The following is a 288,358-nucleotide window of genomic DNA, read 5'->3' on the forward strand; positions in this document are numbered from 1 at the left end:
TGATGCTAGGGAGGCTCGTCCCTGCCTTCCATTGGCTGCTCCCTGGGGGCCCGGCATATGGGGGGGGGGGGCAGTTTATAGTATTGGATAACCCCTTTAAGTTGTCTCTCATTGTACTGGTGGCTGAACCCTGCATGCTCTTACTCCTATGTGTAATGTGGCGACCCTTTATGGATATTTGATGTGGCGCATCCAGGAAGACCAATCCAGCTTTATTCCCGGACGCTCCACGTCATCAAATATCCATAGAGTACAGGGAGTGGTACAGTTAGGAGTAGCAGAGGAAAGGGAATGGGCCTTGATGTCCCTGGACGCAGCTACGGCATTTGATTCAGTGGAATCGGGCTTTCACCTGGAAGTGGCCCTGTCTTCTCTAAATGGATCTCTATTTTATATAAACATCCTAAGGCTCGATAACGGTAATCATTCATCTGTTTTAGATCTAAGGAGGGGCACCCATCAGGGTTGCCCTTTGTCCCCCTGTTTTTCTAGCAATGGAGCCTTTGGCACTTAGACTGTGTCAGGCCACTAAGTCTAATAATAGGACCACTTCTTGGTCTGTACAGATCACTTTACTGTGGTTATCTGCTTGTCTGTCATTCTAATCCTGCCTATAATGATTAGGAGATATCCCCTCTGTGTATAGATAAGACAGGATCCACCATTCACAATAGGTGATTGTCAAAGCTTATCTATTCTTTCTTTGTACAATGACTTCTGCACAGGTCAACTCTCGCATACCAGTTGTCATAGCTGTGGTACCTCACACGCAGAGTCTTGGCATGTATTATGGGCATGTAGTTATGGGAGTTCATTCTAGAAAGAGCTTGTGGACACCCTTTCGAGAGTCTTACTGCGCCCAATTCCTTATGACCCAGCAGTTTGTCTTTTGGGCATTCTATCTGAAGAATTATAGTCACATCACGACAGTCTTTTTGAGGGAAACGTTATTTATGGCTTGCAAGGCATTAGCTATGCGATGGATGGGGGATCGCCCTCCCAGTCTTAGTCAATGGAAAGCCTTGGTAAACCAGACTGTTATGTTTGAAAATCTTGTATTTAAAAATAGAGGAAGTCAGCAAAAGTTTCAGAAAGTCTGGGGTTCGTGGTGCGCATCTTTTCTCTCAGTGTCTTTCTCCACCATCAACCATGAGCTCTATAATTACAGTTTGGGAATGAGATACTGCTTTGTATACTTTAAACACTATATGTGTCTCTTTTATTGTAATTCTTGCTTGTCAGTGTGATGCTTACTGTATCCTTCATGTATATGCCATACTGGTTTATTCATATTTAATAAAATTAGTTAAAACATTTTTTTTTTCATTTTCTGATGACAAACTTAAAGGCCAATACTTCTATAATATCAACACTCATGTATTAAACCATATGACAGGGTACTCATTAATATGTCACCCAAAAAGAAACCCCCCAAAAATGAACACTACTAGTCAACAGCAAGAAAAAACTATATATTTATTGAATAGAAAAATATATTTAAAGCACCAGCTATAACAGCCCCACAAATACAAATAGCACAAAGAACATTTAAAACATAGCACCAATAATAAGCGCTGGGGGACGCAGCATTAGGGTCCATTCACACGTCCGTTGTTTCTTTCCTGATCTGTTCCGTTTTTTTGCGGAACAGATCTGGACCAGATCTGGACCCATTCATTTTCAATGGGTCCTGAAAAAAAAAATCAGACATTGTGCTGTCTGATTTTTTTCAGGACCCATTGAAAATGAATGGGTCCAGATCTGGTCCAGATCTGTTCCGCAAAAAACGGAACAGATCAGGAAAGAAACAACGGACGTGTGAATGGACCCTTAATGTATATTTTACATTTCTTTTGGACTTATTCCTGATATGATTATAAACATATGCAGAAAAGAAGCATCAAAAGAGCACAGTGTGAACAGGAGTAAGGTTCACAGATACACTCTTGTCATATTAGCCAACAGTAGCCGGCTTCTTGCCGCATTCTCACATGCATGTACGTGATGTGATCGGGCAGGTGGAGGAGCTGCACCAGCCCGATCCACAGCACGGGCCCGGCTGTTACTGATTAACCATTTCACATGCCGCAGTCAGCGCTGACTGCTGCATGTGCGAGGGGGCTCCTTCTGACTCCATCGGCCCCCCATGCTGCGCTGACAGGGGGCCGATGGTTGCCATGGCAGCCCCGATGCCTTGCACAGTTACGGAAGCCCAGGATATCCTGCCTGAGGGCTGGGTCTCCTAGGCAACTGTCAGCGTCTTACTGTGTTAGACGCTGACAGTTCAATTCAGTACAATACAGAATTTATTGTACTGAATTGAAACAGGGATCAAACCCTGAAAAGGTGAAGTCCCACAGTGGGACAAATATAAAAAGTAAAAAATTGTGAAAAAAGTGTGTTTTTTTTATAATTTTTTTTTTTGTTTCAAGTAAAAAAAAAAAAACACCTTCCTCACCATAAGGCTACATGCACACGAACGTTGTTTGTCTCTGTGTCCATTTCGTTTTTTTTGCGGATATGATGCGGACCCTTTCATTTCAATGGGCCTACAAAAAAGGCGGACTGTCTGCATCAGTATGTCAGTTTTGTAGCCCTGCCCAAAAAATAGAACATGTCCTATTCTTGTCCGTTTTAGGCATTGTTACAATGGATCCGCAAAAAAAAAAACAACAGATGGCATATGGATGTCATCATTTTTTTTTTTTTGCGGACCGCAAAACACATACGGTCGTGTGCATGTAGCCTAAAAAAATGTTTAAAAAAAAATATTAGGTATCTCCGCATCCGTAACGACATGCTGTATAAAAATTTTACATAATCTACCACCTCAGGTGAACGCCATAAAAAATTTAAATAAAAACTGAGCAAAAAATTCAATTTTTTTGTCACCTTACATCACAATAAGTGTAATTCCAAGGGATCAAAAAGACATATGTACCCCAAAATAGTACCAATAAAACTGTCATCTCTTCCCGCAAAAAATGAGATCCTACCTAAGACAATCGCCCCAAAAAACAAACAAAAAACATGGCTTTCAGAATATGGAGACACTAAAATATGATAGATTTTTCTTCAAAAATGCTTTTATTGTGTAAAACTGAAATAAATGTAAAAATAAGTAGACATATTAGGTATCACCGCATCCGTAATCATCTGCTTTATAAAACTATCACATGATCTATCCCCTCAGGTGAACGTTGTAAAAAAAAAAAAAAACTGTGCCAAAAATGAATTTTTTTTGTCACCTTCCTCACAAAAACTGTAATACCAAGCGATCAAAAAGTCATACATACCCCAAAATGGTACCAATTAATCCGTGATCTCTTCCCGCAAGAAACGAGACCCTACCTAAGACAATCGTCAAAAAAATAAAAATAATATGGCTTTCAGAAAATGGAGACACTAAAACATGATTTTTTTTCTTATGATGTTTTTTCTTGTTTTATATAAAATGCTTTTATAGTGTTAAACTGAAATAAATTTAGAAAAAAGTATACATATTAGGTATTGCCATGTCCATAACAACCAGCGCTATAAAAATATCACATGGCCTATCCTCTCAGATGAACACCATAAAAAATATATAACTGTACCAAAAATGCAATTTTTTGTCATCATACATCACAAAAAGTGTAATTCCAACGAACAAAAAGACATATGTACCCCAATATAGTACCAATCAAACCGTCATCTCTTCCTGTAAAACATGAGCCTCTACATAGGACAATCGCCCAAACGATAAAAAAAAATATGGCTTTCAGAAAATGGAGACGCTAAAACATGATTTTTTTTCTTAAAAAATGCTTTTGTAGTATAAAACTAAAATAAATGTTAAAAAAGTAGACATATTAGGTGCCTCCACATCCATAATGACTTGCTTTATAAAAATATTATATGACTTACCCCCTAAGGCGAGAACCATTAAAAAAAAACTGCAAAAAATTCAATTTTTTGTCACTTTTTTTATCACAAAAAGTATAATACCAAGCGATCAAAAATAAAAAACAAATGGCCTTCAGAAAATGGAGACGCTAAAACATGTTTTTTTTTAAAGAAAATGCTTTTATTGTGTAACACTGAAATGCATAAAAAAGTAGACAAATTAGTTATCGCCGCATCCGTAAAAACCTGTTCTATAAAAATATAATATGATCAACCCCCACAGTTGAACTGTGCCAAAATAGCAATTTTTTGGTCACCTTGCCCCAAAAAAGTGTCATATTGAATTATCAAAAATCATATGTACCCAAAAATGGTACCAATAAAAATTTCAGCTCTTCCTGAAAAAAAAGAGCCCCTGCACAAGACGATCAGCAGAAAAATAAAAGAAATGTAGCTTTCAGAAAATGAAGACACAAAAACATTATTTTTGTTTTAAAAAATGCTTTATTATGTAAAACTGAAACAACAAAAAAAAATACACATATTTGGTATTGTCGCATCCATATCAACCTGCTCTATAAAAGCAACACATGATCTATCCTGTCAGGAGAACTCCGTAAAAAAACGAAAAATTAAAACTGTGCAGCAACAGCCATTTTTTGTTTACCATGCCTCACAAAAGCGTAATATCGAGCAATCAAAAATCGTATATACCCCAAAATAGTACCAACAAAACTGTAACCTCATCCCATAGTTTACAAAATGGGGTCACTTTTTGGGAGTTTCTCTAGGGGTTCATAAGGGGGTCTTCAAATGTGAATATGGCAAATGGCACATTTTTAAATTTCACCTCCATTTTCCTTTCATTCTTGTGGAACACCTAAAGGGTTAACAAAGTTTGTAAAATCAGTTTTGAATAACTTGAAGGGTGCAGTTTCTAAAATGGGGTCATTTATGGGTGGTTTCTACTATGTAAGGCTACTTTCACACTTGCGTTCAGAGCGGATCCGTCTGAGACGGATCCGCTCATATAATGCAGACGGTGGCTCCGTTCAGAACGGATCCGTCTGCATTATATTGTTAAAAAAATTTCTAAGTGTGAAAGTAGCCTCAGACGGATCCGTCCAGACTTTTACATTGAAAGTCAATGGGGGACGGATCCGTTTGAAGATTGAGCCATAGTGTGTCGTATTCAAACGGATCTGTCCCCATTGACTTACATTGTAAGTCTGGACGGATCCGCACGCCTCCGCATGGCCAGGCGGACATCCGAACGTTGCAAGCTGCGTTCGGGTGTCCGCCTGCTGAGCGGAGCGGAGGCTGAACGCTGCCAGACTGATGCATTCTGAGCGGATCCGCGTCCACTCAGAATGCATTAGTGCTGGACGGATGCGTTCGGGGCCGCTTGTGAGCCCCTTCAAACGGAGCTCACAAGCGGACACCCGAACGCTAGTGTGAAAGTAGCCTAAGCCCCACAAAGTCACTTCATAACTGAACTGGTCCTTAAAAAAGTGGGTTTTTGAAATTTTCTTAAACATTTTAAGAATTACTTCTAAAATTCTAAGCCTTCTAACGTCCTAAATAACTAAATGACGTTTAAAACATGATGCCAACATGAAGTAGATATCTGGGAAGTGTACAGTAACAAGTGTTTTATGAGGTATCACAATCTGCTTTAAAAGCAGACATTCAAATTTCAAAAATGGTGAATGTTTCCAAATTTTCTGTAAATTTGGGATTTTTTTAATAAATAAAGGTGAAACATATTGACTCAAATTTACCGCTAAGGGTACTTTCAAACTAGCGTTTTTCTTTTCCGGCGCTGAGTTCTGCCCTAGGGGCACAAATCCGGAAAATAACTGATCAGTTTTAGGCCTTATGCACACGACCGTTGTGTGCATCCGTGGCCGTTGTGCCGTTTTCCGTTTTTTTTTCGCGGACCCATTGACTTTCAATGGGTCCGTGGAAAAATCGGAAAATGCACCGTTTGTCATCCGCCTCCGTGATCCGTGTTTCCTGTCCGTCATAAAAATAGGACCTGTCCTATTTTTTTGATGGACAACGGTTCACGGACCCATTCAAGTCAATGGGTCCGTGAAAAAACACGGATGCACACAAGATTGGCGTCCGTGTCCGTAGGTTACTTTCATACAGACGGATCCGAAGATCGGTCTGCATAAAAGCTTTTTCAGAGGCGTTCCCATGGTGATGAGGACGCTTTTAGTTAGAATATACTACGAACTGTGTACATGACTGCCCCCTGCTGCCTGGCAGCACCCGATCTCTTACAGGGGGCTGTGATCCGAACAATTAACCCCTCAGGTGCCGCACCTGAAGGGGTTAATTGTGCGTATCATAGCCCCCTGTAAGAGATCCGGGGCTGCCAGGCAGCAGGGGGCAGACCCCCCTCCCTCCCCAGTTTCAATTTCATTGGTGGCCAGTGTGCGCCCCCCCTCTATTGTATTTATATCATTGGTGGCACAGTGTGCGGGCCCCCCCTCCCTCCCTCTATTGTATTTATATCATTGGTGGCACAGTGTGCGGCCCCACCCCAGGCCCCCTCCCTCCCTCTATTGTATTTATATCATTGGTGGCAGTGTGCGGCCCCCCCTCCCTCCCTCTATTGTATTTATATCATTGGTGGCAGTGTGCGGCCCCCCCCCCTCCCTCCCTCTATTGTATTTATATCATTGGTGGCAGTGTGCGGCCTCCCTCTATTGTATTTATATCATTGGTGGCAGTGTGCAGCCCCCCCGCACAGGTCTGTGCGACGCATTGCTTAATGATCTGTCACTTACCAGTAGGAGGAGCTCCCGGCCGGTCACAGACAGCGCAGCAGCCAGCAGGTAAGTATGATTCTTCTAATATTGCTAAGTAACCATGGCAACCAGGACTGCAGTAGCGTCCTGGTTGCCATGGTTACCAATCGGAGCCCCAGCGATTAAACTGGGACTCCGATCGGAACTCACCGCTGCCACCAATGATGGGGGGGAGGGAAGGGAGAGGGGAGGCCGCACACTGTGCCACCAATGATATAAATACAATAGAGGGAGGGGGGGGGCCGGGGGGGGGGGGGGGAAAGCACACTGTCACCAATGATATAAATACAGAAGAGGGAGGGAGGGGGGGCCGGGGGGAGGCCGCACACTGCCACCAATGATATAAATACAATAGAGGGAGGGGGCGCACACTGTGCCACCAATGATATAAATACAATAGAGGGAGGTACGGGGGGGCCGGGGGGGCCGCACACTGGCCGCCAATGATATAAATACAATAGAGGGAGGGAGGGGGGCCGCACTGGCCACCAATGATATTCAAACTGGGGAGGGAGGGGGGCTGCCCCCTGCTGCCTGGCAGCCCCTGATCTCTTACAGGGGGATATGATACGCACAATTAACCCCTTCAGGTGCGGCACCTGAGGGGTTAATTGTGCTGATCACGGCCCCCTGTAAGAGATTGGGTGCTGCCAGGCAGCAGGGGGCAGTCATGTACACAGTTCGTAGTATATTCTAACTTGAAGCATCCCCATCACTATGGGAACGCCTCTGTGTTAGAACATACTGTCGGATATGAGTTTTCACGATGTAACTCAAATCCGATGGTATATTCTAACATAGAGGCGTTCCCATGGTGATAGGGACGCTTCAAGTTAAAATATACCATCGGATTAGAGAAAACTCCTGACTTTACATTGAAAGTCAATGGGGGATGGATCCGTTTGCAATTGCACTATATTGTGTCAACGTGAAACGGATCCGTCCCCATTGACTTGCATTGTAATTCAGGACGGATCCGTTTGGCTCCGCATGGCCAGGCGGACACCAAAACGACATTTTTTTCATGTCCATGGATCCTCCAAAATCAAGGCAGACCCACAGACGAAAAAACGGTCACAGATCACGGACCTACGGACCCCGTTTTTTGTGGACCTGAAAAAAAAACGGTTGTGTGCATGAGGCCTAATGCATTCTGAATGGAGAGTAATCCGTTTAGGATGCATCAGGATGTCTTTAGTTCAGTCTTTTTGACTGATCAGGCTTTTCAGAAAACCGTAGCGTGTTGTATTTTTACCTCCGGCCAAAAATCCTGAACACTTGGACTGAACGCCGGATCAGGCCTTTTTCCCCATTGACTTGCATTAACACCGGATCCGGCGCCGTATGTTCAGTCAAACCGGATCCGGCTTTTGCATGTTAAACCCGAGAAATGTGAAAAAAAAGTTAAAGTCCATAAATGGCGGATCCGTTTTTTCCAATGCATTTTTTCATTGTGATCAAAATCCTGATCAGGATTCAAATGTAATCCGTTTTCACACGTTTTTCCGGATCCGGCGAGCAGTTCCAGTGTCAGAATTGAACGCCGGATTTAAAGGGAACCTGTCATCGGGATTTTGTGTATAGAGCTGGGGACATGGGTTGCTAGATGGCCGCTAGCACATCTGCAATACCCAGTCCCCATAGCTCTGTGTGCTTTTATTGTGTAAATAAACCGATTTGATACATATGCAAATTAACCTGAGATGAGTCCTGTCCCTGACTCATCTCACATACAGGACTCATCTCAGGTTAATTTGCATATGTATCAAACCGGTTTATTTACACAATAAAAGCACACAGAGCTTTGGGGACTGGGTATTGCGGATGTGCTAGCGGCCATCTAGCAACCCATGTCCTCAGCTCTATACACAAAATCCCAGTGACAGGTTCCCTTTAAGCAACGCTAGTGTGAAAGTAGCCTAACATGAAGTACAATAAATCTCAGAATCGCTTATATAAGTAAAGGGTTCCAGAGTTATTACCACATAAAGTGAAACATGTCAGATTTGCAAAATGTGGCTTTGTCCTTATGGTGAAAACTGTCTTGGTCTTAAAGGGTTTAAAGGGGTTTTCTCATCTGAGACAATGGGGGCATATTGCTAGGATATGCCCCCATTGTCTTATAGGTGCGGGTCCCAGCAGTGGGACCCGCACCTATAAGACAATAAGGGCATATCCTAGCCCACTTTCCTGCCAGATGAGACAACCCCTTTAAAGTCTAATTAGCTATACCTGAGCGATGTTCAATCTGGGTTTTCCTCATGTTTAGGCCTCTTTCACACTACAGTATGTTGAATTCAGTGTTTTGCGTTCCGTTTTTCACGGATCCGTTGTTCCGTTTTTTGCTTCCGTTGTGGTTCCGTTTCCGTTCCGTTGTTCCGTTCCGTTTTTCCGTATGGCAAATACAGTATACAGTAATTTCATATAAAAAATTGGGCTGGGCATAACATTTTCAATAGATGGTTCCGCAAAAAACGGAACGTATACGGAAGACATACGGATGCATTTCCGTATGTGTTCCGTTTTTTTTGCGGACCCATTGACTTGAATGGAGCCACGGACTGTGATTTGCGGCCAAATATAGGACATGTTCTATCTTTTCAACGGAACGGAAAAACGGAAATACGGAAACGGAATGCATACGGAACACATTCCGTTTTTTTGCGGAACCATTGAAATGAATGGTTCCGTATACGGACCGTATACGGAACGCAAAAAACGGACCGTATACGGAACGCAAAAAACTAGTGTGAAAGAGGCCTAAAGACTCATGCATACAACCTTATCCATTTAGCAGTCCGCAAATCGTGGATCCACAAAACACGGATACTGGCTGCGTGCATCTCACATTTCCCCCTTTCACATGTCCCAGCCTATGTTGGAAATGCCTATTCTTGCCTGCAAAATGGACAAGTTTTTTTTTTTTTTTTTGCAGGGCTGTGAAACGGACATATGGATGCGGACAGAACACCATGTGAAATTGAAATGAATGGGTTAGCATCCGATCCACAAAAAGTGTGGATCGAATACGGATTGAAACTACATGTGCATGAGGCCTAAGGCTACTTTTCGCGTTTGGTACGGATCCGTCATGGATTTGCACAGACGGATCCATTCAGATAATACAACCGTCTGCATCCGTTCAGAACGGATCTGTTTGTATTATCTTTAACCATGACGGATCCGTCTTGAACACCATTGAAAGTCAATGGAGGATGAATCCGTTGATTGTGTCATAGAAAGCGGATCCCTCCCCATTGACTTACATTGTGTGCCAGGACGGATCAGTTTGGCTCAGTTTCGTCAAGCGACAGTAAAACGCTACAGGCAGCGTTTTGGTGTCCGCCTCCAGAGCATAAGACTGAACTGATGCATTCTGAGCGGATCCTTTTACATGTTCTATTTTTTTTTGCGGGGCTACGGAACGGACATACTGATGCGGACAGAACACGGTGTGCTGTCCGCATTTTTTGCGGACCAATTGAAATGAATGGGTCCGTATCCTATCTGCAAAAAAAAAAAACGGGACGGACACGGAAACAAACAACGTTTGTGTGCATGAGGCCTTAAAGTATGAACAGTTTACATATCAAACCTCAGTTTCTGCGGTGTGCGCTTCTGGAGGATATTTGACTAACAAATATAGACTTTTGACACACACGAGTACTAAGTAGATTGTCACACTGCTTTGGACTATGATAAGTAAATAGCCTATATTTGCTAAAGGGAAAACCAAATAAGAACATCTGGAAGCTGGCATGCTTTGGTTTATTTATATAGTATACTCAATACCTACTTGCTCCTGTGTATTATGATTATATGCTTCTGAATGGCAGTGATTTTAACCCTGTTCATGGTCACCATTAGTGTTGAGCGAATCGAGCTTTGGATTATGGATCCGAAGTCGATTCGTTCTAAGGGCTCTTTTACTCTAGCGGATCCCGTGCGTGGAATCCGCTGCGTGAAAGAGAGCAAAGCCGCGGTCTCTTTGGCTCTCTTGGCTCTCTTTCAGGCAGCGGATTCCACGCACGGGATCCGCATGTATGAAAGAGCCCTAACACTTTGTTTTATTGCTGTCTGGAGACCTGTTTCCGTACAGCATTAAAGGGTATTGCCAAAATTCATTTGTGTGAGACTTCGGTGAATGAATTTGGTGATCATTTCTGTATCTTTAAAAACGTTTTAAAACAGGTCTCCGTACAGAATTAAAATAAAGTGTTTGAACAAATCAACTTTGGATCTATGATCCAAAGCTCAAATCGCTCAAGCCTAGGCACCAGCACAAGTATAACTTAAAGAGTACCTGAGTTTTCAAAAAAAGTTTGCATAATGGCTGTGCTTCTTTGTACCATTATATATGTGAAGGAATAGTTATGTCCCCACTCCTACCAAAGCCCCATTATACATTACCGATTATGGGCCTTTCCAGCCTTCTGATCAGATATATCAGATCTGGCCTGCCACTACAACACACAAACTCAGTGTTATCTAAGCTTCCCTTAATAGATGAGGACCAACCTACGTATGTTCAGCAATGGGATAAAGAGCTAAATAGATCTTTTAGCCAGCACGAGTCGGAATGTATACTTAGGGGTAGAGTTGAGCGAACACCTGGATGTTCGGGTTCGAGAAGTTCGGCCGAACTTCCCGGAAATGTTCGGGTTCGGGATCCGAACCCGATCCGAACTTCGTCCCGAACCCGAACCCCATTGAAGTCAATGGGGACCCGAACTTTTCGGCACTAAAACGGCTGTAAAACAGCCCAGGAAAGGGCTAGAGGGCTGCAAAAGGCAGCAACATGTAGGTAAATCCCCCGCAAACAAATGTGGATAGGAAAATGAATTAAAATAAAAATTAAATAAATAAAAATTAACCAAAATCAATTGGAGAGAGGTCCCATAGCAGAGAATCTGGCTTCCCGTCACCCACCACTGGAACAGTCCATTCTTAGATATTTAGGCCCCGGCACCCAGGCAGAGGAGAGAGGTCCCGTAACAGAGAATCTGGCTTCATGTCAGCAGAGAATCAGTCTTCATATCATAGCAGAGAATCAGACTTCACGTCACCCACCACTGCAACAGTCCATTTTCATAAATTTAGGCCCAGCACCCAGGCAGAGGAGAGAGGTCCCGTAACAGAGGATCTGGCTTCATGTCAGCAGAGAATCAGTCTGCATGTCATAGCAGAGAATCAGGCTTCACGTCAGCCACCACTGCAACAGTCCATTGGCATATATTTAGGCCCAGCACCCAGGCAGAGGAGAGAGGTCCCGTAACAGACAATCTGGCTTCATGTCAGCAGAGAATTAGTCTGCATGTCATAGCAGAGAATCAGGCTTCACGTCAGCCACCACTGCAACAGTCCATTGGCATATATTTAGGCCCAGCACCCAGGCAGAGGAGGGAGGTCCCGTAACAGAGAATCTGTCTTCATGTCAGCAGAGAATCAGTCTGCATGTCATAGCAGAGAATGAGGCTTCACGTCAGCCACCACTGCAACAGTCCATTGGCATATATTTAGGCCCTGGCACCCAGACAGAGGAGAGGTTCATTCAACTTTGGGTAGCCTCGCAATATAATGGTAAAATGAAAATAAAAATAGGATTGAATGAGGAAGTGCCCTGGAGTCCAATAATATATGGTTAAGGGGAGGTAGTTAATGTCTAATCTGGACAAGGGACGGACAGGTCCTGTGGGATCCATGCCTGGTTCATTTTTATGAACGTCAGCTTGTCCACATTGGCTGTAGACAGGCGGCTGCGTTTGTCTGTAATGACGCCCCCTGCCGTGCTGAATACACGTTCAGACAAAACGCTGGCTGCCGGGCAGGCCAGCACCTCCAAGGCATAAAAGGCTAGCTCTGGCCACGTGGACAATTTAGAGACCCAGAAGTTGAATGGGGCCGAACCATCAGTCAGTACGTGGAGGGGTGTGCACACGTACTGTTCCACCATGTTAGTGAAATGTTGCCTCCTGCTAACACGTTGCGTATCAGGTGGTGGTGCAGTTAGCTGTGGCGTGTTGACAAAAGTTTTCCACATCTCTGCCATGCTAACCCTGCCCTCAGAGGAGCTGGCCGTGACACAGCTGCCTTGGCGACCTCTTGCTCCTCCTCTGCCTTGGCCTTCCACTTGTTCCCCTGTGACATTTGGGAATGCTCTCAGTAGCGCGTCTACCAACGTGCGCTTGTACTCGCGCATCTTCCTATCACGCTCCAGTGCAGGAAGTAAGGTGGGCACATTGTCTTTGTAGCGTGGATCCAGCAGGGTGGCAACCCAGTAGTCCGCACAGGTTAAAATGTGGGCAACTCTGCTGTCGTTGCGCAGGCACTGCAGCATGTAGTCGCTCATGTGTGCCAGGCTGCCCAGGGGTAAGGACAAGCTGTCCTCTGTGGGAGGCGTATCGTCATCGTCCTGCCTTTCCCCCCAGCCACGCACCAGTGATGGACCCGAGCTGCGTTGGGTGCCACCCTGCTGTGACCATGCTTCATCCTCATCCTCCTCCACCTCCTCCTCATCCTCGTCCTCCAGTAGTGGGCCCTGGCTGGCCACATTTGTACCTGGCCTCTGCTGTTGCCAAAAACCTCCCTCTGAGTCACTTCGAAGAGACTGGCCTGAAAGTGCTAAAAATGACCCCTCTTCCTCCTCCTCCTCCTCCTGGGCCACCTCCTCTTCCATCATCGCCCTAAGTGTTTTCTCAAGGAGACATAGAAGTGGTATTGTAACGCTGATAACGGTGTCATCGCCACTGGCCATGTTGGTGGAGTACTCGAAACAGCGCAACAGGGCACACAGGTCTCGCATGGAGGCCCAGTCATTGGTGGTGAAGTGGTGCTGTTCTGTAGTGCGACTGACCCGTGCGTGCTGCAGCTGAAACTCCACTATGGCCTGCTGCTGCTCGCACAGTCTGTCCAGCATGTGCAAGGTGGAGTTCCACCTGGTGGGCACGTCGCATATGAGGCGGTGAGCGGGAAGGCCGAAGTTACGCTGTAGCGCAGACAGGCGAGCAGCAGCAGGATGTGAACGCCGGAAGCGCGAACAGACGGCCCGCACTTTATGCAGCAGCTCTGACATGTCGGGGTAGTTGTGAATGAACTTCTGCACCACCAAATTCAGCACATGCGCCAAGCAAGGGATGTGCGTCAAATTGGCTAGTCCCAGAGCTGCAACGAGATTTCGCCCATTATCACACACCACCAGGCCGGGCTTGAGGCTCACCGGCAGCAACCACTCGTCGGTCTGTTGTTCAATACCCCGCCACAACTCCTGTGCGGTGTGGGGCCTGTCCCCCAAACATATGAGTTTCAGAATGGCCTGCTGACGTTTACCCCGGGCTGTGCTGAAGTTGGTGGTGAAGGTGTGTGGCTGACTGGATGAGCAGGTGGAAGAAGAGGAGGAGGAAGCCGAGAAGGAGGAGGTGGCAACAGGAGGCAAAGAATGTTGCCCTGCGATCCTTGGCGGCGGAAGGACGTGCGCCAAACAGCTCTCCGCCTGGGGCCCAGCTGCCACTACATTTACCCAGTGTGCAGTTAGGGAGATATAGCGTCCCTGGCCGTGCTTACTGGTCCACGTATCTGTGGTTAGGTGGACCTTGCCACAGATGGCGTTGCGCAGTGCACACTTGATTTTATCGGATACTTGGTTGTGCAGGGAAGGCACGGCTCTCTTGGAGAAGTAGTGGCGGCTGGGAACAACATACTGTGGGACAGCAAGCGACATGAGCTGTTTGAAGCTGTCTGTGTCCACCAGCCTAAATGACAGCATTTCATAGGCCAGTAGTTTAGAAATGCTGGCATTCAGGGCCAGGGATCGAGGGTGGCTAGGTGGGAATTTACGCTTTCTCTCAAATGTTTGTGAGATGGAGAGCTGAACGCTGGCGTGTGACATGGTTGAGACGCTTGGTGACGGAGGTGGTGGTGGTGGTGTTGGTGGTACATCCCCTGTTTGCTGGGCGGCAGGTGCCAACGTTCCTCCAGAGGCGGAGGAAGAGACCGAGGCGGCAGCAGCAGAAGAGGCCGAGGCGGCAGCAGCAGAAGAGGTAGCAGGGGGAGCCTGAGTGACTTCCTTGGTTTCAAGGTGTTTACTCCACTGCAGTTCATGCTTTGCATGCAGGTGCCTGGTCATGCAGGTTGTGCTCAGGTTCAGAACGTTAATGCCTCGCTTAAGGCTCTGATGGCACAGCGTGCAAACCACTCGGGTCTTGTCGTCAGCACATTGTTTGAAGAAGTGCCATGCCAGGGAACTCCTTGAAGCTGCCTTTGGGGTGCTCGGTCCCAGATGGCGGCGGGCAGTAGCAGGCGGAGTCTCTTGGCGGCGGGTGTTCTGCTTTTGCCCACTGCTCCCTCTTTTGCTACGCTGTTGGCTCGGTCTCACCACTGCCTCTTCCTCCGAACTGTGAAAGTCAGTGGCACGACCTTCATTCCATGTGGGGTCTAGGACCTCATCATCCCCTGCATCGTCTTCCACCCAGTCTTGATCCCTGACCTCCTGTTCAGTCTGCACACTGCAGAAAGACGCAGCAGTTGGCACCTGTGTTTCGTCATCATCAGAGACATGCTGAGGTGGTATTCCCATGTCCTCATCATCAGGAAACATAAGTGGTTGTGCGTCAGTGCATTCTATATCTTTCACCGCTGGGGAAGGGCTAGGTGGATGCCCTTGGGAAACCCTGCCAGCGGAGTCTTCAAACAGCATAAGAGACTGCTGCATAACTTGAGGCTGAGACAGTTTCCCTGGTATGCATGGGGGTGATGTGACAGACTGATGGGGTTGGTTTTCAGGCGCCATCTGTGCGCTTTCTGCAGAAGACTGGGTGGGAGATAATGTGAACGTGCTGGATCCACTGTCGGCCACCCAATTGACTAATGCCTGTACCTGCTCAGGCCTTACCATCCTTAGAACGGCATTGGGCCCCACCATATATCGCTGTAAATTCTGGCGGCTACTGGGACCTGAGGTAGTTGGTACACTAGGACGTGTGGATGTGGCAGAACGGCCACGTCCTCTCCCAGCACCAGAGGGTCCACTAACACCACCACGACCATGTCCACGTCCGCGTCCCTTACTAGATGTTTTTCTCATTGTTATGGTTCACCACAACAACAAAAATATTATTTGGCCCAATGTATTGTATTCAAATTCAGCGGGATATAAATTTGAGGCCTAGTATTTAGGCGCTGGGTGACCGGTATGGATTTACTAACAGAATTAGACTTGGAAATGCACAGTAGCGTGTGTGTGAAGTTATTCTGAATGACCCAATGTGCACCTTGAATATTATATACCCTTTTAGGGATAGATTTCAAATAGCTCTGATATAGCAGGAACCACCAAATTATGAAATTGCTAAATTGGGAATTGTACTTCAACCCAGAACAAAAAATGTGCTTTGACGGACACTAAATAACTTTCCCAGCCACAACAATACAGCGGTAACGAGAGATTTAGCGGGATATAAATTTGAGGCCTAGTATTTAGGCGCTGGGTGACCGGTATGGATTTAGCGACAGAATTAGACTTGGAAATGCACAGTAGCGTGTGTGTGAAGTTATTCTGAATGACCCTATGTGCACCTTGAATATTATATACCCTTTTAGGGATAGATTTCAAATAGCTCTGATATAGCAGGAACCACTAAATTATGAAATTGCTAAATTGGGAATTGTACTTCAACCCAGAACAAAAAATGTGCTTTGACGGACACTAAATAACTTTCCCAGCCACAACAGGACAGCGGTAACGAGAGATTTAGCGGGATATAAATTTGAGGCCTAGTATTTAGGCGCTGGGTGACCGGTATGGATTTAGTGACAGAATTAGACTTGGAAATGCACAGTAGCGTGTGTGTGAAGTTATTCTGAATGACCCTATGTGCACCTTGAATATTATATACCCTTTTAGGGATAGATTTCAAATAGCTCTGATATAGCAGAAACCACTAAATTATGAAATTGCTAAATTGGGAATTGTATTTCAACCCAGAACAAAAAATGTGCTTTGACGGACACTAAATAACTTTCCCAGCCACAACAGGACAGCGGTAACGAGAGATTTAGCGGGATATAAATTTGAGGCCTAGTATTTAGGCGCTGGGTGACCGGTATGGATTTAGTGACAGAATTAGACTTGGAAATGCACAGTAGCGTGTGTGTGAAGTTATTCTGAATGACCCTATGTGCACCTTGAATATTATATACCCTTTTAGGGATAGATTTCAAATAGCTCTGATATAGCAGGAACCACTAAATTATGAAATTGCTAAATTGGGAATTGTACTTCAACCCAGAACAAAAAATGTGCTTTGACGGACACTAAATAACTTTCCCAGCCACAACATGACCAGGTTATTGTCTATTCATTTCGGGGGTAAAACACTTCCCTGAGCCGCCCCCCCGACCTCCCCCCTTCCTACCTTACCATTTTAGTAGTAATAACGACACAGAGACCGATCTTGGATTTAATGGCCACAGCAGCCGTTTATTCCCAAATCTAAATACATAACCATAAATAACGCATAAATTTCCATAGCATTAAATAACAATAAATAACATTAAATAACATTAAATAACATTAAATGCCGTGTTATCTTCCCCACTGACGAGGGAGGTCCTCGAAGCCCCAACTTATTAAACCGCACTTGCCCATACTGGCACCACCGTCCTGCCTCCAGCCGTAAAACGCCAGCTCGGAGACCAATTCACGGACGTCTTCTCCACGAGCCAACTACACCAACCATGGGAGTCCAGCCCCCACCATTGAGGCCCTCCCCTCCTCCATAAGCATCAGTGTCACCAACTTCGAGGACCTCCCCCCGCCTGACTGCCGCGACATACAACACACTACCTGATATCCAACCCTAACCATAATTCAAATAAAAATGTGACATTATTATCATTTCTATTTATTTATTTATTTATTTATTTATTTTTTTGTTAATTCTTTTTGAAATATTCTTTCTCTTTTTTTTTTTTTTTTTTTTAATTTATCCAGCGTCCCTCACGCCGCATACAACGAAAATAGGGCGGGTGGGCGGGAGTTCACTAGAAATTGCAGGTACTGACCTGCCCCTGACCTGACCTTATATAAACTTTTCTCCCGCCTGAACCTAACTCCTCCCAGCTCATTCCTTCACTACTCTAACTTTTAAAACTGTTAACCCTCAACGCACCACCTACCCTTCTGCAGCCAAAACCCTGTCATGTCGGCCTCCCCTTAATTGGTGGCCCAGTACGGCCTCCCTTGACCAAGTTATTGTCTATTCATTTCGGGGGTAAAACACTTCCCTGAGCCGCCCCCCCGACCTCCCCCCTTCCTACCTTACCATTTTAGTAGTAATAACGACACAGAGACCGATCTTGGATTTAATGGCCACAGCAGCCGTTTATTCCCAAATCTAAATACATAACCATAAATAACGCATAAATTTCCATAGCATTAAATAACAATAAATAACATTAAATAACATTAAATAACATTAAATGCCGTGTTATCTTCCCCACTGACGAGGGAGGTCCTCGAAGCCCCAACTTATTAAACCGCACTTGCCCATACTGGCACCACCGTCCTGCCTCCAGCCGTAAAACGCCAGCTCGGAGACCAATTCACGGACGTCTTCTCCACGAGCCAACTACACTAACCATGGGAGTCCAGCCCCCACCATTGAGGCCCTCCCCTCCTCCATAAGCATCAGTGTCACCAACTTCGAGGACCTCCCCCCGCCAACGACGCGCAACCTGACCCCAACCTTAGGCTTGCGCGTTCCTCCACACCCTCAGTGCTCGCTCAACACCATCTTGTAACCCCAAAGACCAAAGATCAATTCCGACTGCGTTCAGATGAACGCCATCGGCCCTCCAAAAAGCTCCTTCACCCCGTTCCAAATCGATGTGCCGAACAGCCACCGCCCCATTCCTGGCCACAAATTTCCCTATCAGCCTGTTGACCTTGATCCTCGCCTTGTTAAGTCGCTCAACCGACCGCGCATCACGCCACACCTTCCGCGGTACAATATCTGACCACACCGTGATAGTGCCAGGGAACAAGGACCAAAGCCTAAGCAAATCGAATTTGATATCCCGTATCAACTCCCGGACTAGTCGTGCGCCCAAATCGTTTCCCCCCACATGCAGAACCAATACATCCGGGGGCCTAGTCAATCTCACATACCGGTGAACCTCTCTCATCACTCCACCCCACAACATGCCTCTTACCCCAAGCCAACGGACTTCAGCTACATCCCTATGGAGACCCAGTTGCCGACCATCCGGGCGCACATCCGCCCGAAGGGCACCCCAAAAGACGAAAGAGTGGCCAAGCACCCAAACCAACGCTGGATTGAAGCCTGCAAAACACAACCAGAAAACAAAGTCAATCAAGACATACAAAATTAAATGCAACCTAAACGCACATAGGAGCGAAAACGCACTGATTCCCAGCGACCTATTCTCTTAATTACCTCGTCACTCAGGCCCGCCCTTGCTGCCTCAGTCGCCGCCCCAATGCGAAACGAGTGACCCGTAAAGTCACCAGCTGCCATACCCAACTTGAGAATGCAGCGTTTGAACACTGCCACAAACTGATAACGTCATAAATACGAGCCATCCTCATGAGTCAACAGTGGGCCAACCGGGGACATCCCCCCAACACCATACTCCCTCAAACACCGGACCGGGCACATGGAACAACCTGGTACTGCAAACAGCCGAACGTAACTACCCCTCCCTTCGCTATCAGTTTTGGATTTGCGAATACGAATCACAACCTGGTCATGGGACAGGACGACATCCTCCCTCAGTATTCCCCCGCCAATGACCTGCACACTTCTGCACACAAGTTCCCCCAGCCGAAACGCCCCAAAAAAGGCGAGAGAAAAGGCAACCCGAAATAGCATTACCTCCCAAGGCGCATGACAAACCTGCTCCAGCTGCCCCCCAATCCGCAACAAGAGTTGAAAAGAAACCGGCCTCCGCCTATCAGCCGTTCGCGCACCGCGCCTCCAACCTTTCAACACCTGACGTACCAAGAACGCCTTGGTCACATCCGGCCATTGACGTAGCTTGAAACCAAATGCAACACCTGCCAACCATTTATTAAGCCGCGCGACCGACCAGCCCGCCTCCTTAACATGCCCTAGAAACAGTAACAGCGGGACCTCCCCCTCATTAGCAGCGATACCCAGGTCCGAGCACCACGACACCCACTCCTGCCACGCTTTGCCGTATGCTACCCACGTCCCGACACTCATAGAATCCTGCAGCAACCGACCTATGGCTCCTCCAGCAGCCCCCACATGGATTCCGGACACCGCAGACCCTCGAGCTCCGCGTCCGGCGCCAGCTGCCGAAACCGGTCCCACTGCGAACGAGAAAGGGCATCCGCAATACAGTTAGTAACCCCGGGCACATGCACCGCAACAATCCAGGTATTCAATCTCAGGCAAAGTAACACTAAGTGCTGCAACAAACGAATCACTGGCGGCGAGGACGCCGTCATGCCATTGATGATGTCCACAACCCCCAAGTTGTCGCAGTGAAAACGCAGTTTTCTGTCCCTAAAAAGGTCCCCCCACAACACCACTGCCAGCACAATTGGGAAGAGTTCCAAAAGCACCAAGTTTTTAACCCAACCCCGATCCACCCAACACTCCGGCCATGTACCTGCGCACCACTGCCCATGACAATAGACCCCAAAACCGGATCCACCCGCCGCGTCTGAAAAAAGGTCAAAATCAAAGTCTTCCACCACGTCACCCAGAACCAAAGACCTCCCATTAAAATGCTGTAAAAAATCAGCCCATACCGCCAAATCCCCTTTAAGCTCCCTGCCCAAAAGAATGAAATGATGCGGGGCCGTTACACCAGCCGTAGCCCCCGCCAACCGACGACAAAATATTCTTCCCATGGGTATGATTCTGCATGCAAAATTGAGTTTTCCCAGTAGCGACTGCAAATCCTTTAACCTAATTTTAGGGGACCGCTTAGCCATGTCTACCGCCAACCTCAAATCCACTAACTTATCCTCAGGCAGGCGACATTCTAACCTGTCGGTGTTGATCACTATACCCAGAAAACTCAATTCCGTGGTGGGGCCCACCGTTTTTTCCTCTGCTAGTGGCACCCCAAAGGAATGAAAAACCGCCCTCAACGTATTTAGTAACAGAGAACAAACCCTGGAGCCCGCCGGGCCCAGACAAAGGAAGTCATCCAAATAATGTATAATGGATGAACAACCTGACATGTCGACTACCACCCACTCCAAAAAAGAGCTAAAAGACTCAAAATATGCACAGGACACCGAACAACCCATCGGTAGGCACCTATCCACAAAATAACCTTCCCCCCAAAAACAGCCCAACAAGTGCAAACTATCTGGGTGAACGGGCAAGAGGCGAAACGCCGCCTCAATGTCCGTCTTTGCCAATAACGCCCCCGCCCCTAACCGCCGGACCCAGGCCACCGCCGCGTCAAATGAAGTGTACACCACCGAACACAAGTCCAGATCAATACCGTCATTGACCGACGCCCCTTTTGGGTAGGATAGGTGATGAATGAGTCGAAACGAGTTTGGCTCTTTCTTGGGAACTAAACCTAACGGCGATACTCTCAAGTCAGGAAAAGGGGGTTCGACAAAAGGTCCGTCCATACGACCCAACGCCACCTCCCTTTCCAGTTTACGCGTAACCACTTCAGGATGTTGTAAAGCGGACCGTAAATTTTTTCGCCCAGAAACAGCTGGCAACGGCGCCGACGGAATATGAAAACCATCCGTAAACCCCACCCGTAAAAACTCCGCCACACCCTGATCCGGGTATCTACTTAGAAAAGGGGCCATCTTTGCTACCTGCACCGGTGTCCTGCCCTTTTCCACCGGCATCTCCACCCCTCTGCCTATTGGCCTTAAAACAACGGCTAAATCCATGGTTACCGCCGCAGGAGGAGCATTCATGCTTAAAACGACATTTTGCCCCAAATTTGCAGTTCCCTTCGTTAAAAAGGAAACATAATCCCTTTGCGGAAGCAACTGTAAAAGCTGACTGTCCTGACCCTCCTGCCTCCCCCCGAAAGGACTGGGCCGGGCGCACAGGTGCCATTACCCGCATCCATAGCCCAATATCCTTATGATCCCACCTTATATTATTCCGCACCGCCATCCTCTGTCTGAACTGCTCATCGTAGCGCAGCCATCCAGATCCGCTGTATACCCGACACGCTTCCCCAATAGCGTCCATATAGCAGAATAAAGCCGAACAACATTCCGGCTTTTTTTCCCCTATCACGCTGGCCAAAATCGCGAACGCCTGAAGCCAGTTTGAAAAAGTACGTGGGATTAAGCGGAACCTATGTTTTTCCTCTTCCTCTTTTTTGCCCTCATCCCGCTTTCCCCTTTCCAAATTAAAACGCTCCAGGGGGAGCAGGGAAAAAATTTCCACATACTCCCCCTTCCAGATACGTTCACGCACGTCTTGTTTCAAATGGGCCCCTAAAGGCCCTTCAAAACAGACATATACTTCGCCACGTGCAGAATCATCAACCTTAAGCCTATCATCCTCGCCTCCCGCCTGTACCGAGACTGAAACTGCCTCGCCAGACCTCCCAACCTCCATGCTTGAACTGGCGCTAAGTCCCCCAGCCTCACTATTACCCCCAACCGCCGCCCCGGCACCCACCGACACAATCCCAGGCAGGTCACTGCTCCCCCCAGCATCCCCCCCATGCAGCCTACCCCCAGACACCCCACTGCCAACAGGTCCTGCCCCCCATGCTGTGACTGGTGAGACCCCAGACGCCCCAAAACCGGACACCCAACCCGCCAGGTTGTAAAAAAGCTGTCCTAAATCCCTACCTAAATCCCCCTGTGGGCCCCCCACTGCCCTGGGGCCTAATCTAAAAAGGTCATGCCCGCTCCCCGCGGCCTCACCTAGCTGCCGGGGGGCTGTGGACCCCGCAGCTGAAGATCCTGGATCCAGAATGACGCTCCTGACTTCTGGCCTCTCTTCACCTCTTCCATCCTGCGGCGAGGATCCGGGCTGCAGCAGCATCCCAGCGTGGTCCATGCTGGATGCGCACGCGGCGGCGGCATCTCTCCTCGGCGTTGATTCCTGCGGCCTGTGCGCGTCCCCAGAATCCGTGCGCCCAGCCGCGGCAGATCGGGTCCCACTGTGGCGCCGAGCGGCCTCCCCACGGGTGAGAGGAGCCGCCGTTCCTGGTCCTGAATCCCTGATAGCCGGAGACAGGGGAGGATTCCGCCTGCCCAGAGAAAGGCCCCGCCATGCACCAGGATTCCTCCCGCGCCGGGAGGGCCTGGTATTGGGCACTGCTGCAGCCCCCCGGCGCGGAGGGTCCCCGGAGGGGCTCCGCACTCTGCGTCTGGACCTGGGGGCCATGTCAGGGCTCAGGCGCGCCGGCGGCCGTACCCGCCGCGGCCGTCTAGCTTGTGGCGGTGAGCTAGTGTTACTCACCGCCGCCCCCTGCAACACTTCGGACACCTGTTCTTGCAGCCATCCAGGTCCATGTTCCTCTGCAGCCGCGCGCAGACGCTGGATCAGCTCCTCCACAGGCTCCATGATGTGCTCGAGAGTTCACTAGAAATTGCAGGTACTGACCTGCCCCTGACCTGACCTTATATAAACTTTTCTCCCGCCTGAACCTAACTCCTCCCAGCTCATTCCTTCACTACTCTAACTTTTAAAACTGTTAACCCTCAACGCACCACCTACCCTTCTGCAGCCAAAACCCTGTCATGTCGGCCTCCCCTTAATTGGTGGCCCAGTACGGCCTCCCTGGACAGCGGTAACGACTACGAGAGATTTAGCGGGATATAAATTTGAGGCCTAGTATTTAGGCGCTGGGTGACCGGTATGGATTTAGTGACAGAATTAGACTGGGATATGGGCAAAAAATAACCACACTATTGCTGGTTAAATGCACTTGGTGACGGGCGCAGCTTGCCCCTGATGTAGTATATGGCCAAAAAATGAACAGACTATTGCTGGTTAAATGCACTTGGTGTCACAGCTTGACGAACCACACTACTGAGGGTTAAATGCACTTGGTGACGGGCGCAGCTTGCCCCTGATGTAGTATATGGCCAAAAAATGAACAGACTATTGCTGGTTAAATGCACTTGGTGACAGGCGCAGCTTGCCCCTGATTTAGTATATGGCCAAAAAATGAACAGACTATTGCTGGTTAAATGCACTTGGTGTGATAGCTTGACCAACCACACTACTGAGGGTTAAATGCACTTGGTGACGGGCGCAGCTTGCCCCTGATGTAGTATATGGCCAAAAAATGAACAGACTATTGCTGGTTAAATGCACTTGGTGACGGGCGCAGCTTGCCCCTGATTTAGTATATGGCCAAAAAATGAACAGACTATTGCTGGTTAAATGCACTTGGTGTGATAGCTTGACCAACCACACTACTGAGGGTTAAATGCACTTGGTGACGGGCGCAGCTTGCCCCTGATGTAGTATATGGCCAAAAAATGAACAGACTATTGCTGGTTAAATGCACTTGGTGACGGGCGCAGCTTGCCCCTGATTTAGTATATGGCCAAAAAATGAACAGACTATTGCTGGTTAAATGCACTTGGTGTGATAGCTTGACCAACCACACTACTGAGGGTTAAATGCACTTGGTGACGGGCGCAGCTTGCCCCTGATGTAGTATATGGCCAAAAAATGAACAGACTATTGCTGGTTAAATGCACTTGGTGACGGGCGCAGCTTGCCCCTGATTTAGTATATGGCCAAAAAATGAACAGACTATTGCTGGTTAAATGCACTTGGTGTGATAGCTTGACCAACCACACTACTGAGGGTTAAATGCACTTGGTGACGGGCGCAGCTTGCCCCTGATGTAGTATATGGCCAAAAAATGAACAGACTATTGCTGGTTAAATGCACTTGGTGACGGGCGCAGCTTGCCCCTGATTTAGTATATGGCCAAAAAATGAACAGACTATTGCTGGTTAAATGCACTTGGTGTGATAGCTTGACCAACCACACTACTGAGGGTTAAATGCACTTGGTGACGGGCGCAGCTTGCCCCTGATGTAGTATATGGCCAAAAAATAAACAGACTATTGCTGGTTAAATGCACTTGGTGTGACAGCTTCACCCTGATGTAGGCTTTAGCCAAAAAACAACCACACCATTGAGGGTTAAATGCACTTGGTCGCAGCTTGGATGCACTTGGTCGCAGCACCGCACAAGACACAAAATGGCCGCCGATCACCCCAGAAAAAAGTGACTGACAAACGGTCTGGGCAGCCTAAAAACAGTGAGTGAGCATTTGAATTTCAGCAGCTCAATGATGCACAGCTGCAGATCGATCGATTAATCAAGTGAAGTCCTTTGGAGGAGTTAATCTGCCTAATCTCGCCCTACTGTCGCAGCCGCAACCTCTCCCTACGCTAATCAGAGCAGAGTGACGGGCGGCGCTATGTGACTCCAGCTTAAATAGAGGCTGGGTCACATGGTGCTCTGGCCAATCACAGCCATGCCAATAGTAGGCATGGCTGTGACGGCCTCTTGGGGCAAGTAGTATGACGCTTGTTGATTGGCTGCTTTGCAGCCTTTCAAAAAGCGCCAAGAAAGCGTCACAAAAGTGTCACAAAAGCGCCAAGAAAGCGACGAACACCGAACCCGAACCCGGACTTTTACGAAAATGTCCGGGTTCGGGTCCGTGTCACGGACACCCCAAAATTCGGTACGAACCCGAACTATACAGTTCGAGTTCGCTCATCCCTACTTAGGGGTTAAAATAACATCTCAACTAGCTCCAACTTGTTAAGAGATGAATATCAAATTACTGACAAGATGATACAGAACTCCGGTCATTCTGAATAAGATAGACCCTACTATTTGTGACTTGTGCTGGAGATGCAATTTGGAAAGAGGCACTCTATCCCATATTTGGGTAGACTATCCACTCATCGAGCCCTTTTAGGATAGTTTTCTTAAAATTACCCCAAAAATGTATGAGCTCCCAATTGAGGTTCCCAAGGGGATTATATTTAACATCCATAACTGCATGCTAAAAGATAGTCTCTTCCCACATATGTTAAACTCGGCGAAAATCTTGATCCCAAGATGGTGGTTAGACCCTTGCCCACCTTCAGTTGGAGAATGGTATGCTGAGATGTGCAAACCCCACAGTATGGAGAGGTTAAAATGGAATAGCCCCAGACGATTTGACAGATACAGTTCTATCTGGGATACATGGATAAAGGTGATCAACCAGATCCTGGATTTCCTATAATCAACATTCATTTTGCTACAACTGAGTGAAAGCCTTTGACCTTTTTGATTAGAAACATTCTGCGCTAAGACCTTTAGTTTGACCTTTTTATTTCTTTGACTACTCTTTCAGTTATTTGTTTTCTCATGTTTCTTCACTACCGCATCTTTGACTATGTATAACATAAAGTACAAAACAACTTAATGCGGGTACTTCTATAAAAGAATAACCCTCTGAATTATATACTCTTATTCCCACATTTACAAAAGTGCTCTGATGTGATGATAATAAAGTTATGTTCATGTTCCTATGTTTTTTTTTTTTTTTTAAAGCTACAAGTATATTTTATATGTATGCTTACAAGATAACTTTGATTGTATTATTGCTGTTGTGCCTTTAACAAAACATTCTTGAAAAATAAAAGAATTTACAAGGAATAGTTATGTTTGGGTTTCCCCAATGTTTTTCTTTCAACTATATTATTCCCTGTTTCAGCTGCACAGCAAGATGCATGTCACTGAAAAGCAGGTGGCGCCTCCCTTTTATGGAAGTCTGCCAGTACTGTACTACTGTGACATCCTTTCCCTTACTTCTCACTATGTTTGTTTTCAGATACAAAGCCCACAGAACAGATAAGGAGGGGGAACTCACACTTACAGACCCATAGGAGGTTGCTGTGAGCTTCAGAAGCTGTGTAGAAGCAGTTGCTTTATCAGGCACACAGTCACAACTAGCTCAGACAAGCCCCCACTTCCTCACTGTTACCAGGGATAGATCTTTCCTGACAACAGGCACGGGCTGCAACTTAGGTGGAAGTGAGGCCCCAAGTGGCCATGACTTTGCAGCTTTTTTTAGGGTGGTTACAGACATTTGCTAGTTATACAATTCTCTATTAAACAAAATGACATTGTGTACAGTGACTCTTTAAAATTGTTACTGTTTACTGTTCATTGAAGGGGTTGTGCAAGACTAGAAAAAGATGTCTAGTTATTTTCAAAAACAGCACCACACCTGTCCATATGTTGTGTGTATTATTATAGCTCAGCCCCTTTGAATTCAGTGAAGTTGAGCTGCAATACCAGACACAGCCCATGGACAGATGTGGTGCTGTTTTTGGAATGAAGAAGCCATCTTTTTCTAATCCTGGACAACCTCCTAAATTGTTTTCTTTGTGTGACAATAAACTGTACCCTTGTTCACACTTCCATCAGGAGCCATGGTCAGGAGATTCTGTTGTATGTGACTGGAAGAGTAGTTCACCATCACTATGCAATGCTGTTCTGTTGGTCAAAATGATGGACCCTGCGTAGGAGCTCTTGAGAGAGCCCTCCATTAGGCTTTGTGTAGTAGGGCCCATAGGAGAAACAGTAGAGGGATTAATGTAGTAGAAGATCTTGACACAGGCCTTTTCCCTCTTTGCCTACTAAATGTCCCTCTTTTTGACATTAGAAATAAATGTGCATTAATTAATTTACTAAATTGCTCCTTACTAAACTACCTGTTTGGTTTCTACCTGTATATGTGTGTGCAAGTTAAAAAAGAAAAAATTTGACTCGAGTGTTAAAAACCGCCACTACCAATTCTGGGAATGTCCTCTGATACGTCCATATTGGTTGATGGTGCGGGATGTTCTCTTCCAACTTCTCAACATTAGGTTCCCATTGGACCCTATGATTTACTTATTGCTTATGCCACATGTCTCAAACTCAGACATATCCTAAAACTCACTCTGCACATTCTAACTGCAGCTAGACGCCTGATTGCGAGTTTTTGGAAGAAGTGCATCCCGCCATCACGACTAGAACTTATTGCTAATGTTACGGAGTTGCGTCAAATGGAGCGCTTAACGGCTATGATGGAGGCGCAGAATGCTAGGTTTGAAAAGGTATGGCAGTTATGGGGCGAACATTTTGAATTCTGCACGTAACCAGTGTCTTAACTAGCCTTCCTACTCCCCATGTCCCTAATTTGGTCTTGTCTTGTAATGTCTTCCCCCTGTCTGTCTTTAAAGGGAATCTGTCACCTGCTTTTGCCATTTTAAGCTGGCACCATCGCTATGTTGACTAAAGTACCTTATTTCCAGCAGTCTTCTTTTTACTTTTTTTCGTTTTGTAGTTTTGATATAATTAGGGTCCAAGGTGCCCAGAGGGGCGTTTTTTTTCACTCTCCGGTGCCCAGTGACGCCCCCCTGCAGTGCCCAAGCACGCCTCCTTATCATCAAATAACCTCCCACAGCCCGGCAAACGGTTCCGCCTTCTCCCCACGGGCAACAGCGATCAGGTCACATCACTGGGCTCGGCGCATGCCCAGTGAGACTTTTGAGGCTATTGTCCACAGGAGGTTGATGATCGCGCAGGCCGCAGGCGGTACTGCGCCTGCGCGAGTTTTCTGGCCGCAGACAGATGTGCTTTGTTTAATAATTCTCATAGATTTCTAACATAACAAGCACATTTTTTGATTAAAAATGCTGAAAAAAAGGTGTGTAAAAATGTACCAAAAAAACCCAAACTCCTATAAAAAATACCTAATGTGTAATACCACCCTAAAGGAATTGTCTGACCATGTAAATTTTTATAAAATAAATAATTTAATGAGTCTGCTTTACATTTCACATGTCAGTATTTTGCATCAGTGATTGTTATCCAAAACCAGGAGCAGGACCAAAATACAGAACCTGTGCAAATCTTTCTGCAAGTGCATTAATGTCCTGCTTCTCATATTTCCCATGGACTTTCAGTTAAGGCTACTTTCACACTCACGTTTTGGCTTTCTGTTTGTGAGATCCGTTCGGGGCTTTCACAAGCGGTCCAAAACAGATCAGTTTACATTCTAATGTATTCTGAATGTAAAAGGATCCGCTCAGAAGGCATCAGTTTGCCTCAGTTCCGTCTCCATTCCGCTTTGGAGGCGGACATCAAAATGCTGCTTGATGAAACTGAGCCAAACAGATCCATCCTGGCACACAATGTAAGTCAATAGGGACAATCTGGCACAATAGAAAATGGATCCATCCCCATTGACTTACATTGTGTGCCAGGATGGATCTGTTTGGCTCAGTGTTATCACGCAAGCAGCGTTTTGGTGTCCGTCTCCAAAGCGGAATGGAGACTGAACTGATGCATTGTGAGCGGATCCTTTTCCATTCAGACTGCATTAGAATGCAAACTGATCCGTTTTGGACCGCTTGTGAGAGCCCTGAACGGATCATACAAATGGAAAGCCAAAACGCCAGTGTGAAAGGATAGTTTCAATGGCGTTCAAGACGGATCCGTCTTTGCTATGTTAAAGATAATACAAACGGATCCTTTCTGAACAGATGCATTATTTGAACGGATCCGTCCATGACTAAACGTGAGTGTGAAAGTAGCCTAGCACGTAGGGCTAGTGTTTGCATTGAAAAACAAGTGCCACTAAAATGCAAAAGTGCAGAAAAACACCAAGAAAAAACGCTCGGAAGCTGTCTTAGGCCACTTTCACACTAGCGGCAGCCTTCTCTGACATGTTGTAGTTTTATTCCGGCCGCCTCTCGGCATGTTTGCCGTACTGCCGCCGGAACTCCGGCCCGCCCCCATTATAGTCAATGGGGCCAGAGCGGACCTCCGGCGGCACGCGTGCACTAGTGGCAGCACGGATCCGGCAGGCTGTTCACCAGCCGGAGAAGGCTGCCGCTAGTGTGAAAGTAGCCTTAAAATTCAAACTGGTGCTGGATGTGCCGAAGTTCCGGTGAGGCCTGCGCATCTTCATAACTTCAGCAGATCCACCCCCAGCTATTGTACTTTATCAAGACCTTGGCATTGTACGAGCTGTGGGTGTATTGTTGTATATACACTCAGTCAGCCAGATTTCTTTTTACCCCCCTAGTGACCAGCCTGTTTTGGGCCTTACTGACCAAGCGTTTTTTCCCCTTTTTTCATTGTTTCATTCCAAGAGCTATAACTTTTTTTTTGTCTATATAGCTTTGTGAGGGCTTGTTTTTAATGGCGCCATTTTGGGGTACACATAACTTTCTGATTAACTTTTATTAACTCTTTCTGGGAGGGAGATGGGTAAAACAGCAATACTGCCACTGCGTTTTTACGTTATAAATTTTACGCCGTTCATTTTTCGGTATAAATAACAATATCTTTATTCTCTGAGTCAGTATGATTACAGTGATACCAAATGCATGTTTATTTTTTTACGTTTTACTACTTTTTTGCAATAAACCCCTTTTTTTTAAAAGAAAAACTGTTTTTGCATTGCCACTTCCCAAGACCAATAACGTTTTTGTTTTTCTTTATATGGAGTTGTGTGCGGGCTTGATTTCTGGGGGACGACTTGTATTCATTGTTTTCATTGGTACTCAATACGGCGGGGCAACGGCCATGTGCATAAGCCCTAAATGTGTAGAACTCAGCATAAGAGTCCTTCACTGAAGCATGTACATAGTGGTTTGCACTCTCACGTGTGACTGTAGGTAACCATGACACAGTCATAGCATCTCTTAATCCAGCTAAGTAAAGGGCAACATTAATTAGTACTCATAATACCTGAATGTAATTAAACCAGTCAAACAAGTCACCCGTGTGTGTGTGTGTGTGTGTATATATATATATATATATATATATGTACACAAATAGCATTGCTTTCTAATAAAAAAGTACACATCACATTTTATTTACTGATTTCTTATTCTTTTTTTAAATTTGGTTAAACAAAAAAGGGGAAATTGATCCCAGATGATTACTGATGCCATTTATCATTGTACCTGGGTTAATGAATAATGTTGATCATCCTACATGCAGACTGAGATACCCCTTTTTGGGGACCACCATCTATATGCTCCAAATGAACTTATAGAAAGAGGTAGTCTTAGTTCTCATCCAGAAACAGTGCCACACCTGTCCTCAGGTTGTGTCTGGTGCTGCAGCTCAGTTCCACTGAAATGACTAGGGCTGAGCTGTAATACCACAGACAACCAGTGGACACTGAGGTGGCACTGTTTATTGCAAGAAATTAGCCACGGTCTGAAGAGACCTTTTGGTGCATTTAGTTGAGCTGCCGCAAGGAACACCTTAGGAAAGTTATGTGAAAACATCAAAGGCATATACAGTGCACGGCTCTGGACAATTGGTTTTAGGTTAATGACTATATTGTTTATTGTCATGAATCATCTAATAATTGACATTTGTGCTGATGACATGTTACTCTGGTGTCAGATGTTATTTCCTGTAGATGCTGACAGGTCATCACTAGGATGAATGAGTTGTTTGTTGCGTGAAATATTATGCTTGCATTTTGTGGACTATTACGTGGTTTGTCCTGATGTCTACTTAGCTCTGTTTTCATAATAAATTTATATAAAATACTTGATTTTTCATGGGTGTGTTCCTATTTTTAAAAAAAATAAATAATAGTATATAATCAGGGCCAGACTGGGATTGAAATTCAGCCCTGGCATTTGAAAACAATGCTGTGTGGTGAATGTAATATGTTTGTGTGCCCCGATCCAAACTTCCCCTTCCAACCTTTGGGGTGACATTACATTGAGCACTACCAAACTAACAGACGTGTACAGCCAGGGCCGCCATCAGGGGGTAAAGCCGATACCCCAATAAGGGGCCCGGACCCAGGGGGGGCCTGGCCGGTCCTGAGCCTTTTTTTTTTTTTTGTCAGTTTTGTCAGTTTTTGTCAGCGCTCATATCTTTACTGTCTTAGGCCTCATGCACACGAACGTATTTTTTAACGTCCCGCAAAACGTGGTTCCGTTGTACCGTGATCCGTGCCCGTTTTTTCTTCCGTGGGTCTGCCGTGATTTTTGGAGGATCCACGGACATGAAAGATGAAAAAAAAATCTAAGTCAAGTTTGCCATTGAAATGATAGGAAAAAACGGACACGGATCACGGACACGGATCACGGACACGGATGACAATCTTGTGTGCATCCGTGATTTTCACGGACCCATTGACTTGAATGGGCCCGTGAACCGTTGGCCGTGAAAAAAATAGGACAGGTTATATTTTTTTCACGGCCTCGAAACACGGGTCACGGGCACGGTGTAAAAACGGTGCACAAGCCGAGTTTTCTACGGCCCCATTGAAAGTCAATGGAGCCGCAGAAAAAAACGGAAAACGGCACAACGGCCACGGGTGCACACAACGGTCGTGTGCATGAGGCCTTACACTGTTATGGGGGGGTCTGTGGATGACACTTATGGGGGGGGGATCTGTGGATGACACTGTTATGGAGGGGGAATCTGTGGATGACACATAGCATAAGATGCTATATACGGTATGTGTCATCCACAGATCCCCCTCCATAACAGTGTAATCCACAGATCCTCCTCGATAAGTGTCATCCACAGATCCCCCTCCATAACAATGTCATCCACAGATCCCTCTCCATAACAGTGTCATCCACAGATACCCCCATAAGTGTCATCCACATTTACTCCCCATAACAGCGCCATCCACAGATCCCCCATAACAGTGCCATCCACAAAAAGGGCGGGTTAAAGGGTGTGGTCAATGGGCCGCGTCAAGGGGGGCGTCAAAATTAGCTTTCGCCTAGGGGCGCGGGGGGGGGGGGGGGGGCGGGGGGGGGGGGGGGGGTTAGGACTTGAGCTGTGTTAGGGGCCCCAAAATTTCTGATGGCAGCCCTGTGTACAGCCTTATATACCTAATATATCCAGTTATGTCCTCTGAAGTAGATGTTCTCTTTCCTTATCTTCTCCATTGGGAGCAAACCACTATGATGACATCAGCCATGTCTCGTCTCTGCAGAGTTTGCCACACAGACATCTTAGGTTCCTTACTTTTCCATCATTCCCCCAATTCTGCTCCAATCCCAATATTGTGTCCACTGTGCTCCCGAATACCCACAAATACTATACTGAAGAAATAGCAGTGCTATACAGATAGTATTCCACATACTAATAGTGCTCCCAAAAGTCCTACCAATAATAAATCTATCCCAGAGGGCCCTCATCACTTAGTGTCCCCTACCATAATAATGCTACCTGAGAGTTACCCCCTTAGTAGTAGAGCCCTCCATATAGTGCCCAATAATAATAATAATGACCACCCACAATACCTCTTAGTGCTCTCAGTAGTGATAAAGCTCCGCAAAGTGCCCCCAGTAGTAATAAGGCCCCCTAAAGTTCCTCCAGTAATAGTACTTTATAGTGCCCCAGTAGTTATAATACGATCCTGTAGAGGCCCCAATAGTTATAATGCCCACCTGTATTGCCCCAGTACTTATACTGTCCTCAGGTAGTTAGTGTTCCCTTGTAGTGCCCTCAGTAGGTATATTACCACGGTACTTATAATATCCCCCTGTAGTGTTTCCTGTAGTAATAAGGCCCCTCTATAGTGCCCCCCGTAGTTATAATGCCCTCTATAGTGCCCCCAGTACTTATAATGCCCTTGTTAGGTATTCAACAGTAGGTAACACAGCGCTAGGGAAAGTGCACCCCTAAACTACCCAGACCCACTTTCCCTAACTACTTGTGGGTCACTGTCTAAAGTGATCGTACAACTGGACTACAGTCCCTACACTGATTAGGTGTGGGAGAACAAACAGACAAACGAACACAGGAAGACAAGACAAAAACTGAGACGAGCAAGACAGGTCAGACAAAATACGCCAGAGGCAGAACGCAGTCCTGAGGGATGCCGAAGTCAAAACCAGAAGGTAGCAACAATACCAATGTGCCAGCAGAAGAACGCAGTCAGGAGGGATGCCGAAGTCAAAACCAGAAGGTAGCAACAATACCAATGTGCCAGCAGAAGAACGCAGTCAGGAGGGATGCCGAAGTCAAAACCAGAAGGTAGCAACAATACCAATGTGCCAGCAGAAGAACGCAGTCAGGAGGGATGCAGAGGTCAAAACCAGGAGGTAGCAACAATATCAATGTGCCAGCGGAAGAACGCAGTCAGGAGGGATGCTGAGGTCAATTCCCTGGAGGTAGCAACAATATGAATGTGCCAATACACTTTAATGCCTTGCTAAAAATCAATTCCCCAGAATATAACTCAAGTGACGGTCAATAGTCCTTCTTTCATTTAGTAAGCTACCAAATACATATATACTCCAAGTCGTGATTAGTGATGTTGAAGGTATGTTTCGAGGTGTAGGGTAGGGAATTATTTCCGTAAAATCACCCTATAATATAGCTTAGCCCAGAGACGACCCCAACGCGTGAACTATACATTAGGTTCTTAACCGAGCCTGTGATGCGAGAAGCATCCGAAATATTTGAGACATGATTATCAGAGGATAATATCATTCCTCTGGGTGTATTAAATGCTTCACTAACCCCCTGTTATCTTGGGTGATATAGGTGACGATCAATGGTATTTTGGAGAAGTAAGAAGATTATCTATCTCTTCTTCTGTGCGCATAAGGTCTTATTAGTACCGTTGTGTCCCTTTGACATCTGTATTTGCCATCTTATGGAATGCGCGGTACGGCGTAAATGGCGGCGGTTTATGAACAGCGCCTGATATCGTGGCAACTGGGATTATTATTTGATTAATTGACTGTTGCCCGTTATATAAGTATGACACAGTGTCCGCTCTTTCCTCCAGATCTCGAATATCTAAGTAGATGATGGAATAAGGAGCACTACATCTTCTATGCTAGCTTAAGAATTACTTGTTGTACTATCAGATATCGGATGGCATGCATATGCGTTTCACTGACCGTGAGCATGCGTGAGAGACTTGCTTTTCCTACCTTTGCGTTCCATTTACCAGAAAGTTGGAGTGCATCATGTGATAGGAAAGCTCTTGGCCAGCGTCCCCGCTGTATTCGCGGGCGCTGGTTGTGGGAACACATGTACTTATCAGGCCTTATTTAAATAGGACATGGCCTGTCTGGTAATATTGCTTATCGGCACTGGAGGAATTATAGGAACTGTCAGGAGACTACTGGGATGGTTCATGTAAGTGGCTTTGGCTTTAGGCACAATACACTGTTGGGCGATTTTTGTACTGTGGGGTAGTTTGAGAGTATACCTGTTTCCATATAGGCATCTACAGTGGATATAAAAAGTCTACACACCCCTGTTAAAATGTCAGGTTTCTGTAATGTAAAAAAATGAGACAAGTTTTAAGGCTGAGGTCAGCCTGTATTTGTGGGCAGGGCGTCGGCACCCTATATATACCTGCCTCCCCTGTTCTCTAGTGGTGTGACTCATTTACTTCAGTAGGAGGAGCCACATCTAGCTGCCGTCACAAGCAAGCCACCTTTCGTCTCCACGCAAGCCTCGCATCGCAGAGAGCTACCATTCCGGACAGATTTCTTCAGGCCCCAAGTAAGTACCGGGAGCTCGGAGCCCTCAGCTTTTCCCCTGTCCCCTGCCAGGGATCTCTTCCCGCGAGAAGTCCGCACGCCTCGCATGCGGGCCACGGTGGAACGCACGCACGTCCGCCGGCGCTCCAGGCACTTCCAGCAGAGCGCCGAGCGACTCCCCCCACACACGTCTGCCACCCACTCCTTCAGGGACGGAGCAAGCGACGGGGGACAGCATTCCGCAGCAGGGCACAGGTCCAGGGTTCCTCCCCTCCACCTCCGAAGCACTCAGGGGTGCCGCGCACCGCCCCCAGATCCTCTCCCCAAACATAGGAGCACGTGCTATACAGCAGAGGTGGAACGGTTAGGCAGCAGGGGCACATCAGGCACTGGCGGCGAGCCGGCAACGGGCAGCCCGGCTCCCAACCGGTATCAGGGGGCACATCTCACACAACGGATGCATACCCACACACCCATGTCCCTGCCAAGTCGCGGGTCAGTCCAGGCCGGGGCTGCCGCATAACATGGAGGCGGGGCCCCGCGGCAGCAGTAGGCACCGGGGGCCCCGATTGCGCTTCACAAGTGTCACCGCTTCATCGCATGTCCCAGCCAGGCGGAGGGGACAGCAATGAACGAACAGTCGAACAGGCCCATAGCTTATCCGGGCCGTCCATATGCAGCCCCGCGGATACCGGCCACATCGTTAGGTCCCCCACCTGGATCGTCCAGGCCAAGTTTGTTTGTTACCTGGATTGTCCGGGCCATGTGCAATATCGCATGGCTCCCGGATCGTCCAGGCCAAGTGTAATATTGCATATTACCTGGATCGCCCAGGCTGAGTTTTAAATGTTGCATGACACCTGGATCGTCCAGGCCGAGTGTAATGCTGCATGTCACCTGGATCGTCCAGGCCGAGTTCAAATGTTGCATGTCACCTGGATCGTCCAGGCCGAGTTCAAATGTTGCATGTCACCTGGATCGTCCAGGCCGAGTTCAAATGCTGCATGCCACCTGGATCGTCCAGGCCGAGTTTTAAATGTTGCATGCCACCTGGGTCGTCCAGGCCGAGTTCGATGTTGCATGTCATCTGGACCCCGCCGGGCCAGCTGCTGCAGACCTCAACTATATCAGTTGTTTGTTACCTGGATCGTCCAGGCCGAGTTTTGAATGTTGTATGTCACCTGATTCTCCCAGGTCTAGCCTCCACAGATACCTGTGATGTTATTGTTCGTTACCTGGATCGTCCAGGCCACGTTAAATGTTGTACGTCACCTGGATCGTCCAGGTTCAGCTACCGTTGACTCCGCCATGTCATTTATTTTGTCTCCCGGGTTCCTCCAAGACAAACTAACTGCTTGGCCACCAGGTCCAGCCGCCGCGGCTACCACACTATGTCAGGCGGAGCCCTCCACACTCCCGCACGCTATCCTGACCCGCCTTTAATTAAGAACCCCCCGGACGGCGAAGGGTCTCACGGTCCGCATCTTGCCTCCACGGCTACGTTATTCAGTCTACTTAATGTTCCCCCTAGAAGTGTCTACCGACCACCATCGTCTCCAATTCAGGCAAAGCCCCGCAAGTGGCAAGCCAGGAGCGGTCCATTCCACAACCTAGGAGCAGGTCTTGGTCCGATAAAAGACTGGTCCACGATGTCACAGGTGTCCGACATAGAGGACAATGGTTCCATGCTAGGCTCTTCGATTTCAGGCCGGGCCAACAACGGGTCCCTCCGGAGCTGGACCATCCCAAGACTGATCATGGAGCTGAACGAAAGAGGGATTCGGTATCCAGCTTCTGCCAGGAAAGCCGAACTTTATAGGCTACTGACAACAGAGGCTGGGCCCTCAGAGGAACAAACCTCCCTTCCGTCCATTCAACTCTCATTGGCCCAACTCCAGTCCTCCATCAATGGCTTAGTCAGCTCCATCTCAGACATCCAGTCCAGGGTGGGGGTCCTGGAATCTCAGCCGTCAGTGTCCGGTCAGACCCAGGCACCAGCACCATCCCTGCTTCTCCCACAGCTTCTTCCAGGTACACTCATGCCCCCCCCAGATTCCAGGTACACTCATGCCCCCCCCCCCATATTGCCCCATCTCATTTCTTACCAGATAGCCTCAAAAAGGATATCTTGGCAGAAAGGGATATAAACCTAGCATCGATCCTGATAGCGTCCCAAGATGCCCCAGAAAGTCGAGTGATTAATTGCGGGGACGTGTCAATAGTCCTGAAAGCAAAGGACGCAAGTATGAATAGAAAGTTGACCATCTCCGAATTCGTGCTGGCCTTCAGCATATACAGGGATGTGGTATGTTCAGCCCAGCCAGACAGGAGGGAGGAACTGGACAAATACCTATATCGGGTCACCGACCTGGGCCAGAAATATGGTGGATCGGCTTTTTACGATTTCCACCGGTCCTTTTCCGCCAAAGCAGCAGCAGCGCTCGCCCAATTCTAGTTTGTCACTAATTGGGCGGAGATGGACATGGAACTTTTCTGCCGGCACTTCGCGGGTCTCCGGGCTCCCACATGCGCAAGCTGCCAATCCATATTCCACTCCACCGAATGGTGCCCGAACTCCAACCCTGCTACTCCGCAAGGGGCGTGGCCCGGCCCCTCTGGAACCCAGGGGAACTCCAGCACAATCGACAAACTAGGGAGACCCATAGTGTACCTCGGCAAGAGCCAACTATGCAACAACTTTAATCTGGGAAGTTGTGCCTTCAACGCATGTAGGGCCCTCCACATTTGTTCACTATGTTTCAGAGCCCACCGTCGCTCCACGTGCCCTAGGAAGACGTCCAAACAGCTATGACTAACCGACATCAATGTCGAATTGCTGTCGGGGCTCCTCGAAAACCACCATGACCGAGCCTTCGTAGAGTTCCTGATATCTGGCTTCCACGAAGGGTTTCATACAGGGATAATCGCCCTTCCACAAACCAATTGGGAGGGTCGTAACCTACTATCCGCTAGTCAGGACCCGGAAACGGTCGAATCTCTGCTCCAAGCAGAGGTCACTAAGGGTTTTTTGTTGGGCCCCTTCTCTGATGTTCCCTTCCAGCACTGGCGCATTAATCCAGTCGGCATTGTGTCTAAACAGTCGTCAAATAAAAAACGTCTCATCTACGACTTGTCCGCTGCACATGCTTCTTCCACCCCAAGCCTGAATTCCCTGATACCTTCAGACGAGTATTCGATGCGTTATTCCTCCATCGACCAGGCAGTACAACTCATTTTGCTCTCAGGCAAGGGCTCTTGGCTCACGAAGGCAGACATAGCCGACGCTTTCAAGCTGCTGCCTGTTCGGCCGCAGCTTTGGGGCTACTACGGCATCAGATGGTCCAACAAATTTTACTTTGCAAACCGTCTCACTTTCGGATGCAAAAGCAGTCCCTGGATTTTTGACCAGCTGGCGAAAGCGCTCCACTGGATCTTGGTCCACCACGGTGACTTGCCAATGGTTATCCACTATTTAGACGACTTCCTGAGAGTCGAAAAACAACATCCTCAACCGTCCGGCCTAGTCACGCTAACGGAAACCTTCAGACAGTTACAGGTTCCGATAGCTTCAAATAAGACAGAAGGGCCAGCCACCCAGGTCACCTTCCTAGGCATCATTCTGGACACTGTCCGGATGGAAGCCAGGCTCCCAGCAGAAAAACTGACCAAGATCCGAACAGCCATAACCAAAGCCAGACTCGCAAATTCCGTCACCAAAACGGAGCTTCAGTCTCTTCTGGGGATGCTTAACTTTGCGACCAGGGTCATGCCTCAAGGCAAATCATTCATGTCGATGTTGCTTCAGCTTCTCCCCGAAGCTCAAGATCAAGGCAGCACCATTCCCCTAGATAGTCATGCCAGAGCAGACCTGTCAATGTGGGAATCTTTTTTAGCGGACTGGAATGGCGTTGCTTTATTCATCCCCCCTCCAACCACGCTCTCACCCATTGTTTTTTCGGACGCAGCAGGGTCAGCCGGGTTTGCAGCCATTTTCGGCAACCACTGGTTGGCAGGTGGGTGGCCCCTAGAACTGAGCTCAGACACAGAAGCCTTAAAGTCATCTCCTCTCCTGGAGTTATATCCATTAGTCGCCGCGGCTCGAGTCTGGGGCGAACAGTGGGCCAACTCCTCCGTTTTGTTTGTCACGGATAGTCAGGCGTTGGTCGACATCCTGGACAAACAAAGAGCCAAGTCACCCAGGATCATGTCTTTGCTGCGCAGGCTAGTATGGCTCTCCCTTTCCCTCAACTTCCGTTTTTCAGGTGAACACATTCAGGGCCAAAAAAATGTAGCAGCAGACGCACTGTCCAGATTTAATTTTACGGTTTTCTTTCAGGAGATGCCTGACGCGGATCCCACGGGAGCCTCAGTCCCAGCATACCACACCCTAGTCATGGGTAAGAAGCTTTGGTTTCAATGGCGAAACACCTCATGGGCCAGTCTCTAGCCCCAAATACGTCCAGGAACTACAGAGCGGGGTTGAAAGCGTTCAATCAATTTAAGCTTCGCTATCCTCAGGACGGCCAGGATGAAATATCCTACCTTCTGGCATTCATAGCCTTCTGTCACTCCCAACAAAAACTTTCACACAGTACCATCAAATTATACCTAGCAGGTCTCCAACATCACTTCATCCTCAGTAACCCAGGTCACTTTTCCATTTTTTCAAGCCAGGCCATCAAGGCGGCTCTCAGGGGAATCCAAAAAAGTGCCAAACAGGCTCCCACCGGCAGGCAGCCAGTATCCAGCGAGTTGTTCAGGGACTTGTCTTCCGCCTTGGACGGCAACCCTTTTGGGCCCCTCACCAGCACGGTAATTCAAGCGGCCATGTTCCTAAGTTTCTATGGCTTCCTCCGGCCAGGAGAGTTCACTGACAGCTCGCTGGGCCATGGCTGTCTCCGCAAAGAACAGCTGTCTTGGCACAATAATCATTTCATACTCAGCATCCCGCTGACCAAGACAAGCCAGTCGGGGCCACCCACGGAAATAAAATATTTCCCCGCCCAGAACAACTGGTGCCCAGTCCAGATCCTCAACAAGTTATTGTCCCTGTTACGAACAGCACCTCCTGACAGTCCTCTCCTGCCGTTCAAAAACAAGCCGCTCTCTTCAGCCCAATTTATATCCCATATCTGCTCCCTGGCGGCCGGTCTGGGGTACGACCCCAAAGTCATTTCGGGCCATTCATTCCGCATCGGGGCAGCATCTGCAGCGTCAAGGCACAGGGTCCCCGCTCACGTCATCCGGTCCATGGAGCGCTGGAGATCGTCTTGCGTCAGCAGGTACATCCCCGATCCACACAGGGAAATCTCTCAGGCTTTTCAGTTATTGGCATTATAGATTATGCATGTTGGAAGGAATTCGAATAAACTGGTTTAGTCAACACAGTGTCCTTGATTTTTTGCCCTCTCCAGGCCTACCCACGCCCGTGGCTCCAGGCACAACCCAGCCATATAGTTCAGGTTCGGCATGCCTTACCCACGACCAAGACGCGTTCAGCCCTGCCCATAAGTATTAAGGCTGAGGTCAGCCTGTATTTGTGGGCAGGGCGTCGGCACCCTATATATACCTGCCTCCCCTGTTCTCTAGTGGTGTGACTCACTTACCCCTCCCTCCCATCCCCTTTTCTCATACACTCCAACAGAGTATGCCCTCTCCAGGCCTACCCACGCCCGTGGCTCTAGGCACAACCCAGCCATATAGTTCAGGTTTGGCATGCCTTACCCACGACCAAGACGCGTTCAGCCCTGCCCATAAAGATAAATAATTTCAGAACTTTTTCCACCTTTAATGTGACCTATAAACTTTACCGCTCAAATGAAAAACAAACTGAAATCTTTTAGGTAGAGGGAAGAAAAAATATTAAAATAAAATAATATGGTTGCATAAGTGTGCACACCCTTAAACTAATACTTTGTTGAAGCACCTTTTGATTTTATTACAGCACTCAGTCTTTTTGGGTATGAGTCTATCAGCATGGCACATTTTGACTTGGCAAGATTTGCCCACTCTTCTTTGCAAAAACACTCCAAATCTGTCAGATTGCAAGGGCATCTCCCGTGCACAGCCCTCTTCAGATCACCCCACAGTATTTGGAAATGTTCATAATTCCCTCTAGCTTAACTAAGGCCCAGTTCCAGCTGAAGAAAAACAGCCCCAAAGCATGATGCTGCCACCACCATGCTTCACTGTGGGCATGGTGTTCTTTTGGTGATGTGCAGTGTTGTTTTTGCACCAAACATATCTTTTGGAATTATGGGCAAAAAGTTCAACCGTTCAACCTTGGTTTCATCAGACCATAACACCTTTTCCCACATGCTTTTGGGAGACTTCAGATGTGTTTTTACAAAATGTAGCCTGGCTTTGATGTTTTTCTTCATAAGAAAAGGCTTTCGTCTTGCCACTCTACCCCATAGCCCAGACATATGAAGAATACGGGTGATTGTTGTCACATGTACCACACAGCCAGTACTTGCCAGATATTCCTGCAGCTCCTTTAATGTTGCCGTAGGCCTCTTGGTAGCCTCCCAGACCAGTTTTCTTCTCGTCTTTTCATCAAGTTTGGAGGGACGTCCAGTTCTTGGTAATGTCACTGTGGTGCCATATTTTCTCCACTTGATGACTGTCTTCACTGTGTTCCATGGTATATCTAATGCCTTGGAAATTCTTTTGTACCCTTCTCCTGACTGATACCTTTTAACAATGAGATCCCTCTGTGGACCATGGCTTTTGCTGTGGGATGCGACTTAGAAAATTTCAGGAAAGACCAACTAGAGCAGCTGAACTTTATTTGGGCTTAATCAGAGGCACTTTAAATGATGGCAGGTGTATGCTGACTCCTATTTAACATGATTTTGAATGTGATTGCTTAGTTCTGACACACAGCTACATCCCTAGTTATAAGAGGGTGTGCACACTTATGCAACCACATTATTTTAGTTTTTTTTGTTTTCTTCCCTCCACCTAAAATATTTCAGTTTGTTTTTCAATTGAGTTGTACAGTTTATAGGTCACATTAAAGGTGGAAAAAGTTCTGAAATAGTTTATCTTTTCTCATTTTTTTACAGCACAGAAACCTGACATTTTAACAGGGGTGTGTAGACATTTTATAGCCACTGTATATGACCATAGCTGCCAGATGGACCTCCCCCCACAGCCCTTTGGCAGGCATCTATCCTGGCCTGATTTAAGACGGATCCTTGCTTTACTTTATCGTTGATGTGGTAGCATTTGGTCTTAGTCTATATATACATCATGGACATGACTGGCCAACACACAAGTGAGTAACACCTATGTAAGTGACATCCTTCTTTTCTTTTTATATGAAGGGTCACACTGCATCGGATTAGGTTGTTCTGAGGATCTGACTCTCCGTCTTATTTTCAGATTCGTGTCAAGCCCTGCTTGTCTAGTGGACCTTCTTCTATGGGACTGACGTCACTTCTTGGCACACTGTAGCTATGCTAGATATCATTGTAGATCAGTTTACTGACTTGAATTGACCGCTCCTATACTATCTGCATCATCCATTTTCATCTCTGTTTAACCTTATCTTCATATCTATATGTCTATGTATCTATATGTACTACTTCTTTATTAATATCTTTTGTTTGAGTAGTGATTCACCCATTATACTGACCCCCTGAGGAACCCATTTTCTGGGGGAAACGCGTTGGGGTATGAGGACCCGTTCAGGGCCATTTAGGGTGTGATGTGGTATGAGGACCTGGTAGGGCCATTTAGGGTGTGATAGCCCAGGTACGAGGACAGAGAGCCCCCACCATTAGGTGCTGTTTCTGGGCTGAGCTATATTATAGGGTGATCTTAGGGAAATAATTCCCTACCCTACATGTTGAAACATACCTTCAACATCACTAATCACGACTTGGAGTATATATGTATTTGGTAGCTTACTATATGAAAGATAGACTATTGACCGTCACTTAAGGTTATATTCTGGGGAATAGATTTTTAGCAAGGCATAATAAAGTGTATTGATTTTAAAGGGTCTTTTAGTTTTTTGCTGGAATTTGCTTTGAGATTTGATGACTCAGTTAAAGGATATTGAATATTGGTAATTGCTGGATTTCTAGTGGCCTATATAGCCTATGAGAGTGAACGACAGGGCCAGGAACCATTGGTTACTGTGCCCCACTGTACTCTTCAACTGTATAGGTTTTTTGAATTCACTCCTGGTTTTGGCTACCAAAAGGCTACCAAAACTGCATGCAGAAACCTGACGATGTGGCTGTACCCTAAATGTTAAAAAAATTTACTATTTTGGCACATGGACTTTTGTAAATTTGGAATGTCGCAAATCCTGCACCAGATTTATTCTAGAGCATGCTGCAATAAAAAAGCCACCATATTAAAAAAAATGTCAGGAGCAAAAAAAAAACCTTGTGTGTCCTGTGTTTCATATTTCCAGTTTTGGGGGATACTATTTCTCCTTGTGGATAGCGCGCCTTCCTTGAAGAGGTTTTCTCATCACAGACAATGGGGACATATTGCTATATCACCTCTGGGACCTGCAGCTACGCCGAGATCCGAATGGGGAAAGGGGGTGGAGGGTGCACTGTGCATGCACAGCCACCCTCCATTCATTTCAATGGGGCTGCTGAAAATCACCAACCACTGGCTCGGCTATTTCCATTGGCCCCGTAGAAATGAAGGGAAGCGCATGAACAGTGGTTCTTGGCGTAGCTGCAGGTCCCAGAGTTGATATTCACTTGGATGGGGAGAGCGATTGGCGGTGTAGGTGCGGGTCCCAGAGGTGGCACCTGCGCCTATCGGGCAATGGGGAAATATCCTAGCGATGTGCCTCCATTGTATGTGATGGGAAAACCCCTTTAATCGATGTGAGGAGACTTATAGGCCATACATGCTCCTCTGGAATTTAAGGAAGAAAGGGATGCTTGTTAAGAGCTCATTTGCATGCCACATCTTGGTGGTATTTTTACCACAAGAAACGTGTGGAAAAAAACACAGCAAAAGAAATGTAAATGTAGAAAAAAGCAAAACCTTATTGTAAGGTCTCATTCACACAACCGTAGGCCATCTGTGCCCATATTGCAGACTACAAACAGTGAATGGATTTGCAATCGTCAAGATACGGCGCGGTACGGAGTGGAGGCACAGATCGGAAGTCCTCAGCTTCCGTGGGCTTTTGGGTCCGTGCCTCCACACGGCAAATAAGACATGTTCTATCTTTTTGCAATATACGGCTTCTGATCTGTGCCTCTGTTTCGCACCACGCAGTATCTTCAGGATTGAGGACCCATTCAAGTCAATGGGTCCGTGCTGCAATACGGGATTCACAAAACTGGTGCCCGTGCATTGTGGACTGCAATTTGGGGTAAGTAGCATAGGCATGGATGGCCTGCGGGCCTGTGAATGAGCCCTAAGTGTGGACAGGCCTTTGAAATCTTTATTTTGGTGCTCTATACCTACGGCTTTATACCTCTAGTATTGAGCTCTATGAAGGCTTTAAAAATCCTTATGTGGTGTGCTCCCTCTAGTGGTAACTCAAGGGCTGTGCAAAGACAAACAGACATTTGGAGCATTGTATCACAGAAGGTGCTGGGGGAGTGTTACACATAGGGGCAGATAATGAAAATTTAGGCCGTCTAGACCTGCTCCAGATTTATCACAGGGCACAGTCTGGATGATAAATCTGTTGCAGGGAAAGATACTTCTCTCTGACCCAATACCAAATGCAGTGTCGGACTAGGGCACCTAGGGCCCACCAGTAAAATTTATTTTGGGGGCCTACCGTACAGATAAATTCAAATATAATAAATAATCTAACACGTTTTTTATATGAACAAAGGCTGGTTGAGGTGCTGTATATTGAATATATGTATGTAGTGCAGTAAGTCTACTGTGCTATGCACCACTTGTGCAAGGGGTGGGAGACTAGGGGCCCAACTTGCTCAGGGGCCCATCAGGGGATTCCCCTGTGGGCCAGTCTAAACCTAACTACTAGTTGGCTTCCTTCGAGACAGAGTTTTATGCCAAAAATATGATGCAATTTTGGACAAAGCATAACATCTGAGACTACCTGCACAAGGGTGCGTATTTAGGAACAGATTTGCCTTGTGGTTATTCTTCGTGTTTCTGCACCAAACTCCACACTTGTTACATATGGATTTTTTTGTGCATTTCCAAGCAAATTTGCACCGATCTCACCCTTTGTATTGCAAAAAAATGAAATCTGTACAAAAAATCCAGCCCTGTATTAGGGATCATGCACACAAATGTATTTTTGGTCCACATCTGATCCGCATTTTTTGTGGGTCGGATGCAGACACATTCACTTCAATGGGGAAGGAAAGGATGCTGACAGCACTCAGTGGGCCAGATTTATCATGACTCTGACAGCTCACTCCACTTTCACATATGGCTAAAGTCAGTTTTAGCCAAGTCAGATTTATGATCGGCCCTTTAAGACTGTAATAAATGTGGTTTGACGGTAGCAGTTTATCCGTCAGTAAGCAGCTTTACAAAAGTCGCACATCTTTACGAAAAAGTTGCAAGTTTTTATGAAAAAGTTGCATGTTCTATTAAAAAGGCTCATAAGATAAGCATGGTCCTCACTGGAGTGAAATTGCGACTTTTTTGCGACTTTTTAAATAGTTCCAATAGTAAATCTGTCTAGATATTAATTTACATAAGAAAACACGCCCACTTTCAGAAAACTGGAGAGCATAGTGCAGAGCAGAAAAAAGTCGCAAATTTGTGCGCAGTTTTAGCGTTTGGGACTTTTTGGGGACTTTTTCACTCCATTATTCTGACCTGAGCTAATGATAAATCTGGCCAGTGTGCTTTCCACATCCACACGTCCATTCTGTGCTGCCCTCAAAATGATAGAACATGCCCTATTCTTGTCTGCATTACGGACAAGGATAGGACTGTTCTATTAGGGGCCATCCGTTCCGCAAAATGCGGAAGGCACGTGGCCAGTATCCATGTTTTGCGGCCGTGTGCATGAGCCCTTATGCTGTGCTTTTTCAACACGAAAATCCTTGCAGAAAAAGCAGCATGTAATCGTAAATGTGTGCAGGTAGCCTTTGGCCACACCCCTTTCCCATATACCTTTTTTATTAAGCCACACCCCTTCTATGGTCTAGGCACTGAAACTTTCTCTAAGCCAAAATGCAGCTTTGGACGGAGGTTTCTTGGACCCACAAGAGAAAAATATTCTTAGATCCAAGGCAAATATACAGTGCCTTGAAAAAGTATTCATACCCCTCGAACTTTCCCACATTTTTTCACTTCACACCCACAAACTTAAATGTATTTTATTGGGATTTTATATGATAGACCAACAAAGAGTAAGGCCTCATGCACACGGCCGTTATTTTGGTCCGCATCCGAGCCGCCGTTTTTGCGGCTCGGGTGCGGACCCATTCACTTCAATGGGGCCGCAAAAGATGCAGACAGCACTCCGTTGCTCCGTTCCATGGCCCCGCAAAAAAAATATAGCATGTCCTATTCTTGTCCGTTTTGCAGACAAGAATAGGCATGTCTACAATGATTGCGGAAGGCACACGGGCGGCTTCTGTTTTTTGCGGTTGGCGGACCACAAAAAAACGGAACGGACGCGTGCATGTAGCCTAAGTAGCACGTATCTGTGAAGTAAAATGAAAATGATATATGGTTTTCAACATTTTTTATAAATAAAAATCTGGAAAGTGTGTTGTGCATTTGTATTCAGCCCCCTGTACTCTGATACCCCTAAATAAAATCCAGTGTGGCCAATTGCCTTCACTTAATTAGTAAATAGAGTCCACCGGTGTGTAGTGTATTCTCAGTATAACTACAGCTGTTCTGTGAAGGCCTCAGAGGTTTGTTAGAGAACATTAGTGATCAAACAGCATCATGAAAACCAGAACAGAACCAGAGCAGAAGTGTAAAGCAGGTTTAGTTTATAAAACAATATCCCGAGCTCTGAACATCTCATGGAGCACTGTTCAGTCCAAATGGGTGGAGTATGGCACAACTGCAAACCTACGAAGACATGGCCGTCCACCTAAACTCACAGCCCAGGGAAGGAGAGCACTACTGAGAGAAGAAGCCAAGAGGCCCATGGTCACTCTGGAGAAGCTGCAGAGATCCACAGGACAGATTTGAATATGAATGCACGCCACACCAGATTTTAAAACCACATATCATGTTCTTTTCACCTCACACATACTTGGTACTCTGTGTTGGTCTATCACATAAAATCCCAATAAAATACATTTAAGAAGGGGCGGACTGGAAACTTAAAGTGGCCCTAGAAAAAATACTAAAAGTGGCCCTGTTTTGTAGTCGGGTACAAATTGATGGAAGGCAACGCCTCAGTACCATATTGTGGCACATTATACCATCCCAACAGAGCCAAATACCACAGTCCATCACAAAATACTGCCCACAGCAGCACAAAATACATCCCCCAAAACTTCCACTGGTCGGCTGAGGAGGGCTCAGACGGCCCCCTGGACATTGACCCAATGGGAAATTTCCCTGTAAGGTCTATGGCCAATCCGCCACAGCATTTAAGTTTGTTGGTGTAAAGTGAAATCCGCCGATCAGCTGTTTTGAGAGGGCATCGGCGCTCCTATGAGTGCCGCGGCCTTTTCCATGCTGATCAAGCACAGCGCTGTACATTGTATAGGGCTGTGCTTGGTATTGCGCTCAGCCCCATTGAAGTGAATCCTGTGAGCTATGGTGCCTTCTCAAAACAGCTGTTTGCCAGGGGTACCAGGTGTCGGACCCCCACTAATCAGATACTGATGATGTATCTTGAGGATAGGTTATCAGTATCAAAATCCTGGAAAACTCCTTTAACCACTTCAACCCCGCTAGCTAAAACCCCCTTAATGACCAGGCCACTTTTTACAATTCTGCACTACACTACTTTCACCGTTTATTGCTCGGTCATGCAACTTACCACCCAAATGAATTTTACCTCCTTTTCTTCTCACTAATAGAGCTTTCATTTGGTGGTATTTCATTGCTGCTGACATTTTTACTTTTTTGTTATTAATCGAAATTTAACGATTTTTTTGCAAAAAAAATGAAATTTTTCACTTTAAGTTGTAAAATTTTGCAAAAAAAAACGACATCCATATATAAATTTTTGGCTAACTTTATTGTTCTACATGTCTTTGATTAAAAAAAATGTTTTGGTTAAAAAAAAAAATGGTTTGGGTAAAAGTTATAGCGTTTACAAACTATGGTACAAAAATTTGAATTTCCGCTTTTTGAAACAGCTCTGACTTTCTGAGCACCTGTCATGTTTCCTGAGGTTCTACAATGCCCAGACAGTAGAAACCCCCCACAAATGACCCCATTTCGGAAAGTAGACACCCTAAGGTATTCGCTGATGGGCATAGTGAGTTCATAGAACTTTTTATTTTTTGTCACAAGTTAGCGGAAAATGATGATTTTTTTTATTTTATTTTTTTCTTAAAAAGTCTCATATTCCACTAACTTGTGACAAAAAATAAAAAATTCTAGGAACTCGCCATGCCCCTCACGGAATACCCTGAGGTGTCTTCTTTCCAAAATGGTGTCACTTGTGGGGTAGTTATACTGCCCTGGCATTCTAGGGGCCCTAATGTGTGCAAAGTAGTTTGAAATCAAAATGTGTAAAAAATGACCTGTGAAATCCTAAAGGTGCTCTTTGGAATGTGTGCCCCTTTGCCCACCTAGGCGGCAAAAAAGTGTCACACATCTGGTATCGCCGTACTCAGGAGAAGTTGGGGAATGTGTTTTGGGGTGTCATTTTACATATACCCATGCTGGGTGAGAGAAATATCTTGGCAAAACACAACTTTTCCCATTTTTTTATACAAAGTTGGCATTTGACCAAGATATTTCTCTCACCCAGCATGGGTATATGTAAAATGACACCCCAAAACACATTGCCCAACTTCTCCTGAGTACGGCGATACCAGATGCGTGACACTTTTTTGCAGCCTAGATGCGCAAAGCGGCCCAAATTCCTTTTAGGAGGGCATTTTTAGACATTTGGATCCCAGACTTCTTCTCACGCTTTCGGGCCCCTAAAAAGCCAGGGCAGTATAAATACCCCACATGTGACCCCACTTTGGAAAGAAGACACCCCAAGGTATTCAATGAGGGGGGGCCTGGCGAGTTCATAGTATTTTTTTTTTTTTTGGCACAAGTTAGCGGAAATTGATTTTTTTTTTGTATTTTCTCACAAAGTCTCCCTTTCCGCTAACTTGGGACAAAAATTTCAATCTTTCATGGACTCAATATGCCCCTCACGGAATACCTTGGGGTGTCTTCTTTCCGAAATGGGGTCACATGTTGGGTATTTATACTGCCCTGGCATTTTAGGGGCCCAAAAGCGTGAGAAGAAGTCTGGAATATAAATGTCTAAAAAATTTTATGCATTTGGATTCCGTGAGGGGTATGGTGAGTTCATGTGAGATTTGACACAAGTTAGTGGAATATGAGACTTTGTAAGAAAAATAAAATAAAAATAAAATATCTATTTCCGCTAACTTGGGCCAAAAAAAATGTCCAAATGGAGCCTTACAGGGGGTGATCAATGACAGGGGGGTGATTAGGGAGTCTATATGGGGTGATCACCCCCCTGTCATTGATCACCCCCCTGTAAGGCTCCATTCAGACGTCCGTATGTGTTTTGCGGATCCGATCCATGTATCCGTGGATCCGTAAAAATCATATGGACGTCTGAATGAAGCCTTACAGGGGGGTGATCAATGACAGGGGGGTGATCAATGACAGGGGGGTGATTAGGGAGTCTATATGGGTGATCACCCGCCTGTCATTGATCACCCCCCTGTAAGGCTCCATTCAGACGTCCGTATGTGTTTTGCGGATCCGATCCATGTATCCGTAAAAATCATACGGACGTCTGAACGGAGCCTGACAGGGGGGTGATCAATGACGGGGGGGGTGATCAATGACAGGGGGGTGATCAGGGAGTCTGTATGGGGTGATCACCCCCCTGTTATTGATCACCCCCCTGTAAGGCTCCATTCAGACGTCCGTATGTGTTTTGCGGATCCGATCTGGTGGTCGATCCAAACAAAAGGGACCACCAGAGGACCAGGTAGCAGGTATATTAGACGCTGTTATCAAAACAGCGTCTAATATACCTGTTAGGGGTTAAAAAAATCACATCTCCAGCCTGCCAGCGAACGATCGCCGCTGGCAGGCTGGAGATCCTGTCTCTTACCTTCCGTTCCTGTGAACGCGCGCGCCTGTGTGCACGCGTTCACAGGAAGTCACGGCTCTCGTGAGATGACGCGTATATGCGTCACTCTGCGCAGAGCTGCCGCCTCCGGACCGCAGATCTGCGTTAGGTGGTCCGGAGGCGGTTAATAGACAACGTCCCTGTGTCAGCCGGCTGTGATCAGGGCAAGTTTTTGGTCTCTGGCTGTAGTAATTGTTTCGATTCACTGACAGGAAGCAGAGACATTGTAAATTGTGAGTAATTTAAAGGGGTTCTCCAGGTTTTTAATACTGATGACCTATCCTCAATATCAGATCGGCGAGGGTCTGACACTCCAGCTGTGGTAAAACTACGACTCCCAAGATGTAAACTTGCTTGGCTGTTCTCAGAACTCCATAGAAATCAATAGAGCATGCTGGGAGTTGTCGTTTCACCACAGCTGTTGTGCTGGAGGTTAGCCATCACTGGGACAGGTCATCAATATTAAAAGCTGTGAGAACCCCTTTAAGTTAAATCATCCTTGCAGCTATTGTGACTCAGTAGTACAAGCTTTAGCTTTGTGCATGTACTTAACACCATCTAGTGGACAAAAGTTTATACTACACATTATTAAAATACATGCCTATTATGCATAGTTTTGCTCACTTTTTTTGCTACACTTTGCCAAGATTATCATCCAAAAGCAGAACATTTTTAAAGAATCTCATTAAACAGATCCACTAAGTATGTGGTGAAATGTTATTTGCTCTCTTGTGATATGTTCAAGCAAGTTATCAACAGAACTGGGCTAGGTTTACATTATATGTTTACCTCTACATGCATTATTATTATTATTATTATTTATTATAAGTGACATTTATTCTATGGCGCTGTGTCATATGATAAGGGGTATACTTACATTATAAAAAATGAAAAGAAGTACAAGCATGAACAAGACGAGTTACAAACTTGTACAGAAAGATAAAGGACACTGCCCGTAAGGGCTTACAATCTGCAAAGGATGGGAGAAGAATATAGTAGGTGAGCGTAAAGCTGGTCATGGTGGTATAGTGACAGGGTTACTCTTGGTTGTTGGCTTGTCTGAAGAGATGGGTTTTCAGGATTAATTTGAAGGTTTTCACTGTAGGTGAGAGTCTGATAAGTTACGGTAGAGAGTTCCAGAGTACAGGGACTGCACAGTAGAAATAATATAAGAGAAGGAGGTCTTGTGAGGATCAGAGACTGTTTGTAGGAAGGTATCGGAGATCAGGTCACAGATGTATGGGAAGGGCAGGTTGTGGACAGCCTTGTATGTCATAGTGTTTTGTATTGGATTCTCTGGGCAACAGAGAGCCAGTGAAGGGATTGACAGAGAGGAGACAGGAGACTAACCGGTGGAGGAGGTTGATTAGCCGGGCAGCAGAGTTGAGGATAGATTGGAGGGGTGCAAGAGTGCTAGATTGGAGGCTGCAGAGGAGAATGTTACAGTAGTCTAGACGGGAGATGATGAAGGCATGTACAGGCATTTTTGCACACTCTGGATTGAGAAGTGTGCGGATCCGAGAGATACAGTCCTGATCAAAAGATTAAGACCACTTGAAAAATGGCAAAAAAATCATATTTTACATTGTTGGATCTTAACAAGGTTCCAAGTAGAGCTTCGACATGCAACAAGAAGAAATGAGAGTTAGACAAAACATATTTTGAGCATTCAATTAATTGAAAATAACGATTAAACTGAAACAGGCTGTTTTTCAGCTGATCCAAAGTTTAGGACCACATGCCTTTAAAAGGCCAAATATGTGCAAAGATGTGGATTCATTGTCATTTTCTGTCAGGTAGTCACACGTTGTGATGGCAAAGGCAAAAAAACTCTCCCTTTTTGAACGTGGTCGGGTTGTTGAACTGCATAAGCTGAGTCTCTCACAGCGCGCCATCGCTGCTGAGGTGGAACGCAGTAAGACAGTCATTTGGAATTTCTTAAATGATCCTGAGGGTTATGGAACAAAAAAGTCAAGTGGAAGACCCCAAAAAATTTCATCAGCACTGAGCCGGAGGATCCAATTGGCTGTCCGTCAAGACACTGGACGATCCTCGACCCAAATGAAGGCCCTTATGGTGCTGACTGCAGCCCCATAACCATCAGACGACATCTGAGACTGAAGGGCTTCAAAAACAAAAAATGTCTTCAAAGACCTTGTCTCCTTGAACGCCACAGAACTGCTCGTTTGGACTTTGCAAGAGAGCACCAAACATGGGACATTCAAAGGTGGAAGAAAGTTTTATTCTCTGATGAGAATTTTTTTTACCTTGATGGTCCTGATGGTTTCCAACATTAGGCATGACAAGCAGATCCCACCTGAGATGTTTTCTACGCGCCACAGTGGAGGCGGCGCCATAATGGTCTGGGGTGCTTTTTTCTTCAGTGGAACAAAGGAGCTTAAGGAAGTGCAGGGGCGTCAAACGGCCGCTGGCCATGTCCAGATGTTGCAGAGAGCATTCCTCATGACTGAGGGCCCTGCTCTGTGTGGTAACGACTGGGTTTTTCAACAGGACAACACTACAGTACACAATGCCCGCAGGACAAGGGACTTCTTCCAGGAGAATAACATCACTCTTTTGGCCCATCCTGTGTGTTCCCCTGATCTAAATCCAATTGAGAACCTTTGGGGATGGATGGCAAAGGAAGTTTACAAAAATGGACAACAGTTCCAGACAGTAGATGGCCTTCGTGCGGCCGTCTTCACCACTTGGAGAAATGTTCCCACTCACCTCATGGAAATGCTTGCATCATGCCGAAACAAATTTTTGAGTTCATGTTTGGAAGTTGGATTTCTGTTTTGGTGGGGTTTATATTTTTTGGGGAGGTGTGGTCCTAAACTTTTGATCAGCTGAAAAACAGCCTGTTTCAGTTTATTTATTGTTTTCATTAAAGTATAACTGTCGTATATATATATTTTTTGGGAGTATTGGATTGTGGTGATTAATATCACCTTGGTGGCCCTATTTCAACTTTTCACTGTGTATTCAATTACCTCTTAATTCCACAGTTTTGTTCCCTGTACAGCCTGCTTTTACCTGTGCTTAAAATAGGGTTGCTATGCAGGGTCCGTCTATCTGTTGAAGGACGGAGCACGCAGAAGCACGCAGCGTGCAAGGTCAGATTACTGACAGCCAGGGACTGTCAGTAAATGATTAAAGCCAGGTCCTCCCTAGCAGCTGATAACAGTGCCTGGGCTGTGTGCACTTCTCCCTGTCCCTGCGCTTGGCAGACGCTCCCTCACTCAGCAGAGCTGGACAATGCAGAGTTGGTGCAGCGCAGACCAGGGAAGGGAGATCTGCCATCTGCTCAGTGTATAAATGAAAGCAACATGTGATAAGAGGACCCCTTTGTGCTGCAGGAGATTAACCCTTTAGGGGGAGGGCTGTGGTTACTGACTTTTTTGGGGGGCTTTTGTTACTGGCTAGTGAGGGCAGGCGGGATTAGCCTCAGGGTGAGGGCAGTGGCGGCCATCTTAACTGAATAGTGAAATTGCAGTTTTATGCAGACTGGTTGCTAAGGGCTTAATCTTTTTAAATATGGGGTAAGTCAGTCTAATAGTAACTGATTCTGGAATATCATGGTATTAGTAACTACATATATGAAAATTGAAATTAGGGTCTAAGTGTGACAGTTATCCTTTAAATTGAATGCTCAAAATGCTGTTTTGTCTCACTCCTATTTCTTCTTGTTGCATGTTAAAGCTCCAATTGGAACCTTGTTAAGATCCAGCCATGCTAAATAGGATTTTTTCAAGTGGTCCTAAACTTTTGATCAGGACTGTATTATTACGTTGGAGGTGGTGGGAGGTGGAAAGGGCTTGGAAGTGCGGTTTGAAGGACAGAGTATAATCGAAGGTTACCCCAAGGCAGCGGACTTGGTTGACCGAGAGTGTGTGTAACCCCCTTTTTCTTACACCATCTGCGACACCTCCAACTTTTGCACTCACTCGGTCACCAGCTCCTCCAGGCATTAACTCTATGTGGACTCTAAGGGACGATACTCAGGTCTTCTGTGGGTTAAATCTTTATTGAGGTGGAGTGCACTTGGCTGGGGCCTGTAATACAACAGGGAAACACTGCCACTATCTGGTATACAGCCAGGTCACCAGCCCACCTCCTTCACAGTAAATGTCTGCACCCTAAATATATTATAAACAGTGATCGTATAGTGGATTTTACATTGAACAAGTATATGAAGATAACAGCAACATACCTGTAATACAACAGGGAAACACTGCCACTATCTGTTATACAGCCAGGTCACCAGCCCACCTATATCATAACAGGCAGTCATTATATTACATTCCCACATAAGTGTTACAGGATATAACAAAGCATACAGAGACATGAACAAGAGAAAATCATTTACAAAGATATTGCAGCAGGGTGACCTGGAATACAGCATGTCTTACAGCCATCTTAGGAAGAGCACATGGCTCTCTAACTCTACATCATCTACTCAGCCCAGCATGTGCTGCGGGGTTTAAAGGCTGCTAAAAAAACATACAGTCACCTCTTTACATTCTACAGAACTATTATGGGTATATATCAATAATTTTTACAACAGATAAATGAACTTTAGCTTTAGAGAACTTAGACAGAGATCCTACCTCCTTCACAGTAAATGTCTGCACTGAGGAGACCAAACCAAGTAGCAGAATACACAGGGGACTATCTGGAAGAGTCCACTGTAAAGACTCTGTCTGTTAAAACTTTCATCAGTTATCTAATAGCACATTTGAAGAGGTTTATTTAGCATGTCCTGACTCTCTGTTAACAGCTTATGAATATATGGAACTACATTTAACAAGTGCTCATTGCTGCAGCTCCTGTGTATTGGTATGATCCTATTGCAAACCTGCAGACTGGATATTTGGTGAAACTTCATATGCATCATATTGACTGTACTACATTTTACCCCTCCTGAATTTCACCAAATATATAACACTAAACAGTACAATATAACGTGATAGAAAACTCCAATGAGAACAAAATTGTATACTTCAGTTTGGACATTCTAAGGTATGTGAGCATATATCTATACAGGATAACTTTCTTGGACTCTCTCTTGAAGGACCACTTAAGGACTACTTGGAGGGTTTGCACTCCCCTCACGTAGTAAGTATTACAAAGTGCCTATCTACACAATGCCTAATGCAAGAAATATTACAGAATCCCCTTTGTTAAGATATACAACCTTGTGCTACTCAACTCAGCACCTACATATCGCAAAACATGCTGTGTTTTGTTTTTCTGTGATATCTACCTTAAATGTCTACATTTATCTATTTAGTTATAAGGAACTACAGTACTACTACTTCTAGTAACTCTCCTTCTTCTAGGCACCTAGATATCCTGGTATTCACTGAACAGATCAGTCTGTTTACTGGCTTAACAGTTCTTCCAACTCTTGTTTGAGTTCCCCTGTTTGAATCAGACTGGCTTAAATTGGTCTGCTTCTTCTCATATGATGGTTTAGAATTCGAAGTTTGAGCAGTTTGACCCTCGGACAAAGATAATGTCTTGAATAAGTCACCTTTATGACTGGTTTGTAAGTCTTGCTCATCATGGCTAGGATCAAAGTCTGATGGACCATCTCTTAGAATGTCCTCTGGTAGGGATTTCCCAGTGTCTTTGGCATCCTGCAAAAGCTCTTCATTAGAACCAAATAATACTGAACTACATTCTTCAGTTCCTGATATCTGGTCAAGAATTCTCTCTGTATTTCCATTGCGATTATTACTGAAGGAATCTATTTGTTCTTCATCAATCTGTTCTTCTACCTCATAATCCGATAAAGCGGAAGCCACCTCAGACAATTCTTCTTCTTCCAAATCAATGGGTAAAAAGTTAACTGGTAAGATCAAGTTGCGATGAACTACCCGGACTTCTCCCGTCTTTAAGTTATGTATCTGGAAAATATGCGTCTTTGGGTTTGTGTTAACAACTCTGTAAACAGTTGACTCCCAAATATCAGCAAGTTTACGTTTTCCTCTTTCTTTCTTATTCACAAGAAGAACGTGGTCTCCAATACTAATTGGTAAACCCTTGATCCTTTGGTTATATCCTCTGGTCTGTTTGTTTTACTCTCTGCTAGAATGTTTCTGTGCTATTTCAATTGCTTCCTTCAAGTCTCTTCCTAGAGCAGCAACAAATTAATCATAGTCCTTGACCGTTTCATCTCTTAACACGTTCCTGAACATTATGTCAACAGGCAGTCTAGGAGTTCTTCCAAACATGAGGAAAAAAGGTGGATAACCCGTGGTTTCATGTACAGTACAGTTATATGCAAAGGTTAGCGTTTGAATCATCTGTGGCCACTTATTCTTTGATCTTGGCGGTAGAGATCGCAGCATGCTTCCTAGTGTACGGTTGAAACGCTCTACTTGACCGTTTCCCATAGGATGGTATGGTGTTGTGTGCGATTTCTCAATACCAGCAATTTGTAAAAGTTCACTAATTAGTTCACTTTCAAAATTAGCTCCTCTATCAGAATGCAATCTTTCTGGAAATCCATAGATGCAGAAGAAATTGTCCCAAAGTTTGCGTGCCACTTGTTTTGCAGTTTGGTTCTGACATTGGAATGCATGAGATAGTTTTGTAAAGTGGTCTGTAACCACTAACACATCAACACTTTCATTTCTGCTGTTCTCCGCGGACCAGAAATCAATGCATACAAGTTCTAATGGATGATTTGTAACTATGGATTCAAGAGGGGCTCTTCCTTCTGGTTCTGGAGTCTTGCTCACTACGCATCTCTTGCACTGTCTCACATAGTTTTTGATGTCTGCTTCCATGTGAATCCAAAAAAATCGTTCTCGGGCCAAAAAGATCGTTCTGTCCTGACCTTGATGTCCAGCGTCATCATGAATACCCTTTAGAACATTACTCCTAAGTGAATGAGGGACAACAAATTGATAAATTTTGCTTCCTGATCTATGTTTTGAAATCCTATAAAGAATTTCATTATTTAACTTCAATTTATCCCAGTGCTTCAACAACTGCAAAGTGTTTTGAGATTCAAAACAGCGTTCTCTTCTGGATGGTCTTCTCCTTTGAACAAAATATATGGCCCTTGCCAGTTCATCATCTTCATTTTGTTTCCTCTGATGGTCTCCCAATGAAAATTTGGGGAGTGGGACAATTCCCTTCTGCAGCACAGCATTCACATGTTGTCCTAGCAGAACTGTATATGGTCTGGTAACATTTCCTGGTCGCAAATGATTTTCAAACATAGCTTTAACTTCATTGTTCGTAATTGAAACTCCCTGATGGTTCACTGATAGCTTAAATGACTCCTGAATAGAGTCCTTCTCAACAGTTGTACACAACTTCAGTAAATCTTGGTATGGTTCGCTTCCTATCTTGCTGTTGATACTTTGTCTGACAAATGGCTCTCGACTCAGAAGATCAGCTGGAATATTCTGTGTTCCTGGCACATACTTTAAATCAAAATTGTAAGGTGCAAGCTTGGCAATCCATCTTTGTTCACAAGCATCCAACTTTGGCTTGGTCATAATGTAGGTTAGAGGATTGTTGTCTGTCCATGCTGTGAATCTGTGTCCTTTTAACCAGTGGCTAAATTTGTCACAAACTGCCCATTTTAAAGCTAAAAATTCCAATCGATGAGCTGGGTATCTTGACTGAGATTTTGTTAAAGTTTTACTGGCAAAAGAGATAGGCTGTACTTTCTTCCCACATTCAGATAGTTGACTGAGTACTGCTCCAAGTCCGCCCATAGAGGCATCAGTAGCCAAAATAAAGGGCTTGCTAAAGTCTGGATGCTTCAATGTCACTGTCTTCTAAAAAGCATCCTTCAAATTTTTAAACGCATTCTGACATTCTTCATCCCAACTTTCCGGACTCAGCTTTCCTGTCATAGACTGCTTTCGCTTGAACCGTTTTGACTTCCCTTTTCCTTGTGTTGGCTCTGATGTTAGGTTGTACAGTGGTTTTGCTATTCTTGAAAATCCTGGTATGAAGTGAGAATAATAATTCGCCAATCCCAGAAATGATCTGATCTTCTTTACCGATGGTGTTTTGCCATCCTCTTCCATCAGGTCATTTGCAGCAACGCTTGTTATCGCTGATACCTTATCTGGATCTGGTCTTATGATATGGTCTTATGATATGGCCCAAAAACTTCACAGTGCTTCTTAAAAATTTGCATTTCTTTGGTGCTAACTTTAAATTGTATTTATGTAATCGGCTGAAGACCATCTGGATTCTCTCAAGAGCTTCTTGTTCATTCTTGCCAAACACCAGCAAATCATCTAGATAGCATAACAACCCCAGATAGTTTTGGTCCCCAAAAATTGACATCATCATCCGAGCAAAAGTTGCAGGACTGTTGCATAACCCTTGTGCCATACGGTTGTACTCAAATAGCCCAACAGGTGTGATACAAGCTGTGTACTTTTTATCATCCTCATGGATTGGAATGTTGTAAAAACCCGATGTTAAGTCCATTGTACTGAACCAACAGTTTCCACTAAGGGATGCCAGAGCATCAGCCAGATTTGGTAAAGGATAAGCATCCTTAATTGTTCTTGCATTTAGCCATCGGAAATCTGTACAGATTCTGGGTTCTCCTGATGGTTTCCATGCCAACACAAGTGGTGATGCCCATTCACTACTAGACTTACGAATAATTTGCTTTTCTTTCATTTCATTCAAAACTTCACGCATTTTCTGAAAGTGTGCCGGAGGGACTCTTCTATAAGGAAGACGAAAGGATCTGTCGTCAGTTAGACGTATTCGATGACAAAAGCCCTCGGCCTCTCCACAATCCAACCTTCCTCTAGAAAAGATCTGTTCATTAGAAACAATCAGCTCACCTAACTTTTGCTTCCAGTATTCTGACACTTCACAGGAGTCTATATTCACTTCCTCTAATCCAAGATTTTTCAGCATTGATCTTCTAAAGCTATACAAGGGTGTACATCAGCTATCTTTGCATTTCTTCTAATTGTGATTTGCCTGTTGGTCGTATTAATCAATTTTACAGGAATCCATCTGTCGCCCCATAGTGGTGTGACTGTACGCCCTATCAGGACATTTCTTGGACATGTCTTGGATGTAGTGGGCTCCACAATAACTGTACTACCAACTGATAACGTTGCCTTCTTTTCAAGCTTTCCCCACACTAAATGCTCTTGAAAAGGTTGCATAGTAATGCAGGAATTAAGCTTTACAGTGCCCACTTTCTCTGGGATCCTATCACCTCTCCATCGGGTCACATTGGCTAGTAAATTCATGAAAGAACCTGGCCTGGCTTCACTGCCCTCTTCAGGAGTAGCTAACATTGCCCAAAAACTCTCATCTTTCTTAAACTGGTGGGTAATATGCCTAATCACATTTGTTCCAATAATTATATCATCTACTTGTCCTGGTACTACTAGCATTGGAACAATCATTTTACAGTCAAACATTTCTAGGTGTATGTCATAAACGGACTTTGGCTTTACTTTAATACCACCACAACCCACAAGTACAATATCATTTAGTATGGCAAAGCATGGTTTCAGCAATTTGGACTGTATAAGTTGCTGCTCAGTTTGCTCACTGATGCTACACACCATTGAGCCACTGTCAATCATAGCAGTTAACTTACACTTTTCTTGAACCGTAACAGTAGTATGAAACAAGTTGTCATAGGGAGCAATTTTCTGCAAGTGTTGAAATATCACCTGTGTTCCTTTTGGCCTTTCCTGAACACACTGATTATATAACATTTCCATATCTCCAGATTTATCAGTAGGTGGGGTTTGGGAACATGGGCCTACACCATACCCCTCTAAGTGCAGGCTTTCTAGTTTAACTGTTGCGACCTTTTCATTGGACATGCCTGCCTCTGGTGGCCAGGTTGCCAGCAGAGGAAGCACAGGTTGTTCATCATACAATGCGCCTTGGTAGAGTGGTTACTGTTTTTACAGACGTGACAAGCAGCAGGCCTTTTTCCAGGAACTGAAAAACCTGCTGCTGGTGCCCCTGGATGTTGGCAAGTATATTGAACTGGTACAACCTTTTCAAGCAATGCAATTAATTTGTTAATATTTGAATCTTCTTCCCCCTTACTGCATAAGGGGACTATGTTCTTTACCTTAGGTTCTGTAGGGGTTAAGTCTTCAGAAATTTCACATTTTTTTGTTACAAGACTCTGGGTCATCTTATTCTCAGCCCTCAACCTTTTGTCTCTGTGGTAACTATCCATCATTTCCTGTACCTCACTGACTGTCCATCTCTCGGCAGGTTTACACCTAAGCATGGTTTTCAATTCTGATTCTGGACAGTGTCGGATAAACATCATTGCTACCTCATGCCCTGGGTCCTCCACACACTTTCCCTGCCCTTTTAGACATTCATTAGCAAGATCAATGACACGGTTTAAACAAATCCAGTAATCTAGGCTACTCACCAACCAGGTTTAGGCAGTGTGGAATAAAAGTCTGCCAAGGGAGTCACGGTGGAGATAACTTCCCCAAAATGTTGTTTCAGTATATTGTAAATAGCACTTGGGTCCTTCTTTATATCAATAGTTGGATTATTCCTCACCCCAATTTTCACAAGTTCTTTTGCACGGCCCATCAATTTATCCATTATCTCTTTACCACACTCAACAGTTTGGTAACCTTTCTTATCAAGAAAAGACTGCATCATCTCCTCCCACTCATACACACTACACTTATCACTCTCATCTCCCCGAAATATTGGCGGTTCTTTTACATTTGCTTTCAGTGCAAAATTTAGTTTAGCCCAATCCTGAGTTTGCTGGTAACTCTCTGGTGGGAAGGAATCGTGTTTGCTATTATGAGCTGACAGACCTTCTATTATAGAGTGGCTAATCTGCTGCCCAACCTCCCTTATTACATCTGACAGAACCTGCGAATTCTGAAATGTGTTCTGCATATCGCTGGATGTACGTCTATTATGGGAGTCAGTAACATGGCTCATGTTTTCTGCATATGTCCTGTTCTGGTCTGACACTTCTGGTACACCAGAATCATTAGATGCAAATAACTTAGACCTTGTGAATAAGCCTCCAGTCTGGTCTACCGTTGTGGAAAAACCTGCATTAACATCATGGCTATCAGATACATTCATATTCTGTGACTGTTTATACCATGGAGAACCCCTCCCTAGTACCAAGGGGGTGGAGTAGTAATGTCCTGGGGGAGGTCTGCGGTGTTCTGATATATTTTTCATTTTAGAAAGTTCCAGAAGAACGCAGTCTCTTAGTCAAACCTTTCAGATGCAGTCCGCTTGTTACACGTGTCCACCTGTCTGGATCGCTGCTGGTGACTTTAGGTATCTTCACTGGTCACTTTGAGCAGAATGATGACATCCGAGTCACGGCACCAAATGTAACCCCCTTTTTCTTACACCATCTGCGACACCTCCAGCTTTCGCACTCACTCGGTCACCAGCTCCTCCAGGCATTAACTATGTGGACTCTAAGGGACGACACTCAGGTCTTCTGTGGGTTAAATCTTTATTGAGGTGGAGTGCACTTGGCTGGGGCCTGTAATACAACAGGGAAACACTGCCACTATCGGGTATACAGCCAGGTCACCAGCCCACCTCCTTCACAGCTAATGTCTGCACCCTAAATATATTATAAACAGTGATCGTATAGTGGATTTTACATTGAACAAGTATATGAAGATAACAGCAACATACCTGTAATACAACAGGGAAACACTGCCACTATCGGGTATACAGCCAGGTCACCAGCCCACCTATATCATAACAGGCAGTTATTATATTACATTCCCACATACGTGTTACAGGATATAACAAAGCATACAGAGACATGAACAAGAGAAAATCATTTACAAAGATATTGCAGCAGGGTGACCTGGAATACAGCATGTCTTACAGCCATCTTAGGAAGAGCACATGGCTCTCTAACTCTACATCATCTACTCAGCCCAGCATGTGCTGCGGGGTTTAAAGGCTGCTAAAAAAACATACAGTCACCTCTTTACATTCTACAGAACTATTATGGGTATATATCAATAATTTTTACAACAGATAAATGAACTTTAGCTTTAGAGAACTTAGACAGAGATCCTACCTCATTCACAGTAAATGTCTGCACTGAGGAGACCAAACCAAGTAGCAGAATACACAGGGGACTTCCTGGAAGAGTCCACTGTAAAGACTCTGTCTGTTAAAACTGTCCTCAGTTATCTAATAGCACATTTGAAGAGGTTTATTTAGCATGTTCTGACTCTCTGTTAACAGCTTATGAATATATGGAACTACATTTAACAAGTGCTCATTGCTGCAGCTCCTGTGTATTGGTATGATCCTATTGCAAACCTGCAGACTGGATATTTGGTGAAACTTCATATGCACCATATTGACTGTACTACATGTGCAGCGATTGACTGTGATGGAAAGGTCTGATGAGGGGGCTGAGTGAGATGGGATGGGAAAAATTATAAATTCTGTTTCATCCATGTTATGTTTTAGAAAGCGAGAGAAGAAGAAGGAGGCTACAGAGGATAGGCATGGTGGTATTCTGAATGGTAGGGGTTGATATCTGGACCAGAGAGGTAAATTTGTGTGTCGTCAACATAGAAGTGATACAGGAAGCCATGGGACTCTATGAAATGTCCCAGGCCGAAGGTGTAGATTGAGAAGAGCAGGGGTCCTAGGAGAGCCACTAGGAGGTGTTGTGGGAGTGGGAGACACTAAATGTCTGGTCTGTAAGGTGAGATGTGATCCAGAAGAGGGTCAAGTTCGTGATGCCAAGAAATGCGAGAGTTTGTAGTAAAAGGGAGTTGTCAACTGTGTAAAAGGTAGAGGATACGTCAAGGAGGAGGAGGACAGAGTAATGGAGTTTGGCTTTGGCAATTAGCATGTTGTTGGTGACTTTGGTAAGGGCAGTTTCAGTAGAGTGGTGGGGTCAGAAGCCACATTGTAGCTGGTCAAATAGGGAAGAGAGGTAAGAAGACAGTTCAAGCTGGACATGTGTAGTACCCCAGAGGGGGCACTAACATTATTACACCTAGCTACTGTCTCTAATGGCTAACAAAGAATGTCATCTGTTTATTTCATTCCAGGTCCTCTGATACTGTGCCTTAGCAATATTGTTATGCAACTGTTATTACATATAAGGTGCCTGGTTTCTCTCAAGTGGCTGTGTATCTAGCAGAGAATACCTTTAGATAGAATAACCATTCCATTTTCCCCCTTTTAGGTAGAAGTGAGTCCTGTTTCCTACCAAGAGAGGGATTGGAGGAAGCTATAGTGGAGTCAAGAATGGAGAAATGGAGTTGATAGTTGGAGCAAGAGAGTGAAGCAGCATGGTGTGGTGAGGGAGCGTTTCCCCTCACTGCTGCAGGAGCTTTGGGAAAGTAGCTCAGAGAGCAGACCACTCCTAATATATGAAAGGACTTCTAATAGGCAAAACGGCGCCAAAGACCCCTACTCAGCAAAACGGGTCATAGGATACCTCACTCTCATAAGAAACAGTAACTGAAACTCATAGGAACCAGACTCAAGCCAGAGATTAGCACAGCAGAGAGATAAAGCAAAATATTCAAGTTTCCTTGCCAGTTTACCCATAGCCTGCTCAAGCCAATAGAAAGATCAAGTATTGTTTGGATGACACAAGTTTATTGCAAGTTTATTCAAGTAAAAACCATTAAACTTCACCAAGTCTGGACTCTATTTACTCCACCAAATACAACTCCTCTGTTGCTGATAAACATAACCCTAGGGAGCGACAATATCCAGGTAGGAACACCGTGACACAAATTATTAGGGCCATGACATACAACTCTGCATTCCTAAACACTGGGACCCGATCGGCTCTGGGGGGCAGCATCCTGCACATGTTGTTCAAGAAACATTCAGGCATATAGGAGTAGTGATATGGGACGATAGCTAGACAAAGAAGATGGGTCAAGGGAAGGCTGAGGATAGTTGTGATGGTAGCATGTTTAAACCAGGCAGGGAAGACACCTGAAGTTAGGGATAGGTTAAAGAGATGGGTTAGGGCAGGGATAACCTCTGCGGTGAGGTTGGGAATGAGACGGGATGGTATCAGTTCAAGGGAATAGGTGGTGAGATGTGATCTGGAAAGTAGGGAAGAAAGTTCTTCCGTAATGGTGGAGAAGCAGTTTTTGGGGGAAGAGGAGTGAAAAGGTGTATAGAGGGGCTGTGGGGACTGTAGACTAAAGCTTTCTCTGATGTTGTCAATCTTTTGTATGAAATATGTGGAAAAGTCCTCAGCTTAGATGAGAGGTGAGGGAGGGGGTGTGACGAATACCACACCTTGTGCCTGCTTGACGTCGCCTACGTTAAGCTCACGAGATGCGGTATAGTCACGTATTACCACAAAAAGTTACGTTTCCAGAGGAGCAGGTAAGGTCAGCGTGGTACAGTTTTCACATACACCTCCTGTCCACGCGGGCACAGAGAAGCAACAAGCTGAGAGAGCCTTTTCACTGCCGCAATGAAAACAGCGTTGTCTCAGCCCGGGTATCTGCCACCAGCTCTCGTTTGATATAAGCCTGGTCTGCTAACGGGATTATGCAGGGTGAGAAACCAACACGCGGTAGTGTATAACTAGGCCAAAACACGGACGTGGGGATTCGTGATAGAGATACAAGATAGCACAAGAATAAATTAGATATTTAATCGCTGTAAGGGCACACTAGATTTAACACAATATACCCATAGAATATATACAGTGGTCTGAGGTTACAGATACAGGTTATATGAGTACAACAGGGTTAAGCAGAGTAAAAGTCAGTTACCAGGTAGATCATAAGGGTGGAATAACCCTTGGCTGCAGTCACGTGGGGGCAGTGAGGTCAGCTGGTTCCTGGTCTCTCCAAACACATTGGCACGATGTGACTCCCTTCAGAAAAGACACCGTCCTCTGGCTTGCATGGGCTTATGACCTGTATCCGGCTGCTCCCCTCCCCGCCTATGGGTAGGGTCCACCCCTCCTTCTCTGGTGCTCAGAGCAAATGACCCATAGGGCTCATAGCCCCAGACCAGAATGTCACGGGAAGATGGTTCCGGGCCCAATTGATCCGCCTGGGTTCCGGCTACAAGTCCAAACATGGTACCGGTATTTGGTTTCTGTGGGGAGATATGGATATCTCCTTTTCCTGGCATGCCCCCATTAAACAAAGCCCATGGGCACGTACTTCATGGCCACAGGGACGCAAATATGTATTCGGTTTGTGCCTGCGATGGCCGGGTGATTCATGGCCGGGTGATTCATAATTCTTTATGAAATGTAGGTGCCAACATGTCTGGAAGGTATCCATGATTCTGGCAGGGCTGATACCTCCTGCTGGGGGGTTTTACCTGCAGGATTTAGCTTGCTTCCAAACTGGCTGATGGAGGTGTGACATTCTCCACCTGGGGCCTGCTTTAAGCCTGGACCCCTGGGGGGCTTTCTTCCTTGTTAGCTGACAATAAGATGACTGGGGCTTTGAAGCAGGGCTCGCCTGTGGAGTTCACTACCTCTGCTATCTGTCAGCAAATGGTGTATGTGAGGACATGGCTGACAGTAAATATTAATCCATATTCCTCACACCTCCCCCTTTTAGAGGGCGCCAGGGGGCAGCACATTCCTGTGTTGCCCCTTGCGCCCATCCGCACCCTCTCATTGCCGGGATAGCCCATCGGCGTTCCCGTGGTCACGGCCCTTTTTGTGGCAAATGGTCAAGTGATACTGCTGGAGAGCTAGGCTCCAGTGTAGCAGCCTCCCATTCATCCCGGATATGGTGTTTAACCAGCTGAGGGGGTTGTGGTCGGTCTCCACAGTGAAGCGGTGCCCGTATAAATACAGCTGCAACCGATGCAGTGCCCAGACAATTGCAGTGCCCAGACAACTCCTTCTCCATTGTGGAGTACGCCACCTCCCTCGGCAGGAGCTTCTGACTCAGGTCCAGAACGGGGTGTTCCTGGCCCGTAATGTCAACCTGGCTGAGTACGGCACCGAGGCCAAAATCACTGGCGTCGGTCTTTACTAGAAATGGCCGTGTGAAGTCGGCTGCATGTAGTACAGGGAAGCTCGAGAGGGCTACCTTCAGCGCCTGGAAGGCAGTCTCGCAGTCGTTTGTTCAATTGACTGCAGAGGGCAGCTTCTTCTTGTTGAGGTCCGTCAAGAGTTTTGCCAGGCTACTATAGTGGGGGACGAACCTCCGCTAGTACCCGGCGGTGCCCAGGAAGGACATCTGTTTCTTGGTCCTGGGGGTGGGCCAGGATGCAATAGCATTCACTTTCCCGGGGTCTGGCTTAAGGGGGCACTGGGGGACTGAGAAGTGAGTTAACCCCTTCCCGACCAGCACCATACATATACGGTTCTGACAGGGGTGCACCTAACTTTTCTGCTGCTTGAGGCGAAAACTGACACAGCGCCCCTCCAGCCCAATGCCAATTTCTTAACCTAACCCCTTCCCTCCAGCCCTACTGTTAAAGACATACTTGGAAAACATTACATACAGAGCTACAAAACACAGGGGTAATACATCCCCTTTTACCTCTTACATCCAGTGATGTCTCCTCTGATGTAGATGTTCTCTTTCTTATGTTTCAGACCAGACAGCCATGATTTCTTTCAGCCATCTCTTGTCTCTGCAGAGTTTGACAAACAGACATCTTAGTTTCCTACTTTTCCATGCTGCCAAACAAAAAAAAATAAACTCCAATACTTACCTCCATTCTTCTGTCAGCAATGCAGTGCAAGACACAGACCACTTCTAGTCTGTGCCCCATATTTTGCTGTTATTGTTTATTTTAACAGTTTTCAGGCTACTGGAAATTCCTTTGCCTCACTTCATTTTGAATTTCTTCTGGGCAAGTCAACTATTGCAGCAATTGTAGAGGAGACATGTTTACATATATGGGACCACATGCATGAATCTGTCATGCCAACACCAACCTGTCAGCAGTGGCAAGAGATATCCCAAGGCTTTTATGAGGAAGCGCAGTTTCCCAACTGTAGGTGCTTTAGACAGCAAGCATATTTGTGTCAAAAAGCCCCTGAACTCAGGGTCCCGATACTACAATTACAAACAATACTTTTCTGTAGTCTTGTTGGCGGACACAAATTATCGCTTTGTAATTGAGGATATCGGGGCCTATGGAAGCGCTGCAGATGCTCGCATCTTCAGCGCTTCCAGAATGGCTCGTGGCTTCTGGGCAATGACCCCGCCTTGCCTAAACCTTGCCTACTATCAGGATTTGCTGGTCCACCAGCCCCTTATATTATAGTAGCAGATGATCTTTCAAACCACGTGTTGCAGCCTTTTGCTTCTCGTGGTTTGAATCGAAGAAGGCTTGTTTTTAATTATCGCCTTACACGTGCAAGGCGTTGTGTGCGTGTTTGGAATCTTTTCAGCTAAATGGAGGGTCCTTCTGTCATCTATCCAAATGTCACGAAGGAAAATGCAGGCAGTAATAAAAGTGTGTGTAATTTTGCACAACTTCTCACGTCAATATGATGCATCCGTTGATGTCAATGTTGTGCCTAATTTGCTACCATTGTCTATTCCCTCTCTACTCTAAACTATTTTGTTTCACCACAGGGAGCAGTTAGTTGGCAATATGAAAGTATCTCCATGGGGGGTTGATTTTTCCTGTTATGTAGTTGTAGCATGGTTGCATTATAATTTATGTCGATGTTATGTGTCTCTGTTTGCAATTTTCAATTTTAGATAAATTAATGGTGACCCTTAAGGTGTTTTGCTTTCTCATTTGGCTATATATATATATATATAATTGGATATATACATACAGTTACAAGAAAAGGTATGTGAACCCTTTGGAATGATATGGATTTCTGCACAAATTGGTCATAAAATGTGATCTGATCTTCATCTAAGTCACAACAATAGACAATCACAGTCTGCTTAAACTAATAACACACAAAGAACTAACTGTTACCATGTTTTTATTGAACACACCATGTAAACATTCACAGTGCAGGTGGAAAAAGTATGTGAACCCTTGGATTTAATGACTGGTTGAACCTCCTTTGGCAGCAATAACTTCAACCTAACATTTCCTGTAGTTGCAGATCAGACGTGCACAACGGTCAGGAGTAATTCTTTAACATTCCTCTTTACAGAACTGTTTCAGTTCAGCAATATTCTTGGGATGTCTGGTGTGAATCGCTTTCTTGAGGTCATGCCACAGCATCTCAATCCGGTTGAGGTCAGGACTCTGACTGGGCCACTCCAGAAGGCATATTTTCTTCTGTTTGAGCCATTCTGTTGATGATTTACTTCTATGCTTTGGGTCATTGTCCTTTTGCAACATCCATCTTCTGTTGAGCTTCAGCTGGTGGACAGATGGCCTTAAGTTCTCCTGCAAAATGTCTTGATAAACTTGGGAATTCATTTTTCCTTCGATGATAGCAATCCGTCCAGGCCCTGATGCAGCAAAGCAGCCCCAAACCATGATGCCCCCACCACCATACTTCAGAGTTAGGATGAGGTTTTGATGTTGGTGTGCTGTGCCTCTTTTTATCCACACATACAGTTGCAAGAAAAATATGTGAACCCTTTGGAATGATATGGATTTCTGCACAAATTGGTAATAAAATGTGATCTGATCTTCCTCTAAGTCACAACAATAGACAATCACAGTCGGCTTAAACTAATAACACACAAAGAATTAAATGTTACCATGTTTTTATTAAACACACCATGTAAACATTCACAGTGCAGGTGGAAAAAGTATGTGAACCCCTAGACTAATGACATCTCCAAGAGCTAATTGGAGTGAGTTGTCAGCCAACTGGAGTCCAATCAATGAGATGAGATTGGAGGTGTTTGTTACAGCTGCCCTGCCCTTTAAAAAACACACTAGTACTGGGTTTGCTTTTCACAAGAATAATTGCCTGATGAGAATGATGCCTTGCACAAAAGAGCTCTCAGAAGACCTACGATTAAGAATTGTTGACTTGCATAAAGCTGGAAAGGGTTATAAAAGTATCTACAAAAGCCTTGCTGTTCATCAGTCCATGGTAAGACAAATTGTCTATAAATGGAGAAAGTTCAGCACTGCTGCTACTCTCCCTAGGAGAGGCCGTCCTGTAAAGATGACTGCAAGAGCACAGTGCAGACTGCTCAATGAGGTGAAGAAGAATCCTAGAGTGTCAGCTAAAGACTTACAAAAGTCTCTGGCATATGCTAACATCCCTGTTAGCGAATCTACAATACGTAAAACACTAAAAAAGAATGGATTTCATGGGAGGATACCACAGAGGAAGCCACTGCTGTCCAAAAAAAAACATTGCTGCACGTTTACAGTTTGCACAAGAGCACCTGGATGTTCCACAGCAGTACTGGCAAAATATTCTGTCTGGTGTGAATCGCTTTCAGGCAATGCTTCTTGTGAAAAGCAAACCCAGAACTGGTGTGTGTTTTTTTATAGGGCAGGGCAGCTGTAACCAACACCTCCAATCATATCTCATTGATTGGACTCCAGTTGGCTGACACCTCACTCCAATTAGCTCTTGGAGATGTCATTAGTCTAGGGGTTCACATATTTTTCCACCTGCACTGTGAATGTTTACATGGTGTGTTCAATAAAAACATGGTAACATTTAATTCTTTGTGTGTTATTAGTTTAAGCAGACTGTGATTGTCTATTGTTGTGACTTAGATGAAGATCAGATCACATTTTATGACCAATTTGTGCAGAAATCCATATAATTCCAAAGGGTTTACATACTTTTTCTTGCAACTGTATGTTATTTGTTGACTTGAAAGTTATGTTTTATTTCCCCTGTAAACATTTGTAATATTGACACGCCTGCCGTTCCTGAGCCGCCACCATCAGCAGCGAGTGTCAGCCATGGCAACCGGACACTTTATAAAGGCGTCTGGTGTTGCCATCTACAGGAAATCTGATAGTATTATACTTTGCAATGCAAGAGCATTGCAAAGTATAGTACAGCCATCAGCCCCACTGGATCTTCAAGATCCAAGTGAGACTTGATTAAAAAAATGTGAAAATAATAAAAGTAAAAATAAAAAATAAAAATGTAAATTAAAAAAAGAAATTGCCTTTTCCTATAAAAACGTAACGACTGTCTCTATAAATATATCACATGATCAACCCATGATATTATGATGCAATTTTGTACTTTATTTGGTTTGCAGTGAGCTGTTGCATTCCTTGTTTTGTTTAACAGTCTTGTTCTCAGCCATAGCAACGTGCCCCTGCGCTTTGGGATGTGCTGACTGACCCCCTTTTTTCTCTGCAGTTTGTGCTGGAGGTGTGGCTGCCTCCTTAGTCGTGCACTCCTGACCAGCTCGTTTGTCCCACAGGTTGATTTTAATTAGTGTTAGTATATAGCCTGGCCCGCTCCCCATCACTCACTGAAGCCATATGGCACCAGGAGAGAGATAGTGTGTGGACTCTCATTGCAGTCCTTGGTGACCATGTGGCGCCGGGGGTGGTGTGGAGTGGGCCCGGCATGCATGCTGGTGACTGCTTTCCCTGGATATAGGGGAGGCCATTTTGGCACCGAAAATGACGGAAATTCAGGCGGATCCAGCATGTAAGTGGAACCTGCACTTTCTGAATTGTATGATAGCCGCTATGGCACATAGATATATTTAGTGTTAGGAACCCGTCTAACTAGAGATTGCCTTGACGTTCGGCAGACGGGCTCAAATAATTTTGTACAAAACGATTTGCCAAGTATCTCTAACTTATTAGTTCAGCATTTGATATTATGATGCAATTTATTTGGTTTGCAGTGAGCTGTTGCATTCCTTGTTTTGTTTAACAGTCTTGTTCTCAGCCATAGCAACGTGCCCCTGCGCTTTGGGATGTGCTGACTGACCCCCTTTTTTCTCTACATGATCAACCCTGTCCGATAAACACCATAAAAAAATAAAATTACTGTGTCAAAAAAAGGCATTTTTGTCACCTTACATCACAAAAAGTGCCACACCGAGCAAATCAAAAAGGCGTATGTCAAACAAAATGGTACAAATAAAACCTCCACCTCATCCCGACAAAAATTAGACCCTACATAAGAAAATCGCTCAAAAAATAAAAAACTATAGCTCTCAGAACATGGAGACAATAAAACATCATTTTTTAATTTCATATATGCTGTTATTGTGTTAAAGTGAAATAAATAAAAAAAGTGTACATATTAGGTATCGCCACGTCCGTAACAACATGCTCGATAAAAATATCACATGAACACCGTAAAAAAATATAAAAACTGTGCCCAAAAGCAATTTTTGTCACCTTACAGCAATTTTTTTGGTCACCTTGCCCCATAAAGTATAATAATGAATGATCAAAAAATACTATGTACCCAAAAATGGTACCAATAAAAATGCCAACTCTTTCTGCAAAAAACTAGCCCCTGCACAAGACAATCGGCATGTCTACGGAGATCTGTGGGGGCACATTTTTTAAGTATAGTATTTAGGGATGACTTACGCATTCATCTCCATTATGTTTTTCAGAAAAAGGAGTTGGTTTGTGAAGATACATGGTCGTCTCTTTAAAACACCAAAAAACAACTATCTCATAAATATCTCGCATGGAGTTATTCGTATAATCGCCTACAAAGCTCAAAGAGCAGCCACACAGAGAGCAATTTTAATCAATTATTTCCTTTATTGGATATCCAAAAACATTGAATGGTATATCAGTTAAAACATATACAAAAACAGCACATAATGGGAACACTACGGTGTTACAAATAATTTGTATAAAAACAGAGTAAGCTCCAAACCAATAAGGGACTAGTATCCCCCCATACACAGTTATAAAGCAGTATCAGCCCAGTGGGGCACCTATAGTGGTAATAGCATCCAGGGCATGAGTACATAAACACTCCGAACATTAAAGGGGTGTGAGCCTGGGTGCAGCCAACACTGGGCAGGGACTGCAAAAGGAACGGGGGAAAAAAGATCACAGTTTAAAGTGCAAGTGCAATTTATACCTACTGACCCTTTTGGATATCCAATAAAGGAAATAATTGATTAAAATTGCTCTCTGTGTGGCTGCTCTTTGAGCTTTGTAGGCGATTATGGTCGTCTCTTTGATGCCTTGTCCCCGGTTCACTGTAGATTTTTTTCCCTTTGGAAACTATCTCTGCATGTGCTTCTATCAACTGAAATAGCATACGAAAATCTTAAATACACAGACAGTAAAGCGACATTACATGTGCCCATTGATGTGTCTACAACATTTCTATTGCAGTAGGTTACAGTCATGTGAAAAAATTAGGACACCCTTTGAAAGCATGTGGTTTTTTGTAACATTTTTAATAAAAGGTTATTTCATCTCCGTTTCAACAATACAGAGAGATTAAAGTAATCCAACTAAACAAAGAAAACTGAAGAAAAGTCTTTTCAAGATCTTCTGTAAATGTCATTCTACAAAAATGCCTATTCTAACTGAGGAAAAAGATAGGACACCCTCACATGTATTCCCTCTTAAATTGGCTCAGATCTCACACAGGTATATCACACCAGGTGCACATAATTAGTAGATCGTTACTCTGCATGTTGAATGAGGCTTGCCCTATTTAAACCTCAGACATTTAGTTTGGTGTGCTCCTGACTGTTGAAGTGAGAGTGAGCACCATGGTGAGAGCAAAAGAGCTGTCAGAGGACTTCAGAAAAAAGATTGTAGCAGCCTATGAGTCTGGGAAGGGATTTAAAAAGATCTCAAAAGATTTTGAAATCAGCCATTCCACTGTCCGGAAGATAGTCTACAAGTGGAGGGCTTTCAAAACAACTGCCAACATGCCCAGGACTGGTCGCCCCAGCAAGTTCACCCCAAGAGCAGACCGCAAGATGCTAAAAGCGGTCTCCAAAAACCCTAAAGTGTCATCTCGAGAACTACAGCAGGCTCTGGCTACTGTTGATGTAGAAGTACATGCCTCTACAATCAGAAAGAGACTGTACAAGTTTAACTTGCATGGGAGGTGTGCAAGGAGGAAACCTTTGCTTTCCAAGAGAAACATCGAGGCCAGACTGACATTTGCCAGAGATAAAGTTGACAAAGACCAGGACTTCTGGAATAATGTTCTTTGGACAGATGAGTCCAAAATTGAATTATTTGGACACAACAGCAGAGGACATGTTTGGCGTAAACCAAACACAGCATTCCAAGAAAAGAACCTCATACCAACTGTGAAGCATGGAGGTGGAAGTGTCATGGTTTGGGGCTGCTTTGCTGCAGCAGGACCTGGTCAGCTCACCATCATAGAATCCACGATGAATTCTACTGTGTATCAGAAGGTGCTTGAAGAACATGTGAGACCATCAGTTAGAAAATTAAAGCTGAAGCGGAACTGGACCATGCAACATGACAATGACCCAAAACATACTAGTAAATCAACCAAAGATTGGCTGAAAAAGAAGAAATGGAGAGTCCTGGAATGGCCAAGTCAAAGTCCAGATTTGAATCCCATTGAGATGCTGTGGGGTGACTTGAAAAGGGCTGTACGTGCAAGAAACCCCTCAAACATCTCACAGCTGAAAAAGTTCTGCATTGAGGAGTGGGGTAAAATTTCCTCAGACCGATGTCGAAGACTGGTAGATGGCTACAAGAACCGTCTCACTGCAGTTATTTCAGCCAAAGGAGGTAACACTCGCTATTAGGGGCAAGGGTGTCCTATCTTTTTCCTCAGTTAGAATAGGCATTTTTGTAGAATGACATTTACAGAAGATCTTGAAAAGACTTTTCTTCAGTTTTCTTTGTTTAGTTGGATTACTTTAATCTCTCTGTATTGTTGAAACGGAGATGAAATAACCTTTTATTAAAAATGTTGCAAAAAACCACATGCTTTCAAAGGGTGTCCTAATTTTTTCACATGACTGTATATAATTGCTTTGTAAGAAATATCAACCGCTGCCAAAAATATATACTACAAAGACATGCGTAACATCACAGAACTGTCTTGTTAAAATATGAACATTGAATTTGTCACAATCACACTAATGATGCTAAAATTATGTTCAAATTTTCCACAAAGGCAGTGGACTAGAAGACAATACCTATTTTAACATAAATGAATATGTTATTACATCTTTAACCCTCCAGTTTGGATGGTGTTGTAGTGAAGTGAAGAGGGCAGACGTGACATTGAGGGTATAGCATAGCTTGTAAAATTCTAAAACATGCTCCGGTTACTTTGAATAGAGATGGCTGTGCGGTTCGCCCGGCGGTCGTTTCGCGGTGAACTTTGCGCTTTCACTATTCGCCGAACATGCGAACATATGGCGATGTCAGCCAGCGCCATATTCTTTTGCATTGCGTTGAACTTTGACCCATGACACACCATCCATCAGATGGGACAGGACAGCCAATTGAGACGTTTCAGCACATGGACAGACCCCTACCCTATAACAGAACCCGATCTGGCAGCCATTTTACATTCTGTGTTTTGCCAGTGTAGGGAGAGGTTGATTGAGGGGTGTGATATATCTGCTTCCACAAAATACTGATTGACGGCTGCGATATAACTGTTGCCCCAAATAAACAGGGTGGTGTGATATAACTGTTGTGGCCAAAAAAATAATTGAGGGGTGTAATATATCTGCTTCCTCAAAATACTGATTAAGGGGCTTGATATACCTTCTCCCACCAAATATTCATTGAGGCCTGCGATATACCTGCTTCCACAAAATACTGATAAAGGGGTTTGATATACCTGCTTCCACAAAATACTGATTGAGGGCTGCAATATACCTGCTTCCACAAAATACTGATTAAGGGGTTCGATAGTCCTGTTTCCACAAAATATTGATTGAGACCTGCGCTGTACCTGCTTCCACAAAATACTGATTAAGAGGTTTGATATACCTGTTTCCACAAAATACTGATTGAGGGCTACGATATACCTGCTTCCACAAAATTTCTCTCGCCGGTCTTGAACTAAAGAAATTAACTTTTCTGCATTGATTCTTGGCATGGTGACAGATGTTTGCAGGGCTTGAAATGCTATGTCTGCTTCTTGCCTAATCCAGTCACACATGTGATCTGTTAGGGCAATCTGGGGATTTCTCAGACATCAATAATCAACCGTCTGTGAAACACGCAAAAACAGATGACATCCATATGGTGTACGTGAGTTTTACGGACCCTTAGACTTACAGGGACAAGTTTGGTCCAGGATACAGATTTAAGCCAGGCATGCTTCCGCTGTTTTTATGCAGATGCACGGATCGTAAAATTTTACGGAATTGTGAACAGATCATAGATTTCTTAAGGGTATGTGTGCTGCCCACAAAAAATGTGGACAGCGCATGTCAGTGAAAAACGGAAGTGTGAACGAGGCCTTACTATGGAAAACTTAACGAAAATAAAAAATAGACATATTAGGTATTGCCTACCCTGTCAGGTAAAAGTCATTTTTGGTCACCTTGCCTCACAAAATGTGTAATATCGAGTAATCAAAAAGTCACATGTACCCCAAAATGGTACCAATGAAAATGTCACCTCAACCCGCAAAAACATAAATAAATAAAATTATGTCTTTCGGAAAATGGTGATGCAAAATGCTTTGTGTAAAAGTGGTAAAACATAAAAAACTAAATAAAATTGGTATCTCTGTAATCGGACCGACCAGCAGAATAAAGATAACACGTCATTTTTCCAGCATGGTGTTCGCCGCAACAATAAAACCCATAAAGCAATGGCAGAATTGTTGCATTTCTTTATCCCGCTTCCCCAAAAGCAAAATAAAAATTGATCTAAAAATTGCATGTGCCCCAAAATAGAACCACAAAATGATGGCAAGTCATCCCACAAAAAATAAGTTCTCACATGGAGAAAAACATATGCATGTCAGAAAATAGCTGCACTAGTACCCCAACATGGTGCCCGTAAACCAATCCATCAAAATATGTGCTGCTAAAGCCATATAGCGCTCCTTTCCTTCGGAATGCTGCCATGTTCCCCTAGAGCAGTTTACGACCACATATGGGGTGTTGCCGTATTCAAGAGAAAATTATGGGGTGCTTTTTCTTCTGTTACCCCTTATGAATATGAAAACTTTGGGGCTAAAGCAACATCTTACTGGAAGAAAAGAAACATTTCATTTTCACAGCCAAGTGTTTTCAAATTCCGTAAAACGCCGATTGGGTCAAAATGCTCTGTACAACCCTAATAAATTCTTTGAGGGGTGTAATTTACAAAATGGGGTTATTTTTTGAGGGTTTCCACTGTAGTGGTATTTCAGGGTGTCTAAAATCCATTCTAGCAAAATCAGCCCTCCAAAAAACATATGTCGCTCCTCTCCTTCTGACCACTGCCACGTGCCCATAGAGCAGTATACCATCACACATGGGGTATTTCTGTAAACTGCAGAGTCAGATTAATGCATGTTAATTTATTAACAATAGCAAAATAATTTCCATTTTCCATTTACCTTAAATTTTTGTGGAACAAAGTTTGTAACAGCAGTTTTGCATAATTTGAGGGGTGTAGTTTTAAAATTGGGTCATTTATGGGTGGTTTCTATTACATAAGCTGCTCAAAATCACTTTATAACTGAATTGGTGCTGGTTTTGGAATTTTCTTGAAAATTTGAAAATTGCTTCTAAAATTCTAATCCTTCTAATGTCCTAAGAAAATAAAATTACATTTGCAAAAAGATGCCAACATAAAGTAGACATATGGGAAATGTTGATTTATAAATATTTATGAGGTATATGAGGTATATGAGGTATCTGTCTTAAAAGTAGAGAAATTCAAATTTTTTAAATTGTGAATTTTCCCACATTTTTGGTAAATTTGGGATTTTTTTAAAATAAATAAAGGCGAAATATATTGGATCAAATGTACCGCTGTCATGAAGTACAATGTATCACTAGAGATGTCGCGAACATAAAATTTTCCATTCACGAACGGCAAACGCGAATTTTCGCAAATGTTTGCGAACGGGCGAATCGGGCGAACTGCCATTGACTTCAATCGAATGTGCCACCAGATATGAGCGGCGTGTTAAGTAGTACTATTCTTATCAGTTTAATCCCTGTTACGTCCCCTATCAGGGGACGTGTATATGGCATCGATTTTAGGAACGAACCGGGAGATGGAAAAAGACGCTTGGTCGGTCCTCCTACTTCAAATTTGGGGCACTGCGCGTGCAATCGAATGTGCCACCAGATATGAGCTGCGCATTAAGTAGTACTATTCTTATCAGTTTAATCCCTGTTACTTCCCCTATCATGGGACGTGTATATGGCATCGTTTTTAGGAACCGGGAGATGAAAAAAGATGCTTGGTCGGTCCTCTTAATTCCAATTTGGGGAACTGCGCGTGCGCTGTGTAATGTACTGTGCAATCCCAATATGTGTGGTGTGTTAAGTAGTACTATTCCTATCAGTTTAATCCCTGTTACTTCCCCTATCATGGGACGTGTATATGGCATCGTTTTTAGGAACCGGGAGATGAAAAAAAGATGCTTGGTCGGTCCTCTTAATTCCAATTTGGGGAACTGCGCGTACACTGTGTAATGTACTGTGCAATCCCAATATGTGTGGTGTGTTAAGTAGTACTATTCCTATCAGTTAAATCCCTGTTACGTCCCCTATCGGGGGACGTGTATATGGCATCGATTTTAGAAACCGGGAGATGGAAAAAGACGCTTGGTCGGTCCTCCTACTTCAAATTTGGGGCACTGCGCGTGCAATCGAATGTCCCACCAGATATGAGCGGCGTGTTAAATAGTACTATTCTTATCAGTTTAATCCCTGTTACGTCCCCTATCAGGGGACGTGTATATGGCATCGTTTTTAGGAACCGGGAGATGAAAAAAGATGGTTGGTCAGTCCTCTTAATTCCAATTTGGGGCACTGCGCGTGCGTTTTGTAATGTACTGTGCAATTCCAATGTGTGGTGTGTTAAGTAGTACTATTCCTATCAGTTTAATCCCTGTTGCGTCCCCTATCAGGGGACGTGTATGGAATAGATTTTAGACAACCACAAAGAGTTGTCAATAGTTGACATACTCATGACATAAATTGTATTCCTCTATGCGTCAATCTTGGTGTAGTGATGACTGTGCTCGTTCGCACGTTTTGGAGATTGCAGGCGATGGGGTTTTTCAAAGCCTATGGTCGTGCTGAGGTAGTTCAGTGACAGTTAAGTGACCCAGAAAACAATGATTCTGCAGTGTGGGCCCATTGTTGGCCTAGTAGGCTTTAATGATCACCTTAGATGATCACAAAGAAAATTTATGTTTTTTCTATGCAAAATGATCCAGTTGATCGCTTTTGGTCTGTTCACAATGAAGCAATGACCTTATCATCTGGGGTGTGCCAACATTGCCATTGCCAACACACTTATAGAGGTGGTCGCTTCATTGTGATACGCAAGCCCCTTCACCACAACAAGGTAACGATCACGAAGGGGAATTGACACATGTATGTGCCTTTTTTTGTTTGTTTTTTGAAGCCACAGTGCAGCACCAGAGGCCAGAAAAAAATAGGCATGTGAAAAACTAGGTATTGTTGCTGTAGCAGCGGCCCAAAAAATGTATGTTTCCCAGACAGAAAGTGCCCTAAAACATTGCGGCTTGAACCCTAGTTGGTGGCGGATAAGTCACGCAAGTCATCCGGCATTCAGAGATAAAATACAGCAGCGTGTGGACCATTTGTAGCCCAAGGCAGCTCATCTCAGTCATCAGGCCTTTTTTAGTCGAATGTATCGCCCACTGTCAGTCCCTTCGGGATCCATCCCTCATTCATCTTAATAAAGGTGAGGTAATCTAGACTTTTTTGACCTAGGCGACTTCTCTTCTCAGTGACAATTCCTCCTGCTGCACTGAAGGTCCTTTCTGACAGGACACTTGAAGCGGGGCAGGCCAGAAAATCTATCGCAAATTGGGATAGCTCAGGCCACAGGTTAAGCCTGCACACCCAGTAGTCAAGGGGTTCATCGCTCCTCAGAGTGTCGACATCTGCAGTTAAGGCGAGGTAATCTGCTACCTGTCGGTCAAGTCGTTCTCTGAGGGTGGACCCCAAAGGGCTGTGGCGATGCATAGGACTTAAAAAGCTCTGCATGTCCTCCATCAACAACACGTCTGTAAAGCGTCCTGTCCTTGCCGGCGTGGTCGTGGTAGGAGGAGGATTACTTTCACCCCTTCCCCTGTTAGATTCCCGTTGAGCTGTGACATCACTCTTATACGCTGTGTAAAGCATACTTTTTAATTTATTTTGGAACTGCTGCATCCTTTCCGACTTCCGGTAATTGGGTAACATTTCAGGCACTTTCTGCTTAGTAGCGTGGCCACCCAGTACAGGTCGTTCTCCTTCACCCTTTTTATACGAGGGTCCCTCAACAGGCACGACAGCATGAAAGACCCCATTTGCACAAGGTTGGATGCCGAGCTACTCATATCTCGTTCCTCGTCCTCACTGATCTCACTGAAGGTCTGTTCTTCCCCCCAGCCACGTACAACACCATGGGTACCAGATAGGTGACAACGAGCACCCTGGGATGCCTGCTGTGGTTGGTCTTCCTCCTCCTCAAAGCCACATTCCTCCTCTGACTCCTCTTCCTCAGACTCCTCTTCCAGCGTTGCCGCAGGTCCAGCAAGCGATGCTGATAAGGCTGTTTCTGGTGGTGATGATGGTGTCCACAACTCTTCCTCTTCACGCTCATCTACGGCCTGATCCAGCACTCTTCGCAGGGCACGCTCCAGGAAGAAAACAAATGGGATGATGTCGCTGATGGTGCCTTCGGTGCGACTGACTAGGTTTGTCACCTCCTCAAAAGGACGCACGAGTCTACAGGCATTGCGCATGAGCGTCCAGTAACGTGGCAAAAAAATTCCCAGCTCCGCAGAGGCTGTCCTAGCACCCCGGTCATACAAATACTCGTTGACAGCTTTTTCTTGTTGGAGCAGGCGGTCGAACATTAGGAGTGTTGAATTCCAAAGTGTCGAGCTGTCGCAAATCAAGCGCCTCACTGGCATGTTGTTTCGCCGCGGAATATTGGAAAAGTGCGCCATGGCCGTGTAGAAACACCTGAAATGGCCACACACCTTCCTGGCCTGCTTGAGGACGTCCTGTAAGCCTGGGTACTTAGACACAAAGCGTTGTACGATGAGATTCAACACATGTGCCATGCACGGCACATGTGACAACTTGCCCAAATTCAATGCCGCCAACAAATTGCTTCCATTGTCACACACCCCTTTTTCTTGATCTCCATTTGGTGCGGGGTCAGCCACTGATCCACCTATGCGTTCAGAACGGAGAGGAGTGCTGGTCCGGTGTGGCTCTCTGCTTTCAGGCAAGTCAACCCCAAGACAGCATGACACTGTCGTATCCGGGATGTGGAATAGCCCCTGGGGAGCTGGGGGGATTCAGTTGATGTGCAGCCAGACGCCGCAGCAGAAGAGGACTCAGCCAAGGAGGTTATAGAAGAGGATGGAGTAGGAGGAGTAGAGGAGGTGGCAGTAGGCCTGCCTGCAAGTCGTGGCGGTGTCACCAACTCCGCTGCAGATCCACGCATTCCATGCTTGTCAGCCGTAAGCAGGTTGACCCAATGCGCAGTGTACGTGATATACCTGCCCTGACCGTGCTTTGCAGACCAGGTATCAGTGGTCAGATGGACCCTTGCCCCAACACTGTATGCCAGAGATGCCATGACTTCCTTTTCAATAACAGAGTAGAGGTTTAGGATTGCCTTTTTTGAAAAAAAATTTTGTCCGGGTACCTTCCACTGTGGTGTCCCAATAGCGACGAATTTTTTGAAGGCCTCAGACTCCACCAGCTGGTATGGTAAAAGCTGGCGGGCTAAGAGTTCCGTCAAGCCAGCTGTCAGATGCCGGGCAAGGGGGTGACTCTGTGACATTGGCTTCTTACGCTCAAACATTTCCTTGACAGACACCTGACTGTGGGCAGAAGAGATAGAACTTCTGAAGGTGAGAGGCGGAGTGGCAGGTGGTTGAGAGGGGGCAAGGAGGACAGCAGTGGTTGACGTGGCTGAAGATGCTGGACCAGGAGGAGGATGGTGGCTTTGAGTTTGTGTGCTGCTTGTACTCATGTGTTGATCCCATAGGTGTTTGTGATGTGATATCATGTGCCTTCGCAAAGCAGTTGTACCGAGGTGGGTGTTGGACTTCCCACGACTTAGTTTCTTTTGGCACAGGTTGGAAATGGCATTGCTGTTATCAGAGGCAGACACACAAAAAAAAGCCACACTGCTGAGCTTTGCAATGACGGCATTCTGGTGGTGGCAACAGCATGCGTTGATTGGCGTGCTGTCTGGCTGACCCCGGGTGCCGATACATGCTGTCTGACTGTGCCACTAGCTCCTTGCGGCGACCTCTCCCTGCTTCCAACTCGTCTCCTCCTTCTCTCTGTCTCCCCTTCTGAACTTTCCCCCTCTTCTTCTTCTCTTCGAGCAGGCACCCACGTGGCATCCACGGACACATCGTCATCATCAACCACTTCACTTGTATCTGACACCCCAGCAAAGGAAGCAGCAGTGGGTACAACAACATCATCATCATCATCACACTGTACGCCCATGTGTGTAATCCTGCCTGACTGAGACATATCCCTGTTATCTACATCCTCTGGCAATAATGGTTGCGCATCACTAATTTCATCCAAATGATGTGTAAATAACTCCTCTGACTGATCAAGTGAAGCGGCTGTGGTGGCTGTGGTGGTAGTGGTGATGGTGGTGGCGGGCGGGAGATTGGTAACTTGAGAGTAGGTGACCGAAGCTGAGCTGGAGGAGGATGGTGCGTCAAGGTTCTTAGCGGAAGCTGTTGAAGATTGGGTGTCCTGTGTAAGCCAGTCAACTATGTTCTCAGAACTTTTCGGGTTCAGGGGACGTGGCCTCTGAACACTGGGCATTATTCCAGGGCCAGTGGAAATCACAGCACCACGACCACGACGGCCCCTGCGGGGTGGCCTGCCTCTGCCGGCAATTTGTTTTTTGATGAGTGGTACTATGCGTGCAAGGTACTGTGCCACCCTATATAAGTGGTGGGCAGTGGGCACAGTACAGTCTGTGTGGGCCTGACACACACTGGCTTGCAACTGCAATTATATCACAGAGAAAAAATTATTTGACTTTTTTTATCTGCAAGGTATTGTGACACCCTGTAACAATATGAGTGGTGGCCTGGCCAGTGGGCACAGTACAGTCTGTGTGGGCCTGACACACTGGCTTGCAACTGCGATTATATCACAGTGAAAAAATCATTTGACTTTATTTTGTCTGCAAGGAATTGTGACACCCTGTAACGGTATGAGTGGTGGCTTGGCCAGTGGGCACAGTACAGTCTGTGTGGGCCTGACACACACTGGCTTGCAACTGCGATTATATCACAGAGAAAAAATTATTTGACTTTTTTTAATATGCAAGGTATTGTGACACCCTGTAACGGTATGGGTGGTGGCCTGGCCAGTGGGAACAGTACAGTCTGTGTGGGCCTGACACACACTGGCTTGCAACTGAGATTATATCAGTGAAAAAATGATTTGACTTTTTTTTTTGTCTTCAAGGTACTTTGACACCCTATATGAGTGGTGTGCACACAGTACAGTCTGTGGGCGTGCAGCCTCTCACACACGGGCAGGCAACTGCAATATACAGACGTGGACAAAATTGTTGGTACCCTTTGGTCAATGAAAGAAAAAGTCACAATGGTCACAGAAATAACTTTAATCTGACAAAAGTAATAATAAATTAAAATTCTATAAATGTTAACCAATGAAAGTCAGACATTGTTTTTCAACCATGCTTCAACAGAATTATGTAAAAAAATAAACTCATGAAACAGGCATGGACAAAAATGATGGTACCCCTAACTTAATATTTTGTTGCGCAACCTTTTGAGGCAATCACTGCAATCAAACGCTTCCTGTAACTGTCAATGAGACATCTGCACCTCTCAGCAGGTATTTTGGCCCACTCCTCATGAGCAAACTGCTCCAGTTGTGTCCGGTTTGAAGGGTGCCTTTTCCAGACTGCATGTTTCAGCTCCTTCCAAAGATGCTCAATAGGATTGAGGTCAGGGCTCATAGAAGGCCACTTTAGAATAGTCCAATTTTTTCCTCTTAGCCATTCTTGGGTGTTTTTAGCGGTGTGTTTTGGGTCATTGTCCTGTTGCAAGACCCATGACCTGCGACTGAGACCAAGCTTTCTGACACTGGCTAGTACATTTCTCTCTAGAATTCCTTGATAGTCTTGAGATTTCATTGTACCCTGCACAGATTCAAGACACCCTGTGCCAGACGCAGCAAAGCAGCCCCAGAACATAACAGAGCCTCCTCCATGTTTCACAGTAGGGACAGTGTTCTTTTCTTGATATGCTTCATTTTTTCGTCTGTGAACATACAGCTGATGTGCCTTGGCAAAAACTTCGATTTTTGTCTCATCTGTCCACAGGACATTCTCCCAGAAGCTTTGTGGCTTGTCAACATGTAGTTTGGCATATTCCAGTCTTGCTTTTTTATGATTCGTTTTCAACAATGGTGTCCTCCTTGGTCGTCTCCCATGTAGTCCACTTTGGCTCAAACAACGACGGATGGTGCGATCTGACACTGATGTTCCTTGAGCATGAAGTTCACCTTGAATCTCTTTAGAAGTCTTTCTAGGCTCTTTTGTTACCATTCGGATTATCCGTCTCTTAGATTTGTCATCAATTTTCCTCCTGCGGCCACGTCCAGGGAGGTTGGCTACAGTCCCATGGATCTTAAACTTATGAATAATATGTGCAACTGTACTCACAGGAACATCTAGTTGCTTGGAGATGGTCTTATAGCCTTTACCTTTAACATGCTTGTCTATAATTTTCTTTCTGATCTCTTGAGACAGCTCTTTCCTTTGCTTCCTCTGGTCCATGTCGAGTGTGGTACACACCATATCACCAAACAACACAGTGATTACCTGGAGCCATATATATAGGCCCAATGGCTGATTACAAGGTTGTAGACACCTGTGATGCTAATTAGTGGACACACCTTGAATTAACATGTCCCTTTGGTCACATTATGTTCTGTGTTTTCTAGGGGTACCATCATTTTTGTCCATGCCTGTTTCATGAGTTTATTTTTTTACATAATTCTGTTGAAGCATGGTTGAAAAACAATGTCTGACTTTCATTGGTTAACATTTATAGAATTTTAATTTATTATTACTTTTGTCAGATTAAAGTTATTTCTGTGACCATTGTGACTTTTTCTTTCATTGACCAAAGGGTACCAACAATTTTGTCCACGTCTGTATATATATATATATATATATATGAAAAAAAAAAAGCAGACTGATGTACCAGCCCTAAAAAGGGCTTTTTGGGGTACTGTCAGGACGCTGTCCTTTTTTCTTTAACCGCCTCCAGACCGCCTAACGCAGATCCGTGGTCCGGAGGCGGCAGCTGCAGGCAGAGTGACGCATATACGCGTCATCTCGCCAGACGCAAGATGACATGCTTAGCCGGCCCGCGCATGCGCAATGCGGGCCGGCATTTCTTCCAGGGGGGTCGCGTCATCAGCTTGCCAGCCAATGATCGTGGCTGGCAAGCTGATGATTTTTAAAAAATCCAATTAGAAGCCAGATAACACATCATATTAGTAAATATGTTATATGGCTTCCCTGCTCCTCTGCTGGTCCTTTTGGTCGGTTGGATCCAGCAGAGGAGCAGGTTTCACAGTGAGTACACCAGACACCACACACTTTAGCCCCAGATCACCCCCTGCACCCCAATTAACTCTTTGATCACCCCTTTGATCTCCCCTGTCAATCACTAGTGAAAGGAAAAAAGTGTAAACTGTCAAAAAAAAAATTTCACTGGTATTGACCGTTAGGTTTTAGGATAGTTTAGGCCCCTTGGTTAGGTAGTTTAGCGATCGGTTAGCGCCCAGCCCACCGCACCGCAGTCCCTTATTCGCTGATTAGCGTATCGCTAATCAGCATTTGTACTTTTATAGTATCTGTAAGTTATCAAAACTGATCACAGTCAGATCTATAATTGTATTAGTGTCACCTTAGTTCGCCCTCCACCCAAAACGCAGTGTTTGCCCGATCAGGCCTGATCGGTCGCCCACACGTGCGTTCGCCCACACCCGCCCCGCCGCAGTGACAAAAAATATATATTTTTTGATCACTGCACATTCACTTTACACGCGCTGCGGCAAAAAAAAAAAATCAGTTTTGATATTTTTTATCAACCGCAGCGGCCTCCGGTACTTCGCTAACCTCCCATTTGTAAGACAGGCTTGCTTTTTTTCTTCGATAGTCTCAGGGAATACCCCTAAATTTAGTTGCCCGAATGTCAAACAGGGGGTATTCTTCTGAAGAGGCCTACAGGCTTCTGACCCAGTCGGATGAGGAATGGGAACCCTCATCTGATGAATCTAGCGGGTCAGAATACGAACCTGTAGAAAGCAGTGGCTCTCTGACCCAAAGTTCGGACGAGGGGGCTGAGGTCCCTGATAGCACCAGGCGTACCCTGCCCCGTGTCGCTAGACCGCAGGTTGCGCAGGATCCGCTTCAAGGGCAGCAGAGTGGGGCTGGCGCTGTCGGATTACATAAGAGGCATACACCAGCAGCGCAGCCCTCCCTGGACCTAGTACCAGCACTACCGTACAACATGGTGAAGTGGCGAGCACCAGAAGGGCAGTTGAAGCTGGTACGGTGGCACGTGCAGTAGTTACCCCGTCGCAGCCACCGCACAGACAGGCCCGTAGACCCCCTAGAATCCCTGAGGTGCTGGCAAATCCTGATTGGCAGTCCCCAACTTCAGCCGCACCTGTAGTTCCCCCTTTCACCGCCCAGTCTGGAGTTCGGGTTGAGACAGCTCAGATCGGTTCGGCCCTGGGATTTTTTGAGCTGTTCTTGACTGCGGAGCTCTTGGACATAGTCGTGGCAGAAACAAACCGGTATGCCACACAATTTATAACCATCAACCCGGGAAGCTATTATGCCCAGCCTTTCCGGTGGAAACCAGTCCAAGTTTCCGAAATTAAAACTTTTCTGGGCCTTCTCCTCAACATAGGTCTAACTAAAAAGCATGAATTGCGGTCATATTGGTCCACGAACCCAATTCATCACATGCCCATGTTCTCTGCTGCTATGTCCAGGGCACGTTTTGAGGCCATCCTGCGTTTCCTGCACTTTAGCGACAACACCACCTCCCGTCCCAGAGGCCACCCAGCTTTTGACCGGCTCCACAAAATTCGGCCCCTCATAGACCACTTCAACCTGAAATTTGCAGATTTGTATACCCCAGAGCAAAACATCTGCGTAGACGAGTCCCTAATACATTTTACCGGGCGCCTTGGCTTCAAACAATAAATCCCAAGCAAGCACGCCCGGTATGGGGTCAAATTGCATAAGCTCTGTGAAAGGGCCACAGGCTATACCCACAAATTTCGGATCTATGAGGGAAAATATCAGACCCTGGAGCCGGTCGGTTGCCCTGACTACCTGGGAAACAGTGGGAAGACAGTCTGGGACTTGGTGTCACCCTTATTCGGCAAGGGGTACCATCTTTATGTGGACAATTTCTACACAAGTGTGGCCCTCTTCAGGCATTTGTTTCTAGAACAGATTGGCTGCTGTGGCACCGCGCGAACTAGTCGCGCGGGCTTCCCCCAACGGCTCGTTACCACCCGTCTTGCAAGAACTGCTCGCGGTGAAATGGAGAGACAAGCGTGATGTTTACATGCTCTCCTCCATTCACGCAAACACGACAATACAAATTGAGTGAGCAACCCGTGTCATTGAAAAGCCCCTCTCAGTCCACGACTATAACCTTCACATGGGAGGGGTGGACCTCAATGACCAGATGTTGTCTCCGTATTTAGTTTCCTGCAGAACCAGACGCTGGTATAAGAAGGTGTCTGTATATTTGATTCAATTGGCTCTGTATAATAGTTTTGTTCTCTACAGTAAGGCTGGGAGAACAGGATCCTTCCTCAAATTTCAGGAAGAGATCATCGAGAACCTTCTGTACCCAGGAGGTTCCGTGGCCTCATCCACCAGTGTAGTTAGCCGTCTACGCGAGCGACATTTCCCCAATGTCGTTGCCGGTACCTCAACCCAACCGTCACCCCGAAAAAGATGTCGTGTCTGTAGCAGGAGTGGAATAAGGCTTGACACCCGCTATTTCTGTCCTGACTGCCCTGACCACCCTGCCCTATGCTTAGGGGAGTGTTTCCGGAAGTACCACACACAGGTACACCTAGCATAGGGATCACATCTCACCAGGACAGGCACACAGGGCTATTAGGGCCCATTCACACAGAGCTGCTGCAAACCTCTCCTTTCACCTGGGACAAAGTTCATAACGCACTTCGCCACATCTTTGGGCGATTTGCGCTTTGCACATTGTCCCATGGGGAAGGAGAGGTTTGTCCTATAAAGGTAAAAAAAAAAAAAAAATCACCAGTAAGCAAAAAGGTTAATGTTCAGTTCAAAAAGTTAAAGTTTATATGTTCTGTTCAAAAGTTAAAATTATTGCGTTGCGGCCTGGTTTTTTCTTTTTTTTTTTTTTTTTACCTTCCAGGTGGACCAACCGATCGACTAGCTGCAGCACTGATGTGCATTCTGACAGAAGCATTGTGCTGCTGTCAGATTACACACAAGTCGGTGTATGCGGCGCTGCAAGACGAGATTTCTCCTCTGCAGTAAAATATACGTTTGCCGAGGCATATGAGCTGAGGAGGAGGCAGCGTTCCTATGCTTTGGCAAACACTTTGTATATGAAAAAAAAAAATAAAAAAATCCCGGCAATGATTTATTCATCCACATCGATTGATGTGAATGGAGAAATCTGGTTTGCCAGGGCATACGAGCTAAGTGGGTATGGATGTTGGGCGGAGCTCCTATGTCCTGGCAGACGCCTTTCCCCTCCTTTTTTTTTGTTTGGCAGAGAATTTTTCATCCACATTGATCGATGCGAATGACGAAATCTGTGCCGTTCATTTTTTTCTTTCAGCCCAGAGGCTGAACAGAAAAAAAAAATCTCATTACCTGTATGCTCAATATAAGGAGAATAGCAGAAACTCCTAATGCTGGCCATACATGAAATGATTGCGGAGACCCTCAAATGCCAGGGCAGTACAAACACCCCACAAATGACCCCATTTTGGAAAGAAGACACCCCAAGGTATTTGCTGAGGGGCATATTGAGTCCATGAAAGATTGAAATTTTTGTCCCAAGTTAGCGGAAAGTGAGAAAAAACAAAACAAAATCAATTTCCGCTAACTTATGCCCAAAAAAAAAATTTCTATGAACTCGCAAGGCCCCTCATTGAATACCTTCGGGTGTCTTCTTTCCAAAGTGGGGTCACATGTGGGGTATTTATACTGCCCTGGCTTTTTAGGGGCCCTAAAGCGTGAGAAGAAGTCTGGGATCCAAATGTCTAAAAATGCCCTCCTAAAAGGAATTTGGGCACCTTTGCGCATCTAGGCTGCAAAAAAGTGTCACACATGTGGTATCGCCGTACTCAGGAGAAGTTGGGCAATGTGTTTTGGGGTGTCATTTTACATATACCCATGCTGGGTGAGATAAATATCTTGGTCAAATGCCAACTTTGTATAAAAAAATGGGAAAAGTTGTCTTTTGCCAAGATATTTCTCTCACCCAGCATGGGTATATGTAAAATGACACCCCAAAACACATTCCCCAACTTCTCCTGAGTACGGCGATACCAGATGTGTGACACTTTATTGCAGCCTAGGTGGGCAAAGGGGCACACATTCCAAAGAGCACCTTTCGGATTTCACCGGTCATTTTTTACAGATTTTGATTGCAAACTACTTCTCACGCATATGGGCCTCTAAAATGCCAGGGCAGTATAACTACCCCACAAGTGACCCCATTTTGGAAAGAAGACACCCCAAGGTATTCCGTGAGGGCATGGCGAGTTCCTAGAATTTTTAATTTTTTGTCACAAGTTAGCGGAAAATGATGATTTTTTTTCCTTGCAAAGTCTCATATTCCACTAACTTGCGACAAAAAATACAAAATTCTAGGAACTCGCCATCCCCCTCACGGAATACCTTGGGGTGTCTTCTTTCCAAAATGGGGTCACTTGTGGGGTAGTTATACTGCCCTGGCATTTTAGGGGCCCATATGTGTGAGAAGTAGTTTGCAATCAAAATGTGTAAAAAATGGCCTGTGAATTCCGAAAGGTGCTCTTTGGAATGTGTGCCCCTTTGCCCATCTTGGCTGCAAAAAAGTGTCACACATGTGGTATCTCCGTACTCAGGAGAAGTTGGGGAATGTGTTTTGGCGTGTCATTTTACATATACCCATGCTGGGTGAGATAAATATCTTGGTCAAATGCCAACTTTGTATAAAAAAAAATTGGAAAAATTGTCTTTTGCCAAGATATTTCTGGGCAAAGGGACCCACATTTCAAAGTGCACCTTTCGGATTTAACTGGTCATTTTTTACAGATTTTGATTGCAAACTACTTCTCACGCATATGGGCCCCTAAAATGCCAGGGCAGTATAACTACCCCACAAGTGACCCCATTTTGGAAAGAAGACACCCCAAGGTATTTTATGATGGGCATAGTGAGTTCATGGAAGTTTTTATTTTTTGTCACAAGTTAGTGGAATATGAGACTTTGTAAGGAAATGTAAGGAGACTTTGTAAGTTCCGCTAACTTGTGACAAAAAATAAAAAGTTCTATGAACTCACTATGCCCATCAGCGAATACCTTAGGGTGTCTACTTTCCGAAATGGGGTCATTTGTGGGGGTTTTCTACTGTCTGGGCATTGTAGAACCTCAGGAAACATGACAGGTGCTCAGAAAGTCAGAGCTGCTTCAAAAAGTGGAAATTCACATTTTTGTACCATAGTTTGTAAACGCTATAACTGTTGAGGAAGGGTTGAGACGTATGCGTGTATGTCCATGCATGCCTGCAAACACGTGCAGGCATGTATGGTATACATGCATACTTGTACCACCACGTCAGGGGAAGATGTGTGCAGATGTGCCCAGCATCTGCTCACATCTGCCCATGGTGACCCCCAGGGGCTCATTGTGGTCCCTGGGGGAAATATGTGCCCCCTTAGTATGTTGTGCATGTATATATTAATATATATGTATATATATATATATATATATATATATATGGTGTGTGTATATATCTATATACATATATGGCCCCACGTCCACATAATCCCCCTTAAGAATGTATGTCTCCCCTCCCCTCTCCACACCTGAAACCAGATGCATCGGTGTGAATGTGCCCCGAGCATTCACACAGATGCAATCTGGTTATTTACATCAGGATGACCGAAATGTCCGGTCATCCTGATGACTACAAAGGACTCAGGTTCAATAGAATCTGAGCCCTTTGTTGTAATTATCCCCAGCACGGCTGGAGATAATTACACATGATAGAAGAAGTGGAGAAACCTCCCCTCCTTCTATTATGCGCATTCCGGCAGCGAAATTAGCATCTCGCTGGCCGGAATGCAGAGCGCCACAGGTGGGAGATCTAAGGCTTCTCCCGCCTGTTGGCGCGCGCGCGGCCCCGATGCGCTCGTTCTGGAGACGCTCGGGCCGGCGCGAGTGACGTCATCTCACTGCGCCGGCCCTCGTGTCTCCAACGGTGGTGCGCGCGCGCCACCTTGTGGGCGGTGCGGCAGTGCGGGCCGCCGGACTTAAATAGCCGGCGGTCCCAGCACTAGGCAGAAGAGCCGTGCCGCCCCTGGATGTGAAGGAGCCGACCACCCCTAGACGAACGAGCATATCATAAGTATCATTAACCCCTTGCATCTACCCACCGCTATCCCACCAACGTTAACCCCTTGTAATACTATTATTCCCACTACCCCTGCTAGTCCCTGTCCTGATACCCTTGATCCCCTTCCCTGATCCTACCACCCAGTATCCCTGTTCCCCTTACTCCAGCCCCCTGCTGGAACACCCCTTACGCTAGACATCCCCCTGGTGAACCCCCTATCCTCCTGGTTTACCCTGTAAATCCTGTGCCCCTGATTCCTATTGTTAACCCTTAGTGAATGTGGTCTGCTTAACCCCAGTAAGGCCACCGTAGATTCTCGTCGTATACCCAGGGATAGAAGTAGTCAGGTGGGGTGGGTTGTTATACTTGTATGTGTGTATTGTATAGTTAGTTTATGGGTGGAATTGGGAACTTGTAGCGTAGTTTGAGTATAGTATATGTGTAGTGCGGTGTATTGTTACTGTATTGTGTGCGTAGCTTCAGGTGTTAATAAATACTGTGTTACTTGTACCCTTTGTGTAGTGTATACTTGTTAGCGGTAGTGAGTAAGGCGCACGCAGCTAGTATAGTGATCCGTGTAAAGCATAGCGAAGATATTGTGTATTTATTATATAAAGGCTTAAATAGGCGGAGTCATCACTAGACGGCTCCTCCTATTTAGGAATATTAATTACCAATATTTGCATAATATTGGTGATTAATATTCCCCCTTTACATTGGCGAGTCAGGCCCACTGCTTAGATTTTTGAATCTGTGTTTGGTTTTGGGGCTAGAGGTCGGTTATTCTGTGAATTATCAGGCAAGAGAGACGCGGTCAGCGGTCTGAGCGTCTAGGAGAGACGTGGTCAGCAGTCTGAGCGTCTAGGACCTGATAATTCGGACAGATAACGCAACTCTTCCTCACAACACCAGGCGCAGATCAAAAATCTTTAGCAGAGAATCTATAATTGTTCTGTGAATTAATATTTTGCTATTTACTTTACACGATCACTACATCGCTCGAGTGATTGTGAGACAGAAGAGGATACGTCACTGGAGAAGATCCATCTTCATTGGAGCAGCATATAAGTCCAGCTGGTCGGGAAGAAGCGTTCCGAGAGAAAAAGGACTTCTTCCAAACAGCTACTGAGGACAAATAGGTACGGCCCCAAGGAGAAGATGGACGCTCATCAAAAAGTGAGTATGGACTTCTCCACACTGCAACACTTAAGTAAACACAGCACTTTTAATCCCATTATACCCACTACATACAAATCAGCTGAGCTGCTATGGTCCGCCTTACTGGACCAAGCTTACGCTCATGACCGGATTTGTATCAATAGGAGTATCTTCAATAAAACAAACAAACGCTTCCAAATGTTAGCCAAATTGGTTCACACCTTTGAGGATACCATTTGGAAGGCAGAACACACTAACACACTCGCCAACACAGGAAAGGCAGGGGAGGTTGCTGATAAGGCAAACTTCCACTGCAATTGTTGTGTTGACAACGCTAGAAGAATATACACACTAGAGGCTCGGTTACAAGAAGAAACCCAGTGTACATTTGAACGGGGCAGAGAGATCTGCGTGCTAGAGTCCAGACTCTCGGATGAGGAGGGTCTCTACTCTGACATGGACAGAGAGCTGCTCCGGCTGTACACTGAGAATAATCAGTACAGGAACAGTACGGCATCTACGGATGCCCTAATTGTTCAAATGAGGGAGGACCTGGCTGCAAAGGCGCAAAGTATTGAGCATTTGCAGAGGGCAATCTCCAATTGGTCTAGGCCTGGTACTAACAGCATGGTACCCACGAAACAGGTTTGCGTTTCGGGAACGGCACAGGGGGAGACGGCGGCAACAGCGCCAAAGTCTTCAGCGGATAACACATCCGCAATGGTGGACCGGTCGCTACGATTCACCTCGACGCCCGGGGAGACTAGTAGTAGCGGCCGTGCCCACGAACAGGACAACAGTTGGGAAGAGGAAAGTAGATGGCCAAACTCCTCTTCCAATCCTCCAACACGTCCGGAGAAACAGGAAGGAGTTTATCTTAACCATTCCAGTATGGAAAGGATAAACTTCCTGTTACGGATTTGCAAAGAGATCCCAAAATACGATCCCAATGTAGATCCGTTCACTTCATGCAATATTTTTGAGGGTCACTGTAATAAATATTCAGTGGCTCCAGAATATCGTATGGAGTTGTTAAAATTGTGGTTACCGACACACCTTAACCAAAGGTATGAGGTAACGGGGAGGACACAACCCACGAATGGCCAGTTTCATGATAAGGAGGAACGCCTCTCCATACTCACGAGACTGGCCACGGGTCATTGGGATGTCACTCCAGAGGTCCTGTCAAAATTCAAACCTACCATCCATGATGAACCTTTGTCATTATGTAGTAGGTTTGAAGCGATGTACAGGAGGGTTACTAAGGATCAGGGTATTGGGATTCCACAAGGCATGGTGCGCATGTTTGTGGAAAAGTTCCCATACCTGGATACTGCAATCCGGCTGAGTGCAGCTAGGGAGCCATCCCTCACGGATGCGGCTATGACTATTGAACAGTGTAGACAGGATATACTGTACAATAAGAAGTCCGTTAAAGTGAGGGAACGTGCGCCTGTATACGTTAGATCACAAGATGAACGGATACAGCGCACAAGGTCTGCATCAACCGTTCGCCCCACGGCCCCGCCATGGGAAAAACCAGGAAACATTCGGTGTTTTCTGTGTTTACGTTACGGGCACATTCAAAGGAATTGTCCACAAAATAACTGGACCAACCCAGAAAAGACTGGCAATAACAATGGTTTTAGAATGAAACCTAATATTGCCAAGTCAGTGGGAGAACGTGTTGATAAAAATCTGGGACATTCACCAGGCCAATCACCAAAACGCGTGGCTGCCGTGAATGTCCCAGGGGGTGTGGAATCAAAGGATTCCACACCAAATACTCAGGGTGAAAGGACACAAGTGGCAGTATGTACCGCACAGGTACCTACTGGGAATCTGGTGGACATCGATTGAAGGTTAGGGGTCCCTCAAGAATTGGCACCAGTATGTCCCATCATATTGGATTCTTCAGGGAGACCCCACATAAAAGCCAAAATAAAAGAACGGGAAACTAAAATCATGCTCGACACAGGTGCGGAAATTTCCATCACTAATGTCAAGCACGATTTGCACCCTAACAGCCCCCAATGTGTGGTGATCGGATTTGATCACCAACAAGGGGGGGTAACGGCCCACAGAATTGAAGATGTAATCGTCCAGATTACCGGATGCACCACCCTCAGGATACCCATGTGGTATTACCCCGGTTCTGACAACATTATCGGAACCAATGTAATGACACAAAATGGGTGGATCCTGGATCTGGCAAATTGCATAGTCTGGAAAGGTCCCAGGCGAGCTAAAGTGTTTGTCATTCGACGGCATTGCCTGGGACCACCTTTGCAGACAGTAGAAGAGTCTACTGACATGCTCAAACACAAATGGCCGGAGGTCTCACACAATATAGACCTGGAGCTTATTGTGTATGAACATCCCGAACTGTGGGCCCAGGGAAAAAACGATTGTGGCAGACTGATTGGTGTTCAGGTGGACATTCAGGGTCCGGACCCTCCACCACAACGCCAATACCGATTTCCACCAGAGGCCACCCATTCAATTATGGACACCATCCAGGAATTGAAGACCAGGGGTGTAGTTATTGAGGGCAACTCAAAATGCAATAATGCCCTCTGGCCAGTCAAGAAAAAGGACACCAGTGCATGGAGGCTCACCATAGACCTCCAGATCCTCAATAAATACACCCCAACGTCAGCGCCAGTGGTGGCCCAGACTCCCGACATCATGGCCAGAATAAGCGGCAAAAGCCGCGTATTCTCGACCTTGGATGTGGCCAACGGGTTCTTCTCCATCGAACTCACTGAGTCATGCCGGTACAAATTTGCCTTTACGGTGGGGGACAAACAGTACATGTTTGCTGTACTGCCCCAGGGGTTTCATAGCAGCCCCACGTATTTCCATCAAGCATTGGCGGCCGTACTGAGTGTGTTCTCACGGCCAGAATGCCTTCTACAATACGTGGATGACCTGCTCTTGCATACAGAAACCATGGAGGAACATTTGGTTCTGTTGAGAGAGCTGCTGGGACTCCTGGAAAAGTCAGGACTCAAGCTGAGTCCACATAAGGCAAATTTGGCCCAAGCAGAGGTAACCTTCCTTGGAGTCCAAATTTCATTTGGAACCAAAGGTATCATGACAGCCCGCGTGGAAGCCATGGTGAAGTTACCCAGACCCGGCGCTCTTCAGGATTTGAGAAAATTCCTGGGAGTGGCCAACTTCATGAGGGAATTCATAGAGGATTTCGCTGCCAAAGCAAAACCTCTCTATGAACTCCTTCGAGGGGAAGAACCCTCGATCAAAGGTTGGTCTGATGCGCAGGAAGAAGCCTTTTCAACTTTGAAAAAGGATCTCTCCTCGGCACCTGTGTTGGCCACCCCACTTCCAGATGGGGAAATGGCCATACAGGCGCATGCAGGGATGGAGTCTATCGCAGCGGTGCTGCTTCAGAAAGCAGGGTACGAGACCAGACCGCTGGGATATTTCTCCAGGCTGCTTTCACCCGTCGAACGAGGGTTCGATGAATGTGCCAAACAACTGGCAGCCATACACTATGCCGTCAAGACCACCGAGCATATTGTAGGCTTCCGACCCCTCACCTTGCAGACTCCACATTCTCCTTTAGCCCTCTTGCTCCGTGATACTCTACCTGGAGTCTCCCAACAGAGATTCGGGAGATGGATCATGGATCTCAGTGGCCGGAATCTGCAGGTGGACCACAAGGCCAAGTATGTTCTGTCTCAGTTACTAAACCTAACTGGAACCGAACATGACTGTGGTCAACCAGAACAGGACGACTCTCCACAGATGTTCAGAACCGACAGGCGTCCAGATGACAGAATCATCTTTGTTGATGGCTCTCGATTCTATATGGAGGGGGAATATGTCACAGGGTTTGCGGTGCTGGATGAGACCACTGGTACCCAGAGTCTTGTCAGGTTACCAGGTCACATGTCAGCACAGCGGGCAGAGCTAGAGGCGGTGAAAGAAGCTCTGCTGCTTCAACCTCCAGGGAAACGAACTATATATAGCGACAGCTCATATGTAGTTCGCTCCCTCACCCTGCATCTTGACATATGGAAGAAAAGAGGATTTGTGGACAGTCAAAACAAACCTCTGGCTCATGTGTCGGTCCTGAAAGAACTGTGGGAGTGGGGCATGGCACACATGACGGAAGCAGCCATTATCAAAATCCCGGCGCATCAAAAAGGCGATGAACCTTTGATAATGGGCAACAATAAGGCAGACGAACTGGCTAAACTAGCGGCAGTGTCTGGTACCCTCCGAGATCCAGGCATGGGGCCACTACCAACTCACCGGATTGCAACACGTATCCATCTGAGTGATGACCCGGTGTCATTTGAAGAGGAACAAACCAAGGATCCTTTTCTAATGACACATATCAAAGCACCACAACATCCATGGTCGGTACAACAAGGGATCTTGTGTTACGATATCGGTACTCAGCAACTCCCTCTTCCGGTGGTCCCGCAGCATCTGCAAACAGAACTGACGCGATTGAACCACCAACTATTTGGACACCTCGGCCGGAATAAACTTTTGCCTCTCCTGAGGGACAAATTGTACTGGCCAGGGATGTCCAATTCAGTAGAGGAGGTTACTCAACAGTGCCTGGTGTGTGCTCAAGTAAACCCAAGGGCTTCCGCCCTGAAACCGGTGTTACAGCGAGTTCCACCTGCTGATGGTCCATGGTCCACAATACAAATTGATTTTATTGGACCCTTACCGACCGGAAGTCGTAACTACCGTTACGCACTGGTAATAGTGGATGTCTTCTCAAAATGGGTAGAAGCCATCCCCACGGTCAATGATACGGCTACCACCACCGCCCGCGTCCTCTGGGAACAAGTTCTGTCACGATGGGGCATACCCAGGGTGATAGAATCAGACAGAGGGACCCATTTCACGGGTAAGGTAATGAAAGCGCTTTGTGGTCTCTTAGACATAAAACAAAGGTTTCATGTGCCTTACCACCCTCAGTCTGCGGGCATCGTGGAGCGGATGAACCGGACCATCAAAACCCGGCTTTCCAAAGCGCTGCTGGAGAAGGGTTCCTCTTGGGTAACCTATCTTCCAGCCGTGCTTATGGGTATTCGAGCTACCGAAGCCTCCAGTACCGGTATCTCCCCGTACGAACTGATGACAGGACGCAAAATGCCCCTATGTCTACCCAACGAACCCCAAGTATCGGAGCCCATGAAGGACGCCATCGCCAGAGACATGTTTCTTCAACAGGTTCAACAGAACCTGAAGGAGCTACTGCCTCACGCAGCAATGCGGTTACACAAACCGTACCTACAGGGGGAAACGCCAATGCCCGCTGTAGGAGGAATGGTGATGGTGAAAGTCTTCCGTCGGGCTGGCCCATGGGACGCAAACTGGGAAGGACCATACAAGGTCCTTGAAGTAATGGGAGACACCATGCTGAGGGTACAAAGGCCAATCACCAACAAAAAGAAATCCCGTAGACGGCAGGAACTCTTGTGGATCCACATCGACCAAGCCAAAGCCACCCGGGCTTCCCCAACTCAATAATGCCTGAGTTGGGTGAAGGGGGGGGTAATAAGGCTTGGTGAGTCGATGGCGAATCCACTCCACTTATCACACTCCATCTATTACAGAACACAAGAGGGAGACACGCCATGAGACCACTTGGCCAGGGAAGAGCTAGGCGTCCTCTGAACGGGATACGTCTCCAGCTTGTGACACTGGTGGTAAGCATGTTGACGGCAGGATCGGCCTCTTCAGGGGAGGGCCTGGGGACTAACATTGATATGGCCAACATATCACTCAGTGGACCCGGCCTTTTAATGGTGGAATGTTTGGAGGGCAGAATCCGGAAACCATACGGGAACTTTACCTTTACATCAGGTCAGTGGTATCTGTATGGTTTCCAGAGAGAGGGTTTTGCCAACGGTGTAATTCAGCATTATACCCCGGTGGAGAATGTGTCTGCCATTCAACATGACTTACACGCCCTCTGTCTCAAGGAATTTGCACATTTTCGGGACTCAGACCCTACACCTATCAAATCCTTAAGATGGGTGTCTAGGGACCCACACTTGCACCCATATCAGCAGGTGGGAGCCAACACTACCACAGTGTTGTGCACCAAAGAGGGTATCCTGAATCCTGAAGATGTCACTGGGGCAGAATACAGCGGTTGGCACATCCTGAAGGCTACCTTCTTGGGGAAGGATAGCCGGGACAGGTTAAGGGTTAGGACATATTTTGATAGACCCATTCCAGTAAAAGGCACCCTGAAGGCGTATTGCATGTTGAGGGATTCCCAGATGATTATCACCAGGGAATCCAGTTATGTCCAGGGACATGTGTCCACTGATCATTTACGAACCAATATAATGATGTTAAAATTAAACTGCAGTGACTCTGGTCAGGCCATCTGGAATGACCAGAGTGGTCCAGTAAAACTGGAAGGTTTATATCGAGCCACAGTTTTAAAAGTACGGACTGATGCCAAGGACCCTAGGTATGTTCAGTTAAAGGGATCTCCATCCATACGGTCTTTCATGATTACGATCATGAGAGACAACTGTGTTCCTGAGGTGACAGGATACTATTTTGCCACCTATGCCCACTGGGAACAAGAAACCCAGATGGTGATGTTGGACACAAATCCCTGGAGATGGGACTTGGTGTGCAACGGGGTAGATACCCCCACGGTGGATGTATGGATGGATGGTACCCCTATGAATGAAGAATACCGAGGTAAGTATGTGTCTTCCGATTGGAAAGACCCCAGGGGCAGAGACATTAACTTTGACATCAATATAGATGGTTCGTTCAAGTGGCCTTTTTGTGAGGCAGTAGACGAAGGGTGCTGGACCTTTACTCAGTGGGCCTATCTGTCTCAAACCAAACCTGTAGGGAAGCTAGTGCTGCAGGCTGGAGAAAACGATCAGTGGTACCCGTTCAAAGGAAGGGGACAGATCTGTGCAACAATAGTGAGGGTCCCCTACGATACAGAAGGTCTCCAACCGGTAAAACCACATTCAAACTCTTGCACCGCCCATATCCATCAATTGGCAGATCCTGTAGCTCCTCAACTGTCATCCCCCTGGAAGATCATCACGTATGCCAAATTCATTCTGTTTACCTGGAGAATCTCCGTAGATGACTTTCGAGTCATTGGGATCACAGGTGTGAGGAGTTTGTTAGGAACCAAATTGACATGGTAAGAGGTTGGGTAGAGGCGGGGCAAGAGGTAAGAAAAGACGACTCCCGACGTAGGAAGAACAGGGGGAGGAGAGATCTGGTGGCTATGGGACTTGGCGGAGGTGCTTTGGGAGTAGGCGCGCTGAACACTATGGATATGGAAGTCCTGAGAAGTAAGCTTGGAGAGGTTGCGCGACATGCCGGGGAAGGATTCAAGACCCAGCTTGATGTAAACCACGTCTTGGAGGGTTTACAGCATTCGCACATTGATGCCACTACCTCTCTATCTTCTGCTATACGTGAGAAGTTTAGGAGGTTAGTTGTGGGTCTCTTGGAGGAGCAGGATCGGGCTCAGCTTGCTCTAGCATGTACGCAGGTCCAAAGCGAACTCTCGGACAACCTTAAACATATTATCTCAGCGTTACACAACGGCCACTTCCCATTCAACCTCCGCCAGCGAATAAGCCCACTAATCTCTCCTTTTGCCATCAACCATACTAACTGGTGGGTGGTTCAATGGCATGGATGTCAAAATTTAACCTGTACTGCTTCGTCCTTGGCACCTGTGTCCGGTCACCTCAGACAGGGATACAGTGTCATCAATCTAGGTACAATGATTAACAACCGAACGATACTTCATCCCCAGCTCCCCTCGAGCGTTCTAACTTATGAAGAAGGCCATCCCTTTTTGTTTGACATAGAGGGATGTTGGTTGAGAGAGGATGCCATCCTATGTCAGGGTGATCGGGATCGGGTACTTCGACACCAGTGTTGGAACACCGAGGGGACCTGCGAGATGAAGGTCAACTCCATACCCTCATCCTCTTTAAAATACTTGGGACAGGGATATTGGTGTTGGTACCAAGGGAGCAATGGGTCGTATACAATTTATGGATTTAATTGTACCGAACGAGGAATACTCCTCCCCGGAACGTACTGTACCCTTAGCCCCGTTCTAGGTCTGGATGTCGCAGAGCAGCAAGGAAGAACCCCAATTACCCCGGAGAGAAGACTCGACATTCGCCCCGATGTTCCCGTGAGACTTCAGAAGATCCCCCTTGGCTTCGGCACAGAACTTAAACGGCTCCTTTTGGACTTTAGCCAAGAGGAAGAAATCTTACAACATCTTCGGGAAGCAGAGGAACAGGCCACCATCCAACTTACCCATGACCGGACGAAAATTATTGCGGTTGCCTCAGCATTAGACAAAGACTCAAAGATCTCGTGGTGGGAGAGTCTTTTTGGATACAGTCCTAAGGCGACCTCGTTCTTCAACTTACTGATACACCCAGTGATCGTGCTTCTGGTTCTGGTCGGATTCATGTACATAGGACTGTGGTGGATGTACCGGAGGGTCAAGAGACTAACGGACCAACTAAACCAGACAGCACTTCACGAACACAATCGCCGGAGGCTCAGGACTTAATTCACCAATTCCTGAAGCCAAGAAGGGTCCTAGGAATAGGAGGACAATTGTGTGGGGAGAGGTTCAGGGTGGAAAATTATCCTGAGGCCTCATAGTGTTTTATATAAATGTCTTTTGGGTTTAGGGGGGTGGGAGAGAAAGGGGAACTGTGTAAAGTGTTTTGTGTGAATGGGGATAAGATCAGGACATGCTAGGGACAGACGTCCGTTGTTTGACCTTTGCCACCTTGAACCCTGGAACGGTGAAGCTCTTAAAGGGAAGGGCTGGATGTGTAGTGTGGTGGAGGTGTTCTCCACAGTTAGAATTTGGGTACTGTGACATCACCGCTTAAAGGTCTGGCCTGCCTTGTAAAGACCTACTAATCTGTCCCTGAGAGAACTGCACCCACCCAGATGGAACTAAAGATATTGGACCAAAGTCGTACTTGAAAGTTGGCACAGTAAGAGACTAGGTCGGTGAAGGTGAACCCGCTCCAGATTCCGTGGGGGCGGGCCAGACCTGAAGAACGGCAGCATGCCAAGAGAATGTGTGTGTGTGTCTATCCCAACAGCAGGGGTGACTAACACCGGAAGATGGTTATCTGTAAGGAAGACCAGTCAAAACACGCAAGAGTCAAGCCAGTTAAAGTCAAGAAAGACGTCAGTAGGAGAGACTGACACCGAAACAAGGCAAAAGATGTCAAGAAAGTTCTAAAGAAGAAGATGGGGTGCCCGGTGGATGGAGGAGAAGGTTACGGAGAACGGCAGGTCGGAGGCGAGAGGGGTGATGTCTAGGTACCTAAGAATTCGGATACTACAGCCCTTCCTGAACTGTCACCAAGGATGGGGTTGAGGAGGGGCAAACGGGTCTCAACCCTTTTTCCCTAGTTATTGTCGTATTTCCGACAACAGGGGGATTGTTGAGGAAGGGTTGAGACGTATGCGTGTATGTCCATGCATGCCTGCAAACACGTGCAGGCATGTATGGTATACATGCATACTTGTACCACCACGTCAGGGGAAGATGTGTGCAGATGTGCCCAGCATCTGCTCACATCTGCCCATGGTGACCCCCAGGGGCTCATTGTGGTCCCTGGGGGAAATATGTGCCCCCTTAGTATGTTGTGCATGTATATATTAATATATATGTATATATATATATATATATATATATGGTGTGTGTATATATCTATATACATATATGGCCCCACGTCCACATAATCCCCCTTAAGAATGTATGTCTCCCCTCCCCTCTCCACACCTGAAACCAGATGCATCGGTGTGAATGTGCCCCGAGCATTCACACAGATGCAATCTGGTTATTTACATCAGGATGACCGAAATGTCCGGTCATCCTGATGACTACAAAGGACTCAGGTTCAATAGAATCTGAGCCCTTTGTTGTAATTATCCCCAGCACGGCTGGAGATAATTACACATGATAGAAGAAGTGGAGAAACCTCCCCTCCTTCTATTATGCGCATTCCGGCAGCGAAATTAGCATCTCGCTGGCCGGAATGCAGAGCGCCACAGGTGGGAGATCTAAGGCTTCTCCCGCCTGTTGGCGCGCGCGCGGCCCCGATGCGCTCATTCTGGAGACGCTCGGGCCGGCGCGAGTGACGTCATCTCACTGCGCCGGCCCTCGTGTCTCCAACGGTGGCGCGCGCGCGCCACCTTGTGGGCGGTGCGGCAGTGCGGGCCGCCGGACTTAAATAGCCGGCGGTCCCAGCACTAGGCAGAAGAGCCGTGCCGCCCCTGGATGTGAAGGAGCCGACCACCCCTAGACGAACGAGCATATCATAAGTATCATTAACCCCTTGCATCTACCCACCGCTATCCCACCAACGTTAACCCCTTGTAATACTATTATTCCCACTACCCCTGCTAGTCCCTGTCCTGATACCCTTGATCCCCTTCCCTGATCCTACCACCCAGTATCCCTGTTCCCCTTACTCCAGCCCCCTGCTGGAACACCCCTTACGCTAGACATCCCCCTGGTGAACCCCCTATCCTCCTGGTTTACCCTGTAAATCCTGTGCCCCTGATTCCTATTGTTAACCCTTAGTGAATGTGGTCTGCTTAACCCCAGTAAGGCCACCGTAGATTCTCGTCGTATACCCAGGGATAGAAGTAGTCAGGTGGGGTGGGTTGTTATACTTGTATGTGTGTATTGTATAGTTAGTTTATGGGTGGAATTGGGAACTTGTAGCGTAGTTTGAGTATAGTATATGTGTAGTGCGGTGTATTGTTACTGTATTGTGTGCGTAGCTTCAGGTGTTAATAAATACTGTGTTACTTGTACCCTTTGTGTAGTGTATACTTGTTAGAGGTAGTGAGTAAGGCGCACGCAGCTAGTATAGTGATCCGTGTAAAGCATAGCGAAGATATTGTGTATTTATTATATAAAGGCTTAAATAGGCGGAGTCATCACTAGACGGCTCCTCCTATTTAGGAATATTAATTACCGATATTCGCATAATATTGGTGATTAATATTCCCCCTTTACAATAACTTTTACCCAAACCATAATTTTTTTTTGCCCAAACATTTTTATTTATCAAAGACATGTAGAACAATAAATTTTGTGAAAAATTTATATATGGATGTAGTTTTTTTTGCAAAATTTTACAACAGAAAGTGAAAAAAATGTCATTTTTTTGCAAAAAATCGTTAAATTTCGATTAATAACAAAAAAGTAAAAATGTCAGCAGCAATGAAATACCACCAAATGAAAGCTCTATTAGTGAGAAGAAAAGGAGGTAAAATTCATTTGGGTGGTAAGTTGCATGACCGAGCAATAAACAGTGAAAGTAGTGTAGTGCAGAAGTGTAAAAAGTGGCCTGGTCATTAAGGGGGTTTCAGCTAGGGGGGTTGAAGTGGTTAAATGGAATCGAATGTGACACCAGATATGAATGGCGCTGAAGTGACACTATGCACTGCACTGGGCCTTAAACACACAAACACGTGCAGGCAACTGACTGCTAGTTATTTACAGTCAAAATTGTTGTTTTTCTTTAAATGGAATCGAATGTGGCACCAGATATGACTTGCGCTGGTGACACTATGCACTTGCAAGGCTGTGAGCCTGACACACACGATGGCAGGCAACTGCAATTTGATTACACAGGAAAAAAAAAAAAAGCAGACTGATGTTCTAGCCCTAAAAAGGGCTTTTTGGAGTGCTGTCCTTACAGCAGAGATCAGATGAGTCCTTCAGGACTGCAGTGGACACTGAATACACTTGCCTAGCTATCGATTTCCCTATTAAATCAGCAGCAGCTACACTGTCCCTCCTCTCACTAAGAATGCAGCTTCCGAATGAATCTACAATGGATGCTGTCCAGGAGGTGGGAGGGTCTGGGAGGGAGGGTCTGCTGCTGATTGGCTGGAATGTGTCTGCTGACCGTGAGGTACAGGGTCAAAGTTTATTCAATGATGATGTATAGGGGGCGGACCGAACATCGCATATGTTCGCCCGCTGCGGTGAACGCGAACAAGCTATGTTCGCCGGGAACTGTTCGCCGGTGAATAGTTCGGGACATCTCTATGTATCACCAGAAAACAATCTCAGAATGGCCTAGATAAGTAAAAGTGTTCCAAAATTATTACAACATAAAGTGACAGATGTCAGATTTGCAAAAAATGGCCTGGGCATGAAGGTGAAAACAAGCCTGGGGTAGAAGGGGTTAATAAATGGCACATGGTAGATGGGGGGGGTATGTTACATATTTTCCATTAGGGCCCAAGAGATTCCACCTGTGACCTCCTTGGCTCATTGCTTTTTCAGTCCATTTCCACCCTCTATAGCAGGGATCAGCAACCTTCGGAACTTCAACTGCTGTGAAACTACAGCTCAGAGCATGTACTCTTACTAGGCTCTTCTTGTGAGTCCCATAAAATTAAAAGGTGGATTCTAGGAGTTGTAGTTTCAGAACAGCTAGAGTACTGGAGGTTGCTGATACCTTCTCTATAGCAAAAAAAAAAAAACACACATCCAAAATGCCCCTTTAACACTGCTATCCAGTAGCTTACACCAATATTGTGCCTGCTGCTGACCCATGTGCCTACAATAGTTTTCGTTTAAACTGCTTTGAATGTTATAAAATAAAAGTTGTGAAAATTTACTGGCCACAGCAGTCACAAGTACAAATAGATGGGGGCTTGGAAGTATGGACACCAGCTAGGACACAGGCGAGTTGTGGAAGGAGTGTTACAGGGACCAGAAATATATCACTACTTTTGTCACATTATAATCAGTTTTCAAAAATGAGACCCAAAATTTTTAGATTCCCACACCAGGCCTCCAAATTAATATGGACCTTCAGATCGGACTCAAGAATTAATATAAACCTCCAGACAGACAAACCACAAAATTAATCCAGATCCCAGATCAGCCCCTAAATTCATAGAGACCCCAAGTCAGCCCCAAATTCATTCAGCCCCCAGATCAACCACCAAATTTATACAGATCCCAAATCAGTCCCCATTTTTGAAAAGACCCCAAATCATTCCTCAAATTTATATAGATCAGCCCACAAAGCTATACAGACCCCAAATTTATACAGACTACCAGATCAGAATAAACATTTATACAGACCCCAAATCAATCTCCTGTCGCCCCCTACAACCAGGGCCGTCTTTACCAATGGGCAAAAGGGGCAGCTGCCCCGGGCCCAGTTGCTCCTGGGGGGCCCAAGGCAGCTGCCTCTTGAGCCCTGTTAGCCACTGCCCCGGGTTGTCAAGCTGAGTCCAGGCATCGTACTGTGTTAAAGTTGTGAACTGATCTAGGACCTTAGATGACATCACCATGTGACCAGTAACCTAGCAATTACTGTTCACATGGCTATGAGGTCATCACAGGTCCTACCAGGAGTGTTGCAGAAGTTAACTGTGGAGCTTTTTTATGTGAAGATTACATCAGAAAAAGGTGACAGGGGCTGTTATGTTAATATACTGTAAACTACTGTATAGTGGGGTGCTGTATACTGTGTGGGGGGCTGTATACTGTGTGGGACTGTATACTGTGTGGTGGGCTGTAAACTGTGTGGTGGGCTGTATACTGTGTGGTGGGCTGTATACTGTGGGGGGCCTGTATACTGTGGGGGGCCTGTATACTGTGGGGGCCTGTATACTGAGGGGGCCTGTATACTGAGGGGGGCTGTATACTGAGGGGGGCTGTATAGTGTGAGGGGGGTCTGTATAGTGTGGGGGGCTGTATACTGTGTGGGGGGCCTGTATAGTGTGGGGGTCTGTATACTGTGGGGGGCTGTATACTGTGTGGGGGCCTGTATAGTGTGGGGAGCCTGTATACTGTGGGAGGGCCTGTATAGTGTGGAGTGCTATACTGCTGTACTGTATAGTGTTGGGGGCTGTATTGTGTATAGTTTGGGGTGCTGTATACGGTGAGGTGTTGTATACTGTGTGGGGGGCTGTATACTTTGTGGGGGGCTGTATACTGCGTGGGGGCCTGTATACTGTGTGGGGGGCTGTATACTGTGGGGTGCTGTATACTGTGGGGGGGGGGGGGCTGTATAGTGTGGGGTCTGTATGCTGTGTGGGGGGCTGTATACTGTGTGGGGGCTGTATACTGTGGTGGGGCCTGTATAGTGTGGGGGGCTGTATACTGTGTGTGGGGCTGTATACTGTGTGGGGGCCTGTATAGTGTGGGCGGGCCTATATAGTGTGGGAAGCCTGTATACTGTATACTCTGGGGGTCTGTATACGGTATACTGTCGGTGCGGTATAGTGTGGAGTGCTATACTGCTGTACTGTATAGTGTGGGGGGCTGTATCGTGTATAGTTTGGGGTGCTGTATACGGTGAGGTGTTGTATACTGTGAGGTGTTGTATACTGTGGGGTGCTGTATTCTGTGGGGTGCTGTATTCTGTGGGGTGCTGTATTCTGTGGGCTGCTATACTATATACTGTGGGGTACTGTATAGTGTGGGGTGCTATACTGCCTAATGTGTGGTGCTGTATACTATAGGGTGCTATACTGCATACTGTGGGGTGCTGTATACTATAGGGTGCTATACTGCATACTGTGGGGTACTGGGGTGCACTGTAACACTAGGGTGGGCCGAGCCCAGGTCTCCTTCCTGCAGAGCGGTGCCCACTTCCAGCCTGAGCCCAGCTGCCCAGAGCACTGATCCTGAGCCGCTGGAGTCTTCAGAACTGGAAGTATTTACAGTCATTCACTGTACTCTACCAGATGTGTGTATTTTTTGTGTGTGTGTTGTGGTGGAGGGCATGATTGCCTACTAAGGTGTGGGAAGGCGGGATCCAGGGGGACCAAGTACATTTTTGCCCAGGGTCCAATCAATATTAAAGACGGCCCTGCCTACAACCCCCACCTCACTCCTCTGTCTACTAAAGGCAGACCTCAGACCAGAAAAAATATATACTCACCTCTCTGCTTCTCGTCTAGACACCACCGCTCTTGGTATCGCATTGTGTTCTCCTGCCAGTGCTGCACAGTCCGTCCCCAGTGTTAATGAATGGAGGTTGCTGATATACAGTATATATATATATATATATATATATATATATATATATATATATCTATATATACACACAATATATTTATACAAAGCACAGCACCACTCTTCATGTCCTCTAGATCTCTGTACTACTGTTTCTTTAGTCCAGTATCTTGGGTGCAATTCTCAGTGGAAAAATTGGGTTGAAAGTCCAGCATTCTTGGAATATAAAATGTCTTTATTAAATATCTAAACAGTAGAAAACTATTTTAAAAACAAGTTCGCTTCCAAGTTTCAGGTGACTACAGCACCCTAAGTCATAGCATTCCAAGAGTGCTGGACTTTCAACCCAATTTTCTATTTGGAAAAGGAAAATCAGTCCTTGGTTCGTGCACCTGTTCTATTTTGAGGAGAGCTGATTCTTTAGCTTTTTTCTGTAAATCTCAGTATCTGCTCTTCTTCTGTATGTATGAAAACAGAATCTTTTTTAAACTCAACTACTTGTGTTTTCTCCATCTACTAGTCTACCTAAACCCAATATCACCAGTGTGTGGTGGTATCATAACGCCTAGGCATCATGCCCATTGTCTAGCTTGCCAGCTCATGCTGCCTGTGCAGTACGCAGCCCTGCAGGGTATTGCGAGGGTGAGGTCACGGTTACTTAGGCAAACGAGGGTTGCTCTGGGTTACTCACAGTTTTCTTGAAAGACCCTGGGCAGGCGTACAGCAGTGATGGAGAGGCTGACACAGGAGACCTCTGGGGCACTCTCAGTGTATAGGTACCAGGCCTGATGGTAGATGAGGTGCTCTGGATGTTGCAGGTGTTTAATGTGCCGGGGGCAAGGTCCCTTTAAGATTCATGATGCCAGTGCTGGTAACGGTGGCACACCGATTTATGATAGGAATAATTGAGGAACACGATGTTGTGGTGAACCAAAACTTCCTTTACTGGAAACAGTTAACTTTGTACAGTCTTTTGGTTAAAGTTCCATAAGTCAGTGGCAGTCACACGCAGGCTTATAAACAAATGGCAGGTACACTGTTCTTGCAAGATACACAGAGGGTTAAACACCTATCAGATCAGGCTGCACTATTCCTCAGAACTCCTGTCTGTCTTGATCCCAAGGCCCGTATGCCCTAATGCTGGCTTTATCCTTGGTAGGGGAAACTTCCTCAGGTATATATATATATATATATATATATATATATATACCTGAGGAAGTTTCCCCTACCAAGGATAAAGCCAGCATTATCCTTGCTTTAGGTAAAATCCTTCTGCCCTTCAGCCCTCAGGTTGGCTGGAAACACTTTGGCTCTGCTCTGGTTATGGGAACTTCAGGTTTCTCTCAGGATGCAGCTTCTTCTCCTGGTGGTCAGCTAGAAGCCTGGGCTGTCTAGCTGCATGTCAGGAAGTGGCCCCCAGCTCCTCTCTGGCTAAAGTGCACACTCTCTTCTGTCTCTACACAGACTCCTGACTACACAGACTACTTTCCCTGAACAGGACCTGACTATTTATACTAGGGGTTCCCTAGCTCCCTCTACTATCTAGGAGGAGGAACTACACCCTAACAGGCCTGACACCCACATAACAGGGAAAAATACACATAAAAGCATAGCAATATACATTAAAATGGACTGTTAAATGCAATGCCACTGTTCCACAGGAGGTGGAGAACAACGTGGCCCAATTGACCTATGTGTAGTGCCCACATTTACCTAGTGGGACACTACACTGCACCTCAAAAACATCTCTGGAGTCCTCCACTTTCTGACTGTGAAAACAACAAAAAACCCATGTCGCCCAGATCCATTCCTATCTTGACTACTGTGACTCATTACTAATTTCCCCCCCAAAAAAAATGTTCCACTCTCCAATTTATACTGAATGCAGCAGCCAGGCTAATCTATTAGGGGTCTAGGGAAGGGACCTGAATTAAGGGGACTGTCCAGGAGTTGTTTTTTGTCATGTGATGCTGCAATTTTTTTTTTTTTTAAACTACTGGGCAGCCTCTTTAACATTGCAATATTTGTTATTCAAGGATATTATGCTGAGGGCATGATGTGGGGCCATGGGATTTAAAAAGAGACAGAGTGTATGTCTAAAACTTTTAGGCCTTCTGTAATTTTTGGTAAAAAAATATGGCATAGCTTGTCAATCCTGGACTGTGGTCGGGTATGGGGTCTGTTTTTAATTTGGTGATAGTTCTGATTTTGGGGTCTGCATTCTGTACTATACACATACACTTTGAGGCATTTTGATAAACTATAGAGAAGCTCAACCAGCAAACTACTGGAGCCCGGCCTGCCAGTTACCAGCTGGCCAAAATAATTCAAATAGAAAATATATAATAAACAGATGGCTCACAGTATTTTTGCATACATATACTTTTTATTATTATAATATAAACCACTATTACATTTACAAAAAGTAAAAATCCTATTATTTCATATATAATATTTTCATTAATCCTTTCCAGCATTAATGTACATAAAAAATGCGGAGCTCCTGCATATAATTAAATAAAATATGAGTTTGGAGTACTCCAATAGTAATGGATTACAACATTCGCACAGTGGTATATATCACACTGTAATACAGATATTATTATATCTTATTAGTCTCTCCATGCAAAAATACTTTGAGGCATTTATTTTTGGGCGTGATAAAGGAGTCATATGCACTACTTGTGATTAACTTAGCGACGTTTGCCGGGCATATTTTAATTGGGCGGTACTGTATTTTTTCACCCTATAAGGCGCATCTGTCCATAAGACGCACCTAGGTTTTAGAGGAGGACAATAAGAAAAAAATATTTTTAATTTGACCGAAGGTCAGACCACCAATCAGACTCCCAATGTTAATCAGACCTCAGCTAACAGCCCCAATCAGACCCCCAATGTTAATAAGACCCCAACAAGACCTCAGATCAGACCCCCAATCAGACCTTAGCTCAGACCCCAATGTGAATGACCCTCAATCAGACCTCTTATAAGCCCCCAACAGTCTCATATCAGCCCCCATTGCCTCATATCAACCCCCAGCATCCCCCATTGCCTCTGATATTAGCCCCCAGCAGTCCCCATTGTCTCATATCAGCCCCCATTGCCTCAGATCAGTCCCCAGACCTAGGGGTACTAACTATTGGGCTCTTGAATAGCTCATGTGTTTTATATGTGATATTAAGTATTTTGCATGTACCATGTAATTTTATCCAAAAGGAGAGGTACTGGTTGCCAATGGCTGGCTGTAACAGGGTTTACCACACTGTTCCACCCCTCCTGGTAGACTAGGCTGGTCTGACTTCCTGCCAGGAGGGTGAAGTCTACAGTAGAGATTCAGTCTAGGGGAGTTGTAGGAGGAAAGAGTATGAGAGAGGTCCTATTCTGAAAGTGGGGGAGGTGGGAAGTAGTTTGTACATTACACACTGTATTGAACCGTATTGATCCGTATTGAAGTTCAGGATCCAAATATCCCTCTTCTGCCAGGACGGCAGCTGACTACTGTTTTTGTGACCTCCTACAGTTCTGGATTCCCTCATATTTATGCTATTATAAAAAACATCTTTCTATTTGAGCCATGGGTGACCACTGGCAGGAGGTCATAAAAACCGATCCACAGCGAATGGGCACACATTTAAACTCCATCAAAATATTGATGTATAATTAATTGCTGTATACTGCATCACATGTACAACCTGTCAATTGTTGGGTGTACAACTAATGAGGTAAAACCGTTTTGACTAAATCCTAGTCTTTCTCAAGCTTGAGAAAGACTTGGATATAGTCGAAATGTTGCACTATCTTTGCCAATTTTGTACATTTTTATGGACCCAATTTGAATAAAGAATCCCTGGAGGACATGCTGCCGTCTACTCTGCTTGGTATTGTATATGGAGCAACCGCCAGGGATCCATGGTTGCTGACAGGCTGAGGCATTCCTGAGGGAGTCTAGAAGGGACGTTGGTGCTGCTTTCATATCATATTTTTCTTCCAATATGTATGCAAGGTGACTATAAGGCACTCACTAATATAACCTTTGTGGATATATTCTGTGCGGTTTGCTATATTTCATAAGCCATGTCCCCTTCTTCGGCAGATCTTCTGTGCTATCTACCTAGAGGTCCTATCCATAAGATGGCCACTGATGGAGGGTCATGTGACCAGGCACATTACTCATCATCCATTCTAACATTCTGCACTAAAGTCTCAGCAGTGCAAGTGAAAATGGCAGGAGCAGTGTATTTGAATGGAAGTGATTTGCCTGGTCATAGCACAAAAGACTTGGCCAACAAGGGGGGCATACCATATAAAATATCAAACATGGCGCAGAATATCAACAAAGGTTATATTAGTAAGCGCCATATAGTCATCTAACATATATATTCATCAACAGAGGACAGAAAGTGGGCAACCCAACTGTAACCTTTAGGAGTATAATGACTGTCTTATGGTGCTGTGATTGCCCATGGCAACTGAATATAATTTCCAGAGTATGTTCAGGTGGCCTAGGGTGAAGAGGTTAATATTGATATTATCCTTGGTGCACTTGGGTTTCTATGGGTTAATGTCTAATATCCCATGTGCTCTTGGTGATTTAGCTGTTATGACATAGTAATATTCCTGGTGCTTTAGGATAATAAGGCGGTTATGGTAAAAGTCTATGTCCAGAAATGTATTTCATTTAATGGGGTTTTCTAGAACCTAAATTTTGATGACCTATCCTTAGGACTGTTTATTAATATCAGATCACTGGGTCTGACTCTTTATTACTTACTAGTGATCAACAGAGCAGAGCTGTGGCACACCAGAACTAGCAGAGGTCCATTCACTGTGTACAGGCCGGGAAATGTACTGCAAACTCAGTACATATCCCAGCAACTACAAAGTGTACTGAGCTGTCCTAGTTCTGGAGATCAGTGGCTTCATCTATCATCTGAAAAGTGGGAGACCACCTCCTAAAGGCACCATTGCATGGGCCAGTGGTTGGGTCAATTATATATGGTCACCTAAATAATTTTTTCTGGGTAGCGATCTGCTTCTATATAGGGATGGGTGATCGTGGCAGAGATCCCTCATCTCACATTCAGCGGAGGTGATTGCTGCATGTAAATGCAGGTCACACCTCCTCTGATGAGCAGGCAATTATAGGGAACAAACTCATTCTCAATAATTTCCCGCTACATCAGCCCTTATAAAGGGGACTTTAGGATAGTTCATCATTATTTAAAAGTGTTTTTCCAGGCTCCGGATATTGATGACTTATCCTCAGGATAGGTCATTAATATCCGATTTGTGAGAGTCCAACACCTCGCACCCCCAGTTGTACACTGCAGCCTCTGGTGCTGGAACTAGTGCTTTGAATGGAACAGGAAGCACAGCCCCATTCATAGTGTAGTGGCTGTGTCGGGTTACTACACCTTTCACTTCAAAAGAAGCTGAGCTGCCGTAAGCCAGCATGGTCTCTACACTATGGACCAGCTCCATTTAAAGTGCTTGTTTCAGAGGCTGCAGGTAACAGTTGATCAGGGGGCATGTGGGGTGTTGGACCCTCACCAAGTGGATATATATGACCTATCCCATCAGGAGCCTGGAAAATCTGTTTAAGTCATTTAATTTAAATCTTATTCTAATACTTTTTAGGGGTTGCAACTTTATTTTTCTGTAAGGTCCATTTCACACGAGTGAGTTTTCCATCCGGTTGCGATGCGTGAAGAAAATGCATAGCATTCGGACCGAATCCTGACCCATTCATTTCCATGGGTCTGTGTACATGAGCGTTGTTTCTCACTGATCAGGAAAAGTCACTGCGTTTTTCACGGAGCCCTGGCTCCATAGAAGTGAATTAGGCTTCGGTGAAGTGATTGTTAGCCAAATCCAGGATTGGAGGTTCCACAGACATAAGTTATAAGGGAAAGATCTGCCCCTGTTCTGTGTTTAGAACCGCACCTGGTTTTGGCTCAAAATCACTGATGGAAATCACTGACCGAACACTGACATGTGAATAAGGCCTCATGCACATGACCGTTGTGTGCATCTGTATCCGTTCCATCATTTTTCACAGTTTAGCGGAGGTCCCATTCATTTCTATGGAGCTGTGAAAAAAAATTATAGGCCTCCGTTTTTTCTCTGCATCCGTGATCCGTGATTCCAGTCTGTTGAAAAAATATAACCTGTCCTATTCTTGTCAGTGGAAAACGGAGGACGGACCCATTCGAGTCAATGGGTCCGTCAAAAAGAACAGATGCACAACTGGTATGTCATCTGTGTCCAAAAAATGGAAGACACAAGAAAACACAACTGAAGCAAAATCGGACACGGGCCACTGAAGCCAAATCACTGTCGTCTGCATGAGGCCTAAGGCCGTAGATTGTTATCCTTAATTTTTTTTCTACTCCGTTAAAAACGCATCAAAAACTGATTGCACCCGCTCTGAAAAAACTGAAACATTAAACGCAATCGTAGACAAAACTGACTGAACTTGAGTGCAAAACCATCAGTTTTTTTCCTGAACAGACCCTGAGAGAATCCATAAAGCTTGTGTGAAAGAGGTCTTACAGAGTTTCAAATCACCCAGTTCTCTTCACACAAACATCCAGTTAAAAGATTAAGGCTGGGTTCACACGGGCGAGATTTCCACGCGGGTGCAATGCGGGAGGTGAACGCATTGCACCCACACTGAATCTGGACCCATTCATTTCTATGGGGCTGTGCACATGAGCTGTGATTTTCACGCATCACTTATGCGTTGCGTGAAAATCGCAGCATGCTCTATATTGTGCGTTTATCACGCAACGCAGGCCCCATAGAAATGAATGGGGCTGAGTGAAAATCGCAAGCATCCGCAATCAAGTGCAGATGCGGTGCGATTTTCACGCATGGTTGCTAAGATGACAGTCTATTCACTGTATTATTTTCCCTTATAACATGGTTATAAGGGTGTGACAAAACCAACCTCGCCACTGGGTGGTGGATCACAAAGGAAAAATAATAGCATTCTTTAATACAGAATGCTTAGTAGGTGGTCAATTGAGGGTTAAAAAATAAATAAATATTTACTCACCTTCTCCTCTTGATTGCGTAGCTGCCGGTCTCTTACTTCTTTAACCATGAGCTGCCGGCTAAAGGACCTGTGGTGACGTCAGATCACATGGTCCAATCACATGAGTGATGGACCATGTGATCTGACGTCACCACAGGTCCTTTAGCCGGCAGCTCATGATTAAAGAAGTAAGAAGAGACCGGCAGCTACGCGATCAAGAGGAGAAGGTGAGTTAATTTTTTTTATTTTTTAACCCTCAATTGACCACCTACTAAGCATTCTGTATTAAAGAATGCTATTATTTTCCCTTATAACCATGTTATAAGGGAAAATAATAACATCTACACAACACCGAACCCAAACCTGAACTTCTGTGAAGAAGTTCGGGTCTGGGTACCACAGTCAGTTTTTTTATCACGCGCGTGCAAAACGCATTGCACCCGCGCAATAAAAACTGAACAAAACTGACTGCAATTGGGTACCTACTCGCGCGGGTTTGCCGCAACGCATCCGGACCTTATCCGGACACGGTCGTGTGAACTCAGCCTAAGGCCTCTTTCACAAAAGCGGTATGGATTGGGTCAGGATGCGTTCAGGGTACGTTCAGTAAAACTCGCACCATTTTGGAAGCAAGTTCAGTCAGTTTTGTCTGTGATTGCGCTCAGTTGTTCAGTTGTTTCCGCGCAATGTAATCCGATTTTTTTTCCGAGTGTGAAAAAAAAAACTGAAAGTTTACAAACATCTCCTAGCAACCATAGGTGAAAAACACATTGCACCCAGGTGCCAGGGCTGAGTGAAATATGCAGAATATAGAACATGGTGCGTTTCCCACGCAACGCAGAACTGATGTGTAAAAAAAACGCTCATGTGTAAGGATTCAGTGCGGGTGCTATGCGTTCACTTTACGCATTAAACCAGCGTGGAAAACTTGCTTGTGTGAAGGGGACTCAGGGGGAGATTTGTCAACCTGGTGTAAAGTAGAACTGGCTTAGTTGCCCATAGCAACCAATCAGATTTCACCTTTCATTTTGCAAAGGAGCTGTGAAAAATGAAAGGTGGAATCTGATTGGTTGCTATGGGCAACGAAGCCAGTTCTACTTTACACCAGTTTGATAAATCTCCCCCTAAATTCTGTTTGCCTCCCACTAGAGAGTGCTCAATTCGTAGTGATTTACAAAGCTCTGAATCCATTATTTAACATTGTCTGTAAAATAAGATTTTTTTTTTTCACAGACAGCAAATGTGACAAATCTTAAAAGCTATGAAAGGGTTACCTTACCTATTTCTGAATGCATGTAACATAATTGACCTTCTCTGGGGTGATGATAGAGAAATAAAGCAAAGATAAAAGTCATTTACTTTCCAGCTAGCGGGGCTGTTGGCAAGCATAGCAATCAAAGCGTTTGCATCATCTGGAGTATGGTGGCTTTTTGCAGTAAAGCTAATAAGTGCGAATGAACCTTCAGATGTGAGTGGTCTACCATGTTATATAAGTGGTGTTAATGCATTGGGAGACTTGTACTGCATACTAAAAAGAAAGTCTGATAAGGTGTCAGTGCAGAGACCACATTGACATCACATGTCTTCAGTGCCTAGTCTGTTACTTCAATTTGAAATATTCTTTTTTCATAAATGTCATTGATTTACTTTGAGGGCCATAGGTTCAGGTTTTCTAATGCGGTTTTGGAAGCAAAACCAGGAGTAAATTCAAAAAAGAGGAAAAATCATATCCATTCTCTATACTTCCACTATACTTTCACTCCTTTTTTGATCCACTCCTGATTTTGGCTGCCAAAACTGCATCAAGAACAACCTAAACCTGTGGCTGTTCCATTATTACGATGCTTCCATAGGCATATTATGATGCTTTTATTTAGATATGTTCCAGTTGTATGTATAATAATACCTATTAACCACTTCCCGATCACCCATAGACTATAAAGGTCTGAGTGGTCGGGATTAATATGTGAATGGACGTTTTAGAACACCCATTCAGAGACTACAGCTGCTGAGTGGGGGGAAGCGATGTCAGTGACAGCAGGGCTCCCCATAGCGAAGGCAGGAACTGTTTCTCGGTGTCCCTGCCTTCTGAAGAAGCGTTGTGTATACAGCTGAGGAAGCGCTATGCCGCTTACTGTTCCAGCATGGGTGGTCATGTGACCACCGGGCTGGGATCCTGCAGGAGCCCTTGGGTTTTCCATAGACCACGATCAGCCCTGTAGTGAGGCTGTACAGTGTTGTATAGTGCTGTAGAGCCTCTCTGGGGTGTATATTCCCTTGTAACTGGGGCTACTATGTCAGCCCCAGTTACAAGAGAAATCAATACTGACAAAAGAAAAAAGAAGTCAATAAAAAATTGTTAAAAGTAAAAAATAAAAATAAAAAAGACATATTTGGTATTGCCGCTTCCATAACGACTGGCTCTATAAAAAGATCACATGATCTACCCCATCAGGTGAATGCTGTAAAAAAATAATAATAAAAATTATGACAAAACCTCATGTTGCCTCCCAAAAAACATAATATCAAGTGACCAAAAAGTGTTATATACTCCAAAATGGTAACAATGAAAACATCACCTCATCCTGCAAAAAACAGCCCTCACACAAGACCATAGCCAGGAAAATAAAAAATTTATGGCACAAAGGAAATGGCAACTCACAAAAATATGATTTTTTTTCCAAAAATGCTTTTATTATCTAAAAGTAAAAAAAAAAAATTACATATTTGGTATTGCCCTGTCCTCAGGATAGGTCATCAATATCACATCAGCGGAAGTCCAAGTCATGGCATCCCCACCGATCAGATGTTCAGGGAACCGCTACGCTCAGTGGAGCTCTGGTGAGCGATGCAGACTCCAGTGCCGTACATACAGTGGCAGTGCTTGGTATTGCAGCTCAGCCCCATTGACTTGAATGGGGCTGAGCTTCAACTACGCCATGTGACCAATGTACAGTGATGTCACTGACCTAGGAAAAGGCTGCGGCGCTCAAGGCCTTTTCCAACAGCTGATTGGCAGGGTCCCTGATGTTGCACCCCGCAGATCTGATACTGATGACCTATCCTGAGGATAAGTCATAAAATAATTTTCTTTTGGACCTCTACATCTAAAGTAAGTCAAGACTTCCTGTTCTTTCAATGCAGTCACATAGACACAATTAATAGGAGTAGGGATGAGCAAACTTGTGTTTTCAAGTTCGGCGTACAAGGTTCGGGTTATATAAGAATTCCGTTATGGATTCTGCTACCATGGACAATAATGGTCCATGGTAGCAGAATCCATAACAGAATTCTTAGATAACCCGAACCTGAACCTTGTACGCCGAACTTGAAAACACAAGTTCGCTCAACACTAAATAGGAGGGCACCTTATTGACATCTGTCAGAGCTTTTTATAGGCATGCTTTGTGATCTATGCAGTGGTCAGGAGTGAATAGATAAACTGTGATATCACCTATTTTGAACGGTAGATTCTGTGTTATTTATACAAAGGTGATAGTGAAACGCTCGTTCATAATGTTCAGGCACAAAAATGATCATTTCTGAGCAGCAGATCATGCTGTCTAAACAGCGTTCTGCTGCCCAGAAACAATGCAGATGTATGAGGACAACCTATCGCAATAGCGACCTCTCATCCTCATACTATGGAGGTGATTGCAGCATGTAAATGCAGTGCTTCAACCCCACTGAGTGAGCAGCCGACTGTTGGGAAAGGTATTTAGGTCATGACCACATGGTCAGGTTTCTGTATGTGGTTTTTGAAGCCAAAATCAGGAGTTGATCATAAAAGGAGAGAAAGGGGGGGGGGGGGGGCGGAGATTGCCAATGGCGGTGTGAGCAGCGTGAGACTCGAGCTCCGGACAGTCTCCAGCATACTTACTGCATACAGGAATCCACGAATGACCTGTGCTAAATGAAAGGATGAGAAAGAGCACATTGTCCACACCAGTTCCAGTGGAGCATGAGTCTGGGGTCATATCCCGCTTCTTCATGGCTTCAATCCAGCCCAGGCAGCGTGCCTGCTAAGATGGCAGAAGCAACATGCGGAGGGGCACATCTTGTGCCATCACATCTAGCTGGCCACACAAGTAGCTTGAAGCCACAAGCTCCCCCGGATTCTATGCAGAGGCGGCAGCCAGTCCTTCGGTGACGGCCACATCATCTCCTGCCTCAGCCAGGAGCACGGCAATGTTGCCAAGCTCCCTGCCTCAGCAGAGAGGCTCCCCAGCCCGGGACACCACAACAGCTAAGGAATTAGTCTCAGAAGCCCAGGATGAAGACTGGGATTGGAAAGTGCACCTCAAAGCACTCCCTACAAAATCGGAGCTTGATGCCCTGTTTGTGAGGCTGGAAAATTCACACAAGCAAGACATGGCAGCCCTGCACCAAGATATTATACAAGTCGGGCAAAGAGTAGAAGAGATGGAAGTGTTACAAGACCAAGTCCTCCTAACGCTGGATTCCCACCACCAGATTATACACATTGAAAACAGAAATAGGAGGAATAATTTATGTATCTGGGGGCTACCTGAAACGATACCCCCCAAGACCTGGAAACATGGGCACATGATCTCTTTAACAAGTTGCTTAACCGAGACTCAGGCCAGCCCATAGAGATTGACCGCATCCACAGAGCCCTGGGCCCAAAATCTGGAGACCCATCTCGCTCTTGCGACATTATATGTAAAATCCATTTCTACAAAGACAAGGAGTGTATCTTCAAAGTAGCAAGAAATCTGGACGCAAGCCTGCCTGAATATCAGGAACTTATCATCTTGCCAGATCTTACTCCGTAAAGCACTAAAACCTCTCCTGAACCTCCTCCGGGACAACAACATCATCTACAGATGGGGGTACCCCTTCCAACTAATTGCCAAAAAATAAGGGAAAGTCAGCAACATTCAAATCCATAGCTGACCTACAGAGACTGCTAGACACCTTTTATCTACCGAACGAGGAGCTCCCGGAATGGCCCAGGCCACGTGAAGTCCACACCATGCCACAGCGCGACAGATTGCAAACACAGAGGCCCAAACAACAAAGATCTTCCAGACATCTGAATACTTCAATAAGTACCATTGTTTTTTTGTCATGTTAAATGTTTTCTCCTTTCTTCGCAGTTTTAAGAAAGGTCACCACAGGTATCCGTTCCCCATATCTGTTTCTCACATGTGACATAACGGGTTATACGGTTCCTGTATTATGTAATGTTGGCTATTTTATCACGCTGGAGACCAGTAGGGCTGCCACCTAGCCCTTGTCTTTTCCTACACCCAACTAGGGACTACAGCACTTAGTGCTGTCTGTTACTAAGGTCACCACTTAGGTTTTTATTGAGCCGTTTATCTGGTTCTCCTCTTTTCTTCTCCCCCCTCCACACCCCTTTTTCCTGGATCCCCTTGCTCTAGTCCACCCCCTCATTTACGTGTATGTACCCTAAACTTAGTCTTCGTCTCACCATGTTCCCATCCCACCCTTATTGCTCCCCTCTCATGTATGGGCCTGGAACACCCTAACATTTGAGCCAAACCATTATCCACCATGATGTGCCCCCTCTCATTTTGTACCTACAGTCATGTGAAAAAATTAGGACACCCTTTGAAAGCATGTGGTTTTTTGTAACATTTTTAATAAAAGGTTATTTCATCTCCGTTTCAACAATACAGAGAGATTAAAGTAATCCAACTAAACAAAGAAAACTGAAGAAAAGTCTTTTCAAGATCTTCTGTAAATGTCATTCTACAAAAATGCCTATTCTAACTGAGGAAAAAGATAGGACACCCTCACATGTATTCCCTCTTAAATTGGCTCAGATCTCACACAGGTATATCACACCAGGTGCACATAATTAGTAGATCGTTACTCTGCATGTTGAATGAGGCTTGCCCTATTTAAACCTCAGACATTTAGTTTGGTGTGCTCCTGACTGTTGAAGTGAGAGTGAGCACCATGGTGAGAGCAAAAGAGCTGTCAGAGGACTTCAGAAAAAAGATTGTAGCAGCCTATGAGTCTGGGAAGGGATTTAAAAAGATCTCAAAAGATTTTGAAATCAGCCATTCCACTGTCCGGAAGATAGTCTACAAGTGGAGGGCTTTCAAAACAACTGCCAACATGCCCAGGACTGGTCGCCCCAGCAAGTTCACCCCAAGAGCAGACCGCAAGATGCTAAAAGAGGTCTCCAAAAACCCTAAAGTGTCATCTCGAGAACTACAGCAGGCTCTGGCTACTGTTGATGTAGAAGTACATGCCTCTACAATCAGAAAGAGACTGTACAAGTTTAACTTGCATGGGAGGTGTGCAAGGAGGAAACCTTTGCTTTCCAAGAGAAACATCGAGGCCAGACTGACATTTGCCAGAGATAAAGTTGACAAAGACCAGGACTTCTGGAATAATGTTCTTTGGACAGATGAGTCCAAAATTGAATTATTTGGACACAACAGCAGAGGACATGTTTGGCGTACACCAAACACAGCATTCCAAGAAAAGAACCTCATACCAACTGTGAAGCATGGAGGTGGAAGTGTCATGGTTTGGGGCTGCTTTGCTGCAGCAGGACCTGGTCAGCTCACCATCATAGAATCCACGATGAATTCTACTGTGTATCAGAAGGTGCTTGAAGAACATGTGAGACCATCAGTTAGAAAATTAAAGCTGAAGCGGAACTGGACCATGCAACATGACAATGACCCAAAACATACTAGTAAATCAACCAAAGATTGGCTGAAAAAGAAGAAATGGAGAGTCCTGGAATGGCCAAGTCAAAGTCCAGATTTGAATCCCATTGAGATGCTGTGGGGTGACTTGAAAAGGGCTGTACGTGCAAGAAACCCCTCAAACATCTCACAGCTGAAAAAGTTCTGCATTGAGGAGTGGGGTAAAATTTCCTCAGACCGATGTCGAAGACTGGTAGATGGCTACAAGAACCGTCTCACTGCAGTTATTTCAGCCAAAGGAGGTAACACTCGCTATTAGGGGCAAGGGTGTCCTATCTTTTTCCTCAGTTAGAATAGGCATTTTTGTAGAATGACATTTACAGAAGATCTTGAAAAGACTTTTCTTCAGTTTTCTTTGTTTAGTTGGATTACTTTAATCTCTCTGTATTGTTGAAACGGAGATGAAATAACCTTTTATTAAAAATGTTACAAAAAACCACATGCTTTCAAAGGGTGTCCTAATTTTTTCACATGACTGTATAATGCCAGAGGCCTTAACAAACCTGAGAAGTGTAGCCAAATTTTATATCGCTTTCACAAGAAAAGAGTAATGTTGACCATGTTACAAGACATGCATTTTAAAGCCTCCTCTGTGCCCAAATGTGAGAACAGATTCTATCCAAACTGGCACCACAGGACCAATCCTACTAAAAAAGCTGGAGGAGTCTCCATCGCTTTCCATAAGACCTTTCATCCTACGGTCCTGTCTTCAGACAGATACCAGAGGCCGATTTCTTTTCCTTAAGCTCTGAGTTGACAATTCCATTTTCACAGTTGATAATGTCTATTTTCCCAATCAGGGACAGACGACCTTTGGTGCCAAAATTCTGAGATGCCTAGCCAGATTTGCTGAGGGCTCACATATCATCCTCTTAGGGGATTTCAACATGGTGATGGATCCTGAGTAAAAGTCAGAAGTTACAGCGACTCACCCCCTCACCGGATGGATAAGGTGCTCGCCCTCAGGTCCCACCTTCAGGACCGGCAGAATAAAATGAGGTAAGAGCAATAGTAAGGGGGCACACCCAAGAGGGAAACACACTGGTGAATGTCAATGTATTACTTTAATACTTTAAAATCATACCCTTAAAAATTCATAAAAAACGGACATGCGCCGTGCGATAAGCGTAAACAATATACTCCTGCAAAAAAAAAAACAAGACTGACAACCTGCTATATACCGTACATAAATCAAAATGAGATCACTGGGATCCTAATACACTATAATCACTAGGATTCATTGGCGGCAATGTCCCAATACAATCAATCGTATGGTGGTATACCAGCAATGTCCCAATGTGAGTCTTATTCCTATTGGGTGGAATCCTACTACTGAAACAATGGCCCTCTAGCCAGAAGCTGATAAAGCGATAATAGTGTTGCAACAGAGTTAGACTGTCCAGTACCCTCAATTGAGGACGTTCAATGGTGGATATAGATAACAGTGCTTATTCACAATGGAGCTGTAAATGTCATTACTCACAGTCTCTTCATGCGTCTTGTAGTGCTCTCATGCGCCCGGTCTTACCCCTCTTCACTGCGTCCCTGCAGCGCTGTTACCATGTGGTCGCACACTCGCAGCGTCCCACGCAATGTGCTCGGCTGTACGTGGCGTCCCACGTGACCTCGTTGCCTGGGGGACTGGATCGACGCTCGGCTGACGTCACTACTCCGCGACTGCTGCTCCGATTACACGTGTAAACTTTTTTCTTTCTTGTGTCCAGCTAGCTTTCTCCTTTTTGTAGATCCACACTCACTCTGTATGCCAGACGCGTTTCAGGGTCCTACGCCCCTTTCTCAGTGGCCCAAATGGTGATGGATCCTGCCATGGATTCCTCGGTTGGTAAGTCCTCGGTCTATCCGTCATCTGTATGCATGTTCAAAACAGATCTAGCGGCATTTAGACTAGTAGATCTGTGGCAGATCCTGCATCCGGGTGTCAAGGACTACAGTTTTCATTCCCTGGCCCATAATAATTATGGGAGACTTGATCACCTCTTTATATCCCATGCACTTTTGGACTTAAATCCATTCCCCGGTATATGGCCTACTTTCCCCTAACCCAGTGGTCGGCAAAGTGCGGCTCGCGAGCCACAAGAGGCTCTTTAGACACTTCTATGCGGCTCTTTGGTGCGCAATAATCGAATTGCGAATAATCGAATTGCGAATAATCGATAAATGCGATTTTGCGGACCCGAAAATTATATATGAAGGGGCACATAGCTGGCTTTATGTGTGAAGTTTGTTTACTACTGTCTGAACTCTGAAACAAGCTCTCTCCTATTGATAACAGGTCCAGCCTCTGTACTCACTGTCACTATGAATGCACTGCAGCGAGCGGCTTATGGTGCAGCTACATCACTTCCGGGTATAGACTTTTGTCCGGGTATAGAAAAGTGGCAGAACACCGGCCCGCTCGCTGCAGTGCATTCATAGTGAAAGTGAGTACAGAGGCTGGCCATTTTGTCAATAGGAGAGAGCTTGTTTCAGAGTTCAGACAGTAGTAAAAAAACTTTACACACAAAGCCAGTCACTGTATGTGCGCAGTTTAGGACACAGGAGGGGACACATAGGGCCACGAGGGGGACCAGCATAAGATGCTATATGTGTGTCTTATGCTGGCCCCCCTCATGGCCCTATGTGTCATAGCACACATCCCTGGCCCTGCCTATAACAGTGCCATCCACAGATCCACCCCATAACAGTGCCATCCACAGATCCACCCCATAACAGCGTCATCCACTGGTCCCCCATAAGTGTCCTCCACAGATCCCCCATAAGTGTCCTCCACAGATCCCCCATAAGTGTCCTCCACAGATCCCCCATAAGTGTCCTCCACAGATCCCCCATAAGTGTCCTCCACAGATCCCCCATAAGTGTCCTCCACAGATCCCCCATAAGTGTCCTCCACAGATCCCCCATAACAGTGTCCTCCACAGATCCCCCATAACAGTGTCCTCCACAGATCCCCCATAACAATGTCCTCCACAGATCCCCCACATAACAGTGTCCTCCACAGATCCCCCACATAACAGCGTCCTCCACAGATCCCCCACATAACAGCGTCCTCCACAGATCCCCCACATAACAGCGTCCTCCAAAGATCCTTCACATAACAGCGCCATCCACAGATCCTTCACATAACAGCGTCATCCACAGAAGCTTAACAGTAGGTCATCCACAGATGCTTAACAGTGCATCATCCACAGAAGCTGAACAGTGCTCCATCCACAGAAGCTGAACAGTGCTCCATCCACAGATACATAACAGTGCGTCATCCAATATTATTGTTTTATGTGAGTAAGGGTGCTGGTTTGGTGTTGGTGTTTTTTTTTTTTTAATTAAACATTTTTATAGGTGTCCTGTTTGACATGGCTGCAAAGAAATAACAACGAAAAACGGAAGATGAAAACCGTGAATTTAAAGTGGAATGGACCGAGACTTTCGCGTTTATTCAAAACGTAAATGGCCTTCCGACCAGTCTTATTTGTAAGGAAAATTGGCGCATAACAAGAAATCAAATTTGGAGAGACACTTTACAACTAAACTAATAAATATCCTGTCGGTGATGCAAGGAAGAAAGCAGTTGAGGAACTTCTGAAGAGTCAAGAAAAATCAAGTTCTGTGTTTAATCACTGGGTGCAATCTTCCAACTATGTTAATTTTGCAAGTTTTGCGGTTAGTCAAGAGATTGCTAAAAGAGGAAAACCATATACAGATGGCGAATACATAAAATGTTGTTTTATAAATGCTTCGGAAGAGTTATTTAAGAACAAAGAAGAAATTCTAAAAAAAATTAAGAGTTGCCATTGTCTGCTAAAACAGTGAAAGATAGAACAGCCAAAATGTCTTCCAATATAACCAACCAACCAACAAGTTGATGATCTTAAAGGGGTTTCAGCTTTATCAATAGCAGTTGACGAGTCTTGTGACATAAATGATACAGCGCAAGTTTCACTTTTTGTAAAATTTAGCTAAACTACAGGTCCTAAAGAAGAACTTTTAGGATTATTGCCACTCAAAGGTCAAACACGTGGAGAGGATATAGCAAATGCTGTAATTGATTGCATTGAAAAACATCATATTCCATTTGATAAAATCGTCTCAATTGCAACAGACGGGGCAAAAAGTATGACCGGCGTAAGAAAAGGTTTTGTTGCTATTATAAAAGAAAAAATTTGTCACGAGATACTTTAATACCATTGCATCATACATCAAGAAGCACTTTGTTGGCCCTGGTGCTGAACGCCGCTGTCCAGGGTGCTGATTGGTGCAGGGGAGAGAGGCGCGAGATTCAAACTTCCTGCGCTCCTCTCTCCCCTCCTCTTCCTGTCCAGCACCCTGACCGTGCAGCATCGTCCAGCACCAGCTCCTGTGTCCCCCTAAATCGGCATCCATCACCCTCCTGCACCCATCGCCACCCAGGTAGGTTAGGGTCAGTGAGGGAGAGGCACCTTTAGGCAGGGATAGAAGGGAAAAGTTAGAAAAAAAAAAAAAAGCACATTTATTCCAAACTTTTTTGTTTCAACTTTCAGACCCCAGACCCCCCCTGCCACTTTTCGCTGGCAATCCTGGAATCCAGATTCCCACAGTGGGGTTTACTGAAATAGACTTTTTTAGTTTTTTTTTCAGTAACCCACTGGTGAATTTGATGGTGGAGCAGACGAATCTGTACTCCCAACAGTTCGTCGCTCAAAACCCAGGCTCAGTTTTGGCTAGACCCGGTGGCTGGACGCCGGTCAGTGCAGCCGAGATAAGGACATTTTGGGGCCTCGTGCTGCATATGGGTCTAGTCCAAAAACCCAGTGTCAGGCAATACTGGAGTGGGGACGTCCTGTACCAGACCCCACTGTACAGTATGGTCATGACACGTCACCGGTTTGAGGCCATCCGGAAATGTCTGCATTATTCCGATAATGCAGCATGTCCACCCCGAGGTGATCCTGCCTATGACCGGCTGTATAAAATACGGCCGGTCATCGATCACTTTGGGGCCACATTTCAGCAGGCCTACGTACCTGGAAGGGAGGTCGCGGTTGATGAGTCTCTCGTTGCGTTCAAGGGGAGACTCCGTTTCCGCCAATACATTCCCACAAAGCGGGCGAGGTATGGCGTGAAGCTATACAAAATTTGTGAGAGTACCTCAGGGTACACTTACAAATTTCGTGTGTACGAGGGGCGAGATTCCCGTATTCAACCCCCAGAATGTCCCCCCACTCTGGGTGTTAGCGGGAAACTCGTGTGGGACCTTATGTACCCACTGCTGGATAAGGGTTACCACTTGTACGTGGATAACTTTTATACCAGCATTCCCTTGTTCAGGTCCCTTGCCGCCAGATCCACGTTCGCTTGTGGGACCGTGCGGAAAAATCAACGCGGCCTCCCTGCCTACCCCCTCCAGGTACCTATCCCCAGGGGTGAGACCCGTGCACTTACCAGTGGAAACCTGTTGCTGGTCAGGTATAAGGACAAGAGGGATGTCCTTATGCTGTCCACAATCCACGGTAACAGCACCACCCCAGTCCCTGTGCGAGGTATCGCGGCAACGGTCCTCAAGCCCGATTGTATCGTCGACTACAATCGGTATATGGGAGGAGTTGATCTCTCTGATCAAGTCCTCACGCCATATAACGCCATGCGCAAAACCCGGGCATGGTACAAAAAAGTTGTGGTCTACTTGGTGCAGGTTGCCATGTACAACTCTTTTGTACTATCCCGAAGCGCTGGCAGCACAGGGACATTCCTCCAATTCTATGAGGCAGTCCTCAAGGACCTGATCTTTTCGGACCGGGAAAGAGCAGGCCGGAGTACCTCGGGAACTGGAGGCACCCGGATCGTCCCTGGCCAACACTTTCCAGGTGTGGTCCCCCATACTGGAAAGAAGGGACGAACCCAAAAAAAGTGCAGAGTGTGTCACAAGAGGGGGATACGGAAGGACACCACAACTCAATGTGACACGTGCCCCGATCATCCGGGCCTCTGCATTATCGATTGCTTCAGGGAGTATCACACTTCCATGGAGTACTAAATTTTTATAATCCCCAACAGTTCACTAGAGAACATAAAACACTATGGCTCTCAGACTTTGGAGACACGAAAACAATTTTTCTTTCCCCAAAAAATATTAGTTTTAGTGCAGGCATCCTCAAACTGCGGCCCTCCAGATGTTGTAAAACTATAACTCCCAGCATGCCCAGACAACCTACAGCCATCATCAGGGCATGGTGGGAATTGTAGTTTTACAACATCTGGAGGGCCGCAGTTTTAGGATGCCTGCTTAGTGTCTCCAAAGTCTGAGAGCCATACATATTGGGCATCGTCGCGTGCGTAAAAGTCGTCGCTATAAAAATAACTTTTTACCAAACGCCTCGGATGAACGGTGTTAAAAATATAAAATAAAAACGGTGCCAAAACACCTATTTTTGGGCAAAATTTAAATTTAAATCCATTTTGCCGGTAATAAAGCAAGGGTTAACAGCCAAACAAAACTAAACATTTATTGCCCCAATTCTGTAGTTTGCAGAAACACCCCATATGTGGTCGTAAATGGCTATATAGCCGCACGGCAGGGCATAGAACGAAGGGAACTCCATACGGTTTCTGGAAGGCAGATTTTGATGGACAGTTTTTTTTTTTACACCATGTCCCATTAGAAGCCCCCCCTGATGTAGCCTAGACTAGAAACTCCAAAAAAGTGACCCCATCTAAGAAACTACACCCCTCAAGGTATTCAAAAATTACTTTACAAACTATGTTAACCCTTTAGGTGTTCCACAAAACTAAATAGCGAATGTAGAAACAATTTTAGAATTACATTTTTTTGTTACATTGCCTCAAAAAAGAGTAATATAGAGCAACCAAAAATCTAATTTACCCCAAAAATTGTCCCAAAACAACAACCACCTTATCCCGTAGTTTCCTAGATGGGGTCACTTTTATGGAGTTTCTACTCTAGGGGGGCATCAGGGGGCTTGAAAGGGTACATGGTGTAAATAAACCAGTCCAGCAAAATCTGCCTTCCAAAAACCGTATGGCGTTCCCCTTCTTCTATGTCCTGCCGTTTAGCCAAACAGTAGTTTACGACCACATTTGGGGTGTTTTTGCAAACTACAGAATCAGGGCAACCCATTTTGAGTGTTAAAATAACAGAAAAAGAAAGAAAGTGAATAAATGCATAAGATGCCGTAAAGCAAGGTGATGAGAGCGGAGAACAAACAGAGCGCCACCCTGGGAGGAAAACCACACGGATAAAAACATAAAGAAATCTAATGTACAATCATGTCTAACATGGGAAAGAAGAATCTTGGGTACAGTGCCCAACCCATGAAATGAATGGATAGATGGTGAAATACAATATCAGGTAGAGCAGGGTCAGCTCCTGCATCCCCACTGGGAACAATTGCGAACGCATAAGGTAGAAGTATGTGGCATAAAGAGCAAAGTGCAGGTGGACACAAATGACCACACAACCAGCGGGGGGCAGGGGGGACCAGAGCTCACCGGGGTAGCTCCCCGGGGTAGCGCCACCCTGGGTCTTTTTGCACACGGTTCATTCAGGTGAGCTCTGGTCCCCCCTGCCCCCCGCTGGTTGTGTGGTCATTTGTGTCCACCTGCACTTTGCTCTTTATGCCACATACTTCTACCTTATGCGTTCGCAATTGTTCCCAGTGGGGATGCAGGAGCTGACCCTGCTCTACCTGATATTGTATTTCACCATCTATCCATTCATTTCATGGGTTGGGCACTGTACCCAAGATTCTTCTTTCCCATGTTAGACATGATTGTACATTAGATTTCTTTATGTTTTTATCCGTGTGGTTTTCCTCCCAGGGTGGCGCTCTGTTTGTTCTCCGCTCTCATCACCTTGCTTTACGGCATCTTATGCATTTATTCACTTTCTTTCTTTTTCTGTTATTTTAACATATGGTAATAAAATGTATATATTTTTGGTAATATGAGCTCTCTCTTCATTTGTTTCTGCTATTCCACTCGGGAGCTTTTACCGAGTTATACTTTAGGTGTATCCCTTGTGGCTACCAAGGGTGGGCACTGTTCCTCACCCACCCTGGGGATACCCTGGGTCATTTTTGTTTATTCCATTTTGAGTGTTGTTTGGCAGTTAACCCTTGTTTTACTCCTGGAAAAAACTGATTATATTGGAAAATTTTCCAAAAAATATAAATTTCTAAATTGTTTCTCCATCTGCCATTAACTCTTGTGGAACAGCTAAAGGGTTAACAAAGTTTGTAAACCCAGTTTTGAATACCTTGAGGGGTGTACTTTCTTAGATGGAGTCACTTTTTTGAAATTTCTATTCTAGGGGTGCAACAGGGGGCTTCAAATGGGACATGGTATAAACAAAGCCAGTCCTGCAAAATCTGCCTTCCAAAACCCATATGGTGTTCCCCTCCTTCTATGTGCTACCGTTCGGCCAAACAGTAGTTTACGACCACATATGGGGTGTTTTTGCAAACTACAGAATCAGGGCAACCCATTTTGAGTGTTGTTTGGCAGTTAACCCTTGTTTTACTCCTGGAAAAAATTGATTATATTGGAAAATTTTCCCAAAAATAGAAATTTCTAAATTGTTTCTCCATCTGCCATTAACTCTTGTGGAACAGCTAAAGGGTTAACAAAGTTTGTAAACCCAGTTTTGAATACCTCGAGGGGTGTACTTTCTTAGATGGAGTCACTTTTTTGAAATTTCTATTCTAGGGGTGCAACAGGGGGCTTCAAATGGGACATGGTATAAACAAAGCCAGTCCTGCAAAATCTGCCTTCCAAAACCCATATGGTGTTCCCCTCCTTCTATGTGCTACCGTTCGGCCAAACAGTAGTTTACGACCACATATGGGGTGTTTTTGCAAACTACAGAATCAGGGCAACCCATTTTGAGTGTTGTTTGGCAGTTAACCCTTGTTTTACTCCTGGAAAAAATTGATTATATTGGAAAATTTTTCAAAAAATAGAAATTTCAAAATTGTTTCTCCATCTGCCATTAACTCTTGTGGAACACCTAAAGGGTTAACAAAGTTTGTAAACCCAGTTTTGAATACCTTGAGGGGTGTACTTTCTTAGATGGAGTCACTTTTTTGAAATTTCTATTCTAGGGGTGCAACAGGGGGCTTCAAATGGGACATGGTATAAACAAAACCAGTCCTGCAAAATCTGCCTTCCAAAACCCATATGGTGTTCCCCTCCTTCTATGTGCTCCCGTTCGGCCAAATAGTAGTTTACGACCACATATGGGGTGTTTCTGTAAACTACAGAATCAGGGCAACCCATTTTGAGTGTTGTTTGGCAGTTAACCCTTGTTTTACTCCTGGAAAAAATTGATTATATTGGAAAATTTTCCAAAAAATAGAAATTTCAAAATTGTTTCTCCATCTGCCATTAACTCTTGTGGAACACCTAAAGGGTTAATAAAGTTTGTAAACCCAGTTTTGAATACCTGGAGGGGTGTACTTTCTTAGATGGAGTCACTTTTTTGAAATTTCTATTCTAGGGGTGCAACAGGGGGCTTCAAATGGGACATGGTATAAACAAAACCAGTCCTGCAAAATCTGCCTTCCAAAACCCATATGGTGTTCCCCTCCTTCTATGTGCTACCATTCGGCCAAACAGTAGTTTACGACCACATATGGGGTGTTTCTGCAAACTACAGAATCAGGGCAACCCATTTTGAGTGTTGTTTGGCAGTTAACCCTTGTTTTACTCCTGGAAAAAAATTGATTATATTGGAAAATTTTCCAAAAAATAGAAATTTCTAAATTGTTTCTCCATCTGCCATCAACTCTTGTGGAAGACCTAAAGGGTTAATAAAGTTTGAAACAACAGTTTTGAATACCTTGAGGGGTGTAGTTTCTAGAATGGGGTCATTTTTGGGAGGTTTCTATTATCTAAGCCTCACAATATGACTTCAAACCTGAACTGGTCCATAAAAAGTGGGATTTTGAAGATTTCTCAAAAATTTCAAAATTTGCTTCTAAACTTCTAAGCCTTGTAACATCCCCCAAAAATAAAATATCATTCCCAAAATGCTACAAACATGAAGTAGACATATGGGGAATGTAAAGTCATCACAATTTTTGGGGGTATTACTATGTATTACAGAAGTAGAGAAACTGAAACGTTGAAATTTGCTAATTTTTCAAAATTTTTGGTAAAAAATGTATTTTTTTATGCAAAAAAATTAACTTTTTTGACCCAATTTTAGCAGTGTCATGAAGTACAATATGTGACGAAAAAACAATCTCAGAACGGCCTGGGTAAGTCGAAGCGTTTTAAAGTTATGAGCACTTAAAGTGACACTGGTCAGGTTTGCAAAAAAATGGCCTGGTCCTGAAGGTGAAAATGAGCCTGGTCCTTAAGGGGTTAAACACCCTTAATGACCAGACCACTTTTTACAATTCTGCACTACACTACTTTCACCGTTTATTGCTCGGTCATACAACTTACCACCCAAATAAATTTTACCTCCTTTTCTTTTCACTAATAGAGCTTTCATTTGGTGGTATTTTATTGCTGCTGACATTTTTACTTTTTTTGTTATTAATCGAAATTTACTTTTTTTTGCAAAAAAATAAAAATTTTCACTTTCAGTTGTAAATTTTTAAAAAAAAAAACCATTTCTATATACATTTTTCTCAAAATTTATTGTTCTACATGTCTTTGGTAAAAAAAAATGTTTGGGTAAAAGTTATAGCGTTTACAAACTATGGTACAAAAATGTGAATTTCCGCATTTTGAAGCAGCTCTGACTTTCTGAGCACCTGTAATGTTTCCTGAGGTTCTACAATGCCCAGACAGTAGAAAAACCTCACGAAAGACCCCATTTCGGAAAGTCACAAGTTAGTTGAAAATGATGATTTTTTTTTTCTTACAAAGTCTCATATTCCACTAACTTGTGACAAAAAATGAAAACTTCCATGAACTCACTATGCCCATCACGAAATACCTTGGGATGTCTTCTATCCAAAATGGGGTCACATGTGGGGTATTTATACTGCCCTAAAGCGTGAGAAGAAGTCTGGAATCCAAATGTCTAAAAATGCCCTCCTGATGGGCATAGTGAGTTCATAGAAGTTTTTATTTTTTGACACAAATTAGCGGAAAATGATGATTGGGGTGTCTTCTTTCCAAAATTGGGTCACTTGTGGGGTAGTTATACTGCCTTGGCATTTTAGGGGCCCTAATGCGTGAGAAGTAGTTTGAAATTCAAATGTATAAAAAATGTCCTGTGAAATCCTAAAGGTGCTCTTTAGAATTTGTGCCCCTTTGCCCACCTAGGCTGCAAAAAAGTGGCACATGTGGTATCGCCGTACTCAGGAGAAGTTGGGCAATGTGTTTTGGGGTCTCTTTTTACATATACCCATGCTGGGTGAGAGAAATATCTCTCTAAAATGACAACTTTGCATAATTTTTTTTGAAAAGTTGACTTTTAGAGAGATATTTCTCTCACCCAGCATGGGTATATGTAAAAATACACCCCAAAACATGTTGCCCTACTTCTTCTGAGTATGGCGATACCACATGTGTGACACTTTTTTGCAGCCTAGGTGGGCAAAGGGGCACAAATTCTAAAGAGCACCTTTAGGATTTCACAGGGCATTTTTTACACATTTGGATTTCAAACTACTTCTCACGCATTAGGGCCCCTAAAATGCCAAGGCAGTATAACTACCCCACAAGTGACCCCATTTTGGAAAGCAGACACCCTAAGGTATTCGCTGATGGGCATAGTGAGTTCATAGAAGTTTTTATTTTTTGTCACAAGTTAGCGGAAAATGATGATTTTTTTTATTTCTTATTTTTCTTATAAAGTCTCATATTCCACTAACTTGTGACAAAAAATAAAAACTTCCATGAACTCACTATGCCCATCACGAAATACCTTGGGGTCTCTTCTTTCCAAAATGGGGTCACTTGTGGGGTAGTTATACTGCCCTGGCATTTTAGGGGCCCTAATGCGTGAGAAGTAGTTTGAAATTCAAATGTGTAAAAAATGTCCTGTGAAATTCTGAAAGTACTCATTGGAAATTGGGCCCCTTTGCGCATCTTAGCTGCAAAAAAGTGTCACACATGTGGTATCGCTGTACTCAGGAGAAGTTGGGCAATGTGTTTTGGGGTCTCTTTTTACATATACCCATGCTGGGTGAGAGGGATATCTCTAAGAGTCAACTTTTCACTTTTTTTTATACAAAGTTGACATTTTAGAGAGATATTTCTCTCTCCCAGCATGGGTTTATGCAACAATACACCCCAAAACACATTGCCCAACTTCTCCTGAGTACGGCGATACCACATGTGTGACACTTTTTTGCAGCCAAGATGCGCAAAGGGGCCCAATTTCCAATGAGTACTTTCAGGATTTCACAGGGCATTTTTACAAATTTGGATTCCAAACTACTTCTCATGCATTAGGGCCTCTAAAATGCCAGGGCAGTATAACTACCTCACAAGTGACCCCATTTTGGAAAGAAGACACCCTAGGGTATTCGCTGATGGGCATAGTGAGTACATAGAAGTTTTAATTTTTTGTCACAAGTTAGCGGAATATGATGATTTATTATTATTTTTTTTTTCTTATAAAGTCTCATATTCCACTAACTTGTGACAAAAAAATAAAAACTTCCATGAACTCACTATGCCCATCACGAGATACCTTGGGGTGTCTTCTTTCCAAAATGCGGTCACTTGTGGGGTATTTATACTGCCTTGGCATTTTAGGGGCCCTAATGCGTGAGAAGTAGTTTGAAATCCAAATGTGTAAAAAATGCCCTGTGAAATCCTAAAGGTGCTCTTTAGAATTTGTGCCCCTTTGCCCACCTAGGCTGCAAAAAAGTGTCACACATGTGGTATCGCCGTACTCAGAAGAAGTAGGGCAACGTGTTTTGGGGTGTATTTTTACATATACCCATGCTGGGTGAGAGAAATATATCTCTAAAAGTCAACTTTTCCCATTTTTTTTTATACAAAGTTGTCATTTGATACAGATATTTGTCTCACACAGCATGGGTATATGTAAATAGACACCCCAAAACACATTGCCCAACTTCTCCTGAGTACGGCGATACCACATGTGTGACACTTTTTTGCAGCCTAGGGGCGCAAAGGGGCACAAATTCCTTTTAGAAGGGCATTTTTAGACATTTGGATTCCAGATTTCTTCTCACGCTTTAGGGCCCCTAAAATGCCAGGGCAGTATAAATACCCCACATGTTACCCCATTTTGGAAAGAAGACACCCCAAGGTATTTCGTGATGGGCATAGTGAGTTCATGGAAGTTTTTATTTTTTGACACAAGTTAGTGGAATATGAGACTTTGTAAGAAAAGAAAACAAAAAAAAAAACATAATTTTCCGCTAACTTGTGGCAAAAAATAAAAACTTCTATGAACTCACTATGCCCATCAGCGAAGACCTTAGGGTGTCTTCTTTCCAAAATGGGGTCATTTGTGGGGTGTTTGTACTGCCCTGGCATTTGAGGGTCTCCGCAATCATTACAGGTATGGCCAGCATTAGGAGTTTCTGCTATTCTCCTTATATTGAGCATACAGGCAATGAGATTTTTTTTTTTTCCGTTCAGCCTCTGGGCTGAAAGAAAAACTGAACGGCACAGATTTATTCATTCGCATCGATCAATGTGGATGAAAAAAATCTCTGCCCCAAAAAATAAAAAAGGAGGGAAAAGGCGTCTGCCAGGACATAGGAACTCCGCCCAACATCCATACCCACTTAGCTTGTATGCCCTGGCAAACCCGATTTCTCCATTCACATCAATCGATTTGGATGAATAAATTATTGCAGGTTTTTTTTTTTTATATACAAAGTGTTTGCCAAAGCATATGAACACCACCGCCCCCTCAGCTCATAAGCATCGGCAAACATATCTTTTTTACTGCAGAGGAGAAATCTCGTCTTGCAGCGCCGCATACACTGACTTTTGTGTAATCTGACAGCAGCGCAATGCTTTTGTCAGAATGCACATCAGTGCTGCAGCTGGTCGATCGGTTGGTCCACCTAGAAGGTAAAAAAAACTAAACAAATAAGAAAAAACCAGGCCGCAACGCAATAAATTTATTAACATGAACTTTATAATAACTTTAATAACAGAACATTAACTTTTATGAACTTTGGAAACAGAACATTAACTTTTTTGATTACCGGTGATTTTTTAATTTTATTTATGTTTTACCTTTATAGGACAAACCTCTCCTTCCCCATGGGACAATGTGCAAAGCGCAAATCACCCAGAGATGTGGCAAAGTACATTATGCACTTTGTCCCATGTGAAAGGAGAGGTTTGCAGCAGCTCTGTGTGAATTGGCCCTAATAGCCCTGTGTGCCTGTCCTGTGAGATGCAATCCCTATGCTAAGTGTACCTGCGTGTGGTACTTCCAGAAACACTCCCCTAAGCATAGGGCAGGGTGGTCAGGGCAGGCAGGACAGAAATAGCGGGTGTCACGCCTTATTCCACTCCTGCTACAGACACAACATTTTTTTCGGGGTGGTGGTTGGTTTGAAGTGCCGGCAACGACACTGGGGAAATGTCGCTCGTTTAGACGGCTCACTACACTAGTGGTTGGGGCCATGGAACCTCCTGTATAGGCAACACAGAGAAAAGAACAAAAATGGTACGTCAAAGCATGTGTAGGTGCACTCAAAGGGCCACTGAGATAGGAAAAAGTACAAAAATGGCTTATACAGCAGTACAAATCTCCTATCTATAACCCATGGTTCAATATTAGCACCCACGACAAAGGACAAGACAACCGACAAAACACAGGAGGGAACAGGTAAGGGAAAGTGAGAGTAAAGGGGGGAAGATCTCTAGGAGTATCTCGAGTGGGAGTCCCAGGGTAGTCAGGTCACTTGGAAATGCTCCACTGCATTGTTGAGGGATGCCGTGAGATACTCCATGGATCTAATGTTACGAACCCTAAGCCAACAGCATTGACTTGGTAGGAGGGCTAGTCTGCTTCCAAGATTTGACAATCGGGGATTTAGCTGCGGTACATAAGGAGAGGAACACTTATTCAGTCCCGGAGGTGGGAGATTAAATAGATAGACTGTTGGGTCTAGTGGCACAGGGGACACAAAGAGGGATTGAGTCACCTCCTTCGCCTCTTCCCAAAACGGGTTGATAAGGGCGCATGTCCCAAAAATATGGTACGAGGAACCCGCGCCGCTCAAGCTACACCAGCAAACATATAGAATAGTGGGGTTTATAGAATGTAGGAGGGCAGGTAAATGGCACCAGTGCATAAGCAGCTTGTACTGGGTCTCCTTATATGTGGTGCAAATAGAGGACTGGACTTCCCTATTCCATATAGTCTCCCAGGCGGTGCGAGAGAGAGGCGACCCAAGGGCATTAGCCCACTTATCCATGTATGCATGGTGGGGGGGTCTCACCTTCTGCCGCTGTAGTTAAGAGAGAGAAATCAGACCTCTCGTCCAAGTGCCCAATTGGTACAAATGCTCAAAAGGGGTGGGCAGTGACACTTGAAGTGATTCAAAGGTAGTACTCACAGTGACCTGGAGGTAGTGAAAGCCCTGTGTCTTCGGTACTCTCAGCCATACTGAGAGTGGGGGGTAGGAAACAGATGAATGCAATAATATTGTTTGCGTATCTGACATTCTTGAGTATTATACCCCTTAATAACCTCTCCAGCCCTATTTTTAACCCCTCCAGCCCCTCCTTGCCCATGTGAAAGTGGCCTTAGATCCTATTGTAGCCATACTGAGAGTGGGGGGGAGGAAAGTCATTAGAGAATGTCCCAATTTCAAGTAATAAGATAGTGTGCTTCAAGTCAGGCACAGGCAGTGTAGTCAGCGATACTGAGGTATAATACTGCAATGTACACCATTAGTCGATCCTTTTGTATGTACTTGCAACCTTAATGAAGGGCGTCTTAGCATATGAATCGCGATTTGCATCTAAATACCTTCAGTGTTTATAGGGGATAAGAAAGTTATTAGAGAATGTCCCAATTTCAAGTAATAAGATACTTGAAGCAAACTATGTCAGATACACAATCAATATTATTGCATTAATCAGTTTTTTTTTATCCTTTAAGTGTATATTGTTTTGTATCTTGATGCAGTTTTCCATATTTATTTTTATTTATTATTTGTTTTTCTCTGAAGTAGTGGATACAGAGTGTATTTATTAGCTATGTTCCTATAGTGGCTGAATGTTAATACAGTATTTATATTATATATAAATTTACATATAGTATAATTAGTGTAATATTGTTAAAATTATTTATTCCATGATCCATATGAGGTATGGTGATTTAGATATAGTGTATTGTATAGTATAATGGACATATATAGATATAGATAGATACAAACCGGATTCCAAAAAAGTTGGGACACTAAACAAATTGTGAATAAAAACTGAATGCAATGATGTGGGGATGGCAAATGTCAATATTTTATTTGTAATAGAACGTAGATGACAGATCCAACGTTTAATCCGAGTAAATGTATCATTTTAAAGGAAAAATACTTTGATTCAAATTTTCACAGTGTCAACAAATCCCCAAAAAGTTGGGACAAGTAGCAATAAGAGGCTGGAAAAAGTAAATTTGAGCATAACGAAGAGCTGGAAGACCAATTAACACTAATTAGGTCAATTGGCAACATGATTGGGTATAAAAAGAGCTTCTCAGAGTGGCAGTGTCTCTCAGAAGCCAAGATGGGTAGAGGATCACCAATTCCCACAATGTTGCGCAGAAAGATAGTGGAGCAATATCAGAAAGGTGTTACCCAGCAAAAAAGACTTTGCATCTATCATCATCAACTGTGCACAACATCATCCGAAGATTCAGAGAATCTGGAACAATCTCTGTGCGTAAGGGTCAAGGCCGTAAAACCATATTGGATGCCCGTGATCTCCGGGCCCTTAAACGACACTGCACCACAAACAGGAATGCTACTGTAAAGGAAATCACAGAATGGGCTCAGGAATACTTCCAGAAACCATTGTCAGTGAACACAATCCACCGTACCATTCGCCGTTGCCAGCTGAAACTCTACAGTGCAAACAAGAAGCCATTTCTAAGCAAGATCCACAAGCTCAGGCGTTTTCACTGGGCCAGGGATCATTTAAAATGGAGTGTGGCAAAATGGAAGACTGTTCTGTGGTCAGACAAGTCACCATTCGAAGTTCTTTTTGAAAATCTGGGACGCCATGTCATCCGGACCAAAGAGGACAAGGACAACCCAAGTTGTTATCAACGCTCAGTTCAGAAGCCTGCATCTCTGATGGTATGGGGTTGCATGAGTGCATGTGGCATGGGCAGCTTGCATGTCTGGAAAGGCACCATCACTGCAGAAAAATATATTCAGGTTCTAGAACATATGCTCCCATCCAGACGTCATCTCTTTCAGGGAAGACCCTGCATTTTTCAACAAGATAATGCCAGACCACATTCTGCATCAATCACAACATCATGGCTGCGTAGGAGAAGGATCCGGGTACTGAAATGGCCAGTCTGCAGTTCAGATCTTTCACCTATAGAGAACATTTGGCGCATCATAAAGAGGAAGGTGCAACAAAGAAGGCCCAAGACAATTGAACAGTTAGAGGCCTGTATTAGACAAGAATGGGAGAGCATTCCTATTTCTAAACTTGAGAAACTGGTCTCCTCGGTCCCCAGACGTCTGTTGAGTGTTGTAAGAAGAAGGGGAGATGCCACACAGTGGTGAAAATGGCCTTGTCCCAACTTTTTGGGGATTTGTTGACACCATGAAACTCTGATTCAACATATTTTTCCCTTAAAATGGTACATTTTCTTAGTTTAAACTTTTGTTCCGTGATTTATGTTCTATTCTGAATAAAATATTAGAAGTTGGCACCTCCACATCATTGCATTCAGTTTTTATTCACGATTTGTATAGTGTCCCAACTTTTTGGGAATCCGGTTTGTAGAAAGATAGATACCTCTGTATTAAAAAATAATTATACATTATTACACTAATTATACTATATGTAAATTTATATATATTTTATAAATATATAAAATATATTTATATATAATAAATCAATATAGCAGCTAAAATAATGACCAGCAATAAAAAATAGCAATGAATAAAAAATAGCAATACATTTAAAATAGTGATAGATCCGGGAGCATACACAAACAAATAATTTAATATCCATAAATATCATAGTTTATGTAGCAGCACCTGAGTTAGATAGTGTTCCAATTCACAGAGGGGAGTAAGACAAGTTCAGTTCACTTCCATATTCTAATATAATTGTAGCAGCATAGAATAGGAGCAGCCCAAAAAAGGCTCTGACAAGCCGTGCTGCTGTGGAGCTAGGCTGTCGGGTTTTCTTATTCACAGCGCTGCCGAGATAGCGTCCTTTGTTTCTTTAGTAACCAAAAGGTGCAAGGCATCTGCATCCTCATGCACCCTACTCCTGGCATTTCTCCTATAGAATTAGTATTTTCTATGAAGGATATTTATTTAATTGTAGGATAATTCTAGCCTTCTGAGTTATGTTAATGTGCCATAGACACAAATGACTTTACACTCAGTGCCCACAATATACCAGCTGTATTTATAGATATATATATATATATAGGTACTCCATTTGACAGATATAATACCATAATATGTTATTACATCGCAATGCGATTAATTCAAGTTCTATAAATCGCATTGCGATTTCAACTTAGAGCTTCTGCCGACTTCCGTGCTCATGGAGCCTCCCCATCACCATGGGAACGGCTCCATGCTAGAATGTACTGTTGGATTTGAGAAAGTTGAAATCGCAATGCGATTAATTCAAGTTCTATGAATCGCATTGCGATTTCAACTTAGTCCTAGGCGCAACATTGTGAGCCGGAGCTACTGTACAGTACTGTACTGTACAGTGTACAGTAGCTGTCTGGTGAACTTCCCCCCCACCCCGCCCCCACGACACCCGATTTCTTCTTTTTGGCCGCGTGCGTGATGAAGGGGACAGCATACTGTACATTACCGTATATTGTCATTGCCACACAGGTTACTGTAATCTCCGCCACCGCGGTGTTTCCATAAGGGTGAACGTGACCAGACGGAAATTACAGTAAGCTGCGCAGCAGCGATAATTCATGCTTGTGTATGTACTGTACATGGCTGTATTTTTATTCATGTATTGCCATACTTTTTAATTAAGTACAGCACAGAGTATAGGGAACAGGAGGATGATGATGAAGTCGGCTACCCGACAGACCATATGGCTTAACGCAGCTGCAAGTACTGTAGATAATGATATACTGTAGGTGCTTACTGTACACATACAGGGGGGACACTAAGTTTAGGGGAGAAAAAACATTAAGGGTGATAGGCAGAGCGGGGAGGGATGACGGGAGCCGGTAAAACGGGAAGCTGCTCTGGCCAATAACTACGATAATTTGAATACTTTAACTAAACACCGCCATCTAGTGGCTTTGCTGTGTATTGCTACACTGATGGAGATAAAATCGCTTTTCGGTATTAACGAATTGCGAAAAAAGGGAGCGGTAACGATGATACACCTGCACATTCTAATGCTCTTTTAGCTGCACAAAAGGTATAAGTGTCAGAGTGGAAGCATCTACGATGTCCGCCAGACGAAAGAGACCCAACGATGAACAGAGCTGGACCATTGGGGCAGTTAAGCTGGAGGGAATAGCTGGGCTATAGAGAAAAGAGATCATGGAGGAGTGCTGCAAGGCTAAGGCAAATCGTCCATGAAAGGTATCCCATATGTGTTTGGTAAAAGCCATCGGGAGGGGATGCAGGGGTCCACTGCAACAGGGTATTCAAATGGACTGGGGCAAACCAGAGCTCTTTTCTATGGGTAGCCCAGTAATAACGCATAATATTATTACCTCTATCCATAGCCGCAGGCATGACTTTGCGGGGGATGTGATGACGTTCAATAGCCTGTTGAAGAAGGCGTAGTTCCGACATGGGGACATGCACTGGAAGGGTCTCAATATAGTAAAGCAGTTTTGGAAGAAGAGACATCTTCACTGCTCCTATGTGGCCTAGCAATGATATGTATAGAGATTTCCACCTAACCAGGAGGGACTCCCTCATGGTTTACCCCAACCAATTCTCACAGTAAAATGATACTGAGATCAGTTTTTTTTGTGATATTTTCAAAACAAATCAAACCTTTTCAGCTTCGTTTGGCAGACACATTTTTGGGAAATTTGTAAAGAATCAAATTTGGTTAGAATTGATTCACTCATCTCTTATCTATATTATCCTTATAATAAGCCATAGCATTGCATCCTATATTGATTTGCATCTTCCTACAGATTTGAAGTCTTACTGAACTTTTCTCACTGCTTATGAATTATTCTGCCCATATAGTCATCTCTGTGTTTTAAAATATTTTCTCATTTTCTACCTATATAGTCATCTCTGAGTCCTTACATATTGTCTCATTTTTTAAATTGTCCTTGGTTTACAATAAATACTACTTTAACTGCTTTGACCTCATAGCATAAATACCATCTGTTCATTCCATACACAACTTGCTAATAGCATATTCCCATTGTTATTTACTCAGAAGGCCACAGGCTGGTTCTATGAACATTTGTGAAAAGGACACTAGAAAAGATATAGGATGGGGCATGGACAATCAATAGTTGAACAATGATATAATGTAGTAGCCAAGCATATAAAATAAATCATAAAGGATCACTTTCTAAGATATGGGCTAACATATAAATACATAGCTTACACAATATCTATCCAACTGTTGGAAAATTATTTTTAAATTGTGTTATAAGATGTTCAAAACTTTGTGTGTGGGGGGTTGAGATTTGCAAATGAAGGAAGATCTTGGAAGCCTCCTTAGGCCTCTTTCACACTTGCGTTGTCCGGATCCGTCGTGTACTCCATTTGCCGGAATTACACGCCAGATCCGTAACACCGCAAGTGAACTGAAAGCATTTGAAGACGGATCCGTCTTCAAAATGTATTCAGTGTTACTATGGCAGCCAGGACGCTATTAAAGTCCTGGTTGCCATAGTAGTAGTGGGGAGCGGGGCTCCCGGGGCGCTCCAGAATGACGTCAGAGCGCCCCATGCGCATAGATGACGTTTCCATGCGATCACGTCATCCATGCGCGTGGGGCGCCCTGACGTCACTCTGGAGCGCCCCGGGAGCCGCACGGACGGTAAGTATACTGCTCCCCACTCCCCACTACACTTTACCATGGCTGCCAGGACTTTAGCGTCCTGGCAGCTATGGTAACCATTCAGAAAAAGCTAAACGTCGGATCCGGCAATGCGCTGAAACGACGTTTAGCTTAAGGATTAATGCCTTTCAATGGGCATTAATTCCGGCCTTGTGGCAAGTGTTCAGGATTTTTGGCCGGAGCAAAAAGCGCAGCATGCTGCGGTATTTTCTCCGGCCAAAAAACGTTCCGGTCCTGAACTGAAGACATCCTGATGCATCCTGAACGGATTTCTCTCCATTCAGAATGCATTAGGATAATCCTGATCAGGATTCTTCCGGCATAGAGCCCCGACGACGGAACTCTATGCCGGAAGAAAAGAACGCAAGTGTGAAAGAGCCCTTAGTGACCCCTAGACATGGACTTTTTTAAGCTAACCACAACTGTCTCTACATTTCACATGATATTGTATCCAAAGCTTTTTGCCTAATATGATAATGTGGTAATAACTGTCTGATTAAGGGGATGCCAGCTAGAAGGTATAAAAGGTATGCATTCTGTCTATATGTTAGACTTGACTTCGATGACTGTGTCATGACTGTGTTTGTCTATATACAGATAGCCAGTATGCCTTTTCTCGGTACATATGTTTGCCCAACAGTGGAAAAATAGGGAAATGGTCACTTCCTCAGGGAAAACCATAAATCAATCATAAAGACTTGATTTTACAACTACTAGATGCTATACAATTACCAAGTAAGGTAGCTATCTGTAAATGTGCTGAACAGAGGATGGACAATCCCATTTCTATAGGAACTGATAAAGCTAACACAGCAGCCAAACAAGCAGCCCGAACACAGGTACTGACATTACAACCTGTACCTGAGCTCATAGATTCACAAATACTAAAACATATGCAGTAGTGGTCACTCAAAAGTGAACTACAAACATGGATTAATGATAAAGCAATCAAGAAAGATGACATATATATATCTCCCCAAGTGAAATACATACTGCCCATCAATCTTTTCAGGTAGGCAGCTATATTGAGCTATGGAACAAGTTATGTCTTAACAGAAGGGATGGTAGAGATAATATTCAGAGTCATGACAGCCTATGGATTTATTAACTACTCTAAAAAATGTTGTCTATTGTGTCTAATTTGTTCCAAACAGAATGCCCAAGATAATCTCACTATCAAGTCCTGTTAACAAACCCTACAGCTGTTAAAATAGCAGAATGTACCTCTCGGATTCACCTGTCCCACTACAAACCAGTTAAGAAAGTAGGTACAGAATAAGAAAAAGTCCAGCTTCAAACGGAAGCATTCCATTAGGGAAGGCTTGTCTCAAAGATGGTGAAGACACCCTACCCCTATCCCAGACAAAAGGATCAGATCTAGGATGCATTTATTAGGGACAGTACTGGTGGGATTGTTTTTAATAGGAATCTTTAGAGAAACTGCAATCAGGACAGGTTGACGAAGAACGGGCTACCTTACGGAACCCACAGATTGGTATAAGACTGGCCTTAAAGGGGTATCCCTATCACATACAATGGGGGCATATTGCTAGGATATGCCTCCATTCTCTGATAGATGCGGGTCCCACCTCTGGGACCCACACCTACAACGAGAACAGAGCGGGGAGAGCTGTGGCTGCGCAGCACTGCTCCCCGCTGCTCCCCGCTGCTCCCCGCTGCTCCCATAGAGGTGAATCGGAGCGCACCGCACCCGCGCGGCCCCTTCTCCCACTCTTTTCTATGGGGCAGACGGCTATTTTCTATGGGGCTCTGCTTTTTTCTGCTCCCCCATAGGAATGAATAGAGGGCGGCTGCGCATGTACATTTTCCGGCTCCGTTCTCATTGTAGGTGTGGGTCCCAGAGGTGGGACCTGCACCTATCAGACAATGGGGGCATATCCTAGCGATATTCCCCCATTGTCTGAGATGGCAAAACCCCTTTAACTATAACCCAATGAATATAACTTTCTATTTGGGAGAAACATCCACGGTAGAAATAGACTTTCATGTTTATGCAAGATAAGCGTCAGAATAGGGACCAAGTGGCTAGATTAACATGGTTTAATAAACATATATGTTTTATACCTACTAATACCCCAGGCAACTGTAAATGTTTAACCTGGGATTTAGCAATTTGTAACACTGGAAAAGATTTGGGGTATAGATTACTTCAAACGCAAGACTCAACTAATTTATAGGAAAGGTTGAAGGTTATAAAGAAAGCTAGCTCGGAGTGTACTGAGCGAATAAATTGTAATAAACTCTTGAAACCTTAAAGAACCCCCAAAAGACTGACAAGTGATTGTTTGCCATTGGTGCCTATGTATCTGGCACCGACCCCATAGGACATTTCTTTATTGATATTAAAGAGAAAGCGGTAAATAATGCCCAGAAATGGGTCTTAACTATGGAAAGCTCCAAGATAATTACTGTAGTGAAAAGATAAATGTTTCAAGTAATAGCAAATATACAGCCATCTGGACTAATCAGACTACCCTGAGGGCTGATATTTGGTGGCTGTGTGGTGACGGGAAAATAAGAGCTCGGTTGATCAACAATTCCCAAGGAGAGTGTGACTTGATTCAGTTGGTGATGGCTCTCCACTTGCTCTCAACAGGGAAATGGCTAGATACGGCTCGTAAACACCATAGGGGAAGAGAGAATACCCCCAGGGAGCCTTTGACCCTAAAATCTATATAGATGAGATAGGAGCTCCTCGGGGTAGAAGTCTGCAGGGTGGGAGTCTATCATTTGGTGGGTAACAATTAACAAGAATGTAGAGTGGATTATTTAAATCTATTACAATCAACAGAGGTTTGTTAGTTGCATCAGGGATGCCATAAAAGGAATAGCGGAACAGTTAGACCCACCCTCTTTTATGGTATGGCAAAACAGAATGACCCTTGATATGTTATTAGCTAAAAAGGGAGGGGTGTACAAGATGATAGGAGGATACTGTTGTACCTTTATCCAAAATAATGCAGCCCCTGATGGAAGTATCACCAAGGCCCTGGAACTATTGACAGCGCTATGCCAAGAATTAGAGAAGGGGTCATGATATTCTGAGTTCTCGGCCAATTCTTGGCTTAAAGGATGATTCGGGAGATGGTCCGGTTTGGTGACATCAGCATTACTGTGTGTCACCATTGTCGCCAGTGTACTCATGATCTGTGGATGTTGTTGCACACCATGTGTAACATCCTGAAGTATGTCACTAAAACTACTGTCACCCAGCTACATGATGTTAAGTGTATATGTGTTATCATCCTGTGTAATCTTACATTGCATTTTCCATTATCTGGATTTTCTATGTCTGTTTTATATAAATTACTGTAATTCTCCATGTACACCAATAGGTGGCGGCAATGTGTATGCAGTCTATAGAATATTTTTGTATATCTAGACTGGAATAGTCCATAGACTGGAACGTAAGTGGGACGTTCCCATACCCTGTATCATGAGGAGGAGAAGGAAGTCTAGTGAGTGTACCAGCCACCCCCTGTTGTGGTAAGTTGTGTTGATAGGAGTTCCCAGAACCAGGGATCCCAACCCTGAATCCCACCTCGGCTGAGGCCACGATCCATATTCCCAGCCTGAGTCATCTACCACAGCTGGTGGACCAGAGAAGCAGCCATCTCCAGCCTCTAGGAAGAAGCATACCCTGTGAGCCAAGCTGTGAGTACATTTCCCAAGTCCAGGAGAAGCCAAATTCCTCCTCAGCTAGTCAGACCCATTATAAAGCAGAAGACAGACAGAGCAGAAGACAGATACCTGCCAGATCTACTAGGCATATGATAAGAAGCAGAATACATATAAATTCCTGCCACATATTGCCAAAACCTTCTGGGACCTAAAGACTATTGCTGTAACTTGTATGGATTTAAAGCTGCCATTCAGTAAAGACGAGTTGGACGATATCTCCTGTCTGGATCTTAATTATTCCATCAAAACTCCTATTAACAGCACTCAGGTTTATTGCAAGTGAGCCAGGATTCAGGAGTCCAGCCGTACCAAGGTAAGAAACACCGTTGACACTACACAGACATTATTCCCCTCTGGCATTCCTCACCTGGTATATGAGCCATAACATATTAAAGGGCCCTGCTATAGTACCTGCGCAAGCTGCAATTGGCGTCACAAACTTTTACACATATAAACTGACCCACTGCATAGCAACCCCACTGACCCAGTGTCCTGCTCATTGCACATGCATAAGACAACTTACAGTATCCAGAGACTTATAGACACATCTGTCTCGCATACCATGTATCAGGAAGTAAAATAAAATGAACCTTATGATGATGATGTCTCTTCTGTGTGACCAGCTTTTGTGAAAACCCTAAGAAAGATGCCAAGGACTTTTCAGGAGAGGACTCCCCTGCATAACGGAAACGGGAAAGATCTGTTTTGCAGCCCATCGACTTCTATTATGACGGAATGAATAACGGAATGCCTCTAAAGGTATTCCGTCATAGAATTGCGTGATGGTTCGTGGTAACGGAATCCATAATGCAATTCTGCTTTTACCACCAAACGAACCGTGAAGAAATTTCAAAATATGAAATTGGCTCATCTCTAGTATTTATATATGTGATGGAGTGCTTACTTATAAATTTGTGATTACCTTCTAAATGCAGATGTATTTGATGGTTCCAGTAGCCCTGCTTTATCATCTTCATGTGAAATAAAATTTGATATAGTGGGGATTTTATAGAGCTCTATGTTTTGTGTGGGAGAGATATAATTGTGATAGATTCCAGATACATTATGTAATTATTGGCTATTTATAGATGTATCTCTGTGCATGGTTTTACGTCAATGTTGTGTGATTTTATATATCTTTATGCCTGTATTTAATACTGTTGGTATGATGCCATACCTTTTGCAATATAAACACCTTTTGGCAGGATTCAAACTAGAATCCTCCTGCTAACAAAGCAGTGGTAACGAGGTTTCCTGGATGGGACACTAGAGCCTCATGGTAATGCGTGACACGTCAGACATATTGGAACCGGTGCACAGCAGACATCTAGGTGCTTTTCAGCTAGATTACCAGAAGATGAAGAAAATTATATCAGAAGCGAAAAGTAATTTTCTGGTACAACTCACATATTAACTATTGTAATGATTGCATTCCGTATAATGTGGGCATCGTAGGGAGTACAAACATTCCCCTCCGACAGCCAGCATTCCCGTGTAATAAGAATCTCTCATTCCGATACTCCTACACTGGTCTTATTTGGGGATCGGCCTGATATATTTCATTAATATTTTATGCTTGCCAGCCGAGGGATAGAGGTGGAACACGCATCCATAATCAAGGCATTCCCAGTAGGCAAGGCCAAGGAAGGGGGCAGAGGGACTCCTCTTAGCTCTACCTATCTGCTGAAGGGGGATAAAAATAAGGGGCTTTTGAACCTTTCATTGACACAATTTGTGGATCTGATCAACATGGGGTTGTGTTCCACGTTCTCCTGTTTCCGGATCCTGAGCACACTGTTATCACACAATTCTTTAACCCCTTCCCTACATGTGGCACAATAGTACGTCATGGCGGCAAGTGACTTGCCGCATTTGGACATATGTCATGGTGATCAGGCGGGCACAGGAGCAGTGTGCGCCAATCACTGCAGGGGCCCGGCAGTCCCTGGTAACCGGGCCCCTGCCGGCATTGCTGTAAAAGCTGATGCCGGCGGATTAACCCCTTCTATGCCACGGTCAGCGCTGATCGCGGCATAGAAGGAGTTTGCGGTGGATAAGGGAGCCCATTGAGTCCCCCCGCTGTGGCGGGAACCCGATTGGTGACAAGGTAGCCAGATGCCATGCACAGGCTGCCCAATGCCTTGCACGGCATCGTTACCTGCCTTTTACGGGGGCCGAGGAGATACAGCCGAGTGTATTACCTGGGGCCGAGGAGATACAGCCCCAGGTAATACACTAACAGGCAATGCATTACAATACAGATGTATTGTAATACATTGCAGAGGGGATCAGACCCCTTAAAAGTTAGTTGAAGTTTCAGAGTGGGACAGAAATACATAAAAAAGCAAAAAAAAGTGTTTTTAATAAATTTTCAAGTAAAAAGAAGAAAAAAGCGCCCCTTTCCCCTGATTTTATAATAAAAAAAGGGAAAAAAACACACATATTAGGTATCACCGTGTCCGTAACGATCGGCTCTATAAATATATCACATGATCCACCCCGTCCATAAAAAAAAAAAATGTAACTGTCAAAGAAAGCCATTTTTGTCACCTTACATAAAAAAAGTGCAATACCAAGCGATCAAAAAGTCGCATGTCCCACAAAATGGTACTAATAAAATCGTAAATTCATCCAGCAAAAAATCAGCCCCTACATAAGAAATTTGCTTTAAAAAAATAACTATAGCTCTCAGAAGATAGAGACACTAAAACATATTTTTTTTTTGCTTCAAATATGCTATTATTGTGTTAAAGTGAAATAAAAAAAAAAGTATAATTATTAGGTATCGCTGCATCTGTAACAACCAGCTCTATAAAAATGTCACATGACATTTCGGGTTAACGCTGTAAAAATAAATAAATAAAAACTGTGCCAAAACAACAAATTTTTTGGTCACCTTGCCCATAAAGTTTAATAATAAAGATAAAAAAAATCATATGTACCTAAAAATAATACCAATAAAAACATCAACTCTTCCTGCAAAAAATGAGCCCTTGCACAAGACGATCAACAGAAAAATAAAAAAATAAGGCGTTCAGAAATGGAGACACAAAAACATATTTTTTTTTCAAAAATGTTTTATTATTTAAAACTAAAACAAACAAACATAGAAAGTAGACATATTTGATATCATTGCATCCATAACAACCTACTCTATAAAAATAGCACATGCCCTTGCAGATGAATGTTGTAAAAAATAAAAGATAAAAATTGTGCCAAAACAGCCATTTTATGGTTACCTTGCCTCACAAAAAAAGTAATTTAGTGCAATTAAAAATCATATGTAACCCAAAATAGTACCAAGAAAAAAGGGCACCTTATCCCCTAGTTTCCAAAGTGGGGTCACTTTTTGGGAGTTTCTACTGTAAGGGTGCATCAGGGGGGCTTCAAATGGGACATGGCATCTAAAAACCAGTTCAGCTCCTTTTCTTCTGCTCCCTGCCGTGTGCTCTTACATCAGTTTTCAACCACATGTGCGGTGTTTCTGTAAACCGCAGAATTAGGGTAATAAATATTGAGTTTTGTTTGGCTGTTAACCATCAATGTGTTACAGAAAAAAAATGGATTAAAATGGAAAATATGCCAAAAAAGTTAAATTTAGAAATTTCATCCCTAGTTTTCTTTCATTTTTGTGGAACACCTAAAAGGTTAGCAAAGTTTGTAAAATCAGTTTTCAGTAACTTGAGGGGTGTAGTTTCTACAATGGGGTCATTTATGGGGGGTTTCTACTATGCAAGCCCCACAAAGTGACTTTAGACCTGAACTGGTCCTTAAAAACTGGGTTTTGGAAATTTTATAAAAAATGTTAAGAATTGCTTCTAAAATTCCAAGCCTTATAACTTCCTAAAAAAATAAAAAGGAAATTTACAAAATGATACCAACATAAAGTAGACATATAGGGAATGTTAAATAATAAATATTTTTTTAGGTATCACTTTCTGTTTTCATGTGAAAATGAAATTTAGAAAATTGCTAATTATTCAAAATTTTGGGTAAATTTGGTATTTTTTTATAAATAAAGGTGAAATATATTTTCTCAAATTTATGACTATCATGAAGTACACTGTTTCACGAGAAAACTATCTCAGAATGGCTTGGATAAATAAAAGTGTTCCAAAGCTATTAAAAGTGACATATGTCAGATTTGCAAAAAAATGGCCTGGGCAGAATGGCAAAAACTGACCTGGGGAAGAAGGGGTTAAGTAGTAAGAACCTTTCTGTTTCTATCCTGTTATTTTTTTAACTGTTTTGTGCACGTTTACAGTGAGGAACTGAAGTATTTGAACACCCTGCAATTTTGCAAGTTCTCCCACTTAGAAATCATGGAGGGGTCTGAAATTTACATTGTAGGTGCATTCCCACTCTGAGAAACAGAAAAAATAAATATATTCAGGAAATCATATTGTATGATTTTTAAAGAATTTGTCTTGCACTGCTGAACATAAGTATTCGAACACCTGAGAAAAGCAGTGTTAATATTTGGTACAGAAGCCTTTGTTTGCAATTACAGAGGACAAACGTTTCCTGTAGTTCTTGACCAGGTTTGCACACACTGCAACAGGGATTTTGGCCCACTCCTCCACGCAGATCTCCTCTAGATCTGTCAGGTTCCGGGGCTGTCGCTAAGCAGCAGAGAGTTTCATCTCCCTCCAAAGATGTTCTATTGGATTTAGGTCTGGAGACTGGCTAGGCCACTCCAGAACCTTGATATGTTTCCTACGGAGCCACTTCTTGGTTATCCTGGCTGTGTGCTTCGGGTCGCTGTCATGTTGGAAGACCCAGCCACGACCCATCTTCAATGCTCTGACTCAGGGAAGGAGGTTGTTGCTCAAAATATCACAATAAATGGTCCCATTCATCCTCTCCTTAATACAGTGCAGTCATCCTGTCCTCTTCGCAGAAAAGCACCCACAAAGCATGATGTTATCACCCCCATGCTTCACAGTAGGGATGGTATTCTTGGGATGCAACGCATCCTTCTTTTTACTCCAGACGAGTGAAGTTCTACTTTGGTCTCATCTAACCACATGCACCTTTCGTGCATTGCACGATTTGAAACCATGACGGCGTAGTGTTCTACCGACAGTGACCTTTGAAACTGTGGTCCTAGCTCTCTTCATGTCATTGACCAGCTCCTGCCTTGTAGTTCTGGGCTGATTCCTCACCTTTCTTATCATCAGTGATACCCCATGAGGTGAGATCTTGCATGGAGCCCCAGGCCTAGGGAGACTGACAGTCGTCTTTAGCCTCTTCCATTTTCTAACAATTGCTCCAACAGTTGATATATTTTCACCAAGCTGATTGGCAATTGCCCCGTAGCCCTTTCCAGTCGTGTGGAGGTCCACAATTTTGTCTCTAGTGTCTTTTGACAGCTCTTTGGTCTTGCCCATGGTAGTAGTTGGCGTCTGACTGTGGAGTGGACAGGTGTCTTTAAAGAGCTCAGACAGGTGCTACTAAGTTAGATTAATGAGTGGAGTAGAGGTGGACTTTTTAAAGGCACAGTAACAGGTCTTTGAGAGACAGAATTCTTGTTGTTTCTCAGGTGTTCAAATACTTATGTGCAGCAGTGCAATACAAATAAATTCTTAAAAAATCATACAATGTGATTTCCTGATTTTTATTTATTTATTCTGTCTCTCAGAGTGGGAATGCACCTACAATGTGAATTTCAGACCCCTCCATGATTTCTAAGTGGGAGAACTTGCAAAATCACAGGGTGTTCAAATACTTCTGTTCCTCACTGTATGTACCAAGAAAAAGCTGTAGTCGAGGCTCATCTGGTCCCAGTTTGAAGTGGAGGCATGGATATTTGCCAGGAACTCAGCGATAGTAGAAATATAAGTGAAAAATGAGATCCAGCTTCCAATCAATCATATAAATACTTTAATTAAAAACGTGCTAAAATCCAGAGATGTACATCAGGTCTACGCGCTTTAGATCAACAAATTCAGATTCTTACTCATGGTTGTCATGTCATTTAAATGGTTGATTGGAAGCTGGATCACCTTTTTCACTTATTGTCGCGGATGAAGTTAGCAGAAAGCTGGAACTTATAAATAAACGAGCGACTGGCTTGATCCCAAACAAAGGAGCATATAGGTGAGCCCTATAAAACCCTAAGAGCTCTCCCTAACTGCTATGCCCATGCAAAGGTCTTTATGGTAGACGATTGCATGCCCACGTACCTAAGTCTGTGTGACACCTGAGGGGACACGACCACCGGCTCCCTGCACTTAATGCGGACAGAGTCAGGGTCACCTAGAATCAAGCCAGTAAGGAAAAACAATAAAGTAAAGGACTTATCTGAACAAACAGCAGACACAGCCTCCAGCAATGACCACTTCATCCAGGAAGTAATATAAACCGCAAAGTGAGGCAGTATGGGAGGGAATATAAAGGAAAAGCATTAGTCTGAATAAGTGGCACCTGGCAGAAGGAAAGGAGATGAGAAAGTGAAACCAAAACAAAGAACATCATACAAGAGATAGAGAAGAACCTTCTCACAGGACTGGCGGTGACACTTATATTTCACTGTATGTACCGGTATGTCTCATTTCTTTTAATTTTTGTAACTAAGTACTGTACAGTTTTTAGTGCCTTAAAGGCCCATTCAGACGGCTGTAGTGTTTTGCGGATCCGCAATTTGCAGATCCGCAAAACACGGATACCGGCCATGTGCGTTCCGCAATTTGTGGACCGCACATGGCCGCAACCATAATAGAAAATGCTATTCTTGTCTGGACAAGAATAGGACATGTTCTATCTTTTCTGCGGAGCCGCGGTATGAAATAACGGATGTGGACAGCACACGGTGTGCTGTCCGCATCTTTTGAGGGCCCATAGAAATGAGTGGAACCTCAGACTTTAGGCAAAATTGCAGAAGGGGTGCGGATCCATTCATACGGTCATGGGAATGAGCCCTAAAGCACATCTTTAATGGTTTTGTGCTCTGGACGAGCCCAGTAATCTACATGCTAACATGTAGCTTTGGTTATCATGTTAGCATGCAAACCTGCTTGTGAGTGGGGCGCTGTGGGGTTTTCAATGAGCCCCTAATTAATTGGTAAATTAAATTAAATGCCATAGATGGTGGCAGCGGGCAGGAAAGGCTGTGTTGGGTTCAGTCTGTGGCCTGTGTGTAGGGGCGTGAGAGTTTCAGTGCGTGAAATAGATAGACACTTGGCAATCACATCCAGGTCACGTGTCAGGGCGCTTCCCATACGTGACACCTTAGTTTAGCAGGTGATATAATTAGTGTCAATTTATCAGGACTTACCACAGGTATTCATTCTGTGGGATATTCTCAAATCATGACCGGCAGGTTGGCTCTAAGGACTGGCGTTGAGGAACACTGTCTTACACTCTTACACAATAGACTAGTTTATGAACTTATAAACTGATATTTATTAATAGATATTTCAGGATGACCAACAACACCATGAACTCCCTACTTCTTGTTTTGCAACTTATTTACAGTGCCCCCCCCTTGACTTTTTTGTGTTTTGTTACATTACAGCCTTAAATTCAGTGTTTTGTTAATGTGAATTTTATGTGATAGATCAGAACACAATAGTCTAAGTTGGTGAAGTGAAATGAGAAAAATATATAAATAAAACTATGGTTTACAAATAGAAAACAGAAAATTGGCATGTGTGTATGTATTTACCCCTCTGTTAGGAAGCCCATAAAAAGCTCTGGTGCAACCAATTACCTACAGATTACTCCCATAATTAGTGAAATGATGTCCACCTGTGTGCAATTTAAGTGTCACATGATCTGTCATTACATATACACACCTTTTTTGAAAGGCCCCAGAGGCTGTAACACCTAAGTAAGAGGCATCACTAACCAAACACTGCCATGGAGACCAAGGAACTCGCCAAACAAGTATGGGACAATGTTGTTGAGTAGTCAGGGTTAGGTTATACAAAAAATATCCAAATCTTTGATAATCCCCAGGAGCAACCATCAAATCTATCATAACCAAATGGAAAGAACATGGCACAACAGCAAACCTGCCAAGAGATGGCCACCCACCAAAACTCATGGACTGGGCAAGGAGGGCATTAAGTAGAAAGGCAGCACAGAGACCTAAGGTAACCCTGGAAGATCTGCAGAGTTCCACAGCAGAGACTGGAGTATCTGCACATAGGACGATAATAAGCCGTATGCTCCATAGAGTTTGGCTTTTTGGCAGAGTGGCCAGAAGAAAGCCATTACTTTCGGCTAAAAACAATAAGGCATGTTGTGAGTTTGCAAAAAGGCATGTAGGAGACTTCCAAAATGTATGGAGGAAGGTGCTCTTGTCTGATGAGACTAATATTGAACTTTTTGGACATAAAAGAAAACGTTATGTCTGGCGCAAACCCAACACATCACCCAAACAACACCATCCCCACAGTGAAACATGGTGGTGGCAGCATCATGCTGTGGGGATGTTTTTCAGCAGCCGGGACTGGGAAACTGGTCAGAGTTGAGGGAAAGATGGATGGTGCTAAATACAGGGATATTCTTGAGCAACACCTGTACCACTCTGTGCGTGATTTGAGACTAGGACGGAGGTTCACCTTCCAGCAGGACAATGACCCCAAACACACTGCTAAAGCAACACTTGAGTGGTTTAGAGGGAAACATGTAAATGTGTTGGAATGGCCTAGTAAAAGCCCAGATCTCAATCCAATAGAAAATCTGTGGTCAGACTTAAAGATTGCTATTCACAAGCGCAAACCATCCAACTTGAAGGAGCTGGAGCAGTTTTGCAATTATGGATACTTATCCAAAGCGACTTGGAGCTGTGAATGCCGCAAAAGGTGGCTCTACAAAGTATTGACTTTAGGGGGGTGAACAGTTATGCACATTGACTTTTTCTTTTATTTTGTCCTATTTGTTGTTTGCTTCACAATAAAAAAATAAATTCAAAGTTGTCGGCATGTTCTGTAAATAAAATGATGCAAATCCTCAAACAATCCATGTTAATTCCAGGTTGTGAGGAACCAAAACATGAAAAAAATTCAAGAGGGTGAATACTTTTGCAAGGCACTGTATTTGCAAGAAATAATGTAGTGACTCATAAAGGTAGAAATTATTATTAACAATAGCAAATTTATAATTTTATGTACATAAAGATACAGATATAGTATAACGTTATCACAATAGAACATAGCCTATGAATAGCCTATGAATAAGCAAAATCACTACTGTGATTTACTGTGGTATCATCAAAACTGCACAAAGCCTAGAAATAAAAAAAATACCAGTAGAGTGGGACACAGCTTCTAAATCTACACTGTTTATTGTGACAGCATTAAAATAAAACACAGCCTGGGAATAAAGACAAATATTATGGTAATATCCCAACTGAACACAGTTTATCAATGTACAGGGTGAGTCTTGCTCTGTAGCCATTGGTCCATCCTTTTGGAAGAGGAGGAGACTATGACGTCCCTTTGTGGAGTGGTAGTGTGATTGGTACATACATAGTGAGCCTCCAGACCGAAACCAAAAAAATCCTGACACAGCATCCGTGTGTGCCATTGCCCATGATCCCTGAGGACGCTAGGGAACTAGCGAAACATTTTGTGGGGCAGTGATACTATGGGATCCACCACTCATAGCAGCAGACCATAGCCACACAATACCGGAGAGAAATCAAATAGCGATCGCAAACACGTTGCCGTAATCAGCACTCCAGATAGATTCAATTATACCAATAGAATATAATTGAGTGCTAGATCGCTGGGATTTTAAAGCACATCTCAAGTCTTAATGCACAAATAAAGGTTATGTTTTAAATATGATAAATGAGAAAAGCCCTACTTAAGGCATTATAATTGCATCATCAGATTAGAGCACAGCTGCTCACACATTTGAGACAAAGATCGGCTGCATTGTGGTCGATCAGTCATCCATGGGATTGTTCGTACGAATGATCCTACCAGCTACATGTCAGAGTGTCAGTAAGAGTGTCAGTAAAAAAAAAAAAAAGAACAATGGCAAAGGATCTGCCAAATTTGGCCAAACATGCCATAAATATGCAGTTTTGGCCAACGACAGCCAATTTTTCAGCAGACAATGCAACTGATCATTAGTGCTAGTTTGGCCAAGATATGAATAAAAACAAATACTATAGTGACATGATCATAACAACATACTGCTTAAGAATAAAGACAAACTCTATGTCACCGCCAGATCTCTGAGAAGTTCTGATAGACGTTCTTCAGTACCTCCTGCATGATGTTCTTTTGTTTTGGTTTCGCTTTGACGTCTCTTCTCCCTTTCCCAGCTGTCATCTATTAGCAGTGATTGCCTCCCTTTATATCCCCTCCCATACTGCCTCACTTTGCTGTTTATACTACTTCCTGGATTTTGCTCACTGCTAGAAGTTTGCTACTGCTGGTTTCTCAGATAAGTCTATCCCTTTATTTGTGTTTTCCTATTGGCTTGATTCTAGGTGACCCTGACTCCCTCCGTATTTAGTGCAGGGAGCCGGTGGTGGTGTCCCCTCACTATTATAGGGTTTTCAGGTGTCAGTCTAGGTACGTGGACTTTCTATCACAGAGATCTTTGCATGGGCTGAGCAGTCAGGGAGAGCTATAGGGCTTTAATAGGGCTCACCCTTTTGTTCCTTAGTTTGGGATCAAGTCAGTCGGATCTTTATTTGTTACTTCTTGTTTTCTGCAACACCATCCGTGACACTCTATTGAAGGGATGCTCAACTTGCGGCCCTCCAGCTGTTGTAAAACTACAATTCCCACCATGCCTTGCTGTAGGCTGATAGCTGTAGGCTGTCCGAGCATGCTGGGAGTTGTAGTTTAAGAAACAGCTGGAGGGCCGCAGGTTGGGCATCCCTGCCTTATAGCAAGTCTATTGTTACATTAGGAAAATAGAACACAACTTATAAATTAAGACATGCCATTATGAAATCATCACTGAAATCAGTAACTACTGTGACATCATCAAGGTCTAGAAATCACATAGCGGATCTTGATGTGGAGCCGGGGTAAAGGATCAGGTGCTGTACCCTACTTGAACTGGTATTCCCTAGTGACCTCCTAAAACAGAGTCATCGCCCCGAAAGGGGTGGCCCCGTCAGGAACCTCACCCTGATCTAAAGGCCCTAGAACGCCCTGATTACTTTAACATAAGGAGTGCTTCAAGGGACCCAGATTGGATGTGCAAACATTTTCCTTGGATTAAGATTGGCATAATAAATTTCCCCCATAGTGGTTCAGACAATATAATAATATATTGGGGGCAGATTTTCTATTGAAAATGCACCAGATTTTTGGTGCAATTTGTGCTTTGCATCACATTTATCAACTACGTTACACACTTATCTAATTTCGTTTACACCTTGTCCGACAAGTGCTCATTATTTTATGGAAAGGGATATGGTTTTGTGGGAAAGGGTGTGTGGCTTAAATGCACCAGAAAATGATCCAAAATTTTGGTATAAAACTATGCCAACTTATTTTTATATTTAAAAAAAAAAAATTCTATTAGACCCCCAAGGGCCTAACAACATGCATTCTTTAGATTGCCAGTTCTATTTATCAATGGAATTAAATCCATTGATAAACTGAAGATTGAGTATATTCCAATATAGAGCTGCCACCTGGCAGCCTACATTGGCATATACCTATGAAAGGCATTGTAGCCTCCAGCAGGCTCCGCCTTTCATAACGAATGAGCGACTGCCCCAATTGCTTAGTGTAGGAGTTAATCCAGGGCTGGAAGTGCAATGCTTCCGGGTTTGTGCTCTCAGATGTCATCCTCACATGTGACCACAGCATTTGAGGGGTTAAAACCTTACAATTGGCGTTATGACCGATTGCAGACATTAGCCCTGGGTAATCAAACAGAATACCTGGCTTTAGAACTTTGTTGGGCCACCTCTTGCCTGGATACAAGATCAGATAAGGTAGGGCATGGAGGCATAAAGGTTACATATAATACCTTGCGGCACATTTGCCCACAGATGTTGCAGCTGGGCATACTCAAAGTTTGTTTAGTTTAACTAGTGAGAGGTCAGTTTAACCTACCCTTCAAAGGGAGAGGAAGAGTCTAGCTTACCCCCTGCCAAGGAAGGGTGAGCAGCAGGTGCTCGTCCCTGCTGGATGTGCCTTGCCTAAGCCAGCAAGAGCACCTTCAGCTCTGCTGGACACAGAGGCCAGAGCCTAAAGCCTCAGAAGGCAGGTTCCCTTGATAAAGTTAGAGACAGACTACCATGGGAGAAGTTGCAGAACCCAAAGAAGCTGAGTTCCATTGCCAGCCTGTTAGCACAGCAGAGCCAGAGAGCGACATATGTAACAGAGTTGAGTTTGTTTGCCTGCTAAAGTTAATACCAAAGCCTGCTGGAAGCCAAGACAAAGCCTGTTATCAACCTCATCACAAGGTCTGGACTCAAGTTATTCTCAATCCCACCATTCAACTACCCCTTTTTCAGGTAGGAGCACCGTGACAAGTGCAACACCATTTAGGGACATTAGTCCACCCTACACCACTCTGGCATTCCTACCCTGGGTACCATCCATATCACTAAAAGAGGCCCTGTGCCCTTGTTGCTTCACTGCAACTGGCGTCACGACAAAACATTTACTTTAAAAGACCCCCAGGTAGTGCGCCCCATTGATCGCACAATGACTGTGTCTTTTTCCTTTATGCTCTTCATCTTGAATATGTACCATATGACCTACTTAGTGTAGATATACACGGCTGCGTTCCACTTACAAAAATAATTTCTTCTGCACCTGAGAAGCAGAATAGACATCATGATTGCAAGCATAAAAAGTCAAGGCAATGTCAGCTGTTCCCCACACATTACACATTTTTCCTTAGATGTATGTGACACAGGATTGAGATGATAACAGCATGAATGGTGCTGTAGCTCGAAGGAAGAATTAAAATGGAAATTGCGTTCTAATGCTAGGTATGTGTCAGAGACAAGCAGAGTGCAGGGGTTATTTATCAGTCTCTGAGCTGCGCAAGACAGGGGAAAAAGCACACATTCAAGGCTACTTCTGTCAAACACGAAAAGTACAATAAAGCAGCAAGATTGCTTCTCTGATAAATCCGCAGCAGGTTTTGGGCAGTCTTAAAAAAAATGGACAAGCTGAAGTATATAACAGTTTATACAGAAAAATAAAAATCGGTTCCAAGAAAAGTTATCTACTTGAGTTTCCAGGAAAGAGTTAAATAGCATTGCACTTGACAATGATAATAGTCTGTCTGAGTACCCAGCACTGTACATAAAACGATACGGACAAGAGAATAATCAATAAGACGGAGAGTGAATCTCAGCTATCAAGCTGTAAGTGGACCAGTATGCTGAACACCTATTCTCACATAAAAATCCAATTTTCACATCCAGACAGATTTATTTTCCATGGATCACCAAAAACGCAAAAAAACCCTCACACAAAACATCAAGAATGACTGCTTTTGTTTTCTTTTGTTTGTAGGCTCTAGCCTGTTTTGATAGAGGTTTTTGGAATGTGAAAATGAAATGTTTGGGGATGTGTATCGACATGGTGTCATTTGTTCCAGTGAAACAAGAATGACATCAGTTCTGATCAGAGTATCTACAAAGACATACAGTATATAGTAATGTAGGAATGAAGAGCTATAGAGATCGCTGTCTCAATCAAGCCCTACTCTAGGGGGACCTATAAACTGCTGAGGCTGAATAGTAGGGCAGCAGCACTGTATGCAGGCCACATAGAGGTCTATGAGTGCACGGTGTAACCCAAGAAAATAACCACTTAGAGCAGGGGGTGTTTATTATTTTCTGGTCCGAGGGCCACATTGTTAAAGGGGTTGTCTCACTTCAGCAAATGGCATTTCTCATGTAGAGAAAATTAATGCAAGCCACTTATAAGCATTTCATAAGTTATTTTTAAAAGGTAACTGTCATGTTTTCATAAAAAATAATACATTTTAACGTAAGTTACTGCTGCAGCAGCATTATACATAAAGCAATCTTTAGTTTCTTCACATAACACTGTTTTCCTTGAGTTTTTCCTTAGTTACGGCTGTTTAAACATTTACAATATGAGGACCTTCTCAAGATGGCTCCTCTGCCAGTTCTCTGAGGCCGAAACTGCTTTCCCTCACTTCCCATACACACTTGTAGCCAGCAAGCTTTCTGCCAGCCAATCAGATTGGATTACTGAGAGACACGCCTCCTCACTCTGAAGCCTAATGCAGGCATGCAGTGTGAAGGACCGCCCCTCCGTCTTCTTAGCCGGAGACAGACAAGCCATAGCAACGGTCTTTTAAGGGAGCAGTGGAAAGGGACAGAGGACATTAATGAAAGCTGGTATTATAAGGTAATTACAGATCTGTTCATAATCATTGACAGACTAACTCAGGTATACATGCCTAGCTCTAATAAACTAGCAAAAAATAAAAATAAATGACAGTTTCTATTTAAACTTTTACAGACATATACATCAAGTTTAGAAAAAGACTCACCAGAGTTGACTCAACTTACATAGTTGACCCTTCTTTTTCAAAACCGGCAATTCCTCCTGGCATGCTGGATATAAGCTTCTGGACCTAATCCTGACTGATGCCACCCAACTTTACCTAATCAATGCTTGGAGTTTATCACAATTTCTGTTTTTTAGTTTGTCCACCTGCTGCTTAAGAATTGACCACGGGTTCTCAATGGGATTGAGATTTGGGGTTTTTCCTGACCATAGACCCAAAATGTGATTGTTTTACTGAACCACTTAGTTATCACTTTTGCCTTGTGTGTCATGGTGCTCCATCATGCTGGAAAAAGCATTGTTCATCACCCAATTGCTCCTGGATCATTGGGAGAAGTTGATTGTGGAGACTGGTGCTTGTCTGTAGAGTCTGATGATATCTCTGGTATCTTCATATGTGCGTTTTTATAATATGCAATATGTAATTACCCGCTAGGAGCAATGAGAGTGGTGCCGTTGCACCCAGAGCCTCCACTTCCTGTCTCCTATGCCACCCTCTCTGCCAGGCAGTGGCAGTGGAAACAGGCAGTGAAAACATATTCAAGCCTGGCCCTGAAGTCTTGCAGGAGCGCATTTGGAACATGTGCAGTAAAGGGATGGAGATTGGCCATATGCTTGGCAGTCTCCTTTACTGCTCATGTGCCAAATGCGCACCCACGAGACATCAGGGCCACGAGTGAATATGTTCTCACTGCCTTGCCTGTCTGTCACAGCAGTGGGGACACAGCATAGCAGACAGGGAAAGGAACTATTGGGCTCAACGACACCACCCTTGAGGGTAATTTGCATATTATAAAACACTTTTTTTCTACAGACTGCCAGCACATTTGGAGATACCAAATATATCTTCAGACTCTTCAGCCAAGCACTGATCTACAGCGGCCGATCATTTCACATACTGGTAAGTGATGGCAGATGCCCTTTAATAGTTGTTTTTTTAGCAGAAAACAAATTTGTGTTCACATCTTTAAGATTTGTAATTTGTTGCCAAGGAAACTGAGTTTTGTAACTTTTTAGAATTTGCTGAACAAAGTTAATTAGACTCTTGTACAATGCAGAACATAAATACACCTGATTAGTAAGTGAAACTATTCTGAATGAAACTGTTGACGTTAATTGAAAGTCTGAATAAAAATCAAGGAGCCTTGTGTTTTCCATAGCACTTAGTTTGAAAGTACTAGTTCTTCTTGTAGACATCCAGCTGATGTGGGGAGTCTTTCAGCCAATGCTTCCTGGCAAAAACATATTCAAATCAGCTCTCCAACTTAGGTAGCTTCTTGGTCTTGTGGCTTAGGCCATGTGGAGTATCTGTTCTTATCAGTGGTAGGAATGGGCCACTGAGATGGAGCAGAGAAACACACAGAGGTTAACCCAGAGGTGTACACCGGTGGCTGAAAGATTGCCACCCATAGGTGACCTTGGGCCTCTGGGTCGTAGTCATGAGCTAGAATGTTTGGAAGCCAGAGGTGCCAAAGTGCCCCACGAGTGGTGACCCTGGGTTGCCAGAACTTACTGGGGGTGGGAGCCCACTGAGGGATGGCACATGGTACACACACTTCACTTTCGCACATTTGAGTGCACTAACCTCTATCTTTGCCAGCTATACAGCCTGAAGTAAGAAGAGGGTATTTTTATAATTCTGGTAGAATGTCCGGGCCATTACTGGCACACATTCACATTCTTTATTTTTCATGTTCAGTGTGTGTTCACTTTCCATGTTTTGTTTGTCACTAGGATCTTCAGGGTTGCTGCACCCTTATAGGCTACCTCCCAGAGGTCTGGGGTGTGTGTGTGTGTGTGCCCATCTGGTTCCTCATTCTTCTGCAAACCCCTTGGCCTCTCGCTTCAGGGAGAGGCCAGACCTCAACTTTGAATCTTGGCCAACACTTGGGATGGCAGTCTGGTGGAAGCCAGAGCATCGGTTGGTGCTTCTCCAGCTTCGGCTAAGGGATGGCCACTACTCCTGGAAGTTTGCTGGTGCCTTCTGGCCCAGAGGGACAGGGATTGGTTTACAGATGGCCCTTCTCTTATGGAGACGGCCTGCGATAGATCACGGCCTAGTGCACACTTTTGTGTGGCACGCTGCACAATTTTGTTGTACACGTGTAAAAAGCACATAACTCAGGCTTAAAATAAAAAAAAACTTACAACCTAGCCACTGTATCTACAGTTGACACTTACAGAGCCAGAGTTTCTTAATGCAAACACTGATACTTACTTTTTTAGATGCGTTATTGCTCATACCCTTCAGTGACTGACTCTTTTCTTTTTGCAATTACGTTGTATCATCGGATATAGTACAGTGGGCATAGTATGGGGTCAGGATTTGTTTTGTGGATGTGAAGCAATATTTGTGTGAGTAGCTTGGGAGTACAGATGCCTCAGGCCAGCTCAAAGAGCAATTTTTCCTGCTAGTGTAGTGAAAATGTACCTTTGGACAAAGCGTTATTGACATTAGCTTAGCCTGGGGATAGGTTTATCCCTTGACATTCTGAGAAGATGGAGGATACAGAAAACAAATACAGTCTATTACTTCTCTTTGCATCTTCTATCAAATTAAATTCCCTGAATAAATGTGCTCTTCTTTGCTAGAATTGAGGCAGATATATAGATTATTACTAGTATAACACATATGCCATAATTGAGTTGAAATAACTAAATGTATGGAAACATTTATAGCATAGAATGTAATAGTATTGTGTTTATAGGTTCAGTACGTGGGACTGTCAGGATATGATGGAAATTATAGTTCCAATTTCCCCATTTATATTTTTAAAATATCCGTCAATGCCTACCACGAGAAAATGCATACAGTTCTAGAATAAGGCTGGCTATACATACATAACAATCTTTAAAGGGGTTGTCCCATGAAAAATATTCTACAATTTTCAAACCAGCCCCTAGATCTGAATACTTTTGTAATTGCATGTAATTAAGAATTTCATATTGTCACTGAGTTATTCAATATAATGTATCCGTATAGCTCCACCTGCTGTTTGTTCTTTTCCTTATTTCTTTGTCCTGCTCACTGCTCAGTTTCATAGTTCAACTGCCCCCCGAGCTGTGATAGGAAGAATGAGACACGCCCCCTTAGCTGCAGCAGAAAAGACACTCCCCTTGAGCTGGCAGATGGATATAAATGTAGCAATGAATGAGGAGATCTCTGGATCCATGTGAGGTACAGCGCTGGTTCTAGGTTTGTTAGAAAGAGGTTGTCATTTACCATATGATATCTGCTTTGCGTTTTTTACATTTTTCATGGAATAACCCATTTAACTTCTCACTCATAACAAAACATTTTAAACCTTAATGTAAGTGAGAGAATCTGTGACAAGACCGTCAGTGTTTCATCCATTGTTGGTCTGTGTGTCTGTTCTTTGTCCTCCGTATGTCATCTGTATTCCATGTAGTGGTAGGATGATAAAGGGATTTCCAGATCATCTGCTATCAATGGTCAGTAAAAACCACTAATAGAACACGTCTAACACCCCAGAGTGGTGTTGCCACTTCTGCACCTTGCTACTGTCTTTATTGGTCTAACCTCGTGTCACCTTATGTATTTATTCCAGGTCCTCCACACTTTGCATTTTTAATGTTATGTAAGTGTTCAAATGTAATGTGTCTGGTTCACCAGCAGGTGGCAGCAAACATGGCAGAGCTATACTTAGATAGAATGGAACTTACCATTCCATTCTAACCCTCCTCTGGAGAGAAGTGGGCGCGTCCTACTTTCTGCAGGAAGGGTGGGGCAGAAGTTCCAGTTAGTCTATCTTACCCCCTGCTAAGAGAAGGGTGTGCAGGGCATGTCTCTGCTGGATGTGCCCGTGCCAGCCAGAGCACCTTAAGCTCTGCTGGCCATGGAGGCCAAAGCTTGAAGCCTCAAGAGCCAGGAGGAAAGTTTCCTGGCATAACCTAGAGTCAGACTACAGAGAAGAAGTGCAGCATACAGAAGAAGCTGAGTTATACAGCCAGCCTGTCAGTACAGCAGAGTCAGAGAGAAACAGGTATAATAGAGTGGAGTTTGCCTGCCATTTACATGCTAAAGCCTGTTGAAACCAAGACGAAGCCTGAAATCTGTTTTGGAAATACGTTTACCCAAGTAAAGCTGCCATTGAACTTCATCTCAAGGGCTGGACTCAAGTTATTTTTTTATTATTCAATTATTCCCCCAATTTATTGCTTTGGAGCCAAAGCCTGGGGTCCAGCGGTATCCAGGTAGGAGCACAGTGACACACATAAAGAGATATTTGGGCCGCACCATTACACCACTCGGCATTTCCTACACCTGGGAAGCGTTATATAGAGGGCCCTAGGGGGAGGTGCCTATTGCACATGTATAACCTCCATATTCTGTCAGAGGTTTTCATCGGCCCATAACCTTCAAGGACATATTTGGTGTGCACCACGGACCAATTTAGTGCAGGTCTCTCTTGTTTTTCCACTGACACACGTTGGCAATTTACTGACATGTGAAGGAGGCCTTTGCTACATTCATATTAGATACATTTCAGCTAATCTCACCAGTTTCAGCAATGATCTAATGTGTATTGGGTCGTATAATGTGCATATAATGCTTGAATAGTCTGTGCAACTCATGAGTCACCGCTGACTGAACTGAGGACAACTTTAGAACAATATTGTGCTTAGCCTCTGCATATACCAGATGTTCTTTTCTGCAGATGTTTGTCTATACAATTCTGGGCTCCTTTAGGCCCCTTTCTCATGGGCGAGAATTCTGTGCGGGTGCAATGCGTGAGGTGAACGCATTGCACCCGCACTGAATCTGGACCTTTTCACTTTAATGGGGCTGTTCAGATAAGCTGTGATTTTCACGCATCACTTGTGCGTTGCGTAAAAATCGCAGCATGTTCTATATTCAGTGTTTTTCACACAACGCAGGCCCCATAGAAATTAATGAAGATGCGTGAAAATCAAGTGCGGATGCAATGCGATTTTCACGCATGGTTGCTAAGGAGACGAGGGATGAGATAGCCGGGGCCCCATTTACTTAATTATTTTCCATTATAACATGATTATAATGGAAAATAATAGCATTCTTAATACAGAATGCTACGTAAAAGGTCCATTGTGGGGTTAAAAATATATTTTTTTAAACTCACCTCATTCACTTGATCGCGCAGACGGGCTCGTCTTCTTTCTTCTTCTTCTTGCAGAACCTGGCTGGAAAAAGACCTTCGGTGACGTCAGCGCAGGTCCTGCTGAATGAAGATAGAAGATTTCTATCTTTATTCAGCAGGACCAGCGATGACGTCACCACACTCACCGCACCGCACTCACCACGTGAGTGCCATTACTTCATCAAAGGTCCTTTGGCAGGTCCTGAAAGAACAAGCAAGAAGAAAATGCACGAACAACAGGATGAGGTGAATTAATTTTATTTATTTCTTTAACCCCTAAAGCCATATTTTAGTAAGCATCCTGTATTAAGAATGCTATTATTTTCCCTTATAACCATGTTATAAGGGAAAATAATAAAATATACAGAACACCTAACGCAAACCCGAACTTCAGTGAAGAAGTCCGGGTTCGGGTCTGGGTACCACAGTCAGTTTTTTATCACACACGTGCAAAACGCATTGCACCAGCATGATAAAAACTAAACATCGGAACGCAATCGCAGTCAAAACTGACTGCAATTGCATACCTACTTGCACGATTTTCCCTGATTGCAGACGCAACGCATCCGGACCTAATTCGGACACGCTTGTCTGCAAGGGGTCTTAAGGTCAGTTGCTTCGGTATCTGACTTGTTTGGACACTTTTCTGTCAGTATTCTCAATCTCCTTCCCATTCCTGACCTAGAATCTGGCACCCTCGGCTAGAATGAGATGTTATAGCAGCATCTCTGTGTCTTACACCATTGTGACATCTTCAAAGTAAGTACACCATCCTCATTAGGTCTAAGACATTTATTTAAGCTACTGTCACGGCAGACAGGATACAAAATACACAGGATATAAACATACAAGTGTCTAGGCAAGAAGCTGGGGATAGAGGTCACCTCCTGACAAATCCCTACCAGCAATCCCTAGACTTCTATGCCCATGTTCAGACCCTGAAGGTGGGAATAACGTGTCCTCGTGCCTGGGCTGAAGAGTCCCTAGAATCCCTAAGATGGTGAAAGGGGAAAAGAGGCAGCCTGCTCCCTTTAGGACCTGGAGGGGGCAGGCATCTCTCTAACAGCCTAGACAGACAACCACAAGAAAACAAACCCAACTTATCTTTTACTGAGCAGGAACAGCAAATCCTTCCTTCCTTCCTCTGAGCCAGACAGAAGCTATAACCCGCACAGGACACTGGGAGTGGGCGTAATTTAAACTCAAACCAACAACCCCACCCAGTGCACCTGAAGGGAGGCGGATATAGCTCAATTCCAAAACAAAAACAAAAAAGGCTACACACACGCTGCTAACCTGGCAGACCTCCGCACATAGCCTGAGCAGGGCATGATAGCTACGCTCACATCTGAATCGGAAGCTCAGTCAGCAGCCTCTGTGTCAGATTCTGTCAGAAAATTCTGACAAAATAGTGCAATTTTTTTTAAAAACAAGGCAACGAAAATTATAGAACAACAGTAACAATAGCACCAATATGAACATAGTGTGTCAATGTTAACATAGCCTTAAAGGGGTTGTTTGGCTATTTAATATTGATGACTAGAGATAAGCGAATAGAAGTTGATGAAATGGAAATCGATTTGAATCTCAGGAAAAAATTTATTCGCACCGAATCCGAATTTCCTGATGCTTCGTGGTAACGAATCAAAATTTTTCCTAAAACGGCACCCACAATGCCATGAATGCAGCCAATCAGCAGCCAGCTAGCCCTGTGATGTCAGAGCCCAATAAATAGCCTCAGTCATCTTGGATACAGCCATTTTCCAGTGTACTTAGTGCAGGGAGAGACGTCAGCAGGCGCTAGGGACAGTGCTAGAAAGACTTGAAACTTATTTTGCTGAATAGAAGTTCAGGGAAAGAGCATTAGTAGTGTAGGGAAAGGATAGGGAGGAATTATTCCACAGTATTGAAGCAGAAAAGAGTTCAATACAGGAGTTTACAGCCTGGGTAATAGGAACAATCCTATTACACCTTGCTGCACTGACTGGGGATCCAAATTGCCATTATACTGCTGCTTTTAGGTTTGCAATAGATGATATCTCTGTAATTCCAGCAAACCGTTCTTGTTACTGGGGTGCAAGTGCTGTTTGATACAGCCATTACCAGGGTGTATTACTAGTAAATATTTAAATGTCTTATTAGGCCTTGTGCGGTGCAGTTATATGTTCTAAAGCCTTTTCTAGCATATATCAGTGGAAAAAAAATAAGGGCTTATTTGCCGTTCAGCGGTGCAGTTATATGTTCTAAAGCCTTTTTTTGACGTGTATTAGTGGAAAACAATAAGGGCTTATTTGCCGTTCAGTGGTGCAGTTATATGTTGTAAAGCCTTTTTGGCGTGTATTAGTGGAAAAAATAAGGGCTTATTTGCCAGTCAGCGGTGCAGTTATATGTTCTAAAGCCTTTTTTGGCGTTTATTAGAGGAAAAAAATAAGGGCTTATTTGCCGTTCAGCAATGCAGTTATATGTTCTAAAGCCTTTTTTGGGGTGTATTAGTGGAAAAAAATAAGGGCTTTTTTGCTGTTCAGCGGTGCAGTTATATGCTCAAAAGCCTTTTTTGTAGTGTAATAGTGGGAAAAAGGGGCCTATTAGTCATTGCATGGTGAAGTGAAAAAATTACAGCCTTTTAGGGGTGTATTAATTTCCTTTTTATTTATTTGATCTAACAGTATGTCAGACAGAGAAGTGACGCACAGATTGCAGCAGAGTAAAGGGGTGTGGCAGCAGGGATCACTTCGAGAAGCCTGAGCTCTCTGTGTCATCTAGCGGTCGTGTCTTGACCAGCAACCCAGTGGTTCTTGAATGGTTGACTCGGTCATCCACTTCGTCCCAAGTGACATCAGACACCCCCAGCCAAGAGTCGGCGGGTTCGTCAGACACAACCCTTCAGAGGAAGGGACGATATTAAGCCCCGAAACGCGTCTGGTTTTGCTCAAGACCCCCTAGGATTTGCAAACTTATCTTTGGAAAAGACTCTGATGCCGATTCTGCCGAAAACCAAGGACCTGACACGCTGATTCCAACCAAACAACAGGAACACAGCAGAGATCACATACGCATCTAGCTGCATGAGCGTGGGAGAAGGTATACTAAGCTCGTAAGATACCGGCTCTATTGTTTAGCGGAGCGGTGTCCAGAGCGGCTACAACGAACGGCAGAGTCACTTTCCTCTATTGTGCAGCAGTACCACCACACTGCACCGGAAAAGCAGCTGGAAATAACCTGACCTTGCAAGGACTTAGCGGGACACCGCTGTTTTAAGTGAGTATAGCGGGACGCCGCACAAACGCTCACTTAAGGAATAATATTTAAGGTCAATTACTCCTGCATTTAGAATCCATCAAATTTACCTCTACAACAACGAATTTATGAACTGTGCATTTTACTTGTGTCATTTTATCATTTTACTATGTATGAGATTTTCAGTGATTTTATTTAGTATCAACACCATCATCTTTTAGTATTGTGTATGGTCATTTATCCTTAGGACTGTGTACTGTCTTTTTATTACTGTTTATTACTATTTTATGGTATTATACCTAGACAAGTATTATATGCTGTTGGCTCAGCTCCACTATACAGCGAGGACGAGCTACTAGAGGACAGTAAGCAGCTACTGCACAGCGAAGATCTGCATGAGACATCTGCCGCTTCCTCCGGTAGGCGGGCAAGTAGTGATGAGGAGAGTGGCGTGGGAGCTGATGTTGCGAGGGGTCAGGTTCCTGACCCAGAGACCGTTGAGGGGGACATCAGTGACGTACAGACAGTACTCGATGATGATGATGATGTAGCCAATTGCATTTGAGAGCCGGGTGAATTAGGGGCTTCATCATCATCGGGAGTAGAGGGTGGCAGCTTGCGCGTGAGGCAGCGGCGGAGCCAGCAAGTCGGTAGAGTGGCCTGGAGTCAGCAGGGTGGCAGCAGTGGGAGGTCAGGAGCCAAACGTGCCCGGGGTAGACCACCCACTTCGCAGAAGCCTATCTGCCCGGAAAGTAGTGGTGCAGAGATTCACGGAGGCAGCGGCGGAAGCAGTCAGTGCAGAGTTTTGGGGGAAAATCACCTACTCGGCAGTGTGGCAGTTTTTTGTTAAGCTGCCAGAGGAGGAGGTGAACATGGCCATTTGCAGAATCTGTGGGCAGAAGGTGAAGCGTGGCCAGGGTGCCAATGTTCTCACCACGGCCCTGCGTCAACATATGCAGCATCACCATAAAGTGGCTCCAATGTGGGGGTCCAGCCTGCTGCAGCAATCCAGTCCTTCCCATTATCTACCAGTATGATGCTCCTGCTCCTCACCCTCCTTCTCCTCGTCAGTCATTCCATCAGCAATCGATCACCGAAGCGATTGCCAAGAGACAACAGTATGCGTGCACTCATCCAACAGTGCAGAAGCTGAACGTGCTCCTGGCCAAGTTGCTGGTGCTGCAATCCCTCCCTTTCCAAGTGGTGGACTCTGCACCTTTCAGAGAACTGATGGCTTATGCCAAGCCGAGGTGGAGAGTCCCAAGCCGTCATTCCTTTACCAAAAAGGCAGTACCAGCCCTGCACAAATATGTAGAATAGAAGGTGGACCAGTCCTTGAACCTGTCGTTGTCTGCGAATGTTCACCGCAGAGCCGACGTATGGAGCTGTAACTACAGTCAAGGACAAAGGTCCTTTACGGCCCACTCGGTAAATGTGGTTCCTGCCCAGCCAAACCAGCAACTTGGCCAGGTGACACCGCTTCCACCTCCACGTTCTCAATCCGTTGGTCTTGCGACAATGTACGCCTCTGCCTCCTCATCCTCCACCGTGTCCTCAGCCTCCACTGCAGGGACAATTCACAGTGCCCCACCAGCATAGCACATGTGCAGGACACGGTGGTGTCACACTGTTCTGCACCTAGTTTACCTGGGCGAACGGAGTCATACAGGGGAGGAACTGCTGTGCATCCTTTATCAAGAAATCTAATCTTGGCTTTCTCCACGACAACTTAAAATCGGAACCAAGGTGACCGACAACAGGAAGAACATGGTCTCGGCAATGCATCAAGGAGGGATGAGCCATGCGCTCTGCATGGCACACGTATTCAATCTTGTTGTTAGGTGTTTCCTGAAGTCTTTCACCGATCTGCAAGACATTCTAAAAATGGCCAAGAAACTTTGCATGCACTTCAGCCACTCGTACACCGCAAGGCACACCCTCCTTGAGCTGCAGCAGCAGAATGGCATCACCCAACACAGGCTGATATGTGAAGTTTCCACCCATTGGAATTCCACCCTCCATATGTTGGACCGACTATATGAACAAAGAAAGGCCATAAAAGATTTCTTGATGATACAGGCGGACAGAGGTACTCTCCTGTGTAACTTTGATGTTAGCCAGTGGCAGCTCATATGTGACACCTGCCGTTTGCTCGTGCCCTTTGAGGAGGCCATTTCTTTTGTCAGTCACCAGGATTACGGGATGAACAACTGTCACGGATGAAGTTAGCAGAAAGTTGGAACTTATAAATAAACGAGCGACTGGCTTGATCCCAAACTAAGGAGCATATAGGTTAGCCCTATAAAACCTCAAGAGCTTTCCCTGACTGCTATGCCCATGCAAAGGTCTTTATGGTAGACGATTGCATGCCCACGTACCTAAGTCTGTGTGACACCTGAAAACCCTATAATAGTGAGGGGACACGACCACCGGCTCCCTGCACTTAATACGGACAGAGTCAGGGTCACCTAGAATCAAGCCAGCAAGGAAACGCAATAAAGTAAAGGACTTATCTGAACAAACAGCAGACACAGCCTCCAGCAATGACCACTTCATCCAGGAAGTAATATAAACCGCAAAGTGAGGCAGTATGGGAGGGAATATAAAGGAAAAGGATTAGTCTGAATAAGTGGCACCTGGCAGAAGGAAAGGAGATGAGAAAGTGAAACCAAAACAAAGAACATCATACAAGAGATAGAGAAGAACGTCTGCAAGACCTTCTCACAGGACTGGCGGTGACAGTACCCCTCCCTCTACGGGTGGACTCCGGACACTCAGAGCCCACCTTCTCAAGATGAGACCTATGGAAAGCCTTGATGAGACGAGTGGCCTTAATGTCCGCCACTGGGACCCACATCCTCTCCTCATGACCATAACCCTCCCAATGAACGAGGTACTGAAGAGAATCCACAATCCTAAAGACCTGAAATTCAAGATTGCCAATAATCGGAGGAGGAGGCAAAGAGGAGGGTACAGTGGGTTGGACATAAGGTTTTAATAGGGACTTGTGAAAAATATTATGGATCTTCCAAGTCTGAGGAAGGCAACGGGATTGATGACGGACAAGATCTTGTAAGGCCTAATAAACTTAGGACCCAACTTCCAGGAGGGAACCTTCAGTTTGATATTCTTTGTAGACAACCACACCAGATCACCCACATTCAGGTCCGGACCAGGCACACGTCTCTGATCCGCCACACGCTTATATCTCTCACTCATCCTCTTCAGATTACCCTGAATCTTTTGCCAAATAAATGACAAAGACGAGGAAAATCTCTCCTCATCATGTAAACCAGAAGACCCCTCTCCAGAGAATGTCCCAAACTACGGATGAAACCCATATGCACCAAAAAATGGTGACTTATCAGAGGACTCCTGGCGACGGTTATTTAAAGCAAACTCAGCAAGGGACAAAAAAGAATACCAATCTTCCTTATTCTCTGCCACAAAACAGCGCAGGTATGTCTCCAGATTCTGATTGACGCGTTCGGTCTGACCATTCGACTGCGGGTGAAAAGCAGAAGAGAACGACAACCGAACCCCCAAGCGAGAACAGAAGGTCTTCCATAATCTGGAAACAAATTGCGTGCCCCTATCAGAAACGATGTCTGAAGGGATGCCATGCAATTTAACAATATGATCAACAAACACTTGCGCCAGCGTTTTAGCATTGGGTAACCCAGGAAAGGGAATGAAATGTGCCATTTTGCTAAAAACGGTCCACTACCACCAGAATCACGGTCTTCCCCGAGGAACGAGGCAGGTCCATAATGAAGTTCATGGACAGATGCGTCCAAGGACGGGAAGGGATGGGTAACGGGAGGAGAGAACCCGATGGCAGTGAATAAGGGACCTTGGCACGAGCGCAGGTCTCGCAGGCTGCCACAAAACCCTCAACCCTCTCCGAGCAATGAGATGCACTGTGGCTCTACTCCCCGGGTGCCCAGCAAGGACAGTATCGTGGTGCTCCTTAAAAACCTTGTGTCGTAAAGTGAGAGGCACAAACAACCTCCCAGGAGGACAAAGATCAGAAGCCTCTGCCTGGGCTGCCTGAACCTCTGCCTCAAAATCAGGATAAAGAGCAGAGACAATCACCCCTTCAGCCAAAATGGGACCCGGGTCTTCAAAGTTCCCACCTCCCGGAAAACAACGTGACAATTAAACCTAGAAAAGAACAAAGACCATCTGGCCTGTCTCGGGTTCAGACGCTTGGCCGATTCCAAGTAGGCCAGATTCTTATGGTTGGTAAAGACAGTAATAGGGTGTCTGGCTCCCTCTAACCAATGGCGCCATTCCTCAAAAGCTAATTTGATGGCCAACAACTCCCTATCTCCCACATCATAATTTCTCTCTGCAGAGGATAGTTTTCTTGAGAAAAAGGCACACGGTCGCCATCTGGCAGGAGAGGGACCCTGACATAAGACCGCACCCACACCCACCTCAGAAGCGTCCACCTCAACAATAAAAGGTAGAGAGACATCAGGTTATACCAAAATGGGAGCGGAAAAGGCTTTAACCGCATCTACCGACCACGAGAAAAAATCCACCCCCTTTTTAGTCATATCAGTGAGTGGCTTAACAACAGAGGAATCATTCAAAATGAACTTTCTGTAATAATTGGCAAAACCCAAAAACCGCATCAGTGCCTTCTGATTCTCAGGAAGCTCCCAATCAGGCACAGCGCGGACTTTCTCAGGGTCCATGCGAAAACCAGAAGCAGAGAGAAGAAAACCAAGAAATTGAATCTCCGGAACCGCAAACACACATTTTTCCAGTTTAGCGTACAATTTATTCTCCCGCAGAATCAGCAAGACCTGACATAGGTGGTTCCGATGAGTCTTGAAATCAGGAGAAAAAATCAAAATGTCATCTAGATACACCAGTACAAATTTCCCCATTAAATGATGAAAAAATGCTGTTCACAAAATGTTGGAAGACGGCCGGAGCATTCATCAAACCAAAGGGCATAACCAAATTCTCGAAATGACCCTCAGGGGTATTGAAGGCTGTCTTCCATTCGTCCCCTTCCCTGAGCCTGACTAGGTTGTATGCCCCTCTTAAATCCAACTTAGAAAAAACTTTAGCCCCAACAATTTGGTTAAACAGATCCGGGATCAGAGGAAGCGGATATGGGTCACAAATTGTGATATGGTTCAGCTCCCTGAAATCCAGACAAGGTCTTAAAGAACCATCTTTTTTCCTAAAAAAAAAAATACAGCGGCAACAGGTGACTTCGAGGGTCGGATGTGTCCCTTTCTCAGACTCTCAGAGTAAGTAAGTACGCATAGCGACCCTTTTAGGTTGGGAGAGATTGTATAGTCGTGATTTTGGCAGCTTGGCGCCTGGGATGAGATTAATATGGCAGTCGTACTCCTGGTGAGAGGGAAACTCCTGGACACCACTCTTGGAAAACACATCCGAAAATTCTGAGAGAAAAGATGGCACAGTCTTGGTAAAAACCTCTGAAAGAGACGCCGTGAGGCAATTCTCTCTGCAAAACTCACTCCAACCATTTATTTGCCTTGCTTGCCAATCAATGGTGGGGTTATGTTTAGTGAGCCAGGGTAGCCCCAACACTAGAGGAGTAGGTAATCCGCTTAAGACGAAACATGACATATCCTCAACATGAGCGTCACCCACCGTCAAACCAATATTGTGAACTATGCTCTTTAATGATCTTTGAGAAAGTGGAGCGGAATCGATAGCAGAAACAGGTATATCCTTTTCCAAAGTGCATACCTAAAAACCATGCGTTGTTGCAAATTGATTATCAATGAGATTGACAGCTGATCCACTATCTACAAAAATCTCAGAAACAATATTCTTGCTGTCTAGCGCTACCCTGGCAGGCAGGAGAAAACGGGAACTACAAGCAAACGGCAAACCTTCAATTTCTGCATCGACCTTGCCAATAGTAGCAAATGGAAAGTTTTTAGAGGGTTTTTCTTGTTTTGTTTTGTTTTTATTACCCTCAGAAAACTTCATGAATCTCCTAGAGGGGCAAACATTAGCTAAATGATTTATTTCCCCACAACAAAAACAAACCCTCCTCTGAGAGCTGAATCCTCTACTATCAGAGGCAAGCAAACCCAGCTGCATGGCCTCCTCCTCAGAGGGGATTGAGACAGACTGAGACCCCTGTGCACTGAATGAGACAGCCCCACTGTCCTTGGGCTGAATATGACAGGAAAGAGTAGTCTCCTCTCTCTCTCTAAGACGCCTGTTAATACGAACAGCTGGAGACATGGCTGACTCTAACGACGCTGGTCTCTCATGAAAAGCGAATGCATCTTTCAATCTTTCCGAAAGACCATGGCAAAATTGACTTCGGAGTGCAGCATCATTCCAACCAGTATCAGCTGCCCATCTCCGAAATTCAGAACAATATTTCTCTGCGGACTGTTTACCCTGGCCTAAAAAACGCAGTTTAGATTCAGCCAGAGCAATACGATCCGGATCATCATATATCTGCCCCAGGGCTACAAAAAATTCATCCACCGATCAGACTGAGCATTATCCCTGAGCAGCGAGATGATGATCCCCACCCTCTGCTCCTCATCACCAGAGGAATGGGGAAGTAGGCGAAAATGGAGTTTGCAAGCGAACAAAATTCTCACTACCCCCGGAGAACGCATCCGGAAGCGAGATCTTAGGCTCGGAACAAACTCCATGAACGCAAGCAGAACCGGTCACCTGAAACTGAGACACAGTTTTATGGAGATCTGCTACCTCCAGCAAAAGACCTTGCATGTGGTCAATCAAGGCTGAAACCGGATCCATGCTTAAGATGGTTATGGCGGTTTATAATGTCACAGATGAAGTTAGCAGAAAGTTGGAACTTATAAATAAACGAGCGACTGGCTTGATCCCAAACTAAGGAGCATATAGGTGAGCACTATAAAACCCTAAGAGCTCTCCCTGACTGCTATGCCTATGCAAAGGTCTTTATGGTAAAAAATTGCATGCCCACGTACCTAAGTCTGTGTGACACCTGAAAACCCTATAATAGTGAGGGGACACGACCACCAGCTCCCTGCACTTAATACGGACGGAGTCAGGGTCACCTAGAATCAAGCCAGCAAGGAAACACAATAAAGTAAAGGACTTATCTGAACAAACAGCAGACACAGCCTCCAGCAATGACCACTTCATCCAGGAAGTAATATAAACCGCAAAGTGAGGCAGTATGGGAGGGAATATAAAGGAAAAGGATTAGTCTGAATAAGTGGCACCTGGCAGAAGGAAAAGAGATGAGAAAGTGAAACCAAAACAAAGAACATCATACAAGAGATAGAGAAGAACGTCTGCAAGACCTTCTCACAGGACTGGCGGTGACAACAACATCATTCCACTGATTCATGTCCTGGAAAAGATGCTGGTATATTTGGTTGGTCAGGGAACTAGAGACATCGCACCTACATCTCACAGCCACATGAGCCCTGTGGGGGCTGAACTGGAGGAGAAGGAGGACATTGGAGCACAAGCAATGTGTAACGAAATGGGTGGTTTTTCTACACAGGTGACAGAAGAGGAGGAGCAGGAGCAGCAGGAGGATTAAGAGGGAGATGAGGAAGAGGAGGCAGAGGACCCAGACACACCGGGGCAGTATGCAGTGGAGATAAAGGCAGGGAGTCCCTTCGAGTCACTTGCACAAATGGCCCGATGCATGCTCAGTTGCTTGCATAGTGACAGCCGAATTGTCATTATTAGGCACAGGGATGTGTCCAGAATGGGGGCATTTTTTATACCCGCTGAGAGGGAGGACAAACTGAACTACTATCGAGACATCTTATGTAGTCAGTTGGCTGCTGACTATCTGCGCCATCGCCCATCCTCTCGCAGGTCTCACCAGGGGGGGGCTCTGCACTCACGTTCCACTGCCATGGCTGCTGTGGCGGGGTTGGGGGGTAGGAGCAGTTCCAGCTCCATCAGCAGCAACTTGAGTCTAGAGTCTCTGATGAGCAGCTTTCTTCACCCGCCTAGTGAAGAAACTACTCACCAGCAGCAGCTAGATATGGAGCAGAACCTGAACCAGCAGGTGGTGGCATACTTGGACAGCACCCTGCCACCCCATATTGAAGATCCGCTGGACTACTTGGCAGCCAAACTGGATTTGTTGCTGCAACTCGACTAGTTTGCCCTGGAAAAGCTGTTCTGCCCGTCCAGTAGTGTGGCATCAGAGTGGGTGTTTAGTGCGGTGGGGGCCATATTTACCCCAAGGAGAACTCTCCTATCCACCCAAAACGCAACACTAACCTAACACTATATCACTGGGCCACTCTGTGACCTCCTCATGCTGCTGCTGCCACCTCCACACTATGTCACCTTGACACTCTGTGGTCTCCTCATGCTGCTGCTAACTCAACACTATGTCACTGGGCCACTCTGTGGCCTCCTCATGCTGCTGATAACTCAACACTATTTCACTGAACCACTCTGTGACCTCCTCATGCTGCTGCTGCCACCTCTACACTGTCACCTTGACACTCTGTGGTCTCCTCATGCAGCTGCTAACTCAACACCATGTCACTGGGCTACTCTGTTGTCTCCTAAGGCTGCTGCTAACTCAACACTATGTCACTGGACAACTCTGTGGCTTCCTCATGCTGCTGCTTCTGCCACCTCAACACTATGTCACCTTGCCAGTCGGTGGCCTCCTCATGCTGCTGCTAACTGAACACTATGTCACTGGGCCACTCTGTGGCCTCCTCATGCTGCTGCTAACTCAACACTATGTCACTGGGCCAATCTGTGGCCTCCTTACGCTGCTGCCACCTCCACACTATGTCACCTTACCAGTCTGTGACCTCCTCATGCTGCTGCTAACTCAACAATCTGTCACTGGGCCACTCTGTGGCTTCCTCGTCCTGCTGCCTCCTCAATACTATGTAAATGTGCCACTATGTGGCCTTCTCATGCTGCTGCCATCTCCACACTATGTCACCTTGCCAGTCTGTGGCCTCCTCATGCTGCTGCTGCCATCTCCACACTATGTCACCTTGCCAGTCTGTGGCCTCCTCATGCTGCTGCTGCCACCTCCACACTCTGTCATTGTGCCACTCTGTTGTCTCCTCATGCTACTGCCACCCCCATACTCTGTCATTGCGCCACACTGTGGCCTCGTCTGCTGCTGCACTATACAACACTACGTAAATGGGCCACTACTGTGGCCAACAGTATGTAAATGGTCCACTCTGTGGTCTCCTCATGCTGCTGCTGATGCCACCTCCCCACTATGTCACTGGGCCACTCTGTGGTCTCCTCATCCTGCTGCTACCTCAACACTATGTCATTGGGCCACTCTGTGGACTTCTCAAGTTGCTCTCCCACCCTCCCCACTCCATGACTGGGCCACTATTCTGCCTTTTTGGCCTAGTTAACATCATTTATTTGACCCTTCTTCTGATCTGTCATAAATAAAAAAAAAAAACACTGAATGCAATCGCAGACATAACTAACTGAACTCTTCTGATCTGTCATAAGGAATGAAAAATGAGACGCACAAAGGATCCTGTGTGTATAGCAGCTGTAAGGCCTGTATGGTCTCATCAGAAATGGCTTATGATTTCGTAGCCAAAAGCAGGAGTGGGTACAAAACACAGAAGACATGCAAATATTCCATTCAGGTGTCATCTCTGTTTTGGATCCACTATTGTTTTTTTTGTGGCTTTAGCAATACTGATGGATTACTGACCAAATGCTGACCGAGTGAAGGTGGATGCTCAACAGACAGGATTCGTTTTTTGGGGGGTTATTGTTCTGACGGATCAGAGGAAGGGCAAAATAAACAGTGACGTCAACACAAATTTACTTCTGACACCCTCTCCACTCTGTCAGGGAGCTCTACTTGTATAAGCGTTTAATAGAACAGGTTCTGTAGACATCTATGTGGAATCAGCTGACGATGGTGTCAAGGGAGTGCACTCTTTCGTTATAGTAGGATCTTGGGCCTCTGCTGCTGCTGCTGCCACCTCCACAGTATGTCACCTTGCCAGTCTGTGGCCTCCTCATGCTGCTGCTGCTGCTACCACCTCCACACTATGTCACCTTGCCAGTCTGTGGCCTCCTCATGCTGCTGCTGCCACCTCCACACTCTGTCATTGTGCCACTCTGTGGTCTCCTCATGCTGCTGCCACCTCCACACTTTGTAATTGTGCCACTCTGTGGCCTCCTCTGCTGCTGCACTATGCAACACTACATAAATGGGCCACTACTGTGGCCAACAGTATGTAAATGGGTCACTCTGTGGTCTCCTCACGCTGATGCTACCTCAACACTATGTCATTGGGCCACTCTGTGGACTTCTCAAGCTGTTCTCCCACCCTCCCCACTCCACGAGGCCTGGTTGACACCATTTATTTGACCCTTCTTCTGATCTGTCATAAAAAAAACAAAAAAAACAAAAACAAACATTGAACACAATCGCAGACATAACTAACTGAACTTGCATGCAAAACTATAATTTGTTTCCTGAACAGTCCCTGAGAGAATCCATAACGCTCTTATGGAAGAGGCATACTTAAGGGCTCTTTCACACTTGCGTTGTCCGGATCCGTCATGTACTCCATTTGCCAGAAGTGCCCGCCGGATCTGTAACACCGCAAGTGAACTGAAAGCATTTGAAGACTGATCCGTCTTCAAAATGCGTTCAGTGTTACTATGGCAGCCAGGACGCTATTAAAGTCCTGGTTTCCATAGTAGTAGTGGGGAGCGGGGAAGCAGTATACTTACCGTCCGTGCGGCTCCCGGGGCGCTCCAGAATGACGTCAGAGCGCCCCATGCGCATGGATGACGTGATCCATGCGATCACGTCATCCATGCGCGTGGGGCGCCCTGACGTGACGTCACTCTGAAGCACCCCGGGAGCCGCACGGACGGTAAGTATACTGCTCCCCTGCTCCCCACTACACTTTACCATGGCAAACAGGACTTTAGTGTCCTGGCAGCCATGGTAACCATTCAGACACAACGTTTAGCTTAAGGCCTGATTCGGATTAATGCCTTTCAATGGGCATTAATTCCGGATCCGGCCTTGCGGCAAGTGTTCAGGATTTTTGGCCTGAGCAAAAAGCGCAGCATGCTGCAGTATTTTCTCCGGCCAAAAAACGTTCCGATCCTGAACTAAGGACATCCTGATGCATCCTGAACAGATTTCTCTCCATTCAGAATGCATTGGGATAATCCTGATCAGGATTTTTCCGGCATCGAGCCCCGACGACGGAACTCTATGCCGGAAAAGAACAACGCAAGTGTGAAAGAGCCTTAAAAGGATGCCCTGAGAACAGTAGAATTGCTTACTTTCAGTAACCCTAGGAAGAAGTGGATTAGTTAATCACTCTAGCTCCAACTTGTCTCTAAATTTTGAAGTTTCAGTACTTCCATCCAAGCTTAGCCTCAGTGGCTGGTCTGTTTATGGCCACCTTTCTCACATCACACCATTGCATGGGAGCAACACTAGCAGTGCCTGAATATTTTTTTTTTTTAATGGCAGCAACCACTACCTATGACAATTTATCTATAGGAGGCTGTTTTTAAGAATTTTAGCATTTTTTTTGTTATTTGCATTGAGGTTATATACCTGGACTGCACCTGACCCTGTGCAAACTGCAACAACAAATTGAAGCAGGTCCTTAACTTGCCCACTGCACCACGAAACGGTGTGCAATCTTGATCCATTGAAATGATGGATATGGGATTCGCATTCTTGTGAACCACATTAACTACAGCAGGCAAAAAAAACAAGACTAGAAGAACTACTGCCGGCTGTATTAAAGAGAGTCTGTCACAAAAAAAAACTGTCTGTTGAAAAATGGCTCCCAAGTGCCCAGCTGGGCGGGCTTTCTTTTTGAAAGTGCCCAAGCCTGCCGCCTTCGCTGCTGACTTCTCTTCCCCTAACCTCCCAAGGCTTCTTCCCCTGCATCACTGTGACCTCAGGGGATAGGGAAGGAAGACTTGAGATGTTAAAGGGGTTAGCTGATATCTAAAATATCCACCCCCAATGCCCAGGACCCTTGTATGAATTATACTTACGTGCTCCCCGGCACCAACGTCACTCCGGATCCCTGCATGGCTGCTGCTTCATCTCTCTGTTGCCTGGATTAAAACATCCGGCGACTGGGGAAGCGAGCCCCCTTGTTTCCATAATAAAAAAAATGTTAAAAAATCCTACTTATCCTTTCTCCAGTGCCGTGGTGTCCGGTGGACATCTTGCTTACTCTCTAGCGCTAGACTACTTAGTTTACTTTATTTTTTGATGCTTAGATAATATATTTTGAGCTTTATTTTTATGCTTTGATATCTTAATATAAAATATGTACCATGCATACATTATACTTAAACATTTTCACTGTTTCATTCACTGTACCATTCACTCAGTATGCAAGCCACACGTTTTCTAAATGTCTTATTAGTAAATCCATTGAACCAACTGTCTGTTCGGCAGCCTGCTGACTTTTTCCAGCTTTCAAAGAATCTAAATAGCAAGTGGCCTTTGTAACATATTTACACCCACCCATAAGAACAGATTGGAAAACTGTACCGCTGCTCAGTTGGCTGCGTGTCTCTGAGGAAATGTTGAGAAGGAATGCCTTCTCCAAATGGCTCTACATAGTAGACCAACAAAGGGAGCACACCAGATAATCCGAACGTAGAGAACAGCTATATGGCAAGTGTAAAAATATACTCAGTGTCAATATTCAGAAAAATATTCTCATTATTGTACGATTCTTAAAATAAATGAATGATACAATATAAAGGAGATTTATACTTTTACATTCTGCTGGGATTGTCCTGAGATTCAAACATGTCCCCTGATGGTCGAGTATGCATGCTGCTTCTTCATTCATCTCTATGGGACTGCTGGGGATAGTCAGACGCTGTATTAGGCGTCTCTTTGGCAGTTCTAGATCAGGCACTTAGACATCACATATTTATCCACTAACCTGTGGATAAGGGATACATTTATAAATCTTATCTTAGCCGACGCTTCTTCTGGATCAGGCATGCTGCATATGTGAGCGTACCCTAATCTGCCAGTTCTTCTCTAGGATGACAGATTGCGACATATACTTAAAGGGGTTTTCCGCACCTCAGGATCAATATCAGATTGGAGGGGGTCTGACTCCCGGCACCCCAACCAATCAGCTGTTTGAAGAGAAGGCAGCGCTCATACAAGAGCTGCCTTCTCTGCTCTGTTTACGTGCTTTGCCACAGCAACTGCAGTAGTGAGCAGGTGTAATTACATGCATGGTGTCCCAATTCACTTCTATGGGACAGCTTCGTCCTATTCAATTGAACAGACAGAGCAGTCCCATAGAGGTGAATGGGGACGCCATACTTGTAATTACACCTGCTCACTACTGCAGTTGCTGTGGCAAAGCACGTAAACAGAGCAGAGAAGGCAGCTCTTGTATGAGCGCTGCCTTCTCTTCAAACAGCTGGTTGGCAGGGGTGCAGGGAGTCAGACTCTGGCCGATCTTATATTAGGACCTATCCAGAGGATAGGTCATCAACAGAGGAAAAAGTGGACAACTTTAATGCAGGATCAAAACAATGGGTAAACCTTTTGTCACCTACTGTAGTCTTAATGATATTAATGAAAACATGTCAACATGTTTAGCTCAAAAAGGTACATACAAATGTAGTTTTCCTATAAGCAAATTATGGTCTTATGTAAATGTGTCTAAAACGTTCCACTCATGTAAGGAGTATAACATCCATCATTACTGTGCAGAAATTGCAACACTAAGGCCTTATTTACATGAAAATGGATAAGTCAAAATTAATAATAAGTGAAAAAGTCAGTGTTCCATGGACAGCACATGGATCTATTGAATTTGAATATACAGTATATCATATAATATATATTCAGAACCATGGACTAGATTGATCTGTTTCAAGTCTATGGGTGTGATCAGGGTCATCAGGATAAAATAATTTATTTAATTTATTTATTTTTGGAGGGGGCTTTATTTCACTTGGGGTACAATTTCTGCAGTGGGTATTATACAAAATCCTATTTTCCATTCACTTGCAGTTTACTGTAATTTGCAATGGAATTTTTAGTGTGGATTCTATAGCTAAGATTAGTTTCACACTAGCGGCAGGAGACTCCGTTAGGCTGTTCTGGCGGGTGAAGAGCCTGGCGGATCCGTCCTGCCGCTAGTTCACGGGTGCCCCCGGACTGCCGCTCCGTCCCCGTTGAATATAATGGCAGTACGTTGACTAGTACGGCAGCGAGAAGCAGCTGGACTAAAAGTACTGCAGGCAATCTTGCCAAAAAATATACCATGTGTGAAGCTGGCCCAGGATGCCTTAACAAGAAAAAAATTAATGAATACTAGAAAAATAGAATATAATAAAAACAAATAATAAAGGACAATACTAAAGGTAAGACATTCCTACAATGTAACAATACGAATAATTAATTGAAAACATTTAAAAAGAATGTGATAAAAGAAACACATTTCCGTTGAGGTTTTTTTTTGCCGTAGACACACAAATTTCTGACAATAGGTCTACTTTCAGGCTACCTGCACATGGGAATGTATTTGATGCATATTTTCCATGTGGATTTGCGGGAATATATTGCTGGATTTCCTGTTTATTACATGCGGATTTTGTCTTGGATTTTATCATGGATTTGTACACTGTGGCGAAAATCCCAATAAAAAGCCATGTATATTCTGTGGATTTCAGAATCCACACCACAGGTCAATTAACACATGGAAAAGTTCTGCACAGTGTAGGTGAATTTTTTACAACCTTAGCTACCATGCTGGTCCTGTATTCTGCTGTGTTGTGGTCTGTATTTTGCATCACTATTTTACTTATTTCACACAGTCAGTAGTTTAAGGCTGAGTTCACACGAGCGTGTCTGGATAAGGTCCGGATGCGTTGCGGCAAACCCGCGCGAGTGGGTACCCAATTGCAGTCAGTTTTGCAGTCAGTTTTGCACCACAGGTCCTTTAGCCGACAGCTCATGATTAAAGAAGTAAGAAGAGACCGGCAGCTACGCGATCAAGAGGAGAAGGTGAGTTAATTCGTTTTTATTTTTTAACCCTCAATTGACCACCTACTAAGCATTCTATATTAAAGAATGCTATTATTTTCCCTTATAACCATGTTATAAGGGAAAATAATACAGTGAATAGACTGTCACCTAGCAACCATGCGTGAAAATCACACCGCATCCGCACTTGATTGCGGATGCTTGTGATTTTCACTCAGCCCCATTCACTTCTATGGGGCCTGCGTTGCGTGATAAACACACAATATAGAGCATGCTGCGATTTTCACGCAATGCATAAGTGATGAATGAAAATCACAGCTCATGTGCACAGCCCTATAGAAATGAATGGGTCCAGATTCAGTGCGGGTGCAATGCGTTCACCTCCCGCATTGCACCCGTGTGGAAATCTCGCCCGTGTGAACTCAGCCTAACTCAGTATTTGGCCTCATGCACACGACCGTATGTGTTTTGCGGAACCGACACGGAAACAAACAATGTTTGCATGTAGCCTTTATAAGCCAAAACTAGGAGCAGGTCTATAACACAGAAAAGATACAAATACGACCAGATACTGACGTTTGAACGTGGTCTTAGTATCACAAAAGCCACTTTCACACTGTTAGTATTTGATTTGTATTCTACATCAGAGTAAAATTATAAGGCCCTATACACATAATCGTATTTTTGGTCCTCATCTGATCCACATTTCGGACTTATGCAGACTCATTTAATTTAATGGGGTTTCAAAAAATGCAGCCAGCATGTTATCTGTGTTTTGGATCCACTACCGGTTTTGGCTTACAGTCAGCCAGTATTGGGTCAGTAGTTTGCATCAGTATTTGTAAGCCAAAACCAGGAATGGAACCCAACACTATAAAATATAATGGAATATTTGTGCCTCTTCTGTGTTATTGACCCACTCTTGGTTTTAGCCTACATATACTGATAAAAAATACTGACCAGCTACTGACTGCTTGAAAGTGGCCAAATACTGATGCAAAATACTGGCCAAAAGAGTGCCATGCACAGGTTGTGTTATACAGTTTTTTTTCTTACAAAAATGATTTATTTATTTATTAAGCAGATGATACATACTGGCCATCAGGAAATTATAAAAAGCCTTATAAACACTGTTTCCTTGCACTTTTTTTTTTTTATCTCTTGGCCTATTTTTTACATTTTTACATTGTAAAAGGTGTGAAGAAAACACAAGTAAAATGCTGTGTGACTAAAACATACCACCCTAAAAATGCCCCTCAAATAACAAAGTGTGGAAGCACTTCCATAGTGGTTTGTAATTCATTAGCGACCATCGTCTGCCTGCATTAGTAAAGAAGGGATAAATCTGGGGCTACATGGCGAGGGTGGCCATACCAAGTGTTGGTCAACTAAAGATCTCTGTTTCTTGCAACAGAATAGAAGTGTATGGAGACACACTGCGACCCGCAAGTTGCCGCTACCAAGACCCGACTGTACCATTCATCCGGTAGTGTTGGATTTCTTGTGACTTTTGGGTCACGTGACCCCATTCACTTCCATTATATAGGTTGACTGCAGTGCTATGCAGTAATCTTCGGGTCACGCGCCACATGGTACCCCAGCCTTACTGCTGCGAATATTTAATACCTTTCTTGAGGTCCCTTTTGTTCCAGTAGCTAAACACTGTCTAACAGAATAGCTGTGAAAGTAGATATATAATGGCACACTGCGTAGCCAAAAGCTGCACTTAAAGCACCTAGCATGAGCGTCAGTGTGGGATCGTAATTTAAGGTACATTTATGATTCATTTCCATTTTTCACTACCAAAGATTTGGCTTCAATCACAAAATATCACAGCTGGCTCATTTTGGATCTTTAATGGTCGTTTATACTGGGAATGACAAGATAAAAAGTTGCCCTCGGAATCGGCAGAACGCTGTGCAGATGCTGTATAAATTTAGTTGCATTATGGTTCGCTGTTTAAACATGCCCTAAATAATACAAGTTACATTCTCATTAAATAAACTTCTCTGTGCTTCGGTGTCTCTAGGCTAGGGAATGTAATGGTGGAATGGGATTTATCACGCTGTTTTCACATTACGACGCTGTGCTCTGTCTTCACTAGATTTTACAACCTGTTTGAAGTCAGTGTGGTGCAGCGAGCACTTTGTTTCAGTAGCACAATATGTGACTCTTAATAATATCAAATCTTCTTACTCAGGCTGCGAAGGAATCATATTTGTATTTTTGGTGATAATAGTGGTGCGCCTGGCTGTTCTATGCCAGGAGCACATACTTCATTTGCATTAGGATCCGGGGTTTGAAAGAAGAAGACGTTTTCTTGCCATCTGGTTGGTGCCATACAATGCATGTCAATGAAATTAGGAGCAGCTAGGGAAACAGCCTCTTCAGTAATCAAAGGTCTAGTGTAATACATCCTACTACTTGAATGCCGAAATTTAGGTTAAACTTGTTTCTTTGAGGATAAAGCTGGAACTAATGACTTAAATAAGAAAGGACGTGATTACCTGGAGTGATAGCCTGTGACCTTTACTTTTAGACAGACAAATAGATGAAAACTATAGATCACAAACTCATGTTAAAGCTCCTGGACCAAAGGCTGGGCCACCCAACTGCTCTCCAGCGACAAAGTTGTCATGTAACGTGGTATTCTACCAAATGCCGTCACATGGTATGAAGAGATCAACAGTAAAGTAATATCTGTTTTTGGTCAAAAATAGCATCATTTTCAGCCCGGCTCCCATGTCACCATCCGCATATTAACACTGATGCAGTAATGGATACCTGGAACGTTTTCAGCATGCAGTTTGATATAATTCAGTGGCTCAGTCATGTTCTGGCCCTCAAGATAACTGACTTACAGTATCAAAGGTTTTAATCAGTAGAAGCCCGAGTGCTGAGATTCCCACCTATTGCTAGGATGAAGAGCTCCTCGCTGCAGGAGACAATCTCTACACAGGTTTATAGACTTTCTATCGTGCATGTCTCAAGCAGTGAGGAGAGAGAGTGCTCTATGTGAGCGCTGCTTTCTTGTTTTAGTGACCCGTGGGGGTCTCAGCACTCGTACCACGGATCAAAACCTTGGATATGTCACTATGACAATCCCAACGTTTTTTTTTCTAAAGAACAGGGCAAAATGTATATATTGTGTTGTTCATAGTCCATGACTTGATGTGGTGTAGCATGACACAAAGATTCAAAGAACACCAAAGAGAGAATCACGATATGAGTCATTATCCCTTCTTGCATTAGGCATAACACAGGATATCAGTTTTGCAAGAAATAGCTATTTAAAGTAGAACTGCCATTTCAATGTATTTTTAATATTCTGTAGGGACAGGGATGTTAAAGATTTTTATAATAATATACTATATTTAGGGAAGGATTTGTTTGTCTAGAAAACAGGGAGTAAAGAGACTTCTTGGCAAAGCTCTGAACGCTGCTAAGGAGAGTAGGCCTTTGGTCTTGAGCATTATACTGAGCGCTGAAGACAGTTGTGTGTAACAAGTCAGGTAGGCAGGATGATGGGCAGTGATCTTCAGAGCACATGTAACTAGTCGCAGACTGAGGTATTGACAAGAGGCAGGGTGGAAGCCTCTGTATGTTACATCTTCAGCACTCAGTAGAAGTGAAGACAGACTCTCCACAGCAATGCTCAGTTAGAGCTTTACTGAGAAGACTCTTTACACCATGTTTTCTGGTACAAAGAAAAATCTTTCACTGATAAAGCACACTCCTCAACATTGACATTGCAACACTAAGAAGGAAAAGTTGTGGAACGATGGAAATGACAGGATCAAAAGAAGCACTAAAGGGGTTTTCTAGGGTTTTAATATTGATGAGCTATCCTCAGGATAAGTAATCAATATCAGATCGACGGGAGCCGTCCCATTGAAGTGACCGGTATAACTTGTACTTAGACTTGCTCGTCTCCGCAATATTGATGGTGAACAGGTAAACAATGAAGGGAAGGCTGTGCTCGCATGGAGCGTGGCCTTATCTTCAACTAGTTGATCGGCTGGGGTCACAGGTGTCTGATATTGATGATCTATCCTGAGGATAGGTCATCAATAATCAAATCCCAGAAAACCCCTTTAATGATATACAAATGATAAAAAAGTGAAAACAGAATACTCAAAACATCTAAATTTATTCTGCATCAAGTTTGATCGCCACGCATAGAAATACACTCACTTACATGTATTGGCATTCTATCAATAAGGTTATTAATGATTTTCTAAGGAATGTTCTTACAAACTGAATGCACTTGGGCATGCAAATCATCAAGATTTGCTGCTGAAAGATTCCTCTGCAAAAAAACAACCAATGACGTCCAAGATGTGCTTGATGGGAGACAAGTTCAGAGATGCTACAGGCCATGGCAGCAGGTTTAGGCCATGCATGCTTCTCACAGTAGCACAAGCAACATGCGGCCTGGTGTTGTCATGTTGAGAAACAGCTCTTGGGACACTTTGTAGAAATGGCTGTACCATTCGTTCCACAACCAAATCAATGTATCACCAAGCTGTATGTGTACCTGAAATGAAGACCAGAGGAGTCCAGCTACCATATATTACACCATCACACACCATAATCTCGGGAGTAGCACCGGTGTGATGTTACATTGTAAAGGCCTCTTCATGGTATTGCCCATGTTGTCTCCAGATCAATGTCCAGCTATCATTACGTCCAAGACAAAAGCAGGACTCATAGCTGAAGAGGATAGACCTCCACTCTAGCCTCCATTGCTGTTGTGCTGTGCACGGCTATAGCCTTTGAGAGTAATGGAGTGAGGTCAATGGAACACCTATAGCTGAACGTCTGTCTTGTGGCCCAGCGTGGTGCAAACACCTTCTAATGGTTTGTGTAGGCACTGTTTGCTGCCCTAGGCTTGGTATGCAACACCCAATTTCACTTTTGCAGTACATAATGCATTAATATGCTGCATTCTTCTAATTATATGATCTGTCTATGCAAAGGTTTCCCTTTGTTCACCTCTTGGTGTCATTTTAGTTCATCATTGTTCTCTAAACCACCGAGACATACAACGTTAAAAAGTGCTGACATCTTGGCCTAGGAGCATACCGATCCTTCAGAGTGATGAAACCAAGATCTCTCAGTTTAAGGATCCTGTTCGACAAGTGGTGATAACTGGCACATTGATGAACAAGAAGTATTCCACAATTATCCCACACAACTTGATCTTATTTTTGATGTTTCATGTGGCTAAAACTTTGCTTTCAATATGGCTATTATGCCCCTCCCATGTGCCACAGATTGGAGCTAGATTTTTCAAAACGTGATCATTTGGTCCTGGAGGCCCTGCTGAATTGTCATTACCAGCACTAAGGAGACCGGGCTGGATTGGTATAGATATTAAATTGGGCCTATAGGCGTGGCTTAGTTTCTGCAAAAATATGCTGCAGCACGCAAAGCATGCCACTTCTATTATGCCTCCTAGGGCTTTTTAGAAATAAGCAAGTATGCTGTGTGAATGTGCTGTGTGAACCATGCCCAATGATATGCTGAGCCTGCCTACTTCTCTTGGCCTTGCCTTTTATCTGTTTGGCTTCACCTACAAAATGGGGACACATTTACGCTTTTTTCCAGGGCCACTTTGAGTCCCCAATCCACCCATGTCGATTTGTATAACCTTACAGATTGCCACATCAAGAAGGACAATTTCAATTTTAAGGAGTATATATTTAAAAAATGTTTAACATCCATATCTTTACACTATATTATAAAAAAGGTCTGGGGTGCTTCACGGCCTTCCAGAGACCTGAAAGTTCTTTCTCTGCACACCTATAGCTCTCCCCTTGTCAGTGTCATACCTCCAAAGAAGGCAGACCATGCAACTGCTAGGCGGCCCATGGGATGGAGGTGCCCATACCCTAGTGGCCTTACCCTTCCAAACCACCCTGTCAGCTACCATCAATAATAATATATTACTATTACCTGCAGACACTAACTTACAGCATGTAAATCTGATTCACAGACTAATTTATAGTCTATACATCAGTCCCTGAATGGAAATAGAATTAGACACAGCCATGCAGCCTATTTATTTCTGTTCCTCAATTGACTCAGCTGGTCAGTCAGTAAAGTGGCTCTGCTGATTGGCCAGCTAAGTCGTGTGATCTTTAAAGTCTTTGGTCAAGTAGTAAAAAAAATAGAAAACCAGTCCAGCTCACCACTCGATGACTCCAGTATCCAGACCACACATGTAGAACGGTGCACACGAAAAGACGCTTCAGCTACAGATGTAATATACCAAGTTGAAAGGATTCCAGCAACATGTCCTAAAATCTTCCATCTTTGTTCGATCGTATTAAAAGCATTAACATCCAGGAAAGTGCATAGTTACGGCCATCGCATTTCAGATAGGTACTGTACCTACTATCCTTAATCATGGCATAAATAAAATCCAGCACTAAACACCATTTTAAAGGACCCTCTGGTCTATCTCAGTTTCATAGTTTTCGGGGCAGAGGGTGTTAGACTAGTCTGGGCCTTATATTTAATCTTCTTTTTCGTGGCACAGGAAAACTGGGAGTATGTAGCGATGTCTGTTGTTGACAAGACTGCAGAACTGGACTTCATCGATAGCAGTCACCTTTTCAGGTATTAACAGTGTCTAGGGAAGTACATTAAAAGCGTTGGGCCCCATAGGAAGAATCTTAATTGGGCCTCCATGTCTGAATGTGCCAAATCCAACACTACTGTGATTTTCATTGTTATGCTCCTATTACATGGCAGAACAGCTAACCTCACTAGCACAGATGTGAACATAGTCTAATATGCCTCAGCTGCTGCAGAACATCATAATAGTGATAAGAGAACTATAAGTCTCATCATAACCAGTTTAGGCCTGTTTCATACTGTGGGGGTAGCTTCAGCAAACTTTTCTGGCAGAGTACAACCTGGTGGATCTCTTTGGGTACAATGTGGCCAGCCGGCAATCCGATAACCTCTAGCAATGCCGGATCCAGAGAGCTCCTACAGGTTGTTCTCTGCTGTAACAGTTTGCTAGAACTACTGCCAGCAGTGTAAAACAGGTGAAAATTAGTGGGCAATACATGGAGAGGCAAAAGAAGAGAGATTTACAACTCCCAGCATGTCCAGGCTGTTATTATGGAACACAAGTTGACATTACAGGGAGAGGGTATAAGAGGAGAGAACTACAATCTCCAGCATTACCAGACTGTTATTATACAGGATCAGTGGATATTATAAGAGGAGAGAACTACAACTCCCAGCATGCCTAGTCTGTTATTGTAGGGCATCAGTTAACATTACATGGCAGGGGATAAAGTAGGACAAAAGTACAACTCCCAGTAATAGTATGTTATGGGCTATCCCAGGACATTATTCACCACTCCTCCGGGCACACACAAAAGTTATTCCCTATGTAGTTTCACTACATTTTCCTCTCCACCGCAGAGCTCCATCTACCTGCTCTAGTCACATGACGATGACATCATCACAGGTCCTTTAGCTGTAAAACTACTGACTATGTACTCTGTATGGCTGCCCTGATCACATGCTAATGACATCATAACAGGTCCTTCTGCACAGCTAGCTAGGTTTTCACAGCTGGCTATGTAAATATAATTGAGGGTGGGGCTTTCCTGCAGGGCTGGGCCTCTTTCCTCTATGTGGACCATAGCAGCTACATGGTCTACCTTATTAGAGGTAAGCCACTGACAGTGTCTCCCAGCTCACTGATACAACCTGGGCTTACAGTAGGCCTGAATTGTATAACAGCTTGATGGTCGCAAGACTAATATGATAAAGAACGTATCAAAATTGACAGGTAACAAATATAAAAACACAGAGAGTAGAAACACACCATAGATGACCAAGTTACCAAATGATGATGGTAAACAGATGATGTCACAAACAGATAAAGGATATGTCAATCAAGTAATGAAGAAGACAGATGATAATGATGATAGGTAATGAAGCAGATACTGTAGATAAAAATACCCACAGATAACAGACAACTGACCCTGACTCTAGCTTTCCCTGAATCTTTCCCTAAATCTATAGTTAAATATTGACCCTGAAACCACACCACTGACCCTCACTGTGCCAAAAGATATCTCTGTGAAAACCCTTGTCTAAAATACTGACCCTAAGACAACTGCAAGAGGACTCTAGGACCTAGAGGACCCAAACAAACATTAAAAAGCGAATTACAAACTACAAGAGTCAGAAACAAGGGCTTGGGCAAGACTATGCACAGAGGCTACATGAGGAACTAGATACGAGAAATATAAAAGGATTTACTGGATACATACATACAGAGTTTACTATATAACTGCCAACCAATTGCTAAAGCCAAAAATATTTGAAGAGAGGCTAACCAATCAGGAATGTGTCTTCAAAATAAGTGTGGCTGCAGAAGAAAGGCCAGATGACCCATACTTTATGAATCAGATGTGAGATAGTTGCATAGCAAGTGGCAAGTGCCCCAAACAAGCTAGAGACATGAAAAGATGAAACTGATCATAATACAGTAATGGAATGGTGTGGCAGGTAATATGAGGGAAAAAAGTCTGTCCCTATAGGGTCTAGCCTTTATCTGGCATAGAGAGAAACCGGCAAGCAATAGTGAGGGAAAATGTGGGGCTGGCAATAAAGGCACGAAATATACAATCTGTCTGACTGTGGATTGGTGGAGTCCAAATTCTTTAGAGACAGTATTTTAACTTTTCCCAGACCAATGCACATCAACAACTCTTCTTCTGAGGTCCTCAGAATTCTCTTTTGTTTGTCATGATATACTTCAACAAACATGTGTTCTGAAGATAAGACTTTGATAGATCCCTGTTCTTTAAATTTGATCCCTGTTCTCCACTTACACCTGATTGTCATCCCATTGATTGAAAACAACTAACTCTAATTTGACCCTTAAATTATCTGCTAATCCTAAGTGTTCACATTCTTTTACCACTCATACGCATGTGATAGTGGATCATTTTCCTATAAAATGAATAAGTCTAAGATTTTTGATTAATCTGTTTGATTTTGTTATCTTTATCTACTTTTAGTACTTGTGAGAAAATCTGATGTCGTTTCAGGTCAAGTTTATGAAAAAATCTAGAAATTTCAAGCACCACTGTATATACTCCATTATTTATTAGCACTCGCATTGGGGGAGATTTAACACAAAGGGAATTTTGCATATTTTCAGGAGTTTCTCTTGTCATAATTTGCGCAAAATGTATCATCTCGCAAAATGTTTGGTACATTTGCTGCATCTTTAAGTTTACTTCTGTCTTGAGATGATACTCCAATTTCTATGCCACTACTTTACTGGAGTAAAATTGCAACAATGTTTGATAGCTAAGTCTGGCTAAAATCAGGCTAACCATGCCTGCTTTCCCCTACGCTGCTGGGGGATGTGCCTAATTTATGACAAGGCACACGCCTAAACAGAAATCTACGGCATCTCTGAGCTACTATATGGTTTCATTTGCGCAAAAAAAAATTGCGTAAGAAAATAGATTTGTTGTGGCAGCTGACCACGCCCCCTTCCCATCCTTGCCATGCCCCCTTTCTGATATAGTTGCAAGTGCAGAGTAAAAACTGCCCTTTCTAAAAAAAAAATTAAAAGTGACATTTAAAAAGTCACAAACAGATAGTTTGTGACTTTTCAACACCACTTTTCTAGAGCAGGGAGATGATACATCTTCTTCTTAGTTATGATGTTTTAGGGGGTGGGAGTGGAATTCTCACTTTATTTCTATGGGTTAATCATAGAAAATTATATTACAAAGCGTGACCCTTGTCATGATCACATATTATGTCAATAATCTAAATTAGTGCAGCTCCATTCAAAATCTATGGGTCTGACGGAGACAGCTGGGTACAGTGTTCTGCTGTTTTTCATCTTGCCTCAAATAAATTTAATAGAGAGCCAGGATGTATGTTTGATCACCACTCCATTACTATGCCACCTTACTGTGGTTGTGCACTGTGGAGGAATGAGGGGGCTCTCCTCAACCAGTGATCAGTGGAGACATCAGTTGTGTCCCCTCCCCCAATGTTTACACATTTATCACTCCACCTCTGGACAACCTCTTTAAATAGATTCTGCTATGCGCCCAAGTTTACATATTTAGTGGTACCATGTTTTCTTCCAGGTCATAGATGGTCTGTCGCTTACAGTATGTCAATATTCATTAATATTGTTAAAAGGGTTTTCTGAGACTTATATACTGATGATCTGTCCTCTGGATAGGTCATCAGTATCTGATCGGTGGGGGTCTGACAGCTGGGACCACTGCCGATCAGCTGTTTGAGAAGGCACAGACCTTCTCCATGCTCACCAAGCACAATACCTTCCTTTAGATGGTGGCTGTGCTTGGTATTGCAGCTCAGCCTCATTCACTTCAATGAGGCTGAGTTGTGCCTAGGCCACCTGACCGATGAACGTAATGTCACATGGCCTAGAAAAAGCTGAGAGAAGGCGGTGGCACTACTGCGAGCACCGGTGCCTTCTCAAATAGCTTATCAGCGGGAGTTACGGGTGACGGACCCCCCACCGATCAGATACTGATGACCTATCCAGAGTATATAAGTCTCAAAAAAAAACTTTAAGCAAACTAGTTTATCTCTTACCCATAGCTGAGTATTTAGTGTCACAATGTTGAGAGATATGTTTACTAAAAATGGCTGCTTCTTATGACTGATTGCTATGAGCCTAATGGGTTGATAAGAGCTTTATGGCACAAGATGACATCTCATTGAAGAGTAACATTTAGGATTATGAAGAAGAAACTCAAGCATTTATTCTGTCATAATGTCTTTTGTCATTATGTGAACATGTCCATCATCACCTCTCTTGCTACTTTTCTTTCATGATGGAGGTCAGCATGACACAAACCTTTTTCTTTGTTACTTTTCACATTTAATAAAGTATCGTAGTGTGATTTTTGTTCTGTCGAGGGAAGAAAGCTATGAGAACATGAATGGATCAATCTGTTCTCAGCTGCTTCCATGCCATTTCCACTGTTACGTATGTTAGTGACAGATAGCCATAAGGAGAAGAGAAGAAAATGGAGAATGTCCAAGTAATGGAAACAATGAATAGAAGATGGATAAAGCAGTCCCAGATCTTTTTAACCACTTACAATCCAATCTTGTTGTCTCTGTCAAGATGCGGCTCTCTTGGCTTTGACACCAGAGAATACAGTTCATAAAGATACTTCAGATACCTAAAAGTGCAATTTATTTAGCTAGACTCACAGCGTGCATTCAGTAAACTGTCATGGGGAAGAACATTGTATCTTGAATGATTGGCGCTTTTCCTTTCAGTTCCTGGGAGGTTAAAAAGGGTTCTAAATGGTTTTAACAACAAAGCTCAAACAACCCGATGAGTAATGGCTTAGATTTCTCATAGAGAGTTGTTAAAATCTGACCCCTGAGAGTCGATTTTGAGATTGCTCCTGCAGGGATGGTGGTGGGGGCATTGATTGTCTACAAGTAGGCACTTCTATGGCCATGATATTGCAGATGTAGAAGACCAGAGTTTGTCAGTCTTGCAAAACAGTAAAGTATATAAAAACACTTAAAAAGGTAAAATCATTCACAACATATAACAAAATCCCATGCCTTTTTCATAAATGTTGTCTTCCCAAAAATGTTTTAAACGACACAATTTATTTATTAAAAAATGCCAGGAATTGACAATCCAGCTATTTAAAAAGTACACATCAGCACAGGAACATCCCTATTAAAGCAAGCATACTGCATGACAGGGTTGATCCTGCTGATAAGGGTCCATTCAGACGTCCGTAGTGTTTTGCGGTCTGCATATTGCAGACCGCAAAACACTGATGCCGCACATCACTGGTACTTAATAGAGGATTCCTATTCTTGTCTGCAGCTGCTGTCTTTGTGGAGCCGCTGTCTGCATCTTTTCCGGCCCCATTGAAAATGAGTGGGTCCTCACCCGTTCCGCATAATTGCGGAACGGATCCGGACCCATTCTACGGACGTCTGAATGGACCCTTAAAATGATGCCTGTAGAAATCGGTTGCGGCATTCCTGATAAAGACTTTTATTGTCTATGCAAATTAGATATTCGGTGGGGGTGGGGCCTAGCCCATCTGTGCACCTTAGTTCCTCAGCTTTCCTGAGCTTCCCTCACCTCTCAGTGTATTTTTTCTCTAGATGCCTGCCACCAATTTTCACAAGGTATCATTTCATTGTTTCTGTGCAGCAGATTGTCCTGTGTAAACAGTGATCTGCTGCCCAGAAGCAATGAATCCATACGGGGACGAGAGATCGAAATATCGATTGCTAGTCTCCATACTGAGGAGATGATTTGTGCTTAAAAATGCAGCCTGGACAATCAGGCAATCGATTGACAGCGGCAAGCACAAGATAGCATATAAGTCAACTGCTTTAGGCTTCAGCCATGGCTCAGTAATTAAAGCTATGAGTCAGCGTACAGAGAGGTGAAAAGGCTAGCGAACTGATGTATAGCCAACAACCTGTCTCTGAATGTGGACAAGACCAAAGAGGTAGTAGTGGACTCCAGAAGAACACACAATGCTCACTTACTACTGAACATATGGGATTTAGATACTGACGACCAATCCTCAGAATAAGGATTGCACTGCCTCAGATCACAAGAACCTACAGAAGATAGTGAAGGCAGGTGATAGGATCATTGGTGCCTCTTGTTCCTCTATCACAGTAGTCTACACCGCACACTGTATCCTGAAAGTCTTGAACATTACGAGGGACAACACACACCCCTTAAATGCTCTTTTCACCCTGTTAATCTCCAGAAAAAGGTACCAGAGCATCCGGGCTACAACAACCAGCCATGTAACAGCTTTTTCCTGCAAAGCATCATACTGCTCGACAAACTAGCACTGGACTGGAAATTTCTGTATGGTTCTGCTCTGCCTAATCTGTCTTGTATGTCCTCTCATGTACTCTGGGCTCTATTTAGTACCTGGATCACTATAAGTAGCATTACAGGTCCCTGGAGAAACACCATTTCAGTTTTACTGTGTACTGTAACAATGCATATGCTTGAAATGACAATAAAAAACCTAACCTCACCTAAATCAATTAAAAGTGCTATAAAAAGTCCAGGTGCCACCCTCTTCTTAAAGGGATTGGTCACTTTCTGGTTACTGTTGACCAATGTGTAGGTAAGATGAATATATGGCACTTACTAATATAACATTGGTTAAAATTCTGCACCATTTTCTATTCATTATGGATGGCCTCTTGTTTGCCAAGTCTTTTGTGCTGTCAACACGGAAGTCCTGTCCAAAAAATGGCTGCTGATGGAGGGTCATGTGACCAAGCAAATCACCTCCATGTGATATCTTCTCTTTTTAAATACTACTATCTGCACTTGCACATGTTGGGAGTAGTGCAGGTATAGTGTATTTGAACGCAGGATACATCACATGGGGGTGATTTTTGTGGTCACATGACCCTCCATAAGCGGCCATCTTATGGACAGGATCTCTGAGTGGACAGCATAGATCTGCTTAACAAGGGATTGTGCCTTATGAAATATAGCAAATGGCGCAGAATATCAACAAATATATATGAACAATTTCCATATAGTCATGTAAACTACGCATTGGTCACAAGTAGCCAACCCCTTTAACTAACTTAAGGCACATTGAATGTTTAAAGTTTCCTGATTATGTAGTTACCATGAAATGTGAGGGTCCATGAGATGAGCATTCAGTGCTTTTTCAAAATAATGTACATTATACATTTTATACTAGAAAATACTCCCCCCCGCCAATAATATTTACAGGTGTGTAGCAGTAGGTAATAAAGTTTATTGCTATCGAGGTCTGCAGCACTACCGCAATGTAGCTTTACAGACTTCCAATGAATCAATAGCTTACATCTGTCTGAATTTCGATTTTTTCATTGTTTATTTCCCTAAGGGCTTAAAGGTGTATTTTATCTTGAAAATGGTCGACTATTAAATGCTCATTCTGGGCTCAGCTGCAGATTAAATATTTTCACAAGTATTTTATAGCTCAATTACATTACTTTGGCAGCAAAAATCAGACATGCTGTGCAGCTATTTAATGTCACATCTTCCTATAAAAGGCAACATTGCTGAAAAAAAAAAAAAAAAAAGGCAACCTTGCATATATCCGTAGCCTGCGGTCTTATGAGAAAACATCTGGTGCTATTCATTTTTGCCTTTGGTCTATTCGGGAAAATATACTGCGTATATACGGTATATGGAAAGCATTATGGATTAGGCACGAACCTTACACGTACTGTATGTTAGCAGGGCTTGTTAACGTGGCTTACAGAGGGCAAGACTGGCACTAGTCTAAGGTCAGGAATAGAGAATGGGATCCTCCTCGAAGAACTGGTGTCATTGTCATAAGAAAGTGGTCTGACTTCAAACAGCCAATTTCCTTTGAAGTCCCTGGGAGTGATTACACTACAGGAAGATGAAAATATCTTCCAGTACATGAGACTGGGTGAAATCTCTTAGGTTGGACATGTCTGTTGCTGATATTTGGTTGCCTTTTCTTGAGCTCCTCTCGTATGGATTTCCCTAAAGGTTTTACTGGCATGCTGCATTACGCAGCCTGTAGATTGTGCAAATCCAATAACCAGAGCCACACCGCTGGGTAGAAAACAAAAGTAGCTGTTTTATGCCATCTTTAGCATTTGCATTTTGCATGCCCAAAATCCTTTGTGTTTACAGTACTTTGCACTGTGTGAGATTCAGGTGACTGGAACAAGCTGTAAAAAAGCCGCATGAGGCATTTGAGCAAGCTCCGGGGCGTTTTTAATCTGCATTGTGCTGCTGTACTGTACATGGAGTTCGTGATAAAAATCATTTGACTTCACAGAACACAATTTTGCGTCCTCGACACTAGATGCCAGTATTGGCACGCACTACGCCCGGCGTCTGTAAGTTAATTCTGAAAATAAAGGGAATCTGAGGGGAGAGGGGCGGTAATGTGGCTGAAAAACATATTTTCAATTACTTCCAAATAAAAATGCTTTTGCACATTTCTTCTGTGGTTAAATGAAACCCATCAAAGCCCATTAAAAGAATCAGTAAAGACTGTGGAAGCGTACGCCTTTCTCTTTCAGCTTTGTCCAAACCCGGCCCTGCTATGGGGATTTAGACAGGTGTGCAGCTGCATTGGAAAACATCTTTTCTCTGTTATCTGTGGTTCCCCGGCTCAGAATGCAGGTGTTGGAATTGATTATATTTTAATCTTATTTCTCTAAGGAGGTGGATGGAAATACAAAAAATGACTGCAGGACCACAGTGCTGGCTATGACATATCTTGCTTCTCCTTTTTTCTTATTTCAATTCTGCTCCCTCATGCGATTTATTCTGCTGCACTTCTATCCATTTTATATGAAAAAACAGTAAATAGGTCACCTACAAATGATTCCTCGAGCAGACAGATTAGTGTTAAATGTCTAAATATGAAGAAACTGCGCCTGCTAAGGTATTTTCTCATATAGATATACAATTACCTTGTGTCCATTGTAAATGTCTTTTGTAATTGTTAGAACATTGTAGATCATGAAAAAAGCCACAACCGCAATTCAATATTATGTGAGAACACAAGGTACTGGGCAATACATATAGATTTACATTTCTTTAAGTCCATATGTGTATGCATTTTCGCACTCATGGTGAACTTGTATTCCTTTAGATGATTCATATTTTGTTTCTTCTCCTGGTACCTTATGGCCTTAACATGACAAAATTGAGTTGGCTGGAGTCTGGAGACCTGGGAGAAGAGGGAGGAGGGTCAACAGGACCATCATGACCTACACAGGAACCTAAAAATAGTTTTTTATGGATAGATAACCTAGAGACTCTTATGGACATTGGTTGTGGAACCACTGCGCCAACCAACTGGTTTGACGATGGGCCAATACTGAGGGCGTTGTCCTGGCAGTCCCCTGGTTTTCAACCTTTAACCCCTATAAAGGGATCTGGTCTTTGCTGCAGGGGAGCCACCAGGCCGTTACCTTTTGGAATAGTCTCAGTGTAGTCGGCAGCTGACACACAGGCAAAGCACTACAGGCAAAGCAAACAGACAGAACCAAATGGAGAACAGGCTGGCAGAGTCCATGATTACTAGGCAGAGACTGAATCAGACAAGGTCAGGCCAAACAGTACATACTAATCGTACATACTAATCCATGGAACAGACACAGAGTAATGGCATACGGAACTAGATCTGAATTCAGACACAGACAGAACCTGAACACATCCAAACACAATCTGGAGACACCAAGCAGATAGATATAAGCTCTAACACAGAACAAGCAAACAGAATCTGAACAGACCCAAACAGAATTTGTTGCACAACCAGGGGCACAACTCAGAAAATATATAGCAGGGAAAATGAACACATTAGTCAAACAGGAGCACACACAGAGCCAAGGAAGGTTGACCCTAGCTGTCCTGAACTGAAGCAAGATACAAATCACAAGGGTCCTAATTCAAAGAAAAAGGCTGGCGTCTGAGCTCTTAGAACAAAGGTGACAAGTGAACCACCATAATAACAGAGACCTTGGACATCAAATGTAAAGGCAATGGACACCCTTTTATGAGTTTTACATGTGTTCATGATTACCATGAGTTAATACGTTTCAAAGAGCAGGTTCCATTCATTCATGTATTTGTAGTTTGCAACCTGCTCCTAGATTCAGGCTTTTCTCATGTGGATATGTCCCTCAAGTAATATATGCTAGAGGTGAGCTTTGTATGTCTAGGATGCTGCTGCTTTCACTGGCTCACATATGTCAGCACAACTTAAAGGGAATCTGTCACCAAAACCTCCCTATCCAACTATTTGCATAGATACAGTACATGGCTGTGGTTCACCTGATTAAAACACAGTTTTTCTTTTGTTAAATTGTGGGTCTGTTCCCGAGTTCAACAAAGGAAATACATCTTTTTAATCAGGTGAACCACAGCTATGTGTCTATGCAAACAGTGTGATAGGGAGGTCACTGGTGACAGAGTCCCTTTCATTCCTGTACTGATTTGTCCATCTACATTTCTTCTTCCTTCTGCTGGCAGACACTAATGCTAAGAAATGTGTGATTTTTCCCTCTTCTCCCAGCGGCCCAGCCCAGTCTGCTGTGTGTACTCCTGGTGACTGCTGTTTATGCTTTTCTTCCTATCTACAGCCTATGTGATCTGCTCTCCGTGAAAATGTGCTGCTTTCCCCCTTTTCCACTTTCTGTCATATACAACTTCCTTCCTCTTCCTGCTGCTATCTCTAACTGAGCAAAAGGAGGGGAGGAGCAGAGAGCACTACCACAAACAAGATCAGTCAAATCCACATAAGGTGCAGCAGACCATCAGCTAGATGAAAGAATCACACAGACTCTACAACAGCAATATGACTGGAATTTTTTCTAGTTAAGACTATTTTGAAAGTTGCCTAATTTTGAATTCGGGAAGCAAATGAAAATAAAAGTTTACTCACTGCAAAGGTGTCTGTAGCCTTTAAAATAAAAAGATGCTGTAATAAGTTTCCATTTTGCTCATCAAATTTTGCCTAGAAACTGCCCCATATATATGGGTATAAACAATGTTTTTTTATGGAAATGCATCTACAATATATGTCCCTGTTCCGATTTTTCCAAGCTCCTCTTTTGGTCTCTGTTTACCAGACTCCAGTGATGTCAAGTTGTCTTGACATGTCTTGATGCAGTGATATCACTGGACCAGGGAATCTTCAGCACGGGGGCAGCAATGGATTGGTAAAGTGAGTTACAAGCCTAGTCCACAAGTCAGTGTTTTGGTCAGTGTTTGGCGTGTGAATTCCATCAATGATTGCTAGCCAAAACGGAAATAAGGAAAGATTTGCGATTTAGCATCTATTCTATGCTATTGACCTGCACTAGACTTTGTGTTACAATCACTAATGAAATCACTGGCCAAACACTGACTATAAGGCCTCATGCACACGGACGTTGTTTTGGTCCGCATCCGAGCTGCAGTTTTGGCGGCTCAGATACGGACCCATTTACTTCAATGGGGCAGCAAAAGTTGCGGACAGCACCCCGTGTGCTGTCCGCGTCCGTTACTCCGTTCCGTGGTCCGCAAAAAAAAAAAAAGTCCTATTCTTGTCCGCTCTTTGCAGACAAGAATAGGCAGTTATATTAAAGGCTGTCCGTGCCGTTCCGCAAATTGTGGAACGCACACATGACATCTGTGTTTTGCGGATCCGCGGTTTGCGGACTGCAAAACACACAACGGCCGTGTGCATGTAGCCTGAGAGGGACATGTGAACTAGGCCTTACTCCCTTTTTTAATTTTATACCATTGACAGATTGCATGAGACTGGAAAATCCATTAAACTTCATTTTCAATGTTTCTTTGCTTATGTTGTGGAAAATAAGCCTGTTCAATGTGCACAGAAGATTGCTGGGGCAGGCAACTATCATACTAATGGGGATCATCCCCATGAATAGCTTCTTAAAAGGGTTTAATGGATTCAGAATATATAGGTGGCTTATTCTGAGGATAGGCCATCAATATTTTACCATTAGGCATCTCAAGCCCCAGGCAATCCAACTGTTTAAAAGGGCTGTGATGCTTAGGCAAGTGCTGCAGCCTCTTCATTGTTTCTATGGGTCTGTCTACCAATACGCTGTATACTTAGTAGCCCTGAAGCAGGGTATTGACGAAGCTGCAATATCCTACACTTCCGTTTGTGTGGATCATGTGAATCATGTGAATCATCAGTCAATTGGTTGGCTAAATAAATCATTCCAAATGAGAAAATGGCAGACATAAGGGTGCAAGGGCGGCACTGGTAACTCGTATAGAGGTGGATTTGAGCTCTTCATGGAGGCTGGCTCGGGCACTTGCAAGAGGCGGGCTTGGGCTCCCATAATGGATAATCCTGCCCAACTGGGCACTTTGCAGCCTATTTTGCATATCAATCAAACTTCTTTTTCTGACGCTTTCTCTTATAAAGGTACAGTTGTGATGATTCGCCATTTGTTAGAGGTGACAGATTACCTTTAAGCGACTTTTTCTACTATATCTTTGCAAGAGTTTACAGAGTGGAACATTGAGGGACCCCCCTGAGGCTGCTGTAGGGCACTGCTGTCCTCCTCTTGACGGCAGTGTCAACCAGACTTACCCTTTCCATAGACACCATGTAAAAAGCAAAGAATGATGGAGTGACACACATAAGGGGGAAGGCTTTCATCTTCTGGTATGTGTATGGTTAAATTCCACAGCAGAAGAAGACATCTCTCCTCTTTGGGTGGCCCTACTCACTATGTTTTCACTATGCTTGTAAAAGCGCCTACTTGGTGATGAAAAATTGATTTTAAAATTGGTGTTCTCAGGTTTGCCATGTTGATTGTTGAAAAGATGCCAGCAAAGTATCGCTTGGGGCTCTTTTGTTTAAATTTAGATTTCAAAAGCAATCAGGTTGAAAAAAATTCCGTAGAATGTGCATAGGGGATATAGTAAAAGCATGTACTTTTATTTGATATGTTTTAGCCAAGCCATCTCATGGGCATTCCAAGCTATTAATGAGAGAGCTGTTTCTGCTCGGAGCTTGGCCTGCTGCCGGTCACCCAGGATGTAATCACGGTCAGACATTTTTCCAAGCACTTCAGTGCCGGCGCTTCTGTCAAACAGCATAGAGAAGCAGATCTGAGAGTGCAACTTCTGTAAAACATGAGAGGAGAAAAGCAATCTCATCGCACTAAGTAAATACAAAATTAACCAGGATGATCATAATGATCCACGATTATTACTGCAGTTTGAAGCTAAGAAAGGACGGTGTCTGCAATGAACCCGAGGGAAATAAACATGTTGCAATAAGCAACTAATCAGTCACTGATCACACTTAGAAGTCAGGAGATCTAGAACTCATGATGCGTGCGTTAATCCATTAGTCTCAACAATAATTGCTGCGGTAGCTTAGAGATATGGATTTTTATTCGTGCAGGCAACATATTATACGGTATCAGAGAGAGAAATAACTGGATATGCCTGCATTAAAGACATTTACAGAAATGGATTGCCTTAAACTATAATGGACCCACTATTCAGTTTATAATGCTATAAATTCTATACAAAATCTACATATCTATGTCTATAGCAGAGATGACAGTCACAAAAGTATTTTGGGGAGGCAGTAAAACTAATGTTCCTTAATTCTCAATAAAAATTATATATAGAAGTGAAGACAGATGAAAAGCAGTGCTTGTATAGCTGTTCTAACCATTACTTGTAAGATACCAGTCTAAGGCGACTTTCACACTAGCGGCAGGACGGATCCGACAGGCTGTTCACCCTGTCGGATCCGTCCTGCCACTATTTTGCCGTGTTGCCGGATCGCCGCTTCGTCCCCATTGACTATAATGGGGACGGGGGCGGAGCTCTGGCGCAGCACGGCAGTTCACGGTGAGAGGTCGCTGGACTAAAAAGTCAGAAATGCAGTACTTTTAGTCCGGCGGCCTTTCACCGTGCACTGCCGTGCTGCGCCAGAGCTCCGCCCCCGTCCCCATTATAGTCAATGGGGATGGAGCAGCGGTCCGGCGGCACGGCGAAATAGTAACAGGGCGGATACTACCTGCGCCCCACTGCTCCGTGGTGCCCTGGCTGTGTATGCTTCACTTCTGGTCTCTGCCTGTCAAATTCCACACACACATAATCATATGCACGGCTGTGTTGCAGCCAATGGCTGGCCTCAGGGGTAACGTGTCATTGGCTGCAGAGGTGTAAGTGACCCAATCCTTGTAAGATGCTTACAAGCAGAGACTGAAAGTCCAGAGAAGACAACCTGGGAGCCACAGAGCTGGAGAGTGGAGGGGTAAGGGGTGGGGGGCTAGAGAGTGGAGTGGGTGTGGGGGCTAGATAAGTCACATGTACGGCTGTGTTGCAGCCAATAACTGGCCTCAGTGGCAACATGTCATTGGCTGCAGAGGTGTAGGTGACCGAATCCTTGCAAAAGCTGTTAAGCAGAGACTGAAAGTCCAGAGAAGACAACCTGGGAGTCACAGAGATCGAATAGAGAGTGGAGGGGGGGATCGGCTAGATAAATATTAAGATCTCTTCACTGGTACTGCTGAGTGGGTTTTTAAAAATAAACCTGCACAACCCTTCTACTAAAGATAACAATATGCTATAGTAGATGTATGTGAGATATAGGTCATCCGTATTCCTAAGGTAATATTATGTATGGCGCATATTTCTACTTACATGCTTATTTTCTGTTATTTTTTGCCTATTTTCATCACTTATTCATATGTGGTCCATCAGCGTTATGTTTTATATACTCCATAGAATGCAATGATGAGTTTAGACTCTCCCTCCATAAATCCTCTGTATATTTCTTTATATATTTAGTCAGGGAGCACCTGGCATTGATTTTACGATCAGCAATTAGACATTCATTTTAATCTAATATTTTTCCATCTGCTGTCAGTACATTCGGACCATCTGTGATTGCTAAGAGTTCAGCATTGTGGTTTTATTAATGCAGACCGCACTGGTTTCCTTTACAATACAAGGATTTAGCCTCCTAAGAATGACGTAGTGTAAAGAGATCACGAGTCATTTTGAATTAGTATTCTCTTTTATTTCTGGTTTGGCACAGATCTCGTGTCCTCCAATCCATTCACAATCCTCAGGAAAGACAACAGACACTTTTCATTTAACTGCAGCCCCATTACTTATATTTATGTAGAAGGTAGGCTTGAATTGACTGAATTATAGCAGCAGATGTACTTAAAGCTTTCTGTGGTTATTTAGATTTATTGTCGAGCTACTAACCTTGAGTTGACTGTGTTATATGACATCAGTAATCTTATAAATATCCCCAAGCACAGGAAACAGCAGAGGGAGGACGATGCAACTACAGCCATTTTGGAACACTTTAAAAATATTCCTTTCAGCTAATTGCATTTATGATTTGACTATTGTTCTTTCCGTTATCTCACTACAGTAATTTTATCTGAATGGTCTGAGATTATGAGTCTAGCTCTGGCATAATTGCAATAGCATTCACAATGCATTGCATAAAATCCTCAATCGCTGTGTTATTGTCAAACTCATGTATAATACTGAAAATGTTCCTTATAAATACAATAGATTCAAACTTGGTATTTTAAAGCAGATTTTGAGGACTAACACATTGATGATTTATCCGTAGGACTGGTCATCAATATCAGATCGGTGGGAATCCGAAACCTAGCACCCTCACCGCCCAGCTGTAAGCAGCCAAAACACCACAGCTCTGTACACCATGTAGTGGCCATTCTCGGGTACTGCAGCTGATGCACTTATTTAATGGCACTTCAGCAAATGGCATTTATCATGTAGAGGAAGTTAATACAAGGCACTTACTAATATATTGTGATTGTCCATATTGTCTCCGTTGCTGGCTTGATTCATTTTTCCATCACAGTATACACTCCTCATATCCAGGGGTTACGACCACCCTGCAATCCAGCAGCGGTGGTCGTGCTTGCACACTATAGGAGAATGGGCTGGTCTCTCTGTTGACCGGGACTGACGGAGTGCCCATAGGCCAGTTTTTCCTATAGTGTGCAAGCGTGGCCACCGCTGCTGGATTGAAGATGAAAATCAGACATCATATAGTACATGGTTATCTCGTTTTAATACACTTAGAACCAGCCCTGTACCTCACATGGATCCAGAGATCTCCTCACTCATTGCTCCAATGGCTCTGCAAGATGTATTTCAGGCTGGAAGTTTAGGGGCTGTGTTCTTTCTGCTGGTGGCAGTTGAAGGATATAACTGATCATGCGCTTCCATCTCAGTGAGCAGGACATAGAAATTAGACAAAGGGCACACAGCAGGTGGCGCTATACAGATAGATCACTGAATAGCTCAGTGGCCATAGAAATTACATGCAAATACAAAAGTATTCAGATCCAGGTGATGGTTTGAAAAATGTAGAATATTTTTCATGGGACAACTTCTTTAACTTTGTCTACATGATTAATGCCATTTGCTGACGTGAGACAACCCCTTTAAGTGGATGGGAGCTGAGCTGCAATATGGGAGAATGGCCACTACATGGTGTACGGAGCTGTGGCGTGCTTCTGAAACTGCGGCTGGTGCTTACAGCTGATTGGGTGGAGGGGGTCAAGTGTCAGATCCCCACCTATCCTGTGGATAGGTCATTATTATATTAGTCCAGGGATAATATATAGTATACGTATTTACAACAAATTACAAAAACTGTGGAAATTGTGCAGATTATATTGTAACATTGAAGACCATAGGTGTAAATGCTGTTGATGCTCCATTTGTTGCCATTGACTCCCACTGTAAAACCTATACTACATGGTTTTGAGGGAGCATAGTACGTAGTAAGGGTTCCATTACAGTTAAAAATAAAAGGTATAATACTGGGATATAGGTCAAAGCATACCAAAAGAATGATCTTTAGTCAAATGTATAGCTAACAAAGCCTATGGCCACATTTATATATTGATCATTAACAGGGTTATCCATGAAATTATAATGATGACCTATCCTCAGGATTGGTATCATTATCACGTCAGCGCGGGTTCGAGTCCCAGCAGTCCAAGTGATCAGCTGTTTCAGGGAACCCCGGGGCACTCACTTGAACTCTGGTGAGTGCAGCTGGATCTCAGCAGCTTATCAAGCACAGCGCCATACATTCTACAGTGGCTGCGCTTGGTATTGCAGCTCAGCATATGATCGATGTACTGTGACTAGTCAGCCGTTAGACCGTTTGTTTTAAAGAAACAGAACAAGACAAAACAGAAGGTGTTAAAAAAATGTAAAAAAGATAAAAAAGATCAAACACAAAAGAGAAATTATGGTGAGACAACAGTTGATAGACACTTTGTTGAAGAGAGTCATAACGTCTGTGAACTGAGATGGTGGTTTTAGGGGAGGTGTTTTGTAATGATAGTACTCAGATGGAATTTCGTTTGCTGCAACGTGAAGTATTTTGGATAGTGTAAGTGGGCTCTTTGAACCCAAAGGGATTAAATGAATGTTGCAATTTTGATGTTTTCTTGTAGGTTTAGTAACTGTGGTTTTAAAGAGACAATATAGGATATATGTGTAACAGTTAATAGGTGAAAGGGTTAATAACCCTTTGTATATTTCAACCATGGTAGTTGTGCAGTACCCATGCTGGACAAAGGAGGTGGAGTCCCCCGAAATGTAGCTACATGCTTGCTGTCTGGTGCGCTATGTGCGCTGAATCCTGGATGTAAACTGAATCAAGCACACTGGACTTAATGTAATGTATGAACATTTTTTTTATAAATTTTTTGGGCTTGTGGAGAAAAGCCATGTATTTTTGCACAAATTTTTGATAAAGAATCATTAGAATAATAGCCACGCGATTCCTGTGCATTTCTTTGGATTGAACATTGATACACACTTCATGTCTGGTTGTGACAAACATACAGATGTATGGTGACTGGCAGGGGTTAATGGAGTCAGAGCCCACTGATCTGATATTAATGACTAGGTATGAGCGAAGCGACTTCGGATGAAGTCGATTTGCATAAAACTTTGTTAGAATATTGTACGAAAACCTTTTTACCAAACTCGGTTCCAAGGTACCACTTGGAACCGAAACCGAGTTTGGGAAAAGGTTTTTAACAGCAGAAATTAATTTTTGAAGTTATTACCCGAAGTCTCGCGAAACTTCGCGAAGTAATAACTTCGGCCCATCGCTCGCTCCGTACAGTATTCTAACAAAGTTTTTGCGAATCGACTTCGGATGTTTCATCCAAAGTTGATTCGCTAATCCCTATTGATGACCTATCCTGAGGATAGATCGTCAATGTTAATTCCCGAACAACCCCTTTACTATTACTCACACTGGGCGACTTACGAATAAAAATAATAGGAAGCAGTGCCCGAGAGATGACAGCATGCACCAACTGACACAGAGGTGGATAATCTAATTCCAAAATTGTCATTTAAAAATTGGTTCTGGCAAGTTTAGACATTGTACGGAATCAGCGATGGAGTTTTTTTTATATCTATTTTCCTTGGGATACATTTTGCTCATGAAAAAGTAAACTATGATATTTGGTAGACCTAATCCAAGAGCGTCATGATAACTGAATTACTATTTTTCATTTGGAAATCACAGTTTTGATCAGATTTTTTTTAAAGTTCAGTGGGTATATACCGTCTGGTCAGTTCGTATGTTTATTAAAATATTTCCATGTTTCAAAGGCCTTGGGCCTTAGACAGTAGACATACTGTACAGCACCTTTTGTGCATAATTAACAATGGCCAAAGTTTTTTATGGAATGCTCAACTTTTCAATTCATAATTGTAATATAAATGCAAATGATCACATTCTCCAAGGTGCAGCATGCAAAATCCACAATGCAATAATAAAAACCTACTAGTGCTGTAAATCATATGAATTTTATTGAGAATTCACATAAATGCAGTGTAAAGTGCCCCGATGCGGAAAATGTATTTATCCATGACTCATAAAAACGCTGAGGACAATTGTAAATTGCATGTACAACAGAGCAAATATAACATTTATGTGAATGTGATGTTTTATTAACAGTAACACCTGGTCCTTTTATTTGTGATTTTAGTTTTATGAATCTTCTCATTTCAATTGATTAATTTTGAATAGTATGTAATTTAACATACCTTGATATTTCTTCATATTTTATATATATTCTATAAAAGACAATACATATGGAATCTGAATATGGCTTCGTTTCCTCGTCATGTATACACTTACAATACTGACAATGTCATAACTTTATCCTGGATTCATAACTTTCAAAACAACAGTGTTCTCCATATATGCGCTGTTCTAGCCTAGGATCAAGGCTGAATACCATGATTCATGACACATCCTGGTAGTCAAGATTGCTTTTGAAAAAGTACATAAGTGTTTTCTCATAATTCTCGTAAGTACTGAAGTGTTTTCTTTTAACTCACACTGAAAAGATATTGTGGACGATGTGATATTATTGCTGATGGCAAAGAAGTCTTTGAAATATATAATTAAGAATTAGGCCTCATGCACATGACCGTACTGTATATTTCATCCATGTGCTATCCAGCTTTATTTTGTGGCTAGCACATTGACTGATTCATTTATATGGGGCCCTGCACACATCCATATTTTTTGTGGATCCGTGTGGCCATTCCACAATATTTCCTATTCTTGCCTGTATTCTTGTCTGAGAATAGTCATTTTTTACTGATGGGAATGAGAACAATGTAGAATGCACACGAAAGGTATCCATATTTTGCAGAATACGGACACGGCCATGTACATGAAGCCTTACAGGAAACAATAATATGGGCAATTTAAAAATTCTGAGCAAGAAGTACATCCTGCATCTGTGCCCTGGAACAAGGTTATTTTCACCATGGATGCTTGTAGACATTTGCCTTTATTGCTACTATGCAAAGCCATTACCTCCCTAATTTATTGTAGTTTGAAGAGTTAAAGGACTTGTCTCACTTCAGCAAATGGCATTTATTATGTAGAGAACGTTAATACAAGCCGCTTACTAATGTATTGTGATTGCCCATATTGCCTCCTTTGCTGGCTTGATCCATTTTCCATCACATTATATACTTCTTGTTTCCATGGTTACGACCACTTAGCAATCCAGCAGTGGTGGTCGTGCTTGCACACTATAGGAAAAAGCACCTCCCTCTCTAGTCACCAGAACCATAGTTGCTCACATAGGTCGGCTCTTTTTCCTATAGTGTGCAAGCACTGTCAGTGATGCTGGATTGCAGGGTGGTCCTAACTATGGAAACGAGCAGTGTATACTGTAATAAAAAAATGAATCCAGCCAGCAAAGGAAGCAATATGGACAATCACAATACATTAGTAAGCGCCTTGTTTTACCTTTGTCTACATAATAAATTGCCATTTGCTCAAGTGAAAGTAAAACAACCCCTTTAACATGCACTGTAATGTATGCTGTTGCAACCCCTTATATTGTTTTATATTGTTGAACTCCATTTATGTGTTTTTAATATATCCTGTTCATTTGCATTGCTATTACACTATATCCACTCTGTGGAAAGGGTTACTGCACAGCCAGCCAGCACAACTGACATACTTTATGCAAAGTTTTGGAGGGAAAAAACAGACCTTCTGACTGTCTGGTTTAGCTTTGTTCTTTATGTCTGAAGACTTGTTTATGTCGGAAAAAAATGCTTATTCATTCCGATAGACTTACATTGAAGCTCTATACAAGGCTATCACAGGAATTGTAACGATTTTTTTTGTTTAGGCTGTGCTTCACCACTTCAGCCCTACCACTAGAAGGTTTTAGTTCAGCAAGAAACTGTATATAAGGATAGCAGTCAGAGACTGGTCTACTTGACAACTTATCTGCAGATGGGGACCAGTGCGTAGTAGGAGGGACTGTGCCAGACTACATGAGTGACCAGAAGAAGACACTCAGACATGGATACTCTACTACAGACCCTTGGCCACTAGCCTATGGAAGAAAGAAAGAAAGAAAGAAAGAGAGAGAGAGAGAGAGAAAAAGAGAGAGAGAGAGAGAGAGAGAGAGAAAAAGAAAGAAAGAGCTAGCTCAGGCCTTTCTTCGGCAGAAAACCTTTTTCTGCCAGGGAGGAGATTGGAGAAGCCAGCCCTATGTCTCACCTGTATTGTTTTGCACTTGAGTTCCTCCTGTAAAGAAGCATACTGGTTAACTGCAGACCCTTAATCTCTGGACGTATTTCCCTTTGGGTTGCGCTACGCCTTACCATCCCTTCCAGAGAGCAGCAATAAGTGGTGACACCTCGACAGTGTCTGGAGGACCCAGCGTCGGGTTGGAGCCACCCCAAACCCAACCACTGCACATCCAAGAAAAAATATGTACTGACATTGCATTCATGATTTGCTGGTGATGGCAAAAATAATAATCGTATTTGAGATAATATGCCCCTAAATTCTAAGAATACTTGTGTTCTTCAACAACACAAAAGTAGCACACTGGGTATATTTAAAAAGGTCATGAAACTGAAGTGTCTTTGTATGCTAATTTATAAAGGAATTCTGTCACCACAGAACTCCATAATAAACAGAACACTATTAGATAGCTGTTGCTCGCCAGATTTGTATCCCCTTTCTGATTTGAGAGCCCGTTCCTGCAATACCATGCTATCACTAATATGCCGTCACTTTTGCTCTTGTTGCTCCAAAGCTCCTCACCTTCTAGCGCCCAGCCCCTCCCTCCCTACATTAATTGACAGGGCCAGGGAAGATTACATTGGCACTGCCTAACCATGCCAATCAAATCAGGAAAGAAAGGCTGAGGGGTAGAAGGAAAGGAGCTCTGGTGCAACCGGAACAACAGTGACTCTGTTGTGGTACCAGTTAATTTACATACTAGTAAAGACATGGTATCGCAGGAACAGACTCTCCGATGCCCTTGTTGAACCAAACAGCTCATTTACATGTTAGGAAAAATGTGTTATCGCATGGACGGAGCCTCGGATCAGGAAGGGGAAAGAAACATTTATTTTGGTAAGGAAAATCTATCAGTCTATGTGTTTAATACAGGGTCTTTGGTGACAATCTCCCTTCAAGTTATACAAAAGGTTAAATTAATTCTGATACTAATAAACTCCTCTTCTGTTTTCTTTTCTCTTTTTTCCCCTGTCCTCAACCTTTTCCAAAGGAAGGTCTGCATCTGCTGATGTATGCATTATAATGTTCTCTAGCAATGTGCAGCCATAAGAAGCTGGCTTACATTTAGTCTGGCGCTGGATGCACCGAAGTTATATAGAGGCCTGCACATATAGGCAGTGTCGTCAGTGGCGTGCCTAGGGTCCTTTCTCTGACATCCCTCCCCTAATACTTAAAAAAAAATGGTACCCCCTCACAGTTGTATTGCCCTCATTGTACAACCTTCACAGTAGTTTGGTCCAGATATGTGCCCCCTCATGGTAGTTATGCCCATAGTGTGCCCCCTTACAGTAGTTATGCCCACACTGTACAACTTTCATAGTAGTTATGCCCACATTGTGCCCCCTTAAAGTACTTATCCCTTTATTGTGCCGCCTTCACAGTAGTTATGCCCACACTGTGCCCCACTCACAGTAGTAATGCTCTATCTGTGTCCCCTTCACAGTTGTAATGCCCTCTCGGTGCCCCTTAAGAGTAGTTCTACCCTCACTGTGCCCCCATAACAGTAATAATGCCCTCTGTGCCCTTTCACAGTAGTAATGTTCATTGTGCCCCCTTCACAGTAACAATGCCGACTCAGTGCCTATAACAGTTATGCCCACCCCTTAATAATAGTAATGCCCTATGTGCCCCCTTCACAGTAGTAATGCCCTCTGTGCCCCTTCATATTAGTAATGTCCATTGTGTCCCTTCATATTAGTAATGCCCATTGTGTCCCTTTCATAGTAGTAATGCCCTTTGTGTCCCCTTCATAATAGTAATGCCCATTGTGCTCCCTTCATAGTAGTAATGTCCATTGTGCACCCTTCGTAGTAGTAATGTCCATTGTGCCCCTTCACAGTAGTAATGCCCATTATGCCCCCACCACAGTAGTAATGCCCATTTTACCCCCTTCACAGTAGTAATGCCCATTGTTTCCTCTTGTAGTATTATTGCCCTCTGTGCCCCCTTTGTAGTAATATTTTCCTCTGTGCCCCATTTGTAGTAGTATTGCCCTCTGTGCCCCCTCCATGGTAGACATGACCTCTATGCCCCCTCCATGGTAGAAATGCCCTCTGTGCCCCCTCAATGGTAGAAATGCCCTCTGTGCCCCCTCCATGGTAGAAATGCCCTCTGTGTCCCCTCAATGGTAGAAATGCCCTTTGTGCCCCCTCTGTGAAAAAAAACTAAACAAAACAAAAAACAACACAGTACCTACTCACTTTGTCCCGTTCCTGAAGCTCACAGTCCTCTCTCCCTGCAGACACAGATTGCGCTGCAGAACTGTGTGGACAGAGCTTAGGCAGATTCCTGGGCTGCAGGCTACTACCACACTGACCGGCAGCGCGGCCGGTGCCTGAGGCTGAATGGTGGAGCAGGGAGAAGTCTCCCTGCTTCATCATTCAGTGCAGGAGAGACGGAGTGCGGGGAGCTGAGTGACAGGACTGCAGCTCCCGGCGCTCCAGCAGTGAGCGCTTCCATCTTCCACCCATCATGCCCCCCTCCAGCATGCCACTGAATGTCAGACTGGGTTGCCAAGGGCCCACCACTATAATTTATTCTGGGGGTCCACTGTAAAGCCATAAGCAAATACTACTACCCAAACAGCGGCAAAAGCAAGATCCTCAAGATAATTATGGAGGCAGGTTCCTGGGGAAAGAGGATGCTGGCTAGCCTTCCTCTATACCTAGAAATCATATCAGCCCCCTTATGCATCTATAATGCAGTCAGCCTAGTGTATCTTGTGCAGAGAGTGGGGGACTAGGGGCCCACCGTGCTCAGGGGCCAGACTGTGGGCCAGTCTGAACCTACATATTGGGATCTGAAATGCCGGTCTTAATAAATGACCCCCTAAGTAACTAAGTAGCGGTCAGATGCTCCTAATTAGATGCCCTTGATAAATTAATCATCAGCAAGTTTGATCAGAAAGTCCTCAAAAGCATAGTAGACTACACTTTTCTGGAAAAAAGCATCAATACAGTATGTAAGCAGTCTAACACAGGTACACAAAGTATGCTATTTGTGCGTGTATGTGTGTATATTGTATACAATATACCGTTTATTTAGAAGCAATAGTTTAGTAGGGGATTAATTCTGGTCCATAGCAAAAAAAATACAACTAGCATTTTTTAAGTGCAGGTTACTAAACAGCACCTAAAGTGTTGATTAGGACACTGTACAGTTAGTCTTTCTATGCATTCCTTGCATGAGGATTGCATGAAGAGAGTGACTTCCAGTCCACAAAGGAGACACTGTAAGAGTCAGGTAGTCAGACTGGGGGAGGTCATGTGGAGCAATAGTGGACTGGAATGGAGCACATAGTTCAGCAATACAGATGTCCACCCTTACCTCTAATTTTATTAAGGACTCCAATTTCTCATAAAACCAAATCCAATGCAAGATCCCAACATGCTAGCAAACCTCCTGACAGGCCGCAATTTACAACTCAAACATTGGGTAGGCACATATAGACATACATAGGATAGACATCTCATGACAAAATATTGCAAAATCATAGTAGCTTTTTCATAGTAGCTTTGAAAAACTGACTATATCATGACACACATATTGGGATATGTCCAGCCCAGAGAAAAAGGCTGTAAAGGGCATATCTGTATATTGCCTGGTAAGATAATTACCTATACCACTGTTTAGAAGATGTATATACTTTAAAAATAGAAGGGGTATTTTTTCTAGGAGTGCTTACTTAAAGGGGTTTTACAGGAATTTATTTATTTAAAATAAAGTTACTGAAAATACTGAAATAGTACTTTATTATAAATATATTCCCATATACCTTTTATTAGTTATAATGACTCATTTTGTCTAGGCAGCAATAATCAGGGAGAAATAAAATGGCTGCTGTCCTATTAGTGCACACAGAGCCTGTCCTAATCACACAGGAGGACAAGTTACTTCACAACACTGAGGTAAAGATCTGCCTCATCCTGCTCTCTGCCTATTGTCAGGGGTTATGGTACTGAATACAGCTGATAAGATCTAATCTCTATAGGAATAGAGTTCACGAGGAGACATGAAGTACAGAGAGGAGGGTGGGTGGTTAAGGAGCAGCATCGCTTGTATGCAGTTGGCTACATTACCCCAGCCCCACATTACCACAGTCTATTCTGTCTGTCCTCTCTGTACCTCCATTCCTACAGAGATTCAGCTCATGAGGCAGCTCTTTAGCTTGGTGTTCTGAAGCAATTTGTCCTTCTGTGTGATCAGAACATGTTTTTTGTGTACTAATAGGACGGCGGCCATTTTAATTTCCCCGATGATTGCTCCCCAGACGAAACAAGCCATTATAACTAATGAAAGGTATTTGCGAATATATTTATAACAAAGTATTTTCAGTCATTTTATTTTATAAATTCCTGGAGAACCCCTTTAAACCCCTTTGAGGTGCCTACTAGTTCAAGTTTTTTAGTGTAGTGGACAGATACCATAGTAAATGCAGTCCATCCTGTTGACAGGCTTTCATTAAGCTCACTGTCCTCCATCAGAAGACCTGGACTTGTTTCTGTGCTTGCCGTTATCCTAAGGGCCCTCTCATCTAAAATAGCATTCTTTCATTAATAAGTTATATATCGATTTGCACTTTAGGCAATATGTTTGTTCTTTTAGACATGTATATCATGATTCCTATGCGTGTTATATACTCTTCTGAAAAATTGTACAGCACAGCATGAAATAAGTTGCAACAATGAACTCTGCACATTTAACTTTTTGGCCATTTACTCTGCCCAATTTATGCTGAGCTTCTAAATATAAAGATCACATGTCAAAAGGTGAAAGCTATGTGAGGGTAATTAGTGCCAAGTAAGACCTATCGTTATAGATATTACCACAACCGCACTCATGTCTTCTTTCTAATGGAGCAATGGGAAATCCAAAATCAGCAGACCATGAATTAAGGAGTAAACAACTAAATTCTGTATTAATTGCCATGTTCTTCCTTTGTGTTCTTTCTTCCTATTTCAGATTCAGGTACCATCCAGCAACAGTAAAGACAGACAGAGAAGACCATTCACAAATATTCAACACTAACTGACAGGTGAGTTGAAGTGGCGGAGATAGCATCAAGACAGTCACAGACACTTTTACAATTGAAGCAGATCAGCTGAGAATTGATAAAGCCATCACATTAGTGTGACCCGGCTCGGAGAATGAGATTGAAATGCCAGGAGCAGAAGGAAGGTCCATAGGATAAGGACTAGTGACATTGACTGTTCACAAGTAGAGGAGCGGTGGGTGACATCAACGTCAGCGTCTTATGTGTGGAAAGCAGGAGAAGAATATTTAATCTCCCCAGGTTTGTCCTTGTAATATTTATTTCTATAGATATTCTGTAAATGAATATTTTCAGCTTCATGCTGGACATAGGAAGCCTTTTCATATCTCATACAAATGGTAAGTAACGTAGGTTTTGTTTTTAAAGACTGCCTGTCACGTTGAACTCCATCTCCAGACACAAAATGCCTGCGTGAAAGGAGCTCAGCACCTCAATATACAGCTTTGTGGGGAAAAAAATAATCAGTATAGCATTATTTCTCTAAATCACTACCCGCTCTGGACTTAGGAGTTCATTGGGTCTCATCCAATGATTGAAAAGCTTTCCTGTGTAAATGTCCATAAGGAATGGTCAATCACTGAGTAGGAAAGCCTACTGCACTGCTAAGCCCAGAGGGAATATATCAATTAATGACAAGTCATTCTGAATCTTTTCCATAAAATACAATCTGCTCAGCTCCTCCTGCCCCGTAACAAGCTGGTGGCAGATGGAATATCATGTTAAACAGGTTCCCTTCAACTACAATGCCGTAACATAGTAACATAGTAACATAGTACATAAGGCCGAAAAAAGACATTTGTCCATCCAGTTCGGCCTGTTATCCCGCAAGTTGATCCAGAGGAAGACCCCTCTCTAGTAGCTATAGCCTGTAATATTATTAAGCTCCAGAAATACGTCCAGGCCCCTCTTGAATTCCTTTATTGTACTCACCATCACCACCTCCTCAGGCAGAGAGTTCCAGAGTCTCACTGCTCTTACCGTAAAGAATCCTTTTCTATGTTTGTGTACAAACCTTCTTTCCTCTAGACGCAGAGGATGTCCCCTCGTCACAGTCACAGTCCTGGGGATAAATAGCTGATGGGATAGATCTCTGTACTGACCCTTGATATATTTATACATATTAATTAGATCTCCCCTCAGTCGTCTTTTTTCTAAAGTGAATAACTCTAATTTTGATAATCTTTCAGGGTACTGTAGTTGCCCCATTCCAGTTATTACTTTAGTTGCCCTCCTCTGGACCTTCTCCAGCTCTGCTATGTCTGCCTTGTTTACAGGAGCCCAGAACTGTACACAGTACTCCATGTGTGGTCTGACTAGCGATTTGTAAAGTGGTAGGACTATGTTCTTATCACGGGAATCTATGCCCCTTCTGATGCAACCCATTATCTTGTTGGCCTTGGCAGCAGCTGCCTGACACTGGTTTTTGCAGCTTAGTTTGCTGTTTATTAAAATTCCTAGATCCTTTTCCATGTCAGTGTTACCGAGTGTTTTACCATTTAGTATGTACGGTTGACTTGCATTTTTCCTTCCCATGTGCATAATTTTACATTTATCAGTGTTAAACCCCATCTGCCACTTATCTGCCCAAGCCTCCAGTCTATCTAGATCCCTCTGTAGTAGTATACTGTCCTCATCAGTGTAAATTACTTTACACAGTTTAGTGTCATCTGCGAAAATTGATACTTTACTATGCAAGCCTTCTACAAGATCATTAATAAATATATTGAAGAGAATAGGGCCCAATACTGACCCCTGAGGTACCCCACTAGTGACAGTGACCCAATCTGAGTGTGTACCGTTAATAACCACCCTCTGTTTTCTATCACTGAGCCAGTTACTTACCCACATACAGATGTTTTCTCCCAGTCCGAGCATTCTCATTTTATATACTAACCTTTTATGTGGTACAGTGTCAAATGCTTTGGAGAAGTCCAGATATACGACATCCATTGATTCGCCGCTGTCAAGTCTAGAACTTACCTCCTCATAGAAACTGATTAAATTAGTCTGACATGACCGATCCCTCACGAAGCCATGCTGATATGGTGTTATTTGCTTATTTCTGTTGAGATGCTCTAATATATCATCTCTCAGAAAACCTTCAAACAGTTTACCCACAACAGATGTTAAACTCTAATAAATTAATGGTCAAGAATGACTTGGTAATTTATAGTGTTAGGAATACAGAAGTAGAAATGTTTAACCTGCTCATGACTCACATAGGGACAATCAACATACTTCTGCTAAGTTCTTCATTAGCACATCTAAAAGCCACTGACAGCAGAAAGATGGCTTGTTAATACACGTGCATTATAAAATACCTGAGCTTCGACTCCCTGGCATTGCTTGTAAAAGTTTCCCAAAAGTGGAGGGTCAAGGGCCTTTTGCACAGACTGATGATGGGGAAAGAACATTTGCGGGAACGTTTGGTCATTCTTAACAGTTCTCGGATCGAGCGAGCAACGTTTGCTTGCTTGTTAGGGTACTTTCACACTTGCGGCAGAGGAATCCGGCAGGCAGTTTCGTCGCCGGATCTGCCTGCCGGATCTGTCAAAACGTATACCAACTGATGGCATTTGTAAGATTGATCAGGATCCTGATCCGTCTTACAAATGCATGGAAATGCCGGATCTGTCTTTCCGGTGTCATCCGGAAAACATATCTGGCATTTATTTTTTTCACTTTTTTTTGGTTTGCGCATGAGCAGACCGGAAGGACAGACCCAGCATTGTGGTGTTTGGAATGCCGGCACTAATACATTCCTATGGAAAAAAATGATGGATCTGGCATTCCGGCAAGTGTTCCGGATTTTTTACCGGAGATAAAACCGTAGCATGCTGCTGTATTATCTTCGTCCTGAAAAGTCAAAACAACTGAAGACATCCTGATGCATCCTGAATGGATCGCTCTCCATTCAGAATGCATTAGGATAAAACTGATCAGTTCTTTTCCGGTATAGAGCCCCTAGGACGGAACTCCGTGCTGGAAAAGAAAAACGCTAGCGTGAAAGTACCCTTAGCTGATTGGATCTTTTTTGGGTATAGTCATACAGTCAAGTTTCCTGATGCAGTTTTGGAAGCCAAAAACAGGAGTGGACCATAAAAGGAGGCAAAGTATAGAATAGATACAACCTCTTTCTTTTTAAATTCACTCTTGGTTTTGGCTTTCCGAACTGCATCAGGAAACTTGACCATGCGCGGTATAAAAATGATCGCTAGTCAGCAGCACATTTCTCCATGTAAACGGTGGCCGAACGATTGTATTAACGATCCCTTATTCCTTTTCACTTTGTAACAGCTTTAAAATGAGCATCAATATAATTATATCTTGGTTCAGAGCTCATCTAGTGCCCGGCATTGGCCTGTGTAAAAGTCCTGTACATATCTAATTGAATTATTGACCCTCTATAACTTCACGATAGCTGCAAGTACCATCTTTTATAATACAGACTATATTCTCTTGCAAATGGTATAGATTCATGGAAATTCTAAGGGTACCTCCACACTGCAGATTTTGCATAGTACAAACTGCGGAGAAAATACACATCATAAATGGACTTGTGCTGTAGGATTCAATCGGCAGCATTTTCAGTTTATGCCGCTTGTTTTATCTGTGGTGTTCAACATTTGCCATGGAAAGGTTAAAAGCAGTAGAAGACCTTTTTGTGTGAAGTTTTTTTTGTCCAGATCTGCTGCAGATTTGTCCCGTCACCCCTAAGGGTGACAGATTTTGTTGCAGAAATTTCTGTGCTTCTCATCATAACAACCTCATTCAAATGAATGGAAGTGATTTTCAATTGCAGTAATTTCTTCACTAAAATCTGCCACCCTTGTTCCTTGTTAATAGATCCATTTGTATAATATGGAGTCGTCTAGTCGCTAACGATCTAATACATGTCTAACGAGTCGCTACATCTTCGAGTTTATCATGAACTCTATGACATCTTCTAGTGTAATAGTCCCTTTAGTCATGGTCCTTCACTCATCTGAATATGTATAGTATGTTGTTTCCCCTACAGAAAGATATCTGGACAAACCAAACTTCCCTCATTAAGATAAGGTGACCGTGTCGGGTTCCCTGAGCTAGACCTGCACCAATCAGCTGATTAGAGATGAGAGAATTTCTTGAAAATTCGATTCGTCTGCTTCGCCAAATTTTACAAAAAAATTTTTTTGTAGGTAGCGGGTGCATTGACAGGGAGCTGCGATAGTGCCATGCCCGTCATTGTACCCCTCAGATGCCACGTTCATACATGATTACAGCATCTGAGTGTAAAGTTAAGAATAAAAAAAAAATTAAAACAAACTTACCGCCTCCATTTGCTCGCGATGTGCCGGCCGCCGCCATCTTGCTTGAAGATCTCAGCTGAAATCCCGTGCGGCGCGAGATTACGTCATCACGACAGCTGGCGTGGTGACGTATGTAATCTCGCACCGCATGGGATTTTGGCCGAGATCTTCAAGCAAGATGGAGGCTGGCGGCAAATGGAGGCGGTAAGTTAGAATTTTTTTGTTTTTTATACTATTTCAGGTTAAATTGATTCGCTGACACGAAGCACGAGGAAATTCGGCTTCTAGGCGAATTGAATTTATCCTGAAATTCGGATCGAATACCACTTTGTGGGATTCGATTCGCTCATCTCTACAGCTGATCATTGTACGGCTGGTTTTTCTATAGGATGGGTTATCTTAGTTAGACAACCCTTTTAAGATGTGTTTGATCAACTGAATACAAAAACAGCGATTAGCATTGACTGGTCTGTCTTTTGCATATATGTAAATCCTTGAATAAAGTATGATTTTTTATTGTAACTTGTGTGACATCGCATATGTGGACTCGAAGGATAAATGGACTGGCAAAGCTGAACAAATGACTTTGTGTTCTTGGATTTGGAAGTCAAGCCTCCCTAGAGAGTGCAATCCTGCAGGCGCTCACACAAAATAAAGAGGTCGTTTTTTTTTCTTTTTTATTATCCACTGGCAGGTTAACCCTTACCCCTTTTTGTTCTGTGCATTCTGATATTTGGCAAATACCGACAGCTTGTGAAATGTGGCTCAATAGCCGCAGAGTAAATAACAGAAGGGGTAGTCAATAAAATGAATACCTATAGCTAAATTATTCATTTTAATTACGCTTTTAGTGTTGCGTGAATTTGCAAGTATATATATATCTCAGTCTCATTCTTTATATATGCTATGCAGCTGCCAGGAGAAACTCTGCAGTCATTCCCCGGCACGACCTGAAGAGGGAGCTCTTGTCACATAAATGGAAAAAGGGCTGCCTGTCAGTCTTGTTACTGCTGTTTACCTTGGCCAAACTTGCATACTGTTACATTTCTAGCAGCTTCGGTTTTATCCTTGCGCTTGACAATAACTTATTCTTTTAAATGCAATGAAACGACAGATTTAGGCCAGTTAAAGCACGAGAATGGATATGTATTAAATTGAAGCAGGTTGCTTTTTTTTAGTCAGATGGTGGGCAATCTGGGAGAGCTCGGCACTGTAGGGTTACTTCTGGCAATTTGCTTTTAGCAAGTGGCAGAGCAGCCAGATAGCGCTGTTATTGCCGGCTGTGTGCTGTTTCTTGATCTCAGTGCCCAGCACTGTGCATTACAGAACTCCGAATCTAGACAGTGATCGCTTACCAGTGGCGATCTAACATAGTCAGTGAAAGTCTCTATATTTTTCTATTATCAGCAGTCATTCTCCAGAATGAAGAAGAATCCGTATGACTGATTCATTAACTCTTTTGTACCCTGACATTTTCAAGCTTAACTAGCCAGTCCTCAACGATCTGATCTTTGGATGATGACCAGCATTCTGATAACCTGCCAAACATGATTAGCTCCGAGAGGCTTTTAATTGCCTTGTTGGATTGGTTGCAAAGTCACAGCCAGAAATCACTGCCTTCGGCCTCATGCACACGACCGTAGTCCTGGTCCGCACCCGAGCCGCAGTTTTTGCGGCTCGGATGCGGACCCGTTCACTTCAATGGGGCTGCAAAAGATGCGGACAGCACTCCGTGTGCTGTCTGCATCTGTTGCTCCGTTCCGTAGCCCCTCAAAAAAAATATAACATGTCCTATTCTTGTCCGTTTTGCGGACAAGAATAGGCATTTCTACAATGGGCCGCCCGTTCCATTCCGCAAATTGTGAAAGGCACATAGGGGGAACGCAAAAAACGGAACGGTCATGTGCATGAGGCCTTCCACTCTGAGAGTACCTTTAGCCTTGTTCCACAGGTGCAAGCATACTTACTATCTGTCATCACAAAACCATAAGGGTATGGCCACCCAGTCAGTTTAATGAAGCCAAAATCAGGAGTGGATCATAAATGGAGAGAAAGTATATAGGACAGATATATAGGACTCCTGGTTCCTTAGAATATCAAAGTGACTTGTTTTCTTCAGCTTCGGCTAGTTTCATACTAGTGCTAAAGTCTTCCAGCAGCTGTTCTGGTAGAAGAACAGCCTGCCAGGGTTCATCGCATTTGGCCAGCCAGGCCCCATTGACTGTAATTGGACCCGGTGGGGATCGGTCTGTTTCCAGCATTAGAGCCGAGATTCGACTGGTCAAATACTGCTGAAAGCAGCGTTTTTCTGTCCATCCAAGTCCCGGCACTAATACCGGACATAGTCCCTGCTGGATCTCATTATAGTTAATGGGCACCGGCGAGGAAAGGTAGCATCTGGCTATGCCCGATACGATGAACTTCGGCCAGAACAGATAAGCGATAGTGTGAAACTAGCCTTAGCATGTTTTCTTGATTTTTGCCCACTAAATATTGCTTTACTCTAAGGTGAATTCTTTTTCGACTTGGATAAATCCTCAAGAAACCGGACTGAATAGTTTCATTGGAAAAATGTAGCTGTCATGAGAATCATGAAAATGTATATCAGTCATGATGGTGCGTACATCCATACAGTATTCTAACTGCAGCTGATCTGTTATAAATTGTCTGAGAACCTTTTGCAACTTTTACAAAATACCGCAGTTTGAGTTGTTCTTTCGCCGGAGGTATTTATTTTCACTGCTGTGTGGATATACAATAAAAACCACATCTTAGAAAAGGCCACCTCTGATCAGGACCAGATTTCTTGAGACAGATTTTCATTCACCGTATATTGTGCGTGCTGACCACCTTCTTTGAGAAGACCAACCCCATAGAACAGGGATCAGCAACCTCCGCCAGATGTTCTGAAACTACATCTCCCTTCATTTCTATGAGAGTTGTGAGAACAGTCGATCATGCTTGCATGCTGGGAGGATTGGTTTACAGCAGTCGGAGTGCCGAAGGTTGCTGATCCCTCCCCTAGAAGACAAATTTTAAATGCCATTTTGGATGGTCATCTCGGAGCGGTTTCTGTATTACAGAAAGGATGGGGCAATATGAGCCATACAAATAGAAATATCTTGGTCTGATGAAAATTGCATTAGGTAAAAAACATGGAGGAAGGAAATAAAATGCTAGACTAGGAGCATAGTAGCTACAATGTACTTGTGTGCCAGGCCTGGATGTGTTCTGGCTGTTGTTTAGCAGCATAAACTGAGAACAGCGGGGGACAAAACTGGGTCTCTGCACAACTGTGGATTGTATAAATCACATTAACTTTGGGATAAAATAAGAAATAACCAGTGTTATGCTGCTCTAGGGCCGGTGTGAACTGCTGATCAAAACGCTCTGTCACTTATGTGAACTGACCCATCAGTATTGAGCAGGCCCTGTGCACAAGTTTGGGAGTACTCATGAGTGCCCCATCTCTCTACCCCCAGATAATCAGCAGCTGTCTTAGGCTACTTTCACATTAGCGTTCGGTGCTCCGCTCGTGAGCTCCGTTTGAAGGCTCTCACAAGCGGACCCGAACGCATCCGTACAGCCCTAATGCATTCTGAGTGGATGCGGATCCGCTCAGAATGCCTCAGTCTGGCAGCGTTTGGCCTCCGCTCAGCAGGCGGACACCCGAACGCTGCTTGCAGCGTTCGGGTGTCCGCCTGGCCGTGCAGAGGCAAACGGATCCGTCCAGACTTACAATGTAAGTCAATGGGGACGGATCCGTTTGAAGTTGACACAATATGGCTCAATTTTCAAACGGATCCGTCCCCCATTGGCTTTCAATGTAAAGTCTGGACGGATCCGTCTGAAGCTACTTTCACACTTAGAATTTTTTCTACAATATAATGCAGACGGATCCGTTCTGAACGGATCCCATCGTCTGCATTATAGGAGCGGATCTGTCTGTGCAGACCCCAGACGGATCCGCTCTGAACGCAAGTGTGAAAGTAGCCTTACTTTGCACTCTAAGACCACCCCTAAAAAGGTTTACATGTGTTGCTAGGTGAAATTTCAGATATCACACTGTAAAATCGCAATGCTCTACACTCAGGACTGCCGCATTCCTAATAGAAAAAGTTGCGGAAATTGTTAGTTTAAAGAGAAGCTGCCTCCTGACATGTCAGTTTTAGTAACTACTTGCATCGCTTTTGTAATAACAGTTATGGAGCATCTAGTCTTATGACTCTATGTTGTGCCATTCCTGTATTATTACTGCTGGAAGTTTACAAATAAATTGCCAGCAGTCTGCAGTAATGGTACTACTGGGTGTTATCAGTAGTGGGTGTGTCTGACTCTGTCCAATCAGTGCTGCTGGTGTCAGACTGTGCAGGGACACACCACCAGCTGGTTACACCCATATGTACCTTTACTGCAGACTGCTGGCAATTCATTCATAACTTCTAGTAGAAATAATAAAGGAATAGTACAACATAGAGTCATAAGAATAGATCCCCTAAAATCGTTATTACATGGGAAATGCAAGTAGTTACTAAAACCGACATGTATGGAGAGGTGACGGGTCCTCTTTAAATCCATAATGGACTAACCCATGTCTACCCAGTCAATTTCAAGCAATGGTGCCCAATATTCGCATATCACCTTATTAGTGGTAACCAGTGACAAGGTCAGCGTGGATGTAATTCAAATGGACAGTGATGAGTAGCAGTCTGAGTATGAGAGACGCTGTTTCACCCAATGAATCCTGTGACTGGAAGAAATCTTGAAGTTTCCTTGAACCTATGCATTTAGCCCACTGTAAATCCACTGCTTTTGTAGTGGGTAATTTCTTAAAGGGGTTGTATCACTTCAGTAAGTAGCATTTATCAGGTAGAGAAAGTTAATACAAGCCCCTTACTAATGTATTGTTTTTATCTATATTGCCTCCTTTGCTGGCTAGATTCATTTTTACATCACATTATACTAGATTTTAATGTATACGAAGACTCTAAGTGCCAAATACTGTAAAAGCACAATCAAAAGAGCAAAGTTCAGCGAAAACACTTTAGCGATGTTTATTCTTAAAGGGGTTGTCTCACTTCAGTGAGCAGCATTCGTCATGTAGAGAAAGTTAATACAAGCCACTTACTAATGTATTGTGATTATCCATATTGCTTCCTTTGCTAGTTGGATTCATTTCTCCATCACATTATACACTGCTCGTTTCCATGGTTACAGACCACTCTGCAATCCATCAGTGGTGGTCGTGCCTGCACAATATAGGAAAAAGCAGTAGCCTATGTGCTCTCCGATGGTCCCGGTCACCAGAGAGGCTGATGCTTATTCCTATAGCGTGCAAGCACGACCACCACTGATGGATTGCAGGGTGTAACCATGGAAACGAGCAGTGTATAATATGATGGAAAAATGAATCCAAACAGCAAAGGAAGCAATATGGATAATAACAATACATTAGTAAGTGGCTTGTATTACCTTTCTCTACATGATAAATGCTGCTTACTGAAGTGAGACAAGTCCTTTAAGATTAAACATCGCTAAAGTGTTTTCGCTGTACTTTGCTCTTTTGATTGTGCTTTTACAGTATTTGGCACGTAGAGTCTTTGTATACATTAAAATCTGTTGATATTTTACAAAATAAGGAAAAATAATACCAGTGTGTTGTAAATCTGCATATCTGTACAGAAGATATGAATACGCCGGAGATATCACGCAGAGAGCTTCTATATTTAGCATTGGGTGTCACTGATATGACAGTACACAGTACATTTTGAACAATAACGATTGCTTAAATGGCTTTTGATTTCCAGCTCCTGGTGGGCCTCATGCTCAGCTTCCAGCTTAAAAATCAGGACTTAGTGGGTATTGCAGTGGTTAATGTCATTCCCAGTAAGAGATGGCTGTCATTTCTGCTTGTGCTTTCACTGGGAGATGCATATATCACAGGGAAGGCCCTGCTTTGTTCATACTGATTTAAATGCAAAATATTTTAATAATGATTTTTAATGAACATAATCATTATAGCATTATTAATTGCACATGTGATTTATAGGCTGAAAGCAGAGGCTTCGGTATTCCAAGTCTTACACCGAGAAAAATATCCTACTGCCTGAGAAATGGCTTAGCTTTAACCCCTTACCTGCTGAATACTCATATCCTTCATATCCTACGGTTTAGGTATGCCATAAAAGTCTGATCACTGGAGGACCATTTATTAAAGGGGTTGTCCCACGAAATATATTTTACAGTTTTCAAACCAGCACCTGGATCTGAATACTTTTCTAATTGCATGTATTTAACATTTTAGCATGGCCACTGAGTTATTCAATAAAATATATTTGTATAGCGCCACCTGCTGTTTTTTGTTTTTTCTTATTTCTTTGCCCTACTCACTAACATGGCCGCACATGCTCAGTTTTATCGTTTAACTGCCTCCTGAGCTGTGATAGGGAGAGCTGAGACACGCCCCCTGAGCTGTAGCAGAAAAGACCCTCCCCTTGAGCTGCCAGCTTGATATAAATCTAGCAGAGGAATGAATGGGGAGATCTAATTTTATTTTTTACATTAGTCATGGGACTAATAAAGACTTTAAAGGGGTTGTTCGGTTGAGTAAAATGATTTAGAAATTAGAATGGCACTACATGATAAAGAAGTAATATTCAGCTTACAAATCCTCCGCTGCCCCTGTTCCAATGTCTCCTGGGTACCCCTGCCAGTTTCTACTTCCTGCTCCGTCTCGAAATGGACATATGATCTCTACAGCCAATCACTCACTGTAGCAGGTTACCACTACTGCCAGTGATTGGCTGCAGTGATCACATGTCTGTGTCAAGAGCGGGCAGGAAGTAGAGACTAGCAAGTGAGCCAGGAATCATTGGAATTGGAGTAATGGAGGATCAATACGTTTGGTATGACTATTATTTTATGCCATTCTAAGCTGTTTTTAAAAAAATGTTACCCCTTTAAGATTTCTAAAGTCTCATGACGGGGGTGTCTGGTTAAGGTGCTTTTACACAATTCAGTAGTGTGCATGATTCTACGTATCAGAGATGGACTTATGATCGTCTCAATGTGTGAATACACGTACATGACCACTTTAAGCTACTTCCACATCTACATTTTTGCTGGATCTGTCATGGATCAGCAAAAACGCTCCCATCATGATAATACAACCGTCTGCGTCTGTTATGAACGGATCCGGTTGTATTATCTCTAAAATAGCCAAGACGGATCCGGCACTTAAACCATTGTAAGTGAATGGGGGACGGATCCGTTTTCTTTTGTGTCCGAGAAAAACTGATCCAGCACCATTGACTTGCATTGTGTTTCATGGCGGATCCATCTTGCTCCGCATCCCAGGATCCACTCAAAAACGCTGCTTGCATCGCTTTTAAATTCGCCATGGGAATGTAATGAAACAGAAGGGAATGCATTTTGGGGCACTCCGTTCCCTTCAGTTCTGTTTTGTCCCCTTTGACAATGAATGGGGACAAAACTGAAGCCTTTTCCCCCGCTATTGAGATCCTATGATGGATCTCAGTAGCAGAAAGCAGGGGTGTAGCTATAGGGGAAGTGAGGAAGCGGCTGCTTTGGGGCCCTGACCCAGAAGGGGCCCATCCAGGAGGAGGAGGAGGACTAAAAGATTTTGTCAGGGCCCCCTCAACAGTATTACACAATGAAATTATATTCAGTGACAGTATAGAGAGTGTAGAAAACGGATGGAACAGCTGCCGGCCCTGGTCTGAGAGAGCGATCTTTACTAGCCACAGGAATGGGGGCTGCAAAAAATGGGGGTTGCCAAAAAATTACTGGGGGAGGAGGGGCCCCATTCGCCTGCGCCGAAGGAAGGAAGCCGGCAGCAGGAGTGCGTCTTTCACTCACTGCGCCTGCGCCGAATACTAAAAGGGACGGCGCAGGCACGGAATTTACGGGACACTGAGGAGAACTGGAAAGTCAATTAACTGGACCTGGGCATGCCAAAGGGTGCGTAGATCGAGCCTCTAGGTGCTGAAGCAACGCCCCAGTAGCACCTAGAGGCTCATTAGCATATTTGAAAAGTGTTTATTTTAAGAGAACGGCGGCAGGTAGGGAGTTATAAACTCAAATATAACAAAACGTTTAAAGTTAGCTCCTCAGCTCCCTCTAGTGGCAGTTGCAGGCAGCTAGTATGTTATCATTTTAATGTATATCTGTGTAGGGGATTTTGAGCTCTGTATCAGGAAAATTAAGTTTTGACAGGTGTTGGATCTATAAGTTACATGACGTTACATGTTGTCACGTATATCCATGCCATACACTTTGGCTTTTAGGCCAAATAATGCAAAGCCCATTTTTAGTAGATCTGCCAGATAACATTTATGAATCTGTGGTTGGTTATGAACTATAACTATTATATATTATTTTTAGCTTTATATTATACAATAATACAGTATGTATTGAAAATATCAGCTAAAATAAATGGTGTTTATCCTTGTGCTGTATTGTAATGTACAACCTAATGGATTTAAAACGGAATATTTCTGTGTAACAAAATCCTTTCCCTATAAGTGCAGTGTGCTCGGCCTTCTAGAGTGTGCTGCACCCAATGCTGGCTAATACTGTGCCCTAGGTACATAGCTTAGTAAGCTATTTATCAAGGGTGGCTCATTAATGCAGCATTACATTAATTTAAAGATCCCTTCCTGTGTGATCAAAAGGAATTCTTCATATGACATGGAGTGGAAAATAGGGTGATTTCCACAGTTTTGTATAGGTTTGGGAGGTGTTAATTTTTTCAGGCAGATTATTAGTTAACTGCATAAGTGAGACATCATTTGATGTATACCCGTAATTTCATTAGACTGGCTCATTTACATATTAAAATTACACATCAAATTAATTTTCCTGCAAGAAAAAGAAGAAAAAAAATCTCACATTTTTGAAGTGATAAAACATGCTTAAGAAGTAGTGAATCTCCTTTTTATAGACACACATGACTATGAAATTTGGAACATCGATGGGCTCGCTAAGGCACCCTAATAGTCCAATAATTGTCAACATCCATAGCATTAAGGAAACTGTCACCAGGCATGGTTATGCAAAAGGCTGAAAATGCTAATACAAGTGTTTTGTTATCAAATAATATTTTGGCAGGTTACATTACAACAGTTGTGTATGTGGGGGAACATCCTCAATAAAAGTGGTTATGTTTTGTGAAAGAGAAGGGACCAATAAAAGAGTACATGCATGTTAGGTAAATGTCAGAGTGTGTGTGTTGTATGAACATAACAGTTCTCTATTGTGAAATTGGTCCTTTCAGGTGAACGGCAGTGGGGTTTAAAATTGGTGTTTTAAGAAATGGACATACTCAGAATAGATGTCACTTTTTTCAGCTCTTCAGTAAAGTGGAGTACCAGGACTCTTATCATAACCCTCCAGTATAGGAGAACATTTCAGAAAACAACAAAGTTAAACCAACACTTCCAAACAATACGGGGTACAGGTATATATGAAATAATGTGAAATAAGGCATGCTACCAAAATCAAACATTATATGTGCAGCACACTGACACATGCAAACACTGGAAACGTGGGTTACTCTGAATTGCATTACTGATATACTTACTATACATGAAAATTAGAATCTCTATGCACACATTTTTGCCCAAAATTGTGTTGGGCCCATCTACCAATGGCAAGATGGCTTCTTCAGATGGGAACCTACACTATCAAACTTATCTCTCCTAGGCCTTGGTTTACAAAATTCAGGGCACTGTAGGATCCAGCTATACTACGCTTTAGTTGGACAGATGGGCAGGAGTGCATGATCCAACACAATTTTGATAAGAAATTTGCACAAAGAGCTTCTAATTTTCATATTTAGTAAGTATAGCAGTAATGCAATTTAGATCTGATCTCTCGTGTATTGTCCTTGTCTTCATATACATTCTGTATATAACGATGAGAGTCCAACAGACATTACCGACGTCGGCTTCAGTACTGGCTGTTACCTCTGTACCGAAGCCGACTTTGGATCCAAGTTTTAAAATGGTTTTTCAGTTGAAAAATCAAATCCCGAAGTTATTACAAAAACGCTAACGTCAATACTTTGAGCCCTAACTTAAAGTCGTCTCACCAGGTTTAGAAGTTATATCCTATCCACAGGATAAGGGATAACTAACTGAACACCAGGGATGCGATCACTGGGATCCCCAACGTTCCTGAGAATGGGGGTCAGATTCTAACAGTTTGATGGACCCGTAGGTCAAGCATACTTCCTACCACTCCATTCGTTCTCTATGGGACTTCCAGTGACAGCAGAGTACAGCTCTTGGCTATTTCCGGAGGCCTTTACATGGAGAATAAATTGAGCAGCATGGCGCATGCTCGACCTGCCTCTCCATCATATTCTGGGAATGGGACTCCTGTTCTTAGAATCAGTGGGTTAGTTATCTCCTATCCTATGCACAGAGGATAACTTCTAAACTTGGTACAACCCCTTAAAAAATTCAGTGGAAGGACCAGTGAGCAGTTCATGGGAGGAACCCCCCACCTTAAAAGTTGCAGCTGTTTTGTAAGGCAGAACGTGCTAAAATTCCTCCAAGCTGATGTGGAGGACCAATCAACACTTACCAGAAATGTTTAGTTGCAGTTATTGCTACACAAGTAGGTCACACCAGATACTGAAAGCAAAGGTTCACATACTTTTGCCATTTATAAACATGTGATATTGGATCATTTTCCTCAATAAATAAATGACCAAGTGTAAGATTTTGACTCATTGTTAGAGTTGGTTATCTTTATCTACTTTTAGGAAAATCTGATGTAGGTTTATGTCAAATTTATGCATAAGTATAGAAAATTCTATAGGGTTGGCAAATATTTAGGCACCACTGTATATTCTTGGTGTATGTTCCCCTGACTGAAGGTCGCAGGAGCCATCTCCAAAAAAGATTACAGCAAGCCATATGAATAGATAAATTAATAAAAAATTACTTTTCTGAAAACACATGTGCCTTATTCCTTCTATGTTTTAGGCTGATATAAAAGAAATAACACAGAAGTCCTCTCAATTGGACTTCCTTACCTGCCACTTATCTCACACCATCCCAAGCTGTAAAACGTAGTCCTCTGAAGGTACCGCCAAAGATGATTCATTTTGACTTTTTCCACACATAAATGCAAAACACATCACAAATGTATCACGTGACACTTGCAAACACAAACAACATAAAAAAAGTTATGTAGTATAAATATGCTTGTACATCAGGGAACTCTGTCTACATCAGCTTCCTGATATACTGTTCTTGCAGTAATTGGGCCTGTCCCTTTTTTGGTGGTAACAATCCTATAATAACAAAGGGAAGCCACATGAAAAGCTAATTTCCTAGCCATCATTACCTTGTAAAATTGTCAGCAGAATACTGACTTTATGATAGCCCGTGTCTTTTGTGCCATAGCCAGAACCGATTACAGTCTGTGGAGCAGTGCAGAATTAGATTTCCTTGCAGTTGCATTGGTGTATTATTATGGCTGTGTCTGCTGTCAATCACTATTAAACTTCAACGTAGAGTAACCAAAAATGTTAAGATGAAGAGTAGACCATATTAGTTGCAGATCTGCTCCAGTTTGCAGTACAATGCATGTGGAGACTCAAGGTAGTAGGAACTCTGTTGGAGGGCAGAGGGAAGATACAAGGTAGTGAGAATCTGGAAGGGGAGACAGCAGTGTCTCTACAGGGGCGCTGGTGAAACAGGACAACCAGGCTACTGGGGATGAGAGGTACAGGAAGAAGATGCAACTCAGAAGAACCTCTGTGGGGAATTCAGGTGGCAGGAGCTCTGTGGGGTCATGGAAGGTGGCAGAGGCTCTGTGTGGGGGTAACAGCAGGTGGAAGGGGCTCTTAGGGTATGACAGTACAGTAGGTGGCAGGGGTTCTATGAGAGTGACAGTAGATGCGGCAGGTGGTGAAAGCCAAGGGATGAGTGAACAATGGATACCAAAGTATGAGAGAATCATAAAATGAATTTAGGTATGTGTGCACAATTTTTAATGTGGTTATATAGTGTTTTTGTTAAAAAATTCCTGCAAACTGCTAAATTTTTGCAACTATTTAAAAAATGAACTTATTTTTGCAACTATTTAAAAAATGAACTTAAAAAGAAATTGTTATATGTAATCATCTATCAAATTCCTATCTGTACTAAACAAAGACTCTCTGACATCCTTCCTAATATTCTTGTGACAGGTGGACATGGATAGCTACTGGTGAGACCATTTCATTAAGGTTTTGTAACAATGCTGGCTGTACAATAGGCAAAGGCAATAATACAAAGTATGTCAGACTGGCCTATCAGAGTGACAGAGGATCCTCTGGTGGGCACAGTTCCTGAAGCTATACTGGGCCCCAAAGATCCAAGAGAGCTGCCTTTGGAGTTAATCACTTGCCAATAGGGTCTATTTCTTTGATTCAAAATCTTTTAATCTTTATTAATGATATAGGGGTTGAGCCCTGAGAATAATTTCCTCTGTTGAGTCCAAGTAAACACAGTCCAACACTAGCAAATAACAGGAATGCAAGAGAATTGGAACTGACAAAGAGCTGACAGGAACTGTATGGTAAGGGTATGATGGCGATAACAGTCAGTTAATAGAGCAATTGGAGGATCATAAACAAAGCTGGACAAAAAGACAACTGACCTTAACCTATTCTCCCTGAATCTTTCCCTAGATCTATCCCTGTCCTAATACTAAACACCATTGACCCTCACTGTCCCTGAAGATATCCTTATTGAAATCCCTAATCTGATAACCAGCAACCCACTGTAGAAGCCAGACATATTTAAAGAGAGGCTAACCAATCAGGACTCCTCTCCAAATGAGTCTTGAGTGGATCAGAGAGATCAGCTGACCCGCACTGAAGGATCGGCTGTGAGACTGTTGTACCAAACAAACTTCTAGACAGGAGAAGACTAAGCAGTAGGGAAATTCCTACTAATTGTACCAGATTTGTGGCAAAGATAATTTGCCTTATTCATAAATGAGATAGCTCTTAGAATTGTTCAGGAGACTTGTATGTTCTCATGTGTTTATTTCATGGCTGAATGAGTTCCTGTTTAAAGTTCCTGAATACTAATAAGTCCTTTATAAAACTATATGCAAATAAAACCCATTTTATTTGTCTACCAAAGCATTACAATAATAATATATCCCATTGATCATTAAGCGCATTAAAGCGTCGTGTGCTCCCCAGCCGGGGCTCTGAACCTGCAATCTATTTTCTTGCTTTTAGTATGGATTATTTTTAGGATGAGTTGTTTATTAATAATAATGCAGCAGGTGGCCTGTAGGGAAGTGTCACCGTGCTTGTAATCCATCCCAGCATGATGTGTCGCTCTGCTAGCTATAATCACATTATGTGACAGGTTATTACAGCCTAATTCTTACTGTCATCTTCCTCCATTTCAAAGGCGTAGCCCGGGTTAAGAGACCTTAAATCACAGCTACAGTTACATACACATTAATAATGGAGGCAAGATGATAAGGCTTTATTGTGTTATTTCCAAATGAAAGGAAAAAGATATGCGGCAGGCCTTCAGCTGTGAATGGGTTGAAGAAAGCCATAGCTTGGAGCTGATTGCGAGGAGATTGAGCTGTGTTTACGTAGGAATAAACAATGATTTATTGTCTCGGAGTGAATCATTAAGAACCTTGAGATCTGTGTATCGTTATGCTCTTCAACTGATTTCAATCAGGGGTGTGATAGTACAGACTGGTATTCTGGAGGAGAACAATTGAAACGCCGAAGACACTGGACATGTTAAACAGTTTTATATAAGAACGCAATTTCTGCTGCCTGCGAATTACTCCTTCAGCTCTCATCTGAAGAGGATCCATTCTCCCTCCCGTGCTGCGATGCTCTGCAGATCTCCATGGTAACAAAAAGAGATCATTAGAGCAAACATTTGCAGTCGCCACCATGTAAATTCATCTCTCTCACTTTTGTATGTATCATTTGATGCTATGGCTGATTCTAGCAATTTGTTTTATGCAATTTCTTTCCATTCGTCTTCTAAGGAAGTTGGCTTTCATCTGTCTGTGACAATGGTGGTGAAATAAAGTAGAGCTAGATGAATTCTTTGTCTTTGGTGTCAGTTCCCTGTTCTCATGGCCGTCATATGAGCGCAGATCAATCACAAAAACAGCGTGGCAGAAGTCCTCATAACCCCATGTTCCTGTGATGTGTGTCGCACGCACTGGGGCTTGCAGTTCAATGTGGTGAATTAGTGCAAGTCTAACTGCTCATCAGACACTGTAACTGACAGATGGAGGATCTCGTGGTGAGATGATACACTGTGTGTTATGTAGGGTTGTTTAGACTGTGAGACTCAGTAATTTCTGTAGCTCGTGTGCGGTTGTTGGTAGAGTTCACATAAAATGCTCAGATATTTAACAAAATTCAAATCAGTCAGTTTTGGAGTTATGGGAATTCGTTGACTGGCTTTGAGATCTCCTGCCATGGTGCTCTCCGCTTTGCTGATTCCAGGAAGACATCACAGAGCAGAGAGGTCAGCGAGGCAGCCAGGGATCTAGCAATGTTCAGAATGGCTTTGTAAGACAGAAGTTTGAGATCACTAGGGACATCAGTGCAAGAATAAAGACATAGCCACGGGGGACGAGCCTGCATATGTCTCCAAAATCTAGAGAAAGACGAGGCTCTCATGAAGACAGCTCCTAGGGCACAGCTAATTTGTGTGAAATTATGTGAAATTTAGAAACATTTTCGTTGAAATTGCTAGACTTAAGACGCGTTGATTATATCTGGGCAGATGAGAACATTTGGGCTTATTCAGATGTGCAATGTTCACGTCTGTGCGCTGTCCAAGAGCAGAACTCCTTTCTTCACCCACACTTTTGTGGTGGCCTTTTTAGGGGGCTTTAGAAAAATCTGTTATGTTATCAGTTTATGAATGAATATTTTTGTCATGCAATTTTTACATGATATTTTTCCCTATAGGGAGGGTTATGGAAAACCCCCAGAAAATACCATGGCTTCAAAAAAAATATACCAAAAATTAGGAAAAAAACTGAAAAACCATATTGCCCTATAGCTAACATCTGGTCACAGACTGCTTTGAAAAAATAAAAACTTGAGAGAATTCCAGGAGAAATGAAGAAAAATAAATGTTTATTTTTAAAAATATTATGGGTGGAATGTATTAATTTTCTGGCATAAAAATGTTGTGCTGTGTGCAACACAATTTGCAACTTTTTGCCATTTTATGCCACCCATGTCGAAATGTTTGGGAAATTGGACATGGTTAGTCATGTTAAGTGGTTTCATGCCAGATTTATCGCAAAATAACTCCAGTGAAGAAGGAGGTAGCATAGCAAAACCTGAGTAATATTTCTAGATAAAAGTGTTAGGCTTTGTTGTGGCAAAGTTATCAAACAATTTGTAACATTTGGTAAATTTGGCTTACCTTTCGCCAATGCAAACTCATAACAAAATTTACTTAAAAAAGTCCCATTATGAAACATTCTTCCCTAGGTGTTAAAGGGAACCTGTCAGCGACAAAAACCACCCCAAACCGCCAGCAGTACCTTCAAGTAGCCGGCAGTGTGTTTCTAATGATGATTTTCTTCCTGCAGTCAGATGCGGTAAAAGCAGGAAAAAACTATCTTTTATCCCCTGAGTGCGCTTTTTTCGAGTCAAGTGGGCAGCGGCCTTATTGCTTTAAGTCAATGTAACCGTGCCCCCTTCCCTGCCCCTTCTCCTGTGACTGACAGCCGGCTGTTCGGCAAAGCCAGCTGGCTGTCGGGCATAAGCGCAGTCAGTCACAGCGAAGGGGCAGGGAAGGGGGTGCGATTACCTTGATTTGAAGCAAGGAGGCCACTGCCCGCTTGACTTCAAGAGTGACTCGAAAATAGCGCAGACGGAGGATAAAATAAAGTTTTTTTCCCCGGCTTTTATCGCATCTGGCTGCAGGAAGAAATTCATCATTAGAAACACACTGCCGGCTACTTGAAGGTACTGCTGGAAGTTTGGGGTGGTTTTTGCCGCTGACAGGTTCCCTTTAAAGCACACTATTGTGCTACACATCAGGATGCAGTGAGGATTCCAGTAGAAGTCAATGGGGACCAGGCAGTTGTATCATTGTTATATGCTATTTTTTCTCTGCAATTTACATTAAGAACATTTTTGTGAATAAAATTGCCCAAACGTAACATTACACAGTTTGGGTCATGAGCATAAGATTAAAGCGTATGCACACCTTTAAGATTTTGTTCGCACAGTGTATGTTGATACAGTTTTTGATATAGGCAAGCATGCTAATAGCACCCAAGTTGCACTTGAAGCTGATGCAAAAAATTCCTGTGATACAAGCCTTAGCATGGCTGCAGAAGAACAGGGGCTACACACAGGTTTCCTGTTAGTAAAAGCTGACAATCCAGATGAACACAATGGGACAATTTTACTAAGGCTATAGATGGTGTGAACTTACACTGGCCGTCTACACCTGTGCCAGATATATCACAGCGGCTTGGACTGGATGGTAAATTTAATGCATAGCTTGACGCCTTGACCCAACTACAGTCCTGATCAAAAGTTTAAGACCACTTGAAAAATGGCAAAAAATCATATTTAGCATGGCTGGATCTTAACAAGGTTCCAAGTAGAGCTTCAACATGCAACAAGAAGAAATGGTAGTGAGACAAAACATTTTTTGAGCATTCAATTTAATGAAAACAACGAATAAACTGAAACAGGCTGTTTTTCAGCTGATCAAAAGTTTAGGACCACACCTCCAAAAAAAACCCCCCCAAAACAGAAATCCAACTTCCAAACATGAACTCAGTAATGAGTAGCTCCGCCGTTATTGTTTATCACTTCCAAAATTCGTTTCGGCATGCTTGATGCAAGCGTTTTCATGAGGTGAGTGGGAACATTTCTCCAAGTGGTGAAGACGGCCGCACGAAGGCCATCTACTGTCTGTAACTGTTGTCCATTTTTGTAAACTTCCCTTGCCATCCATCCCCAAAGGTTCTTAATTGGATTTAGATTAGGGGAACACGCAGGATGGGCCAAAAGAATGATGTTATTCTCCTGGAAGAAGTCCCTTGTCCTGCGGGCATTGTGTACAGTAGCGTTGTCCTGTTGAAAAACCCAGTCGTTACCACACAGACGAGGGCCCTCAGTCATGAGGAATGCTCTCTGCAACATCTGGACATAGCCAGCGGCCGTTTGACTCCCCTGCACTTCCTGAAGCTCCATTGTTCCACTGAAGAAAAAATCACCCCAGACCATTATGGACATCTCAGGTGGGATCTGCTTGTCATGTTTTTGAAGCCCTCCAGTCTCAGATGCCGTCTGATGGTTATAGGGCTGCTGTCAGCACTAGTAAGGGCCTTAATTTGGGTCGACGATCGTCCAGTGTCTTGACGGACAGCCAATTGGATCCTCCGGCTCAGTGCTGATGAAATTTTTTGAGGTCTTCCACTTGACTTTTTTGTTCCATAACCCTCAGGATCATTTAAGAAATTCCAAATGACTGTCTTACTGCGTCCCACCTCAGCAGCGATGGCGCGCTGTGAGAGACTCAGCTTATGCAGTTCAACAACCCGACCACGTTCAAAAAGGGAGAGTTTTTTGTCTTTGCCATCACAACGTGTGACTACCTGACAGAAAATGACAATGAATCCACATCTTTGCACAGATTTGGCCTTTTAAAGGCATGTGGTCCTAAACTTTTGATCAGCTGAAAAACAGCCTGTTTCAGTTTATTCGTTGTTTTCATTAAATTGAATGCTCAAAAAATGTTTTGTCTCACTACCATTTCTTCTTGTTGCATGTTGAAGCTCTACTTGGAACCTTGTTAAGATCCAGCCATGCTAAATATGATTTTTTGCCATTTTTCAAGTGGTCTTAAACTTTTGATCAGGACTGTATATACCAACTATTGTTTGGCTTAGTTTGAGGTAGATTTTTACATTAGAATTGTGATGACTTTTTTTTTTAAATGGTTGGTATTAGCCAATGTCCCTTTCTTGCAAAGTTACACCCCTTTTCCACCAACTGTGCCAGGATACTGCAGTTCAGCTCCCATTCAAGTGAATAAAAGCTATACTCTGATGCTAGAAACTACACAGTGGAAGGAGTCTTCTGCTTCTAGATCTGTCCACTGTATAGTGTCTCAGAGACAGCTGATTGGTGGGGGTGCTGTGTGTCAGACACCCACCAATCTGATATTTCTGACCTATCATGAGAATAGGTAATCTATATTTAAGTGCCATAAAACCCTTTTAACCTACAGTATGTGTTCTCTGTAAGACACAAGTCTGATGGTTATTTAAAGGGCATCTGTCAGCAGTTTTGTACCTATGAAACTGTTACATGTGCTCTTTATATCAAAGCTAAGAGGGTGCGGCAGTTGCAGAGAAAGCAGAAGGCAGAGCCTCTAGGAGTAATCACAACATCCCCATTGTAGTCGATTGAGTGAAGAACAGATGAGAGGAGAACAGAGTAGGAGGTCCTATGAGGATCTGAGATTACGTGTGGGGATGTATCGAGAAAGCAGATCAGAGATGTAAGGAGGGGACAGGTTGTGGATGGCCTTATATTTAGTTGTAAGTATTTTCATAGGAACAACTGTGTGTACAACTCTGCTGTCAGATGCCCTTTAAATGAAGTCGCCATGACATGCCAGATGGGTGTGAAAAGTTCTTTGACACAGGATCTCTTGTATAAGGCTGGGGTTACATTGTGACTTTGGCCATGGCAAGCTCATCGTGCGACCAAGGATTGCTGTGAATCAGTGCAGTCATTGAACTGAATAGGATTGCAGGATGCCTCATGAGATGCCACAATCAGAATTAAAATAAAATCCATCAGTGTTAGGCCTCATGCACACGACCGTATGTATTTTGCGGTCCGCAAAAAATACGGATGTCATCCGTGTGAATTCCGTATTTTGTGGAACAGCTGGCCGCTAATAGAACAGTACTATCCTTGTCAGTAATGCAGACAATAATAGGACATTTTTTTTTTTTTTTTGCAGAACGGAAACACGGAAATGCGGAAACAGAATGCACATGGAGTAACTTCCGTTTTTTTTGCGGATTCATTGAAATATATGATTCCATATACGTCCGCAAAAAAACGGACGGACACGGAAAGAATGTATGTTCATATGCATGAGGCCCTAGATTGTTTGTGATTCTGGTTTTGCAGTTGTGGCAACTTGCTTGCCATGCCTCAACCCTATTCATTTTAATGACTCCACTGCCACACAACAATATTTGGTCATATGACAGATGTTACGGCCAAGATTGCCATCTAATTTCTCTGATAAAAATAATTTTACATTTTACATACAATGTATTCATAAAGTCTTCAGACTTTTAAACTTTTCTTTACATTTTAGCCTTGAGCTAAAATTAAAAAAAAATTCAAGTTTTCCTCATCATTCTGCACTCAATACCCCATACAGTAATGGCAAAGTGAAAACAAAATATTAGACATCTTTGCTAATTTATTGAAATGCAGAAAGTAAAATCTTGCATTGACATAAGTATTCAAAACCTTTCCTCAGGATTTAGTTAAATCACCTTTGGCAGCAATTACAGCCTTCAGTCTTCTTGGGTATGATGCCATAATGTTTGCACACCTGGATTTAGGGATTTTCGGCCTGATTTTCTTCTCTGCAGATCCTTATTTTCAGGTCCAGGTCAGGTCTGGTTTTCATTAAGAATATATCTGTACTTTGCTACAGTACATTCAGCTTTTCCTCAATCTTCACCCGTCTCGCTGGTCCAAATGTTGAAACACCCCTCACAGTGTGATGCTGGCAGGTGATGAGCAGTGCCTGTTTTCCTCCAGACATGACACTTATAATGGAGGCCAAAAAGTTTATTTTGGGTTCATAAGAACAGAAAATCTTGTTTCTCAGTTTGAGATTTATTTACATGCTTTTTTTTTTGCAAATTCCAGATGAGCTTTCATGTGTCTTACTGAGGAGAGTCTTCTTTCTTGAAACTCTACCATAAAGCCCAGATTAGTGAAGTACTGCAGTGATGGCTAACCATCTGGAAGTTTCTTCTGTCTGCACACAGGACAGCAGCTCAGTCATGGTGATCATTGGGTTCTTGGTCACCTCTCTTAAGCCCTTCTCTCTCAATTACTTACGGTAGTTTGGTGGGATAACCAGTTCTAGGAAGAGTCCTGGTTGTTCCAAACTTCAATTTAAGAATTATGGAGGTCACTGTGCTCTTGGTAACTTTCAGTGCAGCTAAAATGTTTTTGCCTCTTCACAATCCTGTCTTTTCTCCTCATGTCTTGGCATTTGCTGTGATATGCATTGTCAATTGTGAGACCTTTTATAGACAGGGCTGTGTCTTTTCAAATAATGTCCAATCAACTGAATTTACCACAGATGAACTCCAATCAAGGTGTAGAAAAAAAAAATCTGTGCAGATTGATAGGGAAAAGTGAATTTCTTTGATTTTAGCAAAAGGTTGCAACATAAAATGTGACAAAAAGTGAGACTTGACTTTCTGAGTGGATTGTATATCACTATTGAACATACTGTAATTCTTGCAGTATGTATCCATATTTTATCTTTGTTTTTTGCATACTATCTTCTGGTACACTTCTATGATGGTTCACAAAGTAATACCTATGTCAGCATGTTTGGTATACAGGGGCTTCTTAGTTGGGATTATCTCCTCTTCTACTGGAGGTGAAAACTTGGTCAGGACTCTAACCTCTAAAAGAATCTTTAGCAAATGAGGCAAAGGAAAGATGGCCCAAGGGTCATTGAAAAGGGTTTAGGTAGAAACGCTTCTGTCCTGTGTGGGGGCCCTGGTATGATCCTTGCTATGGGGCCCTTACTTCTCTATGTAAGCCACTGTTGGTCTCTACAGCTAATGTTCTGAAGGTGCATCCTCCTTGAACACATTAACAATGGACAAGCTTTGAGTAACCAACGCTGTCTTGTGCAGCACCCACTATAGTTCACTCTTTTTAGTACAAACAGGATAATAATAATGCAAGATTGATCTCATTTTAAAGTCTTATGAAAATGATTAGCAAGTAATCAATGATTGGGCCTCATGAGTCAGTAAGGCCCATTTTTTTTAAAAAATGTAAAGATTTATGCTTGTCAGTCACCTGACTTCTAAATTAAGGTGAGATTTGACTAAAGGGATAACTGACTGAGCTAACCTCAGTAGCTGTGAATCAGACATCCTTGTACCCAACCTCTTTCCTGGTTAGCTGCTCTTTACCCCTCCTTGGGCACCAGCTAGTGGTCCATGAGTAGATACTGTGGAGGAAGAGTTTCAAAGGTGAATTTTCCTGTTGGGGATAACAGAATGAGATAAGTTCCTCATGAATTTATGTTTGTGATTTGGCCTAATAAAACTGTATGATGAAAGGAATGTATTTGGTACTTATTGTTATGTGCCCCCAATTTGGAGAACTAAACCTTTGTAATATATGCAAATGAGCTCCTAGGTGCAATGAGAGCATTGCCATTGTACCTCATTGCACCCGAAGCTCCAGTCAGTTTATGTGCCAGTCGCATCCCCCACGTATTTTGACTAACAAGGCCAGGCAATGCAGATGTAATCATGTCTGGCCCTGTAATCTTGTGGTTGAGCAGTACAGGACTGGAGATCACTGGTCAGATGCACAGTTCAGGTTCCAACTGCCCAACGATTTCCAGCCCTGTACTACACAACTGCAAGATTTCAGCGTCAGGAATGATTATGTCTACACTACCAGGCCCTATCAGTCAAAGTGTGTGTGTGCGGAGGTGCTTCCGAATACCATTTAGGGTGCTTTTTTATCACTCTTTAATACATTTTTTTGAGGAGGTGAAGTGATGGAAAAATGGCGAATTGGCCATTTAGAATTTTCTTCTGTTATGCCATTTGTCGTATGGGAAAAATATTTTTATATTCTAATAGTACAGACATTCTCAGATGTGGTGATGCCTCTAATGTTATTTTTTTATTTTTATTTTGAGGAAAGGTGGGTGATTTGAACATGTATATATAATACACTTTTTTAAAACTTTAAGTCACCCTAGGTGACTATAACAAGCAATCATTAGATTGCCAATTGCATTCTGTGATAGATATTTATCCATCACAGAACACATCATTCAGTATATCCCAGTGCAGTGCCTGTTTTGTATTGTATTATACCTGCAGGCCTGTATTAGAATATACCAGTAATAGGCATTGGAGCCTCAAGCAGACTATCACTGGAATATAACAGCTTACCCAATCTCAGCCAGGAAGGTGTTATGGGGGCAGGAGCACGCAGCACCCACATTTTCACAGCTCAGATGACATAGCCTCACATTTGATAATGGCATCTGAGAGGTTAAATGTCTGTGATCAGTCTTATGGCCAACCGCAGACAGTAGCTCCTGGCCTCTTCTGTGTGAAACAGTAGAGACCCGGCAGCTATGGCGCCCACTGTGCTCGCAAGTAGACACAGTTTTTAAAGTGACGACTTCCGCCATACATGTATGTCATCAAGGGGTTAAATCAACTTGACAGGATCACCATGCCCACTTTCTCACCCACTTCAAAACTGGAGTGAGTGGTGTACAAATATAAAGGGGGGGGGGGGGGGGGGTGGAATCATCATTTGCAGTGTTTTTTTTAACCCCCTTCAAGCCCAAGACCATTTTCATTATTGCATTTTCGTTTTTTTCTCCCCACTTTCCAAGAGCCATAACTTTTTAAATTTTCAGGTAATATTTTTTTTGCGGGACAAGTTGTATTTTTTTAATGGCACCATTTAATTTATCATGTCTTGTACTGGAAAACGGGAAAAAATTATTTGTGAAATTGAAAAATTTAAAATTTTGCCAAGGTTTTTGGACATTACGATGTTGACTGTGTGCTAAAAATTAGATGACATCCCTATTCTGCATGTCAATATGATAAAGGCAATACCAAACTTGTATAGTTTTTATTTTGTTCTACTACATTTTCTGACAGCTATAACTTTTTTAAATTTCCATCCACGGAGCTGCACGAGTGCTTGTTTTTAGCGGAACGAACTATAGTTTTTATTGGTACCATTTTGGTATATACGACTTTTTGATCACTGTTATTCAATTTTTGGGGGGGACAAGGCAAATTGTGTTTTTCATTTTTTCCCCATTACAGGATACACCACAAATTTAATAATTTTTATATTTTAATAGTTCAGACATTTTCAATGCAGCAATACCTAATATGTCTATTTTCTTTATTGTTTATTGTTATATGAAAAAATTGGGAAAAGGAGCTGATTTAACTGTGGGGGCTCTGATCAGAACCAAAGGGAGCCACATCTCTCTGTTGATCGCGGAATCTAAGGGGTTAAATGCCATGATTGAAAAAAATAATAATCAGACATCATATGGTACATGACAATTACATGGATCCAGAAAATCTCCCCATTCATTGCTTCAATTGCTTTTCAAGATTATCTTCAGCCTGGCAGCCCAGGGTGTGTGTTCTTTCTGCAGCAGCTATCTTCCTGTAACTGCCACAGCTTCTTACAGAACATATGGCTGATGAAATTTGAACATTTAAGTTGAGCACGATCGACTAGCTCAGTGAGACGGACAAAAAAAATTAAGAAAAGAACAAACAGCAGGTGGCGCTATAAAGATACAGTTTATTGATTTGCTCACTGGCTATACAAAATTTTGAATTACATGACATTACAAAAGTATTCAGATCCAGGTGCTGGTTTGAAAAATGTTTTGTGACATAACCCCTTTAAGCCTGTCTTTGGTGTGTGTGTGGGTGTACCTAATTTATGAAGTTGTACGCAATACTAATACATTTGGCTTAAGTTTAATGTGGTTTAGGCACTGTCAGTGAAAATACGTCGGGGCTGGCGACTTTTTAGTGACTTTTACAGAAGTAAATTGTCATGGAACCATGAACCAGACGTACAACAAGAGATAAGTGGAAATAAGAAGGCTTTATTGAAAATCAAGCTGTAAGCAAAAGTCCAAACGGATGGCTAAACCGAAGCAGGGTCTTGCGTAGACAGAGGTCAGGAACCAGAAGGGTAGTCAGACGAAGCCTGGATCAGGAACCAGCAGGGTAGTCAGACGAAGCCAGGATCAGGAACCAACGGGGTAGTCAGACGAGGCCAGGATCAGGAACCAGAAGCAGCAGCAGTCTTAGAAGCATGTGAACACAGGAGGACCAAGCAAGGAACTGAAGCCACAGACCTCCTATATATATGAGCTAGGCATCCAGCTCCTCCCAGTGGGAAGGAGAAGCCGCAGGGTGGGAGGCTACAAGAAACCCAGAAACCAAGATGGCCGCCAGCACATGTCAAACGAAGGAGAACAGTAAGAAGGTAAGACCATGACAGTACCTCCCCCTCAAGGGCCCCTCCTCCGCGGAGTAAGGAACGGTTTCTGAGGGAAGCGTGCGTGGAAGGCTCGGAGCAAAGCAGGAGCATGGACATCTGCGGAGGGAACCCAGGAACGCTCCTCTGGACCATAGCCACGCCAATGGACCAAAAACTGCAACCGACCGCGGACCAGGCGTGAGTCCAGGATATTGCTCACCTCATATTCCTCACGATTGCCCACTTGGACCGGACGGGGCCGAGGAACCGAGGAAGTGAAACGATTACACACCAATGGCTTCAACAGGGAGACATGAAACACGTTGGAGATCCGCATGCCAGGAGGAAGCGCAAGGGCATAGGCTACCGGGTTTACCCTGCGAAGCACTCGGAAGGGACCAACAAAGCGAGGCGCCAGCTTGGGAGTGGGCACTCGAAGGTTGAGGTTGCGGGTGGACAACCATACACGGTCTCCGACCTGGTAGGAAGGAGCGGGCGCTCGTCTGCGATCAGCCTGGAGTCTCTGGCGCTGCGCAGAGACCTCAAGGGACCTCTCGATCTGTACCCAAGAAGCACGTAGGACGGAAAGGTGATCCTCCACAGCCAGAATATCCTGGGGAGAGAATACCTCCGGTAACACGGCAGGTTGGAACCCATAATTGGCCATGAAGGGAGACGTCCCAGAGGAAGAGTTCACCGCCGTGTTCCTGGCAAACTCAGCCCAAGGCAGGAGGTCAACCCAATTGTCTTGGTGATCGGAGACATAGCAACGAAGGAATTGCTCCAAGGCCGGATTGGATCGTTCTGCGGCCCCATTGGACTGAGGGTGGTAGGCCGAGGAGAAAGAGAGATGAATCCCCAACTGGGAGCAAAAGGCGCGCCAGAACCTGGACACAAACTGACTCCCCCGATCCGACACAATCTCCTTGGGCAAACGGTGCAACTGGAAGACCTCCCTGGCGAAAATCGTGGCCAACTCTTGTGCAGAGGGTAACTTCTTGAGAGGAACACAGTGGCACATTTTGGAAAACCGATCCACAATCATGAGAATGACCGTATGGCCTCGGGATGCAGGGAGGTCCACAATGAAATCCATCCCCAGGTGTGACCATGGGCGCTCCCCGGTGGCTATGGGTTGCAAAAGGCCCAACGGAAGGTGCCGAGGGGACTTACTCTGGGCACAAACGGAGCATGCCGCTACATATGCGGCGATGTCGGAACGTAGAGAAGGCCACCAGAACAGACGTGAAACAGCCCAGGACAGCTGATTCTTTCCAGGATGCCCCGCGGCCTTGGAGTTATGGTAGGTTCGTAACAACCGAGTGCGCAACTCCTCAGGCACAAAACACCTGCCGTTGGGTCTCCCAGAGGGAGCACCAGATTGAGCCGCCAAAATCTGCTCACCCAGGGGAGAGGTCAGGCTGGTGCGAATGGCGGCCAGGATCTGATTCGGAGGTATGACCGAAGTCGGAATCGACTCCTCCCCGGACAGCTCGGAGTACTGCCGTGATAAGGCATCCGCTCTGATGTTCTTGGAACCGGGTAGGTAGGAGACCACGTAATTAAAACGTGACAAGAACAGAGCCCATCTGGCCTGACGTGGTGTCAATCTCTTGGCCTCAGAAAGGTAGGTCAGATTCTTGTGGTCCGTCAGGATGAGAACCGGAACCACCGAACCCTCGAGCAAGTGCCTCCATTCTTTAAGGGCCTGCACGATGGCCAATAACTCCCTGTCACCAATCTGATAGTTGCACTCCGCGGAAGACAGTTTCCGGGAGTAAAACCCACAAGGAAGCAGAGGACCCTCTGGTGTTCTACGCTGAGACAGAAGGGCGCCTACTCCCGTCTCAGACGCGTCCACCTCGAGGACAAAGGGCAACCCAGGGTTGGGATGCGACAGAATCGGAGCCGACACAAAGGCGGACTTTAGAGCCTCAAAAGCTCGGATGGCCTCGAGCGGCCAGACCTGGAAATTACTGCCCTTCCTGGTCAGATCCGTGAGAGGCTTGGCTAGCATAGAAAAGTCCCTGATGAACTTCCGATAATAATTGGCGAAGCCCAAAAAGCGCTGCAGGGCACGGAGACCACTGGGCTGGGGCCACTGTAAGACAGCCGAAACCTTCTCAGGATCCATGGAGAACCCCTCAGCGGAAATGATGTAACCTAAGAAGGTTACCTGGGATCGGTGAAATTCGCATTTCTCAAGCTTACCGAACAGCCTGTTCTCTCGTAACCGTTGCAACACTCGTCTGACATCCATAATGTGGGCCTCCATGGATTCAGAATATACCAAGATGTCATCCAAATAGACCACCACACACTGCTGCAACAGGTCACGGAAAACATCGTTGATGAATTCCTGGAAGACTGCGGGCGCATTGCACAACCCAAAGGGCATAACCAAGGATTCATAATGACCGGTCCTGGTGTTAAACGCGGTCTTCCACTCATCGCCCGCCTTGATCCTTACCAGGTTATATGCCGCCCTCAGGTCGAGTTTGGTAAAGACCGTGGCCCCTTTGAGGCGATCGAACAGCTCGGAAATCAAGGGTATCGGGTAAGCGTTCTTGATCGTGATGCGATTGAGACCCCTGCCGGGGACGAGGATTTGCGAATGTGTCCGCGTGAAAGCGCCTCCCTCACGTACTCCTCCATGGCCTCATTCTCCGCTACCGACAGTGGATAGACTTTGCCACGAGGAGGAACGGCACCAGATTGTGCGGAGGTAGGGCAACCGCGCGCACCTTATCGAATACATCCCGGTACTCTTCGTATTCAGGAGGCAACAGAGAGTCCGAGGAAGTACACAGCAACTTGACAGGCCCATGGATGCAACTAGCCCCACACTGCGGTGACCACGAGAGGATCTCGGCCGATCTCCAATCGAAAGTCGGATTATGCTTCTGGAGCCAGAGGTACCCCAAGACCACCGAGTAGTGTGGAGACGAAATCACCTGGAGACAGACCGACTCTCTGTGAACGGCACCAATGGCTATCCCCACTGGAAGGGTCTCATGAGTCACGTGTGGCGGCAGAAGGGGTCTGCCGTCTATCGCCTCAAGAGCCAGTGGGGAACCTCGAGGCTGCAGAGGAATGGAATTGGCGGCAGCGAACACACTATCAATGAACAAACCACCAGCACCAGAGTCCACCAACGCCTGGGTCGTCACCGAGCCCCCGACCCAGGAGAGGACAACAGTGATCAGTGGTTTGTCAACACGGGAAACCGGGGACGAGGAGACTCCACCCAAGATCTGCCCCCGACAGGATCTCAGGTGCGAGCGTTTCCCGGACGGTTCGGACATGCCAACCGAAAATGCCCACCGAGACCACAGTACATGCATCGGCCCTCGCGTCTCCGGAGTACCCTCTCCCCCTCGGACAGGCGAGCAAACCCCAGCTGCATGGGTTCACCCCCAGACGAGTCATCCCCAGGAGGCGTGGGAGGAGAGGGAGGCACGGGTGGGACAGCAAACGTAGGCGCCAATCTGTTAGAAGACCTCCGCAGGCTCTCCTTAAAGGAAGGTCTCTCCCTGAGTCTGGTGTCAATCAAAATCAGGAAAGAAATAAGAGACTCGAGCTCCACTGGTAGGTCCTTAGCTGCAACCTCATCCTTCAAGGCATCCGAGAGACCATGAGAGAAAGCAGCGACCAGAGCCTCATTATTCCAGCCCACCTCTGCTGCCAGGGTACGAAACTCAATGGCGTATTCAGCTACGGATCGTGAACCCTGTCTGATGGACATAAGGAGCTTCGCAGCAGAGGCAGCACGAGCCGGCACATCGAATACCTTCCGAAGAGAAGCAACAAAACCGGAAAACTCGGCAACCACCGGATTGTTGTTCTCCCATAAAGGGCTGGCCCAGGCCAAGGCCTTGTCCGAGAGCAGCGAGATCAAGAAGCCCACCTTTGATCTCTCAGTAGGAAAGGCATGTGGCAGCAACTCGAAATAAATGCCCACCTGGTTAAGGAAACCTCGGCACTGAGTTGGCTCTCCCCCAAAGCGCTGTGGAAGGGGGGCAGAACCGGTCATACCCCGAGACACCGCAGGCGCAGCAACAGGTGTCGGGGTAGACTCTGGCGCAACAACCGGAGCGGCAGTAGGAGCGGGCCCAGGAGCGACAACCGACCCATCGGCAACGGAAGCGAAATGAGCCGTGCGTTCAAGCAGGGTTTTGCAACGCCACAGCGAACCGACCCAACAGGTGATCCTGCTGATCAAGTCTGGCAACCAGCGTAGGTAGCGAGGATGGCCCTGTACCGTCAAAATTCATGGCTTGGTCCTAATGTCATGGAACCATGAACCAGACGTACAACAAGAGATAAGTGGAAATAAGAAGGCTTTATTGAAAATCAAGCTGTAAGCAAAAGTCCAAACGGATGGCTAAACCGAAGCAGGGTCTTGCGTAGACAGAGGTCAGGAACCAGAAGGGTAGTCAGACGAAGCCTGGATCAGGAACCAGCAGGGTAGTCAGACGAAGCCAGGATCAGGAACCAACGGGGTAGTCAGACGAGGCCAGGATCAGGAACCAGAAGCAGCAGCAGTCTTAGAAGCATGTGAACACAGGAGGACCAAGCAAGGAACTGAAGCCACAGACCTCCTATATATATGAGCTAGGCATCCAGCTCCTCCCAGTGGGAAGGAGAAGCCGCAGGGTGGGAGGCTACAAGAAACCCAGAAACCAAGATGGCCGCCAGCACATGTCAAACGAAGGAGAACAGTAAGAAGGTAAGACCATGACATAAATACACCAGAAAACAGGTCTCATCCCAATAATTGTGCTAAAACAAAGACCAAATGCCTTAACATAATGGACAGCGGTCTTCTCTAGTTAGTTTTCTTTTTCTAAACAAATGTGAAAAAAGTGATGTCCACACAGGAGTATATGAAAACTATTCCAATTTAGATTGCATAAACTTTCTCTGTTTTATTTAGAGCCTAGCTTGATAATCCTGAAGAAGAGACTTTGCATTTTGAAAAGTCTCTACGGATAATTATGGTATTTTGTTTCCTAAATCAGTTCCATTAAAAGGTATGTTAATCCCTGAAAGCTGGAAAATTATGATGATTGGTCTACTGAAGCTTTTACGTTGATTATGTTTTCTAATTAAAAATGAAACAAAATGGTCTGCACTCTAAAATAATAGACTGTGGACTGTGAAAGACATGTACAATTTATCCTAATAATGTGGAGGAGACTTTATGATGTCGATTTTTTTTTTATGCTTAGTGTTTTCTATTAAAGACTCGTAATACTGTGTGTTTTTCGGCAATTTAAGTCGTGTTGCTAATAGAAGATGCTGTGTACGCTTAGTTATACCAGTAACAAATATAATTTACTTTACATCATGCTTTTTTTCTGTATGGTTGTCTGATGTTAAGGCTATGTTAAGTGCAGCTCCTAATAATGAGTGTATAACCTTTTTTGCCTCAAAGCATAAAAAAACATAACATTCTCTAAAAAGGAATGTTTCATTTGCTGTATAATTATATAGATTTCAATGTATACGTAGCTCTTAAGGAGAAACATAAACTGTCCATAATGTACCCAGTCTCATTTAGAGCAAGCAATTTATCTTTTTTTTTCCCTTTCATCTATTCGCTAAACTAAAATAAAAATAAAAACACATTACCAGATAAAACAGTAATACAAATAATTGTTTAACACATGAAAAGAGCAAATAATTAAAACAAAGTCTGTGCAAGTTAAAAATGTCTCCTGAACTGAAGAGGTGTAGGTGTAGCACACTTTTAATTAGAGGTGGGACGACGAATCCGTCGAATCCACGAATCCCTCGAATCTTGTTGTATTCGTGGGATTCGTGGACTCGAATCCCGACGTAATTTAGTCAAATTCGAATCTGACGAATCCCAATATCCACCGCCATGCAGCACAGCATGGTGGGCGGGTGTATCAACAGAGGGAGGAGGGGCTGGGGGCCGGCATCTGGATTAGGAATGACAGCGGGGACCGGTGCAGTCCCTGTATTCTAATGCACCAGCCCCGCTCACTGTAGTATAATCTTATCTAACCTGCATTGTTAAGACATAATAATTATGTGTAATCCATCTGTATTACTTACAACATTAAGTTTCGTAGCAGAGAGGAGGGAGGAGGCAGCCCCCAGCCCCTGTATTGGGGGTCATTCACACTGCAGGGACACTGTTATGGGGGAATCTGTGGATGGCACATAGCATAAAATGCTATATATGTGTTATCTGCAGATCCCTCCATCGCAGTGCCATCCAGAGATCATCATAACAGTGCCATCCAGAGATCCCCCATAACAGTGCCATCCAAAGATCCCCCATAACAGTGCCACCCACAGATCCCCCATAACAGTGCCATCCACAGATCCCCCATAACAGTGCAATCCAAAGATCCCCCATGACAGTGCCATCCACAGATCCCCCATAACAGTGCCATCCACAGATCCCCCATAGCAGTGCCATCCAAAGATCCCCCATAACAGTGCCATCCACAGATCCCCCATAGCAGTGCCCTCCACAGATCCCCCATAACAGTGCCATCCACAGATCCCCAATAACAGTGCCATCCACAGATCCCCAATAACAGTGCCATCCACAGATACCCCCATAACAGGGCCATCCACAGATCCCCCATAACAGTGCCATCCACAGATCCCCCATAACAGTGCCATCCACAGATCCCCCATAACAGTGCCATCCACAGATCCCCCATAACAGTGCCATCCACAGATCCCCCATAACAGTGCCATCCACAGATCCCCCATAGCAGTGCCCTCCACAGATCCCCCATAACAGTGCCATCCACAGATCCCCAATAACAGTGCCATCCACAGATCCCCCATAACAGTGCCATCCACAGATCCCCCATAACAGTGCCATCCACAGATCCCCCATTGTAGTGCCCTCCACAGATCCCCCATAACAGTGCCATCCACAGATCCCCCCATATCAGTGTCATCCACAGATTCCCCCACCATAAGTGTTTGGATCACTTTGTTTCTTACACCGTTCACACAATTCTTATGTGTAGGATTCGATATTCAAAAGATTCAATATATTCGAGAACCTTTTCGGATTCAGATTCGAAAAAAATTTAATTCGTCCCACCTCTACTTTTAATGTAGTTCAAATGTAAAAGCCTATTTATGTTCTGTCGTGTGTTACTAAATTGTTGAAGGCTACAAAAACCCTGAGGAGTCAAACAACTTGCATTTTTTGAGGTTTCTTATTTAGTATCAAGATTTCTCAGTTACACCAGCAGACCTGGAGCATATTGCATGAAGATATTCTGAATGTAGAGAAAAGCAATCTTAGTTGTTTGTTTTTATTTTTATTTTACATATATGTTGCTAGTTCGCCAGTAGTATTCTAGCAGTGTAATTTGTTACACCCTAACTCTTTTACATCCATGCATCTTGAATTTTTCCATTATGGGAACCTGGTCATGAGATCTCAGGTCTGACCAGCAGCCCAGAGCTTGTTCTAATATGTAAACAGGACCACGGTCTCTCCCAAGTGGCTGAACTACAGGATGACTTCATCACCAATCACTGCAAGAAATTTAGACCAGCATATCCATAGTCACAGGTGCACATCCATAAAGCTAGCATGCAGACAGCAAACAGAAAACATATAGCAGCACACCATTACACATGCAAACAATAGAACTAGGGATTAGCAATTATTCTGGATTAAAGTGGTATTATACCTACTACACATAAAAAACGGAAGCTCTTTGCGCACATTTTTGATCAAACGTGTGTCGGGCCCATCTACCGACATCAAGGTGCCTTCTGCAGCTGGGTACCTAACACTAACAGAACTGCCTCTACTGGGCCTAAACTAAGACTACAATGCTCAGGGAGGTGTAGGAACCAGCCTCATTTATACTCTGTAAATTGTAGCAAAGGAGATGAAAAAATGAAAGAAGGGGCGGCACTCACCACTGCTGAATAAAAACAGTCCTTTATTCTTCACTTAGAAAAGCAATCCGGCAGGAGCATAACATGCGAACTTCACGGACACAGGAGCCGCTCCAGCGAACTGGAGTTTTTAAATTTAGTACAGAGAACAGAGGAAAGTGGGAGCAGGTATTGCTGACCCAATCTCAGGACGTAAGATATAGCCTAATAGGAAGCCTGAAGACTCCATTTAAGAATGTGAGGAAATTTGAATTTACTATTTTTAAGCCTTAAGATGCAGTGTTAAGTATTTATTTTGGTATGCTATGTATTTAATATACGACATGTCTGATAATACTGTATATGTAATGGTCAGCAAAAAAAAGGCAGACAGCAACAATAAGGCTGCTTTCACACTAGCGTTCGGTATTCCGTTCGTGAGCTCCGTTTGAAGGAGCTCACGAGCGGACCCGAACGCAGCCGTCCACCCCTGATGCAGTCTGAATGGAGGCGGATCCGCTCAGACTGCATCAGTCTGGTGGCGTTCAGCCTCCGCTCCGCTCGCCTCCGCACGGACAGGCGGACAGCTGAACGCTGCTTGCAGCGTTCGGGTGTCCGCCTGGCCGTGCGGAGGCGTGCGGATCCGTCCAGACTTACAATGTAAGTCAATGGGGACGGATCCGTTTGAAGATGCCACAATGTGGCTCAATCTTCAAGCGGATCCGTCCCCCATTGACTTTACATTGAAAGTCTGGACGGATCCGTCCCAGGCTATTTCCACACTTAGCTTTTTTTTGCTAAAATAATGCAGACGGATCCGTACTGAACGGAGCCTCCGTCTGCATTATTATGGGCGGATCCGTTCTGAACGGATCCGCCCGAACGCTAGTGTGAAAGTAGCCTAACATAAGAAGTAGAAGGGGCTAAGAAACAAGTAACTGCTTAAATCAGGGATGCCCAGCCTGTGGCCCTCCAACTGTTGCAAAATTACAATTCCCAGCATACCTGGACAGCCTACAGCTATTAGGGCTTGCTGAGAGTTGCCGTTTTGCAACAGCTGGAGGGCTGCAGGTTGAGCATCCCTGACTTAAATGAAAGATAACAGATGAATTGTCTTTTATTGGTTAGACCAAGTGACTGTTTATGCATTTAGCATTCGTACATGCATTTCATGTGTTTTGCTGTGATCATTGAACATACATTAAATGCTCATAAGCTCTAGAGACGCTGCATATGGCTGGAAGGGGGGCAATGACATAGGATTAGTGTACCATTAAGTAATTACATAGTCTTCCCCGCAGGAGTCGACTCATGCAGTGTGACACACGCATTAGGCTTGGAGATGTAAGAAATGCATTAATTGTAATAAACCCTCTATGTATGTTTTTACCCCACAGAACAAGGAATGATTGTAAGGTGCAATCTCTTGTGGGCCGATACTTTTCTATATTATTGGTCGCTATGGTTGCTACTCCAGTGTATCATTGACAATTTTGATTTTTGCAAGCTTGAGTTATTAAAAGTATCTGTTTGTACTAAGAATACTAATGAACTATGCAACATGTACTGATACAATAAATGAACCTGCAGCAATGCTAGCGGCACAAAAATCGAGCTGACTCATTTCATTCTTATTACTATTTCAAAGCAGAATAAACAGTTCTATGCGGCGTTATCTAGCAGAAAGAAAAGATGGAATTTCACAGACTAATGCATACAGAACAGGGGGTTTAAAATGTAAATCATTTGTAGAGATCAGGGGCGTTGCCAGGGGCGTAGTTATAGGGGGTGCATAGGTAGCAGTCGCTACTGGGCCCAGGAGCCTGAGGGGGCCCAAAGACCCTTGTGGTGCTTAAGAAGACACTGGTATTATAGAAAGTGCATGCTGGTCCAGTTACACCTCTGGCTGAAGGGAAGGGGTTAGGTCAAGAATTTGGCATGGGGGCGGGGGGGGCGTTTCAATTTCTGCCTCGGGCAAGCACGAAGGCTATGTGCTTCCCTGGCCACAAAGCCCTGAGGGACGGGGGGCCCCAAGCTGAACTCCTGCAGCAGGGTCCATGAGCCTTTAGCTACGGCCCTGGGCGTTGCTAGTGTCTGAAAACATCCGGGGCACAAGCCTACTGTGTTGAAATTTGCATAATAAAAATTAACATACACCCCTTGAGGAAGCTTACGCGAAAAGCGCGTCAGGGCTTTTGGATCATCACTCTGGTATTTATGTTATTATTTATTTACTATACCGTTTATCATATTATCCATGTACATTGTATTTTGCATCTTGCACTTTAAACTTATGTACTGTATCTGGTTTTAGTATTTTGTGTACGGTTTTGATCGGGTCATTGTATTATACCCCCATTTTGGGTTAATTATTTACCATTCAGTATCTCCATGACTTTTTCAGTATTGTTTTTACATTTTGCCTAGTTTTGTGATCCTTTTTCATCCTGTGTGTTCTTCATCCACCATTGTATTGTCCATCATTGTTTTTTTATCGGATTTTCTTCTCTGGTATTATAATGAAGTTTATATTCATTGCCAGTTGTGCTAGCCCTTTTCTCCTTTTGATGTTCATTCTTCCATATAATACAACATTCGGTAACTTTCCAATATCTGTTATGTTTCATTTCCTCACCACTGCAGAAATCTTTGCTTGGGCCCTTAAATATTGATGGGAGTGGACCCTGGGCGACCCCACAGATCATCCCCCCACCCCCCTTGTACTTGTTCCACTGATCCGCTACTTGCGGGCTGCGCGGGCATGAGTTCAGTCACTTCGGTGCGCAATCCCATCCTGCGGCACGTGACTCGTGACCTCCCATGGCAGGTCTAGCGGGATCACGCGCCACAGGATGGGATTGCGCACCGAAGTGACTGAACTCATGCCTGCGCAGGCCGCAAGTAGCGGATCAGCGGAACAAGTACAAGGGGGGTGGTGGGATGATCTGTGGGGTTGCCCAGGTCCAATCAATATTAAAGGGCCCTGGAATAGCAAAATAAAAAAAATAATGCTACCAGCATAACATTCGGGGCACTGGAGTGCCGGAGGTTAGTCATCACAGATTTAGTGTCAAAGGGGTTACTAAGCCTTTTGAAAGTGATGGCCTATCCCCTACCAGTCAGCTGTTTGGTGTAGCTCCACCGCTGGAAGGCGGCTCCGTAACGACACTGCACCATCAACACTGGAACAGAGGAAGCTCACTACTGCAGTGATGCTCCCATGGACTATGATCTACAGATGACTGGTGGCGGTGCGTGATGCTGGACCCCTCCAGAGCAGCTAGTGATTACATCCCTTTAAAAACGGCCATACACATTTTATTTATTTTATCCACTTATATAGCGCTGACATATTCTGCAGCGCTTTGCAAACATTATCATCATGCTGTCCCCACTGGGGCTCACAATCTAAGTTCCCTATCAGTATGTCTTTGGAGTGTGGGAGAAAACTGGAGCACTCAGAGGAAACTCACAGAAGCACAGGGAGAACAAAAAAAAATTGTGAAAAATGTACAATTGTTCTATCATCAATCTAGCATAACATATAGAATACTATTGAGATCGCTGTGTCAGGTCATATCATATAATACATTTTTTTGTTTGTTTTAGTTTACATCAGAGACCAAAATATCAGGTTCAGGTTTGGGTTTATGCTGAATTGCGTCATGGATTCTGTTACCACGGAACATAACGCAATTCAATGATGTACTACATAACGGAATGCCTTTAGAGGCATTCCATTATGCATTCCATCATGATAAAAGTCTATGGTCAACATAAGGGATTCGTCCGGTTTCCGTTATACAGGAGAGTCCTCTCCTGCATAATGGAAACCAGATGGATCCGTTATGCTGGTGCACAACTCAGGTCACACAATTAAATTTTTAACCCTTCAGTGACATTATAAATTTTAGCCTTAAGGACCAGTAACATCTTCCCCCTTTGTTGTTCAGCAGTCATAACTTTTTTTTTTTTTTTTTTTATTCTGTGGGATTAATTGTAGTTTTTTTATGAACCATTTTGGGGTATATATGGTGTTTTAAGTAACTTTTATACATTTATTTTTAGGGGGAAAGATAAAAAAACAGCAATTTTTACATTATTTTGTGGAATTAATTTACGTCATTCACTATGTGGTATTAACAACATAAATGTATTATGTCAGTCACTACAATGATGATAATGACAAATTTTTATACTTTTTAAAATAATCTTTTCTCTCCTCCTACAGACTGTCAGCTCCCCAACTATCCCCCCTCTCCTCCTCCAGACTGGAGGGGAGCTTCTGCTTTAGCTGCTCACATTCCTGGATTTGTAGCAGCTAGAGATGTTTGTTTGTTTGAAAGCTGGCATTCCAAGCTTTCAAAAAATACCAAAATCACTGCATTATCTTCACTACCTGGAAATATATCACTGTTAGAAATCACTGCATTATCTTCACTACCTGGAAATATATCACTGTTAGAAATCAGAAATCAGTGAATGCAGATGAAAGTGAAAGTAAAAGCAAGTTTTACTGTATTTATTCCTGACTTGATTTCTAACAGTGATATTTCCTACTTATGTTGTGCTAATGCTGTCATGCAGACACCCCCTTCCCCTTCTGCCAGAGAGGGGGAGGGGTAGGAGGAGGCTGCAAACTCATAGTCATGGTGTTGGCTTTGGGGACAGCAACAATCGCAGTCAGGGAGGTAGGCCAAAAAACCCACTATGATATCCCACAGTCTGATAGAAAGGGAAGGGAGGACCTGGGAGCCAGATCGGGGTGCTGAGGAGGAGCAATATCAGAGGATGAGGGCGAGGACGGCAGCAATAAAGAAAAGAGGCCTTGTACCTCCTAAAGAACAGCCAGGGCCTAGTCTGCTTTAGGATCTGGTGATGCAGCTGACGCTGTGGGTGGGTTAGGCCAAAACGTGCCACAGCTAAGCTGAGTTCAGCTACTTCTACCTCTGCGTGAGTATCTCCAAGCTGTTGGAAGACAAAAGCATCACCTTATGCAAGCTGTGCAAGATCAAAATAAGACTTGGGCAGGCAAACACATGATGAGGCATCACCTCATGCCATGAGGAAACAGGGTGGCAGCCAGCCACTGTGGCAGGAGTTCCCCCTTCTCCCAGTCCTCCTTGTAGCAGCCAAACCACATCCACAGTCAGTATGGTGTCTTTCATATAGTCATAATCCCTTTCTGCTTCTCCCACACAGATCTCCTCCTCCTCCGCTCCATCGTCAGCATCAATAACAGAATGTGTGGCCAGGAAACAACTCTATGTGCCCAGCAATCCAAGATTTATCACCGTGGACACCTGGAGCAGCTCTTACGGGCAGGGACAGTACATGTCTTTCAGCGCCCACTGGGTCAATGTTTTTCCAGCAGCGGAGATGCAGCCTCCCAGCAATGAGGTCAGGTCCTTTTGACTCCCGCACGATTATGTCGGCATGGCTCCTACACCAGGCACTTATTCGCCTCCTCTTCCTCCATGTATATGTTCCAATCTCCAACAGTAGCAACTTGCTCCAAGTGGGCTACTTGGTCAGTGACAATGGGCGCAACATCTTGGCCACCCTGAGCATGGGAGTAATAACACATGCTCCATGAATGGCGCAATTCATCAACCTAGTGATGCAGCGCTTTTTAAATAAGTACAATGGCTTGCACAAAGTGCTGGCAAAGTCCAATAGACTGTCCAAGCACTTTAGCCACTCTTACGTGGCGAGCAATGTACTACTGAACCTGCAGCAACAGAACAACCTGTGCTACACTACTTCAGCGACATATCAACTTGCTGGAATTGAACATTGCACATGTTTAAGTGCCTATACAAGCGGCAGAAAGCTGTGAACAATTTTGTCATGCAACAGACAGCTTTAGCAGCAGGAAGCGTGTGTTGCTTCGAGGTCAGGTATTGGCAACTCATCCGAGATGCCTGTCGGGTGTTGAAGCTCTTCGAAGAGGCCACAAAATTTGTCAGCAGGGAGAACTGTGTCATAAACTATATAATCCCTCTCAAATTTATCTTAGAACAGACGCTGATGCTCATGTAGCAGAAAACCACAGTGAAAGAAGAGCAGCTGACGCTGCATGCTGTCTTCCCTATAGCTGTTGGGGACACACAAATAGAATCTGCTGTGAAGAAGGAGGATGATGAAGATGAGAATGAGGAGCTGCCACTGCAAGAGGAGGAGAAATTGGAGGTGGAGGAGCAAGAGGATGATGATGAGGATGGCAATGGTGAACACACCCAATTGTCTCACTATTAGGTGGAGCCGGAAAGAACTGGCTCCTCGGGCACAGTGGCCAAAATGGCGACCTGTATGCTTGCTTGCTCATGCAATGGCAAGCGTATTGCTGACATCAAACAGTCTAATGATTACTGGATAGCCATGCTTTTAGACCTTCACTAACAAGGCAAAATGTGAGAATGTTTTCCTCTCTCATAAGCGGAGTACAAATGATGTTATTACTAGTGTTGATCGAGCACCAAAGTGCTTGGGTGCTCTGGCTGAACACATCGGGATGCTCGGGTGCTCTACCAAGCACCCGAGTATAATGGAAGTTAATGGGAGAACCCAAGCATTAAACCAGGCACCCCCTGCTCTGAAGAGGGGAGGGTGCCTGGTTCATAGGAAAAGGTCAGAAATTGATGGAAACACCACTGAAATGGTTCGGGAACAGCATGGGGAGGATGTCTGGATGCATCTTGGACTCCCAGGTCGCTGCTGGGAACGATGTTGTCCGAGTAGTATGCCACTTTTACAGACTGACAATAATACGCACAAAACCAAGATAAAATCAATTTTAGAGGAAAAATTGTTAGGAAACATTCTTTCCTGTATATTTACTTGTATATAAAGTGCTGCCAAAAATTACAAGGAAGAGGCACTCTGATACAACCTGTATATCACATAAAGGAGGGCCTCATTCACATTGTGGTACAATTGTTCATGTAGTGGGACCCCTACACTCATAAAGCCTATGCACTAAGTGAAAGAGCTGCCAAAAATTACAAGGAACCGGTACTCCAATACACCCTTTGTTACACATAAAGGTGGGCATCTTTCACACCCTTGAAAAATTATGATTTCTGGTCTGCTGGTGACCCTCAAAAACATTTGGAGCAAGGGCCTGCTGACCTGACCCACTAAAACATTATGGGTCAGGGTCTGCTGCTGAGCTGACCATCAAAAAAATTATGGTTGAGGGCCTACTGCTGAGCTGACCCTAAAAAGTTATATGCCAGGGCCTGCAGGTGAGCTGAACCTGTAAAACATTCAGATATTTTTTGGATGCGCACAATTTACACTGGAGATGTGGTGCAGCTAATGTCACTGTCCACAGCGGACACCGTCTACGGAAAAAGTAAACTGGATGTCACAGATTTTTTGGGGATGCGCACACTTTACACTGGAGATGTGGCACAGCTAATGTCTGCAGAGGCCTGAAAGATATTGCTGACACACACAATAGTCCTTAAAAGGACTTTTGGGTCTGTAAAGTTTTAGCAATTTAGCGCAGGTTGCGCTAAAAATATAGATTGCTGCTGCCACACACAATAGTCCTTAAAAGGACTTTTGGATCTCTGAAAAGTTTTGGTGGTAAAAATATTCTTAAATCACTCCCTACACTGTCTGTCCCTTCCTCAGCACAGCCCTCCCTGACAAAGAATAAGCCGAACATGCGTCATCGAACATGGCGTTCCGGCCAGCCAATCACTGTAATGCCAGCAGCCAACATGGCTACGGCATTACAGTGAGGGCAGTACTTACCGGCACATTTATTGGCTGCGTAGCAGCCAAGAAACGTGCGGGGCGGAGACTCAAGCATTGCGCTCGAGCGCATGCGGTATTCGGCCGAATACCGCCATGTGCCGAGCATCGAGATGCTTGAGCCTAACTGGTGTTCAGCCGAGCAAGCTTGACCATCACTAGTTATTATCAGTTGACACTGTGTACGCAGCTGGCTGCAGCTTACGGCAGATGCCTGCCGCCAGTGTGTCTGAAAGGGAACCCCCTCTCCGCATCCCACAAAGTCACCCCCTACCGCCGCCACCTTGACATGATGGAGCTCCTGCCTCAACACCCAGTTTCAGGCCTACCTAAACTCAAAATCTTCCAATGTCATCTCTGAGAGGGTTTTCAACGTTTAGAGGGGTGGGGTGACACCAAAACAGACCAAGTTGTCCTCTGCCAGTGTCCAAAACATCACTTTTGTCAAAATGTACCAAACCTGGATTCATGAGGATTTTCACACTCCTCCAGCTGATTCCAATGAATAGATTTAGCATTGCTGGCGGTGCCCCAACTTGCCAAGTTGCTGTCTTGCTGCTTGTCTGCCTGCCACCATCATGCCACTGCTGTAACCTGCCTACCATCACATTCTGTGTGGCTGCTGCCGGCGCCTCCATCATGCCACTGCCGCAACCTGCCTACATTCATGTTCCTTGCTGCAGCTACCTCCATCATGCCACTGCTGTGACCTGCCTAGTGCCTATTATCATGCCAATGTTGCGACCTGCTTACATTCATGTTCAGTACAGCTTCGGCACCGGCCTCCTACATCGTGCCACCGCTGCCATCATACCAATTCTCTGGAAGGCTGCTGCTGCCTCCATCATGCTGCTGCCTTTCTGCTAACATGTACCATATGGCTGCTACCTCAGCTGCTGCTGTACCTTGCTGCTAATACCCTACTGCCACCACCATTAACTCAAAACATCTGCCACCACTATCACTACTACTATTACAACTAAAACCCATAGATAGCCTTGTATGTTCAATGCTATGCTGCTTCTATGCACTGCTCCTCGCAATTAAAAGGGAGATTTTTTTAGGCTTGGTCACAACGAGACACTTCTAGCAGAAGCCTGAAGGTTTTGTGCCAATATTGACTGGTATTTGGAACTGTTCATAATTCCCTCTAGCTTAACTAAGGCCCCAGTTCCAGCTGAAGAAAAACAGCCCCAAAGCATGAGGCTGCCACCACCATGGTTCCCTGTGGGTATGGTGTTCTTTTGGTGATGTGCAGCGTTGTTTTTGTGCCAAACATATCTTTTGGAATTATGGCCAAAAAGTTCAACCTTGGTTTCATCAGACCATAACACCTTTTCCCACATGCTTTTGGGAGACTTCAGATGTGTTTTTGCAAAATGTAGCCTGACTTGGATGTTTTTCTTCGTAAGAAAAGTCTTTCGTCTTGCCACTCTACCCCATAGCCCAGACATATGAAGAATACTGGAGATTGTTGTCACATGTACCACACAGCCAGTACTTGCCAGATATTCCTGCAGCTCCTTTAATGTTGCTGTAGGCTTCTTGGTAGCCTCCCAGACCAGTTTTCTTCTCGTCTTTTCATCAATTTTGGAGGGACGTCCAGTTCTTGGTAATGTCACTGTTGTGCCATATTTTCTCCACTTGATGATGACCGTCTTCACTGTGTTCCATGGTATATCTAATGCTTAGGAAATTCTTTTGTACCCTTCTCCTGACTGATCCTTTTAACAGTGAGATCCCTCTGATGCTTTGGAAGCTCTCTGTGGACCATGGCTTTTGCTGTGCGATGAGACTAAGAAAATTTCAGGAAAGACCAACTAGAGCAGCTGAACTTTATTTGGGGTTAATCAGAGGCACGTTAAATGATGGCAGGTGTATGCTGACTCCTATTTAACATGATTTTGAATGTGATTGCTTAATTCTGAACACAGCTACATCCCCAGATATAAGAGGGTGTGCACACTTATGCAACCGCATTATTTTAGTTTTTTTTTGTTTTCTTCCCTTCACCTAAAAGATTTCAGTTTGTTTTTCAATTGAGTGGTACAGTTTATAGGTCACATTAAAGGTGGAAAAAGTTCTGAAATGATTTATCTTTGTCTCATTTTTTTTACATCACAGAAACCTGACATTTTAACAGGGGTGTGTAGACTTTTTATATCCACTGTATATATGCTAGTCACATCTCTACTATTGCTGTAATTGTGTTCCAGAGCTTTGGGAGGGAAAAAAAAATAATGAAAATAAACAAAAATAAATTACTAGTTCTGCACAGATTCACTCTATCCAATCAGTGCTGCCATTTTCAGACTGTGCAGGTACCCCCCCCCAACTTGTTACCTCCCCTCTGTACCTTTACTGAAGGCTAATAGCAATTCATTCATGACTTCTAGTAGAAGTAATAAAGGAATGGCACAACATGGCGCCATAAGAATAGATGCTGCGGAATTGTTATTGCATGGGAAATGCATGTAGCTATTAAAACAGGCATGTCAGGAGTGAACGGTCCTCTTTAAAATACAGAAAACACACTTGCAATTTTGCTAGTATCGTGTAATAATTTGTGTACCAAACCCGTGACTTTTCATTTATAGGTCTCATAATAAAATGTCTTGAAAATGGAAAAATGCTAAACGTATGACCTAAGCCTCATCCTCCAAGAGTCAAAATGTTGGTACCACCACCACCAACATGCATAGCTATGTTGGTGGTAATGGTGGAAATAGTGGCACCTGTAGCCATGGTGGTGGCAGTAGGGCAGTGGTAAAGACAGTGGCAGTCAGGGAAAATACAGAGAAGGGAATTATAAGGGAGCCCACAATGACACATATCACAATCTGATAAAAGTGGCATAAAGTGTGAAGATGACAACTATTGGGCCTTGTAAACGACCTGCGAGCTGGATTGGTGTGCTGAATAGGAGGTGACATCACAGGAGGAGGGTGGTGCCAGCAGCAGCAATAAATTGCAGAGGCAACATATGGCCAGAACCTTCCAAAACATTGCCAGGGCTAGATTTGCTTCTATTATAGTCAGCTTGGGACCTGGTGATGCCACTGATACTGTGGGTATAGGTTAAAAATGTGACCTAAGCCATGCTGTACTAGCCACACTGACGACCATTTGCTAAAGTACATCAAGCAGCAAAAATCAAGCCGGCTGTCTCTCTGCAAACTCCAACTCGGCAAGGCAAATTTCAATTCAGCCGGTTCGCTGAATCTTTTAAAAAAATTGTTTCGATCCAAATTTATTCGCTGCAAATCGCCTTTAGGGTCCATTCACATGTCCATAGTTGTTTAGTGGATACACGGATCCGCAAAACACGGACATCGGCAATTTTACGGACCGCACATTGCCGACACTAATAGAATATGCCTATTTTTGTCCGCAATTGCAGACAAGAATAGGACATGTTTTATTTTTTGGGGGGAACGGAAATGCGGACCCGGAAGTGTGGGACTGCATTTCCGGATCTGGGCTCCACATTGTGCGGCCCCATAGAAATTAATGGGGTCGAATTCCGTTCCGCAAAATGCGGAACAAAATTGCGGACGTGTGAATGGGGTCTTATAGTGGTGTAGAACACTGTGCCTTGCAGTAACACGCATAGGAAGTCTGCTGTGGTAGTGAAACAAATACTGTGAGTCAGTATGACATGCAGATTCCAGGTCTCGCTCTTAGAATCACTGCACACTTCACTTATTTGGGCAGTTACGGGGACAAAACTGACCAAATAACTCAAGTGTGAACTCAGCATTACAGGTCGATGTTAGTGTCAAGAAGAAGCGCACTTCTTTTACACCATTGGCAGCTGATTCCACATAGATCTCTACAGAACCTGTTCTATTAAATGCTTATACAAGTAAAGCCCCCCCCCCCCCCGACAAAGTGGAGAGTGTGTCAGCAGTAAGTTTTTGTTGACGTCACTGATTCTTTTTTCCTTCCTCTGATCCATCAGAACAATAACCCCCAAAAAACGGATCCTGTCTGTGGAGCATCCGCCTTCACTAGGTCAGCATTTGGTCAGTAATCCATCAGTATTGCTAAAGCCAAAAAAAAAAACAGGAGTGGATCCAAAACAGAGAAGTCACGTGAATGGAATATTTGCTGTGTTCTGTACCCACTCCTGATTTTGGCTACCAAATCATAAGCCAATTCTGATGCAAAATAGGGACCATGTCATACAGGCCTGACAGCTGTTACACATAACGGATCCGTTGTGCCTCTCATTTTTCCTTCCTTCTGACAGATCAGAAGGGTCAAATAAATGATGATGTCAGCCAGGACAAAAGGCAAAATAGTGGCCCAGTCATGAAATAGGGAGGGTGGGAACAGCATGAGAAGTCCATAGAGTGGCCCTATGACATAATGGTGAGGTGGAAGCAGCATGAGCACACTAGTGTTGAGCGCGAATATTCGAATAGCGAATTTTTTTATCGAATATCGGCACTTCGCTAATTTGGTAATATTTGGAATATAGTCTTTTAAATAAGGAGAAAATAATAGCGTTGCGGCACTCACCAGGATAAAAATCAGTAACCTTTATTGTGACTTCCTTGGAAGAGGATACATGTGGGTCCAGAGGCGGATACACTGTTGCGTGCGGCGACGGCCGTTTCGCGCGTGGGGTCGCGCTTCCTCAGGCCGCTATTATTTTCTCCTTATTTAAAAGACTGATTCCTACTTGATGTTCACTTTTTGTTGCTGAGCACCACCTATTGGATTTTCAATACCGCATGCTACCCGCCTACATCGGCGATATTAGTGGAGGCAGTGCCGCCTTACTTTCTTCTCTCCTTCTCGCATATTTGGAATATAGCATTAGAAATTCGCTATTTCGAATATTCATTTTTTTTTATTGTTATATTTTTTTCTTTCCCACTTCCCAAAAGTAGTTCTTACCTGTCCTGAGGATTCCTGGCTGCTCCAGTCAGTGCCCGTTGCCGCTTCTGCCGACTTCCGTGCTCATGGAGCATTCCCATCACCTTGGGAACGCCTCCATACTAGAATGTACTGTCGGATGTGAGAAATAAGTTAAAATTGGAATTTGATTAATATAACTTAAAAGTAATCGCATTGCGATTTCAACTTAGACCTGTTTTACTATGGTTGGCTTGGTAGAATTAGTGAAGATGACGAATATGATGAATGTATTCGTCATATTCCTCAAAACGAAGATAACGAAGTATTCTCCATCTTCGTTTTAGCTCCATATTCGTCAACTTTGCTATTTCTAGCACTCAAATAAGAAAGTTGACTAGAGACAGCTAAGTTTTTAATTCGCTATGCTATAATATTACTTTGCTTTTAATAAATAGAATAATTATAATAATTATCAAGTATTATAATTATTTTATTTATAAAAAAAAGCTAAGTAATATTATCGCATAGCGAATTAAAAACTTATCTGTCTTTAGTCAACTTTCCTATTTGATTGCTAGAATTAGCGAAGTTGACGAATATGGAGCTAAAACGAAGATGGAGAATACTTTGTTATATTCGTTATGAGGAATATGACGAATACATTCGTCATATTCGTCATCTTCGCTAATTCTACCAAGCCAACCATAGTAAACCAGGTCTAAGTTGAAATCGCAATGCAATCACTTCAAGTTATATTAATCGCATTGCGATTTCAACTTAGAGCTGTGTTTCTAATGGTTCAGCTTGCTAGAATTAACGAAGTTAATGAATATGGAATATAGCAGTGCTAAGTTGAAATCGCAATTCGATTAATATAACGAAGTAATCACATTGCGATTTCAACTTAGACCTGGTTTACTATGGTTGGCTTGGTAGAATTAGCGAAGATGACGAATATGACGAATGTATTAATCATATTCCTCATAACGAAGATAACAAAGTATTCTCCATCTTCGTTTTAGCTCCATATTCGTCAACTTCATTAATTCTAGCAATCAAATAGATAAGTTGACTAGAGACAGCTAAGTTTTTAATTCGCTATGCGATAATATTGCTTAGCTTTTTTTTATAAATAAAATAATTAAAATACTTGATAATTATTATAATTATTCTAAAAAAGAAAGCATAGTAACATAATCGCATAGCGAATTAAACATAGCTGTCTTTATAGTCAAATTTCCTATTTGATTGCTAGAATTAGCGAAGTTGATGAATAGGTAGCTAAAACGAAGATGGAGAATACTTTGTTATCTTCGTTTTGAGGAATATGACGAATACATTCGTCATATTCGTCATCTTCGCTAATTCTACCAAGCCAACCATAGTAAACCAGGTCAAACCAATAGGAAAGTTACCTTAAGTTAAAATCACAATACGCGATTATTTAAATCGCATATTAATCGCGATACCTAGAATAATGAAGAATATTCGATTTCAACGAATATGAGACGAATATTCAAGCGAATATTCGCGAATTTCGTCGAAATCGAATATGGCACCTCCCGCTCATCACTAGAGGACACCACTAAGTGGCACAATGTCAGAGTCTGGAGGTGGCAGCAGCAGCATCAGGAGGCCACAGAGTGGCACAATGACAGTGTGGAGGTGGCAGCCGCAGCAGCATCAGGAGGAGTCCAAAGGGTAGCACAATCACAGTGTGGAGGTGGCAGGTGTCACGGATGAGCTGCCACTGGCTGACATCGAAGTTACACAGGCGAGTACTACTATACGCTTGGATCATCAAGAAATTGTTTATAGGCTTTCTCTGTTCATATAGTTGGTCCAACATATTGAGGGTGGAATTTCAACAGGTAAAAACATCGCTTATCAGCCTATGTTGGGGAATGCCGTTCTGCCGCTGCAGCTCAAGGAGGGTATGCTTGGTGGTGTACGAGTGGCTGAAGCGCATGCATAGTTTCCTGGCCATATTTAGGATATCTTGCAGATGGGTGGAAGACTTCAGGAACCGCTTGACAACCAGATTAAACACGTGTGCCATGCAGGGCGCATGGCTCAGCCCTCCTTGACGCAGCACCGACACCATGTTCTTCCCGTTGTCGGTCACCATGGTTCCGATTTTGAGTTGTCGCGGAGAAAGTCAGGATTTGATTTCTTGATGAAGGACAGGGAGCAGTTCCTCCCCTGTGTGACTCTGTTCGACCAGGCAAACGAGGTGCAGAACAGCGTGGCGCCACCGTGCCCTGTACATGTGGTATGCTGGAGGGGCACTGTGAATTGTCCCTGCAGTGGAGGCTGAGGACACGGTGGAGGATGAGGAGGCAGAGGCAGACTTTGTCGCAGGGCCAACGGCATGAGAACGTGGAGGCGGAAGCGGCGTCATCTGACCAAGTTGCTGGTGTGGCCGTGCAGGAACCACATTTACCCAGTGGGCCGTAAAGGACATGTATGGTCCCTGACGATAGTTACAGCTCCACACGTCGGCGCTGCCGTGCACTTTGGCAGGCACCGACAGGCTCAAGGACTGGCCCACCTTCTGTTCTACATATGTATGCAGGGCTTGTACTGACTGGCAAAGAAATGACAGATTGGAACTCTCTGCCTTGGCTCAGCACAAGCCATCAGTTATCTGAAAGGTGCACCACTTGGAAAAGGAGGGACTGCAGCACTGGCAACTTGGATAGGAGCACATTCAGCTTCTTTGCCGTTGGATGAGTGAACGCATATTGTTGTCTTTTGGCAATCGCTTCGGTGAACGATTGCTGATGGAATAACTGACGAGGAGTAGGAGGAGATGCAGGAGCATCAGGACCAACAGATGATGGGAAGGACAGACAGCTTCCTTTGGCTCAGGTGGTGGAGCCTTGACTGCCTGAAATTGGATGCGTGCTACTGGATGATGCAGTGGTTGCTACGGCAGGCTGGACCACCGCATCGGAGCCACGGTTCTCCCAGGCCACTTTATGGTGACGCTGCATATGTTGATGCAGGGCTGTTGTGCCAACATTGGCACTCTGGCCACGCTTTACCTTCTGCCCACAGATTCTACAAATGGCCATGTTCACCTCATCGGCGGTTTAACAAAAAACTGCCACACCACCGAGTTTCTGTGAACCCCTGCACCACTACTTTCCGGGCAGGAAGCGTGTGGTCTACCCCAGGCATGTTTGGCTCCTGACCTCCCACTGCTGCCACCCTGCTGACTCCCGGCCACACTAGCGACTTGCTGTCTCTGCCGCTGCCTTACGGGCAAGCTGCCACCCTCTTCTCCCGATGATGATGATGAAGCCCCTAATTCACCCGGTCCCAAGTGCGATCAGCTACATCATCATCATCATCGAGTACTGCCTGCACGTCACTGATCTCCTCCTCAACAGTCTCTGGGTCACGAGCCTTACTGCTCGCAACACCAGCTCACACTTCACCACACAACAGCAAATACTTTTTTTTGTGCCACTAATACACGCGAAAAAGTGCTTTAGAACATATAACTGTACCACTGAACGGCAAACATATTTTTTTACACTAATACACGCCAAAAAGGGCTGTAATTTTCTCACTTCAACACACAAATACTTTTTTTGTGCCACTAATACACCCCAAAAGGGGCTTTAGAACATATGATAGCATTGCTGAATGGCAAATATTAATTTTTTGCCACTAATACACACCAAAAAGGACTTTAGAATATATTACTGCACCACTGAACGGCAAATAATATATATTTTTTTGCCACTAATACACGCCAAAAAGGGCGGTAATTTTCTCACTTTACAACACAACGGCTTTAGCCGGTTTTTTCCTACTCATACTAGCCAAAAAATGCTTTAGAACATACAGTGCCTTGCAAAAGTATTCACCCCCTTGGCTTTTTTCGAATTTTGGTGCCTCACAAGTTATAAATCACAACCTGGAATTAACAAAGATTGTTTGAGGATTTGCATCATTTAATTTACAGAACATGCCCACAACTTTTAAGATTTTTTTTATATTTTATTCTGAAGCAAACAACGAATAGGACAAAATAACAGTAACAGTCAATATGTATAGCTATTCACCCCCTAAAGTCAATACTTTGTAGAGCCACCTTTTGTGGCAATCACAGCTCCAAGTCGCTTTGGATACGTCTCTATGAGCTTGCCACATCTTACCACTGGGATTTTTGCCGATTGATCCTTGCAAAACTGCTCCAGCTCCTTCAAGTTAGATGGGTTGCATTTGTGAACAGCAATCTTTAAGTCTGACCCCAGATTTTCTATTGGATTGAAATCTGGGCCTTGACTAGGCCATTCCAACACATTTACATGTTTCCCCTTAAACCACTCAAGTGTTGCTTTAGCAGTGTGTTTGGGGTCATTGTCCTGCTGGAAGGTGAACCTCCTTCCTAGCCTCAAATCACACACAGAGTGGTACAGGTTTTGCTCACGAATATCCCTGTATTTAGCACCATCCATCTTTCCCTTAACTCTGACCAGTTTCCCAGTCCCAGCTGCTGAAAAACATCCCCACAGCATCATGCTGCCACCACCATGTTTCACTGTGGGGATGGTGTTCTTTAGGTGATGTGATGTGTTGGGTTTGCTCCAGACATAGCTTTTTCTTTGATGGCTGAAAAGTTCAATTTTAGTCTCATCAGACCAGAGCACCCTCCTCCATACATTTTGGGAGTCTCCCACATGCCTTTTCGCAAACTCACAACGTGCCTTATTGTTTTTAGTTAAAAGTAATGGCTTTCTTATGGCCACTGCCATAAAGCCTAACTATATGGAGCTTACGGCTTATTGTCACCCTACGTACAGATACTCCAGTCTCTGCTGTGGAATTCTGCAGCTCCTCCAGGGTTACATTAGGTCTCTGTGCTGCCTCTCTGATTAATGCCCTCCTTGCCTGGTCCGTACGTTTTGGTGGGCGGCCGTCTCTTCGTAGGTTTGTTGTTGTGCCATGTTCTTTCCATTTGGTTACGATAGATTTGATGGTGTTCCTGAGGATCATCAAAGATTTAGATATTTTTTTATAACCTGACCCTGACTTGTACTTCTCAACAACATTGTCCCTTACTTGTTTGGAAAGGTCCTTGGTCTTCATGGCAGTGTTTGGTTAGTGATGTCTCTTTCTTAGGTGTTGCAGCCTCTGGGGCCTTTCAAAAGAGGTGTGTATATGTAATAACAGATCACGTGACACTTAGATTGCACACAGGTGGACATCATTTCACTAACGATGTGACTTATGTAGGTAATTGGTTGCACCAGAGCTTTTTATGGGCTTCCTAACAAAGGGGGTAAATGCATACGCACATGTCAATTTTCTGTTTTCTATATCAAAACAATAGTTTTATTTATATATTTTTCTCATTTCGCTTCACCAACTTAGACTATTGTGTTCTGATTAGGGATGAGCGAACTCGAACTGTATAGTTCGGGTTCGTACCGAATTTTGGGGTGTCCGTGACACGGACCCGAACCCGGACATTTTCGTAAAAGTCCGGGTTCAGGTTCGGTGTTCGTCGCTTTCTTGGCGCTTTTGTGACGCTTTCTTGGCGCTTTTTGAAAGGCTGCAAAGCAGCCAATCAACAAGCGTCATACTACTTGCCCCAAGAGGCCGTCACAGCCATGCCTACTATTGGCATGGCTGTGATTGGCCAGAGCACCATGTGACCCAGCCTCTATTTAAGCTGGAGTCACATAGCGCCGCCCGTCACTCTGCTCTGATTAGCGTAGGGAGAGGTTGCGGATGCGACAGTAGGGCGAGATTAGGCAGATTAACTCCTCCAAAGGACTTCACTTGATTAATCGATCGATCTGCAGCTGTGCATCATTGAGCTGCTGAAATTCAAATGCTCACTCACTGTTTTTAGGCTGCCCAGACCGTTTGTCAGTCACTTTTTTCTGGGGTGATCGGCGGCCATTTTGTGTCTTGTGCGGTGCTGCGACCAAGTGCATCCAAGCTGCGACCAAGTGCATTTAACCCTCAATGGTGTGGTTGTTTTTTGGCTAAAGCCTACATCAGGGTGAAGCTGTCACACCAAGTGCATTTAACCAGCAATAGTCTGTTCATTTTTTGGCCATATACTAAATCAGGGGCAAGCTGCGCCTGTCACCAAGTGCATTTAACCCTCAATGGTGTGGTTGTTTTTTGGCTAAAGCCTACATCAGGGTGAAGCTGTCACACCAAGTGCATTTAACCAGCAATAGTCTGTTTATTTTTTGGCCATATACTACATCAGGGGCAAGCTGCGCCCGTCACCAAGTGCATTTAACCCTCAGTAGTGTGGTTCGTCAAGCTGTGACACCAAGTGCATTTAACCAGCAATAGTCTGTTCATTTTTTGGCCATATACTACATCAGGGGCAAGCTGCGCCCGTCACCAAGTGCATTTAACCCTCAGTAGTGTGGTTGGTCAAGCTATCACACCAAGTGCATTTAACCAGCAATAGTCTGTTCATTTTTTGGCCATATACTAAATCAGGGGCAAGCTGCGCCCGTCACCAAGTGCATTTAACCAGCAATAGTCTGTTCATTTTTTGGCCATATACTACATCAGGGGCAAGCTGCGCCCGTCACCAAGTGCATTTAACCCTCAGTAGTGTGGTTGGTCAAGCTATCACACCAAGTGCATTTAACCAGCAATAGTCTGTTCATTTTTTGGCTATATACTAAATCAGGGGCAAGCTGCGCCCGTCACCAAGTGCATTTAACCAGCAATAGTCTGTTCATTTTTTGGCCATATACTACATCAGGGGCAAGCTGCGCCCGTCACCAAGTGCATTTAACCCTCAGTAGTGTGGTTCGTCAAGCTGTGACACCAAGTGCATTTAACCAGCAATAGTCTGTTCATTTTTTGGCCATATACTACATCAGGGGCAAGCTGCGCCCGTCACCAAGTGCATTTAACCCTCAGTAGTGTGGTTCGTCAAGCTGTCACACCAAGTGCATTTAACCAGCAATAGTGTGGTTATTTTTTGGCCATATCCCAGTCTAATTCTGTCACTAAATCCATACCGGTCACCCAGCGCCTAAATACTAGGCCTCAAATTTATATCCCGCTAAATCTCTCGTTACCGCTGTCCTGTTGTGGCTGGGAAAGTTATTTAGTGTCCGTCAAAGCACATTTTTTGTTCTGGGTTGAAGTACAATTCCCAATTTAGCAATTTCATAATTTAGTGGTTCCTGCTATATCAGAGCTATTTGAAATCTATCCCTAAAAGGGTATATAATATTCAAGGTGCACATAGGGTCATTCAGAATAACTTCACACACACGCTACTGTGCATTTCCAAGTCTAATTCTGTTAGTAAATCCATACCGGTCACCCAGCGCCTAAATACTAGGCCTCAAATTTATATCCCGCTGAATTTGAATACAATACATTGGGCCAAATAATATTTTTGTTGTTGTGGTGAACCATAACAATGAGAAAAACATCTAGTAAGGGACGCGGACGTGGACATGGTCGTGGTGGTGTTAGTGGACCCTCTGGTGCTGGGAGAGGACGTGGCCGTTCTGCCACATCCACACGTCCTAGTGTACCAACTACCTCAGGTCCCAGTAGCCGCCAGAATTTACAGCGATATATGGTGGGGCCCAATGCCGTTCTAAGGATGGTAAGGCCTGAGCAGGTACAGGCATTAGTCAATTGGGTGGCCGACAGTGGATCCAGCACGTTCACATTATCTCCCACCCAGTCTTCTGCAGAAAGCGCACAGATGGCGCCTGAAAACCAACCCCATCAGTCTGTCACATCACCCCCATGCATACCAGGGAAACTGTCTCAGCCTCAAGTTATGCAGCAGTCTCTTATGCTGTTTGAAGACTCCGCTGGCAGAGTTTCCCAAGGGCATCCACCTAGCCCTTCCCCAGCGGTGAAAGATATAGAATGCACTGACGCACAACCACTTATGTTTCCTGATGATGAGGACATGGGAATACCACCTCAGCATGTCTCTGATGATGACGAAACACAGGTGCCAACTGCTGCGTCTTTCTGCAGTGTGCAGACTGAACAGGAGGTCAGGGATCAAGACTGGGTGGAAGACGATGCAGGGGATGATGAGGTCCTAGACCCCACATGGAATGAAGGTCGTGCCACTGACTTTCACAGTTCGGAGGAAGAGGCAGTGGTGAGACCGAGCCAACAGCGTAGCAAAAGAGGGAGCAGTGGGCAAAAGCAGAACACCCGCCGCCAAGAGACTCCGCCTGCTACTGCCCGCCGCCATCTGGGACCGAGCACCCCAAAGGCAGCTTCAAGGAGTTCCCTGGCATGGCACTTCTTCAAACAATGTGCTGACGACAAGACCCGAGTGGTTTGCACGCTGTGCCATCAGAGCCTTAAGCGAGGCATTAACGTTCTGAACCTGAGCACAACCTGCATGACCAGGCACCTGCATGCAAAGCATGAACTGCAGTGGAGTAAACACCTTAAAACCAAGGAAGTCACTCAGGCTCCCCCTGCTACCTCTTCTGCTGCTGCCGCCTCGGCCTCTTCTGCTGCTGCCGCCTCGGCCTCTTCCTCCGCCTCTGGAGGAACGTTGGCACCTGCCGCCCAACAAACAGGGGATGTACCACCAACACCACCACCACCACCTCCGTCACCAAGCGTCTCAACCATGTCACACGGCAGCGTTCAGCTCTCCATCTCACAAACATTTGAGAGAAAGCGTAAATTCCCACCTAGCCACCCTCGATCCCTGGCCCTGAATGCCAGCATTTCTAAACTACTGGCCTATGAAATGCTGTCATTTAGGCTGGTGGACACAGACAGCTTCAAACAGCTCATGTCGCTTGCTGTCCCACAGTATGTTGTTCCCAGCCGCCACTACTTCTCCAAGAGAGCCGTGCCTTCCCTGCACAGCCAAGTATCCGATAAAATCAAGTGTGCACTGCGCAACGCCATCTGTGGCAAGGTCCACCTAACCACAGATACGTGGACCAGTAAGCACGGCCAGGGACGCTATATCTCCCTAACTGCACACTGGGTAAATGTAGTGGCAGCTGGGCCCCAGGCGGAGAGCTGTTTGGCGCACGTCCTTCCGCCGCCAAGGATCGCAGGGCAACATTCTTTGCCTCCTGTTGCCACCTCCTCCTTCTCGGCTTCCTCCTCCTCTTCTTCCACCTGCTCATCCAGTCAGCCACACACCTTCACCACCAACTTCAGCACAGCCCGGGGTAAACGTCAGCAGGCCATTCTGAAACTCATATGTTTGGGGGACAGGCCCCACACCGCACAGGAGTTGTGGTGGGGTATAGAACAACAGACCGACGAGTGGTTGCTGCCGGTGAGCCTCAAGCCCGGCCTGGTGGTGTGCGATAATGGGCGAAATCTCGTTGCAGCTCTGGGACTAGCCAATTTGACGCACATCCCTTGCTTGGCGCATGTGCTGAATTTGGTGGTGCAGAAGTTCATTCACAACTACCCCGACATGTCAGAGCTGCTGCATAAAGTGCGGGCCGTCTGTTCGCGCTTCCGGCGTTCACATCCTGCTGCTGCTCGCCTGTCTGCGCTACAGCGTAACTTCGGCCTTCCCGCTCACCGCCTCATATGCGACGTGCCCACCAGGTGGAACTCCACCTTGCACATGCTGGACAGACTGTGCGAGCAGCAGCAGGCCATAGTGGAGTTTCAGCTGCAGCACGCACGGGTCAGTCGCACTACAGAACAGCACCACTTCACCACCAATGACTGGGCCTCCATGCGAGACCTGTGTGCCCTGTTGCGCTGTTTTGAGTACTCCACCAACATGGCCAGTGGCGATGACGCCGTTATCAGCGTTACAATACCACTTCTATGTCTCCTTGAGAAAACACTTAGGGCGATGATGCAAGAGGAGGTGGCCCAGGAGGAGGAGGAGGAGGAGGAGGAGGAGGAAGAGGGGTCATTTTTAGCACTTTCAGGCCAGTCTCTTCGAAGTGACTCAGAGGGAGGTTTTTGGCAACAGCAGAGGCCAGGTACAAATGTGGCCAGACAGGGCCCACTACTGGAGGACGAGGAGGACGAGGATGAGGAGGAGGTGGAGGAGGATGAGGATGAAGCATGGTCACAGCGGGGTGGCACCCAACGCAGCTCGGGTCCATCACTGGTGCGTGGCTGGGGGGAAAGGCAGGACGATGACGATACGCCTCCCACAGAGGACAGCTTGTCCTTACCCCTGGGCAGCCTGGCACACATGAGCGACTACATGCTGCAGTGCCTGCGCAACGACAGCAGAGTTGCCCACATTTTAACCTGTGCGGACTACTGGGTTGCCACCCTGCTGGATCCACGCTACAAAGACAATGTGCCCACCTTACTTCCTGCACTGGAGCGTGATAGGAAGATGCGCGAGTACAAGCGCACGTTGGTAGACGCGCTACTGAGAGCATTCCCAAATGTCACAGGGGAACAAGTGGAAGCCCAAGGCCAAGGCAGAGGAGGAGCAAGAGGTCGCCAAGGCAGCTGTGTCAATGCCAGCTCCTTTGAGGGCAGGGTTAGCATGGCAGAGATGTGGAAAACTTTTGTCAACACGCCACAGCTAACTGCACCACCACCTGATATGCAAAGTGTTAGCAGGAGGCAACATTTCACTAACATGGTGGAACAGTACATGTGCACACCCCTCCACGTACTGACTGATGGTTCGGCCCCATTCAACTTCTGGGTCTCTAAATTGTCCACGTGGCCAGAGCTAGCCTTTTATGCCTTGGAGGTGCTGGCCTGCCCGGCGGCCAGCGTTTTGTCTGAACGTGTATTCAGCACGGCAGGGGGCGTCATTACAGACAAACGCAGCCGCCTGTCTACAGCCAATGTGGACAAGCTGACGTTCATAAAAATGAACCAGGCATGGATCCCACAGGATCTGTCCGTCCCTTGTCCAGATTAGACATTAACTACCTCCCCTTAACCATATATTATTGGACTCCAGGGCACTTCCTCATTCAATCCTATTTTTATTTTCATTTTACCATTATATTGCGAGGCTACCCAAAGTTGAATGAACCTCTCCTGTGTCTGGGTGCCGGGGCCTAAATATATGCCAATGGACTGTTCCAATGTTGGGTGACGTGAAGCCTGATTCTCTGCTATGACATGCAGAATGATTCTCTGCTGACATGAAGCCAGATTGTCTGTTACGGGACCTCTCTCCTCTGCCTGTGTGCTGGGCCTAAATATATGCCAATGGACTGTTGCAGTGGTGGCTGACGTGAAGCCTCATTCTCTGCTATGACATGCAGACTAATTCTCTGCTGACATGAAGACAGATTCTCTGTTACGGGACCTCCCTCCTCTGCCTGGGTGCTGGGCCTAAATATATGCCAATGGACTGTTGCAGTGGTGGCTGACGTGAAGCCTCATTCTCTGCTATGACATGCAGACTGATTCTCTGCTGACATGAAGCCAGATTCTCTGTTACGGGACCTCTCTCCTCTGCCTGTGTGTGTGCTGGGCCTAAATATATGCCAATGGACTGTTGCAGTGGTGGCTGACGTGAAGCCTCATTCTCTGCTATGACATGCAGACTAATTCTCTGCTGACATGAAGACAGATTCTCTGTTACGGGACCTCTCTCCTCTGCCTGTGTGTGTGCTGGGCCTAAATATATGCCAATGGACTGTTGCAGTGGTGGCTGACGTGAAGCCTGATTCTCTGCTATGACATGCAGACTGATTCTCTGCTGACATGAAGCCAGATTCTCTGTTACGGGACCTCTCTCCTCTGCCTGTGTGTGTGCTGGGCCTAAATATATGCCAATGGACTGTTGCAGTGGTGGCTGACGTGAAGCCTCATTCTCTGCTATGACATGCAGACTGATTCTCTGCTGACATGAAGCCAGATTCTCTGTTACGGGACCTCCCTCCTCTGCCTGGGTGCTGGGCCTAAATATATGCCAATGGACTGTTGCAGTGGTGGCTGACGTGAAGCCTCATTCTCTGCTATGACATGCAGACTGATTCTCTGCTGACATGAAGCCAGATTCTCTGTTACGGGACCTCCCTCCTCTGCCTGGGTGCTGGGCCTAAATATATGCCAATGGACTGTTGCAGTGGTGGCTGACGTGAAGCCTCATTCTCTGCTATGACATGCAGACTAATTCTCTGCTGACATGAAGACAGATTCTCTGTTACGGGACCTCTCTCCTCTGCCTGTGTGTGTGCTGGGCCTAAATATATGCCAATGGACTGTTGCAGTGGTGGCTGACGTGAAGCCTCATTCTCTGCTATGACATGCAGACTAATTCTCTGCTGACATGAAGACAGATTCTCTGTTACGGGACCTCTCTCCTCTGCCTGTGTGTGTGCTGGGCCTAAATATATGCCAATGGACTGTTGCAGTGGTGGCTGACGTGAAGCCTCATTCTCTGCTATGACATGCAGACTGATTCTCTGCTGACATGAAGCCAGATTCTCTGTTACGGGACCTCCCTCCTCTGCCTGGGTGCTGGGCCTAAATATATGCCAATGGACTGTTGCAGTGGTGGCTGACGTGAAGCCTCATTCTCTGCTATGACATGCAGACTAATTCTCTGCTGACATGAAGACAGATTCTCTGTTACGGGACCTCTCTCCTCTGCCTGTGTGTGTGCTGGGCCTAAATATATGCCAATGGACTGTTGCAGTGGTGGCTGACGTGAAGCCTCATTCTCTGCTATGACATGCAGACTAATTCTCTGCTGACATGAAGACAGATTCTCTGTTACGGGACCTCTCTCCTCTGCCTGTGTGCTGGGCCTAAATATATGCCAATGGACTGTTGCAGTGGTGGCTGACGTGAAGCCTGATTCTCTGCTATGACATGCAGACTGATTCTCTGCTGACATGAAGACAGATTCTCTGTTACGGGACCTCTCTCCTCTGCCTGTGTGTGTGCTGGGCCTAAATATATGCCAATGGACTGTTGCAGTGGTGGCTGACGTGAAGCCTCATTCTCTGCTATGACATGCAGACTGATTCTCTGCTGACATGAAGCCAGATTCTCTGTTACGGGACCTCCCTCCTCTGCCTGGGTGCAGGGCCTAAATATATGCCAATGGACTGTTGCAGTGGTGGCTGACGTGAAGCCTCATTCTCTGCTATGACATGCAGACTGATTCTCTGCTGACATGAAGCCAGATTCTCTGTTACGGGACCTCCCTCCTCTGCCTGGGTGCTGGGCCTAAATATATGCCAATGGACTGTTGCAGTGGTGGCTGACGTGAAGCCTCATTCTCTGCTATGACATGCAGACTAATTCTCTGCTGACATGAAGACAGATTCTCTGTTACGGGACCTCTCTCCTCTGCCTGTGTGTGTGCTGGGCCTAAATATATGACAATGGACTGTTGCAGTGGTGGCTGACGTGAAGCCTCATTCTCTGCTATGACATGCAGACTAATTCTCTGCTGACATGAAGACAGATTCTCTGTTACGGGACCTCTCTCCTCTGCCTGTGTGCTGGGCCTAAATATATGCCAATGGACTGTTGCAGTGGTGGCTGACGTGAAGCCTGATTCTCTGCTATGACATGCAGACTGATTCTCTGCTGACATGAAGCCAGATTCTCTGTTACGGGACCTCTCTCCTCTGCCTGTGTGTGTGCTGGGCCTAAATATATGCCAATGGACTGTTGCAGTGGTGGCTGACGTGAAGCCTCATTCTCTGCTATGACATGCAGACTGATTCTCTGCTGACATGAAGCCAGATTCTCTGTTACGGGACCTCCCTCCTCTGCCTGGGTGCTGGGCCTAAATTTATGACAATGGACTGTTGCAGTGGTGGCTGACGTGAAGCCTCATTCTCTGCTATGACATGCAGACTGATTCTCTGCTGACATGAAGCCAGATTTTCTGTTACGGGACCTCCCTCCTCTGCCTGGGTGCTGGGCCTAAATATATGCCAATGGACTGTTGCAGTGGTGGCTGACGTGAAGCCTCATTCTCTGCTATGACATGCAGACTAATTCTCTGCTGACATGAAGACAGATTCTCTGTTACGGGACCTCTCTCCTCTGCCTGTGTGTGTGCTGGGCCTAAATATATGCCAATGGACTGTTGCAGTGGTGGCTGACGTGAAGCCTCATTCTCTGCTATGACATGCAGACTAATTCTCTGCTGACATGAAGACAGATTCTCTGTTACGGGACCTCTCTCCTCTGCCTGTGTGTGTGTTGGGCCTAAATATATGCCAATGGACTGTTGCAGTGGTGGCTGACGTGAAGCCTCATTCTCTGCTATGACATGCAGACTGATTCTCTGCTGACATGAAGCCAGATTCTCTGTTACGGGACCTCCCTCCTCTGCCTGGGTGCTGGGCCTAAATATATGCCAATGGACTGTTGCAGTGGTGGCTGACGTGAAGCCTCATTCTCTGCTATGACATGCAGACTAATTCTCTGCTGACATGAAGACAGATTCTCTGTTACGGGACCTCTCTCCTCTGCCTGTGTGTGTGCTGGGCCTAAATATATGCCAATGGACTGTTGCAGTGGTGGCTGACGTGAAGCCTCATTCTCTGCTATGACATGCAGACTAATTCTCTGCTGACATGAAGACAGATTCTCTGTTACGGGACCTCTCTCCTCTGCCTGTGTGCTGGGCCTAAATATATGCCAATGGACTGTTGCAGTGGTGGCTGACGTGAAGCCTCATTCTCTGCTATGACATGCAGACTAATTCTCTGCTGACATGAAGACAGATTCTCTGTTACGGGACCTCCCTCCTCTGCCTGGGTGCTGGGCCTAAATATATGCCAATGGACTGTTGCAGTGGTTGCTGACGTGAAGCCTCATTCTCTGCTATGACATGCAGACTGATTCTCTGCTGACATGAAGCCAGATTCTCTGTTACGGGACCTCTCTCCTCTGCCTGTGTGTGTGCTGGGCCTAAATATATGCCAATGGACTGTTGCAGTGGTGGCTGACGTGAAGCCTCATTCTCTGCTATGACATGCAGACTAATTCTCTGCTGACATGAAGACAGATTCTCTGTTACGGGACCTCTCTCCTCTGCCTGTGTGTGTGCTGGGCCTAAATATATGCCAATGGACTGTTGCAGTGGTGGCTGACGTGAAGCCTCATTCTCTGCTATGACATGCAGACTGATACTCTGCTGACATGAAGCCAGATTCTCTGTTACGGGACCTCCCTCCTCTGCCTGGGTGCTGGGCCTAAATTTATGACAATGGACTGTTGCAGTGGTGGCTGACGTGAAGCCTGATTCTCTGCTATGACATGCAGACTGATTCTCTGCTGACATGAAGCCAGATTGTCTGTTACGGGACCTCTCTCCTCTGCCTGGGTGCTGGGCTTAAATATATGCCAATGGACTGTTGCATTGGTGGCTGACGTGAAGCCTCATTCTCTGCTATGACATGCAGACTGATTCTCTGCTGACATGAAGACAGATTCTCTGTTACGGGACCTCCCTCCTCTGCCTGGGTGCTGGGCCTAAATATATGCCAATGGACTGTTGCAGTGGTGGCTGACGTGAAGCCTCATTCTCTGCTATGACATGCAGACTGATTCTCTGCTGACATGAAGACAGATTCTCTGTTACGGGACCTCTCTCCTCTGCCTGGGTGCTGGGCCTAAATTTATGAAAATGGACTCTTACAGTGGTGGGTGACGTGAAGCCAGATTCTCTGCTATGGGACCTCTCTCCAATTGATTTTGGTTAATTTTTATTTATTTAATTTTTATTTTTATTCATTTCCCTATCCACATTTGTTTGCAGGGGATTTACCTACATGTTGCTGCCTTTTGCAGCCCTCTAGCTCTTTCCTGGGCTGTTTTACAGCCTTTTTAGTGCCGAAAAGTTCGGGTCCCCATTGACTTCAATGGGGTTCGGGTTCGGGACGAAGTTCGGATCGGGTTCGGATCCCGAACCCGAACATTTCCGGGATGTTCGGCCGAACTTCTCGAACCCGAACATCCAGGTGTTCGCTCAACTCTAGTTCTGATCCATCACATACAATTCAGATTAACAAAACATTGAACTTAAGGCTGTAATGTAACAGAATACAAAAAAAGTCAAGGGGATGAATACTTTAGCAAGGCGCTGTATAACTGCACCGCACAAGGGCAAATAAGACATAGAAATATTTCTTGTAATAAACCCTGTTAATGGCTGTATCAAATAGCACTTGCATCCCAATAACAAGAACGGTTTGCTGGAATTACAGAGCTGTATAATGGCACTGGCAATCAGAGCAGCAAGGTGTGATAAGATTGATGCTATTACCCAGGCTGTAAACTCCCCTACTGAACCCTGTTCTACTTCAATACTGTGGAATGATTCCTTCCTATTGTTGGAAGGCTCAAGGGGCCGTCATTGATGGAAGGTATGTGTCACTGAGATTCCTGGCCTCGGTGAGGTAAGAGCCGGTAGTTTTAAGTGTCAGCGGCAGCTAGTGCTGGTTGACACTGTTTGTTGTTAGTATGGCTGTAAAGCCGATGCGGGGCGGCTCTTACTGGGAGTAGCCAAAGTGCTGGGTGGGTGGCTACTCCCCACACTCCAGGCCGGGTCTTTATTGCCAGCAGTCTCAGCTGGGTGTGGATGATACTCCATCTGACAGGGAAGCTGTGGAGACTCTTTTTGTGATCTGTGAATTGGTGCAGTGCTAAAGGCTTGAAAGCCGCATGCTGGAAAACAGGCACCTAAAGCCTGCTGTGGACGGCTGGGGGAAAGACTGCTAACCAGGTGAAGATTTTGTTCTATGGACATTGCATGGTGTGAACAAACACCAAGACTGCGAATGGTCATTTTGTGTTTCCTTATGTGTGAATAAACATTGAACTGTTTAAGTTAAAGACTTTTCTTATTGCCTCTATACTGCGTCCGCTAGCCTGTCTACCAGAGCAAAACCCCACACTATCGTTTACCTGAACTTCTATATAGCAAAACATAAGTTTTCAATTCTGTCCTAGCACTGTCCCTAGCGTCTGCTGACATCTCTCCCTGCACTAAGTATACTGGAATGGCTGAATCCAAGATGGCTGAGGCTATTTATGGGGCTGTGACATCACAAGGCTGGTTGGCTGCTGATTGGCTGCAGGCATGGCATTGTGGGTGATCCCTCTTTCCTAGAGTTTCTTGCTCCATGTTCTAACAACTGCCATTTTAGGAAAAAATGCGATTTGTTACCACTAAGCGCGAGGAAATTCAGATTCAGTGCAAATCAAATTTTTCCTGAAATTTGGATCGAACTTCGTCAACTCCAATTCGCTCATCTCTAATATTTAGTTTTAGACCCGGTCTTAGGGAAGATATTCTCTAATGCACAGGACATCAGCTCCCAATGTTTGCACTAAATCTAGAATTCTTGCATTGTGCCAGTGGGGTGTTTGGCACCTCGGGGGGTCCTTTCTCTGGCCCCCCCCCAATACTTTAAAAAAATTGTACCCCCTCACAGTAGTATTACCTTCATTGTACAACCTTCACAGTAGTTTTGTACAGATGTGTGCCCCCTCACAGTAGTTATGCCCACATTGTGCCCTCTCATAGTAGTTATGCCCTCTTCACAGTAATAATCCCCATTGTGGCCCCTTCACAGTAATAATCTCCATTGTGACCCCTTCACAGTAATAATCCACATTGTGTCCCCTTCATAGTAATAATCCTCATAGTGCCCCCTTTATAGTAATAATGCCCACTGTGCCTCCTTCACAGTAATAATGCCCACTGTTCTAGTAATGCTCTCTGTGCCCCCTCCATAGTAGAAATCCTCATTGTGCCCCCTTCACAGTAATAATGCCCACTGTGCCCTCTTCACATTAATAATGATCACTGTGCCCCCTTCATTGAAGTAATGCCCTCTGACTCTGTGCCCCCTCCATAGTAGAAATGCCCATTGTCCCCCCTTCACATTATTAGTGCCCTCTGTGGCCCCTCCATAGTAGTAATGACCTCTGTGCCCCCAGCTGTTTGAAGAGAGGGCAGCGCTCATATAAGAGCATAATGAGCAAGTAAACAGAGCAGTGAAGGCAAAGAAAAAAAGCAGACAACCCCTATAAAGACATACTTGGAAAACATTACATACAGCGCTACAGAACATACAGGGTCATACAACGCCATATACCTCTTACATCCAGTGAGTGACTTCTCTTCTCTGATGTAGATATTCTCTTTCCTCTTTTTCTCCTGTTAGACCAGACCACCATGGTGACTTCTTTCAGCTGTGCCTTGTCTCTGCAGAGTTTAACAAACAGACATCTTATTTTCTTACTTTTCCATCATCCTCCGACCTTCTCAACACCCCATCCTGCCACCCTGAATACTGTGTCCACTATGCTCCACAATACTTTCCTGCAGTAACAGTCCTGAAAATACTGGTACCACACAGTAGTGCGTCAGTACAAAAACACCTCTTTATATTGTGCACTAGTAATAAAAAAAACACTGTCCTTTCAGATCAGCCCCCCATATAAAACCCTAAATGAGATACCCCATCTCAGACCAAACCCCCTTTAGACCTCTATGTCAGATCCCATGTAAGCCCCCAGTTTTAAACCTCAGATCAGACCCCCATTAGACCTCCATGTCAGACCCCGACCCAATAGCAGACCTCAGATAAGACCCCCATATAAGACCCCCATTAGACCTCCAGACCCACATATTAGAGCTCACACCAGGCCCCATATCAGACCTCCAGACCCCCATTAGACCTCCAGACTCCCACTAGACCTCCAGACCCCCATATCTGACCCCCATTAGATCTTCAGACCCCATTAGACATCCAGACTCCCACTAGACCTCCAGACCCCCATTAGACCTCCAGACCTCCATATCTGACCCCATTAGACCTCCAGACCCCCCTGTCAGACCTCCAGAACCCCGTCAGACCTCCAGACCCCCAATCAGACCCCCATCAGACCTCCAGACCCCCAATCAGACTCCCATTAGACCTCCAGACCCCCAATCAGACCCCATTAAACCTCCAGACCCCCAATCAGACCCACCAGTCAAACCCCCAGACCCCCCGATCAGACCTCCAGACCCCAAATCATACCCCTATTAGACCTCTAGACCCCCCAGTCAGACCTCCAGACCCCCAATCAGACCCCCATTAGACCTCCAGACCCCTAGTCAGACCTCCAAACCCCCATTAGACCACTCCAGACCCCACTGTCAGACCTCCAGACCCCCCAATCAGACCTCCTGACCCCCCAGTCAGACCTCCAGACCCCCCAGTCAGACCTCCAGATCCCTCATAGACCACTCCAGACCCCCATTAGACCTCCATATCAGACTTCAGATCAGACTGTAAAATAATAAAGTCACTTACCTCTCCTGTCGCCACTCTCCCTGTCCTGGATGTTTTCTCTTCTGAGAGCCCTCCTGCAGCGTCCGATCACAGTGCACTCTGTATGCCCTGACAATGCAGGCAGCCAGGAAATAGCAGTGTGGGCCCTGAGAAGAGCAAGCAGGAGCTGCATCTTATAAAGGGAAAAACAATAAGCGCTTCCATCTGTATTGATGGAAGCGCTCATTGCTTCTGTCCTGGCACCCCCCTGAGAGCCCCGGAACCCGGGGCGGACCGCCCCCCCCCCCCCCCTTGGCACACCACTGCAGGGTGCTATATTATGCCCATGTCCACTGGCGTAATTGAACATCATAAAAATCCATCAATGTCCTCCTGGTTTTATTATTTCAGTGAGGGTTAGTCAATGAAAACCAAATAGTAATTAGATGCAATAGGCAATCAGGGCATATTTTCCTGAGACAGGATACCCCTTATTTTACAATCTGATGACCTATACCTAGGCCAGAAAATCCATAACATCTTTCTCTGGTAATTTCTTAAAAATGTTTTCAATCTTCTTTAAAATTAAATTATTATTCGCTGTCAACAAGATTTCTATAATTCCCACTTCTCTGTGAATGACATAAAGATTTTTTAAGAAAGGGATTTCTGGTTGAGTGAAGTTCTATTCCACTGTCTGTAAATTGCCTGATGAAATATGGTGCTATGAGGCTATTACTTAGGGATCGTGAACCATAGAAATTCATATAAGAAAAGTGTGATCAATGGGTGTTTTTCCTCTTAGGATTCTCCTCTTTAAAGCTAGCTGTGCTAGAGGCTGTATGAGCATAAGAAAGGCTCATTCCTACATACAATCACATGCAGGCTTGTAATTGAAATTTACGGCAGTTGCACAATGTTTTAGGTAAAATGTAGCATGTCACTTGTCATCGGTGTTTGGTAGAAAATCTCTCCTGGGTGTTATTGTCAAATATGTAATGCTGAAATCCAGAAATCCATCACTGTGGAGCTACAGACATTTCCCTTCATAGTATAATGTATTGTACAATGCCACTCTCCGTCCTGATGGATGTGTCTCTTTTGCCTCTGCTATAGAGCTGCACTATGTTTATACAGTGACATTGTATATGTGCTTAGTTATTACTCGTCAAGACATTGTGATCTCTTGAAGACGTCACCAGCCAGACTGTGTCATCAACCAAGTGGTTAATACATCCATCACATGTTCTCGTATCTACCTGTTCTCATTTCAAAATTTTTTTTACTCATTAAAGAGGTATTCTCATCCACAGGAATTACCATAAGTGTCTGAGAGATGCAGGTCCCACTTCTGGCACCAAACCAAGCTCCAAAACAAGGCATTCCCTACCCTTGTCATGTTTTTTGAAGCAGCTAAGATTTTTTATACATTTCTGGAGATAGGTGTGGGTCCTAGAGGTTGGACTCACATCTATCTGACATTTAGGGCACGTTGGATGGATATGCCATAAATATCTGAGATGAAAATACCTCTATAACAAAGAACCTTAATCCTTTCCGGATAGTGATGGCCAGTTTGCATTGTTCGCCCGCGAACATATGCGGGCTGTTATCTTTTTTCACAAGTCCAAGGAAGCACAGGTAAGCCCCCACCTGTGCCTGTGCGCGAGCCGGTCTGAAAACAAATGAGGTCAGCGGGAGCAGGCAGTTCCGAGAACAGCCCGATGAAGGCCCCCGGTGGCTGTTCTCGGAACTGCCTGCTCCCGCTGACCGCACTTGTCTTCAGACCGGCTCGCGCACAGGCACAGGTAAGGGCTTACCTGTGCCTTGCTGGACTTGTGAAAAAAGATGGCAGCCCGCATATGTTTGAACTGGCCATCACTATTTACGGACCTCCACCAGTAAAAAAATAAATTATGCCTGCTCGCAAGCGCACTGGACGCCATAGGTGCTGGGTTTCTGCTGTTTTAAACAGCAGACTAAAAGGGCTAATGTCATTTAATCCCTCAGATGCTGTGGTCAAATGTGACCATGGCATCCGAGAGCTGAAAGCCTTGAAGCACTGCACTTCTGGACCTGGAACGGCTCTCCCACATAGCAAACGGTGGAGCCGTTCTTTGTTCTGAAAGGCCAGAGCCTACTGGAGGCTTTGATGCCTTTCACAGTTATATTCCAATGTGCATGTGGCAGCACTACATAGGAAAACACAGAATGTTTTATTTAGCAGTGTATTTAAAGCCATTGCTAAACAGAAATAGCAATCTGATGATTGGATGTTGTTAGATCTTTGGGGACTGTAAAAAAAAACTAAGGAAATGTATAAAAATTCACCTTCCTTTCCCCAGAATAAAAATAAAAATTAACAATAAAAAATAAATAAAAAATAAATAAATAAAAAATAAACATCATAGGCATTGCCATGTGCCAAAATGCCCATACTATTAAAAAATATTTATCCCATGGTAAACGGTGTAATGAAAAAAAAATGTAAATGGCTGATTTGCTATTTAAAAAAAAAAAGAATATAAACTGATCAAAAAGTCATATACACTCCAAAATGGTATCAATAAAAACTAGGGATCATCATGCAAAAAATGAGACCCCAACACAGCTCAGTTTACATAACTATAAAAAAGTTTTGGGAGTCAGAATATGGCGATGAAAAGACAAAATAAATTTTTTTCAATATTAAAGGAAATGTGTCCAAAAATGATATCTTCCAGGTAAAATCAGATAGCAAAACCTATCCTTTTTTCTAATCTGTTTTTATTTTCTGATTGTAGATTTGATTAAATTCTATTTACTGAACATGATTATGGGGGCGGCCATCTTGCCTGAGCTGTTCTTAACAGCATTTAGAAAGCATTAAGAAAATTGCTTTACGGCAGCCACATAGACCATAGACACAATGGTCAGGACTTATATGGGAGAGTTTTCTAGACATGCTCTGTGGCCTGTGCAGAGGTCATTGTACAAGGAAAGAATAGATGAGCTCTGACAATCAGCAATTGTAAATGGTGGATCCTGTCTTATCTCTACACAGAGGTGAGATCTCCTTATCATTATAGGCAGGATTAGAATGAGTTAACTGAAGAAAAGTGATCTGTATAAACCAAGAAATGGCGCCAATTATTATACACATTGGCCAGTGCAAAAAATTCTGGATTTTATATTTTTTGTTTAAAGGGATTCTGTCACCTCGTTTTCAGTTATAGAGCTGAGGACATGCACGGCTAGATCGCCACTAGCATGTCCACAATATACCGGTCCTATAGCTAGGCATGGGATCCAGCCGGTTCTCTCCGGTTCTGCCAAATAGTTTTTTAAAATTACAGCAGGTTCGCAGGACCGGTGAGAAGCAGGAAT

Source organism: Bufo gargarizans, chromosome 1 (assembly GCF_014858855.1).
Source record: "Bufo gargarizans isolate SCDJY-AF-19 chromosome 1, ASM1485885v1, whole genome shotgun sequence".
Classification (NCBI taxonomy): domain Eukaryota; kingdom Metazoa; phylum Chordata; class Amphibia; order Anura; family Bufonidae; genus Bufo; species Bufo gargarizans.